The 238,034-nt window shown below is 36.8% G+C and overlaps 11 protein-coding genes across 36 annotated transcripts; 5 read left to right on the top strand and 6 right to left on the bottom strand.

Moving 5' to 3' along the window:
* Window positions 1–3,424: 3,424 nt before the first annotated feature.
* LOC105196184 (signal peptidase complex subunit 1) lies at window positions 3,425–4,660 on the bottom strand. The gene is made up of 3 exons (XM_011161979.3): window positions 4,479–4,660; window positions 4,110–4,169; window positions 3,425–4,034 (listed from the first exon to the last, which is right to left on the bottom strand). The coding sequence occupies exons 1-3, from the start codon at window positions 4,521–4,523 to the stop codon at window positions 3,852–3,854; spliced, it is 288 nt and encodes a 95-aa protein (XP_011160281.1). The 5' UTR covers window positions 4,524–4,660; the 3' UTR covers window positions 3,425–3,851.
* Window positions 4,661–10,077: 5,417 nt separating this feature from the next.
* Window positions 10,078–29,099, bottom strand: LOC105196193 (solute carrier family 26 member 10). Of its 6 annotated transcripts, none has more exons than XM_011161991.3 (15): window positions 26,578–29,099; window positions 24,459–24,564; window positions 19,870–19,983; window positions 18,457–18,618; window positions 17,729–17,839; window positions 17,347–17,522; window positions 16,121–16,288; window positions 15,008–15,112; window positions 14,755–14,888; window positions 14,362–14,524; window positions 14,048–14,224; window positions 13,695–13,967; window positions 12,765–12,938; window positions 12,481–12,607; window positions 10,078–10,287 (listed from the first exon to the last, which is right to left on the bottom strand). In XM_011161991.3, the coding sequence occupies exons 1-15, from the start codon at window positions 26,623–26,625 to the stop codon at window positions 10,106–10,108; spliced, it is 2,220 nt and encodes a 739-aa protein (XP_011160293.2). In that variant the 5' UTR covers window positions 26,626–29,099; the 3' UTR covers window positions 10,078–10,105. The 6 variants fall into 6 exon arrangements, with proteins under 6 accessions (XP_011160293.2, XP_011160302.2, XP_039308677.1 ...); XM_011162000.3 differs by having other exon boundaries at window positions 24,537–24,564; window positions 26,578–29,098; XM_039452743.1 differs by lacking the exons at window positions 24,459–24,564; window positions 26,578–29,099 and adding an exon at window positions 23,557–24,410.
* A 1,633-nt stretch (window positions 29,100–30,732) lies between these two features.
* LOC105196221 (zinc finger and BTB domain-containing protein 17) lies at window positions 30,733–59,101 on the bottom strand. Its single transcript, XM_039452755.1, is given in 8 exon segments — window positions 30,733–49,968; window positions 49,970–50,063; window positions 50,468–50,840; window positions 50,843–50,902; window positions 50,905–51,009; window positions 51,066–51,260; window positions 54,932–54,988; window positions 57,593–59,101. Coding segments are annotated over 8 exon segments (1,794 nt in total). The 5' UTR covers window positions 57,921–59,101; the 3' UTR covers window positions 30,733–49,386.
* A 20,073-nt stretch (window positions 59,102–79,174) lies between these two features.
* On the top strand, window positions 79,175–95,588 carry LOC105196165 (zinc finger and SCAN domain-containing protein 21). Of its 15 annotated transcripts, none has more exons than XM_026135062.2 (5): window positions 79,175–79,424; window positions 81,914–83,224; window positions 83,613–84,078; window positions 85,238–85,328; window positions 85,415–95,588. In XM_026135062.2, the coding sequence occupies exons 1-3, from the start codon at window positions 79,259–79,261 to the stop codon at window positions 84,050–84,052; spliced, it is 1,917 nt and encodes a 638-aa protein (XP_025990847.2). In that variant the 5' UTR covers window positions 79,175–79,258; the 3' UTR covers window positions 84,053–84,078; window positions 85,238–85,328; window positions 85,415–95,588. The 15 variants fall into 15 exon arrangements, with proteins under 15 accessions (XP_025990847.2, XP_039308682.1, XP_039308679.1 ...); XM_039452748.1 differs by having other exon boundaries at window positions 85,238–85,342; XM_039452745.1 differs by adding an exon at window positions 84,141–84,742 and having other exon boundaries at window positions 85,238–95,588.
* A 252-nt stretch (window positions 95,589–95,840) lies between these two features.
* Window positions 95,841–101,333, bottom strand: LOC105196150 (AFG3-like protein 2). Of its 2 annotated transcripts, none has more exons than XM_011161921.3 (13): window positions 100,956–101,333; window positions 100,330–100,453; window positions 99,920–100,250; window positions 99,295–99,388; window positions 99,033–99,198; window positions 98,803–98,938; window positions 98,570–98,688; window positions 98,163–98,438; window positions 97,855–98,082; window positions 97,523–97,749; window positions 97,277–97,453; window positions 96,539–96,757; window positions 95,841–96,463 (listed from the first exon to the last, which is right to left on the bottom strand). In XM_011161921.3, exons 1-13 carry the CDS (start codon window positions 101,040–101,042, stop codon window positions 96,191–96,193), a joined length of 2,457 nt encoding a protein of 818 aa, XP_011160223.1. In that variant the 5' UTR covers window positions 101,043–101,333; the 3' UTR covers window positions 95,841–96,190. The 2 variants fall into 2 exon arrangements, with proteins under 2 accessions (XP_011160223.1, XP_011160232.1); XM_011161930.3 differs by lacking the exon at window positions 100,956–101,333 and adding an exon at window positions 100,723–100,903.
* An 863-nt stretch (window positions 101,334–102,196) lies between these two features.
* On the top strand, window positions 102,197–105,479 carry LOC105196143 (general transcription factor IIF subunit 1). Its single transcript, XM_011161909.3, has 7 exons — window positions 102,197–102,505; window positions 102,908–102,954; window positions 103,027–103,398; window positions 103,459–103,781; window positions 104,269–104,552; window positions 104,696–105,048; window positions 105,129–105,479. Exons 1-7 carry the CDS (start codon window positions 102,473–102,475, stop codon window positions 105,340–105,342), a joined length of 1,626 nt encoding a protein of 541 aa, XP_011160211.1. The 5' UTR covers window positions 102,197–102,472; the 3' UTR covers window positions 105,343–105,479.
* A 139-nt stretch (window positions 105,480–105,618) lies between these two features.
* LOC105196134 (alpha-aminoadipic semialdehyde synthase, mitochondrial) lies at window positions 105,619–113,297 on the top strand. Its single transcript, XM_011161899.3, has 10 exons — window positions 105,619–106,093; window positions 106,823–107,305; window positions 107,904–108,129; window positions 108,946–109,273; window positions 109,593–109,956; window positions 110,247–110,569; window positions 110,862–111,111; window positions 111,250–111,513; window positions 111,595–111,976; window positions 112,284–113,297. Exons 1-10 carry the CDS (start codon window positions 105,998–106,000, stop codon window positions 112,397–112,399), a joined length of 2,832 nt encoding a protein of 943 aa, XP_011160201.1. The 5' UTR covers window positions 105,619–105,997; the 3' UTR covers window positions 112,400–113,297.
* On the bottom strand, window positions 110,635–194,313 carry LOC105196125 (Kv channel-interacting protein 1). Of its 2 annotated transcripts, none has more exons than XM_026135078.2 (7): window positions 193,613–194,313; window positions 188,392–188,837; window positions 129,161–129,230; window positions 129,018–129,088; window positions 125,838–126,110; window positions 124,513–124,832; window positions 110,635–111,139 (listed from the first exon to the last, which is right to left on the bottom strand). In XM_026135078.2, the coding sequence occupies exons 2-6, from the start codon at window positions 188,554–188,556 to the stop codon at window positions 124,785–124,787; spliced, it is 627 nt and encodes a 208-aa protein (XP_025990863.1). In that variant the 5' UTR covers window positions 188,557–188,837; window positions 193,613–194,313; the 3' UTR covers window positions 110,635–111,139; window positions 124,513–124,784. The 2 variants fall into 2 exon arrangements, with proteins under 2 accessions (XP_025990863.1, XP_025990862.1); XM_026135077.2 differs by lacking the exon at window positions 110,635–111,139 and adding an exon at window positions 112,833–122,988.
* On the top strand, window positions 129,940–151,224 carry LOC113003838 (dynein regulatory complex subunit 5). Its single transcript, XM_039452751.1, has 10 exons — window positions 129,940–130,323; window positions 132,000–132,272; window positions 133,422–133,613; window positions 141,275–141,442; window positions 141,528–141,666; window positions 142,451–142,688; window positions 146,079–146,234; window positions 146,951–147,065; window positions 150,123–150,298; window positions 150,920–151,224. The coding sequence occupies exons 1-10, from the start codon at window positions 130,277–130,279 to the stop codon at window positions 150,970–150,972; spliced, it is 1,557 nt and encodes a 518-aa protein (XP_039308685.1). The 5' UTR covers window positions 129,940–130,276; the 3' UTR covers window positions 150,973–151,224.
* A 4,541-nt stretch (window positions 194,314–198,854) lies between the features above and the next one.
* Window positions 198,855–205,829, top strand: LOC105196076 (ADP-ribose glycohydrolase ARH3). Of its 5 annotated transcripts, none has more exons than XM_039452754.1 (8): window positions 198,857–199,569; window positions 199,933–200,137; window positions 200,444–200,607; window positions 200,836–201,057; window positions 201,155–201,264; window positions 201,335–201,542; window positions 201,651–201,849; window positions 205,652–205,829. In XM_039452754.1, exons 2-7 carry the CDS (start codon window positions 199,975–199,977, stop codon window positions 201,828–201,830), a joined length of 1,047 nt encoding a protein of 348 aa, XP_039308688.1. In that variant the 5' UTR covers window positions 198,857–199,569; window positions 199,933–199,974; the 3' UTR covers window positions 201,831–201,849; window positions 205,652–205,829. The 5 variants fall into 5 exon arrangements, with proteins under 5 accessions (XP_011160128.2, XP_039308688.1, XP_011160120.2 ...); XM_011161818.3 differs by lacking the exon at window positions 205,652–205,829 and adding an exon at window positions 201,943–202,563; XM_011161826.3 differs by lacking the exon at window positions 205,652–205,829 and having other exon boundaries at window positions 198,855–199,569; window positions 200,465–200,607; window positions 201,651–202,320.
* LOC105196097 (BTB/POZ domain-containing protein 6-B) lies at window positions 201,961–221,971 on the bottom strand. Its single transcript, XM_011161848.3, has 6 exons — window positions 221,523–221,971; window positions 207,504–207,715; window positions 206,822–206,994; window positions 205,687–205,943; window positions 204,424–204,812; window positions 201,961–204,179 (listed from the first exon to the last, which is right to left on the bottom strand). The coding sequence occupies exons 1-6, from the start codon at window positions 221,662–221,664 to the stop codon at window positions 203,967–203,969; spliced, it is 1,386 nt and encodes a 461-aa protein (XP_011160150.1). The 5' UTR covers window positions 221,665–221,971; the 3' UTR covers window positions 201,961–203,966.
* Window positions 221,972–238,034: the final 16,063 nt, after the last annotated feature.

Raw genomic sequence — 238,034 nt, 5'->3', positions numbered from 1 at the left:
TACCGGGGTGAAGTTGCCGCTTTCCGTGTATCCTTGTTGATTAACGAAGCATCGCGTATGTACATACGCGGAATCGTTGCTTCGTGTCGCGGTCGAAACGTGTGGCAGCGAAACGCGTTTAATTGACGCAAAATCGTTGCTAATCTCATATTTTCGCGTGGCGGAAATTCGACGTTCGCACATGGCGATTCGCGTATTTCGCGAGATCTGTTTGACCGTAACCTGTCGAGGGACGCAAATCGTCACATCGCCGACGAAAATGAAAATTGGAGTGTAAGTCGAACGTAACGGGAGAAACTTCCAGAAAGCGCAAATTCGGACAATGGAACGTAAAAAAGAACAAAGCGTTAAACGCTTTTTGAATCTTGATAATCATTTTAAGCCGATCCACTCAAAATGTTTTTTACGTTCCATTGTCGGAATTTTCTAAAAGTTTCTACTTCCTGCTTTTACGTTTTACTTACGCCGCGATTTTCATTGTTGCCGAGGGTAGAGATTTTCGGAGATCGCAATGTAAACGAGGCAAGGAGGCATTTTAAGCAGACCGGCTTTAAGATTCAAAGTGGCAGGTAAGGGGAACAGCCACCGCGTCGTCGTCGCCGCGGCGTGGCGCGTAGCGCCGCGTGAAGTTGGCCGCGCAATTTCGAGGCGTCCCTCTATCGCTCGTTCTCCGGTTGTGCAAATATGTCACGGGTGCCGGGCGAATCGTAATTTCGTGCGATCCATCTTCCTCGCGTTCTCGCGTTTCGTTATTGTTCCGTGACGTGATAAAGTGCAGCCGGTCAGTGTCGAGATCGTCGAGAAAGTCGTTTCGAGTGCCGCGCGATCGTCGTATTCCGATAATTAGCTCGATCGTGGTTACTAACCTGTCGCGAGTGATCTTGTGCAAGTGCCACGAGTGCCAGAAAGATGCAGAGCAGCAACGAAGGGAACGATCGAGGGAGACGGAGGCCGAACGTGCATCGAGTTGCAGCGTGCAGCGGTGCAGCTGAAAGGTGAGTGATTCATTATTTGTTGTACACTGATCTATCGAATTGATCGTGTATTTGAATCTACGGCGGAGTTAGGACAGATTATGTTGAGATGTGAACCGTCTTGAGATAAAAGTGCTGTGAGACGCTTAAATGTAGCAGCTTAGGACCGGTCTCGTCAAATCCGATTAACCTCTAAAATCGGCCGATTAAATGAGAACTTTCTCCTGAGAGATCAAATTAAAATTTTTACGCTAATAATTTTTACATTAATTTTTACACTATAACACTTTAATAAATATTCGTGTAAAAATTTATTTAAATCTCGTTTAAAAGTTATTTATTAAAAACTGCAGGAAGATATTTTCGCAAAAACCAAATTTCTCATTGTTTTCTTCTTCGCAGCTGATTTCAGGGCCAGAATTCGGAAATCGTTGAACCAAAATCGTTGAAAAAAAAAAAGAATAAACTTAAGAAGCCTTCAGTTTTTAAATTTCGATAACGTTTAGCTCGTATTGCATAAACATCCTTCCAACTTTTTTTTAAAAATAAATTTAATCGGCTAATTTTTCTTCAATTGTTAAGTGAGATTGGTGAGACTGGCCCTCAATTTTGTTACAATTTGCAAACTCATTTGGCTGATAAAAATGACATAAGCAGGGAAAGAGAAAGCCTCGGACGTTGTAATTCAATCACGTCATGCCTGAATCCCCGGCATCTCTTTCTGCGCCGCGACAATTACCGCATTTGTGCGGCGCCGCGTGTGAAAGTCAACACGGGCGCGGAGATTTTGAGGGAAATGACGGTCAGTTCGCGGCGCGATCGGAGAAAATGAACACGATCGAAAGTCAAACGTTGGAACGCGCCCAACTTGAGCCTGACCAAAGGCGGCCGCCGGAGACGCGTGCCGTAATCACGAAGGACGCGTAATCGAACGGACGATTCCGCGAGAGGTGATCCGCGGCCACTGCCATTTCTGAAACGGGCGATTATATAAGAACGGTTCCGTTGCGGAAGGGAAACGCTATCGCCAGATGCGAAATTGTTGCAAGTCTATATGGATTACGTTCGCGGCTTCCAGTTTTTTTCCCCTCTTCGTTTACGTAACCTACCTGTAATGCGAAACTGAAACGATATAACATCGGGTAATTATTTGATTATACGGACGCGGCTTATACTTTCTTGAACTTACATTATGCGATAGAATTGATAATTATTATGAATGTTTCGTATATAACGATGAGGTAATGCTCGTTTAAAAAAATTATTCCAGCAAACTATTAGCTTTTGCGGATCAGCGAACTTATCAGCTTAAAATGTATTTGTAAATCTGATTTCCTTTGGCCATTGCTTATGCTAGGTTCATTGAATTGACAAATTGTTTTAATTGTAATAGTTAATAAAATTGGAAACTCTATCATACGATGCATACACAAAGAATTGGATGTAGTATTGCATAATATAGCAAATAAATGAAACAGAATTATTTTCACTATACAATTCATCAGTTAAACAAACTTACACTTTATTTATTTAAAAATGACTGAAGTGGCATAAAAATCTCATCTTAAAATGATTTTTAAAATTTTATGTACAATGTTGAAATGATGATCTTTTTTCAAATAGAATTATTCAAGAAAATTATTAGTTTTTTCAGATCAGCTGGTCATTTATTAAATTAAAATATAAATCTCATTTTTTCACTGCTCATGTGAAGAGTGTGTTGAATTGACAAATTACTTTAATCGATTCTGTTTTAATTATGATAGTCAATAAATGTTTCATTACATAATGCATACAAAAAATTAGATATATAGTATTACATAGGGAATAAATAAAATAGGATTATTTTTACTGTGTATTTATCAGTAACAGATTTACAATTTATTTTATTCTTTTAAAAACCATTTGAGCTGACATAAAAATTTATCTCAGCTGATTTTTAAAATTTCATGTATAACCATGAAGTAATGCTTGTTTAAAAAGAATTATTTGAGAAGTGTTTTTTTTTTTTTGTTAGCAAGTCGCTTGTTAAAATGTATTTATAAGTCATTTTTTTAAATATTACTCATAACAAATAGGCCGACTGTGTATTATACAACTTTGGCTGCGTTTTGAAATTCACTGCCAGTACTGGAAATCTCTAGTATACATAACATGAGCTTTTTAGTATTGGCAGTGTATGTTAGAATGCTGTCTTGGTGAAGTGAGGAAATTTACTAGATACTTATAATTTTATTGGTCACAATCTAATGAATTTGCTCACTCTTGTAATTTTCACTCAACTTGTGATACACAATCGACCCTCTGGTTTATTGAATTGTCACATTACTTCAACACTTTTTAATTATAATACAATAATTAATGAATACTGAAACTTCATTATATAATATATACAAAGAAGAATGGGGAATAGTTTTGCACAGGGAATAAATAAAACAGAATTTTCACTGTTTAATTGATCAATAACAGATTTATAGTTTATTCCTTTAAAAATCATTCGAGCTGGCATAAAAATCTTATCTCAGCTGACTGTTAAAAAATTACCTCAGTTTGTAGGTCACAAGGTAATTGTGCAAGTTCATAAATCTATTTTTATGCTACAGTGTTATTTTTATTCGTAATTCACATTTATACAGCCAACGAATATTTAAGTATAGATAATACACGTATCTTACAAAAGAAACCTAAAATAAACACTCATACTGTGGACGTACACTTGCATTCACACATTAAACACATTTGTATCTCATAATTGCATGGAAACAAATGCATAGTTTTGCACAATCGGCAGTCGAATTTGTGCCATTGAAGATTGCACGAAATTTCATTATGTTAAACTTCATTTCGTGTGAGGTATTATAAATAAGTGCAGCAAAATTATTTCTTCTTCTTTTGCTTTGTGGTAACTTCGGACTGTGGCTTTTGCCATTCCAATGGTTTGCGACGATACATAGGCCATGGAGGTACAGTGATCAACGCCGCCATCACGAAACCGGCGCCCAGAATATAGATCGTTTGAGAAAATTGTTGAATAACGTATCCCCAAATTAAGCCAACTACCTGTAAGAATACATAGTTCCTGTACTGCAATTGTCAATGAGCATTTTATAAAATTTCTAGAAAATTGTAACTTACCCCGAACAACGTTATTATGACCCGCGACAATTTCTCTGCTCTGGCTTGACCATCGTAATCCTGAAACAAATAGCACGAATAAATAAAAGATATATAAATGTTTTTGGTAATGAGCCTTCTTAAAAACTGTAAAAATAGTGTGAAAGGTGAAAGTTTATACGTAATCGATAAACGTAGAGAATTAACAAATTTACTTAAAGATTTGCAACGTAACTCATTTACAATGTAAATTATTTTAACAATCAGATGTCGATTACGTTGACATACGGTGGCATCGCCATCTAACCTAATCCTAACCTCGCGTATAACGAATACGTGTCGCCTCGGGCGATACCCGTCTCGGGATCATCGAGACTGTCGTTCACTCACCATGTGCGTCGGGATGGATTTGAAGTATTGCGTCCACGCGTTCATCGTGAGCAAATATACGGACGTGACGGCGGAGGACAGGAACGCTCGTCTCGTTTCGAGCAGTTTCGAGGTTCGGGACGTGGACAAGCGTGATCGTGTCGTGTGTACGTTGCCAATTGCGCAGGTGCGAAATCGACGCGGCGCGCACGTGCAGCGCGGATTTTAAAACGAATCCCGAGCGGACTGCTAAAGTTTAGGAGCGTAGTGCATACTTTTTCCAGCGTTGCGTTCGTCGCAGACGCTAATGTACGCAGAGATGTGACACATCGATATACCGTTGCGCATGTAACTATGTCGAAAATTTACTTAACCTTGTTGATGTAACATTTAACATAAATTTAAATTTATGTTAAACAGTTGTTAATATAATTTCTAGCGTGTGATGCTTTGAATTGTTCTGTCACGCTTTGAATTACGGAAAGTCGATTTTTTTTAGCCAGGATTATATTTAAAATAACATTATTTGAAATATATATTTAAAATGAAATAAAATAAAACAGTTATTTATTATTCATAAAACTAGAACAAGACATGCGCGCGCTATTGGGAAAGATAAATCGAGCAAGAAGTTCAGCTATAAAACGAACGAAGGTTTATAATAATCTTGGACGCGTTTATTTATCTTCGTTATGTCGACGAAATTTTTTATGGGTGGGTTACTACAGATGGAAAAATACATATTGTAAATTACTCGAATTACGTAAACATGTTATTTATGTTATATATACATATTTCATAAATTTATATATACGTAAATCTATCACAAATTTATAAGCATCAAGTTTCAAAATATATTCTGAATCCTAGTAATTTAATACTCTGTTTAATGAAGAATATCAAATTACAACAAAAATTCAATTTATTATTTTGACTTTTTTCGATAAAGGATGCATAAAATTTGAAGCTGATTTTAGCTCTTGATAAAAATGATTTGTTTTTTTTTTGTTTTTTAATTACTGAATCTGATCTTTAAAAAATTTTAATTTGCCGAAAAAGTATTAAAATCATGTAACAACATATGAAATTAAATATTTAATATCGCAAATTATTATTAAGTTTTACAATACTTATATTTGCCGCTAAAAATCGGCTTATTTTTATTCTTTTTTTTAATAATATTCTTCGAAAAAGTATAAATTCTTTTTTGAAGTACATAATTTTTTTTTTTAGAAAAACAGAAGTTTTCTTAAGTTTTTGATGAATCCATTTCAAGACTATTATCAAAAAGATATTCTCTGTTAAAGACAAACGTTACTCCAAAAAAGAAAAGTAAATTTTTTGACTATTGATACACAATTAAATCTCTTCAAAATAGCTATAGAATTAATGTTTTTTGGTGCATAAAAAAATCCCTCGTATATTTCAACTTTTAACGATAAGACAATAATTAAATTTTGATTACTAACGAGAGTAGGACATGATTTTTCAGAATGTGCGCTAACAAAGTCTGGTAGATTGCTACATTCTCAAAAATCGTAATCGAATGCCAAGAGCATTTCAATGCGCAGGTTGGCTCTTTCGCGCGATAGAAACGCCGATGGCTTTCTACAATTGGCGTTCTTGCGAATAGAGAGACTCATAGAGATTCCTTTGTTGTCGCGGCGTTTAATGACATACTTCAGCTATGCGTCATGTAGCTCGACGCTTTTTTCCGCGCACGCATTCGCAATCAGGTCGAAGGAAATCGTGCGCGAGGCGTGCGATTCGTCAAATATCGAAATAGCACGCAATCGACAGTTACATTGCATGCAATTACGAAATAGAATTTCGCGGTATAACAGCATTGTTTCCGCTTTTATGGTCACAGTCACGGTATCTTATTAAACGATGGGTCGTGATTATTTGTTTTTCGCAGAAAGTAAATGCTGTTGAAAGAAGTTCTTGAATTTGAAGTTTTAAAAAGCTATTAAGATAAATCAAATTTAAAAAAGTTTCGGTACTTATAATTGTCGATTCTATTTTTAATCCTTTCTTGCTTTTTTGGTATTCAATTATTGCTTTTGTGAAAAACAAAGTGTAAATTTAACGAATTTATGTATCACATTAAGAATTAAAATAAATTAAAATTTATTATTATTTTTTTAATATTTTATATGAATGTCCGTGTAAAAGTTACACGTGTTTCAGAGAATTAAATTTGTCGTAATTATCTTTCGCAGTTTTGACGATAGAATAAATACTTTGAATACATGTATAACAAGGAAATAGAAAGAGATAAGAATATTCACAGTTTGAAAACTTTTGATGTTATTTTTTCGAAATTATTTATTGCCATAAAAAAAGTTTGTTGTTCGTAAATGCTAATTATTTCTTTTACTTGTTTTTTAATAGATAATATAAGTTTTTAGTTCCTTCCTTTTCATCTGATTTTCGAAATTAGAAGAAAATTGAATATAAAAATCTTTATATAGAGAATTTGTATATTTTAATTTAAAATTTGGTCGTTTATTTGTAATATGAATATGGAAAATATAACATTCATCACTGTATAAATATAAATATTTGCCATTGTACATACACATATAAGTTGCATTCTTATTACAGTTGTAAATTGTGTTTGAAAATTGTAAATGAATGAAACATTATCGGGGATCGTATAACGATGAGAAAACGATATTATATTAACGCAATAATATTTGAGCTTAACTTAATAGTAGTGAATTTTGCACATTTGCGATTACGTAAAATAAAGTGTTGAACCTTATTCAGTTGTTAAGTATACTGCCATACAAATTGACTACTATGTCGATTATTTCAATAAACGCGTTTGACGTAATTTTATTACAAAAATTCTCATTCAAGTCGGATTGACATTCATCACTTTCAATTGGTGAACATTTCACGTTTAATAGAGGATCATTTCTGCCAGTCAAATCTGTCAGTGCGAATAAATCGATATTGGTTTCTCGTGAAATTTTGTACATCGGTAAACTTGCCAACATAAATATAAATAATAAAGAAAACAACGTTAATAAGTACAATAAATAAGCGACGCAGTAAAAGAAAACAAAAATTGATTACGACTCACGCTCGAAAGTAATACAATTAGTCCACAGCGCTTTAATATTTTTCCCTTAAGGATACAAATAGAACGTAGATTGTTATTCGCTCTGGTAATATATCGGTGGGAGACATCGAAAATATTTTGTGTTAAATATGTACTTATTGAATATCATTTTCGTGAGCTTCTGAAAATGACATTGCAAAGATATTTTTGATTTTTTTATTTATTTGTGACGTTTCTCGTTTGATTGAATATTCTCACTTCAATATTCAATATTCTTAATTGTTTGAGCCAATATTCTCGTCACAATATTCCTGCAAATGAAAAATCCATCGAATTTTTGGCTTCTATAAACTTTAAGCTTCATATTTCACATGTCCGAACCAAAATCCTTTTGTCTACGTTCTTTTATTATTTTCGTAGGATATTCTTAATCACATTATGTGTAACTTCCGCACGATATTTTTCTATACGATACGCAAAAGGACTTTCTAAATTTAAATCAGTGAAATTTTACTGATTTCCAATGTTATATTTATAACCGCAATTATTTGACTATTCACTGTCTTTTAGCAATTCTGATCTCACTGATTAAAATTACTGAAAGATAGCGCATACATCACTGATTGATACAGTTGAGTACTCAGCAAACGAAAATGAATTAAAATAAATTTATTTCGACATTTTCGAATTCGCGCTTTGGATTTTTTTAATCCATTGGAATTAAGAAGTAATACGATTACATTCGAATCCAACATGATAAATAATTTATTTTGTGTTTCAATTTATTTAAATCCAAAAGTAATGAGGACATGAATCCATCCGAATTTAAAATGATCAATAGCGCATTTCGCATTTCAATTCATTGACGTTCGTTTGGATTAAAAAAATAGTCCGAGTCTTTAAAGTGCGACTTCGGATAAAATGAAAATGAATTGTAATTTTCAATTTATTTGAATATATTTTTGTTTGCTGGATACCTAATTTATATGTATTCGATCAGTGTATCTTGTATTATTTTGTAATCAGATGAAGTTTTTGAGATGGGGGATAAGTATAGCATGCTGCTATACTGCATTCAGACTTCATTATCATTCAGTGAATAATGTAGTCTCTAAATCTGAATCAGTGAAATCTTACTGATTTACGGTGATATACTTATAATTGTGATCATCAGTGATTATTTACTGTCTTTCAGTGATTCCGTTTAAGAGGGGGTACTCTCATTGATCAGAATCAGTGCATTATTATCAGTATATTATCACTGATCTCACTGATCGGAATCAGTGTATTATCACTGAAAGGCAGTGTATACATCACTGATTAATATACTTATAAGTACATCAAGCTGAAATCGCCGACGAGAGACTATTAAAGACCGTCAACCTTGGATAAATTTTCGGGACCGTCACTAGGGCCCCAGGGGCCCGGCGGTAATTGAAGAGCGATGACGTTATCGACTATATGATTGTTAATACAAATATTTGAGTAATGCATTATTAAAATCTTGATTTTTTTTTTATTATACAAATACTTTATAAGCAAGTATGCATACCTACTTATATTTAATAACATCATTGTATATTGCTTTAAAATTGTAATTCTTTTTGATCAGTTATTATCTCTGTCGATAATCAAACTTGGATGTTAACAGCAATTTTTAATAAAAATCGAGAATTTTCGGGTTACAAATACATAAGCATATCTATGAAACTTCAGGATAACAATAAATTATAAAATTAGTACTGTATTGTCAGTTTATCATTAAAAATTTAACAGTCACACAAACTCCCGTAAGGTTAGCGGTCTTTAATAGTCTCTCGTCGGTGCTGAAATCAAGCTCTTCACTGTCTCTCAGTGAATAATATACTGATTCCGATTTAAAGAGAAGAAATCCCCCAATCTTCAAAACTTTATCCAATTGCAAAATGCAAGATACACAAATTATGTATGTACGCACACTATTTAAATTGGAATCAGTGTATTATTCATTGAATATTATAATAGCCTGTTTTCAGTGATATATTCACAACTATTTCATTTAGTGATATGTGCACAATTTTTCAGTGACAATACACTGATTCGGTCAGTGAGAGTAACCTCTTCTTAAATTATTATCACTGAAAAATAGTGAATAGTCACTGATGACACAATCAGTTATAAGTATAGTACTACAAATCAGTAAAATTTCACTGATTCATATTTCGAGAGCATGATACGCACGTCGTTTTATATGAATTACAGATTTCCCATTGTAATAAGAATTTGGAAATTGCTCCGACAATTTGTTATATTAATCGCTTTTGAACACTTAAAACGATATCGTCGTGCAAATGTGAAATTTTACTAAATTACCGTGTTTTGTGAATACGGCATTGCTGTCCGTAAATAATTAAACGGTCATTATAGCATGTACATAGCATCGAATATTATCACTTTAGATAAACAAGCTGCATTGCGAAGCACGTAGATAATCGCGATAAGGCGAACGTGTAAATATTCACGCCGTTAAAGGCATTAGAGTTAGAGACGTTTGACGAAATGCTTTTCGACGGTGCGTACTTCTCGTTTCTCGAGAGTTTCAAAGTCTGCTGATATAGTTCTCATCGTGGATGCAAGTGCTCCATGCGGGTGTCGACGACGGCACTTCACTGTGAGAACGCGCGAAATGTACCGCATCAGCAACGGTGGGGAACATGGCGAAAAAGTGGTTCTCGTTATGCTCCGTCAGATTGAACTTCCTCATCATTTCGTACACGGGACCTGCAAACGATATATCAATTTTTATTATTAAACACATTAATTGATCCGTAATCTCTCCTACATTAAAAGAACGATTTTGTTGAAAACATAGAGATAACAATAATTTTGTTGGATTATTAAAATAATTACGTTGCATTGAAAAAAGGATTTGGTAACTTTATCAAATTTGATAATATTATTTTAATGATTATTCTAACATAATTATTTTTATATCTATATTTTCGACAAAATCATTATTTCCGTTTATTCCGGTGTAGCTACTGGCTATTGAAATTGATCATTTAAAATTTCGGTAAATACAGATTTTTATGGAAATAATCTCTTTATTTATTCGTATAACAGGGACGCGAAAATTAAAGATCTTCGCATATTTATAGAATGTATTTAAAAATTGATCGATGAAAAGGTGGTAGAAAACGTTGCATAGAATAAATAGCGTTATATTTAATAATTAATATCGTCGATTCTATTTTCTGGTTACATCTTACATCGTGAATTAAACTTACGTGTCGATAAGGAAATTATACAGACATGAGTGTGTGAAGTTAGCATCTAAAGTGTGAGCATTTCACGATTAAACTACGTATTAATTAGCATCCAGCATAATTGCATAGTTCTTCAAGTTTTAACAACAGTTTTGTCAAATTTACTAAAAAAATCGCGGTTTTAAGAAATGAGATGCTAACTTCCGACAATGTCAAATAGCATCTCATCGTATCTTGAATCTTTAACGGTAAGAGAGTAAAAATTCGTGGAGTTTTAAAGTCTAGATAGGTTCAGTGAATAGTTGTGATAATTAAAATCCAATAATTATAAGTAATTATTATAAGAAATGTACAATAGTGAGATGCTACAGTTCTGGCACGAGTTTTGGGCTGTACAAAAGTTTTAAATGGCGAATTACGTCCCTACTCAGAAGCTCGTGAAGAGTTGTGACAGCTAGCGCACTTCTAATAATTATAAATAATTATTATAAATAAAAAATCTACATGATAGGGAGATACTGTGACACTGCCACGAGTTTTGGGTCCCAAAAATATTTTAAATCATGCATTGTGTGGCTACACACTAGTTCGTGAAGAAATGCGGCCTCTGACCCGCTTGTGATAATAATAATTAATTATTATAAATAAAAAATTCACATGATAATGAGATGCTGTGACACTGCCGCGAGTTTTGGGCCCCGAAAATATTTTTCCTACAGTTCTCAACATATTAAAGCTCCTTCCGAAGAATTGCGGTCGATTCCGATGTTAGTTAATCAACAAAAAATTAATAACTCCCGAAAAAGCCGATTTTTCGCATCCATATATGGATGAGATGCTGGTCTTTTTCAAAGAGTTCTGTGTATGAAAAAATATTTTTCCTACAGTTCTCAACATATTAAAGCTGCTTCCGAAGAGTTGCGGTCGATTCTGATATTAGTTAATGAACAAACAGTTAGTAACATCCGAAAAAGCTTACGTTTTGAACTAGACAAAAAATATTTTTTATATACAGAACTCTTGAATATAGACCAGCGTCTCACCCATATAGGCGAAAATACGTTTTTCACGAAGATAACAATTTTTTTTTAATAATAAATAATTGAATCGACCGGAACTTTTTGGAAGGCGCTTTAATATGTTGAGAGCTGTAGGAAAAATATTTTTGGGACCCAAAACTCGCGGCAGTGTCACAGCATCTCCCTATCATGTGGATTTTTTATTTATAATAATTATTTATAATTATTAGAAGGCCGCTATCTGTCACAACTTTTCACGAGCTTGTGTGTGGGGACGTAATTCGCCATTTAAAACTTTTGTACAGCCCAAAACTCGTGCCAGAACTGTAGCATCTCACTATTGTACATTTCTTATAATAATTACTTATAATTATTGGATTTTAATTATCAGAACTATTCACTGAACCTATCTAGACTTCAAAACTCCACGGATTTTTACTCTCCCACCGTTAAAGATTCAAGATACGGTGAGATGCTATTTGACATTGTCGGAAGTTAGCATCTCATTTCTTAAAACCCCGATTTTTATAATAAATTTGACAAAACTATTGTTAAAATTTATCAAGAACTATGCAACTATGCTGGATGTTAATTAATACGTAGTTTAATCGTGAGATGCTCACACTTGAGATGCTAACTTCACACACTCTACAGACTTGAATATCTATATGAAGATTAAATATACTTACCGAAACAACCCGTTATATAAATAGACACGTCTATGCTGCAATATTCATCTACAATGTTTCGCAATGCATTTGCGCCTGCCAGATCGATATGCGACAATGCGGTGAAGTCCAATATGAGAATGCGTAGCTGTAAAGATCGAGCAACGAAGTATTTACAGATAAGGCGGAAAACAAATGCAGTATAGGTAATCAATTATCTTGAATGAATATGCAGTCGCGGTTATGGTGAAACGTATATCTTCCACTGCGGACGATTTCACAAATATAAGTTGTACATTATTTACCTTCTTAATTTCTTCCGCCGTTGTGCCGTTGCATGCGGCTTGTAGCCGTCTTTTTAGTTCCTTTTGAGGTACTAGCTCTGCAACCTTGTACACTTCCTCACGAAAGTATTGCTTAGACGCGAAATTCAGAGTGCCGGAATAGTGGAAGATCTTGATGCCGGGAATCTCTACAGTCTGAGAATATTTATTGAATATTACGCGTTATTTTTCTTATTGGTTCTTATTTGTAATTTTTTTTGCTCCTAACTTGTCATTTAATGATTTATCAAACTTACTGAAATGGAAAAGTTCTATATAGTTTTTATATTATATAAAAAAATTTACGTATTTCCAAGGGAATAAATATAATACACTGGGAGGAGAAAAAATTTCTTACAACATAAAATTTCACTTAACATAAAAAGTTATTTACTCGGTAGATTCCAATAGCTTGTTGCAGTCAAGTTAAAAATTTCTTAGTTGAAATATTTATGTAAATAAAATAAAGAAATAATTTTTATTTGAGCAACCTTCTCTTGCATTTCGAGAAAATATTTTCTGCTAAACTACGTGAGACTATCTTAGACTATTTTTATATTCAAGATAATCAGATTTTTTAATATAAGAAAACAATTTAGTTAAGTTTAATATTAATTAATATTATTAATTTATTTGTAAAATCATTATTTAAATGTGAAAAATGTAAAAATGCAAAATTATATAAAGTAATATTTCTATTTACTTAAAAATAAATATTTTTACTTAAACGGAGCAAACAAATCTTTGCAAAATACATCAAAATATATGATTAAAAAAAAAATTATTTTTTCATTAAAAAATTTTTTTCTCTCAGTGTATATATCATATATGCATCGTAATTATAGATTGGATTGACATCGATGGGGGAGGGGGGGGAAGTAGCTTTTTCTTTAAATTACAAGTTCTTCATACTCCTTTGTATCTTTTGGAGTCCAAGTAGAGTTCAGTGCCTGGTGCTAGCGCGAGCTTACACGTGTAAGGTCGCATCGCGAGGACGAGTAACCTTCCGATGCATACGAGCACGCCGACCAATAATCCATACTCGACGTCTAAGAGGACCACGACAATAAACGTAACAGCCCAAATGCCGGCGTCTGTCTTGTCCAGTTTCCAGAATTTTAGGAACTCGGTGACCTTTGTCAGCATCCCTATTAACGCCACCACGATTATACTCGCTAAAACACACTGCGCATCCCACATGCATTTCGATCACCATTTCGCGCCTATTATCATAAGATATAAATGACAAGAGAAAGAATAATTACTCGTGGCAAAGGTTGAAAGAACGGCCCGATCCACAGCAGTACGCTCACCAGAATTCCACACGATATCAAACTCGCCAGTTGCGTGTGCCCGCCTACAGTTTGCTGAATCAACGATCTGGATAACGAAGCCGTGATCGGCATGCAGGAGAAAAAGGAACCTACGAGGTTTCCCAATCCCTGTGAACATTCCGTTTCCTTGTATAAAATTGATATACCTATATAGACGTACATTTAAGAGCATGCAAAGCAATATAGACGCATTTGTTGTTTTTAAAAACGCGACATTCTGTATAAAAATGTCGTGATGCGTTTACCTGCGCCATCAACTCTTGATTAGAGTCGACCTCGTAGCCCTCTTTTTGCGCGAAAATCAATGCCATAGACATTGATATTGTGTAAGCGACCATAGTAATCACGAAACAGTCTACTAAAATGTTGGGTATTAGGGACAGCGGTGGTACAGACGGGACTGGCAATCTGAAAACCTTGATATTATAATTCGCAGTTTTTATTGCGATACTTCGCTTTCACAGCTTGTTTTATAAAAAAGATCCATGATTTCTTACGCGTGGCGAGCTAGTCAAAGTTAATTTGGTGAATCGATGTTAACATGGTCGTATGAAAGGCCAATGTTTTCATATCAAAGAAAGATCTTTTGCCACAAGCTAAGTTTAATCGAATGTTGGAATTTTAAAAAGCATATTTACCCTACTGGTATATGGCCAACCGTCATTACGTTATAAGTATCCGAAAGATTCATTTGCATCGATACCACAGTACCGATCACCACCACAAGCATCTCTATCGGAACTGGAAAGGGGCATAACTTCGAGACCCTTGGCTGAAATCCAGATTACTTCATCTTAGAATGCAAATGTAATTAATTTTATAAAAAATGCATTCGACGCGTATGTGCGAAACTTATATGTAAAACATAATTATGTATTATATATCACGAACCTTAAGAACTTCGTTGTTGAAAATAAGAGCTAAGATAGTGATGCAAGATAATATCACAGCCGTTGTATTGATGTCGTTCATACTGTTGAAAACATCTATGTAAGTCTGCAAGAACGAAAAGAAATAATGCTAACGTAAATTGGAACGAAAGAAATATACAAAAATCAAAAATTTAACTCTCAACTTATTCTATAGAAGTTAGGATTAAAACATTTTATAAAAGTAATAACAAATTTTTTGTGTAGCAAATTAAAAAATTGAGGCATACATTAAATTAACAGATTTAATTAAATTAAGTTAATTTTTTTCGTTGAAATAGAGGTTTACTCCGGTAAAATTTCTGTATTAGGGCGGAAAGAAGCATTATACAAGGAAGAGATAGTGGCTCATTACAGAGTGACAGGTACATAGACATATTTGGAGTAAACGGACATGGAAGCGTCCTTAAGATTACCTATGTGTTCCTACTCGTTCTACGTTTTATATTTAACATTAACTCGCAAAAGTATGCAACAGAAGTATGAAACATAAGCACGTAACAGAAAACTGTTCGTTAACCGTTACGTGTAAACTTTTCTTCTATCGAGAGAGCACTTCGGTCGATGCGCGATTAGCGTTTTCGGTCATTTTGCTTAAAAAAAAAAAAAAAATTAATTCCACGAAACGTTGTTGTTACGCCATTTCGGTTTTGTTACGTGTTACAGCATCCTCCGGCAATAACAATCAACGGTTCGAGAGCATTGCAACTCGAAGACGATGTAATTTGAGATTGCTTTAATCCGTGTCTTCGTTAATCCATCTTTGTACGAAATAGCGAGTTGTCATGGAACGTGACACAAGTACAATACTCACCCTGACCTTTTGCAATATCGCGTCATCTCCACATACATTACGTAACGCCTTGTCGACGTTTAAATTACAATTTGATTGCATATCATCTACAGGAAGCGTTTACCGTGACTACCTAAATGTTTGGCGTGCGCAAATGTTTTGTTTGACGACGAAAGGGAAAAGAATGAAAAACAAGGTGAAACGTATCGGGAACGAGCGTGGCCTAGAGAGAGACGACTCGAATAACGTTTGCAAACGAAATTTAGTTGTTACTGTACTCACGAGAATAAGCTTGAATGCACCCCTGCGCCGTGGTAGGTCGCTCAGTCCGAAGAGATCCCTTATTTGCGATGTAAATACGTGCATCGCCGCTGCAGTTGTGAATCCACTCACGAGACTGTCCGCGAGAAGAGACGAGATTACGCCCAAACGCAGCACGTACATTCCTAACTAGACGAGAGATTTTGAGTGATATCGCGAGGGGTCAAGAGAGCGAAATGTACATGCTGCACGAAATATGCAGCAGTCGCTACGGGGATGACAATTAAAATGGACCAACCGACGGAAAATGCTATTATATGTACATAGTTTCTTAAATTGGACTTTTCTTAAAAATGTTGTCTGGAGAAAAAAAGATCAAAATGAGATAAAAAGTAAATTAATGTAAATTGAAGCCTAGTGTACTCACTTAGGAAAATCAATCAAATAAAATTAATTAATTTTGTAGGACACAAGCAAATGTGTAACATCGCGCAGAAATACGTTTTACAACGAGAAAACAATTATTTTTAATGAACAAAAAAAATTATTTTCTTAAAACCATATATTTTGATGCAAGCCTTTATTTGTTCTGTTTAAGTAAATAGACATGTTACTTTAAATACATAATTTTATATTTTTACATTTAAAAGATTTTACAAATAAACTAATGTTGAATTTAATTGAATTGTTTTCTTAGATTAAAAAAACTGTTTATCTTGAATATAAAAATTGTCTAGCAGTAAATATTTTCTAAAACTCTAAGAAAAATTACTTGAATAAAAATTAATTTTGTATTTTATTTACATAAATATTTCAATCAAGAAACTAACTTGATTACAAGTAGGTAAATAAGCTATTGGGACCTATCGAGTAAATATTTTTTTTGTATTAAGTAAAATTTTTTCTTGTAAGATTTTTTTTCTCAGTGTATACATCTACAAATAAAGATGAAATCTTTCTATGTGTATTATATGAAAGTCTTTCACAAAGATTTTATTTAAAAAGAAATGGAAATTACTCGCTTTACAAATGAAGGAAGTCAATACGTTTTAATTATTTAATTATTGGATAAAAAAAAATTTGGCAGTATTTTGTTGCGTTATTTAGGATCAACTAAAATAAAAAAAAAGATTTTGCAAATAAAAGTTCAAACATACAAAAAAAAAAAATACGTGGATCGAAGAGATTTGTAATCCTCAGAGAAGCGTACGTGTATCGGCGGTGAATTATACATACAATGTAGTTACCTGTATAACGGCAACCGTGAATGTAACTACGGTTGCAACTTCCACTGGCGAATATTGATGGCTTACGTCGGAAATTAAGGTGCCGTTCTCGGCTGACGTGTTATTTGTCGAAACTGCAGTGCTACTGTATGTCGTAACGACTTTGCCAGTCATCATGCAGACGAGCGCAAACGTACCTTAATCAACAGAAAAGCGGCAATTTTGCTTAATTATGAAGCTTTTTGAATTAAGCGGTAGTCAAATGTAATATCTGAATAAACGTTCGCGTAGAATTATACGTTTATTTCGACAAATCGTTAACTTCCTACAGATTATATGCGCTACATTTTTTACGCCGTTTCGTACTTTTCTTAAAAATAAAATTTTTGTTTGACACACGTACCCATAGAATTGTGTCTGGATGTGCCGAGAAATAAATACACCAAAACCGGGAAGAAAGCCATGTATATACCAACAATTGGTGGAACGTTACCCAATATTGCATACGCCATACCTATGAGAATACATAATATCGATTTAATGCATTACAATAGGGACTACATTGAATTTTTGGAAGAATACAATATCAATATTTTAGCTTGTTTTTGTAAATCATGAATAGCGTCACTTATATAAATAATCTTTTAATTTTAATTTTTAATTTTCTACGTCATAATAATTGTGTTACATTATTAATTGCGGTCTTTAAATATCTGCTAATCTATGCATAAAAAAAATATTCCGTTCTTTCGATTAGTTTTAATATTATCTGCTTTTATTTTCCCTAATTTACCTTCCTTAATCAATTTTAATTAATTCATCTCTCTCTCTCTCTCTCTCTCTCTCTCTCTCTCTTGATTATTTTATGTATCATATATTATATTACTGTTATGTGTGGTAATCGTGGCTTAAGAGTTGCGCGTCTGCTCTCTGCCAAAAATCATCCAAGTTCAAATCTATCTAAAAATATCAGTTTTTGGCAAACTACTGATAGTACCCTTGCCAAAACAGTTATTATGAAGCATATATGAGCATACATCACATAGCAATCACGACTTTCAATCATGAAAGACTAACTTGAGATAGAGAAAGAGTGAAATTGCTGTAATAAGAATTCTCTATGTAACATACCTTGTGGAATATGCATTACAGCAACAGTAATTCCAGCAACAATATCTCCTAAGATATCATGTTTCCAATCGTACGAAGAAAGCCAATCAATTAGAGGTATCGTTTTTTTTAAAAGTGCAACTGGTTCGATACTTTTGCATCGTTTTGACACTTCATTGCTAACTACAAAATTATAAATTTTATATATGTGAATGTAATGATACGCACGCGCGCACATACAGGGAATATTAAATCAGAGTTTAGAATTTAATTGTAAATAACTAGAAATTGGATTAAAAAATTGCCAATTAATAAATTTTCAATACTCGAGAAATTGATTTGACTAAAAATAAAAAAAATTATTTTCTGGTTAAAAACAAATTATTTGTATATTATAGATAAATAAATTAATTAATTAAAGCAAATTATTTATAATATACTAATTATTTGCTTGTATTTTTATATAAATCTGTTTAATTCAATAATTTATTTTACATGAAGTGTTTTAACTATTTTTTTTTTACATAAAGCTATAACACACATTATAGTCATTATCGAAAAGCAAATATTTCATGTGATATCTCGTGTGTATCTGAATTATTTTATTCGAATATATTCCGGCATGTAAAATATGACATATTTCTTGTAAATTATTCATGTGCCACAACTTAACTTCTCGAAGGTGATGACCTTTTCGAAGATCTAACGTGGATATTTACATAGAATAACGAGAAGAATAGGTTTATGCAAAATGAATTACACGATACTATTAAAATATCCCTCTATCTGATTGTCAGTCACGAATTAATTGTTCAATGTATCAGATATTTTTTAATGTATGTTGTTAGACATTTTTTCTTCAATTCAATGAATATTTTTGTCATTTAAATACTTTAAAAATGCTTTTTATATCAAATTTTAGTAAATTAAACAATAAAAAAGCGGAATATTTTAATAATGTGTTTAATATGCGGTACAAAAGTCTCAACAATGTGAAAAGAAAAAAAAACATCGTGTTTGTTTATTTAAAGGAGATTTTAAGCGAATGTTATTCTAATTTGTTTAAAACATACTCGAGTTGATTACTAAAAGATATTTCAATTCAATAAAAATTATGCGGATTAACTCCATAAGTTTAAACTCTCAATCTTCTCACAAAATAAATTTGATTCGTCCCGTTTGGTTTGGCATCGTTTAGTTTTTCGAAGAGGTCAACAGCCTTCAGATGGAACCCTATCGCGTTCTTTTCCGATTTATTAACTTCAACCGGTTCTAATAAAATGTTGCGGCCAATGTTTCGTGCAGATTTGTCGCGCGGAGAGGCGGTCTCCCGTGAAAACACGCGAGTTGGAGTAAAATGCAAGCGCGGTGAAAGGAAAATAAGCGCTCTATCCGCGCGGGTACATACTCACGCGAATGGATCTTGACACTTACGGATTCTCTTGGGCTTTACGTATTTGCACAAGTGATTAAGCTCGTCCTGCTGGTAGACGGGTCGTCTGACCATCAATTCCGGGCCAGTCGTCGACATATCGTCGCTCAAGTAGTCTGCGAACGAGTAACAATTGGGTGAGATCACACTTCGCGTCCGCGCGCGCGCGTCCGCGCTCGCGCTCGCGCGCCCGCCCGTGTGTGCATATGTGCGCGCATTATCACGTATTTTCGGTAGAAGCTAATTAATAAATTATTGTGTTCGTCGTTTGTCATCATCAGGCGACGTGTCTGATTTAAAGGAGCTACGATTTAATCTCCCTTATGTCACTGGGACTTTTTAGTCAGACAACTTGGAGGCAAGTGGAATATTTTTTTACTCAAATGTACTAGGTGTAGGTATTGAATTAAAAACAATAAAAAAAAACGAAATTTTGCTAGTTATAAAATAAAGGATTGCTTTGCAAAACCAATGTTTTAATAGTATAAAAAAAAAATTTCTGAATAACTAATAGCAAAACTGTGATGCCAGAAAAACTAGAATCCAGATTACGAATTAGGTGAAAGACATCTGTTATATTTAACGCATATGTTTATAGATATTGAGTCAGGTATGCGTATGGTTGTGTTTAACGACGCGTATTTCATCGAAGTGACATAATCGTGGGATGTAATTGCTAAAGCGCAGCTCGTGCAAACATAATATACAGTGCAATCTGTCAATTTTGTAAATTTTCCATCAGGTTAAAGTTGGCGTAAGCAAATTTCGTTTGCTCGATGTAAACCGGAACGAGTATTGTGAGGAGATTATGGCTGGCGTTGTCAGAAGAAATTGATCGAGTAAACGATAACGCAGAACGATATGATATGATAGGATTGTTTGATTCGATAAGTTATTGCGGTAAATATTTGAAATAACTATCTTTGTAAAAATTTATATTGCAGCGTGTGAACTGCGTTGATTCAAGTGCGTGCACAGAAAATAAAAATAAAAAATTTTAGATATGTAAATGTTAATAATTATGGAACTTGATAAATATATTTATTACTATGAATTATTAATATTTATGTTGAAATAATTGAAAGTTCGAGTTTCCCGATTATTTTCCTGAATAAAAAATTCGGATAAATCTGCAGCTTTTAGAAAACTTGGTCTGCCATCATTTTATTTAAATTATTTTCGAAATCATATTTAATTGTCATGGAAGTAACTTTTAACAGTTATTAATTTTTATGCTAGCTCGTGCGCGTTCAAAGACAGACAAATCAAGATCTGACAATGAGTGTAAGTTCGCTCGTGTGTGTTCACCTTGTTAATGTAACAAGGCGACGATCGCTGCATAATAGCTGATAATAATCGTCGCTGCGGTTAAATCGATTATTAAACAGCGTAAGAAATATTACTACTTTGATCACAAGCTACCTGTTGACATCGTGAAAATGCCTCTGTCGCGGTATCTCGAAACTCGGTGATTATTCACGGCTCTAAACTGCTCGCGATATGATAAGCGCGAGAACTTTCCTGGTCTAAGAAGGTCTGATAACTAAGCGCATGCCTGCTACGATACTGGTAGATGTCTTTAACGATACCTGCTAATTGGCCGATATCCTAATCCAATATTTTCAATGGAGATAATTTTTAATGGGGATGATACGCTTCTGTGCGTATCATCTGATATACGCGGTTTACTTGTAACACTTTACATTTCTTATTGGGGGCTTTATCGAGTATTGCTAATTATCTTTGAGATAAACCATAAATAATAGATAAATGAATTACGATCTCGACGAGACGACTGGTATCGCATCAATGGACAATGCGCTTTCAGAGTTATCAAGTGACGCTATTCGCAGTAGTGGGAAAGGAAAATTAATCGGCGAACGTCACATGATGTTGGATAGTGAAGTCTTTTTGGTGAGATAAAAAAATACATTATCGTTATTTCCGCGAGTCATTGAACTTTGACATACAATTTCAAAATTTTGTTTTAGTAAAACGATAAAGTTTGCACAAGAAGTTGAACATAAATGAATTCACATTATAAATTTTTTTAAATTAAGTTTTTGCTTCGATGATTTTATTCTTTATGAATAATTAAATATCTCGATTATGTACAATAAACAATATATAAAAGCGTTACTATTCTCTTATCAAAGAATAATACTGATAAACTTTTTTTAAAAAAAGAGAATAATAAACTGTCTTTGTTATTCTTTTAAAGAGTAATAAACCGAGATGAATTAAACAGAATATGATTGAGAAATTAATTATACATTTTTTTTTAATTAAAGTTTTAAATCAATGATCCTATTCTTTTTTAAGAATAATTAAGTATCTTGATTATATATATATATATATATAATTGTTATTCTATTATTAAAGATTAATGAACTGACAAACTTTAAAAAAAAAAACGATAATAAATTATCATTGTTATTCTTTTGAAGAATAATAAACTGAGATGGATTAAATAGAATGTGTTAGAGAAATTAATTATACATTTTTAAAAATTAAAGCTTTTAATCAATAATTCTTTTTTTTAAGAATAATTAAGTAATTGATCATTATATATATATATATAAATAAAATGATGATAGATATATATAATAATTGTTATTCTATTATTAAAGAATAATAAGCCGAGATGGATTGAAAAGAATGTGATTGAGAAATGAAATAAATGACGATAATTCTTAAAGTATAGAAGTCACAAATGCACATTTAAAGTTCCTCACATTGTCATACACCGATTTGATAATCATTGATCGTAGCGCACTTGCTATGACGTACAACGATAACTTTCACCATAATGATATATTAGTTTAAAAAACGGAGAGCACGAGACAGCGGGAGAACGAATGTGGCAATGGTCGAATTAGTAGTCCGGCTAGGTGAATTCCGTTGTACTAGTAGGCCAACCGCAGCGCCGGGTCGATAATTATTCAAATGCGCGCGTGATTTTCGCGAAGCGTACGCGGCGATAAACGGGCACATAATGCAACACGCGGCATCTTCCCAGCGGCACACGTGCGACAGTCGCAGATCCTTCGTGGAATACACAACGAATTTAAAGATTCATCCGCTGGCGTGACGTGCTACTCTCTTTGCATCCCGTATAGCGTGATGTCATGTATCGCGAGAGAGCAAATCGCGCCGGATAGTGAGACACATTGCCAGCCGTTAAACACTCTATCGCAATCCGGTTACGTTGGTGCCAATGATAACGAACGAGTTCAACATACACTTGTCGACACTAAATCTTTTTCCTCACCATTACGCGCGTGTATATATATTTACGGTAAAGTGGCAATTGATAATGATCGATTAAGATAACGTCGTGACATTTCGCGTCATTGTCTGTCCTATGGTTATTGTGTCATCGCGAGTGATGCATCACAACACAGCTGGGCAAGATTTATTTCGTCAACGATCAAAGCGGAGAGTCTCCTCTTGAGTTTTTAAATATAAGAAATATAATTTTAGAATATATATAAATAATCGAATTAAAAAATGTACGACAATATTTTTGCGAATATAATTATTTATTGATTAATAGTTTCTTATTTCCCCGAAAAAGTGCATTCAATTTTCAACTGAATTGACACTGAAAAATTTCGATTTATATATATATATGTCAATTGTTTGAATATTTGTACGTATGGGAAGATGAAAAGAATTTTTCTTCATACCTGAACTTTTCTCGCTATCTTTCTTCTTATTCGGTCCTGATTATAAAGAGAATATCTTGTGAATTGTGTCACGAAACTAAAGGGAAGAGCGCGCAAGAACTGCCGAGTGCAATAATATGATCTTTTATCGCTAGTCCAGAGATTCATTTCACTGTCTCATGTTGACGTCCAAGCGCAACGACTGGATCTCTCCTCGCGCTTTCGTTCACGCAAGATCGTTTCGATTACGCATTAACAGGTCGACCTTAGGCGATAGGCACTGATCGGCGGAGCGCGTTACTCGCTGCCCTCAGAAATTCGACTTCTGTGATTGGTGCCACGAAATTTTGGTGAGAATTTCGTCGACCGCGCGCGTCAACGGTCGTTAACGCTCGATCTACTGCTCTAATCAACGACGGAGGCGTTCTCATTGCTCCTCTCGGAACAATAAATATCGGTCAGATTTCTCTTGATCTTGAGAGAGATCACGAGCAAACACCGATTGCGACAAGAGACTGCCGGGTGGGAGAGGAGGAGAGTCGACTTCATTGAAATACGCGTCACGAAATACGCTAAACAATATTATAAGAGTGCCTTAAATGCTTTGTGTATTATGTTTGTGTTTCCAAGTATTTTCTTTTAATACACTACGTATGTATTCTTTTCTTGTTTTTTTTTTCTTCATTTCTCAATTGCTCAATTTTTATTTTCTTCCAAAACGTTTCTCCTTAATACATATTTTATTATTTGCCAATAAAAGAAATTTAATTACTGTATGTAATTTTAATCAGATGTTTGCATCTAAACCGTAACCAGCATTTAAATAGAACGCGTTTCCTTGAAAAATATTTACATTGATAGGATGTTTACGATTTTAATGTAGGAAGGTGTGTTTTCTTTTCTGTTTTCTATAAATTGCTTACGAAATATAATGCGGCAATTAGACAAGATGCTAATTTTCTCAATATCCGTGTCATGGCGAGGTATCAAGCGGAACGTACCTTCTTCGTTTCCCGTGGTACATCTTAGCTGAAAGAAAATGATTTTGGTAATGAGCGATTACTGATTGTGTGAATTACTGATTGTGTGACACAAATGTATATACTTACGATCAACTTTATCGACTTGATATTTTTTTTTTATATTATTTTAATACATTTATAAACATTAATATAAATAGAAATAGAAAAGGTAGAGCTATGAAGTTAACAATTTTATAAAATTCTTGTAAATTTGAAACAGAGACTACTTTTACATCTATCGAGTTCTCCGTACTAAATTAAACTCTTTTACGTGTACTTGAACTAAATTTCGTTCTGATAACACGTTTTGGAGATGCACACGATTAGTTTGATAGCATATACTCGGATGTTGAAATAATGCAAACGAAGACTCTTCGCATGTTTGATCACTGTACATAGAGGCGATCCAGATCTACATATATACATAGACTGGTATTCACATTTCAAATTTGGGATTGTATGTGACCGTGTAATTCCCAGCTTATGATAATATTGAACGCACTCGTAATAAGCAAATATTACTTAGAAAGAATCGGAAGGCCATTAACGGGAAGGCCATTAACGCAGCCTATAAGAGAGGGAATATGAACGTATGCCAGATAATTTGTTGTTTCTATTAGGAATTTGAACTGGAATATAATTAATTAATTTTATTCATATTTCTTCCAGATTATTTTAAATTTTGTTATGGACAGTAAATTTAAGGAATGTCATAATTTTACTGAACAAAAAATATCTATATCTTGACTTAGATAGATCTTATCTTGAAAAGATATAGCTATTTTCTGTTCAGTGAAATTGTGACATTCCTTAAATATCAACACCTTTTCAAAATATAGATATTTTCTGTTATTTTTTTCAAGATAATATTTTCTTGAAAAGACATAGATATTTTCCGTTATCTTGAGAAGTTATTATTTTTTCAAGTTTATTTTAAGATAAGTTTTTTGGGGGGACAAAAAGCGAGATTGAAAAATTCCATTCCGGCGGTTGCGTACAGTACAATATTACATATTGACAATGGTTTGAACAATATTGACGCTATTATTATTGTTAAAAAAACCTCCGCACAATCTTTTTAAGATGGAGATATTTTCTATTTAGTGAAATTATAACATTTCTTAAATATCTACATTTTTTCAAGATATAGACATTTCCTGTTGTGTTTTCAAAATAATATTTTCTTGAAAAGATATAGATATTTTCTGTTATCTTGAAAAGTCATTATGGTTTCAAGATAAGTTTTTTGGGACAAAAAGTGAGATTAAGAAATTCCGTTCCGGCGACTGCGTATAATAAAATATTAAATATTGACAATAGTTTGAACAATATCGACGCTATTGTTAAAAAGAAATCCGCACAATTTTTACGGGTTTTGGCCTTCGGGGAAGTTGGCTGAAACTATAATTACAGTTCTGGATTCACAGATCAAAAGTCTGCGTAAGCACAAAGCTTGAAAATTTGATTAATTTTTTTTTTGGTAGTACAATTATTTGAAATGTTGTACTTTATGATATTCTCAATTAATTTTTTGCAATAAAACATGTAATTTTAGATAATAATACGTGACTTGTATGTGCATAAGAATTACATGTATGTAAGAAGATTTTATGTGTATACCCAGACAGCGCACAAAATTAATGTAAAATTTGTAAAATATTTTTAATAGTAATTATTTGAATATTTATAAATATTTATTAAAATATTTTCTAAATATCTTAGATTGAACAGATTACAAAGATTTATCATAAATGTCATAAAAATATTTATACAATAAAATAACACAAAACAAAATATAGTTAATTAAAATTATAAATATATTTCTTTTAAAATATATTCTTCTGGAATGGAATCGAAACTCAATCGGAAAATATTTTGGTTCGAAACCCTGTACGGTTATCCGCATATGCGTGTAATTACGTAACTTGGGAGGAATGTAATATGCTTTCCGCGAATGCGTCTTCGGACATCCTTGAAACTTTTATGTCGATTTTTTCGTTCTCCCGTGAATATTACGTACCAGATTTTGCTCGCTGATTGACTGAGTGCCGTCCCTGGAAATCCACATTGTTGACTGTTGTGCGTAGCTGCAAAATGTTACTTATGGCGACGTGATACCTCTGTTAAAAATCACTGTATCGCCTTAGGGCGTTAACGAGAAAAATAGCTCGAGATAGTGCTGTTCGAGCTCGACTTTTCGAGTACCAATATGATTAACATAACAATCGTTGGGTGGCACTGTCCTACTTGAACTTTCTCGGCTGGTAAACATAAATTCTTCTCGTCATAAATTCTTCTCTGTCCCTGTTCGCACAGACTACGAACACAATAGGCGCGCTTTCGATACATTCGTTGAAGGAGATAATTTCAAGGAAAGTAAAACAACATATGAATACGAGCAAGCACAATATTAACTCTCGATTCTCTTATTAATTAAAAAAAAAGTTTTCCCCGAAATAGTCGCTTTTCCAAACATAATTTCTGTGGCAAGCGTTTAATTACGTTTATTACGATCTTAATATTTTATTACTGTCAGAGGTACAAGAGGGTAAAGGTAGAAAAAGATGTAATTCAGATACGAATAAACGAATGGATATATATATAAATATGCATAACGTGCGTATCGCAAGGTGTTAAAATAGGATTTAAACTTTAATCTGATGTAAGTGCATTTGCTCTTGAGGTCTTAAGCCCCCCTTTTTTTTAGCACGCTGTTTAATATTCTCTTTATGCTAAGTGTGCAAAACGCATAGCGAAAGAAAATCGTCATCGCCGCAAGTGGCGTGATATATTTTTATTCCTCTCTAATTAACTGTTATCCGGTTTATTTGCATGATGGTGCCGCGCTATATTCGGTAGTCTTTTATCGCGTTTACATGCGAGCACAGCGGCGCCGCCTCATTTCGCCAGCAATGCGATTTATTTGTGCCTACTTGTTTGCCGTTTTTATCAGCCGCGATAAATTGCATGGCGCCTCCGATGCGAGCGCGCGGTTTGTCCTTTTACATTGTTCAGGATTACGAAAAGCACGTGTAAGGTCAAGGGATGCCCTTATCTGGGTGGGGAGGGGAGGGAGGGGACACCGTTCAAAACGCTGCATCGAGGGAACTCTCATATATTTTATACCCGGAGATGCGCGCGCTCGGTGTGCATAATTTTTCAGAGTTATAGAAGGCGACTCTTGTGTATGGTTACCGAATACTGTGAATAGCCATAGATAAAACTTGGCGAACAATGGGTCTCGGAGAAACTCTTATTCAGAGGAAATTGGTTCCACGTATCATTCGCCGACGAGAAAGAAAAAGTCTGGGATAGTCTCTTGCAACAGTCTGTACAAACAACGGATAAATGCTTGCATCATAGCGCTGCAGATCGCGTGATGTTGCAATGAATGCGCGACAACGAGATTGCAACAGGATAAAAGTGTTCATTCGTCGTCGCGTGCGTTCAGCGGCGACAGGATGTAATATGTAAATGAGCGAAATTTGTCCCGGATCGAAAGAAATAACTGAAAGGAAACTCAACACGTCCGCGTACTTATTCTTTTTATCCATCGCGGGAAGAGTACAGTGGCTTCATAATGAAAGAACCGATACGTGACTGGTTCTATAGATTTCGCGGAGCCTCTCGAGCTTGAGCCAATAATACGTGCCGGAATATCATGTAATATGTGCTTGAACGTTAAGTCCATTGTTCCAGTTTTTTTTTTTACTTCTCTATGATTTTCCTTTGGCTTTCGCTTGAATGCATTTCGCGCGAATTAGACGACGCGAATTATACGCGAACTCGGTGCGAAACGTGCATATGATCCCTTTTTCCACATTCCTGCAACATATATTATATTTTTTATCAAATATCAAATTATTAAAGAAAATGCATTATTCTTCTATATATATATTTTTTTTTAATCAGCGAATAATCTCCGTAAATGAAAACGAACAAATTAATTAATTATTTATTATTAAGAAGAGGTTGCCTTTTGCAAAAAAATTATTTTTTATATTTGCTTTATACAAAATAAATTCTCTTAGTCTGCAATATTATATAATAAAATGAAATACTTTAAGTATTTCACGTGACGAAGATTGGTTTAAGAATCTTAAGGATTTAAAAGATTGCAATTATTTTAACTTTTTTACAACCATTGATTTAGCGCCTATTAGTTACATTGAATTTGTTGAACAACATGTGTTAAAATTTGATACATAGTTCTCCATGTTCTAATTTCCTTGCTGCTACAGTTGAAAATCTCGAACTTTCCAAGAAACGTTGTCTGGTTTCTCAGTTGAGCGAAGTTGAAATACAACCTGTTTTCCTCCACGTTGGTTATTGTTAGTGCTCGCCATCGACTACGAGTGTGTCTGTCCACAAAATCGATCGCGACTTTCTGGAACGGGCTTATCTGACCCACCTACGTCTCCCGTCACTTCTCATGATTGAGAGACCCTTCGCTTTTTGGCCATTTGTATTTTGTGCGTGATCACATACATATAATGGAACCAAAAAATTTATTTTTATGCTCTCGTTGAATTGTAAATTAAATTTACTTACGATTAATCAGATTTAGATTTAATTTAATTGAAACAAAAATTGGTTGCGTTCTATCAATTTTTAATAAATTTTGATACAAATTAATACAAGTTAGTTTTATTTCAAATTTCACAGACAGATTAATGAAACAAATAAAAATGATATATTTAATAATTGAATAATTATTTTTATCAAAGAGACTTAACTTAATCGGGATTGGGGCGATCGGGGTGGAAGGTATCGAGCGAGTGATAAAATGACACGAGTGTGGTTAATACGTCTTTTTCTACGTTTCTATTTATTATGAAAATATAATACAAAACATCCTATGTTGTATTACATAGATAACAATGCTCAATTAACGTTTTTTTCCCTTTTTTTTTGTCTTGTAACATTACCATCCAACACTATGAGAAGCATGTCGGGATAGGTAAGGTCTTGTTCTCGTCTCTCTTCCTCCTTTTTATTTATTCATTTTCCTTCAATTGGAGAAAAGGCCCGATATACAGAGAGATATATAGACGAAACGTTATAGAGCAAGATTACAGATTTGAGAACGAAGAAATCAAACTATTAGTTTTACAAAAAAGAGCGCCCGCTAGAGCACGAGCCAGACGGTAGGTAGGAGGCAGGTTTCCAGAGATAGGGGAAGATGGATGAGAGAAGGGCAGGGGGAAATGGATTTCTTTTAGGTTGTCTTGTTTCGCGTGTCGATGCACAATTGGAGTTTTGTATTAGCGCTAGTTTACAAATAATACAAATGTATGTAAATATTCGTTACAATAATAGGTTCTCTCTTAGCGAGAAAGAAGCTTAAAGCTAATTCATCTAGCGTCACTATCATTTTCACACCATGCTAATACTACGTGTTCCAGCTGGTACCCATGAACAGCTTGGTCGTTCGACGAAGAGGTCTTCGTTGTACAATATATAATATAGATTTCTCGAGCGATCGTAACACGCGTAACGATATAACTGTTCCGCGATCCGTATCCCGCATTTAGCGTTAAACGTGATTGTTTGCGACGTAAAACGCGTTCCTCTCGCATAAATTCTTCTCAAGAGAAATGAGAGACGAAATCAAACGGGCGAGTTCAACGCTAACTGTGAGATAAAAATGTCGTCTTTTGAGCATCGGTGAAAAATGTTGCTTCCACGAATGTCGGATATCACGTTTCAATATCGCCATAATTATCGGTGTGTTCTTCACATTAACGAACATTTTCGATTCAATGAAAAACGCAAGTGGACCTCGACCTGGCGCGGAATAATTCACGTTCCGACAATATCTACCTTGAGTCACACTCCCCTTGAGCGATCGAAGGATTTTTGTTCATTTCAGAATGTGCGATTAAAGATTCGGCGCAACGTAAAAATGTGTCTCTTCCAAGAAACTGAATAATTTCGAATCTTCCAACATTATCGAAGTATCAGTGGAAGAATAACTTCCATTTGATATTATTGATTTGCTGTCATTCATTCTGGCCGTAATTAAATTACGGCTAGACGAGGAATCGAAGTTTGGCGCCATTGTGTGTTGTTTGAGGTCACTGCAAACTGTAAGATTATATTTTTGTATATTTTTGTCTGCGCCGTTTTTAAACATCTCTACCAAATTTTTAATCGCAGGGTATTCAATTTTCTCTTTTTTTTTTTTGTTGATAAATAACGAGAAAATGGACTTGATCTAATCCTAAAATTCTGTCGTTAACGAAGTTTGTTAAGATGAGCGAATAAAGCCATATTTTTCTTTCTTTTTTGTGGCTCAAGAGAGCGATTCGAACGATCGAACGAATAAAATGAATAGTTAGTATCGAATGCCATCACGATGCGAATACAGTAGTTTCCCCCACAAGTGTGCTCGAAATGTCGGTTATCTTTTATCCTTCAACTCCTCCCAGTTTCAATTAAAAGAACCTCGAGGTTCTTAATAGAGCGCAGATAGCGATCCCAGCTGTCACAGGCACCGAGTGAAATACATTAGCAATCTACAGTAACTATATCACTACCTCGGAGGCGAAATACAATCGTCTGGAATGTTTATTATCGTCGCTCTCTACGTGCTAAACGCGCCAACGTTATTCCCGTCGAAAGTAGTCTCGATCGGCAAATAATTAATTAGCCAGCCAGGCTGGTCGATCTAGGCAATTAGTGTCATCTACGTAAATGCTAAGTACAATTAGCACTACGGTCAGAATAAGTTAAGGGCCATACATAATGTCTGTGTATACGTGTACATTATACGTGTATGACTGTGTGTGTGTGTGTGTGTGTGCGTGTACATGTATGTTTTATGTATGTATCGTGAAAGCGTGTGTGCTTGTGTAAAGGTGTGCGTATATGTGAGCATACGCGAATGTGTTTGCATGCGTGTAAAGTGTTTTGTGTGTGTGTGTGTGTGTCATCTACGAATTTTTTTTTCATTATCGGTATAATATAATTTACCTTTAGTATCTTTACGCCGTTAATTACTCGTTTTTAACTCTATATTGCTCTTTGTATTGCTTCGGCGGCAGTATAGCCCTACTAATCATGCAAGGTATATTTTATTGGTAGTTTTTCCTCATTACTAATTAATAAGTAATCATAATAGTGATTAATGTAGTTGGTAATAATAATAATAATAATAATAATCGTAATCATAATAATAATGATAATAATAATAATATTTTTCGCCGTTATCATTTCTGTATATAATGATAACCGTAAATGGTCGTAATTCTTAATTTGCGACTTGCTGTCGAATGCACTATATAGCTGCTAAAGTACGCACTCTTTCTTTCTCTCTCTCTCTCTCTCTCTCTCTCTCTCTCTCTCTCTCTCTTGTCCGTTCACACGTGCGCACGCGATTAACCGTGATTAACGTGATCACGCTGTCCTATTAATTAATTCGATATAATTTCGTCGGTAATAACCGTCAACGTATTTCTATAAATATAGTTAACTTTATGTTCTGCGTGTGTACTGCACTCTTACGTAAAAGCTACAAAATACCTGTGCGCGCACACACACGTACGCACAGCATACCAGCACTCATTCTCTCGCATACGCACATTTTCTCTGCTTTCCTTTCCCTTTTTTTCTTCTTTTGTAATTCCTTCCCGTATTTTTCCCCCCATCGTACACGTTTCCGTGGCGAAATTTCCGTGGCATCTCTTGCCTGGGTGTGTGTGTGTGTGTGAGAGTGTGTATGTATGTGCAACTCGTTTCCATCATTTTTTTCACGAAACCAGAGGATCCTACGTACGCTCGTAACACGCTCTTCACGATTAGACGCTACTTTTTAATTCTACTCTCTTTTTAATCCCTAATCTCCTACTAATCATGCTCCTTAGGCTCGCTATGCTTTCTTCATCGTTTACAAGCGTTTAATCGTTCTGCTTCTTATACGCGGATATATTATTAGTTTACTCTCTCGTATCCTTTCCATTCCGTCTTGCACGTTCCGCTAAATTCGACCGTTTAAGCGCGCGTACGTAAATAATTATCGTGTTGCTCGGCTGCGCCGTCTTAGGTAGGCTTAAACTATTGCGGATTGAGAATTTGTCGATCTATTTCTCGGTCCCATTCTTTCTCTCTCTCTTTCTTTCTTTCTCTCTTTCGCACTCTCGTTCGCTCGCACTCCCTTTCTCTCTTCCTTTCTCTCGTTTTCTTTAATTATTAATTAATATTATATCGGACGCGCGCCTCATCAAGGACGCGCGACCGTCTACGAAGTTATTGCTTTTGAATACCCCGGCTTCTTTGGGAGCATCCAATTGGAACAATATCCTGTAAATATCAGTCGTACTCGGAATGGGGTGGTGGGGGGTGGTGAGGGGTTGGGGCGGAGAGGGATGTAGGTTCGTTCGGACTGGCGAATCTTCTTTTGCTGGGCTTTTACGGGTAACTATCACAATACGTACAATATCAATATCTATATGCGTTATAGGTAAGGTAAAAGGTTCACCTGATATCACATACATCCTGAAAGTGTCGCGGCCGTTTTTATTCGCTATCGTCGAATCAACGAGGACGATTTCGCCGAAGGCGCGCGTTGGATTCCTCCCCCCATTTGCACGGATTCTTCTTTTATTTTATTGAATTTACAATCTTAATCTATTCTTTCGTAATCGGGCGGTGAAACGCGCGCAGTTGTGAGAAAGCGAACTTGGATAGTGACGATCGAGAGTACGCGGTGTCTCCGATTCAGAAATCTTTCCGACGATCTCATACGATAAGTTACGTAAAATATAATTATGTAATTGTATAAATATGCAGACGGAGAAATCCGCATCAATAATTATTATGTGGATTACATTTTTTTTCTATTGTTACACGTCCGATGAGTTTTGATAAATCGATCCAACACTTGAAAGATCGGGAGGAGGCTAGATTTACCGAGTGGATCGCCTTCGTACGAGTGTGGAAATCGTTCTCGTTACTTTTAGTAAATTTGTTCTCATGCCGTTCGACAAGCAGCTATTGATTTTTTCGCCGTCAATAACAAGAAGAATAATAATTCAGAATCGCGTTACCGTAGCCGAGATGATTTGCCGTTTTATTAGGGGGAGCCGTGTTATTGCTTTTGTCTCAACGTTGTCTTCAGTTCCTTCAAACCTGTAATTGACACTGACCGTACTCGTATGAAACGCGTTAAACACGCTAAACAATAATTTACTGGCGTATAGGCACTTTTTCTCTGTTCTCTTTTTTTTTTCTCTATCATTCTCTCTCTTTTTGTCTCACTCTCATTTTCTCACTATCTCCCTTTCTCTCCCTCTCACTCTCTTGTCCCCTCCATACCAGGGAACAAACTCACTCTGTAGAATTTGTTGCTTCCGTTTAATCGTTGTATCACCTTCCCGTTCCTTATCACTAACAACGATTTAAGATCACGTTTAATTGGATTAACATGGACTCTGCGAGCTTCCAATAGTACGAGAAAAGAGCGTCGAGAAGATGAAAGGGGGAAGAAGTGGCTCGTGTCGATAAAGTTATATTGCGATAGACAGAAGGGGGGGAGGGAGTTTTTTTCCCGTCCGGCTCCACACGTTCAAAATACATTTTTCTTCCATTGGCACAATATTTCGTTGAATTTATCGCTGCGCCGCTGCCTAGCGAGAAACGCAGTGGTAACGAATGAATCCGTTATATCCCATATTTCAAAATTACGGAATACATCGAAATTAGAACATCGGTTTTTGGCTTCGAGCTAAAAAGTTTATTTTTATTTTTTATTTTTTTAAGGCGTTGAATTAACGCTCCCTTTGGAAATAAGCGAATTTTTCAGTGGAAATTTTCAGAAATTGGACAGTGTGAACGTTTTAATGCGCAATTAACTACTCACTTGAAATTCGCTTCGGTATATGTTTGTGGAACCGGACGACAGGACCTCGTTATTGCAAATTCAGATTGCGCGTCATCGCGAGGTAACTCAATTACAAATATATTGCAATTCTCTTTGGTGCGTCCGCGCGGATACAATCCCGACCGTATCGATTTCGTCATTTATTTATTCTATCGTTTGACGGTGCCGCGATCAATTTCGGCGTGAGTTGAGAGAGGCCGTTCATTATCGATCAGTAAATGCGTTACCTCGCCCACACGTAGAGAGAGAGGGTGGCGGGGGGAAGGGGGCGGTGTACGCGTACAATTTTAACGACGTGAAAATGCAGTCCGACATAGTTCCTTTTAATTATGCGCTCTTCGGATAACATCGAGCACCACAGCCGTTCGATGCTCAACATACACGCAGACGACACAGGCGCGCACGCACACGAAGAACACGCGTGTAACAGTGCGTTTAACAGACAAAGTGGACAGCACAGTAAACGACGACAGGTGTAGAAGACATTTCCACGACACGAAGTACGAAAAGTGATCACCTCACAATTTCCAAGGAACCGGCCTTACTAACCGTCTAACTATATAACATTGAACGCCCCGACAAGTCCCGGACACATTCGAAACCGAGATTTCGCTTAAGGCATCCCGAAAGTGCGGCGCGAGTGTGAACGCGCGCGTTCCTTTTTTTTATTTATCTATTTTATTTTTTTTCCGTTGCGTCAAACGTGCGCGGAATCGATCGGGCACTACCGCGAGAGAGGGATCGGAATTGCCGCTTACATAGCCCGTTTGCGCGAATCGTTCTTGCTTTCGCTCGCTTTGTACTTAATATCACTATTATAGTCGCTTATTAAGATTTTATTGACTCGGTTTCGTCCTCGAAAGGTTTTATTGACTCAGTTTTATCATTATTGACTCGTTTTCACCCTTGAGCGATTTTTTCTCTCTCTCTTTCTCTGTCTCTTTCCCTCTCTCGATCTCGATTCCCCCGATCGCATTCGTCACGTTCTCTCCGCGTAACGCAAAAACAATGAAAAATTCGTCCGCTTCGTGATTACACGGCAATTCCACAGCGCGTCGCATTCCTCGAATTATTTTGTCGTGCAATTTATATTGGACTTTGAAATTCAGATTTGCAGAAACGTGTGTACTTGCTTATTTGCCGTATTCTTGATAAATTGCAAATATTATTTTACTGCAAGAGCGAATCATTTATTAGATAATTTGCGATTTACGAGATTTCGTAAAATGTAAGATTTAAAATTGATTTTTTTTAACTGTTATATCGTTGTGTTAGAATATAACATCTTTGCGTATATATTGATTCGTACGCTGAGAAAAAAAAGTTGTTAACTTGACTAAAATTTTCAACACGGTTAAATTGTTTCAGTTCAACTATTTATGCATTTAATTCAAATACACAAAATACTTGAACTTTGATTTGAGCATTTATATATTTAATTTAAATACATAAATACTTCAGTTGAAGAAATTTAATCATGTTGGAAATTTTAGTCGAGTTAACTTTTTTTCTCAGTGTATTTTCTAGCGATTCTCCTCTCTCTCTCCTCTTTCTCTTTTCCTTTCCCTTTTCTCGGCGCCGTCGAATTAATCGCGAATCACGAGCATCGAAAGTAATCCGAAAGAGGGGAACATCGAAATTTCGCGCTTGGATTGGCTCAAACATTTGTACATTTACTTGGACTTTACACGTAAAATTATGCTAGATTGAGTATTGCTTTGCCCTGATTCTCGAGCGCGATCGTTAACGATCGCCCTACTAGATATGAGATGAAATCCATAAGTTTCTCAATTGCTCGCGCGTTCCGAAGTATCAAAAAGGGTGTTCTGCGTTTCTCATCGGCATGATTCATCGGGAGGAATTCGAAAACAGCCGAGACATTAACAAATATTTTATTATTATTGACCCGACACTACACCCGCGATCAACAAGTATTGCAGCCGCGTATACCCCCGACGCGCGAGGAGTATCGCCCCTATTCGACTAATTAATTTCTCTTCCGCATTGATTTCGTTATTGCTCTCGGGTTAAGACGCGAAGTCGTTCGCTCGGTTTCCTATTGCTCGCTAAGCACTAAACCTCGCGCGGACTCGCGCGCGTTAAATAAAAACTTCTCTCGATAAAAAATTCATTTGGTGTTCGTTGGTGCGTTTGTGTTGGAAACTACACGTAGTATATATTCACTTCGCGATAAAGTTACGTAATTAAAATAATCAAACCGTTCGGGAACGATAGGGAAGATATATTCTTTGCTTTCTTTCTTTATCTTTGTTGTTTTTTTTTGTAGCGAAAATAAACAACTCCAAAAAACTTCCGTAAATACTTTACGGTTTCCGGCGTCGAAACTCCGGCCGGCTTAAACGTCCATTATCTACTTAAAGCTTCTTTCTTTCGCTATACGAAAAGAAGTGCTTGAATGGATTTTACGAACGCACTTTTGGATCTTAATCCACCGTAAAAGATGTTTCCGTTTTCCATGTGTTTTATCGTAAGTCTCGTATACGTTCCGACAGAAGCTCGTATAATATTTACGGATCAATTGCTTTCCATGTTCGTGCAACGCCTTTCCCAGTTTCCCAGAAAACTTTTCGTACGGTTAATCGCGCGATAAGTCTCACGCTATGGCAAAAGTGCAATTTAATCTGTCAATTCCGATATTTTTTTTTTTTTTAATTGCGTTTTTCCATGCGATAAATTTCCATCTGAAAAATCAAACTCGAAATATAAGAAGGATATCAAGTTAATTTAGAATTTTCTTTGTTTGGTGTGTCATTTTTAAAGCGCGACGTTCATAATACGATATTATATGTAATAAGTATAGCGTGCAACTTTGCTTATCGATATTCAATCATTATCGATGTAACAACGATATTCTATCCATGCCACTAGGGTCTGAAATATAATAGCTTCCGTTTCTCTTAACTTTGAATATCACGATATCTTTTTAAGAGTCGATACATTAATCACGCACAACGTCAGTTCTGTCATTCTATGAGTCATATAAGAATTCTTGATTCTTTTAATGTTCTAAAATTCTTGTCGTTTTACCAGTATAAAATTAAATATAAGTAAAAAAGGGGAAGAGAACTTTCATTTCAATGGAATAAGCTTTAATAATTTGAATGAAAAAGATAATAATATTTCCGTAATGTTATTAATTATTTTTATTAGACAATCTATTTATGAAACCTTTTATTACCATGGACTTTTAATAAATAAGCATAAAATTGTAAAATAATGTAAAAAGAAGTTTGAAATGCAAAAAAATGGTACGAGAGAAATTTGATGTTTCTCACTGCACATGTTGCTCGCAGTCTCGTGTAGGTAACAGCGATTGCATGTACAGTTAACGAATGAAACTCGGAAAGGCATCGGCACGGGCAGGAATTGATATTCGCGGCATGTCTAGCGACAAAATGAAGGAAGAACGTAGAACCGGAAGCCGACCGTTTGATCGCGAAACGCATGTATCGCACGTGTCGGAAATAATCTAAGGAAAAAAAAAAAGAAGTGAATTCGAGACCTTCACGCCGATATTTATCGAATATTGGCCCGACTGGGGACCCAGCTCTCGCCAGTATAACATTATTTATAATAGTTTACTTCATCTTGCTGCTTATACATTATGCTTTAAGTGCTGATTTCGTTTAAATAGTCCTTTATATCGCTACTTTCTAGTACTCGTGACATTGTTGTGTATCGTCTATATATATATATGTATTTATATATTTATATACATATTTATTATACGATGGCAGAAAGAAAATGCGGGACGTGACTGGAAACCAATGCTAAAAATGTAATGATATTAACGTTATTTAACGATATTACTTTTACAGTCGAGTCGTCTTAATATATATGTATACATGTGTGAACGTGTGTACGCAATTGCAATTGTATGTTGTAATATTCGAGTGTACGTGTGGGAGTCCGCATGTATACGTTTCAAGTAATCGTGATACTCGTACTGCACATGATGCATCGGTAAACGCGCGTCAGTTACAACGCATCCTCGTTACAAATCCCCTCGATACAAACCGTCCCTCGCTTTCGTATTCGATCCGTAATGATCGATCGGTGGACGATTTCGATCACTTTGGCATCGTCGCCGCGACTTTCGATTTTTCCGCGAGATGCTCGCTCTCGCTTTCTCCCGCACACGCGCGAAAATCGAGTCTGATTGCTTTCCGCTCTCACAAATCGCCGATGTCCGTCGGCCGCGATACGCAAATCGCGCCAAGTCGGAAGTGGCGGCGCGGTGTCATAACGAGCGTGTAATTAGCGCGAGGAAGGTTTGCACAATCGTGACACGAATATTCCGTTCCGGCGAATAGTCGTATGAGGTAACGGTTCGCCGCCGCGATATACGTCTGTAAATCCGGTGTAATTTCTCCGGCGTACCTTATAAATGAGACACGTCGCCGGCGTTTTCTATTCCGGATAACTTATTATTGAGCTGTATACGCTGTTATCCCGTCGAGGCGCCCGACACTCTTCATCGGGGAATTATATTTCTCGCGGTGACAAAAGCGTATCTTCGGCGCGTTGAGGATTAATCGGTGATGCTGAATAATTAAGTATGTAAGTCGGTTTCTCGTTTTCTCGTCAACTCTTGAGCTTCCGGATCTGACTCGAGAAAGTAATAATTTAATTCGCACATACACGCGCACACGCACACGCATACACTCACACAGGATATTCACAGGATATTCGTCGTCACGGTTTTTGTTTGTTCTTTTTTTTTGTTTTTTTTTTTTTACGCGCTTTTAATAGCTTGACGAATAGAAGTCGTAAATTAAAGCTTCTCATCTTCCAAGGTTTTAACTTCTCTCGATAAAGGCGAGACGACTCTCGTTATCTCTGCCAATATTTTTTTTTTCTCTTTACTTGATAGGAAAAACCCGATTTTGGCTATACTTGGCCGTGTACTTAACGCTAAAACTAGGGTTTGAACACATGGATCTCTAAGTGTCGTGCTGTTAAGCGCATTTTATTATCGACGGAAAGGAGTCTAGGATATCCGCACCGAAAAAAATTTAGTATCAAATCAACAATCTTTGTTTCATAAGCAAGAATATCAAATCTTCTCGGAAGAATTTATATAACATAATTTGCTTACATGAAGAAAATTTTTCTCTTCACGTAAGCAAATTGTGTCTGTTTAAGATTATAAATTTTTTGAAAAAGATTTATATTTTTGCTTATATATGAAACAATGATTGTTGATTTGATATTAATTTCTTTTTTCTGTGCGGGAATACTGGGCGTACAACGCGAATTTCATTTGCTTACAGGGATGCCCGATACTCCGGTAGTATCATTTTATTGCTGAGCGTTGTTGGCATACGTTGCATGGAATTATTGTTATACGTCGGTACCAAAGGCTGTAGGACACTCGCGTCAACACTGTTACGATGATAATTTTTGAATATACCGAGATATTGCAATATTAACAATGTTACATGAATAATACTTCTTGAATAAAATATCATATTAGTGTAAAGCGTTCCCAATTACGTTACGAATTAGATTGGACCTCAACGTTGACATGCGTTTTCTCGCTTACAAACCAAAGTCAGATCCATTCATCCCTTTCAATATTGTCGGGATTCCGTCCGGCTGCATGCGATCCTGCGAAATGTCATCGTAAATGATAATCGCGTTATAACGACACTGATAGATGATAGCGATATTGCAATGTAAATTACGTAACGTGCATTAGCGCCCCGATGTGACATATTCCAACTAACTCGGCGGCAATATCTGCAGACAACCGTGAAGTGATTAACGCTGTTATCCTACAACACTTTGGTTTACAGTGCAGAACATAATTAACGATCCGAGATGCAATTACTTTATAACGCGCGCTCGTCTTGCGCTTGATACCGTATTTTCAAGTAAACGCGGAGAGGGGGGGGGGAGAGATTTTGAGATATACGCTATGAAGAATCCGACAGTCTCTAGGTCAGATCTGCTTACTTTAGTTGTAATTTGGTCACCGTAACTAGAATATTTGTGCTCTGTGTTCGTATGAAATATTCGATTCCTCCTTCGGAGGAACAAAACGCCCACCGTTCTGTTTTTTTTGGTTTTTGTTTTTGTTTTTTTGTTTTTTTTTTGTACGATTATATCATTTTCGGCAAAAAATTCAACATACGCACGGCGGTTCCGCAGCTTAAAAGTCGTCGTCCCCATCATTAATCTCCGGTAGACGTTATCTTCTCTTTTAGATCGCAGATTACGATACCGCGATAGAAATAGTGAAATGGATTATTCACTTAATCATAGTTAGGCGCCGGTGCAACCGACTCTGAAACGTTCCGTAATTAACGATTTTTGTATTCTCGTTTAACAAGCTTGGGCAACGGCCCAATTAGCCTCGTTTGGACTTTCGACCGATCTAACGGTGCCGTAAAAACTGGTCACGCTTAATCGCGATTGAGAGTAAAGAGAGTAGCGTGTAATTTCGGATCCAAGGACCGTTGTCTCTTGCGTTATCTCTCCTTGAACGTTCCGTTTCCCTATTTTTTTTTTTCCTTTAATTGCTTTTTTTCTTCAACACACTTCCTCTCGCTTATGCCTAAGGCAACTAACAAACGGTTAAAAAATTGTCAAGGCCCTCGTTGGAAGGATTACAAAAGTACATCGCGCGTTTATCTGGTCTGTGTCTAACACAGGGTATCTTATCTGAGAGGAGAATCATTTCGTTGCACCGTGAGAGGATCCGAGGATCTGGATACGGAATCCGAGAGCGTCGGCCGAATAGGGAAGAAGGAAAAGAGCAGTGTGGCCGTTCTCGCCGTCTTGGAAAATTTTCGGCGCCCTCGCCGAACGCCCGGATGAATAATCGAGACACGTCGCACGGCGAAGAAAGGATTGTTGATTTTTTTTTTTTTATCTCTCGATAAAGTTTCTTTCCCATCCACGTGGCGCGTGTCACGCACAAGTGGGGCTCCAGTCGCGAGAGTGTCGATTTACGAGCGTTCGATCCGTCATCGACGCAAGCGCAAGCGGCAGGCGGATTGCCCGTCGTTTAGCGAGCGTATCGCGCGATCTCCGTTTTCCCGGTTTGACAGGACGCGCGCCCCGTGTCGCGTATCTTCCGAAAATTACGCTCAATTAGTGCAGATTGCACAGACGCGTTTGTATCGGCGCGTCAATCAGCGGTGGTGCAATTGCAACGAAGGGATTGATTTGACGCACGCGCGCGAATTGGATTTACTTTTATTTAAAAAAAATCACGCACGTCTACCGCCTCTCCTCCGACAGTTTGACGTTACTCGGAGACCGATTATTGTCGCGCTCCATTTTTTTTTTTTTACCCCCGCGGGTCTGAGTTTGTTTCGATCCGATTTGCGTCCCACACACATGCCGCGCGATTGTTGTTACATTAAGCATAATTTTGCCAACTTTCGATCGAACGAGAATTCTATTCGGTAAATTTGATTTTTTTTTTTTTGCGTTTCTCTCTTTCTCTGTGAAAACGCGCGTATCGACGGGGGCCGGGCCATGACAAATGAGGATTTTCACGGGCGGCGCGGCGGTACGAAAACGCGCGTTCAAATAAATACGCGGCTCGCGAGTTAAAACACAGAATAACGGCGTGGACGGAAATCGCAATTAAATCAAAGATAAATTGAAATAAAACGACGGTCAGGCGCGCGGCGCGGCCGGATATTGCAATTAAATCAAAGGTAAATTGGAGCGAAATGACGGTCGACCTGCGCGGGCTAAATTAAAGTTAAATCAAACGTAGATTAAAACAAAATGACACGGGCGCGAGTTTGCCCCGATGTGGATTAAAACAATGTTGGGTTTTATAGGCGACCGATGGGGGAGACTCGCTTTAATTCATATTACGGCGAAATTAAACGATGGTTTGATATCAGTTTGATAAAAAAAAAGCTATATATATACGTACTATATTTGGCGGTGGCGTATTTCGCCCGGGGTCTCGAAAAGTGCGCGACGTAATTAAACGGCGTTCGATAAATCGCGCGCGGCGAAGCCAGCCAGAGAAATCCTCCAGGAAAACCGGCGTGGGAACGCGCGAAAAGCGCGCGCGCGCGGTCATTTTTCACGGCGGCGAGCTTGCCAATTAGGGCGTATGACGACTCGACCGGAATTGCCCGGTCGTCTGACCTTAGAACCACTGGAGGTGCAAGGACACTCGAGATGGGAGAGTAGAAGGACCAGTAGAGTCAAGAGAGGACTGCCGCGTGTGTGTCTTCGTGCGTGTGTGTGTGTGTGTGTGTGCATTTGTGTGGGTGTGTCATTCCGTGTGTACGCTTGCATGTAGCGCGAGTGTGCGTGCGTGAAAGGAATCTCCGCCGACCGCGTCGCAGTCGCACGAAAGTATCGCGCACGTCTGTAGTTTTGTTAGCAGTAGAAGAGTTGTTTATGCTGTGCCACGAAGAGAGTACGTTTCGACGTTGATTCTGACCTCGACTTCTCGAGCACGCCATGAGAAGGCTTTCTTTAGGAGCCAAGTTTTCAGATCGAAGCGGGAAGTACGAAAGAGGAGGATTTAAGTTTCGATTGGACGAGAGGAAGGGCCCTCCTCTGTTCGCTTTTATTTCCTCGCCGCGCTGCTACGTGCCGTAAGAACGATCCCTAATTATCATAAGCGACATTAGGCGATTAGGAGTTGCCCGTGGGCTCTACGTGCCCTGCCAGGGTGTTTTATTAAATATTCGCTAATGCATAATGTAGTATTAAAAATGTGACTTTAAGTGGTCTCACGTTACGTCGCCCGCATTATAATGCAGTGCGTTATATCTACTTGTATCACCGCACCTAATGGCGACAAAAACTTTGAGCTCTCGCTCTCGCTCGCGCGCGCGACCGCCATTGATAAAATAAGTTTCCTTCTCGTTAAATGATGAACTTTGGATGCAATTTCAACTTACAAATTAATGTTATTCAAATGAGCGAGAGAGATCTTACTCTCTAAATCTGAATCGGTAAAATCTTGATTGATTTGCTATACTTGTAACAGTGATTATCAGTGACTGTTCACTGTTTTTATTTTTTAATGATTTCGATTAAAAAAGGGACATTTATTGATCGAAATCAATGTATTGTCAGCTCATGTATCACTGATTGACATAGTTATATCACTGAAGTATTATTCACTATTTGTCAGCGAATAATAACCCTGATTCTGATTTAGAGAATACGAAACGTAAATAAGAATGACGAAATCTCCATGCGAAACCGATTGAACTGTTCGTCATGTTCATACGGGGAAAATGAGTATTTTTCTTTTTCTTTTAGCCGAGAAATGAAAGACAGTCCACACGCTCGCGCGCGTGTCAATACCGAGGTTTTTGCGAAGAGAGAGCCCTTCCCTCGACCAATTGCATACACGTCGTAATAGTACAGTATAGCGATATAGAAGCTTACGTATCACTATAATCCCGCGATTAAAGGGGGTAAGAGTAAGATAGGGATTATTTACACAAGAGCATCGGCTATGAAACGCATTTATTTTCCACTTCTACGCCCGATAGAGCTCCTACCGCTAAGTATATTCGCCGCATTCGCCTCGCGCGTTATCAATAAATATACCATCAAATTTAATGTCGTTTATCTATATTCTGTTTCTCTTATGTTTTGTACACACTTCTTTGAGCACCTCTAAGTAACATCGATTTCACGATAACAGGGGGTTGAGCTTGAATCGAGTTCGGTTCCCTCGACTCTAAACTATCGGCGAGGCTTGAGAAATTCGCTATAGGAGTAGCCGCTCTGTTGGCATTTAAGGCATAATGACATATCCGCGAAAGAAAAGCGAGAGAAGTACGGAAATGGCGTGGCGACCCTTTTTTTTTTCTTTTTTACAACGTGTTAAATTTATACAAAAATTGTGAACCCGAGTTGAAATCGTGGTGATGGAAAGATTGGTGTTCCAATTGTCTTAAGTAAGATGAAACCAACGTTTTTACAGCAAGGACCGCATAGATATAAATAACAAGGTTGCCAAAATGATAATCACATATCACGCAGAATTCAGTTAATTCATGAAAATCTTTATCTTTAGCAGAGATCGTTACTGAGATTGATCACAGGAAAACTTTTTGCGTCCCTTCTCCTTATAATTAACTTTAAATTATGCAGCGCTCGTTACATCGCATTGTCCTATTTGAAAGAGGGGGGGGGTGGGGGGGGGGGCGGCGAGAAGGGAAGGTATTTGTAATTTTAATAAATTCTTTAATTTGTCTCTCTACAAGATTTCGTTCTATAGTCGTATAATCACTACGCTTAAACGGGCTTAAAAAAATAAATTACCGGGAACAAATCTTCCGCAGCGGGTATGACTCTTTTTCTTCACCTTCGCGTCGAGTAACAATTCGCGTTTTAAAAAATTGAGAAAGAAATTGACTAGGTAACCGTCTAACGAACCGACGCAATTCCCACAACGAACCCTCGCCGTCCGCTAATTACGACTATAGTCACCGACCGTTCTCTTTCTAATCGGCTCTTTACAGCTGTTCAATTTCTACGCGCGACTACAAATCGTGAGAAAACAAGTGGATATGCTCCCTTTCGATCGTAGCTCCCTTTTAAAGCTCCGGTTTGTGTTTTTCATAATGGCATTTGAGTACGACGAGCACTCTCTCTCTCTCTCTCTCTCTCTCTCTCTCTCTCTCTCTCTTATACACGCTTCAATTATGAGTTGCGACTATATACAGGATGTCCCACGACCGGCGGTAAAATCGAAAGCAACGCGATCCTCTTTAAAAAAATAAAGGCCCACGCAATTAATTCTTTCGAATCATTCGAATTCATTTGATTGCCAAATATTGATTGTATTCCTTGCGTGACCGTAAATTGATATTTAAATTGGCTGAACGGTAAATAATTTGCAAAGGTAGAGGAGAGTTCTTGTACAAAATTGTTGACAACGAATAGTTGCTGTTTATTCTTTGTTTGTTTGGTTCAAAGAATAATATGGCTGTTTTAATAGAAAACGTAATGAACTTTTATAGAAAGGAAAGAGTGTTTTGGAATAGATTAATTAAAAACAGACGGACGTAGTGAGCAATTTCTGCAAAATAGAATAAAGTGGTAACTTTTCTTTCTCAATATTGTTATAAAGTTGTTCTATTTCGTTCTCTTTTTTTTTTAATAAAGTGTTGGAACTTGCTTTAGGATTTACCTTTACTTCCAGTGAGGACGTTCTGTTTACGTGTACGTATAATATATAAATGTATATTATGCATATATATTACCACGATCCGGAAGTTTAAGTGTATTGACTAATAACTATTTCCCGCGAGATTATTTTAAATAAAGTAGCTTGTCGCACGGAATGGCGGCATTTTCTTTTTTTCTTTTTCTTTTACAAATCAGAATGGAGAAATTGCACATGCTTTAGTTTTTTTTTACTCGTAACGCATGAATATCAATCGTTGTATCGAATCGTTGTACTAGCATAATAATAATAATAATAGTAATAATAATAATAATAATAATAATAAATATACTAATACCGATAATAATAATAAATAATAATAAATACAATAATAATATTAATACTATAATGACAATAATATACGACGGGCTTGTCAAGAGATTAATGCGTGACACATGAGGAATGTAAGAACAGAGAGAATGGCTCCAAGATGAAAATCTGTGATAAAATGCATAAAAATAGTCTAAAATCGATAAGGTGTCGTGTACATTGCGCACTGGCGTAACATATTGTTTTACATGCTTTTCAATATCTTGACAACACGTCAATAATAAATACAGGAACAAATAATTATGACATCATGACTAGGGTATCGAGAAAATAACAATATTTCTACTATATACAAAGAAATAAGCGCAGAACGAAGAGTACGACACAAACGAACGATACAATAAGCGGTGACGTACGCCAGGGCGTACCAACGAAACAGCCAAAGGAAATATGTTGGGACTTACGGGTAAGTCGAGCGAGCGGTGCGCATTATTGCGGATTTTCGTTGTACGCTACGCGAATAAATTAGTATTGCTTAATCGTTTATTGCTCTATAGCCGTATATTCATATGCTTATATATATGCATTAATAGCAGCGTGGCGTATTTATCAGTGGCTAGTGCCGCGCGAGATAAAATTTAAAAAAAAAAAGAGGAAAAGAAAAATCGAACGAAGCTCTACTGCGCGTAAAGCATTGTCGGCCGATCGTAAGGCTCGATCCGGTCCGGAACGAGCTATGCGAAAAATATTGTTCGTTCTGTTCTCCCTGCAACTTTTGGCGGCGAGGTTCTTTCTCTATACTGTACATGCAAAATACGTTATCGTTCTTCGATAATATGATCGTTGCAAAAAAAAAAGAAAAAAAAATAGAGAGAATGATCAGGCAGATCGCCCGCATGCTCATCGGCCGTAATAATTGTTATTAGCTCAATTATTATTTTTTTTTTCCGCTAGGCGACGTGAAGCGTATAGTCCACACCCCTCCGATCGCGTTCACCGCGATTTTATTCCTGTTCATTGGACGAAAATTGTATAAAATTATTTGAAATTTTCGCGATTAAATGCGCGCAACGATACACGATATCGATTTCACCCCGATTTTGAAATACGGAAAAATCAATTGATTGTCGTGGAGAAATTAATAATTGCCTTTCGTACGGTTTCACAATCATGGCACAACATAATACGCTGACTGAATTATGAATGTACACCGCAAATTTATTCTGATAATTCAATACATAGACCAGCTACTGATGTATATTCATCACGCGAACGTGATTAATGATTTTTTTTTTTTTTGGCGTAAACGTGATTAAATGCTCAACGCGGCATGACCTATGCAATTAGTGGAATGCGCTGCGTAGAATTTATTAGTTCTGCCGATATAATATTATCAATTGATATCAATAGGGGTAATCTGGTATTATCACTGCGAGTAATACAGGGACACACAGATACACTGCGCATTGTAGCAAAATATAAGGCTTTAAAAGGCATCGTCGACTGACTCAAAAGTGATGATTAAAAAAAAAAAAAATGTAAATTAGAAAAAGAGATCAATCCCGATTTGACGTTTCGAGAACTTTTAACGCAAAAGAAAGACCAGGGGGTGTGGATTGTGGGCGATCGTTCTCCATCATGCCTAAGCATATATCGTCGGTTCTTGCTCGAGACTTCATTAAACTTCGATGTGTTCGCCTCTATATGTATAATTATATAATTCGTTGTGTCGAAACATTGCTTTGACCGTACGTGTCGTCATATTTTTTTTCCCTTATATTGCTTCTATAAAATATGTGTATAACAATGTTACGCATCTATTACTCGAATTTTGCTCTAAGTACGTGGTGTGTACGTGGTGAGTCTCCGTTTATGCGATACCGTTTTTACGCGTTTCGCTTTTTGCGCGCCCGCGAACGCAACCGGTCGATTCGCGCGAGCGACTACCCCCCGCGACATTTCGCGCCGTCACTTTTTCGCCGCCGCGCCGATTCGATATCGCGATATAGTCGCTCGTTTCGTGACTGAAAGTGCCACGCGTGTTACCGGTTACACATGGTGGCGCATAAATCGCATAATCGTGCGAAATACGCAGGTGTGCGTCGACGATTCGGCTCGTGACATGAAAAATGAGGAAGGATAAAAGATTTCCGTGAAAGCGCGTATATATTTTTTTTTTTTTTTTTTCAGAATCCGCTAACGTATATTACCCGTTGGTTTGTCGAAAATAACGCGGCACGTACGGCATAACTCCGACCGTGCAGTGCAGGTCGTTGGTTACCGCAAATATCGATTAGCTATAGCTTTCATCATTTTCTATCCCAATGGCTCAGACCCAATGATGAAATATTAAGAAGAACGTCTACCGCGAACGGCTATTAACCTTCTTTTTGCTCCGAGTAATTTTAAGCGCGAGTGTCTTCAAACAGCCGCATTAACATTTTTACATCAACCATGGCGCAATTATTGGAATCATGCTCCCGGTACTCGGAAATACTTGACTTGTCCCGAGTAATGGTTGTTTGAAGTCGACGGCACTTAAAATATTGACGAACTGCAACAGATAGTCCCTAATCGATCCCGGTGGTTTCTCTAAAAACTACTTGCTTATTTAACAGTTATTCCGAGAAATCCTCTCTACAGTTTGCGATCCTCCGAAATGGAAATTGGCTTTTTTGGGGGGTTTTGAATAATTGATCGCGAATGTACGGGAACCGTCGATGACACCTGCGCGTTTTCGGCATTTACGGTCTGATCGGCCTCGATCGTCGATCGAACGCGAGGCGCGAAGTGATCGAGATTCGACGAGCACGGCTCGCGTGAACCGCGATTATACGGATCCCATCATCGATCTGTCGAATCCTGGATCTCTTGCTTCACTCCCCGTTTTAATTTAGGCAGCTAAGTATTAATAAATAATGTCTTCGTAACGAGCTTCGCGGACTAGAATCGTACGCGCTAGTAAATATATATATACTATATATAATAATATAATAATATATCATATAATGTAATAGGTATATATAATCGACTAGAGTGACTAGACTCTGCAGTGTGGACGTCATCGTTCGACGTGTTTTTTTTTCTTTTTACGACTTAACATTACTGGACGTTTTTATTAATGTTAGACATTATTAGTAAACTCACGCTCTCCCTCTCTCTTGCTCCCTTTCTTTCCATCTAAATCTCTACTCGCTCTCTCTCTCTTCTCTTCACTCTCGCTCTCTCTCTCTCTCTTTCTCTCTCTTTCGCTCGTTCTCTCTCTCTCTCTCTCTCTCTCTCACTCTCTCTTCCTCTCTAGCTCTCGTTTCTGTCTCTACTGGCACTTTTCTACTTAAAATCTACGGCAAACCTTATATCCTCTCCTCCGCTCTTCGTACCCTCGCGCCTCTTCGCGATCAAACGGCGATCATGGGACACCGCTAGCTCTCTCTCGAGCCTTCGATCCTCGTGGCGTCGTGGTTCTCTTTCTCGAAGCGCTGCTACAAGCCTCGATTGGTGTTCTGTTGCTGCGTGGCATTGTTACCGGCATGCTGCGGCTGTGGCTGCGGCTGCTGCTGCTGCTGCTGCTGCATCTCCTCGTCGCGCAGGCACGCCGACTCCAGGTGTTTGTTCAAATAGGACTTGAGGGCGAAGGTCTTGTGGCACCTCGAGCACTCGTAGTTCTTGTCGGCCGAGTGCGTCTGCATGTGCGCCCGTAGATTCGAGCGATCGGCGAACGCCTTGCCGCAGTGGGCGCATCCGTACGGCTTCTCGCCGGTGTGACTACGCAAGTGGCCCTGCAGTAGCCAGGGCCGCGAGAACATCTTGCCGCAGACGCCGCAGCTGTGGGCGAGCTTGTGCGTGAGCACGTGCATCGCCAGGGCGGGCATGCTGACGTACGCCTTGCCGCAGTGGATGCACTTCTTGGCCGATTGGGAGTCGAGGCTGCGATGCGTCTGCTTGTGCCGCGACAGGTTCGACGACGTGGCGTACTGCTTGCCGCACTCGGTACACGTGAACTTGGGCCTGTCCGGTTGAGCCGCCTCTTTGTCGGGCACGGCAGCGTTGCTGGCGCTAGGCGCTGCCGTTGCCGCTGCCACCGCGTCGTTTCGATCGGCCGTCGGACACGAAGAAGGCCTCGTAGGTGTAGGCGACAGTCTTGCTGCTGGTGGTGGTGCTGTTGGAGGGCGGACGAGGTTACGATGATTCTCGGGTGATAAGGCTTCCGGGACTTTAGGCTTGGGATGGTTAGACTCGGATGCGTTAGACGAGCATTTTGCATCAGAATTTAAAAACGAGACCTAATTGTCGTTTTACTTGACCTCTTGAACGTATCATGTCTCTAAACTTTATAGCAATCTCTGTATTGTGTGCCCTACAAATGATATTGCCTTCTTTTTCTTTTTAAGTCCGACCTAACTATTAACGTTGATTCATAGACAATTGTTGTTTATAACGACACTGTACGCAAGTATTTTTAAAAGTTTCTAATTTGCAAAATGCACTTTCTTGTTCCGAGGGGACGCGGAAGGAAGAGGGAAAAGTGAGGGTTAAATAAAATTGTCGAAGCGTGAGACTCACCTGTCCCTGCCGACGTTGCAGTTTCCGCCGGTGGCTTCCGCGGTCGCGGGCGACTGCGGCTGCGGTGGCGTTTGCTCTTGTTGGCGTAGCTGATTGGTCTGCGAGCTAGGAACTGGCACGAGCACGGAGACCGGTATAGATTGTATACCCGTCGTCGGCACCGGTTGTTGTAGTTGTTGCTGATGTTGTTGCTCCTGCTGTTGCTCCTGCTGTTGCGATGCGGTCACGGTGGGCGCCGCAGCGACAGCGACGGCGACAGCAACAGCGGCAGCGGCGGGTGGCGGTGGTGGCGGCGGTGGTGGCGGCGGTGGCGACAGGGTGTGAATGAAAACGGAATGCGTGGGTGCGGCGGGCGACGCGCTAAGATCGAGATGGCCTGAGCGGCCGACAGATCCTCCTCGGCGGACGTGCGTATCTCCGAGATCGGTTGCAGGTGTAAGGACGGTAGATGTCCTTCTTCTTCGGCGGTAAGGAGAGCGCCGTGCCGGTGCTGGTGAAGGACATCGAGAGGCTCTTTCGCGGCGGCAGGCATAGCGGCGACGCTACGACGGACGATGACGGGGTCGAGGACGAGGACGATGAGGGTGATGACGATGACGATGACGATGACGGGTTCGTGCTGCGATCGTTGGCTGATGCGTCGGCGCTTGCGGCAGCACCGCAACCGGTAGATCGTGCTGCGCGACCAAAGGCGGCGGCGACGGTGCTACCGGACGCGCTAGCTCCGCCGCGGAGCGCAGCGTCGCGTACTTGGGCGGCTCCTCGTGATTGATCCACGCTTCGTGCGTGTAGCCTGGAAAAGGGAAAGAAACGAATCAGTCTACGTTGATTTCGGGTTAGGAGATGGGTTGACTAGAGGCATCTTGTTTTTTTCTTTCTTTTTTTTTTCAAGCCAAAATTTTATTAGACGCTCGTCATAAATACCGTTAGAATCGTCAGGGATCACTATTTGCGTTCGATCGTGACGGTGATTCGTTCTATATCTTTCGGGAGAAGTTGGGAGTAAGCGTTTCATTAGCGCGTTCTGTATCTAACTTGCGTGCGCGCTAAACTACTAAATTTACTAATTAATGAGAAATCCCTGTATACATCAGCGATCCACTTTCCAGTTTGGAATATTACCGTTTATTTATTTATCTATTACGTATTTTCATTTTATCGCTATTTATTAGAAAATTTTGCTAAAACATCGTGAATTCAAGTTTCAAGTTGTTCAACGTGCAAGTCGTGTGTACAAACGAACAAAAATACGAACTGGCCAATCATATTTAAATACTGCACGCTCGAAATATTTATGATGGAAATGGATAGCAACTGCTATCCAATTTATAATAACCCCTTGAGAATTATTATTATTTTTTTTTTCGAATGAAACATCCACGGAAGGGTAACGGCGAAAGGGTAATGAAGGTGCGGTGCATGCACGTATAACATCTCACTCATTCTCGACGGCATGAATATTCGAGTTCGTGAATCACTCACGAGTTGCGTGGCGTTTCATTTCCTGCGCGCCAGCTGTTTCCACCATATACGGTCATTAGCGGGCATAAAGGGGACGGAAAAAAAGTCGGGTGTGCGCCAGTGGTGGTAGCGCGACACGTGAACGCGGGGGTTGTATAATAACGCGGTGTGTATCTGTTGCGCGTCGCTCGCTGTTGCGCAGACTTGTCCAGGGACGAGGAGCGAAACTCAACGTCGCGGACGGAGAGGAAATCGGGAGGAATTCAAGCGGAACGCAAACGGCGCGTCTAACAACGTGTTCTTTCAAACGCCTCTACCCTCTAGCGCCGTTACATGAGAATACGCGTCACAAAGCTGTCGAAATTAAATACCAGCTCGTCTCTTAACCATCAACAAATCTATTATACTTTTAAATATTTCAAGTTTTTTTTGTAATAATTAAATCTATTTCAAGAATGAAAAAAGAATGGATGATAAAATAACTTATTGAATTGATTTGAAAAATTATTGAAGTATTGAAGTCTATACGCGAAACTATAATGCTTTTTTCCTCTCGCAAAATTATATTTTTTAAACTTGAAATACGCCAATTACATTTTCAAGAATGCATTTGCTTCTAACTCTTTACCGAATTATTAAGTAGGCACTTTTTTTTGTCTAATGCTATTGCGCTTTAATCGATTGAAATCAGAATTTTATAAATATGAATTTTGCGTATTTAAACGAATTAAAATTAAATAACTTTATATTAATCTATTTAACTAGCTTTGCGTTACCTTTAATAAAGGCCATGTAACGAGAAAAAAATGATAATGATGACAGAATAATATTTATTGAAACAATTACAAAAGGACAAAATGAATATGACATTACTGTATTTGAATGGTAATAGAATAACAATGTGATCGATATAACTTCGAGATTTGTCTATTTCGAGATTATTTGAGGATAAGCTCGTATCTTTTATCGCATCATTTTATATCGCCATTACAATTCTTTATGTCAGAACGGTACCTTGTTATTAGTTATTGATACCGTTTAAATTCTATTCGTGTTTCTTTTATTGCTCCTGACAATGCATTGGAGCACGCAATGAGCGACTTTCGACGTTTTGCGCCACGAAATCGATACGCGTGCCGTCCAGTTACGTAATACGAAAGCCGTAAGCAGTGAAGACACTATTACGCAGGGAACAATTAATGACTCTGATTTAAACGTCCCGACAATCTCGTTGTCAGTTAAGTTGATCATCATTACAGAAAAAAAAAAATTAATTCAATTTTTCTTTGACCAAATAATTCTGCGAAAAATATAACAATGTGAATATGCGTCGTATCTAAAAAAAAATTTTTTATCAAATATAATAGAAAATTTAATTAGGGAGAATTTTGTGCAAAAGCTTTTTTCTGTCTCTAAAAAAATTTATTTTTAGAATATCTACTGCTTTTTTTAGCAATGACGATTTTAGTTATTATTTTTACACTATCTATTTTTATATCCAATTTTTCGTTTTATAAGTTACTTTATAAATTAAAAATAAACGTTTTTAGTGAGCGGAATGATATATCTTGTTGAAAACTAAATTAGTCTTTATTGAACTATACTTTGTTGCAAAATTTTCTTTCGTAGAAAATTTCTTTGTCACCGTCTCTTTACAAATTCTAAAGTTTTAACGTTGAATATTTTGATAACTACAACGTGTATACGGCCTCTCTCCTTCACAAGTCAAGCATCTCATTAAAGTCTGTGAAGAGTAGGTGGAAAATAAAATTATTGCATCGCGTTCCGAGCATAATTTGCCTGAACGCTTGCCTACTCCATCAGTCATAGCTGATAAACTTGATATTTTGACATTTTATAAGAGGTAAGTGCTTCCAACGAGAAATAGGGATCATCACGTGCGTCAGACGCGCCTCTTGCCGAACGCTCGGTTTCAGCAAAGTGCCATTTCTCCCTTCGACGTAACCCTCGCGAGGGTCCTAGGAGAAGGCGGCACTTGCGATAAATCAGAAAAGTGTGCTGCGCGCGCGATCGATCAGCTGGCTCGTACCTATTATTGGCTGAAATAAAGGGAAGTCAACATAGAGGTAAAGGAGAGCGGCCGTGTCTGCAAGTGCATTTCATCAACGGCAGAAGGAGCGCAGTTGTGCGGTGGTTCGAGAAGGAGGGAAGGGCGTACGGGGCGTGCAGGAGGGTTGTATGGGGACGGCGGGGGGAATCAATAACGGCGAATGAACGCTCCGCACGCGCTCTCACAAGTCCGTTGATTCTAGGCCCTTTTAAAGACCGATAAAAATCTCCGTTGCGTTTAATGCCGAGCTTTTCCTTTCGATCCGATCTTTTTTTCTTTTTTTTTTCTTTTTTTTCAACCGACCCGAGAATCGAGGGATGATGGAAGCGATGCGACAGCAAAAATTACTAGGTTGTTACTGTTATTTACCGAGTAATTTATCATAGTTTGTCATTGTGACAGTCATTGATCACGCTGTCTATTTGCAGGATGCATAAATGGATTTAAGAGAGAGTCTTTGTAAAAGACATATAAGAGAAGAGAGACAAGAATGTAACTTTTGAGGTTTTGCTCTTACAGTTCGTTATTCTTTTATTTTATTTATTTTTATCGGCGCATAATTTGGCTATAAATAGTATTTTAATTAATTTCATCCTTTGATTAATAAAAAAAAAACAACATTTCTGGTGAACTACAAGTTACGGATAGAGACTTGTTATTTTCGTGGCGTTATTATTATTCTCGGAATAAAAGTGAAAAAGGTCTGCTTTTAATAAATCGAAGAGTATAGCCTCTCATCGCCAAAGTATTATATCGATATCGCGATAATTTCTGGCGCTATCTAATTTAACATCTCACAATTAGAAAATAGCGAAATTGTATGTAGAGCGTTGTACAAAGTAGCATGGATTATCTATGACTTCTAGGTGGATTCTATATCTACGTTATCTATCACAGATCACAGATATAGCTCATAAAGCATATTTATATACCTTGAATGAACATTCCGCACATTCCTGTCGGTTTATCGCCTCTGATCTTTATCGATCCTGTGTGCGCAAAACAAACAGCAAGTATAAATAATTATACTTGATCTATCCAACTATCTACATAATTAAACAAATTAACACTTCGATGTCATTGAATTATTTGTGATTGCTATTAATGCTGATTCTCGCATCTAGAGAGAAACTAAGCAGATCTAATAATATTTATATGGTATGATATCAATTGTACGAAGAAATTTAATATAACAAAAAATTTAAAAGTTTTGATAACGCTTTAGGTAAATAATAAAAAGTCACTTTTCTATGCTATTGCAATCAGATATTCATTATAAGTGTCTAATGTGTTTAATGTATAATATTTAAACGTGAAATATACATACTATACAATACACATACTATAATTAATTAACAATCATAAATTTACGAGTTTAGAATAATGTCAGCTATCTGCAATAAAATCTTAGTAATAAAATTTTTTTGTGCGTGTGGATATAACTTTAATGAGCTGTTTAGACTTTCTAATTAAACTGGACTTCCACGATAAAAGAGTTATGTGAAAAGGTTAATATTATAATTTCTTGTTATATAAATATTACTGCTACCCTTGGCTTTGCCTTACCAGTAGATGGACAAAAATGTAGTTAGATTATAATCACTGGCATATTTCATTACCCGGTGAATAAAAACCAATCGTTAATCGCACAATGAAAGTCAAGGACGATGAAACCTGTTAATAGACATAAGTCCTTACGTTTTTCTTCTGTGCGTGACTGTAATTTATTATCCTGTTAGAAATTTAATCTCTGTGATAATGAGTAAACTTTATAACTTTTCATGTAATTCTTTTATTTAAGTTTTATAAACATGTACGGCCGCATAAATAAACGCTAACAACTTCTAAGCACTGGAAGTCACAATGAAAAATTCGTACAATGGCGGGAATAAAATTTTTTTTATCGAATCAAACGCCTACTTGTAAATAATTTTCAGATTTAAAAAATTTGTATTAAATATTTGAAAATTATTCGATATTTATTAACAATCGTAAATTAAAAACAATTGTTTTAAATATTTATTGAAAAAAAATCAAGTTATTCAAATACATCTTTTTTTTTGGCAAATGTTACAGCGAAGTTGCATAATCTTAAATTCAGCATTGAAGAAATTGATTGGCAAAACTCAATCGTAGTCATACATCGTAGCGCACGTAGCGACACGCAGAGAACACTTGTTACATAACAGCGTCATTTGCGCCATTGTACGAGCACGTGCGCACTGCACTGTCTATAAGCTGCATAAATGAGATAAAAAGAGGTCGTTACTCTGTAGACCTGGCTTTCAAGAATACTTATAGGCGTTAGCTTTGAAGCGTTAGCGATTGATTTAGGCACGCTAAATCTTTATATACTCAAAGTTTTATAAAATAGATTCATGCAGGTATCGCACATTGATAACAAGAATACAAATATATGTACAACAATTTTATTATATTATTTTATTATATTTATCGAATAGCAATAATATTGCTGACTAAGTCTTTGCTACTTTTTTCTCTAAATTTTATAGTAAAAATTCTATCATACGTTTTACACGTACATAATATATATTAAAATATATAATACGAAGATATTGAAAAATTCAATAAAATAATGCATTTAATAAAAATTCAGAAACTGAGGAATTTTTTAATTTATTATTTTTTTTTTTTAGAAACGTTAAATCATTCAATTTAAAATTAATAATACGAAAAACAAATTATTGTTAAGCATCGTTTTACGCACATTTAATACAATTACGTAATTCGTATGGAATTCAAACGGTATTACTATGCAAAAACAAAGTGCTTCACGCGCGAAGAGTACTCGTGGTGGACAAATAGTTCACTTAATCATAATCTGATATATTGTAAACGTATTCTCATCAGCAGCCACGTCGTAAAAGCAATTCGACCGTTCTGGATACGAATGGTTACACAACAACCACCGACGTCAACGCAATCAGTTTCCACCCTGTTTGATTGAGAGTTCAATAAATAGGCGATAGGCGAAATAGGCCTAATGATATATTGGGTTCGTGACTCAATGTTAAGGCTGCCGAATGCCCGTCGACGCGATCGACGATCTACGAACGGGTGTGTCGCCATGTACGCATGTATCGTACGCATGTATTGTAGGCGGACACATGGCCGACTCCGCGGGCGGTTTCCCACAGGTCGCGGAAACGCTCGCGGCGTAATCGCGCACGATTCGGCGACCTTTAACGAGCGAACTTTCCGCATTCCCGACGGACCATCGTGCTGCTGTAATCATGGCGTATATAAACAGGCTACCGCAATCTGTCTATATAGCGTCACGCGGACATGTAACAGACACGGGTGTGTCTCACCCTGCGTGCTCGACGCATGGTCGGGCTTGTGGGGGGCCGACTGTCATATGTCGGAGCAGCGGCCTTCGCGAAAAGAATGAAGAGAAAGAAAAACGACAATCCCCACATCTATCCCGTCGTTGCGGATACCGCGAGACTTTCCGTGGCGAAGGGAAAACCCTTGTTGGGCGTGGCGCGCGTCTAACCTACACATACCCCACACGCGGGGTGTGTAAAAGCGGACGATTCGCGCTAGTCGCGTAGCAAGTAGCGGTCGCTTACCGTGGTAGTAAAGAGCACCGGAGGCGTTGAGAGGTGGCGGACTGGGGGCCGTAGCCCCCGCCGTGGGACTGTGCGGTCCCCAGCAGGTCTGCTGATGTTCGACCTGATGATTATCGACGTCCCCGACCACGTCGATCTCCTCGTCCTCGGGCTCATGCCTGTGCGGCCGTTTCTCCATCGCGTCCGCGGTCTGATGTAGAACGTGATGTTCCTGCTGCAGGGCGGCAGGACCGAGTGGCGTCACGTCCTTCTGCTCGTTCTGCTGATCGTCCACGCGGGCCTGCCACTGATTCCACTTCCACTTTTTCGCCATGAGGCAGCGTGGCATAATGGCAATGCGAATTCGTTGTCCCAAGGTCGCCGACACCAGGAGCAGCTGGCGATGGCGATGGTCGTCGTCGTCGTGTTCCGGTTAGGGGAAACGGCGACTTGGACCTCGTCGGAGGAGCGGGACACCCACGCGGTACACCAACACCGACACGCTCAACACCAACAACCGCAGCACCAACCGCACCACCGACGTCGTCGTCGTCGTCGTTGTCACGATCGACGGTCGCGACTACGGCACCGCCGTCGCTGCTCCCTGCTCCGCCTTCTGCTCCGCGATACGACGTCGTCGTCGTCGTCGTCGTCGTCGTCGTCGTCTGCGCGACGTCGACGTCTACGTCGCGCCCGTCCGTCACCCGGCCCGGCCGTCTGTGGCTGCGGCCCGTCGCCGTCGGACCGCTGGTGGACGACGAGACCGTTTCCTCGGTTGAGTGCAGGCCGCTCGCTCACCGGTTTCGCCTTCGCCTTCGTCCTACGTGGTACGCGCTGGTGTGGGATCTGCAGCCTCGTCATCGGCGCGGCGAGGGCGGCTCCTTAAACGGATGCACCACCGCCACCATGCCAGCTCGCCAGCGGCGGCTTTCCTCGCGATCCTTGCGAGTCCTTCGCGGTTAGTTTTCCGCGTCCTCTCGAGAGGGTGGTCGTCGAGGGGACTCTTACTTTCCACGATCGCTAAGTATGCCTATGTAACGTGTGCACACGCGCGCGTCAGGGTGTTTGTACGTGTATGTGTTGAGATATTCGGGTGACTGTGTTCACGTGTATATATGTCCGTATGTATGCGTGTGTGTCCGGGGGGAGGGAGGGGGTGGCTCTTCTTTTGCGCCCCGAGACTTGCCGAGTGGACCGACTGACTGACTGACTGACTGACTGACTGACTGACTGACTGACTGACTGAGGATTGTCCGTCCGTCTGTCCGTCCGTCCGTCCGCCCGTCCGTCCGTTACTCTTCCGGTCGCTCCCTGTCGCGGCTCTCGCCAGTGACAGGGGGTGGCCTCGAATACGACGGCGACGACGGGGTGCGACTGTTTAGTCGGTGGCGCTGCCGCTCCGCGTTACCGTCCCCTCGGCCCTTTATCCCTTCTCCGCTGCGACCACCACCTCCGTCACGCTCACGGGGTTGTCCTCGTCACTCACTGCAGGCTCGACTAGTCAGCAGCACCCCCTGCGTCCCTCCGTTGCGGCTCCCCTAAGGACGGAATCGAGGGATGGCGCTGCTGCTGCTGCTGTTGCCGCCGCCGCCGCCGCCGCCGCTGCTGCTGCTGCTGCTGCTGCTGATGGTGATGGTCTCGTACGAGGGGTTGCACAATTCTACCCCTCGAGAGTGCTGATGTAGGTTCTCGATTCCTGCAGGTCGCTCGTTGTGGTTGTACGTATGTGACACGCGCGTGTGGCGCGAGAACGAGCGTGTGTTGCTATTGTCAGTGGCGTAGGACGCGAATTTTTTGCACTCTGTAATCGGCGCATTCATGGCGTAAAAGACTGGGGACGTTTTTAACAAAATTTTTGATCAATTTCTTTAACGAGGCAAAAACGAATATGTTCATAATTTTCGAGCCATAAATCGATCGAAAAAGAATCTTGTTGACTAAACTAACTCAGAGTTGTAGCCACACACACAAATGAATAATGTACGGCATTCTTTAGGTAAAGTTTTAGATGAAGTTTACATACACACATACATACATTTTCTCTCTCTCTCTCTCTCTCTCTCTTTCTCTTTAATAGAATTTTAATTTGTGGCTTAATTATAAAGATAGCTATGTAAAACTTAAAATTAGATTATGAAAACGACAATCTCCCTTCACATTCTCGTGAAGGAAAGAAAAACTGTAATTTCAGATTGGTAAAAATTCTCTCGTTACAAAATAATGGGCTGAAAGTAGGACATCACGTAACGAAAATTTATGCATTCTTTGAAATTATTAAAAATTAAGACGTATTTAAATTAAAGAAAGAGAAAAATGGCGGCGTACACCGTATACACTAGCGGCGTAAACTGTATATCGCAACCGCAATATTTCGCTTTGCCTATGTAAACGGTGATTTCGTATTCTTAGTACGTACACACGCGGCACCATACTTTGCGTAAAGTTGAATTTATGTTGCGCCACGTATTTGGAGCCCGAGCTACGTAGACTGGGTCGCCCAGCCTGATTTAAAAAGGAGATTGGAAAAATGTAAAATAGGAAGCCGCAGTTACAATACGTTGTACTCTTCACTACCCTTTATTCCGAATAAAGACGGAAAGATGAAACTGTTCCTGCAATTATATATATATATATATATAAACTTAGCTTTTGCTGTTTTTTTCGCTTGAAAAACGAATTGATTTCAATGAGAATATGAATTAATACATTAATTAAAATATGTTTCACTGTTTTCTATTACTTTATCTCATTTTTGTGGGCAAAAGTTTGATTCCGCGACGATAGAACAATCTGTCTTTCGAAGCAAGCCATTCATCCACCCATTTTCGAACTTGTTCGTAATTGGAGAAGTGTACATCAGCGAGCGCGTGTTGCATCGATCGGGAAAGGTGGTAATCCAATGGAGCCAAGTCTAGAGAATAGGCTGGGAGAACTTCCCATTCCGAGCTCTAACAATGTTTCTTTCACGGTTCTTGCAACATGTGGTCGCGCGTTGTCATGCGAAAGAATCGTTTTGCGTCTATCACTGGCTACTGATGACCTTTTTCGCATCAATGCATCGTTCAATCGATGCAAGTGTTGTTGGTTTGAGTGTTCTTTTATATGTTTGAGTTAGATTTTCCAATAATGCTTGCAATTCAGTGTCTTTTTCGGCTGTCCCGAACGTTCTTTGTCTTCCACACTGAAATCATCATTTCTGAATAGGTTTAAACCAATCTCTATATGTTCTTTCTGATGTAGCTTGTTCACCACAAGTTTTAGAAATCAATCGATGCGCTTCAGCTGCAAATAGTGAAAAAGTATATCGAAAGTATCACTTACTACGATTTATTTTAAATCAATTGAAAGATATCTCTATTTTCAAGTCAATTAACATTTGCGCGCTAAATTTTATTGACAGATGTCTAACCTCTAAAAGATAATTAGCTTCAGCTGCCAAAGCTTATTGCTTTTACAGCTGAAGCATCTACTTGTGAGCGGCAGGAACTAAATTTATCATCTAATATATATTTGTTACACTTCTTGAATTATAAAGAAATAAGTGAAATTTTACAAGGAAAGAACAGTTTTGCTGAAATACAGTTCTAAAAATAATTGTGTCGTACCATTTAAAAAATTGTATCGGATATTTAACTTGGTTACTAAAACGTCGAAACTTGTTAGTAGCAACATTGTCATGCTTAAACGTCCTACATAATCATTTTGATGGTCCAATGTAAAATATTCTTTTCTGATATGTATCCAGCAAAACTTTTAGATGAGTGAGTAAAATTCTGTTTTTTCCATGTATTTTCAAACTTTATTTAACAATTTCATAGTTATTCGAGTTTCAACAGATTTACGAGTTAAATTGTAAAGTCCGTTTCTCGGAGAATCGGTAATGGTCTCTGCAATTTTTGCTACTCCTCTCCTCCATGTTCTCTACAATTCTCTGCAATCTACAATATCATATAATTGCAAATAAGAGTATGTCTCCTGAATAGATAGAGAAACGCGATTAAAACGCGGCGCGCGCGAGATCAACTTTTCAAGGGATGGTTGAGTCTCGGGACGAGATTTCCGGTAAACCGGCAAAGACTCTCGATCCGGTCATCGACCTCTCGCTCTACGGAACGCGCTGAGCGCAAGCTATCTGTAAATCTTTTCCTCGCAAACTCTCCGCCGCTGTTTATCGCGCCGCGCCGCATCCGGCGCAACACACGTACGCACTCACGCACACGCGCATAAACATATCCCGGGACTCTTGCAAAAATCGAAGGGGGAACACAGCTGGTCAGGGTACCACGTTCCTGAACCTCGTTCCTGGCGTTACGACGAGCGTGTAAATTCTTTCCTTCTCTCTTTCTCTCTCTCTCTCTCTCTCCCTCTTTTCCTCCCACCCCTTTCATTCTCAAGAGAGACAAAGACGGGAATGGAAGAGAGAGGGTGGATGGTAATTCCTACGGAAGATTGGCTGCATAGTAGCGATACCAAGGCGATATACGTTGTCTACTTGTTGTCGCCGACAACGGTGGTAGTACGGCGACGGTGACGGTGGTGGTGATGGTGGTAGTGGTAGTGATGGTGGTGGTAGTGCAAGGGTGGCGCACGTCGGGGCGATACTACGCAGGGGTGTATCTCCCCTCGTGCAAAAACGAGGAGAAACGAGGGTGGCGGCGGCACGAGCGTAGGGAGGAAAGCGATAGGGCGATAGCGGCACGCGCAACACGGAGAGAAAGAGGAGGAGAGCGGAAAGGGGTGTGCGGGACGCGAAGGGGAACGAGAATCGCACATGCGCCTGCGTTCGGCATCGACCCGATGTCTAGGCAACACCTGGTAGCGCCCCACGTGCCACGTTAGGGTGGCACCAGCGTCACTCCGCACAGGCCGCGCGCGATCCATGCCCCCGGTATCGAATATCCCGCTGGCCTTCCTCCCCCTTCCTCTCCCCCTCCCCTCCTCCGCCCCTACCCACCTACCCGTCGGGCTATCTCGTCTACTGACCCACGCCAACGGAGGAGAGACGAGATAGACGTCTTTCGTCCCTCCTGAATTCTGCGCCCGATGCACGCGCCGCGGATGCTCGGCGCCGCGACGAGGGAATTCCTTTTTCGGGGTGGGGCGCACGGCTGGAATTTCGATACTCGAGCTCGCGCGGGTGGGTCCATCGCTGCGCAAACGTTTCGAGGGGGTTGGTAGAGAGGATGGGGGGGGGTGAAGGAGGAACTCCAGTATGCCGTGTAATGCTGATATTACACGCGTCGCGAAACGCGATCCCGCCGAAAGCGCCGAAAGCGTAACAATGGAACAGAGAATTTTTTTCACGTCGCAAAAGCTCTTCTTTCTCGAGCCTCTCTAACGCGACGGTAACGCGTATGATAAGCTGGCTGCGTAACAAATGTGATGTCGAATTGACCGTCCTTGTACAAAGGAGGATTCGCGGGAGTTGAGACGCGGGGGAGAAAGCTAATTTAGGTGAGAGAATAGGGGGTAAACGAGACAAGGGACGCGACGCGCGTTCTTATTTCTTGGAGGATAAAAATACGGCTGCCTATGCGAGTCTCCCCACGATTCCATCGTCCCCTCCGCGGAAATTAGTCCCTCCGCGTCCCCACTTTTCGACGTTGCTCTGTCGACACAGTTAAACGCGAGGGAGCCTCGATATTTGAACTCGATAAAGAGAATTGGGAATTTCTCCCGTGAATAATATTTGCTAATTGAAACTTTCTCGGTGGAGAAATAGAAGGATGTTACACAGAGTGACCTAGAATCCTCATTCGTGCTCCACATGGTGTGAGGCCTTTCGATTATTTCGATCTCTTTTTCCTGCCTCAAATTCGAAATTGGAAAGATCTCGATTCGGACGGAACATTAACCCAATTGAATTAAATTAAAGTTGCCGAAAACACAAGTGACAAGCCGCTTTTGATTCAATTAAAATATAAATGTGAAGTATCGTGATATAAATGGAGCTATTTTTTGTGAGTCGAAAGAGACGTTAAATGGAATCTGAAATTTTAAAGGTGTATGTTTACTCTGTGTTAAAGTTATAAATAATTTTATTAAAACAAGATCTGTGTTTCTGTGTTCGTTCTAAAGTTCATATTATATTACGATATATTTTCTACCATATATATATCACAGTGCGATTCTATCGACGCAATATCACTTGCATCTAGGCCTAACGTGTAATTTAGCCCATGGAACTTTGATCTTTACTTTAAATGTATACGGCAATATATGTATAAGAGAAAATTAAATGTCACAATTGTTCGAACCCTTTTAATAAAACAAAGAATGGGGTTTCCATCTTGTATAATTATCACGTGATCTCATTACCTTTTGCGTAATCGTGGCGTGATAGCATATGTCTCTCTCTCTCTCTCTCTCTCTCTCTCTCTCTCTCGTTATTACGTAATTATTTAGCTAAAATTTTGCTTTGGAGGAGCTCGAAATGAGGAAGCCATCAGTGATAATCTATTGCCAAACGCTGCGTCCACAAAGAGCAGATAAGCCTTTACCGTTCACGTAGCTTTGCCTCTCACCTTGCGATACAGGTTGCGCGAAATCGTTATTAATTAGTCCAGCTTATCGTAAAGTATCGGGGCCACGGCGAGGTGCTTGAATTATTTCCACGAACGCGAGCAAGCTCAGTCACGTAGGGTATTTACCTACCTACCCTACCTAAACCCTTCTCCATGGTACAGTGGAGCGCATTAATGATGATCAGCCCGTACATATCTCCCATATTATACGCGGGTCAAAGGAACGGCAGAAACACGCAGTGGACAGCGAAACGTTGGCGTACTCTACGCCAATCTCAAGAGCGCGACCAGTCAGAGCCAGGCAAAGCCAGCATGCGCGAATAAACACGAATGAGTAACTTATTTATTTGTCCCGCGCCCGCTGGCTTGGGCTGGGATCCAGTTTTAGGCAGGACGCCATCAATGCTCTCTGCACGATACGATACGACCTCCGTCCGAAGGGAAGATACATTTGCACCAAACGAAGCGAAACTCTCTTCTCTTCTCTCGTTATCCTTTCTCTCTCTCTCTCTCTCTCTCTCTCTCTCTCTCTTTCTCTCTTTCTCTCCATCGAGAGCGCCGCTAGTAAGTTAACGTCGAGCAAGACGTATGCGTGCGACGAATAATTTACGAGGCTCCGATTTAGATCCCGATTCCACTGGGCACTCCGACTCCGCGGGGGTGAGATTGTGCAACCTTCGGGAATGAAATCAGCCCACCCGCGACGTAAGCGATACGAATCGCGCCGACGACACGCCATTCGCTCGTGTCTCTCGTAATCTCTTTTGAGATATACCTTGAAAGGTTGTCGATGTGGAAGCCCCGAATCGCTCCGGGCGTTATAAAGAGAGCGCCCGGTAACGAGATATAAACTTTGATATTTCGCTTTCCGTCGGTGCTCCCCGCGCCGTCTCTGTGTATGCCCCAATCGGGACTACGCAAATATTTTGATTTCAGGCCGGCGCGACGTTCGTCGACGGAAATTTCTCTATGTATCCCAGGACAAACGCTTTCTTCATCGTAGGGAAGAGCGGCCGAATAGCGCACCCTTTTCCAATTACGCTTACCCCTTTCGGGCTTATTGAATGGACGTATAATAAGGGGCTTATGTATTATGTATCGAAATTTCATATCGCCATTAATTTTCGTTCTGACCCTTCACCGTTCTCCATTATCAAGCCGATCTTACGTCGTCGTATAACATCACCGTGCTTATTCTCTGCAAATTTTTCTCTGGATTTTATATTATTTGAGCATTAATAAGTTCCGCTGTGACGTCGGCCTTTTCTCGATTTTAATATTATTATTATTATTTTTATTTTTATTTTTTTTTAAGAATGTAATTACTAACGTTGTGCACTGTACGTCTCTTTCTTGATGTTTTCGACGTAATTCTAGGCAGAATCGAGTCAGAAATGAATTGAAACCCGTGTTTTCCAACTCGATTGTCGTCACGTTGTCATCGTATAAGTCGTTTAACTCGCATCCACAGGTAGTTGATTTCGTTGTCCGGATTTCACCGGCTTCACAGCCACGTTCGGTTGCGCTTCATGTCTGCCAGCCTGTAAGAATGGGGAACCTCGAGTTTTGGCTCGCAGCTTGCTGCGTCCGGTGCAAGCTTTACTTTATTTGGAAGAGCGCTACGCAAACTTTCGTACAGTCACACGCGATCACACTTTACACACGAGAGCGACTTTTGTAGAAAGGAAATTGACAAAATTGTGAAAAGACACGAGCGAAGAAATTAGCATAAATCAATCGAAAAAATGGTCTTGCTTAATTAGAAAAAAAATACAAGCTATTCTTTAAAATAATTCTTGAAATAATATTGGAATTACTCGCGCGGTGAAAAGTACATAACATTAAATAATCGACTCTTGCTTATTCTTCTTTGATTTCGTAATTAATTTAATGTAATTGTACCGTTTTTTTTACAGGCTTGCCCTCGACATTCAGGGGGTAGTCTGGCGTTCAAGGTTTCGGCTGCTGGGTGAACCAAATTTCAGGTAACTATGCGAAAGATCGATCGTCGTCGTCGTCGTCGTCGTCGTCGTGCTCGTCGTTCTATGCACGTTGTATGTACGTACGGGCTACCCTGCACGGTTCGCGTGATTTCAATCGCGGAACACTTTGACGTTCCGATATATCGAGACAAGGATAAAAAAGACCGGACAAGGATAAAAAAGACCGATGCTTTATGCGGCCGCATGTATAGTTCGGCGATTGACTCCATTCTGCGCTCTCCCGCTATTCGTATCGACACGCCGTTCGTTCCTCGCTCGATGGAACAAAGAACAATAAACGGCCCGAAAACTCGCGCCCACCTTCGGCAATTCTCTAACCGTATTCTCGAGCGCCGAGCACGGTGGCAAGAAGTAGCGATGAGGAACGATACTTGAGCGTCTTAAATGTTTCGTGCGGTCTCGGATTACAGTGTCGCGACGATAAAATTATCGAGAAACCTGTTACTTGTGTATGTGCGTGTGTGTGTATGTGTGTTTCTCGTGGAAAGATCGTTCAAATAATTTAAGTATCTTTTACATTGCGCGATAAAAACAAGTCTTATTAATTTTTCCATGTAATTTTAATATGAAATAATATGTGCAAATATGCATGTAACTTCTTCGCGAACGAGTTTGTTGAAACAATGCTGATTGCGTTTATCGGAAAAGAAATTGGACGTAACGAAATTCGAATATTAATTTGCCGACAAATTAATTAAAAAAAAAAAAAAGAAAAACAAAAGAAAACATCGAGAACGAGGGGCAGCAATAGTTGTTAAGTAAGAAACGAATGAAAATGCTTGGAAGCGAAGCTTTCGAAGGACAATATTTTCTCTCGCGAGTATTACATTAAATATGACGTCTGCCTTCTGGAAAATCTTGAGAGAACAAACCTTTCGTTTTTCCCTTTTGCTTCATTATGCATTATTTATCTTACTGAGTTTGCCACTGCATTGCGTCATCTCGTAATCTACTTATCTATAAAAGTGGAACGCAGGTCCTTCCGCATTTTGAAAAGTGCGGCCGTTTGAAGTATTAACTTGTCGTTGTTATTCCGAGAGAGAGACGCTTCTCGAAGCGTATATTCGTATCCTCGAACCGTAAGTAACGTCCACTAGCTGCTGGGGTCGATACCGCGATAATGTCTGGAATTATCGATCGGCATGCATTAATGGGCTTCTCGCATCGTGAAAATCAAGGATGACAAGGAGGGGAATCCAGGATACGCGAGACTTTTGTGAGCCACGATAAAAAATATCTCCTCGTTGAAAGAACGACGAGGAAAAACAATACTGAAAGGGAAAATACGTGACTTAGAAGAGGATATAAATACACCTCGTGGAGCTACTATTAACATTGAAATTTATAAATTTTTCATTGAAAATATGTGACGATGTATTTTATAAAAAGAAATATCTTCTTGTTATCGCGTAGAGCGTGGTCGAATAAGCACTTTGGTAATTTATTTGATCAGATTTGAATGTTTTGCTGCGAAGAATTTGTTCGTGAGAACGCAAGAGTTATTTGCTTTATTACCTATACAGTTTCGTCTAATAAGATAATTCACGTTGTTTCGTCGGACGACGTATTGAGGGGACTTTTTCTTAACGGCGAGTTCGAAAGAGCGTTTCTGTCGTGATGTGTTTGCGTCTCATCGTCACCCTATGCGCGACCCACCCTTTCGCGTAAGCGCATGCCAACTGTTATAGGGGTTCTAAAACAATACAAGCACGGGACGCTGTGACGTATCTGCAGCACTTTATCGCGATACTCGACTCGGATTTACAATTTACGAACCTGAAACGAACGCGAACAGGGATTGAGATCCGGCGTGTGTTACGTACGTGTATACTTCACTATGATGTTTTTAAAGTCAACCTCGTAGGTACGTACACTCGTAATTTGTACGGTTGAGAATGACGCGGATCGCGGCTCGTAATAAAATCGACTTTACGCGACGGCTGCACCTGAAACTCTCTCTATGTTTTTAATCTGTGACTGCTGCGCGCGTAGTGCTAACATTACCCATATTCTGATCAATATTACAAATTTGTGCTCTCGAAAATTAAATTCTAGTTTTACATTTTTTTATTCCTTTAATATCCTTATTACTGCGTTGACAAAAATACAGCGTAATTGGCAATGAGCACAAGAAATGTGGTTGCACAAATTATAAAAATAGAATGTTACAAACCGATTTAGAAACAATGAAATACATGCGGAAATGTAATAAAATATTCAAAGTTATATATATATATATAAAACTTGGAATGTATTTGACTTTGATTATACTTTAATTTTTTATTATTCAGTTTAATTTGAGAAATGTAATTATCGCGATCTAATTATGGAAATTGAGATCAATACTTTTAGCTCTTGATCTGCTGACAGTTACTAAGTAAAGTCTCTATATACACGAATTTTGCATTTCTGGCAACGCCGCCTTTGACTATCCCTCTTTCAAGCACCCTTCCGCAGTTCTAGGGTGAATCATCCCCCGTCCTCGAGCTCCGACGATAATGCGAGTCCCCGCGCACTTTGTACCGTCGAAGGAGGTCAGGTCTTTGTGTCGGATGATATAAATTTATGCGTAAGGAGAGAGGGCCGGACCCGTGAGATATAGCGGTAACAGAGAAAAATATCGTGGTAGAGAGATAAGCGATCGGACGGATTTAGAAGAACAAGTAGGGGACATGCGAAACGCTCTGAAGTTTATGGCATGGAGATATATATGTATACATATGGGTATTATGTATTATTGTAACTATTCTTTTTTTTCTTTTTTTTTTTCATTTTTCTCAGGGATATAAATTGTATGTCGCGAGTGGCGCGAATCACACTTTTCAAGTGCGAGAATATTGATTAGAAGATACAAGATACTGGGAAAAAAGTAGTTCCATATTGTTGTGTATAATATGGACTAATGTGTCATACGTAAACAGTTGCGCTTAGAAAACCTGTAATTATCTAGATAAAGATCAGATGAATTACACATGAATGTATTTTAGATAAGGTAAAGATGATTAAATTTAAATTCATATGGATAAAAAATAAAATTATACATAGTTTCATTTGGATAAAATTTTAGATGATATCGATATCGTGTAAAACAATGTAGAATATGAAAACAATATGTTCACATATTCTTATATCTAAATCTTTATTTCTTAAGAACAAAAACTCTTGAAATAATTTAATTTGGCAAAAAATATTCCCCTTTAAATTCTATGCACAAATAAAAATTAAAGATATATATATAAAACTGGAAAAGATATGTAACTCATTACAATACATATAATTTCTGCCAAATTTTTTGTAAGTTTTTGAATTCATAGTTTGGAGCTTCATATTGCACTATTACTGATCTGTGTAAAATCTTGGCTGTATTCCGAGATATATATATATATATATATATATATATATATATGCGCACTATCAGTACTAAACATCTATAGTTTACGTTATGTGTAATATAAATTTTCTGTACTGGCAGTACATTTCGGTACACAATCCTGTTATGACTTTGAAAAATTCTTTCGTTAGAATAAATAATAACTTTCAGGTTGAGGTTTTAAGAACAATACTTTATTTTCGTTATTATTCAAATTATCATAGATAATTTGAAGAAAATAACATCTTTTATTTAAGACAAAGATGAAGGTAATATACGGTATAAAAATCTAAATAAAGATAAGATAAATTTATTTCTTTGTCTAGATGATTATCTAAATAGTTTTATACACATAACAGTAAACTATACATAAATATGTATAACTATCAGGGTTGAGACTATCAGGGTTGAGATAATACATTTTTTTAACTAAATTAAGTTAAAATTAATGGTTTATAAAATTAATTTAGTTACATTAAAAGTTACTTTAAGAGTAAATGGATTTGAGTTAAATTAGAATTTAATTTTCAAAAACATTTTTCATATTAAATTACAAAATTGTAATTTTTTTAAGTTAAATTACTCAAACCATTGTGATATGTACCAACAAACAAACTTAATATTTTATTTATAAATTAAGTTCGTATAATATAACAAAAAAAAACTTATTTCTTATATGGGAATGTATTTTTCTCTTACAATTTTTTCTTATATAATTCATAAGCAAATTTTTAACTTGAGGAAAAAAGTTAATGAATTAAAGTTAATATGTTTCATTAATAACTAGTTAAAGTTAAAAATCAAATCATTAAAAATTAACTAAGTTAAGTTAGAAGTAATTAACTTTTAACTCTTTAACTTACTACCCAACTCTGATAATTATATATGTAAATTATATACTTATACGTACATACATGTTTTTTTTGTGAATAATCTCTGCAGCCATATATATAGAAAAAAATAATTATTAAGAATAATTAGAAAAATAATTTGTGCATTGTTCTTTATAAAAAGTAAAATTGTAATTATATACAATATTCTATATTCTAATTATATTTATGCGTGATTATATATAAGCACCATTTTTTCCCGGATACATAGGTCCATCTTGAAAACAAATCTTGCGATATAATATTTAAATATTCTATATATTTTTTGAGATATTACATCATATAATGGGCTCTCTTCATTCGTGCACCGGATCTTCTCAGTCCCCACTTAGATTATATTATTTGAATTTATCGCTAGTAGAATTCGTTATTTATGTCCCACTCGAAGTATGGCTCATGCATACGCGAGGACGAAAGAAATATAGAAGAATATAGATGTAAGGGCATTTATGTGGACGTAAATTGGAAAATTCGTTTCGCGTGTATTTCCATACTTCTGACGTCATGATCCAAGGTAGCTGACGTAGGCAGTAAGAACTGTTAAAGATTCGTTATCTTGGATTTGCGAGTATTGATTTTGTATATTTTCAAATTGGTTCAGTTCGTTGCGCTGACTTGGTAACTCGAAGAAGATATTTTTACGTCGTCTTCTTTTGCACAGTTTTCTATCGCGAGTCGTTAACTTCCGCCTCCGCGGCACTTTGACGATTATTTTAGGAACAGTGGAGTCATCAAGGCGGGCGAATTTAATTCTTAATGCCATTATATAATTTGCCGCAATGTCTCCAATGGCTTACCATTGTAATTTGCGAACGGGCTACGTAATCGCGGCCAAATTTTATAGGGCGGAAAGACGAGGTCACTTCGATATCTTTTCTCATTTGGCGTAAATGGTGGACGCGCGCGCGCGCGCGCGCGAATAATCACATTGAGAATTTTCATTCTGAAGGATTTCACTTTAAGCTCGGCGATTACCTTAAAGTTCTTGAAATCTGAATTTCTCGAGCGTCCCTTATGAAATTTATTTTTCACGCAGTCTAAAACGACACGAATAATTTTCTTATTATAACATTTCATAGTTACAGCGAGCATTATTAATGGGACATTAAATATTAACTTTGCGTAACGAGTCATTCAATGTTTTTTCAAGATTTTAGAGAAAACGCACGGGGACGCAATTTTCTTTCGCTTCTCACGTTTTTACGTTGGAATAAGCTTTTTTCGAATATATGGAGATGCGTTAAAGTAAAAGATTAATTTGAGGCAGCCGGTTCCTGATCTTCCGGCCCGCGTAGTCATTGTGCCCCGTATTATCGTGTTTTAAACGAAGTTTTAAATTTTACGGCTCAACTTTAAAGTCGCAAGTTTCACGGCGAGCCCATTATCTAACGTAATTTACAGTTCCAGAGTAAATCATCTCCGTGATACGGCGCTACTTGGGGGACAGCGGCGCCTTGGAGAAAAAGCGATGAGCACAAAAGGAACGGAGAGAACGCGGAAAGGGAATGGAATTGTAAGTCCCACGGGCGGCCGTCATTATGTGTTATTAACGTCATCTATTACTCACTCGTTAATCGCTATTCCTGTAACAATTATGCATCATTCATACGCGCCACTGCTTTAGAGCCAAAGTAAAAGAGACTGCGTTAACTGCACTTTAATAACATCAGACGTAATTTAGACTGATATATCCAGTTCAATTAAAACTCGTTTGGATACGTCAAAGTAATGGGCCAACTTAATAATTATATTATACACGAGATGGATCGTCGGAAAAATGGATCGTTATTACCAGGGAGGGGATATTTTTCATTTAGAGCCGGCTCTATCGGAAACTTTCGATAAATTTCGTACAGAAGTAATTTCCGCATTAAATTACTGTATTACGATTAATAAAGCGTCGCCGGTTATCTTTCTTTTTTCTTTCTGTTTTATTTCAACGTCCATGAAGCGAGTGAAGGGGATCTTGGAAAGAAAAGCAACGTGGTCTCTTCGCGGGGATGAAATCCATACCACCCACGTGCTATGACGTGTTCGACTTTTACCCTTTGCGCCTCTCGGTGTTTCCAGAGATAACACCCACACAGATGCAAAACATCCAGCACGAAGCAGCCCGCGCGCGCGCGCAGACGAGGCGACGTAATATATATTTACGTACGCGTCATTTCGCTATAGGAAACGACGGCGACGGCCCGAAATCGCCCCTTGTTTAATGGAACTACCCTTAACAAAATGGCGACCACTCGAGCGAAATTGGAATGTACGGTATCTATACTGGCTGCCGCAAACGTCTTTAACATACGAAGTCGCAATAATCTTTCGTATACTCGAATCACGTCTGGATATCGCGTCGCGGGAAAACCCAACGTTCATCTGCAGAAACATCGCAAAGCGGCTAATCTGTCAACCTAACTTTATGTTCGACGTATAAAAGATAAAATACAAATTTTATGTAATTGAGAAAAAAAATCTAGATAAATTGAGAGATTGAATTTAACGTTTGCTATGAATCTACGGATAATTTTAAACGAAGAATTTTTATATCTAATTTAATTTTATGTTTACATTTACACGGTGTACGTAATTATAAGCTCTGCTGCAATCGGTTTGGACATGTTTATTAAAAATATTTTTTTCAAAACTGAAGAAACGCATTAAAGAACAGCGCACTTGATTGAAATCAAAAATTGTGCAGTGGGGATTAATATGTCAGAATGTAATGATGGATAACATATTGGAAAAAATTCTATGAATCACGTTCCGAGAAGTTCTCGAGAACTTAAATTTAAAAACTCACATGTACAATAGGAAAAGAACGAAGAGAAAGAGAGAGAGAGAGAGAGAGAAACGCTAAAAAATCTGTAAAATCTTAGGAGAACAGAATCAGCAAAGAGATGACACACATCAACTAAAATTTTAAGAATTCCTAGAATTTTAACTTTCTACGAAAACTGTCGCAAATACTTTAGAAGAAGAAAGATAATTTTTTACACTGACATATAACAAATATGAAAGTACCGAAATTCTCCGTAAAATTCGCTATACGCGATTCGAATATGCAAATTCGATCGTAAACATCGCGGCAATTTTGTTTCGCTTATATCTTTTTTATTTTTTATCGAGAAAATATTGCGATAAATTATTAACTATGCTCCCTTCGCTGGAAGCTTAGGAAAATTTTTAAGAGCCGGCAAATTTTCGGAACAGAACCGTTTCCAATAATTTTCAATTGAGCGGCGCCTCATCCGAGACGAACGGACGTGCGGCTGGATTCGGCGGGCTGGCTGGCCGTTTCGTTATTATTCGTTTCGCTCGCTCTCCATTCGACTCGAGCACATCGCTTCGCCGACCATCACCCGTTGCTCGGCAACCTCTGACTCGCGACGTGTCGTTATATGATGGCGGCGGGGGTGGATAACCGGTGCGGCTGTTCAGTCTTTCTCTCTCTTCCTCTCATTCTCTGTCTCTCTCTCTCTTTTCTCTCTCCGTCTATCTCTTTCCATCTTCCCTCTTTGCGCCTCCACTGTTCGCCGAGGCCGTCGAGTGGCACTCGTTGACCAAATGGTCATTACGACAAATGTTAGTTATATCTTGACGATGCCATCAGATACTCCGCGAACTAGCACGAATCGGAGGGGGAGGGTGTAGACGGGGCGAACCACCATAACCACCCTTCAGCGAATAGCGCGTGAATAGGTGTTGGCATCTATCCATGTAAGCTGCAGCTGCAGGATTATGCTCGTACGCGTTTGACATAACTTTTGGTCGAGAATACACGTATAATCGATAACCAGACAATACAGGCGAAAGATAGATGTGCTACGTAACAGCAAAGTAATAACAACTTATTCAAGTTAGCCTGGAACGACGGTGACTGTCGCGATATCGGTTTCAAGATGAGCAGCAATTCGTATCGGCATACATTTGCTCGAACGTCATCCAAACATGCGAACTAATCTTTTATTTGCAAACTCGCACGAATAAACGGAGTTAACAATGAGTAACTCCAGAAGTCGTTAAAGCGCCTCTCATTGTAATGATGAATTTCCCAATTGAGTTTTAACGACGACGAGAAATTTGCCGCGTGGCTTCATTCTAAGTGACCGTCTGGTTATCATCGTCGTCCTATGCATGCTCTTAAAGTTTACATAAGATGGAACGGAGATTATAGATTAAGATAGAACTTGTCAAGGGTCATATATCTCGACCCATTAATTACTATGGTGCTATCATAATCTCTCGCGCAATCTCGCATTCCGAGATGATTAGCAAAGTCCCCCGTAAATTTTGCAGATCTATCTATACCATCTTCGCCTATCCCGCGACAAAACGAGTGTAACGAACGGCAGAATAGACAATAAGAAACGGAGATTGAGATGTAGAAAGAGCAATAAAATCTTATTAAAAATACGAGGAGGAAAAAAATTTATTGCCAAAGTTACGTAGGACGTTACGTGTAAAAAATTGTCTCGTTACCATCGGTAATTCTTACGGCTACGGAAAGTTCCAGTGTTTTGTTACCAGCCACAGTTTTAATCATAATAAATGATCAGTAGGTACACATTCGTCGCGTAATGCGCATAACAAGATGTAATTAATAAAACTTCCGTGGCCAGCGAGAAAACGTAGAATTAGCGTCTGTCGAGAAGTTTACGGAGCATACGCGTAGTTAATTTCGTTTATGTCATGACTCGATATTGTTGCGAGCTCCCTCGAGAAAGTTAGAACGGCGCACCGCGGACAACATCTGAGAAAATAATCCGAGTTAATTCCATCGGAGCTACACATCTCGGGCCAACTTGTAGCGTTAATTCCAGGAGTCTCCCGGAAAGAGAATGGACACAGCCATACGCAATAAATAAATCCAATAAAAGACACGCGAGGTAGAGCAAAATAGAGGAGAATGGGCCGGCCAGGCTAACCGGAGACAGAGAGGAGACAGCAACAAACGGAGGCAGAGACAGAACCCGAGGCGCGGAATAGCGCGAGGGTGAGCAGAGAGAGAGGAGAGAGAGAGAGAGAGAGAGAGAGACGCAACGCGACGACGAGGAAGGCGGTGAGGAAGGGGATGGCGCGCGCTATCGCGAACCCCGCCGGCGAACGCGGCAGGATGCCGAGGTCGACGCTATCGATTGGCGTCGGCGTTTCCTCGTCGGTATCTAGCGGCGGCCGATGCGCCCTCTCTCTCTCTCTCTCCCTCTCTCTCTCGTTTCCTCTTTCAAGCCGCGAGGGGGATGGTTTTGCCCACCCTAACCCTCGTTCCCTATCTCCATCTCGCTCCGTCGCTCGATCTTCCACCCTTCCCTCCTCAGCCACCCACCGCGGTAACAGGTGTTGGTCTGGCCCCGAACTCGTACAAAATCGATGGGCGAGAGCCAGATCGGCGTCGCGAGGGGTTTCCCCGCCGATTCTCTCCCCGCCTGCCGTCTCCATGCCGGCCTTCCCCCTTAGCAACCTCCGCTTCATCCCCTCGATCAAGGCAGAGAGAGAGAGAGAGAGAGAGAGAGAGAGAGGGTGGCGCGTAAGAACAGGGAAGCGAAAAGAGGGAGCGAGGAGGCGCGGGAGGACGCGGCGCGCCGCGCCGCGCCGCAGCCGACGAAGAGTCGACGAGAAGGGGTTGGAAACGCGAGTTACGCGGCAGGGGGTGGAAGGGAGGAGGGGCGAAAGCTGCACACGAGCGCGGCGGCGAGGACGCAGGCGCCCGGGACGCGGGGCGACGTTCGTCGGCGACGCTGCATTGGCAGTTGCACCCAGCCACACCCGGTACGAGCCATGTAGTCGGGCTACCCTCCACCGCGATACACGGCGGACAATTGTTGCTTCTGCGCCTACAGGTGGTACATCTTCGTCTTCGATCTTCGCGGAGCTCGTCGGTACTCGCGTCCGCCGTCGTCGGGTGCCCGGGGATTCCGTCGTCGTCGTCCTCATCATCGTCGTCGTCTTCGTCGTCGTCGTTTTCACCGTTGTCCACATCTTCGTCGTCGTTGTCGTCGTCGTCGTCCTTGTCGACTCATCGTTCATTCTTGTTCCACGTCACCGCCGCCGCTACTACCACCACCACCACCACCACCACCACTACCACCACCGCCGCCGCCGTCGCCGCCGTCGTCGTCGTTGTTGTCGTTGTCGTCGTCGTCGTCGTCGTCATCCGTCGCCGTCGTCGTCGTCGTCGTCGTCGTGGCCATCGAGGTGCTCGTTGTCGTGGTTACGCCTCGTGTATATCCGTCCGTCGTGCGAGACTACCGGTGCTAGTCCGCGTGCCAAACAGCGTCGAGCGAACGAGCTCGTCGTCGTCATCGTCGTCGTCGGTGTTCGCCGGGATCCTAGCCCCGACGAGGAGGACGCGTCGAAAACGGTGACGCCGCGAGAACGGTGCAACCCCATCAGGGTGGGAGTACCGTAGAGCTTCGGGCGCGCTCGTCAGCCAACTCGCTTTCGACTGCGACTGTGTGCACACCGCGTATAACGTAGCGAGAGAGCGCGAGAACGGGGGTTGCCAGGAGGTGCGCGCGGGATTTCCGGGGTCGCGGAGAGGGCTAGAGGGAGCTATCGACCACACACGTAAGGCGGCGGCGGCAGCGCTCGCACACACCGGCGCACACGGATACACAACATCGCGGACCTGTTGTCCAACTTGTTGCTCGTCCCTGCGAAGGCACACCCGCCCATCTCCGGAGTCGAAGGAGAGCTTGTTTTCGAAAAAGGAGGAAACGCCGGTCGCGAGGAATCGACGTTGCCGCGATCATCGGGACGCCGCGCGCTCCGCCGATCGAGCTCCTACCACCCCCGGAAACGCGGACGAAGAAGGCGAGAGGATGGAAATACGGCGAGACTGAAACTCGAACGTTTCGGCCCGGGGAACCTCGAGTTGCCGGAGATCTCGAGCGAGGAAGAGGAGAGAAGAAATTTTAACGACGACATCGCGCCATTTCTACCCTCTTATAGTGTTATAATTTCGAGTGAGCTTGATACAAGTTTGTTTCATCCGTTGGAACATATTGGATCGTACCGCGTTGTGAAGAGAAACAAAATTGGGATTTATCCTGCGAGACTTTCGCTCTTTGTCACGTCAGGAAGAGAGATATCGTCGGGGAAGACCGGACGCGCGCTAGAAGAGCTCCACTTTCATCCACGGAATACTATTCAATTCCGTTTCCTACGATTCAAAGGAAACTAATGGCGCGCGCCGGGTAATTCAGAGGACCAACTCCTTATAGAAACTCAACTATTCATACCGAAGCTCTCCGAGGTCGTTTACCGTGAACAGCGGAGAGCTAGAGAACTCGCGTTTGACGAAGACGAACAGGCCCCCGACTTTGCGGGCGATCCTTTTTCAATCGCATCTCTCTCGATTTCGATAATCAAATGAGGCTGCTTCCCTCACTGATCAAAGGGACTCGCGTACATCGTTCGTAGCAAGTTGAGTTCAACGTCCGTCAGTCAGTTCGTCCGCTCCAGATCTCCTCCCGTCGCGATGAGAATGTCGTCGTCGAGACACGCGCGTCCCGGGGCAACGACCAGGGGATCATCGGGAATCGGCGTGACGAGATACCACCTGGAGCAGCCGGGCGAGTGAACAGTTCGCGAGTGAATCTCGCGGAAACCGACGGAGCGACGGAAGCTCCGACGTGGATTCGCGCATTCCCGGCGACGCATGTGTTGCCGGAGGCAGCGCAGGATAACGAACCCGCGGCGGTGAAGCGGAGGCAGAGAGAACGAGAGAAAGAGAGGAGAGAGAAGAGATATAAGCTAGATGGATAGAACGAGCACGTAGACGTATGTGTGCGCGTGTACGTGTACGTTTAGCGAGCGACGCGAGATAAACGCGGCGGGCATGAGGCCGGCGCTCTAGAGAGAGAATGTAAATCTTCCACCCGTGAATATACAACGAAAGCAATACTACAAACAAGGTAATCTCGAGGAACAAAGCAAAGGCAAGCCGCAACACGCTTTCCGCCACCCTCCCACATAAAATCTCGCCCTCCGATCCGATTCTTAGACATTATCCAGAACTGACAACTCTACGTCGCTCCACTCCCCCGCTCGGACTCGATCGCCACCCGGTCGAGAGCTGCTCCTCCCAGCTCCTCGCTTCACTTTAAGAGATATTTTAATATGAATGTATACACGCGCATATAGACACCGCGATCGTACGCGCTCACTCTCATCCCTGTACATAGTTATACAACAAGAAATAAAAAAATATATATATATACATTTATACGCAGAGTCCTATTGAATAATCGTGCAACGACGTCTAGGATATTAAATTGAGCGAAGGTAATCGCCAAGATAGACAAGATAGGCTTCCCCGAGGAAAGAATCGTCCTCGCGCATCCTTGCTGCAAGGCGGAATTTTGAGTAGAAAAAATAAACTCTGATCGGGACAGCCGGTCGCCGGATAGATCGTTGAGAGGGATAGATCACGAGATGACCATGTCGCGTCTCAGGACACCCGAGAGAAAGCGCGCGAGTGGGACGAACAGTTGAAGCATCGATCGATAGATCGATTGACGTCGTGTGCCTGGTGAAATCCCCGCGTTAATCATCAGGAAGATAAACTCGGCGTATTTGCGAAAAACAAAACGAAACAAAAAAACGAGCGGCAGGACGGTTAACGGTATATCGTACGATATATCGTAGTGCATCGCTCGCCGGCGAGGAGAGCCGCGACTTCTGCGAAGAGGATTTAACGCGCGATATGCGCGATCGATACCTCTCGATCGTGGCACGGGAAACGCGCACGCAATAAAGCACGCCGTCGCACCGCTGTAAGGATCGAGGAAGGAAGGATAGTCGAGGCTCAAGAGGGTTGTGTTTACCCTACGCGCTTGTTTAGTGATCTTAGAGCGATATTTCGATATTAATCCCCGGTGGGAGGAGAGCGACGATCAGCCAAGATGCCGCGGTGCTACATGGTAAAGAAGGCCTTGTGCAACAAGTACATAACCAGCGTTGCCAGAGGATTCGAGAGCTGGGGCCGCGGAAGGAGCACGCCATCGCCAACCACCATGCAGCTGCCCGTCTCGCCCGTAGAGGGGTGCGTTGCACCCCCTGTTGCGCAAGGTACGCTACGTATTGCATATTTGACCGGGAGAGAATTCGTATGATTGTTTCAATAATTATTTTTACAAGTCTCGGCGATCGATCGGTGCCGAACGGAGCGCCAAAGTGGTCCTAAACTCGACGAGACCGAAATGAATTAAGCTCACATTATAGGAAATTATTTTACATATGTAATATATACTCTCTAAAGAGTATATATTATAAAGTGAAATATCACTCGCTGAAAGAGCGAAAATTGAGCTTGTTTAATTTTTCCAGTGATTTTTCACTGTACGAGATTTAGAGAGTAAAAATATACAGAGTGGGGGCGTTTAAAGGGTGTGTTTTACAAGTTGTTATCTCTGAATTGTTATTTTTATACGTTTCGTAACAAAAAATGTTTTAAACAAAACTACACGATCTGTAGAGTAATATATAATGGTAAAAATAATTTCTAAAAACATTAGTTTTTTTTTTTAAGATAATATAAAGATTATCGCCATTTTTTAAAATAAAGTTATATGAATTTTTCCACATAATATGATTCATCTAATTATTTTGCATGATAAAAAATTAGAATTACCAAAAAATCAATAGTGTACGAGGTTGTTTTATATTTTATTCATATTTTGACATAAATTATAAAATGTCTCGTAGACTATTATTAATTTTTTTTTTTTTTTTACAATTGTACCTTAATACTTTTACAGAATAACGCGACGAATCAATTGTAAAGTAAACAAGTAATTGCTTAAAATGTAGGGATAATAGTTTGTAACGTTTTAAATGTCCCCCCCCCTTCCTCCCTCCTATATATTTTTTGATTAATAATTAAAAAAAAACCCGCGATATTCTTTTATTCTTTCATAATTATTTCAGCATTTTAGCGACACTTTATGACACTCATTTTGGTGCATAGCGCCAGCTCGATACGCGTTTATATCGAATTATCAAGTGATAATGGCACACGCCGCTGCACACCATGTAATTCCCGACAATGCGTTACCTGGTCGCAACAAAACGACCTTAATTGTCGGAATTCTCCGTGGCGTTACTACTTGTACGGCGCATCCGCCTCTCGTGTGAACGGCGAAAATGGTATGCGAAACTTGTCGAGACAGTAAATGCAGTTACAAAGGCGGCGCTCAGAATCATCGTAATGGCTATGCGCGTTTATAGCATCTCGGCACAAAGAGGCGAGAGTTTCGATCGTTCGCGTTCTACGCGAATAATTTGCAATTGACCGAAATCGTTTGCGGAAGCGTCTAAAGGAGAGCGGCTCTTTTATTGAAACTTTAGTGAACAGTTTGATGCCCTGGTAATTATTGAAATTAATTAGAATCGATGTTCGATGTATTATTAAAGATAATATGAGGAACGTGATATTAGAATCAAGTATTCCGAAGTGGTAACCTTTGGGACGCATAATTGTGCAGCTGTAAAATAAAAAAATATACAGTTTTATTTCTTCTTTATTTCCGCTTGATCGTTTTATTTTTTTTTTTTTAGTTTTTTTTTAACAGAGGAGAGGATGAAAATTTTATAGAAAAACTTTTTAATATTTTTTACATATGTGTAATAAAAATTATTAAATTAAGATTATCTCTCTCTTTTTCTCGACAAACAACCAAGAACCCTATTGTACGTTAGAGTTTTTTTTTTAATCATTTATATTTTATTAAATATTTGATGTACGTGTACGTAATGCACTTTCACAGTCGCGCGACTTGCAACAAAAAATGTTGCATGTGTCCAAAGTTGATGCAACTTTTCTGTATACTGTGCGCAAATAAAAATAGCACAGCACGGAAGGCAGGATATCTGCATTCGCATAATATTCATAGCTGTCGATCCTTTCGCGAATAGTGAAAGGCACTTCGTGATCACAGTAAAAATTCATTCTGTTCGCGAAACGTACGGAAACAACGACGCAGAAATATTAAAACAGATCGGACTGGCGGCGGCGTAAGAGAAGTCGGGGTGTAGCTTTTAAAACGAAACGTGCACTTTCATAACCGAGTTATCGCGAAATTTTATATCCGCTTAGTCTAGGAGACCTTTCTTGGTTCTTTACTCCCATCCCCTTTGACCTCGTTTCTAACATATTTGCCGTCATAATCCCCGCTACCCTTGCCTTTCGCAATCCGTACAGTGCAGCCCACATCTTCCTCCCTCTCCCCTTTATCATCCGTTTATCGCCGCTCCTACCATCAAGCTTCGACACTCTTTGCTATCACGCCGGTAACGAGAATCGGATACTCTCCTTTGGTATCCCATTTAAAAGCCCGCGGCGTCGTTAAATCTCGATTAAAAAGTCAAATGAAAGCAAAGAAATGAGTTCACACGTTGCCCCTGCGGTATACAAGGCAGCAAAGATACTTGGCGATAACATAAGCTTACGTCTAACAAATTTACATATATATATATATTTTTTTTTTTCTCTGTTACGGAATTATCACTTGGAATTATCGCGTGTACGCGACGATGAAGCTTAATCTTTGTAATTCCAGCAGAATGTCGCAACACGCAATCAAAAGACACAACGGCCGTCGCGACTTCCGCCGTGGCCGATGCAGCCCACCCCTCGAAGGAACAACCGAGCGACGCGAACACGTTGCCTGCTGTCATCGTCGCGACAACGGCGACGATGAGCGCACCGTCGTCGTCCGTCATCACGATGACACCCGCGACCGACTACTCGATGACGACGCGAATGGAGACGACCGTTGTGATCGCGTGCACCACCACGACGTCTCTGACGACTCTGTCTCCGCCAGAAACGATCGTCTCTCCCGTCGAGGAGGCTACAACGACGACGACGACGACGACGACGACGACGGTGACGTCTTTACCTCCGTCGGGCGTGCGAACGACTCCCGAGAGACTCGAGGAGGCCACGTCGGCGTCTATCGTGTCGCTACACCATTCACCATCCACCGGAGAACCGTCTCCGCCGTCCAGCACGTCGACGTCCTATCACCTGGAGGATCCTCCGGAGCATTCGAGATCATCCGATTCTAGGATACGATTGGTTACCACGTCCTGCGGCATGCCCATGTCGTCCATGTTTAAAGATCGCTCCGCGGCGGAGACGGAGGCGGCGCACGATCTTCTAGAGCTCTCCCGATCGCTACCCCCGTTGCCACCGCCGAGCGTCGCGATCGGTCCTCAAAACGTGATCGAAACGCCGGCGACTGACGTTCAGGAGATGACGGTCTACCAACCGGCCGAGCAACCGATTTATCAAGTCAACACGATCGACTTGGCCAACTCGACCATCTACGGCCATCAGCAGCAACAGCAGCAGCAATCCGCGGCCGCCGGGATCATTTACGAGTCCAGCGCGACCATCGTGCCATCCTCGGGTAGCGTTTTTATACCTTTGTCACCGGTACAGGAAATCCTGCTGACGTACAGCACATCCACCATACCGTGCACGTCAATCGTCGCTCAACAGCCGCAGCATCAGCCGCCGCCGCAGCATCAGCAGCAACAGCAATTACAGCTTCAGGAACAACCGTTGCAGCAGCAGCAACAGATCGAAACGACGCCGCCGCTGACCCCACCGACTTCCGAATGCAGCAGCGATATCGAAAACAGTAATCCGAACTCGCAACCGACGCAGAGGGACAAAGAGGTGCAAACCATCACGGAGCAGGCGGAGGGAGTGAAACCGGCCAGTTATACGTACGACACGTTGCTCGTCTCGGATGGCAGGTCGAAGAACAAGAAGATGCCCGCCGTGCAGAAGAACCAGGAAACCGAACCGATCGAGGCGCCCGAGACCTCCAAGACCGGTCGTTACGTGTGCTGCGAGTGTGGTGAGTAGCGTCAATTTCATTAATCTCTATTTTGTAACGTTGCACTTGCGCAGAAGGCACGACTTTGCTAAAGTATCTACAATCTACAAATTTTTATCTGGATAGAAATCTGAAAATAATTTTGTTGGACTATTAAAATAATTACGTAGAACGCTCAAACTGGTTGATAGAATATCGAAACTATTTATCGACATTACCCATCGCGCTTGAACGTCCTTCATAATTATTTTGATGGATTCACAAAATTATCTTCAGATCCATTTCACCCAAGTCGTCAAGTGCTTCGGCAAAGTCGTTTTTCCATGTATTAATTTAAAGCTTGTGAGATTAATTCGAATCGAACATATCTTTTAGTCAACCTGCGCCTGTTTCCTTTCTTTCCCTTTAGGCAAGCAATACGCGACCTCGTCGAATCTGTCGCGGCACAAACAGACGCACCGCAGCATCGACTCGCAATCGGCCAAGAAGTGCATCCACTGCGGCAAGGCGTACGTCAGCATGCCCGCCCTGGCGATGCACGTACTCACGCACAAGCTCACGCACAGCTGCGGCGTATGCGGCAAGATGTTCTCGCGGCCCTGGCTGCTGCAGGGTCATCTGCGCAGCCACACCGGCGAGAAACCGTACGGATGCGCCCACTGCGGCAAGGCGTTCGCCGATCGCTCGAATCTGCGGGCGCACATGCAGACGCACTCGGCGGACAAGAACTACGAGTGTCCCAAGTGCCACAAGTCCTTCGCCCTCAAGTCGTACTTGAACAAACACCTGGAGTCGGCGTGCCAGCGCGATAGCGACGAGAGCAACAACGACGTCGACGCGCCGTCATAGGCTGTGCCGGGACGTAGAGCGATCAGGTAGGTAGGTGGGTGTCTCATTTACGGCGGCACGCTAGCTGAGTTCTCCTTTCCTTTCGAAGATTGACAGAGATCGATTTCCGTGACGAAGATCTATCGTTTTCTGCCGAACGACAGTTCGCTTACGCCGGACGATTGCTTCGCTTAATTGCATTCGCGACACAGTCTAATATTGTACAATAGCGGCGGGGAGGGGAGAGGGGTTAAACCTGCTGACATATCACCCACGATCGATCACGACTATTCTCACATTTGGACCTAACAGCGCGCCCGAAATAAAGCGCGCCGTGCTAACCGATCAATCCGCAATTTGCAGCCGGTCGTGCACGACGTAAACAGAAGATTGCAGCGCCGTCATCACGTTGACTGGTAAAAATAACAAAAAAAATAAAAAAGAAGTAGTTTACTGCATAGACAGTGCTTTTGCTCATGGACCAAGAGGAATAAAAAAAGGACGGAAGACGAACGAACGCACGGGAAGCCGCTACCTCTCATCGCCATGCGGATGCGATGGTTTCGATTGGTTTCGATTGTTTCGTACGGAATTCGAGTTGATCCGGGTCTATCGTTGCGCTCGATTGCGCCAGCAAGTCCTCACGCCGAAAAAAACTCGCGTTTGCGAAATCAACTCAAAGTTATTATTAATTCAACATCAATTTTATGGGTATTTATCTATAATTTATAAATATACGCCATAGAAGCGTTTCCCATTAACATTAACACTTGTTCACAGAAAGAACGATTTTGCTGAAATACAGATCTGAAAATAATTATGTTTAAAATATTTGTATTAAACGTTCAAGTTGATTACTAGAACGTTAAAACTTTTTGCATCGTCATGCTTGAATGTCTTACATAATTTTGATAGTCCAACATGAGATTATTTTCTGGTCTGTATCTAAATTTTTAGATACTACAGTAAAATTCTTTCTGTATTCGATTAAGTTTCTCAAATGTGATACGATAAAATTGAGTTTAGAATCTCTCTTATTTTTACCCATCAATTTATTAAATGTTTTTTTTCTTTTTTTTACTAAAAAAAAGACTCTCTCTTTTACTAAAAATTAATTTACTAAAACTCTTATTTTTATCTATCAATATTTACTAGAAGTTTTGATTTTTCCTCTTAAAATAAAATATAATATTTTTCTTTTAAAAGCATATTGTCGCGTTTTGGATCCTGTTGTCCCGGATTTACCGTAAGAGCTCTGTTCGCTACTAGTCCAGGTCGAATTGGATCGGGGAGCTCGGTAAGCCAAGCGCGGTAAGAGAGAGAGAGAGGGAGGGGGGAGGAAGAGCTTCCAATTAGTCGATAAGATTTTGCTTGAAATTGCAGAATGGGCTAATGATGACTTGCCGCCGTTGTCGAATAGGAGCCTCGGCTCTTTTGTGCCTCATAGACGACGATCAGACGTCGAATCACCGGTAACATCCAATTTCAACGGGTATCTCTCGGTAAGCGCAAAGTGATTCGATTTACTCGCCGGCTTAAACGTCGCGAGTGGGCGGACGGGCGAAAATCTCGGCTGCGCGGGAACGAGAAGGTAATTGACATATCGGCGTCTTCGGATCTCGCGCTCGTCTCTTCCTCTCTCGCGAGAAGAGGAGTTTCTCTGAATATTTCACCGCGCCACTTCTTTTGCTTCCCGGCACATATTCTTCGGGCTATTCTCAGAATCGTTTCTCCGATTTTTCTCACCTCGAGACGCCATGTGGAGAGGAGAGCCTCACAAATTGCCACACGGACTCCGACAAGCGAGTATCATTACGAGTACGAGTAACGAGAATCGAAAAGCTACACGGCGGTGCTACGTGAAAATAATGATACAAATGCGAGATGAACGGAGACATCTGAAATTTGACTGTATACGGTTTTGCTGAAGCTCTAAACATTTTAGTTGGATGCAGATCTGAAAATAATTTTATTAGACCATCAAAATAATTAATGGCTAGGTACTCGAGCATGAACGATGCGTAGAGAAAAAAATGAATCAACAGTCTAATTGGAAATATCTTGTTAATTCAATAACAACATTAATGAAACAAAAAGATAAAAAATAAAGATAATAATAAATATGTTGAATGGATAAGATTTAGTTGAATCAATTGCACGTATTGTTGACAGCTCCGTAATTCGACGTTTAATTGAATCAAACTACGTTTTTAATTTCACATTACAGCATTTTTTACAGCACGAAAGAGGTTTCTATATTTTAGGGATCAGCTTGAGCGTTCTACATACTTATTTCGATAAGCCAACGAGATTATTTTCAAATCTGCATCTAGCTAAATTTTCAGACACTTCAGCAAAACTAATCTTGCCGTGTGTTTTCGACAAAATTCCAAAAGTATTAAGTGATCGCGACTGCGTCAGACTCGAGTACCTTCGTGCTGCGTATCGCGTTGTCGATTTGTTGACGAATCAACGTGATGCGTGCGTTTACAAAATTTGAAATTCTATTGGCCAAGAGAGCACTCAACATTCCTCTTTTTAAAATTATTATTATTATTTTTTTTTTCTACCATACCATTTTTATTCACTGTTGGATGATTTCGTCAACGTCGCAGTTTGCTCCAACTAGACCCTGATTCAGGCGACTCTTTACCTTTCTTTCTTTAACATCGAAGCCGGTACGGACGAAGAACCAATTAAATTGAAGTCAAACTCGATGAAACTGGCCGTTTAGTTTTTCATCGTCGAGGAACGATAAAGTTTTTCGATAAAGTTTCATACAAAATGCACCGCTTCAATTTCTCAATAAAACTCCGTACTCGCTCCTCCTTTAAAAAGGAGAACCGTTTCTCCGGCAAGACATTAGCATATATGCGTCGACATGTGCCCGCACGCTCTCGACCGTTGAGATCTTTTTAGCGCACAGAGAAACTCCTCTTCCACCGGTGAGAAGATCTGTATTTTGATTCGCTAGTCATTTTAGGTAAGTCTGCCGTGAAGATACTTCGACATAAAGTGATATCAATATTTCAATATGTTTGGGCGTCTTCTTGTCGAAGATCGATACGATAACATCGCAGATGCATCTCACTTCGTGAATTCGTAAAAACGACGAATCGAGACGCTCGCGGAATGAGCAAGCGATAAAGTCGATCGTAGACGAAGTAGTGCAATACCTTTCTCCTACGTAGCTTATAAGAGCTCACTTTTTTCATTCAGTCTTGCTCGACGATATAGGTTCGCTCGTTGCTCTCTTCCGAGGAAGGAAGGCCCTTAAAAAAAAAAAATAATAATATATCTCTGTTAATGTGATCGGAAGAACGGTCTCTCGAAGCATAATTGGAATTCGAAACGAATGATACACGTGCGTATAAATTTTTGGAAAGTTGAATCGCCGATTTATATTTTAATTTAAGGGCGCAGCCCGATATAACTCTCTGCGCCGCGGAGCGAGCATTCTCTCGTGCATTTAAATTTGCTCTCGCGCGATTTTCGCCAGGATCCTTAGCGTAACGCACGCGGATGCTTGCGGAAAGTTTTCATCAACATTTCACGTAAACTGGGCCACCTGTTGAATGCAGAAATGACCATTCGGTGGCAAAAGGGTCGGTCGTACTGCTCCCCTGAATTATGGAACACATCATTTCCTCGGTTGTTAAAAGCGCGAACAAGATCGCGCGGTCAATTGCAGCGTTTCATCGAAATTTATCAATGCTTTTTTCCCGGGGCTGCGAAAATCGCGGCGAGAACGCGAGAGCGCGAGGTGTATCGCGATCTCTTTTAACTGGCAGAGACGTCTACATCGTTTACAATCGTTCCTAATAGAGATTCGGTTATTTCTAAGGCATTTATTAATTATTTTATTTTGATTTTTTTTTTTTTAATATTTAAATTGTGATAAAGTTGTGAGATTATTTTCTAAATGAGATCTTTCCTCGCACGTTTGCGTTGTTATCAAAGTTCCTAGAGGCTTTACGCAAATTTAAGCTTTAACATTTTTAGATTTTAATTTTTTTAATGTTGCGTTATGTACATATGTATATATATATATTATTTACGCGCGTAGAACTTAAGAAATCGAGTCGGAATTACGGAAATTGCTGTTTAATTTATTGTTGTTAATTTATTTTATTTCGTAATTCGATTCGTTTTAACGAATACTAGTCATACGACGTCGATTGCGGGAAGAAAAGACAAATCCTCTCTTCCCTCTTTCAAAGCATTATAATAAAACGTCTCATGTAACGAGTGTACATGTAGCGTGACATACTAAAACTGAATATATCGAGGGAGATAATACCATTGCTTGGGAGGTATTTTCGCGTGAAAGCTTCGAGCAAGAAGAATGAAAAAAGTGAATCGCACGCGAGTGCATTTTATAGAACGGTGTGCAATCCACAACGTCATACCAAAGATATGACCAAAAAAAGAAAAGGAGGAAAAAGGGAGCGGCAGAGAGTGAGAGAGAGAGAGAGAGAAAGAGAGGAGAGCAGGAGGGTGGAATTAAGGGGAGAAGAAAAAGTACTTACGATCTAGTCAACAAGTTGCGCTTGAATTACATCCTTTTTATCTTAGTTGCCTAAGGCAGCCGCATGTATAAGTGAAGGGAAACCGACGCTTATTCTTTCTCGTCGTATATTTTATCTTACTTTCTTTCCCTCCCCTGCGCCGTCTAAAGCGTTTCTAATATAACTTAGAGATATTTTGGTACGGGAAACTTTAGCGACCGTGTGAGTGTGTGCGTGTGTGTATGTGTGTGCGTGCGTGTGCGTGCGTGTGCGTGCGCGCGCGTGTGTATGTGTGGGTGTGTGTGTGCGTGTTGTGTGTGTAAGACATTAGCGGAGCGCGGATCAATTGTATTTAATTAATTGAACGTAATACGCGGTACACTTATCGTTAACAGGATTAACGCCCGGTTAAACGTGAGAGAGAGAGAGAGAGAGAGAAAGAGAGCTTTAGTGATTTTTAGTTTAGTACAAACGTATCAACACCAACGAGAGTAATGCATATAGACATCTCTCGATCGCTGCTTTTCAGTAACGCTGCTGCCGTAAAATTGCGGCGATAAAATAAAACGGGAGGAGAGCGGCCGCGTTTTTTTCCGGAAGTCTCCTGCTAACGACTCATTTTCTCTTCCTCTCGGGAACGCAACGGCGCGGCGCGGTGCGGCGCGACGGCGGGCAGATAACGCGTCGAGGCGCGCATTGAAATGTAAAAATAAGATATGAGAGGCGCGGAATAAAATGCAACGTTACCAATGCAATAAAATAATAACCGCGAGAGGCGCTAACGAAATTGGGACGCGGAATGTGAAAGCATGAAATAACCCGAGAGCTGAAAAACGTAAAATGAATATTCCCCCCCCCTCTGTTTTTATATATATATATGCATTTACATGTATATATTAAAAAGCAGATTGCGCATCGACGCGACGCGCGTTATCGTTTATCGCGAGCTAAATACACGTCCACGCGAGAGCTGAAACGATTTCGCGAGAGTTAAAAGAGTAAATCTCCGCAAAACGGGGATTCAACCTACATTTTTGCCCCGGACTCCTTTTAACGCTCGTATTTTGTTTTTTACATTTCGTGCCTCGTCGACCCTCCGTACGAAAAATCGTCTCGCAAGAAGAAAGTAGATCTTTAATCCATACGGGAAAAAAAAAATCACGAAACACGCACGTAGTTCTGCAGCTCGGCCACGTTTTTTCGTAATATTTGAGAATTAACTGTAGGCACTCGTCTCTTATACTGTATTACAAAATACTCGACAGTCAATCGAATCTATAATTAATAGTGTAAACGGTAGTCAATAATAGAGGAGAGAAGTGGTATTACGAAGGATGTGCACACATGGTCCACGACCGCCCTGGTTGGGTCCCAAGCGAGTTCCGTCGAGGATATACGTGAACGTCGCGACGTAGTTTACAGTAGTTTTAGTATCGCGAGAGCAAGAAAGGGCGACAAGAAACGGAACGATGCTTCGCGGCACGATTTCGCGCGCCTTGCGTATAATAAAATGGTTTTTCCAACTTGAAACTTGCCGATGCAACAAAGTACGGCCAGCGTGCTCGTGCATCTCCGCTCTCGTTGTCGGCAATCTCTCGTTTACGCGCTAAACTCTTCTTGAAATCTATATCTATTTACACTCTAAATCGCATCGTTCGTTTTACGTTATTTTCGTAAAACTGACCCAGTAAACGCCAAGTTACAGTTACATAAATGTTAAGTGTAAGTTTCCAATGTAACCTTTACGTAACACTCTCATTACATTGTTGAATGGGAAATTACCAAGTAACATTTTATGTAACTTTATGTAACTTTGTGTTTGCTGGGGAAATTAGTAAAATTGAATTGAAGTAAATAAATCATTTCTCTTCACTTCTGCTCGAGAAATTTTCCTTTTTTTTTTTTTCGCTTTGATCCTGGCAACCAAGGCGTTCGCGAAATCTTGCCGCGAATTTGGCGCAATTAGCGCACTCAACGAGAGTTACTCAACAGGGGCGAGAAGAAGGCGCACCCTGTTGTAACGAGGGGGCGAGCGAATTGTCAAGAGAGTGAGATCGCAGGCCACAGAACTGATACACGTAAGCGCGAGATAAATGCGGGCAGTCGTTACTATTTTTTGTAATATGCAAATGATTTTGAAGCCAGGCCCCAGGACGATCATGCCTCGTACGTTTCTCAGTCCGGGGAGGTAGTTCCTTGTCCGAATCGCGTATGTCGGACTTGGAACCGAGCGAAACCGACGGTGACTTCGCAATCCGGCGCATTCGTCTTGGCACATTTCCGTTTTACGGAGGAAACGGATGTGGCATCTCTTCCAAACGAATTAATCCTTATTCGAGCAACCGAACAATTGTCAAAAAGCGGAAAGTCGCGCATATTAGAAGTATTATGCAAAATTTAAAGAAAGCTTATTTTATATATAATTAAAGTAAAACGTATTATTAATTATACATATATATATATATACATTAATTAATATTTCGTATGTCTATAAATGTATGTGTTTTTATACAACCGAAGATCGCGCGGAGTTTCATAAAGTCGAACATTTAGTCGAACTTGGAAAACAAGTACGTTTCGTGAATTGTGTAGCAGGCGTTGTGAACCGATCGCCCAGTTTTAATTGCGAAGGGATACATGCGTTCATTTTGTTTTTCTCGATCTTGCCGTTAACATTGAACGAACAATCGTGTTTGTATTGATCCTATCTCTTTGTTCTTCGAAACTTTTTCGTGACGATTGGGCGATTGGAGTCAAACGACTGGAAAGGAGGGTGCACCCAATAGGAAAACTGCAAGTAAACAATAATAATTGAGGAAGGAAACTGAATGGACGCGCATTAATATAAAGACTCCCAATTAAAGAGGACCAAGTTGCTAAACCGTTTCTATGCCGCGCACGCGGCGGATTTAACAGTCGTAGTATAATATCGTTTTCGAGGTGATAAGAATCGTCAATATAAGCGATAGAGCGAATAACTCACTCAACCAATTGAATGTTAATATATCGAAGATAAAAAAAAAGAGAACAACGAAAATGTGACAAGCATTGTACACGTAAATATAAATAAAATACTTATAGAGACAAAGCGCATCCATTATATATATATAAAAAAAACTATATATATATATAGATGTATGTACACGTATTAATCGATCGAATCACACTGAAATTCTGAAAAAACTGAGAACCGATTATTTTTATTCGTTCAACGTGATTTCGTATTCGTCATCTGTTTGAACGGATCTCGCGAGATCAACGCGACTCACATTGCGTTTTTCGGTGAGAGATAGGCTGCACTTTCAGTACTCTCGATTTGATAACGTACGCGTCGACTTTCCTCGACGTGTAGCTAAAGTTTATTAAAATTACTTTTGTGATGAATCAGGCTTGGCACCGAACGTTTCTTTCCTCGAAACGATAGAATTTCAAGTGGTTCCGCCGATTATTACACTTACCGAGTTTATTATATTAGTTAGCAGAAAGAAAAGGGAGGAGAGAGAAAGAGAGAGGGAGGGAGAAGAGAACTATTGCGGTATGTTAATGTGTTAAGAAGATTCACGTGAAAACGTTTCGCGCACGCATCTACGCGTGCATTGCACATGTATGTACACGAACGTTCACGGAGAAGCAGGCATGATCACCGCTAAACCTGGCTTTTTGAAAAAAAAAAAAAATGAGAGAGAAAGAGATAGAGATAGAAGAGAGAAAATGCATAAGGAAACACATAGGGTTTAGAGTAGTGTGATACAAGGTACGACAAAGCAATAATTTAGTGATTGTACGATATACTTGATTAGCGAATTAGTGTTAAGTTAACGATACTTTCGAAATCTATAAATATTTACTCGATAAATCGTATAGTTTTGTAGAAACGCTGGGAAGATTGCCATTTCAGATTAACACTGTCTTGGGATCAAAGATTTAGGAGAAAGAAATAGCAAAACAAAAAAAAAGAAAAAAAAAGAGAGAACTGATAGCTGGAAGCGAACGAGCAGAACCGCGATATAGTCCTTGGGATCCGCGAGGATCTATTTTTTTTTTTTCCTTTTTCCCCGTCAACGGGAGACGAACGAAACGAGCGACTCAGTGAGCAATTAAAAACTGAACGAGAAACAAACTGGGATTTCAAGCACGTTGCTCGCGACTTTTTCTAACGGGACGAACTTCGAAATAATTATACTCGTTCGCGAGTACGCGTATAATCTTACTGCGAAGAGAGCGAGTGTCGCCTTTAAATTCCGATAGCGCAACGTGATGCTTTACGAAGAAGGAGCCATCTTGTACTGGTGCCAAATTTATGCACGCCGAAAGAAAGAGTGTTGAGGAACGACAGGAAAGAGAGTGGAGAAACGTTCACCGATTCATGCCCGAATATGATAATCCGTATCGCAGTGCAGCTTGTGTCGCTTATGGTTCACGATTTACGACATTCACTTTTATCCCCCCAAACGTTGCTGATATTCACATAATAGAAATCGTCACTTAACGGACGAGACTGAAAGTGATGCGAATACAAAAGTGCTATGCCATCTTTTCGTCATTTCCTACGCTGAAGGAAAAGAGTTTGGTAATAATAATCGAGCTTTGGTGAAATAATTTTAATTTAATGTTTGATCAATGTAATCAAATAGTTAGCAACATTTATTAATTATATTAATAGTAATCGGTTATTAAACGGTTACTAATTATTTCGTTATATTGGTTGAATATTTAATTGACACTATTTCACTAAAGCTTTGTAACTATCGTCTAGGCTTAATTATTATTATCGACTCTTTTTTTTTCAGAGTAAGATATTTGTTTTTGGAAGAACGGTACAACAATCACATTGGCTATCGCGGTATACCACGGCCTTTTATTTGTGACAATGTTCTCGTGGTAGTACGAACGAAATCGCACAGAAAATGAGGTTGCAGCGGCGCAAAGTTGTTTACTCCGATCTGCCTATGCCGAGCTTCTAAATGAGGAAAATACGAGAAATTTATTACGGCTCTCAGAAACTTGTAACCGTATAAATTCGTAAAACGTAAATAAAAGTGAGAAAATTCTTGAATTTACAAGAGAAAACTCATTTCTTTCGAATTCGCAAGACGAGTTTATAGAATTTTTAGAAAGTATACACTCAGCGACCTGTTAGCGTGCGATTCGATACGAATATTGTAATTGAAGCTTACTTTTAATAATGTATCAACTACTTCGACGGTCGTTCTACCGTTCTTAAACTTTGCAAAAGAAAAAAAAATGAAAACAATGAGCACATGTATAAGACACGTTTGCAAATGCATCGCATTAAGAAACGTCGTCTGCGAAATGTTCTTCCAATAAAACACGTTGCGACAAATGGCCGAAGTTTATGGCGGAAGCTGAAGGAACTGTTTACGAGTAAAAGAAATAATACAGAAGTTATATCGATTTTTCAGGTCAATAGGTCAAGTTCTATAAATCTTTCGTGTTCCCGATAGACATCATTCAACGTAGAAACGTATAGAATCAGTCCATATATTTATTTATGGCAGTCGTTACCCCGATAGGCACATTTCGCTGAAATGATGCGCAATAAGTTTTGTTGGAATAAAATTTTTGAATGTTTGTCAAAAATTAGATATTATAGATCAAATTCAGAAATTTGAAGTATAAATATTTTACGATTATTTAGGAAACCATTTAATTTCTTTATTTAAAATTTTGCCACGATGAATGTGTGTAATATTTTATATTGCAATATTTCTACATTATAATCTAGAAATATTATGCATGTTTATTACAAGCATGTATATAGATTAATTATATTTTTAAATGTTTTATACATAATACAGCACAAATATTTTTTCAGTCAATTTATTTTTCAAATTTAACTTTGCAAATATATCACTGATAAGATGATTTGCCATCAGTGTTTTGTAAAAAGTCAGATACTTTTATATCTGGTTTTATAAATATATCTACATAATTACAGATTATAATTTTTATGCAAGATTTCGTTATATAATTTGATAAATGTCATCCTATCGGGGTAGTTGTCGAAAACCGACAAGATTCAACAATTAGAAATCAGTAAAATATAATAATACTATATTATAGTATCAAAATTGATATTGCGATTTGGTATGTGTAATTTTTTCTCAAAACCTACAACGCGTGTGTAAACTCGGCGGACTCCCACTAAGAATTCACGGCATGTGTAAAGAAGGCATGTAAAAGTGATAGAGGATGAATTTGCCAATTTTGGAACAATGTAACACCAAACTTCAACTAGAAATATTGTACACGTCGCGCGTACTTTTTAATGTCAAACCAAACTTTGTTAGTCATTTATAACGTCGTGTCGTTGCGCGCATCTCTGTACACCTACACCGCCGATATACCTATAAATAAGATTAACACGGAAGGATTGTCATTCGAAAGAAGACACTGTACTCAATATTTCCGGGCAATTTTTTTCGCAGATTCAGTACCTATTACGAGCAAGATCGATTTCAGCGTCAAATAGAGATAGATTCGATCTATCTGAAAAAAGATAATCGCACACAATCGTATCTCAAATAACAAAGGTGCCTAAAAAGATTCTCTAATTCTTCTCAGGCACTTCAGTCGTATCTCAAAATTTCGCATCGTTTGGGATATGTCTCATCAATGAATTAACGGCGATTAAACTTTGCAAAAACTTGTCGAATTGATTATCACACATTCGGTTTTTCGCGCATCAGGTACTGAATCGTGCGTACCCGCGGAAGAAACGCGAGAAAATGACTCGCTTGGATTCCAAGAGTGTAGGCTAAAGCATTTTAGCGGGCGACGACAAACGCGTTCACGACCAACATACGTGTGTGAACCACGAATAAAATAGCGGCGGATACCTTTTACAAATTTTTCGTAGCGCAAGCCGCGGCAAACTCCGGTCGCCGCGATGTCGACGAAAGCAATTTTACATAATATTTACAGCGGTGTGCGATAAACAGCACACGTCACACATAAATTAATTCGTATCCAGTAATGTAATGCAGAAGCCGATGTTACTGACATGTTTCTTATCAATAAACTAAACCTTAAATATGGATCGTGCGCGTTAAACCATTTATTCCATCCCATATATTCCTGTAATTCCCAAGTTTATCCTTTCAGAATATATATCGCTTCTCTACAGGGAAATGTGTAAACCAATAAATATGTAAATTTAAAGATTAAAGTAAATATTGAACTTGCAAATGTTATACTCTCAAGTATCTTGTGCTTGCCTTTTAGCTTCCAAAAGAATATGGAAAAAACAATGGTATAACGTTGTCAAATAAAAACGTGTCTTTAATCATTAAAAAATGAAGGAAGTATCCGCAGTTTTATTGACATGATACAAAAGACCTTGAAATTTTTAAGTTTCACGAGTATTATTTTAGTTTTGTACAAATGTTCCGCGTATAAATTATTCCCAGTTGACGGAGGTGAAGCGGATGTGAGATGGGAACAATTGGAATATAGTTTGAATTTAATTACATGAAAACATCATAAGCGACACGCTAAATTGACAAACTTCGCGTATAGTGATTACGACAGCTGATACAGCTGACAATACACTGTTGAACAACCGTGAACTTATTATAATTGTGTATTTCGAACTATAATACAAAGCATTTGTAAGACTAAAATATTACAATTACAGTCGTTGCTGCGGCTGCTTGTCGCCGGAGGCCGCTTCGGAAGGCTGCGCTTCCGCTGCTTTGTTCTTCTTGTCACTGTCTTGGGACGATTCCCCCTTTTGCACGTTCCATTCTTTCAAACCTTCCGGTAACGTAGTGTCCTCTTCGAAGGAACCTGTGCCTTCGACAAATTCTTCGTAGGTGGATTTTTCACGGAAAGGTCGAGGTCCAAGTAATTCGATCATATCGTCCCTACTTAGAATCTCCTGCTTCAATAATCGCTCGGCAACCTGAAATTGAACGAAATTATTTCAATCTTCGTTGTTTAACAAAGCCAGTTAAATGGACGACGAAGTTATTACTACCTTGATTACATCTTCTTTATGCTCGTTCAGAAGAGCTAACGTTCGCTTATGTGCTCTCTCAATCAACTCTCGAACCTCATTATCGATAAGTTGCGCGGTATGCTCCGAGTATGGCTTGTCGAAGACCATTTCTCCTGAACCCGGCATTTCAAAACTAACATTTCCAACCTTTTCATTCATGCCATATTGCGTAATTTGCGCATACGCGATTTTTGTAATCTTGAAAAATAATGAGAAACGAAAGAACAATTTAATAAAAAGAAATACATATCAAAATACAGAAAGAATACTATAGTGCTGAATGATGCTGAAATTTCTTAATTGAAATATTTATGTAAATAAAATGAAGAAATAATTTTTAGTCAATTTTTTCTTGCAGTTCTAGAAAATATTTACCGTTAGACTATATTCAAAATAATCAGATTTTTTAATCTAAGGAAACAATTTAAGTTTAATATTATTAGCTTATTTGTCATCATTATTTAAATAAATGTAAAAAGTATAAAAATACAAAATTATATATTTAGGGTAATATGTTTACTTTAATTATTTACTGTAATTATTTACTTGAAAGTAAATAGTTTTATATAAATAAAACAAACAAATGCTTGTACCAAAATGTATGATTTAAAAAAAAATGTATTTTTTCATTAAAAAAATTTTTATCTCAGTGTAGGCTTTATTCTTAGAATTACCACACATATGTAATATTTTTACAGTTCAATCTCATGACCATACCTTCTGTAAATCATCCTGTGCACCTGTAGTTATGCGACCGAAAAAGATTTCTTCCGATACTCGTCCACCGAGCATCATACACATTCGATCGAATAACTGTTCCTTCGTGTAAAGATACATCTCACGAGGCAAATACTGGGCATATCCTAATCCTTTACCGCGCGGAATAATAGACACCTAAAAGAGACAATATAATATTTAAAAAATTGTACTGCCCGTTATGAAATGTAGACGAGATGTAATAACCTTTATAAGTGGATCTGCGTATTCTAAGAACCAGCCAGTTATCGCATGACCGGCCTCGTGATAAGCAACCGTCTTCTTCTCTTCTGGTTGTAATACTTTGGTCTTCTTCTCTAAACCTGCAACTACTCTCTCAATAGCCTGCTCGAAGTTTTTAAGTTTGATGTTATCATTTAAATCTCTCGCCGCAATTAGAGCTGCTTCATTACAAACGTTTGCAATATCGGCTCCTAAAAAATTTTGTATATACTGTTATGATAGATTCCATTTAATTTTTTTTATGTAAAATATTTTGTTGCTTGCTCTTATATTTTTTCAAAAATGTTCAGTTGTACCTGTAAATCCAGGAGTCAAGGATGCCATCTTTCTCGCTAATTCATCCTTATTTAACATTGTTTTCAAAGGAGCTAAATGCACTTTGAAAATAGACGCTCGTCCTTTGATATCCGGAGCAGGAACAAATATTTGTCTATCAAATCGTCCAGGTCTTAATAACGCTTTGTCTAAAATATCTATTCTATTAGTCGCTGCTAATACAACCACGTTAGTCGTTGTGTTAAATCCTAAAAAAGAATTAAGTAAAAACATTAAAAATTATTCGGCAACTTTTGGTTTTTTTTCATATTTAAAATTATGATTGTACCATCCATCTCTACCAAGAGCTGATTTAATGTATTTTCTTGCTCAGAATGACCTCCAAAATTTCGACCTCCCCTCTTTCGCCCAACTGCATCAATTTCATCAATAAATAATATACACGGTGCATGCTTTCGTGCCATGGAGAACATATCGCGTACTCTAGAAGGACCGACACCTACAAACATCTCTAAGAATTCTGAACCTGATACTGTAATAAAAGGTACATTCGCTTCACCAGCTGTAGCTTTAGCTAACAAAGTTTTACCGGTTCCAGGGGGACCTGTAAAACAAATATATTACGTATTATTACCATAAGTTTAATCGCTAGTTTAATTAAAAAATGCATTTCACTATTTACTGAATAATATACATTTTATACAATTTTACATAACTGAAATAAATTTTAATTACCTGTTAACATAGCACCCTTTGGAATCTTGGCTCCAAGATCTATATACTGTTGCGGATTCTTTAGGAAATTTACAAACTCCATGATTTCAATTTTAGCTTCTTCACATCCAGCAACATCTCTAGCATCAAGTAATATAAAATTTACTAATCAAGTTAAATATATAATTTGTAAATATATTGCATATATTTAATAAAAAAATACATATGTATATACAAAATTATGTATTACTTACTTAAATCGTACACCAATATCTTTCGAATTTATTAGTTTTGCAGTTGATTCCATCACTTGACCAAAAAGTCCACCTCTTTTACCTCCTTTACCAGACATTGCTTCCGCAGATCTTCGTATTAAGAAAATGAGGAATCCTAAAATATATTTTAATGATAGCCTCCCCATAATACAAATGCAATAATAAAAGTTATTTTGCTATTATGACAGTTTACAAAATTAATCGCTTACCCCACATGATAATCTGCGGCAAATATGACAAAAGATTTGCAGTTTCCATTTCATTTTTATAGATCACAGGAATATAATTCTCAGGTCCCATATTTAATTCTATTTGTGCATTTTCTAAATTTCTTTCAAAAGTATCCGTACTTCCAATATTAAACCATAGTGCATCCTATTATATATAGAAAATATTAACAGGGTAACTATAAGTTCCAACATAAAATTCAAAAATAAACTCTGTCAGTAATCTTGTTAATTAAGAACTTACAGAACCATCAACAGTATACCCAGGTAAGAGCTTCACACGCACCCATTTCTTATTTATTACTTCTAATCTTTCAACAAGACCTTTATTTAGATAACTGAAAAACAAAGATATAATTTTTATGTAAGTTTAAAATTATTATATGAGATCAACAATTATTTCCATTTATAAACAATAGACAAAGACTATACAAGACTAAAGATTAATAAAGGCTAATTATTAAAATACAAATTAATACATATCAAAATTACTTATTGATCTCAAACTATCAAAATTTTATTTATTTTATAATATAATGGTACAAAGAATTTAATAAAATAAACGAAATAAAAAGCGGAATATTTTAAAAACAGCATAAATCTATCAAGAATCTTTTGGTTATTTCTAAGTTAGCCAATTACGTTTTAACATACAAGGCTAATATTTTTTGTATGTAAGAAGCTTGTTAGTTATTTCTATTAATTACAAGATATAAAATTTCTGGAGACTCAAAAACTTCTCTATTCTGTAGCCAATCAATACTCTTAAAAAAATTTGTTGCTCGATATATGAAGTATCAGCCTTACAATCTGCATATTGTTTTGTATTAATGTTATTAATAAAAATACAATTATTAAAATTTACTCACTTATATATGAACTCTCTCCATGTAATCTCTTTTAGATTCATATCCTGGGAAAGTAGCAATCCAATCAAGCCACTTACTCCAAGTGTAACCAAAATCAGAATTGTTTTCTCCTTATCACCACTTTCAAATGGTTTACCTCCTTGTGAGCTTCCAAAGAGTTTAGATATCCACTGGAAACTAGACTCCTTGGCACCAGATGACGATGTAGAGGTAGACGAAGATGAAGACGACGGACGTTCTTTTGTTCCAGCCTTTTCCGTCTCAGCCCGTTCCGCCTTTTTACTCGTTTCTTCTGGTTTTTTGGCAGCATTCTTGCCATTTTTACCTTCACCTATAACGGAATTTCTTTAGAAGTCGTATATTTGGTTTAAGAATAAAAGAAATATAAATAAAGTCTCAAAAAGGTAAACCTGGTTTGAAGAACTTTTCAAATCCTTTAGGTGGTTCTTTACAAAATAATCTCCACTTTTGCTGTACCTGCTCGATGGCAGACAGCGTTGTACTATTTTTAAGTAGTGATAAGTGACGTCTCAGCTGAAAGAATACACTTCAGCTTAATCTTACTGCTCCAATGACTGAAGGCATAACAAAATGACAAGAATTATGTCACTATTCTTAATATTTCAATTTGATTTCTTTATAGAATTTATATACAAACAATCGTCATCAGCTGATGTAAACCACATGTCATATTGCGACAATAGACAAGTCATATGACAATACAAATATGAGAGAGCGGAACACGAAAAGGGTGCTCTCTTGTCGAAAAATCTATCATATTGATAGAAACTTGAAAAACGAACCATAGTTACGGCGAGATAAGCAAATGCATCGGTTGCAGAAGGTTGCACAACAGAACGTAGTCTGCGACTCGCGACACGCAAGTAGCTGTCGTGATCGCGGACGATTAACGACCGTCACGATGACGCTCGTCGCGCGTCATTTTCACGCGAGAACCGTTGGCGGCGGAACCATCCTGGCGCGAGGCGTTATATATCGCGCGGAATACCCGGAGGCGGCGGAGAGGTTATGGTACCTGAAACGTGTCGAAATAACCTTTCTGAGCGGACCGCAGGATTAGCCTTTCCAGCCTGCTGGCCGAGAAGAGTAGTTGATGCGCCATGCCCCTGGTGTGATCGTCGAGTCTTGATTAGAATTCCCCCCGTGTGTTTACTAATCTCTCTTTTCCTCGCTGAATCTCGAAGCGCGGCGCACTACCGGCCGCGGACGACCATTTCAGTTACCGTCGATGAGGCAGTGCTCCGACGATGATAAGCATTGGCTCCGGGATCTATTGCCGGTGCTGTCGTCATCGATGGCCGGTTGGTCCATTTACCGGATTTACCCCTCCCCTGCGAAGACCTTCTCCTGGACAAACTCGCCGTTTCAATTCTCTCGCGATTGTTTCTTGATGAATTTGAAAATTTGGAAGATTTAGCATTACCTTCCTGTTTGTCTTATAACGTACGTGTCTCCAATTTTGATCGCAGATACTTGAAAATTAGACGATTTTTTTTTTTAATTCATCGACTGATCAAATATATTGTTATGCAACTTTACTTGGTAATCAATTTTATTTCTAATATCCAAAATCGGATAAATTAGATAATATATTTTTTAAATTAAGTTAAAGAATTATAGTTTTCTTAAATTTACCCTCAAATCGTTATAACTCCATCCCCAGTCAAAGCAGATATCATAAATACGTCGTAAAAATTTGGAGACTTCTTGCTCTTTTGGTCAAAGTGTTCACGAAGTCTAATAATATTTCCTTCTTCTTTAGTTTGTTTACTTTATTAATGATAAGAATTATAGGAATTTCGTTTTTTTATATCTTCAGTCAAAAACTTCAATATGTTTGAATCAATTTTGTGTCTGGTGTATATATTATATGTTTTCCACATCCTGCACAATCTTGCACAATATCTGTTGTGTGCAGAAAAGTCTTATTCGGATCTGCCTTGAAACTTTTAACTAATTTAAACTTTTCACATTCTTTCTTGGAGACCATACCAGGCGTATTCATGAACATCTAAACTATCACCTTCACAATAAATTCCATTGTGCTTTGGTTTGTGTAGTGTGTGCCTTGCAGGACACAGGATACATCCATTTATAGATATAACATGTTAAAAAGACACAATAATAAAAATAAATATAACATTTTTATTATAAAATATGCAAAATATGTTTCTCAAATGTTTTATGTTTTGTGCAGAAGGTGTAAATAAAAGGATGAGAGAAAATTTATAGAACTTTAAAGAAGATAATTTGGTTCAAATGCTAATCGTGCATCTCGTGAATTTAAAAGATTATTACCATCCCGCGCAACCGTGTTGCACCTGACCTCACCTCTCGGAGCACACTCATGGCACTCGTGGCACACTGGTTGACTGGTGTGTCTAGTGTGCACTGGTGTACACTGTGCACAAGTTCTCCTAATGAAATTTTGTCTCTTTGGGTTTAAATGTGTATGTTGGATAGGTCAAAAATACATTCCTTTAAATTGTAATTGCAATATTAAATTGTGCGAAGATTTTTAATTAGTTCAATATGACCGACGCGAATTCGAGTACAGTTTCAAAGGCAAGTTTAATAGGTCAAGTAGTGGAAGTTAGGTTATTGTCCATACTTTTCCTGGTGAAAATTTATTTTACAATTTTTATACTTATGGCTTGGAATATTTTTTAGAAATACTCAGTAAATCTACATCTTTTTTTTAGAATTTTTCATACGTTTTCATACTCTGAAATATTCTAAGATTATTTATCCCATAATTTCTAACAAATGCTTTTAACTTTTTTAGATTTTATAATATTTCATCCAAAATTATTGAACACAAAAACCTTTGAAATCTTAAGATATTTTATAATTAACATACATGAAAATTTTTTACCAGGATTTGTAAAAAAATGTACAATCTATTATTGTTGTAAAGAATTTTATTATTTTTATGGTGATATTATATATCATGATTCTCTTTTCCAGCCCTCAGTTGCATCAACCGAGCAGAAATTCAGTATTAGAGTACCAAAGTAAATATTGTTGCTTTTGTTTCTCCCTCACTTATACATCTTTAATTAAGGTCAATTTATAAATTCTTTTAGAAATAGCAAGAAAAAGCACAATGTCATGAGATTCAACGCAACACTGAACGTAGATTTTTCAAAATGGAGTCAAGTAAAAATGGAAAGAGAGAACAATATGAAAGAGTACAAGGGCATGGAAGAAGAATTGCCAAAGTTTGGCGCTGGATCTGAATTTGGGCGTGATGCTAGAGAGGAAGCCAGAAGGAAGAAGTATGGTATTACCAGTAGAAAATATAAACCGGAAGATCAACCATGGATTTTGAAGTCAGGGGGAAAAACTGGGAAGAAATTCAAGGGCATTCGGGAAGGAGGAGTCAGTGAAAATGCTGCATATTACGTCTTTACGCATGCTGCCGATGGTGCTATAGAGGCCTTTCCTTTACACGAATGGTAGATATTTTATATAATCAGTTGTCCACTGGTGAATACTCAAAAGTCAAACTCTTTTAGGTATAACTTTCAACCGATCCAGAGGTACAAAGCTCTCAGCGCTGAGGAAGCAGAACAGGAATTTAGTCGTAGAAACAAGGTAATGAATTATTTTTCATTAATGTTACGCAAGAGATTGAGGAACGATGAAGATGGTGGAGACGAGGAGGAGTTGGTGGAAGGTGGTAAAGGCAAGAGACCGGGTAAGAAGGAGAAAGAGCTAAAAATATCAGAGATGGATGAATGGATGGATAGTGATGATGATGAGTCAGACAGTGATGAAGAGGATAATAACAAGAAAGGATCTGAAGATGAGGACGATAAAAAAAAGAAGAAAGATAAAGGTAATAAATGAAATTATCTTATACAGACAATAGATAAAATAATATGAACACCTGGAAAATACTTAATAAAAAGTTGGCCATCATTTGTCTAATACAGATTTTATCCTTGTTCAAAATAAAGTTTATTATAAGATAAGGTATTATACAATGCTTAAATAGCAACCAACAATGTCATACCATTCTTCTAGCAGAATATCTTTTAAGAAATATTAAAGGATTCTTAAGTTCTACCTAGTAAATAGTATAATATTGATGAGACTGTTCAAGTATTACATGATATTGATGAGACTGTTCAAGTATTACATGACCTTATTCCAAATAAGAATAAAATCTGTATTAAAAACAAATAGATTAATCTTTTAAAGAAAGTGTATTTCTTAGGTGTTCACATTATTTTGTTTATCTTCTGTAGAAGTTAATACATAAAAGTATGTATTGATTATGTATTGTAGATAAATACAATTTATATTTTAATTAAATATCCCAGTTCAACTGCAAAAGAAGAAAAAGAAGAAAAATGTTTCGGACGATGAAGCATTCGAAGAAAGCGATGACGGAGATGAGGAAGGAAGAGAATGCGATTATATATCTGATTCTTCTGATCCTGAATCAGAAACAGAAGGCAAGGAAATTAAATCTGTAGCGGAAGAAGATGCGTTGAGAAAGTTGCTTGCGTCTGATGAAGACGAAGATGACGAAGAACAAACAGATAAGAAGGACGGCGAGGAAGATAGGGATGAGGACGAAGAAGGAAAGGAGAAGGATGATAAGGTAGAGTAACATATTAACGTTTATTGATAAACTTTGCATCTTCTTCATATTCCTTAAACGATATAAATTCTATCGCATTTATCATTATTATCACGTATACTGCTAACTACTTTGTTCTATATTTCTAATGTACTTTGTTTCAGGACAAAGACAAACTTGGTAAAGAAATGGACAAGAGGAAAGACAAAAAGAAGAAGAAGAAAGCCAAGAAAAAAGATCAGAAGAAATCAGCATCGGGAAAAGATTCGTCGAGCGATTTCTCCAGCGACTCAGAATCGGACTCGGACACTGCGCTAAAAGAGAAGGACAACAAGAAACCCAACAGCGCGCACAGTTCGAGATCCGCGACGCCAACACCTGCAGCATCCGCCTCAGATTCTCTTAAGAGAAATTGGGAGACCCAATCTGGGTCATCTTCCGATTTACCGCAAGCGAAAAAATTAAAACTCGATAACTTCAACTTGGTCCCAGTAACATCATATATACCAGGAGCAAAGTATGTGTGTTTGCAATATACAACAATTATAATATTTATTACGATTGTTATAATAATGACATATTTTATATCCATCACAGCGAATCTGGGATCACAGAAGATCAGGTGAGACGGTACTTAATGCGCAAGCCGATGACGACGACCGAGTTGCTACAGAAATTTAAATCCAAGAAGACCGGTCTCACATCCGAACAACTTGTCAACATCATGACTCAAATATTGAAAAAGATAAATCCCACCAAGCAAACTATCAAGAACAAAATGTATTTATCAATCAAGGCGCAATCCAACTGATTTCAGTGCGCATATGCGAGATCGAGTTGTTTACGATTATGAGATTACACGTGTACAGTGTTTGTTCAGTTATACAATTCTGCTCTGTGTAATAATCCAACGGAAAAATACCTGTACATTAAAATTTCGAAACTGCACCACATTCTTTCAATTCAACTCCATGATCTTTACAAATAAAGTGATTAAGACGAATATCGGGCACTAGCATCACACGCTTGACAAGTCTATTGTTCACGATTATGCATTTATTAGTGCGCGCGTGTCGTCATTATCAGAGCGGTGGCGATAAACGCGTACGAGAAAAAAAATGGTTTTTTTCCGGGCTACACCGTAAGCTCCTTTCAATGGTACAGCCAGTACGTTGGTCAGAGGGTCACGCGATAAGAGCGTGGCTCCGAGCTTATCGACGATTTTGTAATACTTTCCGACATTTCCATTGATCCCAAACAGTACGAACAAATACATCTGTCACAGTGTAGTACGAAGACATAATAGCGTATTGTCGACACGGTTCAAAACGCACAGGCGCGAGATTCGCATTATTCCAGTCGACGCGATCACCGCGAATCGGTTTCAACTGGTGAGTTTCTCTTGGCTCTCCCTCCGACAACGGCGACCTTCACACTGCCGCTAAATCAGCATCTACCAAGGTGTGATGCGGATGTTAGGATTGATCAAGGATGGACGTGAATCACGTCTTTTACTGACCGCTGCGACTCGTGCTGTTACCCATAACGCCAGATGTATAAGTGTAAGCATCCAATTATATTTAGAAAATAATGTACTCCACGTGGCATAATTTCGATCCGTTTAATCAATCGCGCCGACGTCGGACATCTCCGAGTTTTGTAAAAAAATAAATGGACATTAAAAAAAAGTTGATAGAAGGTCATTCGATTAGAGAACTAAATTTTCCTTAATTTTCGGAACTGGCTTTTAAATTAAAAAGAAATTGTTTACTCTTTTTCATTTTTTTTCAAAACGTTCGAATGATTTTTTTTTAAAATCAATAACAAAAAGTGAGCAGGTTTTTTTGACAAACTATCGCATCGTTGGAGAGTAACTGTTTAAAAAATTAAAAATTAAATAATAAATTTAAAAAGTTATTAATTTTAAACAACTAAAAGTTAACAATATCAATTATAAACTTCAGATTTAAAAAAAAGTCAATAACAATGCTAAAAGAGGGCTAAAGAGCTGTGCAAGATTGTTGCTAATATAAATAAATTACATAATATAATTTGTTGTATATAAATAAACTAAATTTTTAATTATATAAACAAAGATTTAAACAAGAAACTGATTTAGTTAAAAGTTGCATTAAGATTAAATTTTTAATTTAATCTTAATGCAACTTTTAACTGAATCAATTTCATGTTTATGCAACGTAACTAAATTAATTTTATAAGCCATTAACTTTAACTTAATTGAGTTAAAAAATATATATTGTGAAACTTATTCAACCTTCAAATCATTTTAGAACCTTAAGGGCAAAATAATAGCTATAAGACGGGAGGATCAGTCAGTATGGGAGAGAAGAGCACCGTTAGCCCCGGCGAACGTTCGCCGCCTAGTCAGATCAGGTGTAAAGGTGATCGTGCAGCCCAGCAACCGAAGGGCTTATCCCGCCCAAGCCTACCAGGCTGCTGGTGCCCTGCTGCAAGAGGACATCAGCTCAGCCTCCGTCATCTTCGGCGTGAAGCAGGTACCTGTGGACCAGTTGATACCTAACAAGACGTACTGTTTGTTCTCGCACACTATCAAGGCACAGGAGAGTAATATGGCTCTCCTGGACGCGATCCTGGAGAAGAATATACGTCTGCTGGACTACGAGAAACTTACAGACGCGAATGGCCAGAGGGTGGTGGCTTTCGGCAAATATGCCGGTGTCGCTGGTATGGTGAACATACTTCACGGTTTGGGCTTGAGACTGTTAGCCTTGGGTCATCATACTCCATTCATGGTACACACTTATACATTCTAAAAATAATTATAAATATTCCAGTAATTTTTGGAATTTGAAATGAACTGAGTGATACGTTAAAATTTCCATTGAATTCATTCAATGAAACATTACACTGAGACGTTCATGTTGATAATTTTTATCTCGGGATAATTTTACTTTCATTTCAAATGTAACGATTAAAAAAGTTTATATGCGTTATATTCCGAGAAACAATTTTTTTATTTAATCGAAGAGAATTGAGGAATATTTTTTTTCCTCTATATAATTTTTCTTTAAACTAATTTATTTTCCCATTTCTATCTTATCTTTGTAAAAATTTCGTCAAAGTTATGTCATCTCGTGATGATCATTAAATCATCAATAAGAGAGCATTAAGCATTTTCTAATCGATAAAATTTGTTTATTCTATACGCGCGTTCTCCTTCAGTAGTGGAAAAAATAAACTAATGTAATATGATAACTATGATAAGAGTTATCAAGATTCACACATAAGAAACCAATAAGATATGCTGACTTGCTAAGTCTTTGCGACTTTTTAGAAAATATGAATACACAGCATTAGAACAAAATTAATCGCAATAATCGTTTGACGCAGCACATAGGACCGGCTCACAATTATCGGGATTCAGCTATGGCACGCCAGGCGATCCGCGGCGCAGGATACGAAATCGCGCTGGGCGCCATGCCGAAGTCTATCGGCCCGTTGACCTTCGTCTTCACGGGCAGCGGTAACGTTAGCCAGGGTGGCCAGGAGGTCTTCCAAGAGTTGCCCCACGAATACGTGCCGCCCGAAATGTTGCGGAAAGTCGCCGAGCACGGCGGTATGTTGCAACTCGTTGTCGCTAACGTTTCGCAACTCGCGAAACATCTTATCACCTTAAGTCGTCGAGCCCTCTCGCAAACATCGTAATCATCATCTGAACTCAGAGATTTCAAGCCGAAACTTATCTTTCTCTCTTGACCCGCATCCTAGCAATTTACAGCGTTCTTCAAATTGCAGAAGATTATTAGCGTATTTTTATGATTAAAATTTTTCTTAGAATTCTTCATACAACTTTTCAGAAATTCTGTATAATTCTATAATATATTCATATATTATTTATAACATACGTTTGGAAAATTTTTTTATACAAATTGAAATATTTTTCGAAAGCTACGCTGTTTCTAAAAATCTTTATATACGTAAATTCTGAAATATTCTAAAATTTCTCATTCTATAATTTCCGAAGAAAGAAAAAATTCATGAAAAATTAGAGAAAGTTCAAGGTATTTTTTTGAAAATCTTCATAAATTTAATATATAAAAAAAAATTTTTTTAATATTAGATATGGAATTTTTTTAGGGTACGGTATAATTTATATTGTCATTAGTAAAATAGAATGATTATGATCATTATCTAATTAAGCATTCTTGTAACGCTCTGTACATTGTGCTCTTGAGAGTTTTCATGATGGGGAGGCGTGTCTTAATCTTTTACGCCACTTTTGCGTCACTGCATATTTTCCTTTCCTTTTTTCAGCGATAAAATTCTTTGCTTATTAAATCTATCGTCATTTTAGAGTAAACAAAAATATTTATCACAACGGTGTCTCATCTTATCAGTGTACGGTATCTATATCTTCTTCAAATCGTTCCAGATACGACGAAGATATACGGTTGTGAGGTGCGGCGCAGGCATCACCTGGAGAGGAAGGAGGGCGGCGGTTTCGATCCCGAGGAGTATGACCAACATCCGGAGTTGTACATCTCCACTTTCAGCAAAAAAATAGCTCCGTACGCCTCGGTGATCATCAACGGCATATACTGGGCGGTGGATTCGCCGAAGTTGTTGACGATACCGGATGCGAAATACCTCCTCAGACCCGCTAATACACCATGGCTGCCGATAAGCGTCGGTGCGCCCGCTTTGCCGCACAGGATGCTCGGTATCTGCGATATATCCGCGGATCCGGGCGGCAGCATCGAGTACGTGTACTCGTGTAGCTTTGTTAAGAATTGGAGAAAATATAGCCTTCAAAGGCTGTAAAAACCTGTAATAACTTATCAGTTACAATCATAATTATGTGATTATAAAATAATTTATTCATCATTATTAGTTTATAATTACAGATTTATTTTACGGATGTTAGTATTAGTACGAATTATTAGCACTTATATATTTTTTTAATTGTAAGGTTTTTTAAATTAGTTAAATAATTACTACATGGATTGTATTCTTCAATTTAATTTGTTTTTATAATAATTAGATTATTAATTTGTATACTATTATTAATTTGCATGCAAGATTCATGAACGAATGCACGACGATCGACACGCCATTTTGTCTGTACGATGCGGACCGCAACAAGGACACGAAATCCTTCAAAGGTCCTGGCGTGCTAGTTTGCTCAATTGACAATATGCCCACGCAACTGCCTAAGGAAGCAACGGATTTCTTCGGTAATCTTTTGTATCCGTACGCTTTGGACATCATACAGTCGGACGCGAAAAAGCCACTGGATGAGCATAACTTCAGCCCTGCCGTGTACGGTGCCATTATTGCGTCCAACGGAAAATTGACATCCAATTTCGAGTACATCCAAGAACTCAGACAACTCAATCAACGCAGCAGGCACAAAGCCGATAATGGAGAAGAGCAAAGCAAAACGGTAAAACGTTCTCTTTTGCTTTATAATATCCTTATATTTTTTCTATATTTTTTTTATATTTTTTGCTTCTTATAATTTACTTTTAAAATTAGAGAACAATTCAACGTGATGAAAAATTCTGTAATTTTGACGTTTATATCTGCTCCGAAACATTTATTGTAAAATGTAGCAAAAGTATTACTGGCAATTGAGAACGATTTCAATCTCCGGAGTCTAGTGGTATAATCTAAAGTGATGCTGAAATATTAACAATATTACGGAATCACAATTTTGTTTGTCTATGTCAACAGGTGGTCGTCCTCGGCGCCGGATACGTTTCCGCGCCCTTGGTCGAGTATTTGCATAGAGATAAAAATATTAGGCTGGTGGTAGCGTCACAGTTGAAGGACGAGGCTGACGCGTTGGCCAATCGGTTCCCCGGTGTGGAGCCAGTCTTCTTGAACGTCCTGGATCGTCCCGACACGTTGCACGACGTGATAAAATCGGCGAACGTGGTCGTCTCCCTTCTACCGTATTCGCTGCATCACGTCATTGCCAAAGCTTGTATAGAAAACAAGAATCACCTAGTAACAGCGAGCTATATGAACAAAGATGTAAAAGCGTTGCACGAAGAGTAAGCATCGATATTGATGAATTTACGTATTCTGAAATGCACCATTAGAGACTTGCTTAAGAGGGTTTTTTTACTTGTTTCAACGTAACGAATACATTTAAGAAAATCTTCCAATTTCTGGAATTATTAAATCTATTCTTTCATCGCTTATGATTGCTTTTTGATTAGAATCCATTAAAAATAGATGTATGTAAAGTATAGTTTAATAGAGAGAGAGAGAGAGAGAGAGAGAGAGAGATTAAACGTGCTCGTCTAAAATATCGACTGAATCAAAATCTCGTTTTTTGGACAGAGCCCAAGAAGCTGGCGTCACTGTGCTAAATGAAGTCGGATTAGACCCGGGCATCGATCATCTTTTGGCGATCGAGTGTTTCGATGATGTGAGACAAGCAGGTGGCAAAATAGAGTCCTTCGTCTCGTGGTGCGGCGGCTTGCCCGCGCCGGAGTGTTCCGACAATCCTCTGAGGTATAAATTTAGTTGGTCCCCACGAGGCGCACTGCTAAACACCTTGGCGCCAGCGAAATACCTTCATGAGGGTCAGGTGAGCCGTCAATTTTTTTTTCTCATATCTATAAGAAACGATTCATTTCGATAAGAAACGATCCTTTATCAAGTCAAACAGGATTTATTTAAAAAAGGCATATTTAAAAAAGTAGTAAAAAGATTTTTTTCTTTATAGGAAGTGGAAATCGCTGGAGGCGGCGATTTGATGTCTGCGGTGCAGGACTTGGACTTCCTTCCAGGTTTCGCCTTGGAAGGCTTCCCCAATCGTGATAGCACGATATATAGGGATTATTATGGTTTACAAAATGCGAGCACCATGCTGCGTGGTACGCTCAGATTCAAAGGATTCTCAGATACCATACTGGGCCTGCAATTGCTCGGTCTGATCGATCCGAATCCACATCCAATTTTACACCCGAACGGGCCAGACATCACCTGGGTGCGTGCAGTTTTTAGTTTTCCACGCGAATATTTCAGAAACAAAGAAAATATCGACCTATCTCGATTACTTAAATTTCAGCGAGTGTTAGTGTGCAACTTGCTCGGTCTGGCGAACGACAATATCTTCTACGGGAACCTGAAGCAGAAATTAGCGGAAAGGGTGAACTCGTGGGAGCGCGTGAAAAGTATCGAACAACTGGGGCTCCTGGAAGAGGACCTGGTCTTGAAAATGAACACTCCTCTCGACACGCTTACACATTACTTGTCGAAGAAGCTCTATTACGAGAAAACCGAACGCGACCTCGTGATACTGAGGCACGACGTAGGTATACTTTGGCCGGATAACAGGAGAGAATCCAGAGGGATCAACTTGGTGCTTTATGGAGACGCCTCTGGACAGTCTGCAATGGCGCGTACTGTCGGCTATCCCACGGCTATCGCCGTCAAAATGATTCTAGACGGTTCGTAGCCTTCTTTCGATATTCTTCGTATAATTTAAAATTACCACTTATTGGCTATATTTTCTTATCGTGCAGAGAATTTTTATATTGCTGAGAAAAATATTTAATACTACACATGTAAAAGATTAAATTATATAAAAAATAAATTAAATTCTGAAAACTTAAAAAAAAAACATAAACCGATGTAAATTACAAGTTTATAAGAAAAACATATTTATCTAAATGATTTATAATTTACATATTAATTTAATTCATAAATGAAACGTAATATCATCCGTTTATTTTCTCATAATCCGATTTTATTTAGGTGAAATTCAGCAACGTGGAATGGTGCTGCCTTTCACACCAGATATATATCGACCTATTCTTAATCGACTGAGAGCTGAAGGCGTACAATCTTTCGAGACTTCTAAATGGTTGTAACTGATGCACTACAAAGTGATGTAATTTTTTTCGACTGCATGTATATATTTCTTGAACTGCAAAAACTAAAGTCAAGTCATGTATTTTATTTACTTAACATGCAATCTACTTGACGAATGCTTCGAATTTTGATTGATCAATTCATAAAATTCTTTGTTTTGATTGGTCAATCAGGGCAATATCAAGTATTTTCGAAGCACTTGTAATAAAAAGAAATTGTAAATTTTGTAACAATTTTTGCACATATGAGCTATTGTATAAGTCTATTCTAAGTATTATTCTAATAAAAAAAAAAAAACGAGAGAAAGATATGAATGTTTATTTTCTATTATAGCTATACTTATGTTATTTATTGTATATTAATTTTTATATTTAAATTGTTTTTCGCATTCATAAATGTCTGATGGGAAAGTCAGGAAGACGGGATCTTTAATTTGATATATTTAACATTTATTGATATTACCACCCCAGTGTGGAAAATTGCTAACAATACAATGATATTTCGCTTATTGCATTCTCTTTTTTGTCTGTAAATCTAATCGCCTTAAGATATAATTAGAATGATAACACAGGAACACCATTCTCGCTTCTACTCGTTACGATTTGATTGAAAAACGAATCGATTTTACGCGCCGGGACAATCAAAAAGACTATTGAATTGCACCAGTAAAGTAATTAACTTGCAGTCGTGATTTGCACGTCGTGCATCTATGTCACACGGTTAATTGATCTATGTGACAAATCCAATAACGCTTTGAAAGAATTGGATAAACCTAATAACGATGATTTTCACCGTTTCAAGCAGCAAAGTTTGTGCTGATTAAATAAGAATAAACAATGACATACTTTTTCGATTATTCACATACATCTACATACATAACGACAATTGAAATTTATCTGCAATGACATTCCACCAGTTAGAATCCATTAAAATGAATAAAATTAAATAGTTATCATTGATTTCAATTACCTTTATGAAATGACGAACGAATAACGTTACGATAAAATCATGATAAAAGTGCTCTTTTCGTTTTGGTACGATAACTCATTTTATCATTTAAAAGCACTAAATATATTAAGCTACGTCGGTATTTAAATTCTGGACCTTGTGCGTGTGATGTAATTTGATGTTTGCTCCTCGTTTCTAAAACTAAAGTTAAAACTAAAACACTGTAACTCTCGAATGACTTCTTTTACGTTATACTATAAAATCTATTACTATCACAATGGTGATTAGAATAATTTCTAAACGGTCTTGGCGTTTCGCATAAATTACTACGAACGTGAACGTGTGATTGTAATTTCCATAAATAATTTCTAATAATTTTTAATCTGTCTTTGTGTGAGTTTTACCAATACTGAGTTTTTTACCAAACCGACTATAAATTATTCACGAAGCACTTGCGAGGGCTTTCGAGATATAAGGGGGCGCATCTATCTTTTTACAAAAAACTATTTAATTAGTTTCAAGAAAGATACACAAAAAGATTCAATCTAATTATTTTTCGTAATGTCTCTTGTTTCGAAAGAAAGAAAATTGTTAATAGAGATAATTTCAAAATCTGTGCAAATGCGTGCCGTTTAAAAAGTTAAATTCGCTTGAAAAACTGAAACAAAACGCATACTCGCGCGAATTGGTTTCGACGATTCGTTAAAGTGTTCCAAAAGAAACCTGTCCCCATCTATCGTAATCATTAACTAGAGATTTACCTATCGATGTCATTAATTAGAAACTACGTATGATGATTTACAGATTGGCAGTATGAGATATAATTAATGCATTCTGCATATAATCACTGTAGTAATGTATTTTTGTATTATCACTATAAAGAATAACAGATCCGAGCCCAAGGAAGGATCTCGCTAATCGATCGTATAACTCTAACTGTGATTTCACTATAAAAAAGTGCTTCCAAGCTCAACAATTGTATCGTCTCTAATATAACCAGTGATATACGCAACGATTAACTATTTTAATAAACTGTGACATCCTTTTCACGAGCAATATTAGTGTATTATTCGAAAGCCATTCCGACATTCGAGCTTCAACGTATTTCTACACTCGAATAATCCGTGAAAAATAATTCTCTGTACTGTTTGTTTTCTCGTACCATGGATTAAAAACAACGAACATAAAAAATACCGATAATATAGCGGTATTTTTTCGATTTTACGTAATAACCGAAATAAAAACCGATTGATATGGCGTAAATAATACTGGTATGACCTAATACCAGTGTACATCTAATTTTTCGATATTATGTCAGTATTATTAAACATCGATATTGTCAGAAATCATTTTAATTTATAATACAGTTTTAATTCATATTTTTTAAAAATTACAAAAAAGAAATGATACAGAAATACATAGAAATCACAAAGATATCAGCAAAACCGTTTTACTATATTTTTTTAGAATCATAAGAAAAATATTCATATATTGAATTCGTTGATATTTTCCCCAATTTTATACAAAATAATATCAATATTATCATAAATTTAAAGCTAAATAAATATGAAATTATAACTCTTGTCGTGACTTTTGTTAATTTTTAAGTCTAATATACTATACACATTTACAAGTCATTACTCGAAATGACTATAAAAAATATTTGCAAACGTTCTTATATAAAATAATGTTCTGTATGAGTTATACTGATATAACACCAGTATTACCGAAAAATTACATGTATACCAGTATTATAAAAAAAATTTCGGTTATATACCAGTATTATTTCATATCGGTATTAAAAATTTTTAGAATACCAATATTATAAAAAAGTATGTACGGTATGCAATTTCTAGTAAAATTATTTCGATATTCGGTCCTTGTCGCATGCCAACAAAAATTACGACAGACACTAGAAAACGATGGAGACAAATTAAAATCTGGACGGTGTCCAATGTTCTTATAATATTAATTTTCTTCGCTCTTTCTCAAGTTAAGTTCACCGATTTTTTTTTACACGATAAATCATATAAATGGATAATATAATTGCTCATATAATTACAATTATAGTACTGCGTCATAATACATGTAACAAAATATATAAAATTACATAACTATGTTATATGTAATTATATTATCAGGCGCGACAATCAGTGCAAATAGATTCAAACGTCGAAATAATTATTCGCTCGAATATCGATGTGGTTTCCGTCCGATAGATCCTGTTGACTAATTTACGCGCATTTATGTGACTATCACGTTTACAAACGCCGTTAAGCGCACGTAACGGGATGGGGACTATCTCCGCGCACGCTAAAACTGTCCCTCACTTAGTGATTGAGAGAGAAGGAAAGAGATAATGACTAGTAATAATAATACTTCGACAATATTTAAGTTTAAAGCCACGCAATTTTTACAATATCGTACGGTAGATCTAACGTCTTCTAAATCTTAATAAATTGACTAGGTTGCCGCTTAGCTAGATTTCTAGCTGTAGCCCCCCCCACCCCCACCCCCTCCTCGCATATTTTTTCTTGTCTCGTGTCTTTCGGAATTATCGTAATTGATTCGATTTGTTTCGCACTCTTTGTCCAATCGTCCATGATTCTCGATAGCCAAAGATCTCCTAAACGTACCCACAAAATTAAAAATCAGTATTTTTTTTTTAATGCACGCAATCGAGCCAGCGATATGACATTACTTTAACGCACGTTTTAAAGAACTGTCCAAAAATATCATCAACGTTGCGAATTAAGTGTTGACTTTTAAATGTATTTTGTAATCGATTGTATTATATTTCGATTTATTATATTCTTCGTATTAGCCTCGACAGAATTTAAAGATGCATTACACCTATTTTTAAAATAATGAAAAAATTATTTAATTTATTTAAATATTAATGTGTTAAAAATACAAATAGTAATTTATTAAAAATATAAATATTAACAGATTTGTAAAAATAGGGTGTAACACATTCTTATTTTTAGCTTCTAAGAGAGATATATTACAGTCAAAAGATATTTTGCAAATTCAACGATTCTGTTAGTTCGTGCGAAATATGAAGTTTCATTAAAACCAATAATCTCTAAATAACTTGTGGATTTCTTTTTATTCTCACTTTTAATGATTCACCATTAAGTATATCCAGCACTTGACAATAAAGCTTTATCTTTCTAGGAACATTTCACAATTTACTTCGAGACTCTGTTATAGTATACATCAGTTAGAAGCAAATAGATTTCAATTAACTTTGCTTTGTGCAAGATGTTAAGATCTTTCGGTTTATAATTCGTAGACATGTTTTATCAACTGTTAAACATTAAATGTGACGCGCGATCGATTATATTCAAATTTCAAATCAAAATCACGTATCTGTATTTACTTATAAACATTTTTTAGGAATTGGTGTGATTATTTTTATTCTATGCTTTTGAATATTTTCTTAGGAATTTTTGTGCTTTTCTTCTTTTCAATATCGGATTGCAATCAGCAAAAATTACTGATCATTGCACGAAATCTGCATGTAGAGAAAGGTTTTTCGCGAATATTCGCGTGCTCGCAAGAGATAACAAAATTTATAAAAAATATACGGTATCCCGTGTTTGTACAATTTATGCGCATAGGTACAGTAGATAGTCTTCCGTTGCGATACGTAAAAAAGCAAAGGGAGGTGCCAATTTGTCCCGATGTTTGCTCATTCCTGCAATTGAATCAATTCCGAAATAGTATGGGAAAGATATAGCAAAAGTCCATTAGAAAAGTTCGGCTCGATATTTGAAAACGCGTGCCCGCGGGTTCTTCGATTTATGTTAACATTTTACGGCGCACATTGAATATCAATCAACATGCTGGCAGAGATTTAACGTTTAGGTATTTCTCCAGAAAAAGAAAAAAAAACAAAAAAAAATTATGCTCGATTATACATATCTCCGTGGCTAACGCTACAATATGTATAAATATACATCGACACGAGACCATAGGAAGATATATATAATAAATGCGCATCGTTATCTTCAAGCTGAAGCGATCAACGCGATCCCGCTCGATCGAATCGACGTCTAACATTTCGAGGTCGCGGGATGGCATTAATCACTCCGATTTAAAAAGATACGACACGCTTCGTATACCCTAAAGAATATGACTCTTCCGTCGATAGTTATCCTGGCGAGATAATCGCAGCGGTTTTGCACCGTTGATCGCGCGCGTTAATGTCGCTAGACTGTTCTTCCTTTATTTTAATTATATCCTTCGATCCTTTTTTTTATAAAGGGGGCCATTAATGTGACAACGCTTACGGAGTAGACGATGTCCGATGTGAGAGCAATCTACTTAATCTATTTTGTGCATCGAATAAATTTTCTTCCGACGAAACTCAACGCTCGCGCGTCTCTGAGAAGAGTGTTTGACGTTGAAAGAAGCTCCTATAAATCGGCAGTTTCTTCTTTTTTCTTTATTTTTTTTTTCTTTTATAACTTTCAGTAAGCGTTCGCAAATTAATGGCCGGCGTTGTATACCCTCGTTTTAAGTTCGGTTCCTGATGATGACATCCGATGACGATAGCTTCTTAGCTTCCGCTGAATGCGATTATAGACTCGAGGTGCGGCATCTCTATATAGGACAGTGAGAGGAACACAAAGGGATTGTAAAGGGAATTAGGGAGAGATCATTGAGGAAAAACAAGGAGAAAAGGAAGGAAGAAGGAAACCATTCATCATTCCTCGCGGAGCCATTTGAATCATATTTTATGAATGTCTTCACGCCTTCGAATCCGAGAGAGATATTTAATAACGCTTGAAATTTTCATATATCGAAATTTTCGGTCAATCAACACGAATTTCAAGATCGAACCTTAAATTGTTCAGACCGTTCCAACATAAAGAACGTACCTGTTCGATATCTCATCGTTACACCTGATCTCTGCAGATCTAAAATGCAACGAACAAGAGCTTACTTTTTTTTATTTGCAATTATTTTCGGTCGATTCGATCAAGACTTGAACAATCGAATCTTCCAATCGATCAATAGCACTTCAAACCGTTCGAATTTAAAGCTCGAACATTTTTACATGTTTATTTTGACTTGTTGAAGCGCAATTTGTTCGCAATCTCTTACCCAAATCTTAATGAGTACTTAAATGTTTTTAGTTTCCAATGATGATTAATTGTATCTTCCACGCGCGCTCGAGACCCTGGGTCTTATGTAGATTCAGCATAATTCAAATTAAGTTGTCCCGCCACGCCCGACCGCGGTATATGTAGAAGCTGCGATCCCGCCGTTATTATAAGTCGTTGATTAGTCGTTATAGAAACGTACGCGTCCAGAGCGTAGCCTAGCAACACGTGCGCGATTCTCGTGGAAGCCACCGCGGCGAAAGTGCTCGTTCCCGTCGCTCAGTGACGATACTTCCTCCCCGGGAGGAAAGTCCTGCGACTGACAACTGCTCTTCACGTGCGACGAGTATACGCGATCGCGACGACCGATCAACGACGAGCCTAGAGATCTGGCTTGATGCGAACCACCAACGGTGACAGACGATACTTCAAAGGGGTACGTGTAAATCGTGATCGCGCATTAACCGCGTTTGTCTGCATAGAGTGCATCGATCAGTAGTGCTGGAGAAAAAAAAATAGTTGAAATAGAAATATTTATTTAAAATACATATAACAAAATACTGTCTAAAATAAATAATATTTTGTAAATGTAACAAAAAAAGCAAATGGAGTATTTAATATTTATATATACATTTACTGAAAATAAAATATTTATTTTACATCTGAGTATGTCATGGATAAATAAATTTTCTGTATTTAAAAAAAAATACGAAACAGAAACAGACCAAATAAACAAGCCAAAAATATGATGTGGATTATTTCAGATTATTTATTTATAAGTATTAGAACGCGGCGAAACGTTTCTCTGTTTTCTATTATCTATTTACTGTTTTCTACTTTATTTTGTATTCTTGAGAATACAAAAAATAATTTAAATAACAATAATTTATTATTCAGGCTCTTATTGAATTAATCAATTTAACAATAATTATAAGGAGCTCAAAAGCCTAACTTGATCTCATTGGTAACAATTGTTCATATTACTCAATTATAAACTAATGATAGATCACAATCTTCAAATGACGAACGTTTCGAACTATTTAATTTGGTCTTTCTCAATAATTGATATAAACAATATAACTGTAAGTGATGACGTATAAAAAAAATTATTTGACCCAGTTATTGTTCTCATACTTAATTGTCCCGTAGTTGGTACATTTTTGCTGCTACGATATTCGTTGTATTAACAATACTTCTTTGTTAGATGTCACAAGAAACATATTGATTGTGTATTGTCAATTCGGAGTCTAATCTGAGATTGTAAAAAAAAAAAATAAGTAATAGAAAGTAGAGAAAGCTTATGCATGACAGTTTGAAATGTAAAAATAAATATCTTATTTCAACTAAATGTCCATACAAATGTTAAATACCATTTATTTTTTTTTAAGTTACACAAAAAATATGTTTTTGAAATTATTTTTTATAAATACATGCTCTTTGTTGAATTAAATATTTCTGTTAAACCTAGTTCAATTTTTCTCCGACACTGATATCGACGAGTGTGTGCATTTTTTTTTTACCGAGAACGAACTGAATTTTCTCCGATCGCCTAGTCGCGTCCGACGACCGCGCACTTAATCGCAAATTTATCCTTAATTACGTATATGTATATATATATATAAATCGTACTATATTATTATTCTCGTTTATACTTAAGTAACAGCTAACTACGGTAGCTTTGGTGTTTCATTGTGATCGATTTTGATAATCCATAATCGCCGCTCAGGCTTCCGCTACTCGGCTAGTCTGACGTATGCCCGCACGCTCGCACGCCTACAGACTCGCAATAACGGATACATTAGAAAATCGATGCCTCACGCACATACACCTACATGTTACACGCTATGAACGCTTACAAGGAGTCCGCAGGCGATCAATATCTCTTGTCAGTGCTTCAATCTCGGTGATACGATTGAATGGCAGATATAGCGGAAGATATATCACTAAGAAAAGAGAAGAGATCGGGGAAACGCGGATTGATAAGACCAAAAGTACTTTTTCGATAAGTATCAGCGGATATGTTCCGCTGTGCTAGCAGCAAAAGAGAAAACTTATCGTAGATCGGGAGGGTTTGTAAATTTTGCTAATAAGCAAGCACTAACGAGGCAACAGGAGCGCAAACCCCCTGAAATCCAGGACGAAGAAGAAGTCCTGAAGTGGAACTGATTGTTACAAATTACAAAAAATTAATTAAAAATTTTATCGCCATGCTCTCAAGTTTGAAGCCTCGATATTAATACAAAACGTTCAAACAGCAATTCCGTATGGTATTTCACAGGCTCTCCCTTCATGACTTTTGTTTAATTAAATTATATCCGAATAACAATGCTCGCTTTCAGAACATTTCTCACTATTGCCGTTTCTACTGCTTCGTATAAGAGAAACTTTAGTGAAATAAAATTAAGAAATTATTTTAAATGAATAGCCATAAAAACAATTATCATTTCTATAATTTTAATTAAATATAATATCGTTAAAGATATTAATTACGATGATGTAATATAATCGATAAATTTACTGAAATAAAGTCAGAAAGAGCAATTAAAGTAATTATTTTCATTTATGCAGTATTAATAAATGTAAACAGCATTTTATATACTTCTTGTGTATACAATAATTATTCATAAATTATTGAAACAATTATTATATCGTATTTGCTTTATTACTTCCTCTCCCCCCAAAAAATTAAGGGAACCAAAAATAAAATTTATTTTCCTCGGGGGACATGAAAAGTTACTCTGTGTAAGCAAGCTAACCCGCCCAAGCGGAACAGATTTATACGTTAACGTCGGAAACGATGTTAAAATGAATCGTGATCGATCGAAAGGTGACCCTTAACAATCATGTTCACTTGGACGTCATTTCGATGTCATCGCGATGACTTATTGTTTCGCTTGGACACGGGCATGTGTTTTGCGTATCGAAAAAGTTGTTGGCAGAAATATTGAATGCCTGCGCGGGACTCGTTAGAATCGATTGAGACTAGAAAAGGGGGCGAATTACGGAACCTACCAACGAAAAGTATGTACGTATGTGTCGTACGATATCTACGATCGTCAACGATCGTGCGCGGCTAACAATTTAATCGAGGGAGACCGAGACGCATGGCCACGCCGACACGTATAAATCATTCTCGCCGCGTACGCGATACACAATCGTCGCGACCGTGCGATCGTAATAAACGGTCGGTAGCCGCGGAGAATGTCGAGAGATTGACGAGCATGACGATTATGCGGAGTGCCCGAATCAAATGATGAGAGATAGAGACGCTAGAAAAAGTCAATTCGCGTGTATTACGTTATACAGGGTCCCCGAATTATCTGAGAAGCGATCGCCGCCGTGAGACAACGCGGTAAAACGGCGAGACGTACCCTGTGTGCATACAACCATGTGATACATTTCTCTCTCTTTCTTTTTTTTAAAGCAAAATATAACGTGATTTTTCTTCCGAATAGAACGGTAATCTACAACGAGGGAAATTCAGGTTGTGATCTCTCAACGCGGCGGATACTTTTCTCTCTCTTCTTTTTTTTTCCTTTTAACGACGTGACAGCGCGAAGCTTTCTTATCATACTTAGGGGCAAGAGATGCAGTCGAATACGGGAGGAAAATGTGTGTTTCCAAATGAACCACGCACGATCCCGTAAGTCGCGAGAGTGCTCCTAGCGAAGACGTGCGATCGATTTCGTTAGGTTGATACGTTGTCTTTAGCACCTACCGTAGAAACAGAATCGTGTGGATAACGCGAACGCCCGAAACTGGATGCGACATCCGGGTGACCTATAAATAATCTCTTCTTTTTTTTTTCTTTTTTATTTTCGGAACAATTTAGGATCCTCGTTTTCGTGCCGCAATTTCCGACTCACAGCCACGCATAGCACCTTCTCCGCCGTTTCCTTCGTCGTCTGAAAATCCCACAAAATTTGGCACGAGTTTTCGCGATACCAGGTTCTTCGGTCGCGGGATCTTCGATCGCGACAATTCGCAGAAAGGAAGAAGCCGCTCGTGTATCTCCTTCCCGAACCCTCGGCCGGCTCTTCAATCGCAAGAACGTCTCTTTATTTTCAAGAGCGCCCTTCTTCGCATTCAAGTGCATCCAAGGTTGTAACGGAGAAGTTCCAGGTACCTACTTCGTATATTAATACACGGTTCGACCTTAGATCAAAAGGTTCTCGCAACTCCGCTCGATTCTTGCCAAGAGATCGACGGACAAGTGTTGGTTCCGCGATGTTGCCAAAATATTCGGCGATCATCGTCGCGGGATCGATCGCCGCAAGATGTTGTCTCGTTCGTTGGTAAAGCGACGGACTCCGCGTGTTCCGCGTGTTGTTATCGAAACGGCTGAGTCTTCGCTATAAGCTCCGTTAGTCGGCGAGAATATGGGCAACATCTTGCATACCGTGCTGCTCGCGCGATGTTTCGCAGAACGAACGGTGGTAACAGGATGCCGGGGAATCCGCTCTACGATTCCACAGATTTAGACCTCGATTGCTATTCTACGTCGCTAGGAGCCGTGTTATCGCGTTGCCCTAAAAGAGGAAGATCAAGACCTTAAACCATAAGAGAGAGTTTGATCTAAGAGAAAAAAAGATTTTGAAGAAATAATTCGAGAAAATATATAAAAAAAAAAAAAGATTAAAGTCGCTTCGAATAAAAATTGACAACGAAAGATCGCTTCTCGATTACTTAAGTACGTTTTTTAACATTTAATCTGATACTCGATCTGAAGTAGGATAATTCCGGTATTTACGCCGAGGGTTTACGCTACGGAAGTCAGTTAGAAGGAGTGAAGATAATTTGCTCGCAATCACTTCTTTATTACGCATCTTTATATTATATTATAATTTTGCGATTTCAATTTCTAATTTAAACTGAGTCAACTTGTCAACGTAGTAAGTAGCACAACGATTACGTAAAATAATTATTCTCACTGAAGGGAGTGTAAAAGACTCACAGCGAATTCGACTGGATGCACTGGTGCGCACTGGCGCACATTAAAACCGTCGCACACAAATCAACGCAAAGATGTGTGCTTAACATAAATGTATAAACGGGTTAAATCGCGAAATCTTCAATACGCTTTACTGTGTTGTTCGATAAAACGTGTATTTTATCATGCGAAATATTTGGATTTCACTTCTACACTTAGATCAGTTTACAACGGCTTTAATGTGCATCAGTGCGCACAGTCCAATCGATTTCGCTATTAAAGTGGTTGTTCCGTGTAGAGGGATAGAAAAGGATGAAGTAGAGCAAAATACAAGTGCTCGGCTTTTGTATTCTTTGTCCAGCGCGATTGTCCCACGAGAAGCCACATATCCTATTCCTTTTGATATGTAGTTTTTTTTTTCAAATTTAAGAAAATTAATATTTTGTATTTCTAATTTTTTTTTTTACAGCAATAGACAATACAAAGTTTTCATCGGTATAATTTATTTAACTTAAATATTACAAATAATTAAACTAGGAAAGGCTCTGAAGAAGTAAATCAAAATTAATGTCGCGAGAGTCAACACAAGACGTTCGTGCGAGAATTAACCTAATTAACAAGCAATTATTATTACAGACGTTTCGATCCTCTAGTTTGGATCATCATCCTCGGTGTAAAATTATTACTTCGTTCCACCAGAGGATCGAAACGTCTGTAATAATAATTGCTCGTTAATTACATTAATTCTCACACGAACACGTTGTGTTGGCTCTCACGGCATTAATTCATACTTTGATTACAAATAATACTCAAGAAATTGATTTTCCGATAATTGCGGCATATATACCGAAAAGTTACCCTAACATCAAAAAGGATTCAACGAAGATTTCCCGCTCCCAACGAGTTTTCGTGGTGAAGAAATTGTCTTCCACATGGTCGAGAGAGCTCGGTCGCTGAATTGGCGAGCTCCGCATTCCCCTAGCTATTCCGATATCCTCGATTTTCACGAGAGCTATATCTATATTCGAGGAGAACGCGCGCGCCTATCTCGCTCGAGAAGGAGAGTATAGGAAAGCTCTCGACGATTTAGGAAGTATCGGAAAATGTAGCTTCGGCGATTTACCTTCAACAAAAGAGCGGCGCCTCCGGTTGGTTCCACCAGTGGGCGGCCAGGAGTAGATAGAGCTCCTGATCCTGGACGGTGTAACCGGGCGGCGGTTGAGAGGGCAGAGGCGGCGGGATAGGCGGCAGCAGGGAATAGGACGGCGGCGGCGGCGACGGGGACAGGGATTGCGAGAACGTTGTCGTCGAGAGCGGCGTCGGCGGCGTCGCGGTGACCGCCGCCGCCGCTGCTGCTGCTGCTGCTGCTGCTGGAGGCTCGTCCTTAGCCGGAGATCAAAGCGCGCAGTCGAACATCGCCAGCGACCGTGTGATCACATCGTCCTGCGTCAAGTACACATCAACTCCTCGTTTGTCTACTTTCTTCCCGCGAAAAGGGAAGTTTCAGCGTCGGTTTATAGCGCGAGTCGCGAATATTGCTTCGCCGCAGATTGGAATATTATTTCGCGCGAAAGCGCTCAACGAACTACAAACGGGCTCGCGCAAGCTCGGTAAACATCGATTAATCTCCGGCGTCCTTATTTTTGTTCCTTGCATTCCGCGTGCCTCACGTGCACTTATTGTTTGCGCGATATTTGCATGTTTCCCGTGTATTTGCGTGGCAAGACTCGCGCGAGTACGAGGCGTCACGCTGCGAATATATTACGCGGTAAATCCTTACGGCGACATGAGCACTTTGATGACAGCCTAATTACGAAGATATTCAGTCTACGAGAGTCGAGTGACTCCGCTAAATTAAATTTCCACGGCTATAAGCAGATAAAATCGCATTTCTCGGCTAAAATTGCAAAAGGGGACATTACGCCAGCCGGAATATACATGTATAATTCGACAGTTAATTATCGAGATGTGTAACACGGAAAATTATGCAAGTTAATTTTAAAAAAAAGAAAGAAAGAAAAAAGAAGGAATCGTTCCAAGTCTGGTTCCAACTGCGAGCTGAGACTATAGAGGTTGAAAGAACAGCCGGCAGAGATCTGGGACATTTCGTATATACCTACGTCTCGAGGAACTTGGCATTCATTTGCGAAGGGAGTGCATACAGAGTGTCCCAAGTTCACTAGTTCTATATGCCTTCTTCTATTCAGACACTAAACAAACTAAAGTTATTATTAAAATAACCGATCGATGTAATAGCGCACGTGTGACACGCCGATAGCAGAGGCTATTGGAGAAAAGAGTACATCAGTCGTACATCAATCCCGCAAAGTCTATAGAGAGAGAGAGAGAGAGAGAGAGAGAAGGGAGCGGCGCGAGGCGGTGTAGGGGGACACCCTGTATACTTTCCATCTACTTGATCGCTCGTAGTTGTTTCACGGCCACACGTACCTTCAAACAACTCTCGATAAACTCCTCGATCGTGATAACACCGTCCTGGTTGAGATCGAGTTTCTTAAAGACCCTGTCCAACTGTTCCCTCGCCTTCCTCTCCTCCTCGGCGTGATGCCGCTTGCCCATGAGCTCGTGTACCGCCGTCACGACTTCGCCCAATTCGCCCCTGGTGATGCAGCCGTCCCCATTTATGTCGTAAAGCTTGAAGGTCCATCTCAATTTCTCATAAATGCTGCCGCGCAGCAGGGTCGACAGCGTCACGAGGAGGTCCTGCAATCCCCGGGATTGTCTAAAGTCGCGACTTTAATACGGAGCGCGATGGAACAACAATGCGCTTCCTTCCAAACAAATCTCGTCCGTGCGTCGCGTCGCGTCGCGTCGCGTCGAGATCTCGTCCACTCGGTGAATTCCACGAGAATTGAGATAAAATTTCGCGACGAGAAACACTTCGGACGATGAATGGATGTAAAAAAAGAGAGAGACGCGAGCAAAGTAGAAAACTACAAAGAAAGTTAACTACATATTTCTTCAAGATAAACGCTCGTTGACATTTTCGCGTCATAAAATAAATTGTAAGAAATTGTAGAATGTATGGTAATTCAACATGTAAAAATATTATAATAGTGTAACAATGCACTTTTAAATTATATAATTGCAATAACGATATAACTTTTGAGAATAAAATGATAGTTTGTAAATTTAAATTTAAATTGAATTGCTCAAATTGGTTGTAGTAAATATCCTTTAAAAATAAAAAAAAAAATTTATTACAATTTCTACACTGTTAACAGCAATATAATTATTTTATAAATTACATATACGGTATGTTCGAGACCACTTGTATAGACCTTTTAAAATAAAGAGAAATGATTTTTATCAAAAATTCCCAACAAAAATTTGATAAATCAGGTACACTCTATCGAATAATAAAATTTTCCACTTTCGACTAAAAATGGACTACTCAGATCGGATATTAAATTTTTTAAATGTAACACGTACTTTTTATTCCAGATTCGGATAACATATAAATAAATAAGAAACTTTTGTCTCAAACATTTTTTTTTAGAAAAATCTCCGTTAAGTTGAATCAATCTTAAAAATAAAAATAAGTGAAAAACGCAAGGATGTATCGGACATATGGTCCTTGCAAAGTGAACAGAATTTACACTTCAAATTAACTTTCTACATAAAAGTTGTATGAATAAGACTGTATTTTTATTAAATAGCACTTTTATAGATTATTTACTCTACTTGATATTAAAAATTAAATTATTTTTTTACAAAATGACGAAAAATCTCAATTTTTTGTGTAAGTACTTTAAGTGTTCAAGATAATATATTTAAAGTTTTGTAATTGTCTGTTTAGTTATTTTGTAAATAAATAAATAAATTTTGTTTATTTTACAGAACTGATCCCAATATCGCAATGAAACCTTAAATCAACTTGAATATTTAAAGTACTTCAATAAAAAAATACAGATTTTTTATTATTTCTTATTTTATTGTTTTATTACTATAATAATTATATTTTTTATTAGAACACATCTACTTCTTATTGAAATAACTTTTTATCCAGATAGAAAATCGCCGCCAATTTTTTTCAAACGTAATATAAAACAATCTCTACGTTTTTTTCATAATTTTTTTTATGTTTTATGATATAACAAATGTCCTATACATCCTCCATTAAAAGTTAATGTAAGTATTTAAAAAAATTCGAGATAAAAGTTTTTTTTTTAAATTAATCCAAATCTATAATAAAAAATATCATGTTCCCTTAAATTTTAAAAAGAATGTACGAGTGATCTGTGACACCCTATTCAATAATGTTTATAATTATTATATATTTATAATTTATATATAAATTATATAATCAAAGCAATTTACTGCTTATATTGATTAAATAATTACAGCAATTTATATGCAGTTACAAAATTATTCACGGATGGGCAATAAAAAAATTAATTATGCAGAAAAAAGTAGCGTATATCGCGATGCATCGGCGAGGGAAATTAGTCCAATAAAATGACAAGACCACGTATCTCAATCATATCCGAGTTCATGTCCCACGCGAGTACCGCGTTGGACCACTGAAAGCTTTAATACCGCATGCTGATGCTCGGCATCAAGCTACCTTACTCGCGACCGCAATAAATTCTCTGTGCGCGCGAGTGAACGCGCAACATTCGCGCGGAATGACGGATGATCAACCGCCCCGTGAGATAGAGAAAGAGAGAGAGAGAGAGAGAGAGAGAGAGAGAACGCTTCGTAGGGATATTTGCTTGTATGTAGCGCCGTATACGATACATACCAGCGTATTTCGCGTTTATCGTAAAAACGATTAATTATTCATCCGACCTGCTCAATTGGCGGTAGTCTCCCGGCTTGTCGATCGGCGGACCGAGCCGCTCCGTTCGCGTGCCGTGCCATTATCGCGAAACGCGGATGTGCATCGCCCGCCCGCATAAATGCATCGGCATTTGCGTTCCGCTCGCCGAAATTTACCACCGAGATTCGACGCGTCCGCATTTCATCTGCGCGTCAATGTCGGCCGAAATCGTGGCATAAAATACGCAGCGAATTAAACACGGCCTGAATTAGGTATGAGCAAAATTAGATTAAACCTCGACCGTATGGTTGACGGTAATAATGCACTTGATTCAGAATTCATGTACAAGTTATTTCACGCTCCAATCGAACGGCCCGGCCATCGCACGCTCGTCTATCATTTCCGCTCGGTAATTTATTATTAGCCTGCGGTTAATCGTTAATGGCGGAGACACTATCCGAATAAATAGCTCCTCTGAATAAAATACACATGCTTTTTATTCTCTAAAAATATATTTCGTGCAATTGACATTCGCTTAAGTGTGCAAAAAAAAGAAGAAAAAATTAAAAGTGACTTCAACATTTTTCCGAGTAATCGTTTTGTCGATAGGTGTACTTTACACGCAATAACTCGTTTAGGAGCTCGACACACGCCAAAGAAAATTTTCTCGCGCACCAAAGATACGGGACACATTTCGAAAAACGAGCTAGAACACATTGCACGTCTCGTGTCATTCGAGAACGAAGACACACGCCGGGGCGGACATATCGGTCAATTTAAAATTAATGAAAAGACTATACATTACATAAGAGAGAGAGAGAGAGAGAGAGAGAGAGAGACGTAATTACCCTGAAGCTGATGGCCCCGTTGCAATTAACATCGAAGGCCTTGAACACGTAGTGGGCGTAGAGACTGGAGTCTGCAATTCGCATGAGGGGTGGCCATTAACTAATTACGCAAAAACGTGGGCTGTTATTTAATTGGAACTCACTGCCGTGCGGGAAGAATTTCGCGTAAATGTCCTTGAACGAGTCCTCGTGCACTACTCCCTCGGGACACTCCTGGAAAAAGAAGAAAAGAAAAAAAAGGCTGTGAGAAATGATCGTACTCAGTTCCGCGAGAGTATTATCTGGACGAGATTAAGTGACACTATATCTATATTATATAAATACATATATATACGTATATATATTTGCCGGTGGCCATTTGTTCGGACGAACAATGCTGTTTTGTGCCTTGAAAATATGTACTGGTGAGAGACCGGCGACTCGTTTTTCTATCAATGAAGCAGAGAATAACATCGGTTACTTTAAAGATGTACAGGACGTTTATTAACACGAAAAAAGTTATGAAAAAATTAGATTGTTTTATATTGCACTTGAAAGTAGTAAAAAAAATTTGACGGTGATTTTCTATCTGGATAAAAAATTATTTCAATAAGAAGTAAACATGTGTCCTTATAAAAATATAATTAATAATAAAACAATAAAATAAGAAATAATAAAAAATCTGTATTTTTTTTTATTGAGGTACTTTAAATATTCAAGTTGATTGAAAGTTTCATTGCAATGATGCGGAGATCAGTTCTGTAAAATAAACAAAATTTATTTTTTTATTTATTTACGAAAAAACTACACAGATAATCACAGTAAAACTTTATATAAATCATCTTGAACACTTAAAGTACTTACACAAAAAAAAATTAAAATTGTTCTTAATACTGTCAAAAATAATTTAATTTTTATAAAAAAATAGAGTAAATAAATTATAAAAATATATTATTAAATAAAAATATAATCTCATTTACACAACTTTCATATGCAGTTTATTTGAAGTGTTAACATTGAACACATTCAAATTTTATTTACAGGGCCCTGCATGTCCTATACATCCTTAACAGTATATCGCACAGGCGCGAGGTACAGTTGATATAAAACCAATTGCATAGACAACAGTTTTATTGATCCACATATTTTCGTATCCCCTGGGTAAGAAATAGCGAGTCAAAACGGCGAGCGTATCGTAAATCATCTACAGGAGATATTTCACGAGCTCTGATGAAGTAACTCTTGTGCTTTCCATCTCTGTGCAGAAGCGAACGTGAACAATGAGGATCCCGCACACGATATCGAAGAACGCTATAGCCGCTTACAGGTAAAATAGAATAGAAATAAATGAGTTCTCGCGACCTTCTTTTATCTCGCTTCCTATATCTTGATTTCCTTATAGAGTACCAGATAAAATTATACCTTTTGATTTTTGGAGCATAACTTTTATCGAAGTGTATCGAATGCACTCAAAATTTTATAGTAAACACTTGATGAAAGATATAGCTTGTATATAAAGTGTAATGAGATTTGACAACATATATACGTGATGCGATTTCTCGCCGAAATCAAACTGCTCTCTCATTAAAAGGATACTTTACTACCTTATTTTATATTCGATGTGGTAAAAAAATTTTATGTTAAATTTTACACATTTTACATGGTTTACTCGAATTTCCGTGTTAATGAAACACAAAATAGGTGTGTAAGGGAATAATACAAAATGTATTATGTTAAAGATTAAAACAAAAAGTACAATAACATTTTGATACTATTTGAAAACAAATTTCTTTATTTCTAATATTTTGACGCATTTTATTATTTTATCTTAGAAAGTTTACATTTTAATGTTACGTTACTTTATGTTTGTTCATTTATCCATCAGTTTGACGTTGATAAATATTGAATATTAATTTAACACAAAATATTCCAATAACACAGTTACATTGTATTAAATTAACACTTGGATATGTTGAAGATTCTATACAAAAATATTAACAATTTTAACACGAAATGTTTCTTTGGTATATCTTCAAATTTTTTATTAATTTTTTTTATAGTTGCACTTTTGTGCTTTTTTGTTTTTCGTGTCACAATCATTGATTTTACCATCATAACCTAATTTTAGTAGTTAAATTTAATATTTCACATTATTTATACTTGTTATGACTGAAAATTAATTATGATTAAAATTTTATATATTTTAGAAATTTCAAATAAAAACAATTTTTCACACGTTGCTGTTTTCATTATTTAATAAAAAGTTATTATTTACGTAAGTTATACTTATCATCAAAATATATTATGATTTAATAAAGATTCTTGCCTTTTAAAATAAATTATACTCAAAAATAATCAAAAAGTGATATAATTTTGGCCGGTACTGTATGTATACGCATAAATCGAGTTTTCTTCTTCCAGTTAAAAAAGAAACATTTTGTGTTAAAATTGTTAATATTTTTGTATAGAATCTTCAACATATCCAAGTGTTAATTTAATAAAATGTAACTATGTTATTGGAATATTTTGTGTTAAATTGATATTCAACATTTATCAACGTCAAACTGATGGATAAATGAATAAACATAAACTAATGTAACAATAAAATGTAAATTTTCTAAGATAAAATAATAAAATGCGTCAAAATATTAGAAATGAAGAAATTTGTTTCCAAATGATATCGAAGTGTTATTGTACTTTTTGTATTAATCTTTCACATAATACATTTTGTATTATTCTTTTACACACCTATTTTGTGTTTCATTAACACGGAAATTCGATGTAAACCATGTAAAATGTGTAAAATTTAACACAAAATTTTTTTACCACATCGAATATAAAATAAGGTAGTAAAGTATCCTTTTAAAGCAGTTTGATTTCGGCGAGGAATCGCATCACGTAATACTGTCCCTGAAATAAATATTCTCCCCGTATTGAATACGCAAATAATATTGGTTTCACATTCATTCGGCAATATTTGTTCTGGCAAATTGGCTTTTGCAGGTGCTCGCCGGAGAGCACGCAGTTACCGCAAGAGCAGGGAAGAACGGTGCGAGCGGAAGACGCCTCCTGGGACGACGCCGTAATCCCCGATTTAAAGATTCTCGCGCTTCGTGCTATAGTCTCGGCCTGGAAGGATAATCCCGTTCTGGAGGATCTGCCGACGTGCGCCGACAGAGACGTGCTGCTGGAAACACTGCCGACTGATCTACCCTTCGAATTGACGATACCGAGAATCGAGGATGGGTTTTATTGGGAACGCGCGGCCAAGGACAGGTAAGACGAAGCACGCCTATTGATTCTCGATTACGCGAAATATTATTACGTAATGGCCAACTATCGAATGCTATCGTGAACTTTACTTCGAAATTACGAACTAATCTAGTCAAATAATGGCCGGATTTCGACGTTAATTGACTGTAATTTCATTCCAATCTCACTCTAATCTCTTACTTTAATTGGTTGACTTCGCGTTGGGACTTTGAACCAATCTTTAATTTCGTTTTTATACGGAGATAATTTGTCGTACTTTGCCACAAAATTTTTTACAAATTTTACCATGTGACAACTTGGCAACTTATCAAATATTACGAGATAGAAATTTCTAAAATATACTAAAAGCATTTTATAAACTGCTGAATAAAAATTATCACGCAGCGCAGTTTGTTGTAAAATGTTCTAAAGCAAAATTTTTACAATTTGAGATAAATTTTCTTATATAATAAATATGTAAATATACACGCGATATTTTTTTTATGTTATTTAATAGTATATCATCTTTTGGAAAACTCGTTTATTCTAGTAGAATTCGAACCCGGGACCTTTCGGTCGTACGAGTCTCTTGCCTTATGTATTACGCCATTTCTTTTATTGATAAATGTGTTACATATTGCCTATTTATAGTATAAAAAGCGCGCTGATCAATTACCATGGTAAAATGATCATTAAAAAAAAATTGAAGTATTCTACTTCGTAAAATTTATGTAAAATATTGCACACGTTTATCGCTACTTGACATTTATTCTATTTAAAACGTTAGAGAATTAAACTGTTCAATATATTTTAAAATTATTGAAACGTAATTGTAGTTTAATAAAAATATTTTATATTTTACTGTGTTAAAATATAAAATATGCGTAGTAGATGTCAATAAATCAGAGAAAATCGCACAAAATTCTCCAAAATACAATGTGTTATCCTGCGACTGGCGTGATTTTACGAGAAAATTCTCTCCGTGTACCTCCAATTAATCTTGCGAAAATATTTCCGTCCATAAAGGACGTATTTACCCATTAAAATACGGATTCCACGCAAACAGACTGCAATTAATTGCGGATGCTTTTAAAAGGCATCAATTGATATCAAAAGCGTTTGTCAAAGCGATTTGCGTAACGCAAGAGAGCAATTTAACTCCTATTGTCGCAGGTGGGAGCACAACGATCCAGGCGAGCATGGGGGCTCATGGCGGCGATTATATTGCGAACGTCACTTAGCCGAGTATCTGGAAACTTTGGAGGCAACCTACTTCGAGCCCCAAAAAGAAGAATGTGAAAAATTAATGGCTCTCGTAAGGGAGCATGTACACGTCGTAAGGCTTCGTTTTCTCGTGCCGACCAAGTAAGGCGAATTTTATTAATTTACACTAAATTCCCAATTGAGTTATTATGCGCGACAAAATAATTAATATCGAGCGACTTAACATCTTGTTAGGAGAAGTAAGCCTTTCGGTTTTGTTGCAAGATCAATACGGATTTATTATGCGCGTAAAACTGGAACGACTATGCACTGGAAACAAAAGTTGTTAAATTGACTAATTTCCCTTGATTAAATTTCTTCAGAAGTACTTATGTATTTAACTTGTAAATATGTAAATACTTGAACTGAAGAAATTTAATCAAGTTGAAAAATTTAGCAAACTTTTTTTCTCTCTCTACAAAGTGGAGCAGAATTCGTGCAATCGATAGAAGGAAGGTTTTATGAAAGATAAATCGAAAATGAAAATAAAATAAGATATCTTCGTGAGATCGTAAAATAAAATATTTGCGTTAAAAAAAATATAGATCTGAAAATTTGAAAATATTACGAGTAGTGACGGAATCCAGTTAAATATGTAGAGAAGAAGATAGCACTGTACCTCCTTGCCCCCATTTGTATTTTGTGCAATAACTTGTTAATAAATCAATTCTTCAAATTGAAAACTTTACGTTTATATTCGTCAATATATTATTCAATCGAGTTATTACTTATGACGTGTTATTTACAAAAATTTGACAAAATGTAACGACATTGCATAACGGGTCGAAGAGAAACAGAGATGGTAATGTATAGTGGCCTCTATATTAAAATAGATTTAAAAAATTGGTTTTGTTTAAAGAAAACCAATCTTTTGTTATGAAATTAAATAGATTTCGTCAAAATAAAGATAACGTGGCACTTTCTATTTCGTTAGTCACACAAATCAGTCCAATGCTCTTATTAGTGAAAATAACTTGTTGTTTCTCGAGGTATTTATAGAAAGATAAAAAAATCAGTACTTTCCCATTCCATCCATCCACGTTCTACTTGAAAGTACTGTTATTTTTTTCGAAGTGATCACAAAGCTCGAAACTATACACATTCCAGCCTACTCGTAAGTTACTTAATCCCATCACTATCCATTTCACTACGAATTCATTCCAAGTTTTTGATATTTCGAAACACAACTTTATCCGTTTAATGAACATAATTTCATTAAATTCACGTAATTTCACGTTTACGTTAGACATCGCGAAACTTTTCGCTGAAAGAAGGTTTAAATATTTGCAAAAATTTATAGAAATCACGAAAAATGGATCGTCACGTAGTAGATACGAGTAGTAGATACATATTTGTGTAGCGCCAGCGCTCGAGCAGACCTTGCGTCGCTTCGTGTGCGCCGCGCAGAAATCTACAGTATTTACGCCCGGCTGAGAACACATCGGAAAATTATTATTAGAGCCGGTCAGTTTGTCGGCTAAAACCGTAAGTGCTTGCACTTGAAGATCCAAGGAGTGCGATGGACTCGCGGCGTAAATATCGCGCGAAAGCGTGGCGGCCGATTCTATAATTGGCCGGAGTATCTAGGAGGCCAATTATAATCGCGGACGCCGGAAAATCGCGAATACAGAGTTTTCAACGAATTTCTCCGTCTCTTATCTCGTTTGGTTCCGTTTTCACGACAGCGAAATACCAGTTTATACACGGATAAAGAATTTTTTAATTATATTTTATTACAAATTTTACCATGTGTGGTGATAAATTTAGGACAACTTGATAAGTTGGCAACTTTAAAATGTACAAAGAGACATTTTACAAACTGCCTAAACAGAAACAAATTTAGTACGAAATCAACAATTCATTGTTGTATATATAAGCAAGAATATAAAATCTTGGAGGAATTTATATATGCTTGCTTATATATGAAACAATGAATTGTTGATTTGATATAATTTTTTTTGTGTGATATAAATGTGTAATAAAAATTATCATGCAGCATTGTATCTATTTTTTAAGGCAAAATGCTTACAATTCGCGATAAAATTTTCTAATAATGTAATCATTACGAAATTTGTCTATACGACTATGTATTTAATGTTTTACATATATATTAATCTTTTTTTTTTGAAAAACACGCTTACCCTAGTAGGATTCGAACTCGAGACGTCTCAGTTTCCTGCCTTACATGCTACGGCATTTCTTCTATTGATAAATGTGTTATATATTGTCTATTTATAGTAAACAGCGCGCCGATCAATTACCACGTTGCATGGTAATAAAATTATCATGACCGACTACCAAGTCAGATTGAAAATGACATGCTGCGTAACTTGTATAATTTATACATATAAGATACCGCGTATGTTTATCGCTGTTTGACATTTATTCTGTGAAAAGCATAAAACGATAAAAAATTATAAACGGTTCAATAAAATTTTAAAATTATTGAAATTTATACGCAATTTAGTAAAAGTAATCAAAATATAAAATATGTGTAGTGGATATTAATAAATTAAAGAAAATCACATAAAATTCTTCGAAGTACAATGTTGTTCTACGATTGCCATGACATTTTTAGAATAAACTTTGCAAAAAAATTTTCTCCGTGTACATAGCGGAAGGCACCCCGCCTTCTACGGAAATATAGCCTCGTTCTTATTCTAAGATTGCTTCGCTCACAACGCTCGATACCACTTTCATTCACACCCTTGCACAAAATTTACATCTGCACGTCGTCCGCATAATGCGATCATTGAAGAGAACATTCGTGCAAATTCGGCCGCGTCAAGTTTACCGAAATCGCGACGGCCGCAACACGGCAGAGACGGGCAGATGGCAAACACACTCGCGAGCAAATAAACTTGTTAATGCGTTAAGGTTTCTAATTATACACGGTCGGCGGCAGATATGCATCTACGCGCTCTGGTGAATTGTCGCGGCTGTGGAGCATGGTGAATTTTAGATTCCGAGCGGTGTAAATTTTCACGAAAACGTAACAATCGCGACCAAGTTGATATGTGCGACAGTGTGACAGTCAATTCTAGGCAGCTACGTGCGCTACTTTTGAAGCGTAACTTTGTGTAACTGAGTAGAAAGTAACTCAAGTGCAAGCTATGACAAGAGACCGTGTGAGTCCTCCATTCTGAAACCACCTCCCTTCTGAATTTCCATTCTCAAACGCAAAAAATGCAATAGCTACAATTACATATATTAATAAATAATAAAATAATTAACAATTTCACTCAATAAAGTATTACAACAGTGCTCTTACTCAAATTTTGTAAAAAAAAAATTCCCTAAAAATTTTCAAACCTTTCAGGAGTTTTATTTAAAATTTCAGGTAAAATTGATTTTTTAAGATCTTAACATGTTTTAATGTTCCTTAAATCATTCAATCACGAAGAAAGGCCACTTGGGTTTTGAATATTAAATTTGAAAAGACACTAAAAGAGCATAACGTGAATTAAATATGGCACATAACGATCTCTGTCAGAATTTAATTCCCCGAAAGTAAAGAGATTGAAAGGTGAAACATACGACACAAATTTAAAACGATGTCTTTTATTGTCGCTGAGTTCTTTTATAAAAAGTCGCGAGTCACAAGACAGGGTACGTGTATGCCATATTTATTGCCAATGAATTTTACATTATCAAGGAAAAATGATCAAAGTAATAATTTTGTTAGGAAGAGAGATAAAATTTAAAAGCAAAGTTTTCTAAAAGCTCCCTCAGTAAAATACCAGTAATCCCGTAAAAATCCCCGATTTTCAAGGATAAAAAATAAACTTCTTGGAAATTCCAGGTCTTCCCCGACAGTATAAAACTCTGTATACCTAGTAAAAAAATATCCAATAATACAAAAGTTATTTTACAATTATTTTGAGAAAATATTTCTCTCATTAAAAATTTATAAGAACGCACACATAAATATCGCTAAATCATAATCCTTACATAATAACTACGCATTCGCAAAAACTCCGAAATCTTTTCGGGCCATTTAATTTTATGTGTGGCTACAAGGGCAAAATTGTTGGAACATGTTCAGAAAGTGCCGATATATATACTTTTTATGAACATGCACGTGCGAAAAGAATTGTTAATGTCGCCGCGCCGCTGTTCCAGTTTCATTTCATTTCCAGCTTTTAAGAGCGTATTATAAAATGTTGTTGAGAACGGAGGTGCTGTTTAAAAAGTAAAGGGGCAAATTTACATAGTTACGGCCGCCCGAGTCGGCAGGAGATGGCCCTGACGTTGTAATGAAATTGGAACAGGTAAACGTGAGGACGGGAAAAAAAAAGTTCCGCGATCGCGCTTGCAAAACTAATCCCAGGCAGAACAAGCAAAATGGTCTCCGCCCGTATTGTTCTCGCGAAAAAAATAAAAGGAATTAATTAACTTCCGCACGTGAATTTTGCAGTGTTATTAATGTAGAAAGGGCATTATTAATATACGCGGTAATACGAACTTTAAAAAAAGTTTACAAAATGAAAATTTCCATTTCCGGACTGAGAAAACTTGTTATAAGTAGAAACATGCTGCATGTATATCTTTTAATTGTGCAAAAAAATTCTCCCGTTTTGAGTAAAAATACAGAAAATCGTGAATCTTATTTTTTTAACCATTTTAATGTCTTCAGGGAGAAAAAAAAATACTGCTGCTGCAAATCAACAGCATCAGTCTAATACTTTTTAATTTAATAACAATTATTAATGAAACAAAAAGATTAAAAGTAAAGACAATAATAAATATAGTTGAATGAATAAAATTTAATTGAATCAACTACATTTAATGACAACTCAATGAGTCAATATTTAATTGAATCAAACTACGTTTCGAGTAATATTACAGCACTTTTCTCAGTGTTTCAGTAAATAAGCTGTTATTAAATAATGCTTCAATATCATTATACGTATATTGAAGCAAAATTAACTTGAAATTAATTCATGTTAAGAAAATAATTTGTACGCTACTCTATTATACGCAGCGACATTTATCGTCGAAATTTCACGAGAACTACAATTATTATTATTATTACATAAGGTTCAAGAGTTTTATTTATTTTGAGTCATTACCCAGTCGTCTTAATCTTTAATTTATTCATCACGCACCGTCTAAACATTTGCAATTCTAATTTGATAGCTTTCTTCGTGAAGGTTTCTTTGCGATTCGGGACTGATAATTTCAAGAACGCCCGGTTTATTCTGCACGTGTCGTACGCGATTTTAATAAGTAAAGTTGAATCACAGGGAAGCGTTATCATTTCGCGACGGCAATCGCTACGGATCTCCTAGCCTAGAAATCAGAGTCTCATTTAATTAGAAGCCACGAGAGAAAGAGCTTGGGAAAGGTAATTCTCTCGGATCACACCGGGCTGCTCCCTTTCCCGAGCTATCCGTAAATCCGCCGCAAGATTTATCTTCGCTTTTATTTGGATTACGAATGATAGATCCTTTTATCGCGACTTGCCTTAGCGTCTCGTCTTTTTCTTTAATATTATATTCTTTAATATTTGAAACTAAATAAAATCAAGATTAACGATACATATTTAATTTACTAGAATAGTCTATAGAAACAATGAGTACTATTTTTTTTTAAGCATTTTAGATTTGCCAAAGGTAACAAAAAAAGTTTTCGTTACGTGTGCAAAGAAAAAAAATAATTTCGCTGAAGTATTTAAAAATTTAACTGCATACAGGATCTGAAAATAATTTTCTTGGATCATTAAAATAATTACGACGGATGTTCAAGCATGCTGCATGATGAGTAATGTTGCAAAAAGTTTTGACATCCCACCAGTTTGAGTGATCCAACGTAATTATTTCGATGGCCTAACAAAATTATTTTCGGATCTACATCTAAAATTTTTTAAATACTAAAATGTTTTCATAAATCGCTTACTTGTGTGTCATGTAAAACGTAGAAAAGTACTTACAGAGATGTTATATAAATTCGAAAATGAAAGGATTAAAAGTACTTTTCACATCGAATGCAAATTATTATCTGGGACAGATGGAATTAAACGGCTGCACTAATTAATGCACGTAAACCGTCAGTATCATCTTTCAATGCACGCGCGTATTTATTATTCGAAATTCCATTTCGTATATCAATCTAGCACATCCAACATATCCAGCGTATATCTGACGGTTAATATGGCCCGGCGCGTGTACGCGTTCTTCAATTATTCACAGCGGCTAGCGTGCAACTAGGCCTCTACATAGGCGATGTAGTTTGTGCAACGTAATCCATTGTCCAATATTGATCAGAGTCGCGACTCACTCAAATACATTAACTATTTTGCGGCTGCACCGTTAAGTAATAATCGGAACTAACTTTTTTTTTTACGTACACGTGTATCTTCGCGATACGTTACCGAGAGTAAAATGCACTTTTTGACACATTTCAAAAATTGCTTTTTCCCTCGTTCCTCGCGGAATGATTGACAGCACGGATATAACATTCGCGCAAAATCGCGATATGAAAAAAAAATATACATATATGAAACTGATGAAAAGTTTGCAAAATAAAAATTGTTACCATCATATTCTCGCAACATTCCGTAATGTTTATTCTCGTTCGAAGCGAATACAATTAAAATAGAAATAAATTCTTGATTGTATAATAGTCTGTTCGAAAATGGGTTTGGTTATTATTAGTAAAAATAATGCAGTTGGCAGAAGTAAAAATGACTGGCGTTGCGTTTCGTTTCTTCCGTCAGTAAAACCAGTAGACGATCCCAAATAGTCCGGAACGTCTTAAAGAATTTCAAGTTTAAAGTTGCGGACATTTCAATGTTGCCGCAAGTTTGTAGTAACATTGCAGAAATCTTTTGTAATTTCCATATAATATTACTGAGCCGCCTCCTCACTCATCGTGCGCCTGCCTTGGGACCGTGTGTGGTTAACGACCCGAGTGGGAGGAGAAAGGGGGGAGCATTAACAAGGGTGCATGTGCGCTTTCAGTAACCGGATAATATTTTGAAATTTTGATATATAGAAATAAAAATTTATTTAATAAAATATTATTTTCTTTTCTGTCTTTCAGGAAAAATCACATGTAATAGACGGATAGATATTATAAAACGTTGGATATAAAGAAGGAAAGAAATAAAATAATGAAAAATAAAAGGAGAAAGAAGAAAGGAGTTTTTAAATGCAAAAAAATGAAGATAAAGAGAAAAAAGGAAAAAAAAGAAAAAGAGTTTAAAATAAAAAAAAATCATATTTTAATAATCTTAATCTTTAATATAACATTCGTTATAAAAAGTGATGTTTAGAATCATAACCTAGCTTTGAAAGATTAATGAAACATTGCATAAACCTTATATTGAAACATTATAATATTGCATGGAAGTTACAAAAGATTTCTGCAATGTTACTACAAGCTTGCGGTAACGTTAAAATGTCCGCAATTTTAAATCTGAAAATCTTTATGACGTTTCGGACTATTTGAGATCGTCTACTGGTTTTACTGGTGGAAGAAACGAAACGTAACGCCAATAATTTTCATTTCTGCCAACGGTATTATATTTACTTGTCATAACTAAATTTATTTTCAAACAGACGGTAAATCTCTATTTTCCTAAACATTTATTAATTATTATTATTCATCAAAGCGTAGCTCGTTTTTTTTTTCATGCATAAACGCACGATTAATTTCTAAAATATATTATCGTTGGATTTTAATTAATCGATATATTCATTAAAAAGTTAATTACAAACGAAATTGCATTTCTCATACACGCGGCTTGCGGTTGCTCCTAGAAAGCAGACAACGCAAGCCGACGAGGACGATGAGCCAATCCCGGAGGAGGATGTCGCGCATCACATTCCCATGGCACTTATACTTCCGCAATTCCCGAATCTCACCGAGATTTATCTCAACTTCGGTATGATCTACATGAACGACGGTTTCGAGTGGCGGGACTTTGAGTAAGTTGGACGTACAGTATGCGCAAAGACGAGGAGGATACCCCCGTGTTATACGATTGATAAAACATTCAACGTGCCCGTGCAGATTCTCGCTGGAGGATTGCTTGAGTTTGGGGGAAGGAATTAAGGCCAGTCCGAAACTAAAGAAATTCAGTTTGACCCGAAGCAGCTTGGATCAGCCACGAGTCGCTGCTATTCTCCAAAGGATGGTATCGAACGATAACGTTAGTCTCGATGTATCCCCGTTGTGCGAGAGATGCACAACTGCGCGTTATTTTCTATTATATATAAAACTAAAAAAAAAAAAAAAAAAAAATACAACTAAAAACACTTTGCTAAAAGCTAAGCTAAGCTAAAGTCGTGACCGCGAGCGCTATCTGCTTTAATATTTTCTGACAACGTAAAACGAGGAAATATAGCTCCAGCTACTGAATATTACCTGGTAATCTACACTAGGAGAAAAAAAATGATCGCAATTACCATAATTTGATTATAATTCATAGATATTTAGTACCAGCTATATATTTAAAGTTGATTATGCAAATTATAGTCATTTAGTTATTATTACAAGCGAATGTTAAAAATAGTTATATCCATTATAATTGCAATTGTATTTACATAAGGATATTTATTTTTATCATCTACATCTTAATATTTTTAGAAATATCAACAATTAAATTTCATCATAATTTATAATAAAATTTTTTCACAATGGTAAAACTATAAACATAATGTTATTATTAATAACATTAAAGCACTGTGGATAAAGTGTTTAGAATTCCTGACTATGATTGATTGATAAAATTATTATGGTTATTGTTTAATAACAATTTTCTCAATAAAAGCAAATTTCACAATGTAAAAACAATCTCAGCATTTACCGCTAAATAATCGCGAGTTATGTAGCTATAAATGTAATAATTCAATATTAACTCAATATAAACCTCGCGGTGATTTTTTTTTTATCACACATTCCACGCGATATCATCTCAATTATCTCGGATACAGATCGAGGAACTGGATCTGTCGCATTGCAAATTGATGGATACCGGTGCGCACGCGGTGGGCGAATTTCTGTCGATGCATCGGAGACTGAAGACTGTGCATTTAGCGAACAATAATATAGGACCAGACGGATGTGCCGGTCTCGTTTACGGATTAGAGAAAACGGACTCGTCGACTCTGAAGAATTTGAATCTTCGATTGAATCCGCTGCAACATGAGGGAGCTAATCACTTATGCGCTCGTAAGTTCATAAAGTATTGCAGTGTCGCGTTAATACATAACAAACGAAACTCTCATTCCTCAGTTCTATTCAGAAAATGCATTAAATTGCATATTTATTTTATTTGTATTTTATTGAACGTTATTTTTTTGATAAACTAATAATAAGATTAATATTCAAACTTTTTTTTTTGTTTAAATACATTAACATCCAATTTTCATTTAATTTGAACAAATGGAAAGATTGGGAATAATTACCGAAATCTTTACACAAGATAGGGAATAAAAGTGTTTCGGTTGACTTTTAAAATTGCGTAACCTCGGAACTTTAAATAAGACACACATTCTATATATACATCAGAAAAGATTTAACTCTCATCGCTGAATAGCTGCACGATGAAGAGATTGATGAATTTTTTCAAGAAATATTTAAAGATGTCGAAAACTTTCTCTCACAGGGCATGAATATAATATTATAACTCAGCAGCGAGTGCAAATACATTAAAATTCACCGTCGATATCTTTAACTTATACGCTGTCAGCAAGTTTCATAACTTTTTCAAATCTTTCTTTTAGAAAATCAAAAAACATTTGCGATAATAAATTCAGTATTCTTATGAGTGATAAGAATAATAGATGATTTATGCTTTTAGTGTCAATATAACTAACTGCAACGATATTGAATAATATTTCAATTTGCATTGACAGTTATAGCACGTATATAATCGGCAATGGACACGCGGAAAGAACAATTTTACCGTGGTATCTAAAAATTGAGGTAGAGACAGATCAGAAAATAATTTTATGTCGAACCATCAAAATTATTATGCGAGGCATTCAAGCATGACGACGGTGCTGCAAAAAGTTTTAGTAATCCAACAATTAGTTTAAACGCCCGATATACATTTTTTTAATGATTCAACGTAATTATTTTCAGATTAGTATTTCGGCAACCGTGTGCTATCAATTTCTAAATAAACTTCCTACGAGTGAAGTAGCGATAAATATAAATAGACGCGATTTTAAGTGATTCCACAAGCAATTCTCCTTCTCCCTTTAGTTCGGGACGACATATCAAGATAGATTCTGTGTTTGTTCGGGAAAATACAGAGCGCGCCACGCTAACGGAGATTATCCAGCGGTATTTTCTACGAAACTCAGTGCCCGAGTAATACAAAAGCTCGTCGAGGTAAATTGAAATTTAATGTTGCGTGCGGTGTTACTTTATTCCGGGCACTAGTATACGGATGCGTTGCATTCTCGCCGAATAATGGAAATATCACGGGCTCCGGCCACCAATATCTCTCTCTCTTTTCGGAAGAGCTACTAAATTTATCAATGCGCCGCATATATACGGACGGATCAATGATAAAATCGGATCTCGAAACATATATATATATATATTTTCTGCATTTCCAAATAGAATTTTTATGACGATAGCGAGTGCCAGCGCGAATCTATTCAAAGAAAGATGAGAGAATAATGGAATTTAATGTCTTTAAATATCCTCGACCAATTCATCTGAGATATTAATGATGTTTTGCTACCGGAAAATGCTCAAATTTTAAATGTATCTTAAAATATATATTTTCCGCATTTCCGAGTAGAATTTTTATGACGATAACGAGTGTCAGCGGAAATCTATTCAAAGATGAGTAAATAATGGAATTTAATGTCTTTAAATATCTTCGCCAGATTAATCTGAGGTATTAATGACGTTTTATTGCCGGAAAATGCTCAAATTTTAAATGTATCTCGAAATATATATTTTCCGCGTTTCCGGATAGAATTTTTATAACGATAACGTGTGCCAGCGAGAATCTCTTCAAAGAAAGATGAGCAAGTAGTAGAATTCAATGTCTTTAAACATCTTCGCCAAATTTATCTGAGTTATTAATAACGTTGTATTAAATGTAAATATTCAAGGCTAAAGAATTAATTTGTAATAAGAGCTGTCATTATCTCTGGAACTTTTTTATTTTTAAATTGCGTATCATTTAATTATCTTAATCATGGATTGCATGATACCAAAAAGAGTTTGGTAATAGCTATCAAATGTTGAATGAAATAATGCCGACTGAATATTCGCTCGATGTAACAAACAATAATTTTATTTTTCTAAATTTTTCGTATTATCAAATATAATAACATAACCAACCATTTGGTATTATTTCATTCAACGTTTGACAGCTATTATCGAACTCTTTTTTTCAGTGTGAATGAAAGCTACCGCGCTTGACCTCGCTGCACGAAGCTTTACTACTTACCGGCGACTTTCGAAAAACTGAATGCACAATTCCATATAATCTCGAAAATTAGCATAGAGAAAGAAAGAAGGAACGTAATCGACTCGCAGGTCGAAAGTGTGGCATAAGCAGCACGTTGAATTATTTGAATAAATGCAAGCTGAATAGCAGATCGCGGCATGCGCGTGCATATAAATCGCATGTTGCAGCACGTGGAACGTGACTGAAACTCCCATATAAAAATGCATGAAAGGGCAATAACACCTATTACAGATACAAAATCACAGCCGCAATTTCTCGAGGATATGTCCCCGGATATATACGTACGTACTCATTATGAAATAATAGAGCTCCAATTTTACATTTATGAATAAAAAATCCGAGAAAATGGCATGCTAATCTTTGACCCTGGTCTTTTCTTCAGATGTACAATTTCGTTTAATGTTCAGATTATCGGAAAAGATATCGTAACAGAAAATATTGGACATATTACAACGGACAGAATACGTACCGTACTGCTTCAACGCAAGATGTATTACCGAATTTAATAAATAAGATAAATAGTAAATTTAATAAATAACTGAATTTAATAAATAAGATAAATAGTGCACTCAGAGAAAAATTATGTTAAATTTGACGAAATCGTTTCTTTAACTTGGTTCTCTTTTAAGTTGAAATGAAATACCTTTGAGAAAAATAAAAATTTATTTGATTTTAAAAAATGACGTTATTAGTCTTTCAATAGAATAAATAATTTTTTAAAATTATTTCTTTAATTTAAATAAATAAATAATTTTTTAATAAAGTACTGATAGAAATGTAAGAAATAATTTAAATGCTCTTTAAAAAAAAAAATTTTTTTTTCATTTAAAAAAAGATTTGCGTTGCACAACCAAACTATTTTATTAATTCCAATAAAAGGAACAATAAAAAAATTTCTTCAAATCAAAGAAACTTTTTTTATCATACAGGAATGCATTTTCTTTGATTCAAACAAATATCTTTCAACTCGAAAAAACTTTCCGCTGGGTGCGTGATTACTTTCATGAGAGTTTTGTTTTCATAGTCTATCTATACTGTATGTTACGTTACATGGAATTCCTTGCAAAGATATTGTTCATTTGTTTCAAGAAATTTTCGTCTGTACGCCTTGTTAACATTTTCAGTTCTGGTGAGAAACAAAACTTTGGAAACATTGAACATCAGCGGCTGCGGATTAGGTCCGGAAGAAGGTATCGCGTTGGCCGATGTGCTCACTTCTGGTTGCGTGAAACTCAAAACCTTATCTCTCGACGTATCAAACAATAATTTTGGATTTACCGGTATTAAAGACAGAATTGTTCTTCTTCAGGTGTCCCAAAATTCACTAATCAAAATACTGTAACACTATACAAGAAAATTCTCGACAAATTAAAATAAATATTTGTAAATTTTTATTTCAAGCAGTAGTCCTTTGAGATATAAAAGCTTACAGCTAGCTCTATCAGAAAGTTTAGACAATCACTTGTCATGCAGTGACTAATACTATCGCAGGCGCAAATCACAGATAATGCGGTCTAAACGAAGTTTGTGATTGGTCAGCTGTAAACCTTTGTGTTTCAGAAAACTATTGTTTGAAATAAAAATTTACAAATAACTCTTTTGCTTAATTTTTTTCAGAAACTCTTGCTCGAGTATTTTGACTTACGAATTTCGGAACACACTTTATATTTAATCTTTTTAGAGAACACCATTTAAATAACTTGAAAAACATTTTTTTACATTTAAATTTAATTAAAAATTTAATTAAAAAAAATTAATTTAAAAAAAAATTAAATTTTAGAAAGATTCTTGAAAAATTTTCATGTTACATATGGAAGGATCGAAATAATTATGTAAAGAGAGTAAAGGAAGTATATACGCAGTCCGAAAATCGTTAAAAGGAACACCAATTATCACTTTTATCGTAGAAATCATTACGCAATTATCTCGACTTTTTCTACTCTCTTGAAGCATTTGTACTCCGATAAAAAAAGAACGGTAATAAAATTTGTTCCAGCTGGAGAGTCATTCGAGGCGGCCGTGGGCTCGTGCCCGTACATTATCCACTTGGATGGTCGAATGTGCAATTTCTCGAAAGAATCGGAGTGCTCGATCACCGAGAGCGCGCACAGGTGAGACTCGCGCGATTATCGTGCGAGAGATGAAACGCCTCTTCGCTTCTCTTTTGCCCCTCTTTTTTTTCAAATTTATTTAATTCTCGAGCGTGACCCATTCTCTCTTCCCAGCGCGCAGCATCCGCAGCATCACCGTTTCACGTTTATTTCGGCCGCGCGCGCTTCCCATGCTTCCCATGCTTCCCATTTCCACGCACGTAGGTGCGACGTGCTCAAGACAATACAGTAAATTTAATAAATCTACCGGGAGCGAAACGGCCGAAATGTCGTAGGTGCACCGTCTGCCGGAGATCTATAAATTTCCATCGTATTCCGTAATACTTGACTTTATTGGCGATTTTACGCAAACTTCCACGTTCGGCCCGTGCCACGTTCGCTCGTACGTACGCTACGATTTATTAAGACAGGCAAAAGGATTGTTATGTTCCCGAGAGAACTCGAGATTTCTATAGTGCTCCTGACACAATTTTCGCACGCTCCAAAATATTAATTTCCGACTCGTGTTTGCGCCGTAGATCTCTCCACGCGTCCCGGATTACACCGGATTATTTTTCCTTCCAATTAATTCGTTCTAATTAATATATCGCAGTCAAGTGGCACGCTCGGTAAAACGTATTAACGAAAGTATTCAGTGTTTCCGTTTCGCTTCGGGCTTGCGAGAGACAAGTGGGTGACAACAGTAACAATTCCTCCGACATCTCGAGCCTCACTCCGAGTCAACACCGTCGCGACATAACTGCCGTGCTCCGACTCGCTTGCAGCCTGCGTTTGCAAGCCTCATTACGCCTGAAAGGGCAACACGATCGCCGTCAGAACGGAATGGGTCGTCAACTCCGGGTGCAAGTAGGGTTCGAAGGCGACGAATCTCGTCGCGCTTGGCCGCGCGCCAAACCGTTCGGCGTTCGCTTGAACCGTTCGGAAGACAACTTTCTTTCTTAGTAGAACAACAAGACGACGTCCCGTCGTATCGGGAGTCGTTAATCTACACCGTTAAATCGCGAGGGCGATCGATTTATGAAGCATCGATAGCCGAAAATCGCGAACCGTCGACCGGGCGAGAGGAAGGAAGAGTGAAAGGCGTCTCTTGTTGCTGTTAAACTCGATTGTCACACGTCTATTTAGCGCGCCTCGTTTCCAGCCCGGCGCTAATTTAGTCAATCGATTTATCCGTTTTTCCCTCTTTTTTTTTTTAGGAACGCACACGCGGTTATCCTCCCTCCTCCTTCTCCCTTCCTCCGTTCACTCCGTCTCTCTCACTCTTTTGTACATCGACTCCCGTTGATCGTGCCTTCCATGCACCTTTGACCTATTGACGCCGATGTTCGCATGCTGCGTAATATAAGCGTATCAAGGATCCACACTTGTGAACACGCGGCCCTGAGGACCGATTGCACATATGAGATGCGCAATTCTATGCGCCCAGGGCAATCGTTGGATGATAATACGCATTGTACATGCGTAGCGTGAAGAATTTAATCTCACGGGAGTGGAAATTAATCTCTTTCGGCATAAAAGGGTCTTATTTTTAAACAAATTCGTACTTTAAATAAATTTAAATAACAGAATATATTCTTTTTTTCCAAGATAGGTATATCTTTCTGTAACGCTACACCGAGTTTTCTTATTTTTATAGTAATCTTTTCTAAAATAGGTATCAAAAAGATTTTTTTAATTTCAAGAAGAATTCTTCTAAAGCATAAATTAGTAACAGATATTCCTAATTTTTCTAAAGATTTTTAAGCAAGATGAGATTTTATAGAATTTACTTTAGGACAGATTTCCCACAAATATGAAAGGAAATGTAATTTTAAAATTGAATCTTGTTAGAACACGCACTTTCCGTTGATACAGTTATATTTTTTATTCTCATTCATTATTCAAATATCACGATTAAGGTTCTGATAAATCGATTGACAAACACATTGCACTGACTATGTTAAATTATAACGACAATATTATTCCAGACAACAAATGAAACATGGTCTGCGTAGAAAGATATTGCCCAGAATTTTGTTAGAAAGAATATATTCTTAGTTTCAAAAGATATTCTAGAAAAGAGAAATATATTTATATCCTTCGTTAAGGATAAGTGTCGTAAGAGGACTTACGAAATATATATGCCTCTTATTTCGAAAATACAAATTTTTTCAGCATACGGCAAGTTTTGACAATAATTACACATACAATCGTTCGAGTTACCTCGCGATATTTACTGATTGGGAAAGAAAAGCTTCTTACTTTTTTCATAAATCACAAGACTTGATTCATACTTTGATCCTTCTACTTCAATAGCTCGTGAAATCACCTCGATTATTGCCCGGCATCTCCGAGGCATAGTTTAGACAAGATTTTCGGCGTGTTCTTTCGTCAAAGACCTCCAGATTGCACGAATTTGTCGCGAAAGCTGCTTCAAATTGCGAATCTTTTTCCTACGAAGCTTCAGGTGATGTCAATCCTATCGAAATGTAAAATCAGTTAAATCACTTTTTTCAAACTTTAAAAATTCATCCCTTAAGAAAAATGCGTGCCAAAATTTCACAAATTTTGAGAAACAGCTAAGTATCATGATGAAGCATCAATGACAACAGTGCCATTTACAATCCCTGAAAGAAAAAGCAATTCTTTCCCAATCAGTAAATATCGCAGGTAACTTGAACGACTGTAAATGCGTCTATTTTATTGTTAAACAAATTCATACTTTAAATGTTCTTTTCTCTAAATATCTTTCTGCGATATTGTTACAGGTTTATTCATTTTAAATCCAATTTATCCATAAAATATTTGAAAACACGAATAGTGACACGATTTATGCACGTAAACCTGATAATAAAATCGTCTCATTCATATCATGAAAGAACCGAGAGAACCGGTCCATTGTTATCGGAATCATACCTCGACATATTACATTCCCGTATTTCTATAATCGCGATACCGCCTCTTCAAGGTATTGTGCGCGTTTATCTTCTACCGGGCACATTTTCCAATTTATTTTATCGCGATGAGTTATTGCTCCGCGGTTGCCGTTACAAATGTCTGCACGCCACGTTTACGCAGGAATAAACAAAACGTGAAAAAGGAGAGGGACAAGGTAGCGCTTTTGCAAAGCAGCGACGTCTATAATTCACCTAGCGCCAGAAATCCGCAACAACAGCCGGAAGTCGGGTCGTCATTTCCAGAGCCAAAAGATATTGTGCAACGTTTCACAACGTTTGGCAGACAAATCGATACCGGTAAGAATTACAGCGCTGCTTTCTTTATACGTTTATTGCTCCGTCTTAATTCATGCATGAAATACGCGGAGTTATACGGCGCATAAAAGTGTCGTTAACCCGGCGCATAAAAGCATCATCAACTCGCTTTTTATCACGTTTCTTAGTTTACCCTTAGAAGCATACGCACATATTTTTGTAAGCGCAAGTTACACTCTCTCGTCTAAGTCTCTCACGCGTCCTTGCGCGATTTTTCGTTTTATATGTAGAGCACTTTTGATCCAGAGTGCTTGATGTACTTCAATATCGGAAAAGTTGCAATTTAATTAATTTCGCTCGTCAAAATTTTGCTCGTTAATTTAATTTGTGATGTTACGTATATTCCAACTTCGGCTTAGGACACTGAGGACCGAAATATTTTTATACATGTTCGGCGCGCGATTTACATGAACTGGAAATTGCAAAAATTCACACAAAATTATTGTTAGGCATCCTCTTTGATTAAAAGTGACGCTCCCTTCCCTTGTGTTTAATAAATTTCATTTCACGCATTTCTCGGGCTTAAAATACGACACACAGTGTTCCGTACGAGACCGATTGTGAGACACGATATTAAATTTAATTATTCACGCGCAATTGCAGACAAACAGGAGAAGATCAAATCAATTTTTAAAGCGAGTAGCTGCGTCTATTAGGAGAAGAAAACGAGCTTGTGTTGCTCGTGGAAAATTTAAGACGTCGTTAGATAGCGACACGATGTATCCAGAAGAGTGCTCACCAGACAGGATTTTCACGTAATAAAACAAAGACGATGGTCCGAATACAGGCTTCGAGGAGCATCACCAACTTTCGATTCCAATCGATAAACCCATTTTTCAAAGTTTGATATAACACTTGTACTTATTAAGAAATGAACACCCCGAATAAAATGATAAAATTGTGCAGTACATTGTATGCGATTTATTGTATAATAATAAATGACTGTATTTCCTCTTTTTATACCTATGAAACTATTATACTTATTTATTTTTACATCTGATAAATCAACAGATCATGAAGTTGCTATAACCAAAAAGAGTCATTAAATCGTGTGAATAATTTTTCACCTTCGTAAATCAATTTGTAATTTGTAGAAAGCTAGTTCTTTTATTTGAAAAATTAACATTTCTTGATCGACTGACTAAAAAATTCGTCGAAACGTTTTAAAAATTTAAGCAAACGTTATACAAGTTGCTGTTTCAAGTAGCGAAGTAACAATTAAACGATCGTGAATTTAGAAATACGTTGCGATAATTTAAACATCATACGAGTGTGTCGTCGTGTGTGATGATGCGATGATGAATCTGCTGTAACGTGAACTCGTGTAACGCGATAATAATACGTCCTTTATTACCCGTATGTGATGAAGATTGCATTGTGAGCGAAATCAGCAGTTGCGCCGGACTATCCTGAATAATATCTATGTTGTCACATTGTACGGAGTTGCAATAACAATTTCTACACTGTACGTGTCTTTCGACGAGCGCGCGTTCGCGTGGACAATCGCACCTGGATCGTGTATACGCACATAATGAATGACTGACCGGAAAAATATTCGTTCTGCACGAAGTTGCGGAACGCGAATAAATGAAATTTCCGTCGCATCTGCGACCGCATTCCGCGATCAAACTCGCAAAAACTCCCTTTGTCGTAAAAACAGACATGAATAATCGGCACCAGCGCCACGCGGAAAATTCGAAACGCGAGCAAAATTGAAAATTGCGAACAGCGTATTGTTGTCGTAACTGAGGAACGATGAAAATTATGCTTTCAACTGGCCATCGTTATACGCAATTTTAATGATGGGAAAAATGGTTGTGATAGAAAATAGTAATAGATATATTTATTTGAAGGATGTATAAACTACACTATTTGAAAGTATTTTGAAGTAGACGGAAAAAATGGTTTCGCTGTAGCGTTTAAAAATTTAACTAGGTGTAAGTCTAAAAATAATTTTATTGGGCCATCAAAGTTAATTATGTAAGACAAATGGGTTATCAAAATGTCAAAATTTTTTACAGTCTTATTCGTCATACTCCTACATAATTATTTTAATGATTCAAAAAGACTATTTCCAAATCGGTACCTAGCTAAATTTTTGAATAATACCTTCAGTAAATCGTTCTTTCCGTGTACACATAGATAGCAAATCATTTATAATATATTAGAAGAAAGTCGTCAACACCGACTTAGATTTTTTAAAACGTCATCACCTCATTTCTTGAAAACTAAATGTTGCACTTTATTAAAACTTTATTAATACTGTTAAAAACATAATCTTGGATAATTAGAGAACTAAAAATCTATAGTTTATACATTTATGATTGTTTTCTATATGAAATCTGCTAAAAACAAATTCTTCTAAAGCAAGAATAAGATTTATATGATTTTCTTTTATGAATTGTAATTTAAACAATAGTGAACATTATTGATATATTATTGATAATATTAGATCATTTTACATGTTGTATTATCTTAAAATCGTTTTATTTATATTTTTCTCTTTCTTTGTCGTATTATAACGGTTTTAAACGTAAAATCGGAGTACAACATAAATCGGCACACCTGTCGATAAGACAGCTATAAGATAATAAAAATTATAAAGAACATTAGGTGACCTATTAAGTTAATAACTTAATCGTTATATATTGTCGAACTATATATTACGTTTTACAGAACAGTATAAAGTATTTATAGAAATCGATAAAAAATGTTTCACACAAATAAAGTAGACTCCAATGAATCCTCATATGCATTAACTTGTAAATAATTTGTACAGATGACTCATGTTTAAAAGTAAGTAAAGGAAAATGTAATATTATTGCATGTGTCTTAGAGATTATTTTGTCAGACATTCATTTTTACTGCAAAATTTAATTATTGAAAAACGATATGAAAACTGCCATATCGTCTGATAGAAGACACTTTTAAATTTGTATTTATATTATATTATCCAAAGTTTTATTTTTAGCTTTATCATTTCATTAAAAAAAATATAATTCAAAAATAAAGTAGTTATGTCAGTGTCGGCGATCTTTCTCTACATTTACTTGAAATAAAACTTATTTATTTGACATTTAGACATATCATAGATAAATAGGTCCATTTCCTCTATTTTTTATTGCTTATTGTCTTTTGTACTTTTAAAAAATAATAAATAATAAATAATAGAGAAAACTTATTTATCTAAGATATATCGAAATGTAAATTAAATATCGTATTTTAAATAAATGTAAATGTAAATATAAATATTAAATATTTGTTATGAGAACGATATGAGTTCTCATATGTGCGTACTACACAAAATACTACAAAATACTTATTTCAAATAATTTTTAATATATCCTTTAAATAAATATTTTTATTGAATCATATGTATAAAAAAATATATAGATTATAAAAATACATATTTCAATCATTCTCTAGCATTGGCAATTACCTGTGTTTCTTATGTACTCACGAAACGAACATATTTTATCACCGCGATTATTATATCGTTCCACTCGAGAGTTTCCTTCCGAAACTCATAAAGTCTACTCATATGAACATCGCTTTCATCATGCATCATCATTTACGTTAACAACATTTGCTTCAATTTGCCTGACTGACAGACCGAGGATACTGACAGACCGAGGATACGTTTCATCCGATTCGGAACAATTACTTGTTTCTATCCCGATAAAACAGGGGAACTCCCTGTGGTGACTTTTAAACCAATTCCGAAAACAAAGCTCGAGCAACCAGATAGTTAAAACAGTAGCGGTGTTCCGGTTCAAGTAAAGTTTGCGTGTGAATCTAGCTCGAATCAATATTAACCACGTTCACCACGACTTGCGGCTTTATTTTCGATCTCCCGACAGTCGCATAACTAACGAAAAGAGAACGAAAAAGAAAAAAAGGGGGGGGAGAAGAGTTCTCTATCTGTATATCCCTTTACCCTGTTCCTCTTTCGCTCAACGAACCTTTTTTCTATTTATATAAACATGTACATATGTATACTATACATACACACGTATATATACATATACATATCCATATATTTACTCATGAATGAGTGATCTCATCTAACTTGGCACGGCCCAGTTGTCGCCGTGAACCATGCGGTGTATTGAATCTCACGAAGATGCCATTGATCGCTGCACATTCCGATCTATTCTCTCGTTCGCGATTGCAGTTTTTATCCACCCCGACATAGCTTTCTCTCTCGCGCGCGTGCACCGAGTCGTAATTGAACATCCGAGCATATAGCGAGTCGATCCGTTGGGTAAAAATTCCGTGATGTCTTTCTTATCGTTCCAAACGACGCAAGTGAAATTCAAACGAAAGGTATTGAAGGAAAAGATTTGGAATATGCATGAAATGTACTTTGCATAAAATTTCTAGCTAAGAGGTATTTTCTCTTTAACCAGTTGAGAAAAACTTCGAGACAGTTGACTTCCTAACTGGAGCACTAATTGTAAGGAGTGCCGGGAAAAATTGTTAGTTAAAATAAAAAATAGTAATAAAAATATTTATTTAAAGTATGTATCTATAAAAATACTATTTAAAATGAGTATTTTGCCTAACAAGTGTAAATAAGCAAATAGTATTTTTATTACCATGTACTTGAAATAAAATATTTAATTTACGTCAATATGTTATAGATAAATAAATTTTCTCTATTTTCTATTTTTTCATTTATTATTTTTTTATTTTTTACGAATACAAAATAAGAATTGAGACCAAAATAAAAAAACAACACATTTTTCATGGATATATGTATGTATGTATAAAGGTGACTTATTTTTAATACCCAGCAGTCAGATATCCAATATATATGACAAGTGAATTTATTTTAAAATATTTATAAAAATTAAGATACATCTATGGTTGCGCTCTGATATTCACTGAAAATCTACAATGCATATAAAGTATTCTGTAGATTTTCAGTATTGACAATGAATATCGAAACAGTCTTTACATTCATAAGATATCATATATGAGGCATTTCACGTAAAAGAACTCCACCTAATTATATTTATTTTTAAAAATTTGAAAAAATTTTCAAAAACACTTCAATACATGTAGAATATCGTAAAGCAAATTTTGGGATCGCAATGAAATCCTCTCGAAAGCTAATATTTTTTCCAATACAAAACTATAATTTTAGCCTAAAGCTAGATAATATCAATTTTTATTGATCAATTATTTAATACTACGTAAGTAATATATTTTTAGCAAATAACTATAAAATAAAAAATAGTTGTGAATTTTCTTTATATTCTTTAGACTTATTTATTTCGCAAATTTAAAACGTAAAGACTTCACAATTATTTTTTATTTTATAAGTTATTTGTTAAAAATATATTATTTACATAGTATTAAATAATTGACCAATAAAAATTGATATTATCTAGCTTTTGGCTAAAATTTTAATTTTGTATTGGAAAAAATATTCGTTTTCGAGAGGATCCCATTGCGATCCTAAAATTTGCTTTATGATATTCTACATGTATTGAAGTATCTTTGATAATTTTTTCAAACTTTTAAAAATGGATATAACTGTTTATTTCTTTATTTAAAACTAAAAAATTAATTTTTTCAATACTATTAAATTTTTCTCACTAAAATTGATGTTTTTATCTGAAAGTATGAGAAAAATCACGTCTCTAAAAATATTTTAATTTTAGCTAGAAATGTTAAAAAAAGAAATTTTTTTTTAAATTTAAACGATAGCCTTCAATGTCTTTGATACAAAACATATAATACTTATTTTTTTTATCATCAACTTTATACAATATGTCCACTAACATGTTTTCATTATCTTGTTAAAAATTCCAAACAGTTTATTTTTAGGTAATTTATGTACTATTTTGTACTTTTAAGAAATAGAAAATAAATAATATAAAATAGAAAAAAACTATTTATCCATGACATATCGAAATGTAAAATATAAATATTTTAATGTAGAAAAGAAGCAAACCAAATTACAAGCACAACAACTAGATGGTGTAGTTTCTTTGAACAATTTATTCTCCTTTCATATTACATTAGTGCGTTGACTATACTCAGTCTTCATCAGCTAACGCTAACGAGCTTTTGCTAACTCTAGGTATAAGTTTATCGTAATATAATTTTGTTACTTAATATGCGTTTAAAATAATTGTCAATTATTTCCGCTATGAAAGGAGAATAAATTATTCAAAGAAACTACACCACCTAGTTTCTCCCCTTTTACATTTTGCACTGCAAAATAACGAGCGATGCAACATATAACTCTTTTAAATATCTTAATAAATAGTTAAAATATTCAAGTAGTTAGATATGATTTTTTTTCATTATACTTACTACACAAAATACTTTCAATATTTCAAATTGTATTTTATAAATGTATTTTATAAAATACAATTTGAAATATTGAATACAAATGTATTTTATAAATACACAGGCTTTAAATAAATATTTCTACTGAATCTAATCTCAACTTCTGCCGAGCTCTGATTGTAAGAGAAGGTCGATTCTAAATTCAGGGGACGGTCATCGAAATCAAAGTGACACCGCGCATTGTCAGTTGTGGGACACTCCACGTGAGAATCTATCAAGAGTCTCGTGCACGCTACATCGGGCGGTTCACGCGAATCGGCTTTCCAACGCGTTGTAACTGCGATATAACAAAACGGCCGTGTGTACTCTCGCGCAACCGATATCGAGCGTCCGCATACGAAATAGTATTTAAAGCGCGGCCTCGCGCGCCTAGCTCTGCGGCAGTATCGTGTATATTTCACTAGCCCGAAAATAAAGTTTCTCACCCGTGTATGTGCTCTCCCGGGAGCGTGAGGGCCTATCTCCGTTGGTACACCAGAAATCGTTTGATTTGTGTTTTCGCGACCTTGCTTCTCGCTCTCCTCGCGATTCCAGGCGATCTGGCAGAGATACAGTAAGCGTCTGGGGAAATTTGTTGTTTAAACAACTGCAGGAGGGAAAGAAGAGAGAGAGAGAGAGAGAGAGAGAGAGAGAAGAAAACCGAAGCTCTTCCTGTGCGTCCCACGGGAGACGAAGGACTTGGCTTTCAGCCCCGTCGATCTCGGTCTCCGCGCATTTAGCAAATTGAATGAGGGATGCACACGAATGGTTCGGCAATCGAACCGATTTACGGAGATTTTCTGTACATTTAGGACCTTCCGACAAACTATTCGTCGTTGTTGCTTTTTGGGAAAATATTTTACGCGTCGCGTTCGTTCCATTTAGAATATTTTAGAAACTCAAATCGCAAATTTACACTTATAAATTCGTAATTTCTAGTGTCGAGTTTTAACCAATTTAAATTATTTTTAATCATTCTTACAGGTCACCACTGCTCCTGCTTAATATGCCGTCAATTTAAGCTAAAACAATGAAGTTAAACAAGTCAATTATAAAAATACTGAAGTCTCAAATTTAATTTATTATTTATTAGGTGCATACGTTAATACGGACATTGCTTATTTTAAAACTAAACAATTTAACCACAAAAATGGATTAATTAGATAAAATGGGGGGGGTTGTTTTTTTTACTACATATTTTGCGTTAAAATAATAAATTTCGACACACGTAAAAGCTAAAAACAACAAAACATTATTTAATTCAAGTAATTTGTTTAAATTTGATTCTTTAATATCTAACAGAGTGTACTCTATAAAAAAATTGCTCTGTTAAAAATATCTCCTGCGTAGATTCGTGTGATTCGCGAAAGACCTAGAAAGGATCAATAAAATCGATAGACGCCAAACAGAACTGTGCTGTTCTTTAAACAGATTTTAAATTTACAAGAAAATGTTAAATTGACCATAAAAATTGCGTACCAATGAGACTTGCGCGCTAATGACAGTATAACATTCGCTAAATCGCGGCGCCGATCGCGATCTGTGTTTATGAGTACGTGTGTATTGAAATGTACCGGCGTTGGCCCGCTGGTATGGGATTCGCATATGAAAGACGTACAAACACCGACTAAAATTAAACGCGCGGTGCAAACGTCAAATCCAACAAACATTTGGCAAAACGAGCTGCTAAAGCGCTAGGAGAGCAACGGGAGCGATACAATTTCTTATCTCCGCGAGACAACGGATATGATATTCGTGCGCAGAAACGTCATCCGCAAGAATTATTAGACGAGTTTCGCGGCGCGGAACGGTAACAGAGCCCCGTTGAGACTTTATCGCGAGTACGTGTAACAGGAAACGACCTTGCACGTGTGTATATGCACTCCGTGCCATGCACACGTGTATGGGAATTTAATAGCCGGTAGAACCACAAATTTAACAGAATTTGCGCAACGTTCCCGCATCTCGAACGGCCGCTTCACGTCGAATCGATACGCTGTAAAATCCCGTGGCGACTTCTTCGCCATCGCGTGCCGATGACACCGCCGCGGGCGCAACGGCGTGTGTTTCACGACGAAATGTTAATCCCGCGGCGACGCGCTGTCCAATTTCCTCACCGTGTAAAATACGTATGCGTACAATGCAATTTGGAGTAACAGCTAAATGCCCGCCCTGTGATCGATACCAGTCTGCCTTGTAATTAATGTAGAAGGGATTGAAACCAACGTAAGTTCCGGCACGTCGGTTTCCAGCTCAGACGTCGTAAATACACAAAAGTGATGTCGATGAAAGGAGTTTTCGCAGAAAGGAGTTCGCGAAGCCTTTAAAACCCTTTTCAACGAAAAATACGCCGAGAGAGAAAAGAAGTGCTAGCAATTATCATAATTTACAGTCATTTTCGGTGCCAATTATATGCATATTTATAGTTGTTTTAACCATGCAAATTGTAGCTATTAGTTATTATTACTATGTAAATAGTTGGCGAACAATAAAAAAATAGATGTACTTCACGGTAACTCCGGTATATATCTTCCACCGCGCGATCTATACCAAAAGTAAAAAAAGAAAAAAAAAATAGAAGCGAGGGTAATTTACATGAAACCACTCAGTTAAGTGCCTTTTGTCATTTTAACATCATGGTGTGGCTTCAGTTTTTTATTCTTAATATTAACAAAATTATAGTGAGTTGAATTGACTTGTCAACATAGCAAATAGTGCAATCGTGCATTATAATCCACGTAAAATGATTATTGCAGGGAGTGTAAAAGACTTAGCGGTTCTTTCGTGATACATAAGTACAGAGGGAATAGCAAAGGATAAAGGATGCCCGAAAAATCCTTGTATTCTTTGTTTAGTTGGGTGTCTCATACATCTCACAAATAATAAATTATAACGTACTCTCTAAATTTTTTGAAGTGGAAATCTAGCCAAATGGCCGAATTTTCACTCGTTTAGAGTGAGATTCTGCTTCAAAAGAGTGAGATTCCACTCCAAAGAATTTAGAGAGTAATAATTAAAAATGTAACGTCTAATTATAATTATTTTACTACGCAATTGTAATTGCTTTTCTTTCAATGTATACAGAAAAAAAAATTAATATTAAATCAACAATTCAATGTTTCATATATAAGCAAGAATATAACATCTTCTTGGAAGAATTTATAATCTTAAACAGACATAATTTGCTTACATGAAGAAAATTTTTCTCTTCGTTAAGCAAATGTCTGTTTAAGATTATAAATTTTTCCAAAAATATTTATATTCTTGACTATATATATGAAACAATGAATTGTTGATTTGATACTAAATTCTTTTTCTGTGTGATTATAGAGATGCATGTGGTCATTCTTTTATATTTTCAAATACTGAAGTGAGTTTCTACTCGTGAGTTTTCAAACGAGCTTAAATTTTATCGAATCGATTGAATTCTCGAGAATGTATGACTTTTTTAAAATTATTCTTTGTATTGCATCCTGCCGCGCCCGATTGTACCCTCAACGAGCTACGTTCCTGGCTGGAGAAATGGGTTCATCGACTCCGACATGAAAGAGCCGGATAACCACGCTGCTACCTTTGTGTACTCTCAATGGACGGCATATAATATAAAAATAAGTTGAGAACAGTTGGGGCACTCGAAACACGACTTCTCAATGATTCCGGCGATATAATTTGGTCGTGGCAAACAATATATTATTAACATTTAAATTATTATCGATTGCGAAATCGTTACGTGAGAAGATCGACTGATATAACATTCGACGCATAGAGTTACATAAATAGCAAATGTGGCAAGGAGCCGAAGTATGAGCGAGATCAAGAATATCTTTGGCTTCGGCGACAAGTGGCAAAAAAGTAGAATTATCATATTTATTGGCACGCAAGCAGTTGTCAATTGAAGCTACGAACAAAGTGGCTAGGAACGCCGGAGGAATAAATTTGTTGGCGCGAGAAAAACGTTAGTGTCGGCGAGCGTCAGTTCACGCGAACGCTGTTCAGCGATAATATCAGAAGCGACGTACTACTAGTACCGCGCTGTACCGATGAGCAATAAAACCGAGCGACCACGTTCACTGATCGCCAGTCACGTCGGAAAGAAAGTGGAGGAAAGTAAAACATGTCCGGCTGTTGGACGCGGCGGACACGCGACGGATGCTGCCACTCGCCTAAATAAATATTGCAGGCGACGACGCCTTAGCTGAATGAACGGTTAAAGTTGTCTATCGTCTGTGATCGAAGGACAAGCGTATCATCACACCGCCCGCTCTGGTGGGGCACCGTCAGTGACGTCACGGACGGAGGAGAGGAGGGATCGATACAGCTCAGCATCCACCCTTCCTCTCTCTCTCTCTTTCACTTTCCGTGTCTGCCTCTTCCTCTCCTTTACTGATCTTGCCCTTCCTACCTACGGCCATTTTCCTTCCTCTCTCGCTCTTTCTATTCATCACTCTCCCGTCAGAAATAACTTTCTACCTTTCTCTCCTTTTTCCTTCGCTCCCTCAACCCTCTGGCTGCCTCTCGATGACCCTTCGCTGCTACACTCTCTCTATTCTCTTTGTCTACCTGTTTACCATTAATTCTTCTTCCTCATCCCTTCCTCTCTCTCTCTCTCTCCCTGACTTTGTTATTCACCGTCTTCGTTCCTCGACTGGCCGCGTCTTCTCCTCGCTAACGTTTTTTTTTCCCTTTCTGATTTCTAAAGCCGCTCTCCAAGCTTGCCGTTCGTGAAGGGCGGGAATATCGAACATACCACCGCTTTCTCCCTTCCGCCTCCTTTCACCCCCGCCTCGCTCTTCTCAGATCGAAAACAGACGCTGACAAGACCTCCCTTGGGCACTCAACGTTTATTCCGGCATTCCGTGCTACAAGCCAGAACTACATAAACATGGGCGACGTTCATTACCTGCATTGTTAATTATGCGAGTAAATGGAAATCGGTCCTTGTACTTTAACTGTTTTACTTTAATTGTTAATTCTATGAATATTAATACCCTTCATGAGTTAGCCCACGTCACTAACGAGACGTATCAATGAAATGCAAATGAAAGCTTGAGAGTGGCGATTGCCAATAATTAACAATATAACAGTACACGCGTCAATTAAATAGAATAACACATTGAGCCCATTGTAACTTGCTAATTAATAATTAGCCTTTGTTTGAAATATATTTAACGTAAAATAATACATTACACCTGCTAATCGCCGTTTCTTCTACATTGGCCACTGCAATCCAATTCCCATTTTTCACGATTTATTTATTATCAAAAATATCCGGTGGATCTCTATTCGGGGTCGCAAATTTAACTTTTGAACAAAGCACGCGCGCAACTTGTTTATATAAGCTTGGGCTACTTTAGTTCACCGTTAGTTGTTAGCAACGACGGATGTTTGCTCTGCAACTATCGATACTGAGCGGCAAAATGTGGGAATTTAACGACGGTCAACGGCACATGCATAAAGCGATTAATGAAACGATTCGATCTAATTATATTGAAACCAATAATGAATCCAATTACGTCCCCAAATGCAGTTGGTAATGAAATTGAATGTAATTGCAAGCTCGTCGAATAATTCCTGTAAACATTAATAGAAATCGTAATTGCAATTAGAAACCAGGTCTCCATAATAATGAATTTTTTTCTTCGCAAACGCGTGCATCCCTCCCTAATATAATTGGCGACGAAGTCGTAAACGCTGCTCTATTTCTATTATACGTGAAATACAGAAGTAGCGATAGGTCGGTCGTAAAGCGTCTGCAATCTGAATAAAACGGCAGAACATAAAAGAAAATGTTTGCACGGTGTAAATAAAGCGACTGCGAACAATGGCTTCGCCAAAGAGGGGGCGGAATTATGCTTATTTCTCGAGTACTCAACATCAATGGAAATTAAAATTTAAAAAACGAAGAAACTCGCAAGTTTACATAAATTAGATGGGCGTATACATCAATTAGAAACATAAAGATAATTCAAGAGCGGGATGAAACGTAACAAAAGTAATTCATTTGTTAGCTAATAAAAGCAACTGACATTTAAAGTAGAAATTATTACTTGAGTGAAAATTAATACATTAATCAAACAGTGCTCTTTCCAAGTAAAGGTCCATGCTTTTAATCACGTAACTCTATATACGTAGTAGAGAGTCTTAGCAATCTACTGGAGAAGGATTATATGACAATGAATATATGCATATATGCATTTAACGCTTAACGAACCTTAGAATATTTCTGTCTTGCGCGTTTCTCTTCTTTGAAATATCATGTCGGCTTACAATTTTTTTTAAATCAACCACAATATAAATATTTTCTAGAAATATTAAAGTATACGTAAGAGTTACTTAACCTGGAAGTAGGTTTATGAGTTTAATTAATGTTAGTAGACAAATTCCGATTATTTTGATAAAAATATACTTTTGCACATGCATATATTATTATAGTAATTAATAAGAAAAATATCCATTAAAATGGATGTGAATTTAATAAAAATATGTTAATAATAAATTTATCTCTTAACTTGATTCTATTTGTTAAAATTATTTGTTTATTAATGTAACAAGAAAAATAATAAAAAAATTATTTTTTGAAACTTATACACGTGTATTATGTTCTTTAAAAATATTGGAGAATATGTTCTTATTATAATTAGTAAATAATTTATATACAAGATGTCAAATGAAGTTCGCCCGCGGTCTCGTCAGTTGATAAAGCAAGTCAAACTGAGCAGAAAAGTCCTATATCATTTTTTAATATTCTCAATAGTTAACGAGATAAAAATTAGTAAAGTCGACGAATGAGCGCCTACCGACGAGTGGTCCCCGCGTGCGGTAGGTAGGGAAAGTACACCCTGTGTATAGGCATATAATATAAAATTTTCTCTTTCCGACTCTCTCTCTCTCTCTCTCTCTCGTTTGATAAACTTAAATTCTTTACAAAATTTCCTAAAAAATGTACGCTTATTTATAGTTATTTATATTATTCACGTTATATTGAGAAACAGGCGATATTTATTATAGCTATATGGGATTGGAAATACGGAGAAGCTAAAAGACAACTAAGTAGGTGGAGGACTACGGTCGACTGTTGTAAATATATCAAATTTCACATAGGGATAAACGTGTCTCCTCCATCTATTCCTTCGCACTATATATGAAGAAACATTAAAGAAATTACGTAAAAAAAAAATGATTACATAATAGATAATATCAATAAATATTAAGAAATGTAAATAAAAAAAAAAAATAAAAAAAACGGAAAACAATCGGCAAAGCAATCAAAACACGATTACCTTCGAGTTATTATATTTTGTTTAATACCGGCCTTAACCCAGTGAGAAATGATAATAGAATCGATGTCGAATAGACATCGATTCGACATTGAAATCATCAAACTGATATCATCTCGATATTAATTCAGTAGGTCATTTTTCACTGGAAAGTGTTCAGATTCATCTTGGTGCGATAACGTAAAAAAAAGAGAGAGAGAGAGAGAGAGAGAGAAAAAAAAAAGAATGATATCGCGTGTGTCGCTCGAGGTTTCTATCTGACCATCGAGTCGATCGCAATCACAAGTTTCTGCATAGAGCCTCGTTTCCGCGGGGGTGACCTTTACCCGCGTCCTTCAACCGCCCCTCATTATCTCGACCGAGTCGAATCTGTCGCGCGATTAAAATCAACTTTGGATGAAAATGGTTCGCGCCGGCGCGCGGCGCGACGGTGTGGCGTCCTAATGAATATGCGTTATCGCGGGGCGGGGAATTGTTTTTCCCCCGTCAATCTCTGGACGTTCATCAGAAAGCCATCCATCAGGCGACAACGTTGGCACACGCAACCCGATTACATTTATAGCCGAGGCAAACATGACCGCGCGCGCGACACTCGATCGTCCTTTTTCATCCTGTCGTCGGCGCGTTTGTAACGGGATGTGTATGTAACGAGCGAGACTTTTACCCGTTCTGAGGAAACGACGCGAATAGCTGATGAATGCAAATAATGCGCGCCGCCCCTCGCGATATGCATCCTTTAAAATATTCTTTCAAACGTCTTTCTTCCTCCGCCGAGCGAAAGAGAGAGAGAGAGAGAGAGAGAGAGAGAAATATATCACGAACGTGGATGAATAACGTCAGCCATTAAAACTGCATTTATGATGTTGCGAAGTAAGGTAAGGCAAAATGCGTAAAACCGTGCCAAGCCATGTGCGAAACTTTATATGCATCGCGCCACGTTTTCGTCAAGAGCCTATATCTTGCTTATTCGAGTTATTCGTTTCGCGCGAAAGTGAGAAAGAGAGAGAGAGAGAGAGAGAGAGAGAGCGCGGAGATTCCTCTCGCGTTACGTAAATTAAAGCACAGAGAAACAAATTTTAATATTAAAGATGTTTTAGCTATACGTAACGCGATCTAAAAGTTATCGAAATTTAAAAATTCAAGGCTTCTCTAAGTTCATTATTTTTTTCCTAATCGACGAAAATCTCGGTCACAAATGCTGGAATTTTGGCCCTGAAGCTATAATAGCTTCAAAGATTTTATTTATAATAATTAACACCTAAGATTTATTACATTAAGGGCGAATTTATGAGTCAACGCGGTAAACAGTGCGCATCTAAATTCATTCGTTTAACTACGATAATTGACATCTTGAATGAGATTTATACGATCACTTCACTCAATGGAATAAGCACAAACGTTTCGGCTTAACTTTGAGCCACCTCACTGGCTAATGTTGCAATTTGGCGGTTCATATAAGAGAAGAAGATGAAAAAGTACAATCCATCACCTCCGTTCAAAGGCGAAGCGCTATAGCACTTTTGTGTCTCAGCCGGAGGAACAGGAGTTGATCCCACGAACAAACATGATGAATCGGAAATTGCGAAGTTCGATCCGTCAAAAAAATTTTTTGTCTTGTTATTGCAATTATTAGAGCAAATATCTTGAAAAACCACTCGTAACTCACAAAATTTCAAATCGACGTAATTTATACGATGTCAAGGATTTAAAAAAATAAAATAATCGTATAAGTCTCATTCACGAGTTAATTAAAAATTATTTAAGTTAAACCAATCAATTTATATGAGCATCTTCCCATTAATTGCCCCCTTGTTTTTTATTTTGTAATTTATGGTTTTTGCAGCGAAAATTACTATATTTTCATGCAGTTTTAAACAAATAATTTTTAAACGAGTAAGCGGATCTAAATGAATTTTTGCACGAATATTTATTACAGTTTTATCAGTATATGTAAACATTTTAATTTAATTGGTAATGCTACTTTCCCATCAAATTTGCAAATAAGTTCAATATAATATTAGTATATAAATATATAAATATATAATTGTATTATTAACATATTGGTACATAAATAATATAATATTAGTATAAGTAACATGTGATGTTACATAAGAATCGAGAGTAAACAAAAAAAAATTAAATAACTAAATTTTGAAATAAGTAAACATTGCGCTAAAATTTTACGCAGACACTCAAACGTAATACTAGAATATTCTGTGAAATTATAGTATTTTTCAGTATGTAATGCATTCAGACATGAGCCACACATCCTTAAAACAAAGCGACTATTGCGGAATTCAGGACACTTCTCGCCGGCATCGATCCCCGGTACATCAACTGCACGACACGTAGAAATGTAAAAACGTATCCGCGCACCGTCCCTCGAATCCGCAAAGGCTCGCATACCGAAACACTTCCGAGAGACGTAACACTCCGAACTCCGAAATTATTGCGAACATAAAAATCCCTCTTTCCATCTCCGCGCGCTTTTCATCGAGAATCGCGGTTGACTTTGTCCGTCAGAATCGCTCTGTGCATACACACGCGCACGTATGCAGATGCGTACGCGAGAGAACCGATAAAACACGAGTTTCGCGCGGCGGACTGTTTTACAAACGGGACACGTCGTAAATCCCGGTGTGGCGTGAATCGAGGCTGTATACCGAGGGACGCCGCACGGCATTTCGGTATCTGGGTTAGGTGCGAAATAGGGATAGGCGTCGTCGTCGTCGTCGTCGTCGTCGTCGTCGTCGTCATCGTCGTCGTCGCCGCCAGCGCGTCACCGGCCCTAATCCTTCATAAAAGCAACGTGATTGCCAAAGCGTCAAGCAATCTCGTAAACCCGGGGCTTCCACGTCGACTGTTCAAGTCATTATAAAGTCGATTGGTCCTCGTGTCTAGGCGCGATAACGTCTGGTTGGATAACCGACGTTATCAGCAGGGAAGGAACACGGCCGAGGGGGCCGGAGGGGAGCGGAAAAAGAGGGTGGCTTGGAATGGGCGTAGCTGGAAACCCGTCTCGATGGATGCGTCGTTCTTCTTCCTGTCCTGATAAATCGCGGAAATTGCATGGCCGTCGCCAAGCACGAGATATGCACGGCAGGCAGCGGTACGAGAGGGACCTCGGCACGAAAGAAAATTTTGCAATGCACTCTTTTTTCCCCCCTTTCGTGGCGTGTCGGGAAACAGTTGGATCGCTTTAAGGATATACAAGTTGTCTCGTGACAAACGGCGGACGATTCCATCGTGACTCGAGAGTGACCGATGAATTGGAAGCGATCGAAAAGAGCACTTCTCTCTCACGAACCGAGCTTCACGCGAATAACGGATTATAGCTTTTCAATTAATCTCACGCGAGAGCTTTTAACAAAATTTTTATTTTATATATTTATTTATTTAATTGGGTTACAACGCGTTCAAAGCGAAAGACAAAAAGGAAATTGAAAATGCGTGATAAATGATCTCTCTCTCTCGCATCTTCGTTAAAGCGAAATCAACATCAGATTGATCGAGCCTATCGTGGAAATTAAAATCGCGAGTTATGTGCAAAATGAAAGAGTGTGCATTAACACTCTGCGCACATGTTGCTTTTCAGCAACTTCTCTGCATATCTTGGATCACGACACTTCTGAGTTAATTTTCATTACTTTTACACAGGGTTGTTATGTTTAAAACAAATGTTTAATGTATGTTTTGAGCACTATAATGTTTTAAGCAAACACTTGTGTTAAATATGTTTTAAACGTGTTTAAAACATGTCTCATTTAAGAAAAAGATTCAACATAGATTTTAGAGATAATTTATAATATAATATAATATACTTATTTTTATTTTTATACAATGTTTATTTCTCGTAAATATTATAAAAAGAATTATATTATTTATTAAATATAAGTCTTAATATTCCAAACGCCTATACGAAGACATAAAAATTACGTCTTTAGTTTTATTAGTTTCAGATTTAAATAATCATATTAAAAATTTCTACTCAGTAGAAATATAAATTATTTGTAGTGATCAAATAATATATTTAATTATATTAAATTCATTTTTTAATATTTATTTGTTTTGATTAAATACCAAAATCTTGGTTTAAAAACTAATATTTCTTTAGTTTATATTGTTATATATATATATATATATATATATAAATGTTATGTATAATAATTACTATATTATTAAATTCTGGATTATATATTTACTTTACACATATTATATGTTTAAAATATGTTTTAAACATTTTCTTTTAATACTGTTAAAAACACGTTTTCAACAAAAAATCACAATGGTTTGTAATTAAAAAAAAACTAATATTTACCAACCCTATTTTTACAAGTATAAAAAGATTTCTAAATGACTCTAACAAACATTTCTAAAAAATATTTGTACAATTATTTATCTAAAAAAATTATATATAAATATAACTAATTACAATGCTCTTAGTTTTTCAATGAAAAGAAATTCGCAGAACAAAAATGTCGAATCGCGTGTGCGGAGTGATAAGAAAGTCGAATTATTAAATAATTACCGCTTATTACATTTTGGGTTATGAATTGTCTCCTTCTCTTCTGCTTCCCTAATTTCTTTTTCCTCTCTCACAAAACATTTAAATATTTTTTAGTTATAATTTTATACATGAATTCATTTCTACTTTTTATCTGTCTCTCGCCAAGCCGTGCGATACGCTATCCGGACTCTCTGACAAAATCACTCCGTTAGTTCGAATAATGGATGCTAGTCCAAAATGCCTCTAAATTATACATTCCGCCTTAATCCGCCGAAATAACGACCGAGAACTAAAAGCACATTTATATGAAAAAAAAAAAAAGGATTTACCCGCAAAATTCGCGATTAATAACTAATCCACTATCATTTAACGTCTTTCATTTATCTCCTTCCGCTTTTCTTGTAATCGAGATCAATTCTGTCCTGGAAAGACAAATAAATAATGCACAGTAATTAATAAACTCTTTTAGAACTTGCCGTTAAACTCTCGATATTTACTTGGAAGATTAGCCACATAGTATAGATAAAACAATTTAAATTACAAAACAAAAACTGACGAGTGAAATATATTTGGTGACTGTATACTGTGTAATATCGTTCAGCAATATTGTCTATAGCGCAATGTATACATAGAACTCGAAATAACATTTCACCGAATTCAGAAGAGCTATTGAATGTACTGAAAATACAGAATACAAATTTTTCTACACGTATCTGATTTCTCAATTAAAATTTTCGATTAAAATATAGAATACTGTACACATATGCATGTGCTTTGATTGCTGGAAATACTCTAAATATTCGACTAAATTCTATATTTATCATTAATACATATAGAATCTGTTTCATTGTTTTTAAAGTGAATTGTGGAGTTTATTCTGTATCATGTTCATTAACTAGCAATAAATATAAATAAGTACGCCTCAGCCATTACTAGTTATGCATTTCTCATTTACATACATGTAGCACGTGTGTAAGCGATACGTGCGTGGTAGATGGCGCAGTGTTATATAATTATCTATTAATATTCATGCCTGGGGAATTTCCGGTTGCCGGATTTTCCGTACTTTGCGAAAATGTTGTACGCGCGATGACGTATGACCTGCTGTTATGTATTTTATTAATTGCGCTCGCGAGACCGAATATTTACCTTCTGCAACTGTCCCCCATTATTTACAGTATCTCTTTGTCCTTCCGTTTAGTATGCTAAACAGAATATCGACAGGTAGATGAATAATTATAGTATCCAGTATCGAATGTAGACGCCGAATTATTTACATATTTGGTGTTCATTCTTCCTCCGTTGATAAAGATTATTTTTTAAAACAATATTAAGTGGAAACCGACAGATGAAAATGTCGTAAACATGAGAGAAGAGAGTCTACTATTTTCAGTCAAAGCAAGCTTGTGATATTACATAATCCAGCTTCAGTTCGAAATCATGTTTCAAGACCAACAAATATTCGACGCACAAATTGAAAATTCGTCAAAATTATTATTAGACGCCAAGATTCGCTTTGATTGAAAATAAGACTTTTTCCTCTTGAACTTGACTTTTTTTTTAACTGTGATACATTTTTCTCTACACTATAAATACCTTGATAATTTAAAATCAACTTTTTCTATCCCTTTTTTTCATTTCAAATTGATTTTTAAAAAATTTTCTAGATTACTATTATTTCGCTAATTTCACTATTTAGATGATACTAATTGGTAGAGTTTTTGTACTTAACACAGTGCACGAATCTCTGCGCCACCACCGATTTGCGAGTAACAACTATACGAGTCGGGAAAAGAAATATTATGCTCGTAAATTTCTGTTATTTGCGGTAAAAGGGTGCGGAGGCACGTGAAAATCTCCGTTTAACGAGCTATTTTTCAGCCCCGCGTTAATAAAGACGAATCTCTGTGTCGATCTAATTCAGCTTGCATCGTCATTCACCGCTTTTAAAAAAATGCATCGTGACGGAAATCGCGCGTTTCACATGGATCACCTGACACGCGGACCGACATTCTTACGGTGACGAATGGCATTCGTCGGATAAAGCTCTGCTTTAGCCGAGCGAATTAACTTTTTTCAGGATCTTGGAGACAAAGCTGTCTCATGACGATAATACCCTCCGGGTTTAAAAACGTTAAAAAAAAACGATGATTTAAACTCAAAATTTCACAATTATGCAAGGCGATGTGATACATTGTCTTTTCTCTTGGAATTTATTCTCAAAATCTAAAATAACATAAACTTCAAAGAATTTTTCTATATTTTTAATAAAATTTAACCGAACAATTCTATAACATAAAAGTTTTGTTAGATTTTATTAAAAATTTTCCTAAAATCATAGTAAAATTCTTCGAAAAGTTCACAATGTCCTTTGACTACTATTTATTTGGATTTTGAGAGGGTAAATTCTAAGAGAAAATTCTCTCTGCGTGTATAATATTGTAATAATCAATTTTCGTCCATTTTGTATAAATAATGCAATTTGACTGCGTGATATGTATTTAACACATCCAGAGAACAGTTTCTTTAAGTCAAAAAACATTTGTTATAATCAAAAAACTTTGTGCATCGTTATAAAGAAAAGTTTCTTTCATTTGAAAATATTTTTTGATTGTTCCTTTTATCAGAATTAATGAAACAATTTGGTTGTGCAACGCAAATCTCTTTTTAAATAAAAGAAATATATTTTTAAAACCAGAACAACTAAATTATTTCTTACATCTTTGTCAGTATTTTTTTCGAATTAAAAAATTATTTGTTTAAATTAGATAAATAATTTATTTAAAAAAAAATTTTTTTTTAAACTAGCAACGTCATTTTTTAAATAAAACCGAATAAATTTTTATTTTCACCTTAACTTAAAAAAGTTAAAGAAACGATTTAACATCAATTTAAAGATAATTTTTTTCTGGATGCGATTATCAAGATATGCATCTTAGTTTTAGGAAATGGCGATCGGCAACAATCGCCTCGCCTCGAACACGCAAATATCCGTTTGATCGCAATAGCATAATGAATCATCAATCATGCGATTCGCCTTGTACGACAAAAGCGCAATTTGCGTCGTTTCACATGAAAGCTCGCGAAAGGGAAAATTCCGGGAGGCGTGAGTGGAACGCGGTGTGCATTTGGTTGGCGCGCACGTAGAGGTCGTGCGCATGAGGATTTGTATTTGCCAGAAATACAGCTGTCAGGACGTGAAAGCGCCGCGCTGGGGAGTTACGAACTAGAAACGGCGAAGAATAGCGGAAGAGACGGTAGTGGCGACGGCAGCGCGGAAAAAGAGAAAATTTTATCCTTGAGAAAGGAGGTGGCCACCGAGCTATGCACGTGCGCCAAGGAGCGATGTGACGTTTTCTCCTGTGAAGAGACTTATTAAGGATGCATTGGACATACAGTCCCTGCAAAGTAAATTTGGAAATGTTTTTTTTTAATATTGACAATTTTTTTAGTATTTAAATAAACTATATTCATATGAAAGTTGTGCGAATAAAATTATAATTTTTATTGAACAACACATTTTTATAGTTTATTTACTGTGTTTGTTATTAAAAATTACATTATTCTTTACAACATTAAGAAAAATCACGATTTCTTTGTATAAGTACTTTGAGCATTCAAAATAATTTATAGGAAGTTTTACTGTGATTCTTTACTTATTTTGTAAATAAATAAATTTTGTTTATTTTACAGAGCTGACCTCTGCACTGCAATAAAACTTTATATCGATCACATTGAATATTTGAAGTCGGATTCTTTCCATTATTTCTTATTTCATTACTAATTATATTTTCATTGGAGCAGGTGTCTACTTCTTAAAAGAAACTTTTATCCAGATAGAAAACGGCCGCCAAATTTTTTTCTATTACTTTTAAATGCAATATAAAACAATCTGCAATTTTTCCATAATTTTCTTAACGTTTTGAGAAATGTCCTATACATCATTGAACGGAAATAAGTCGAACCACCATAATTTTCTATCAATGGAAATATTTACAAGGCAAATTTCCCGCCGCGATTCGGAATTGGCTGTGCACGCAGTCCTGCTCATGAATATGTCTACGAATATTATACACATTGTATGTACGTATCAAGATACTAGTTTAATTAACAGCCATAAAGATAGAGGATAGTAGTGCGACCCAAAGTCGGCCTGAAGTTCGCAGCCACGCTTATCAGCATTAATTCGTGAAAAGGCGCAATAAACTGGAAACAGTTGCCAGTCGCGAAAGTTCAAGCGAATTACGCGACTGTTGAATGTAATAATTTTATTTGAAACATAAATATTAAAATTATCTCGTGCTACGTGCGTTTTACAAATTTATACAGTAATCCTATTAATATGATCACTGTAAACAATTGTTTGTATTAATGTAATCAACATTTTTAAAAATTCCATTTAAAATTAATCTGTTAAAGTGTAATCCTATTAACGTAATGATTTAAAAAAAAAAACACGTATCGCACTGCGACAAATTTTCTAATCATATGCTGAACGAAAATAAGTAAATAACCCCACTTGCACACTACTACGTTGCATTGCATAGGACATAAAAATCTCCGCTTTCGGCAATAAAAGGATTCTAAAAGGAAAGGGCGGATGAAAAGTTTATACGGGATGGAGAAGAGCTTTGAGGAGCGCGGAGGAACTGAAAGAACTAAAGAGAAAGAGAAAGAAAGGATAGTAGAATTCTAAAGACAGATTCTTATCCGCAACGCCATTTTCATGCTGCAGTCCTTGTTAGAGCCACTTTTCATCAGCTGTTCCGAAATGACAGCAGTACTAATGGGCACGGTACGCGTAAACATCTAAAACTTCTTTCATGCTCCGTGAATCAGTTATCAGCGATTCCAGTCGATTTCGCCCGCAAATATTATTAACACTTCATTTAATATTATGTTCGCAACACGGATATTTATAGCGATTAAGTTTATTTTTATTTTATTCCCCATGTGATATTTATTTAACCTGGATAGGCGCGCGCTATTCGCTTTTTATCCGATCGGATAAAAATGTGTTACAGGCAATACAATTTCGATTTAATCTCCTACATTGCGCAATTTTTTCTTCTTCTTTTTTTTAATACAATACACGCGAGAAGGAAATAATAAAATAACTATTTCAGGAAGTTAACGCATTAAAAAAAAATAACAAAAAAATATACGCTCCTTTGAAGGGTATATTAAACTTACAAAATGATATCGATGCCACTATTACACGGGGAAAAGGATATTATTATTCGCAAAAAATTTGTTGAGAACATTTTTGACGACAGAAATTTGTCGAGTGGCAAGCAAATAAAACGCGAACGTAACAGCCTCGCGCAGATTTCGAATCCATTTTTCTTACATTTCAGCATTTCTTGTAATCCGATAAATTTTACGTTTCCCAACCTTTTCGATATATATATATATATATATATATATATGCTACTGCAATAATGCAGACCTATATATATATATGCTACTGCAATAATGCAGACCTTATATATCTTAAATTGCCCGAAAGAGAATCGGTTAGTCGATACCGTAATATAACGGTTCATGACGCAAAATTCCGCTCTCGCAGGACCATCATTTTCTCTCCCTCTCGCTCTCTTTTTACCCAAGTTTAATAAATCTAGGCTCGAGAGAGAGAGAGAGAGAGAGAGAGAAATCTCGGGAGTAATAAAGCGGCCTGGCCCCGGAAAAGAGCGACCACCTGTTTAAATTGCGGTACACCCGAAAGGTGATGCACGCTCACAAGAGAATAATGCCCCGCTAAACGTTCCAGCATCACGCACTCGAGGCTTTCGTGCCTAACGCCTGCGTGTTACACGCTAATTTCCATCCTATTGTAACTTAATCGCCACCGACGATAACGAGGCGGTACCGTTCGAGGCCGCGCACCTGCCTGCACGTGACCCCATTTTTTTTTCGACACCCTACGTGGTGCGTGCTAAATCCAGCAGGTTATTTAGGAGCGTTTCTTCACAGAGGAAACCAGATAATTACAATCTCATGGAAACAAGATGAGATACAGAGGGTATGCGCAATTATTTTCGCATGACACAATTTTAAATCTTTCTCTTTGTGGAATCATCAATGAGCATGAATATATGTGCGCACATAAAAGTACGGCTTTGTACGAAGAGAATTTCCTCTTGTAATAGAATTTATACCTTTAAAATTACAGTCGTGAGGCAGCATGACTTTAAAGAATTTTACTAAAATTTAACCAAGTTTTATTAAAATTTTACAAAATTTTACTAAAAATATGGTAAAATTTTTCAAAGTCCATGTCTATCATGAATGAAGGTAAATTTTAAAAGAAAATTCCACTAAAATAAAAAAAAATAATTGCAAATATCATATAATATAAATACAATTCATTTTCAGAGCCAACTATATATTTACAGTTTTTTTTTACCACACAAATTAAACTTATCAGTTATTATTTATTATTATAAGCAAATGTTAAAAAAACAGTTATACTCATTCTTCAATAGAAGACTTTTCTTCGATAGAATTTCATAATAGTCTTCGAAAAGTATAATTTCTTTCAATATATGATGATGCATTTTTCTAGAATTTATAAAGAATATATTTTAAGACAATTATCACAAAAATAGTTTTAAAGATAACTTAAGAGAACAAAAGAATAAACTGAGTATATGCTTTTTTAGCAACAGAATTGATATTTTTTGTGAGCATAAATCTTGATATTTTTTGTATTAATATTAAAAATTATAATTTGTAATAAAATTTTTTCGTAATTGATAGAACAAACATAATGCTATTATTGCTAACATTATATCAGTAATAACTAGAAAAATGGAGCTACTAATGATAATTACATCACCAATTATAGTCAGAAACACTTTTCTTTCAGTGTCTCTCCGTGTAAATTTAATTTGACTTGACATCCGAAAAACTACCGTGTTTCCTGATTTTGGAGCTTTGTTCCTTCTTTCTTAAATTAAATTAAATTTGAAAAAAAATTTGATAAGCTTATAGAGGGAAGAAAATGTTCGAGGTGGTAAGTAAAGCAGTGCATTTACCACTCACAAGTTAGCAAATAATATAAATATTAATATAAAATTACATATTAATAATTTAATATAATGAAATACAAGATATGAATGGTAAAAATAAAATTATTACACAAACACTTAATGTAGCAAACGCAATCACAATTATAGTGAGTATAACTATTTTTTTAACATCCGCTTATAATAACAACTACTGGCTCGAAGTACATTTATATCAACATTATCTCAGATATTTATCCTGGATATTGTCGCACAAATCGATATTGTTAGTCAATTAAGATCCGACGTTTGTCGGATCAGCAAGTTAAACATTCGTACCGAGAGGAGATGGCTGCCTCGTTACACAAGGCTCACGTATAAACGACCGATAAGTGTTTAACGCCATGTCAAGTGCATCGGGAATGACAAACGTTTCTCACTTCTTCGCACGAGAATGGGTGCCACGTTGCGTCGCACCACCAACTATTACACGCCTGTTTGACTATCCGGGCTGAAACGGGCTCCGGGAGGGAAAACAGATTAGCGGGAGAAATAGGGTTTGCACGGATGCAGATAATTGAGTGTGAGCTACGACGATCTGCCGAGAAAATTACTGCTCGCCGAATGAATAGAGGCCCTAATTTCTCGTACACACTATATACCTCGGAAACGTATAGCGAACATCGACATGTGAAAAAAAAAGATATCGGTGCGAAATTAACTTATCAAAACTGTCATTCGACAACGACGAATCCAGTATCGATTTCTGTTCGAGGAAAACGTGACTGGAAAAGAAAATTCGTCTTGCAAACTTTTAATTTCTTTTTAACTGAAGCTCCTGACGAGCAAAAATTTGTCTTCTCGCAAACTTTTAATTCCAGAATTAAATATTTTCAGGCTTGAGCATTTTATATGTGGAATTACATTTCTCTCGATGTAAACTCCATCCCAGGACTAACCGGAAAATCAAAAGATCTTCCGATTTACTTGCTTCTTCAAACTTAATTCACGAAAATCCCTTTGCTTGTTTAATTCCTTCGTAATCAAAAGAGCTCGCAATTATCTTTTGCGTGAACACTCGACTATATTTTTCGACCACAAACGCCAATCGATTCCGCGCAAATTTGCCACAGAGTTCAGTATTAAACGTCAGCAATAGTGAACCGTTTATGCTGTTAACCTTCCAAAGCTGACGTCAAAATCCGTAACACAGTTACCGAATTCGTGAAAGCCAATTAATTTGTGTTATTTATAACTGATCAATTTGAAGAAATCAAAATGACATAACTTGTATTAAAGAAAAAAAGAACATATAAATTTATTTTAAGAGGGTATTTTTTACTTTATGCTAAGTCAAAAAAATTGTTTTCAAAAAAATTCCTAAAGAAAAGTTGAAACATTATGTAGAAATATTTATCAATTTTTTTAAATTACGATGGTATTTTTTATCTTCGCAGATTATCCAATGGATGATGTTTAAGTGTATTAAGAGAAAAAATTCCTAAATTTTAATAAATATATCGAATAGTACTAATAAAATATTTATCTACGTAATATTTACCCTATAAGAAAAAATTATACTTAAATTGGTGATTCTTGTATTAAATAAATATATATTTAAATTTAGTAAAGTGTTTTCTTACTATTCGAATGAATATATATTAAAATTTAGTAATTTTTCCTCAATGTGGCATTAAATTGGGACCATAAATCCTCTTTGCAAAATGTAAAAAACTAAAAATTAATCAAATGCACTAAAAAAGAAATTGATAACTATTATCAAATTAGATAATAGTTGCCAAATTCTTATTTCAGTGTGGCTGTGTCTCTTTCAGAGATTATTTTCAATATTATTTTATTTCATTTTTTTTCATAGGCCGTCATTTTATCGATTTTCAATTTTTAAATTGATTATGGTACAGTCAATACACGAACTTATATAAATCAAGAAATTTTTTGTTTTTGTTTCAAGTCAATCAGACTTTCAATCACTTTCACAGAGGGAATTTATAGTCCTCAATTTAGCGCCATCTATGCATCATTCATCTACGCTAATAAAAAATACCATTTAAAAAAAAAAAAAAAATATCTCTACATAAGTTGCATTTTTTTAAATTATTGGAAAAATTTTTTCTAAAACAATTTTTTAAAAGCTTTTTTCAGACCCAGCGGTAAGGTCCGAACTCTCTCAATAATTCAAATTTTAAATAAGTGGATCAATGGACCCAGCGTCACCACGTACGGAAGGGTGATCACATGAATCCGCATACACACGTCGATCGATGTAAGCAACGCGCAAGGTCGTCCTCGAGAACAAATATGACACTATCGACTCGCGTAAAACAAGCGGAAGAGATATCACCCTAAAACCGGGCGCGGCAATGCAGAATATGTCACACGCGATCCGTTTAATGGGGCGGAATGCAGAGGACAGGACCGCGCAGAATTTCGTTTAAGCCGCGTAATTTCCGTCGAACGATAATGCGGAGCGACCGATTTCAAGATACGCGAAATAATAGCGAATCGCATTAGCATAAGGCAGTTAGAAATGTCACGTTGCGACACGCACATTTCTGACGTTCTCGTCGTCCTCGTCGTCGAGAGCATGAATTTCCACGAATGCACGCGCGGCATCGATCCACTATCCGCAGAATCCATTATCCGCAAATACGCCGTAGTCCATAATTTATGAGTTATCCCCATGCGATAGATACTAATTCGCGCGATTAACGACCGTGATTAATACGCGGTACAGATCGTCGTTGTAAATAATGTCCCATATCTTTTAAATCTCTTTGATGACCCTATAAACGCTACAATATTCTCAGAATATTATACGAATATTAATATTATTAAAATAATATTAAAATGATATTTTAAGAATATTATTCAGTATTTTTAATATTATTTTCATATTCTATTATGGGAATATATTGTATTAATTTCAGTTTTCATGTAATATTCATAATATATTATTTCAATATGGATTATGAAAACGTTCTACAAATATCATTGTGGTCAAAAATTAATGTGAGTTATTATATGTAAAATATTTAGAAACTTTATAATTAATACATCTAAAAGTTATATTTCTGATAATTTACAAAATATGGAAGTAAATAATATTATTTACTTCTCATATTTACTTCATATAATATTATCAGGAGTAGACGTAATCATATTTTATTAATATTAAATAATATTTTAAGAATATTATTTAATAGTAAATAATATTGCAGCGCTTATAAATATCATCGGCTAAATTTTAATTTAAAGATTCAATTACGTAATCATATTGCAACAATTCTATCACATAATAATAATTTTCGAGTACTCGAAAATTGCAAAAACATGGCAATTTTTACTGGGGTAAGAAAAATTACTCTCGAGTTCGTCGAATGATCGATTATTAAAATGCGACTCCATGAAGGTGGAATAAGACAAACGTTCTGCAAAAGTCATTAATTTTAGACAGAACCACACCCCAGATCCATCGGACGGAAATAAATTGTCATTACTTTCCTGTTTCCCATTTGTCTCATTATCAGAGTAATCGCGCGACAGGGAATTGACACAGATATCTAAAAGGTCAGGTGCAGTTTGATTTGATAATGTGGCCCGCTTTCGCCGGTTAAGCCAGAATTCGGGTAACCTGTGGGCTGACAAGGGATTAGTTCCAATCCCCAAAGCTATGTAATACGCGTTTGCGCCTTTGTGGGCGCGTGATAATTCAACACGTCTCTTGCATACCTTAACGATCTATCCTTACGCAAGTGCTACGACGATTGCGGTTGCGTGCGAAATGAGCTACATAATTGGATCATATCCGTTTGATGCCACCTGCACAACTAGCTAGCTCGCATGTGCCTACCTAGTCTCACGAGAATAACGCAAGTTTATAATTACAAGTTGCATGATTATACGCTTTTAAGAGAGCGTTCTATTTCATTGCATTGATTTTTTTTTTTTTAAGGTTTTTAACATTTTTTGAAAGGAAAACTAGGTAAATATTTTTAAAAAATTATTGTGTGTCCTTGATTTATTATTAACTTTCTATTTATTTAAAAAAATATATAAATAATAATTAATAATAGATTTGACATCTGCACAATTCATTGACGACTATGATTTCAGATCTCGTAGACTGTAATTAAAAAATTTTATTTTAATTAAAACACTTATGATTATCGTTAGAGCTAAAATTTTTTATTTTATCTAATAAATAAATGGCAGTTAAAAAAAAGCTCGATTTTTACTCTATCTCTTTTTATGTTTTTGAGCGTCGAAAAATATAAAAAAATGAAATTATTTAGATAATTCTGGATCCGGTAATAACAAGTGTTCTGATTAAAATAATATTTGAATTTTTAATTTTAGTCTTGGGAGCTCGAGGTCATCGATAAATCGTGCAAATAGATCTATTATTAATTATTTATTTTTTGTATAAGACAAAAATAGGAAATCAATGTTCGAACGATAATAAAAAACAAAAAATAATTTTGAAAAATACGTATTACTCAAAACAATTTTCTAAAAACCTAAAAAAATCAACGTGAAAAAATGGACAACCCTTTCGAAATACGTCGTCTACATGTACATTTTTTTTTACTTTCCCAAACAAATCTCATTTAAAATCGTAATAATAATTAATTTCGTAATGCAATCCTTTCTTCCGATATCCCTCTTTCCTTGGTATTGACAATCTGTTTCGTATCATTTTCGTAATACGTTATTCGTGACCGATACATTCATTTTTACGATGAAAGATATGAGACAACCGTTATATGGTTACAGTGACTTGATATGCTTAACGCATATCTAAGATGCACTTAAAATGCAAAACAAAATATTACCCTTTAGACAGAATACGCTTTCCTTAAAGTGGACGTTTTATGATTCGAGGAGATACGAGCAAATATAAAACAAAATAACTAACGAATTGATGACAATCTGATTAAAATAGAAACAAAATATAATAAATACACATATAGTGCAATATTTCCCTTCTCAACACTTTTACGGTTCAATAATAATTAAAATAATAAACCGAGCAGCAACTGTACCATTCACCTTTCCCCAACTGTACCATTCATCTCCCCGAGAGCCTCATAAACGTTCGTATGCATAACTATGCATTATCCTAAGACGCACAACCGGCAAGAAGCAAGGATCGCATATCTCTCCACACGTGTTGATCTGACAATGTACATCCGTTAAACAATAGCGCGCGATATCATGACTACGGTGGATGCCGTTTCGAATGCCGGTCCTTCCTCTCGTTATTCAAAAGTTCGCCCTATCGCCGCCTATTGTGGGAATGACAATAATTACGCGAGGCACATTGTTTCGAGAACGCGATTGTCCCCCGCTCTCTTTTTCCACCCTCCCTTATCGGAAAGAATCAAAAACGATGCGTCGGATATATATAAGTGAGCGCGCGAGCTAGGCTGCCCCGTCCGTCGACGTCCTTGTGTGTTCCCGGATGAGAAATGCCCACGGGACGACGTGCATTCTACGATTCAGGAAATTCGCTCGGGCGGGATCGCGTGCGACGTCGTTAAATAAAAGCGCGATCGCGAAGAAATACGGCCGGCCGTGAAAAAGCGCCGAGGGACGGCTTTAGCCGTTCGCGCTTATGCCGCGCTATATATCGCACCTTCGTGTTACGACGATACCTACGCGAGCCGTTGTGTAAGCGGCTGCTGAATAAGTTAAGCAGTCCGGCTCGTCCACGTCCCGCTAGGTAAATTGAACCACCAACCTGCCGTCGAGTGAATGGCCTTAAATTCTGCACCGAGCCGCCGCCGCCTCCCTAATATGTGCTTGCGTGTTTGCTTAATCCCCGCTTTTAATATTAAGGACAAGGGTGCCGGGCATGATTGAGCGTAGGTACATTAGCGCGCGCGCCCGTTGCGGTACATAACGTCGTATGCAGTATAAATATATGCAACGACACGTGTACGTACGTGCGAAGGTCTCCTCATGTGTTCGGCCCCGCCCGCGCTGTTCCGGCGAAAAGATTTCAAGAATTGATTGTGTTCATACAAGCGAAAATTCTCAATAAGATTGGCACCTCGTGCGATACGAATGTCGCGGCGCACTCGAAGATTTCGCGTTTCAATAAGCGCTATAATATTATTTAATATTATATAATATTCCTGAAATAATAATTAATATTAATAAAAAGTGTTGTATATTTTGTGTAAAGTAAATAATATTATTTACTTCAATATTTTGTAAATTATCGAAAGTGTTATAAACCTTTAAATGTAATAATTATAAAGTTTATGAATATTTTATGCGTAATGATTCACATTAATTTTTTACCAAAATAATATTCGTAGAACATTTTCATAATATTCCATGGATGTTAAAATAATATACCACAAAAATTATATAAAAATGGATATATAACATTAATACGTTTCCATAATATTAAAATAATATAAAAAATTTCGAATAATATTCTCAAAATATTATTTTAATTTTTAATAATATTCGTATAATATTCTAGGAATGTTGTAGCGCTTGTAGGGAAGATTTTGCATATTTCCCAAACAGAACAGAACTTGCAGCAATGTTGCAAAGTTGAAGCAAAATTGCAACAATATTTCTGCAAGCTTCCGCGCTGCCCGGGTTGGTTTCGAAATCCGAAATGTTGCGCGGCATGTATCCAACGAAGATACAGCTGCTTCCACGGTGTGCGAGCGGCAGAAACATTATTTCACGTAGTACGTCGTAAGATACGAGCATAAACTGAGCTCGCGAAGTTGAATAAATAGTCTGTGAGCCGTGAGGGGCGATATAAATGTGTGCGGTGCTCTCGCCGAGATATAAATCTTCCTAGTCTCTTCCTAGTCCATTTTGATAAATATTCAAAGCGCGCGCGTTCTGCAAATTTCATTTTATTTTTATCTAAAAGATGTGCATTGCGTTCCTGCTGAAAAATTAGAACGTTTCCACGGAAATGCGTCGCATTGAATATACAGTAAATGACGAAGTGTAAAAGAGATATTTGCGACGGAAATATCGAGGACGTATAACGACGCACCTTTTTCCACGCTCGTTATATATTCCGTTCACGGTAATTTTTAGTATTGTTCTTCTACCTCGCGTTAATATAAATCGCGCACCAATTTTCGAGCCAAATACGGCATGCACGATTATTTTAATTGCGTTCGATTGAAATGCAATTTTCGAAAGGGCGATCTCCCGCGTGTATGCACGTGCAATCACAGCCCCCATCCCCCCATTCACGCAATGATTTCCCGCGAGCGAAAATGTCCAAGGAACGTATCCGAACACTTGTGCGGAAAGAAGGGAATTCCCGCGGTCGCAATAAATTCAAATAGCTGCCGAGAGACCCTATTCTCCCACGGTCTGGAAAAAAGTACGACGGTAGATTGTACTTCGGTATATCTACCGACTGTCAGACCGTGGAGTGGCATGGTGTGCCCTCTTCAGATTCCAAAACTGTAACAACCATCGTATAAATCTGCAACCGAGGGAACGCGTGATCAAGGGGAATACGTAATTTCGCGCGGGACGAAATTTTACACGTGGCGCACTCGTCAATTCATCCAGATGATGACGACGTGGCGGAGCGACGTGGAACACGTCAAAAGAGTACAGACAATGCCGATTGTACCAAAGATAATAATACAGTTCGACAAAAAAAAGTAACGCCAGCACGGGACTAGCGATTTTCTGTTGCTCTTTGAACATTGAATACGAATCCGATTTCCAAATCGCTCCATCGCGACACAATTTTGAGATAATAGCAGTTAAAGTTGCAATAAAAAGGGAAAGGCTATTTTTACGTACTTTATAACTAAAATTTATATTTTGTATTTCAAATTGAAATTGCTGGTATTTTGTAATTGAACTACTCTTCGCCGATCCTTGAATATGTAGCGTGCTGGAAGAGTTTTATTGCAATCAAAATTAAGTATGTTAAGACTTTTAATCCTCAAAGGGAATTTTTGATGTTGGCTATGATTAATAAGATATAGTTAGATACATGGAGTCTAGCTTGTAAAAAAGCTTCGAATTAAATCATTCACGTTTTACCAAGATATCTTTTGGCTATATTTCTATTAGAGCGCTGGATACAAATTGTCAAAAATGGCAAACTCAAAATAAATTTAATACAACAAATGTCAAAATTTCTTAAATGTCCAAATTTTCATGACACTGAGTACAAAAATTCAGTGCTAAAATTTATAAATTTAAAATGGTAGAATTATTATAGTCAATAAAAATTAAATCATATTTGAATTTTAGCAAGAAATCATATACAGGATGGTCGTTAAATACTCTGAAAGATTTCAAGGGGTAATTCTTCACACCAATTTAAAATAAAAACCTCATATGACCACATGTGTCTAAAACAATTTAGTTTCAAAGATATCAAAGTTGAAGGAACAAGTTTTGTTTTTTCCAAAAAATCCGAAAACTATTCGAGTTATTTTGATAAAACTTTATGTATGTTTGAAGAAGACTTGAAAACTCATCTTTTGAGATTATACATTTTTGGAAAAAAATGAATTTTTTCAACTTTGATACCTCTCTTTGAAACTAAGCTGTTTCAGACATATGGTCGTATGAGATTTTTGTCTTGAATTAGTAAAGAATAACCGCTTTAAAATCTTTTAAAGCGGTTGTGTAACAACTGCTTTATAAATATTTTTCACATCATACTTCACATTTAATCATGAATATCTTAACCATAACTGGCACAAAAAATTCCTTTTAAGGCTGAAAGCTCCAACATACTTAATTTTGATTGCAATAAAACTTCTCTAGCACGTCACATATCGTAGTTATGATATGAGAGTACGTAAAAATAGCCTTTCCTTCTTTTTGTAATCTTAATTACAAATTTCTCAAAATTGTGGAATGATGAAGCAATTTGAAAACGAATTTACATTGAGCTAACTAGTTTCATTCTGCTGTTATAAAAAGTCAAAAGTTTCTTGTTAAAATTGTAATTATAATATTCATCAGAATTTCAGAATGATGGAAGATTATAAAATCCGATAACGGAAACGGTTAGTGGCACGACATTTATAATATCATAAAAGAAAAGTTCTGCTTCAAATTGCTCGGGGTGGAACAGGGAAATAAAACGTCCTACATGAGCTTTCGTATAGTCGCGAACAATTCCCACCGAGACACGAGCTATAATCATGGTTGTCACAACTTGGATATACTTTCGCCTGGAAAACACGTCTTTTCCGGGATACATCGTATAAAACAACCGCGGGGGCTCGCGGACATTTACGTCGGTGAACCTTGCGGGGACCGCACATCGGTAGAGCGGCAGGTGAACTGACCACCGCACTGGCCATCGCTGCAACTCGCCGACGACCGCTCGCTAGTGAATATTTCACGAGAGTCGTGAAAGTAACGGACCGCACAGGACTCCGAAGCGTACGAACGGCTTTGAGCTTCATCGAACCGTACAGCGAAAAATTATGCATCGCAAAGCCAGAGCGATGACGAGCCCGTAGATCCGATATTGACGCGAGCCATTTAAGTATGAATGAACGCAGGGTGAAGTAATAGGGATAGAAAGAATCGCGTATGTAATTAGTGTAATTACGGGATGAACATCGCGAATATTTTGTCGTCTTTCAACATTTCAGTATTTCAGCACATTCGTTCACTCACAATCAGAGAAAAGTTTCGAATAAAAAAAAAAAACTTTGTTTCAATCAAAAAAGTTTATGCATTAATATACGGTTAAAGAAAAGTTTCTTGGATTTGAATGAATGTTTTGATTGCTCCTTTTATTAAAATTAAAGAAACATTTTGGTTGTGCAACGCAAATCGTTTTTTAAATGAGAAAAAAAAATATATATATATTTTTTTTTTTAAGACCAGAACAACTAAATATTATTTTTTACATTTCCGTCACTACTTTCTTTAAATTAAAAAAATTGTTTGTTCAAATTAAACAATTTGAACAAATAATTTACCTTTTTCAAAGTAAATGAGTCATTTGTTAGAATTAGAAGTATGCAATTTTTTTAATTTCAACATAAATAACATTCGCCAATTTATTTTTTAATCAAATTGAAAAAGAGAGAAAGATAATGTGTATGTTTTCAGAACTTTGGTTTAAAAAAAACACACTGAGAAAAGAACTTGTTAACGTGACTAAATTATTCAACTTGATTGAATTTCTTCAATTCAAGTATTTATTTATTTAAGTTAGACGTATTTAAGTTAAATACATAAATTGAACAAACTCAATCAAGTTGAAAAATTCATTATTTTCTTTTCTTAGTACAGTTATACGCGTTACATTTGCGTATAAATAAATTGTAGAAATTATTAGAAACTTAGTACAAGTATTATAGCACGTCAGAGATCCTACATTGTGAAAGATACCATCGTGTCGGCTCAAATTCATTGGAAACTTATCGCGTCATTGTATCTATCGGAGAAGATACGACCGAGCGATATAAAATTTAGCCATAAAACTGTGATTGGAGAGAGATATAGAATATCAACCAAACCCGTTCTTGGCTATAGGAACGTATCTGTCGCCTGCCAAGTTCCCATCAGTTTTTCTGTTACAACTATACAAGCAATTCCTATGACGTGCTTTCTTACTACAATCGGACACGCAGTGTCCGAAAGTTTTCTAGATCAATACGAACGACTTATACCCCCGTATAATCATTTCCGTGTTTTTAACGCAATTTATACTTCGTCGCTATACTGTCTTGCTTTTACGCACTGACGCAGAAATTATATAAAATAATATAAATATAAATTTAGTATACAGTTGTTAACCCACGCTGAGAAAAAAATTATTAAATTTTAATAAATATTTGTTTGAATTGTTGCAATGAAATATTTACTTGTGGCACATAAATATTTACTCAATAAAAAAATAGTTAAATTAAATTAATGGTTCTTGTACTAAATAAATATTTATTTACATTTAGTAAATTTAAAAATAATCTTGTTGGGCCGTTAAAAGAACTATAAAATGCTCGAGCATAATGATAAATCACACAATAAGTAAAGAAGCGTGAACTTCAATCGCTGAATCTTGGTAACTAATATTATTTTATTTGTAAATCTTAAATACACTTTTTTATAAACTGCACGCCAAACATCGTCGGTCTTGAAACGGCAATCGCACATTTCTGAAGCCAGAAATAATATCACAAATTAAATTGATCAATTTAATTCATTGCGAAAAATATTTTTCAATTGACAATATTTACAAGACGCTTGCAGCATCATTATTAAATTAACGATCGATTTAATTCGTGATATTATTTCTAGCTTCAGTTTATGATTACGTTTCAAGACCGACGCTATTCGACATTTAGTTTACAAAAATTGAGTTTGAGTTTAAGATTTACATATAAAATAATATTAAATCCAATTAAGATGCAGCTTTGATCATAATTGACGCAATTATTTACTTAATGTGTAATCACTTCAACGATCTAATTCAAATTATTATTGTTTATGATATTCTCTAAATCCAAATCAGTTTAATCTTATTGATTTGCAGTGCTGAGTACTTATATATAACTGTGTATATATAACTATCATCAGTGACTATTCACTGCACGGAAAGAACAATTTTGCTAAAATATAGATCTGAAAATAATTATACATCAAATGTTTAACTTGCATAGTTGTTAAAATTGTTTGTAGAAACATTATCACGCTTGGACGTCCTACATTTATTTTGGTGACCCAATATAAAATTATTTTCTGATCTGTATCTAGAGTTTTAGATGCTGTAAATTATTCTTTCCATGTTTTTCAGTAATTCTGAGAGGGGAGAACTCTCACTGACCGGAAGCAGTGTACTATCACTGAAAGATAGTGCACGTATCACTGATTGATATATAAGTATTCCACTAAAATCACTTTATAATTCACTGTTATTCAACGAATAATACACTGATTTCGATTTAGAGAGTAAATATTGTCAGAATGTGAAAATATTTTTGCAATCAGTTCGTGCGTGATGATATTTTGAGGATTTAGTAACATTATTTTCAAATTTCTCTCTGTCCAGCTAAATTTTTAGATACTTCAGCAAAACCCTGTCCTTCCGTGTATAATTTTACCACGTAATTCCACGCTAACTGAATTTCGGTCATGCTCGGAAATGTCAACAGACTTGTTTATTAAAGGTAATAAAAAGCTTGTATTACGTGCGTTACAGCCTCGTAAAATGTAAAATTCATTTACCGCGAATATGTAGTTATGCGAGCCAAATTCTCGATGATGACGCAGCAGCAAATCGATAGGAGGGACGTACTTTTTACCGATGATTGAGCCCAATAGCTCTATATAATCAATTCATTTACGTAACCGCGTTAACACAATTTCTGTGGGATGCCCGTGAATAATCAATACTTTGCGAGACTATCTTTAATAAAGAAGGAGTTAAAAATACTAATACGTGAGCTACGCTATATCAGCTACAGCGCCTTGCAGTAATCTAGCAACAACGAACAAAACAGAGATGTACAGAGATCACTGCAAGGTAATAGATACTCCAGTTATCCTTAATTACATTTCATCATTTTTCGATGAAGCGAGATTCAAGCAATTTTGTTGCTCGTTAAACGTTCAAAGGCATTCGACGAAAGGAACGAAGTGTAGCAATTTATAACCTTTAGAACATTTTGAAATGAAAGAGAGAAATCAGCTGCGAGCTCGATGATGAAAATAAATTGATGGCGCTGTATGCGGCAAAGTGCGATAAAGCTCATTTGCATATTACAACGAACGCGCGATAAAAATTGCGATGAATGGGACGGGATTTGTGTGTGTGTGTGTGTATGTAAAAATGTTTTTGCGCCTCTGCTTGCATAATGCCGCGCATTTGCCGCGATTCGAATGTGATCGTCGAGAGGAGGGAATCGATGGAAGAGGGACGAGCATGGCACGTACCTGCTTGAAGCCTCGGTACATGACTCGGATCTCCTGGCGGGAGAACTTGGTCTGTCGCAGAAGTTCCTCTATGGGCACCGGCCTGGTGGTCTGCTGCCTCGCCCTCGTGCTCTCGAACTCGAAGAACGCCTCTTCCGGTCCCGGTGAGTCCGGCGGCGTTGCCATGACCTGTGATCCTCCTGCCGCCGCCTAAATTGTCGTAAGCCCACGGGCAGCAGCGAGTTGTCTCCCGCGCCCCCTTCCAGCTTCCTTCTGTTCTCTCTTTATATCCGGTATGACCCGCGAGGTCACACCATGACCGCCGGCGCGTTCGCCGTCATCATCGTGTATCTCTCATCGTGCGTTTCCTCTATCGATCCGCCGCCGCTGCGTCTCGCTCGACTACTTCCCCTCGAGATCTCGGCGGAGGCACGAACTCTCTTTCGAGAGATAGAGAGAGCGGGGAACTGCAAAATATTTCCCACGTGACACCAAGCCCTCGCGACTTCGTGCGAAAAGTTGCAATGCGCGCCACGTTGCAATGCGTTCGGTTCAGTTGTGGTAGTAGGGGAGCCAAGGGTGTAATGCGGGGCGCGATTATTTTTAACGTTCTAATTACACGCGGCGCTCTTATCGATTTTATATCAATGTTCCCTCCGATCGGGTAATTAGTTCCGTCTTCACAACTGAACGGACATTACGGCGTGTGCGCGTAATCGCAGAGGTGAAACGGTGAAATTGGAGTTGCGTCTCGTTGCATTTACGCGAATCCTAATTCGCGCGCGGCCAGTCGAGCGAGCGAGCGAGCGAGCGAGCGAGCGCGCAAGCTTGTCGTAATTAATTGTCGCTTCCGGCTAGTCCGCTCGCCCGTGTCCATTTGCATTTGTATCGGTGCGGCATTCGCAGATCTTTCGGGATTTTGGCATGGATCCCACGCGAAAGAAAGATAGCGCAAACAAACAAAAATGAATTCGCGAGGGAAGCGGAGAGGAACGAGGCAAGTCCGATATGTGTACGCCGAGTGCTTAAAGTTCGCGATTCAAGGATAAAGCCGTTTGATAGTGGCGTGTATATACGCTATTAATCACCGTTAGGAAGACACGGGCATAAGCTGAAGCTGCGTCTTAGATCTAGATTTCGGGGTCACTCCGCGAGAATCGTAAAAATAGCCCGGTAAGACGAGTGAATATTGCTCGCGTAAAAATCGATGACTTGGAATTCGCGAAAGGTTACCGTGCCAAAACTTCGAGATCGATCCTGGGTGCGGTCGCTCGAAATTTACCGATAAAAAAATCAAGAGGAGCATTATGATAGATATAAAAGCGCAGGACCCTAATGCACGGTTGCCTATCGGTTCCTCCCAACTTTATCTAGATACAGAAAGAGGTCAAATGCAGCACTGAAAGATCGATTTTGTTAAAAATACAGATATGAAAATAATCGTGTTGAATCATTAAAATAATTGCATTGCACTGAAAAAAAATATTTGGCAACTATTACCAAATTTGGTAATAGTTACTAAATCTTTTTTCAGTACAAAGTAATTATTTTAATAATCCAAAATAATTATTTTCCTATCTATATTTCCAACATCAAATCGTTCTTTTCATTTCTTTCAGTGCGATATCAACCAAAGAAATTAAAAAAATTTTATCAAAATTGAAATATCAGAACGATATCTGGTTCTTAATGACATTTGTCACATAAAGTATTGCCAAAAATTTTTTAATTTCTTAGATTAATGTTATTACACCCAGAGCAAAGTTTCTTCGAGTAAAAGAATTGTTGGAATCATACACAAAGAAATTTTACTACAGTTAAAGAAAATTTTCTTTGACGATAAAGAAATTTCTTTATTGTTCCTTTTATTGGAATTAAAGAAATAGTTTGATTACGCAACGCAAATCTTTTTTTAAATAAAAAAAATATATTTTTAAAACCAGAACAACTAAACTATTTCTTACATTTCTGTCAGTTTCTTTCTTTGATTAAACAATTATTTGTTTAAATTAAAATAATTTGAATAAATAATTTATTTACTTTAAAAAAGATTAATAAAGTCATTTCTTGAACAAAAAAAAATTTTTATTTTCCTCAAAGATATTCTCATTTCAACTTTAGATAATACTAAAAAAATCTAATTGAAGAAATGATTTCGACAATCTAAACATAACATTTCTCTGGGTGTGTGTTTGAGTATCTGTGTTAAATTTTAGCAAAATTAATAAATATTCTAATATTTATTTTAACTAAATTAAATTTGAACAGAAATTGTACGATAATTGAGAGCAGTGTTTTAATTGTTTTATATTTAAAACATTTACAAATATTCGTGCAAAAGAATCACACAAATTAAGGATGTGTAATGTATCGCATCTCCAAGTATTATCAAAAATGTAAAATTTTCAAACAAATTGTTCTATTATTATATTTGCATATCTGTGTAAATTTCAGAACAATTTTCACATTGGTTTAAAAGTTATATAATATTTTGTTTGCTCTTGATTCGTAAAATCGCGTTGTAATATTTATTTGCATTGATGAAAAAGCAGCATTACAAATTAAATAAAATTTTTTACATACACTAATAAAAAAACTCTAATAAATATTCGTGCAAAAATTCATTTGAATTCTACCCACTATAACTCATTTAAAAGTTATTTATCTAAAACTGTAACTGTTATAAAAAATTGTTATAAAAAATTGTTATAAAAAATAAATATCTTTTTTTTAAATTTTTACTTAAATTTTAATGCCTTTTTATCTCGATACTATTTTTTAGCATTATCTAAAGTGTGCAGGCCACCATGTCTTTGCGCATAATGCCGAGATAATGCGGTCAGTTTTTGATATTGGCAAGAGTAAAAAGGACCAGCGCGGTAGGGGGGCTTCGCTAAGGATATAATAATACCGCAAACAAAACCACCTTGAGGTTTGCGGTTTGCGCGACAACTTTTCTTGGACGTAACACACCGCCTTTCTCAGCGTCGACAGACGCGGATTTACGGAAAATGTTAAAGATTAATGTCAAAATATTTATATCGCGACTGTCGCGTATATATAATAAGCGCGATACGGGGTCAACAGGCATATCGTGAGGTGCATATAAATAAGCTCTCCGTCCATCGTCGGGCCTAAGCTCAATGATGCGGGAAGTATCACAATGTCAATTATCTGAATTAGCATTTCAGAGAAATGTTAAAAAAATGTCAAAGCACGGCGCGCGTTACGGATGAAGTAAAGTAACGTCGTTAGCATTTACATAATTTGTCTTTCGTTTCTTATGTCGCAATTGTTCCGACACGTTCTTTTGTTTTTCTTTTCTAAACCATAAAGCAATTTTCTCTCTAGATTTGCATATCATTATTTCATTAGTAACAAATGGGATTTGTAACACGCTAATTGATAATTTTATATTTACATGTTTAAACGACAATTGCTTACTTAAAAAGGAATTATGCAAATTGGTGTTCCAATCAAAAACGAAATGGCGGTTGTCGAAAAGATTGAAATGTATAACGAGAGAAGTGCAAATAATTGGCGCTGCCAATTTTCTAGTCGATAATGAATTTTCATGATTTGGTTATTGAGTTATCTAATATGAAATTTTCTTGTATACAGACTGCGAAGCCTACGAAAAGTTTCGCGAAACAGACTTCTCTTTTTATTAATTTTCTTATCATTTTTCATCTCCTTTTCTCTCGCTCCGAGATCAATTATCAATTTATTATTTCGTACAGTTGAGCGTTGATTGACTAATCGCAAGTTTTTCAATTACACGCGAAGAATTTTCCTCGGACTTTCTCAGGTTCCCTCGATACCCGTTTAAACTTTTACATTTCAACGTCGAGCGTACCAATTATCATAATGACACAGCGAGCTGCGTAAACAAGAGATCTCGATATAGCATTCTCTGTGACTCTCAGAATCAAACAATGTAATTAGATATCGCGCTAATGAACATGGAGTTGCTGTAAGTATTCGCCGTGAGACGTAATGGCATGTTACCCGAGAAATTTCTCACTTGACATTGATTGAACACTTGGAACACGATTTAAAAATCTATTACCGAATTCTTTTACCGTATACCGTTACCATTAGCGTCGCACGATTAATGGACTTAATAGGGAATTCGGTCACTTGCACGCGCCAGATTAGTGCACACTAAAAGCTGCACTGTACATGCACACTGTTAAGAATTAAAGTCAATTCCTTGAGTTGAATAACATTTTGTCATTTTTAACTTTTATGTGTGTTGAAATTTATTATTTTTAACACAAATGAACAATCTAATCCTAGTCCAATCAACTTGTTTCTGTGATCAAAAATTGCTTAATTTACAATAAATATTCAAAATAAATCCGTATTAATGTATGCAAGTGGTAAACAATAAATTAAATTGGATACTTTTAGAGGTAACTTTATTGTTTTAGTTTAAATTAACAACATGTTAAATAGGAGCAATGGTAACCTACAAGAATGATTAAAAATAATTTAAATTAGATAGAAATCGACATTACGAATTTAACAATGTACATATAAAATATTTAAATACAGTGACATGATGTAGACAGCTTCAAGAATGAAATAGTACACGTACATTCTGTTAACAGTTAAATAACATGACAGTATTATTATTGACTATTTGATCATTCAAACGTTTATCGACTTTTACATCTAACTTTATACTGTTAAATTTATATAATGTCGAATTTTACCCAATTTGAGTTTTTTTTTAAATCGTTCTTATAGGTCGCCATTGCTCTCGTTTAATATGTCGTTAATTTAAACTAAAATAATAAAGTTAACTATAAAAATGTCAAATTTAATTTATTATTCACTGTGCATACGTTAACACGAACTACTTATTTTCAAGCTAAGCAATCTGACTACAGAAATTGACTAAATGAGGTTATTCTTTTAACACTACATATCTTGTGTGTTGAAAATAATAAATTGTTTGCACGCACAGAAGTTAAAAATGACAAAGCGCTGTTTAACTCAAGGAATTGGTTTTAAATTTGACTCTTTACTTTTTAACAGTGTAGTAGTAGCTTTAATGTGCACTAATTCAGTGCAGTGTGGACGTGACTGAATTCACCGTGAGGTACCTGACCGACGCGATACCATCGAAAAAAAAACATACGTGAAATCCACCCTCCTCCCCCCTCCCCGCCCTTAGCGACGCCGACGCCGACGCCGAATCAAAAACAGAGAAACGCGTATTGTCGAGGATCGTCACCTGTTAACGAAGGAGGCGGCGATAAGAGGAACTTGCGATGAGACCTGCGGGCGACTTCTCGCCGTATGGCGATTTACTACGGGACAAAGGGTTGGCGGAAGAGGTACTACAGGCGCGCCTATCCTGTCGCGGATCTCCCGCTTGGTTCGCGCGAGAGGATCGCGTCGACGATCGTCGCCGACGGTGGCAGCGGTGGCGGAGGAGGCGGCGACGGCGGCGGTGGTGGCGGCGGTCCCGGGAGCGAGAGGCAGCGGCTCGCACGCGGCTGCATCAGCGGCGGCGGCGGCGACGGTGGCGGCGGTTGGCGCGAGCAGGTGGATCACTCGGCGACGCGGTTGACGACCCTCCCACCGTCGTGCGGGGAGACAGCGCGGCGACGAGACACGAGGACGTCAACTCGCCGATCTCCATAACATGATCTCGTCGCGCTTCGTATCGTCGCGCCGGTCCTCAACATCGGCGCGGACCAATCATTACTCCGGGTACGAAAGAGACAGAGAGAGAGAGAGAGAGAGAGAGAGAGAGAAAAGATGGAGAAAGATTGAATGAAAGAACGGATATCTCGATATATCTCGCGAGGCACTGTCGGTCCACTCGCGGAAGATCCGGGCTAACTTCCACGAGCGCGCGAACCGCAACAGAAACAGAAACAATCCGAACAGGTACGCGACCGGCGGTACACTGGCTGCCCGGGTAGAGCGCGCCTAGTAGACGGCGCCATCGCTGATTGGCCGGGCCCGCCGACCAATCGCGAGGCATCGGCGCGCCAAATCACCGCGATCGAGTGCCCGTCGCCGGCGAAACCACCCTTAAGCCATCTGAAGGATGCGGATCGTGTCGTACGCAGGTGTCGGGGACAAATTTTAATTGATTCGGTACAAGTATTTATTTAAAGGATGTATCTATAAAAAAAGAAGTGCGCTTAACAAAATTTTTATGTTCAAGTAAATGTATTTATTTTGAAATTATTTCTTTTATTTAAAGAAATATTTCCTAAGTGTTTAAAAAAAAAATTATTTTATATTAGCTAATATATATTTAAATTAAAGAAATGATGTTAAAATATTAAAATATATTTATTTAAACATAAGAAACTTATTTCAGTGTATAGTCGAAACGTACTTTAACAATTATAAAATTACCCTGAGAATAATTTCTATTTCTTTTTTTAATTATATCATGTACCATTGCTCGTGTTTTCGTTTTCCCTTTCTTACATTGCTTTGCAATTTAATTTTACGCTACAATTTCATTAATTTCATTTTTCTAAAAAATATTTGAAATAAGTATTTTGTATGGCAAATATAAAAAACAGTATTTAAATTTATATTTATATTTACTTGAAGTATAATATTTATTTTACATTTTAATGTCACAAATAAAGTATTTTTTTATTGTGCATTTAGTATTTTCTATTTCTTAAAGAATTACAAAATAGAAAATATGTAAGTGCTATTGTTATTTTAGTCTTTATATTTTACTATTTTCTATTTTGTACTTTTGAAAAATAAAAAATAATAAATAAACAATAGAAAATAGGGAATTTATTTATGACATATTAAAATGTAAAATAAACATTTCATTTCAAATAAATGTATATATAAATGTTAAATACCGTTCGAATTTTTATACTTGAACAAAATTAAAATACCCATTAAAAGGACTTATTTCAAATTATTAAAAATAATTTAAATTAAAATACTTATTTTAGTTATTTAAAACATTTATTTGAAATAGTATTTTTTATAGATACATCCTTTAAATAAATATGTGTTATTTTCTGTTTCCACCATTTTCCCCAGCATGTAGGACGCGTCAAGTATGCGAGTGCTAATGATGGAAATGCAGTTAATAAATAGACGGATAACGCGGAAACTGTTACGGGGGGTACAAACCCTTTGTAAATTGGCGGACTTAATTCCGTCACGCGAATATGACGTAATCGCACGAGCGTGGCGTGACGCAAGGCATTAAATTCCGATAAATAGTACGTATGTACTGCTAAGCGCGGAAAGATTCGTTAATCAAGATTTCAGAAATTCTCGTACACATGTAAGCCGATAAGGTAATCGGAAATAGAAATAATCTTACGCTATCAACGCTACGGCGGACATCGTCCTTGAATTAACTCATTAAAAAAGCAAATTTTCCGAGTGCGACAATAATTCACTGGTAGAAATCACCCCAGCAAACGTCAATTTACAATTACACTGTTGGTTATTATTTTTCACTCAAAAATACAATTGTTATATAACACACTCGTTATGTAACTATTATATTGTCGAGTGGGAAATTATAATTAATAGTTGTAAACATAATTAATAGTTGTAGTTATAATTAATAGCTGCAACTTGGTGTTTGCTTAGACATTACATGTAATTGCATGCAAATTGTGCGCTTCTATCAATGTCCAGATAAATTTTATATACGTGCAATAGAATTTATGTGTAATAGTATTTTATAAAACTCTCGTAGGTATTATCGCGATGCATGCTAGGGGAAAAGCGGTAGAAATATAAAAATTCAACGATCGTACATCGTTCTTAATTCTTCACAGCAATTTACCGCGTTCTCATGTTTCGTTAGCGTGAGATATATTAGAGCCATACTTTTCCAACGTAAATATCGTAAACTGAAAAGAAAGCCCCTGCGCAACAGATGACCTTTAAGTATTTCATAAATCACGAAAGAACAAATTGGAGTGTGCCTCCCCCTCCCCCGCCTTATCTCTGTACGTTGCAGTATATCCTAGGAATTAGTTCACGTAATTAATTAACAGGAGATTATATCGGTGGCTCGAGCAACCGCCGTTTCTCCTTTAAGCTCGCAAGCGTAGCTTTAATGTTGGATCGATTAATAGCCCGTTTCCGGCCGAGTGAACGTGCACAACATCTTATTAGCAAAAAATCGTGATTATACGAATGTTCTCCACGCGATAATTCTGTAACGAACCTGGCTAAAGAGCATCAATTTCAAAGATTCGCCGGCAAAGGAAAATTCGTATTTACATAATCAAATTCGTATTGCATTATTGTGTTGTATTGCATACCACGCACAGTGGCATATATTGATGCCTTGCAACTTGAGCAAGATTTCAAATACGAAACAAAATATTGGCAATATTAATATTTAAATTACAAAATACAAAATACTGGCAATTTCGATTTGAAATTAAAATCTAAGTTGTATTTTGTATTTCAAATTAAAAGTATTTTGTTTATAATTCATTCAAATGTTAAAATTGCTAATATTTTATATTTTGTATTTTGTATTTTAAATACCTTTCGCTCCGCTCTAATGCCTTGATAAATGAATTTATGCACGTATACAGGTCTTCCACGTTGCCATGACGAACACTCCAACATATAGATGAAATGCGCAAATTATTATAAATTAAATTATTTATAAAATTTACAAGAACAATATTTATATTAATTAATTTAATTGTATGATTAATCAATTATTAATGCACATAATTTATATATTTTAATATTAATCCATTTAATTTATATATTATTATTATAAAATCTGTTAATCCGTGTACACATGGATGTAGAAAATGGATACGTATAGTCAAGAAAATAATAATCAATACGTTCACAAATGATATCGAGAAAAATTTATACAGTCATATACATCATTTCCAGAGCATGCGCTTTACAAACAATTTCAGTAAACAGTAATGTGTGTGTGTATGTGTGCATGATTATAAACTGACAATGAGAGAAAAGAGTATAATTTGACTCCATTTTTTGCTGTTTCTCAAAAGTATTTAAAAGTTTATAAAAATCTGAGTAGACATTTTAATTAGATTTAGAAGCTTATAAAAATTTGATTAAAATATCTAAATACTTATGTGCAAATGATATGCAAATGTACTTTAAAGTCTTATTTTTTGTGTAGTGAAAAGCTCAATATATATGTCAATATACATTAAGAAATTAGAGATTAACAGAGTTGAATAAGTTAATATATCTTATTACATAATTTAACTAAATTACTTGTCAATACATTAGGCTGTGGTTTGATTCGCACTCCAAATATTTTTGCCTTCAGTTTATTCTTGTTTATGCCTAATGTACATACATACATTAGGCATAAACAAAAATAGAACGCATTAAATGTTTTTATTAAAATTTGAAGTAAAGCCTTTATTTTAAAATTCTAAATAATTATCAAATAATAAACTTACCGAACTGCTCCGAGGATGTCTCTAGTTAAAGTTTTCTCGTTGACATCTCGTACTGCTTACACAGACATACATCATTTAACAATCATAAATTTGTGATTAGGAGCCTCTCAATGTTATGATGGAATGTCCAGTGTTTTTTTGATACTTTCCATATTTCTTCGTGCACGAGTAATTCGGCCTAAAATAAAAGTGAATTCAACATTGCGCAATGCCTATGACAATTAATATAAACTACAAAGTTTTGATATTAACCTTTATATAATATTGGTTGCATTTAATTCAGATACCTCCTTCATCTGTCGATCGCATCACGATCGGGACGATCACCGTCGTTCCGTGCTTTGCTAGGATTCTTCTGAATCCTTGAGACAGTACAGGTACTATTTTGATTCGACTTGACGAAGCGTCCAACCATTGCAGCGATGGATAAAAAATGTGGCGTGACAAGGAGAAAATAACCGACGCGTGATGTCACAAGATTAGCCTAAGCAACGACGAGTGTCGTTCGACAATGAATCTTCACGTAAACACAACGGACAAAGGCGAAACGAGTCGTTCCCGTTCGAAAAATTTAACATCGCACGACTAGTAGCCTAGTGTCTCATTCGACATTCGCGGTATACTACTACGGATGTTGCATCCTTTCGAGTGATTGCGCGCGCGCACGTTCGCGCGAAAACTCTACTTGAAGCGACACGAAAAGCACACAAAGCCGTACTTCACGAAGGAGCACGATCGTGTCAACACACATCGTTACTCACGTATCACGATCGCTATTCCACATTCGGCATTCTCACTATCGCATTTCCGCGCAATTCAAGCTCGATTCAAACTCAAAACACACGAGCATACACAAGGATCACGCCGCGTACGCGTGCGACTTTCAGCGTAGAGAGAAACCAATATGGCGGCGGCAGCGCTGCCAACTACACCGCCGCGGTCGCTCGGCCGTCTCCGCCGCCGCTCGGTAACGGTCGTCGCCATTGTTACCGGCCGGCCCGGCCGCTACTGGCAATGCTAGCGCCGCCCCTGCCATGTTGATTTTCGCATCTCTGGCGCGCAGGTTGGATGTTTGGATGCTCCGTCAGCTTAGTGCTCTCGTGTATGTACGTACTCCAAATATGAATTGTGCGCATATACAGTGTTGAGAGTGCCGACGTGATAGCGGATCGACATGACCACGATCGTCTCGATACACGGGTCACGCGGTGTTGTGCGTAGAGTGCGTGATCGCACTTGTTTACGCTGCGCGGGAGTTTGTTTGTGACCGCCTGTGAGGTAAGACGTTCTCATCCGTTGCTGACATATTTTTGTATCTATCGATTGCATCACAATCGACCGCCGTCCCGGGATGACTATCGTCGTTCCGTGCTTTGTTGAATCTTGGGGTCTGTATTGTCGCCGCGATCCCCGCGTTATATTAGAGAGACAGGTACCATTTTGACCGAACTGACCTGTTTACGAGGCGCGGGCCGCGCGGGTCGTCGCTGCGTCATTTGCCTGTCGCGTCGTTTCGAAAACTTTTACGTGCGCGTATTCGCTCGTCCGTGCAGTGGAATACCACGAGTGTGTCCACGAGGAAGCACTGCTTGATCATCGTGCAATTGTACTAGATCAATTCGTACGGAAACGAATTGTATCGTTCTCTGTTCGCAATGTCTACACGTATGTAGCATACACCGGCGCGGCGTGCATACGCTCGTTCAAACGGCTGCCGTCAGCGAGAGAATTTCAACGAGAGGACGACGATTCGTGAAGCAGCTCGGTAAGTTATCATTTAACTTATTGTTAGTTTCTATCTCTACTCTATGGAAATTAGTATTAATGAGGTTTAATCTATGAAATATATTTAATTATCGAACGTGCAAAAGAAAGCAGATCAGATTCGACATTTCTGAGACAAAATCACGATTAAACAAGAATATAATTTTCAGAAATGTTTTTTATAAATCTAATTATTAAATTCATATCACGCAAATTTGAATTTAAAATAATACTAATATTAAAATATTTTCGCAATTAAATTAACAATAATAAGACTGCGAATCTTTCCACGCATGTTCTGAAACTCATCGAAAAATAAACATTTCACAGCTGTCGTGATCAATAGCTGTTGTGATTGCATCAGTTAGGTTAGGTTAGAGTTCCACGTGCGTAACAACGATCAAGGATGGATTCGATGTTACTGAAGAGTAAATTCCGCGGTACGATGTTAGGTGTTTTAGTCGGCGATTGCCTTGGAGCCCCGTATGAAGGCTTACAGAAACTATCAGATCGGAAAAAGGCCTGCTTACATAAAGACCTGAACAAGTTGTGGGACACGAAGTTCAGAGGTTAGTCGCGAAAGTCTGCAATTTATAATAAAGCCGGTTTACATGCGATGGAATAACTTTAATTTGAATGTTATGTTAATTTGTTCTGCCTTCAATAACGCATTTATTTATATAAAATCCACTATGTTATGTACTATCAATATGTTAATAGTTACATGATGTATTAGAATGTATCACTGTCATGTTTTCTTTCTTTAAAAACAAAAATCCAGAAGTAACTCTGAAATTTTTTATACGTATCTTACATTTTATTTTTATTTTTTATAAGAATTGATATTTTTATACTGAGAACTCTTAATTGTGTAGAACCTGTCATGCAATACACAGATGATTCTGCAATGACACGCGCCTTAGCTGAGTCGTTGATTGAGAAACAAGATCTGGATATTGTTGATGTAGCTAAGCGATTTACAAAAAGTTATCATGATGAGCTTTCAAGAAAGAATTGTTACGGAGCTGGTACTGTAACTGTTAGTTTTTTTTTATTAACATCAATAGTATTAATATCAATAGTAATTTTATGTTGTTTCATTTAGCTCAGAATTTAATTTTTTTTTATACATAGCATCATCAGATCTTTTACAAATAGTACAGTACAAAGCATGTATTCATGTTAAAAGGTACTTTGATCATTTTTTCTCATAATTGTTTTATAGTTATAGATACTTACAATAAATTGTAATCTCATATACGCATAGATACTTAAGGAATGGAAGAAACATGTGGATGAAGCAAATGTAAAAATCCCAGCAAAGAATCTATTTGATGGTCAAGGTTCCCTCGGTAATGGAGGTGCTATGAGAATTGCTCCTGTTGTATTATTTTCATACAATAATTACGATAAACTTATACATAATGCCAGAGAAGTAACAGAAATTACGCATACACACAAGTTAGGGATAAACGGTGCTATTTTACAAGTAACTGCAAATCAATTTTTATCAATACAAAAGTATAATGTATATGTATATTTTTATCTTAATAAATATCTGTAATACAAGTCCGTTATTATCACAGGCTATAGCAATTCAACAAAGTCTATCTTTAGATCCCAATGAAGAATTGGATGTTTCTAAGTTTGTTGATGATCTCATAAACAAAATGGATAAAATTGAAGGTGACTCAAGGTACACTTTATATCTTATTATCTTTTTTTTTTTGTTTAATTTAGATATTAATTTAGTGTAAATCATATAGCGAATACAAAGATCGACTAAACATAGTAAAGAGCTTACTTTCTGAGGAAGGGGATGATCCTAATGAGAAAAAGGTTGTCGAACAACTGGGTGCTAATGTCACAGCTTTAGAGTCCGTACCTACCGCGATCTTTTGTTTTCTAAGAGCGCAGAGTCCCATAAAAAGGATGCCGATTTTCAATCGTCTCAGAAGAGCAATTCAATATGCCGTGAGTTATTAGTTTTGTTGCAAAATCTTTCATGGATCAAATAATTATCACTGCTTTTGTATATAGCAAAATATTTAAAAATGTCATTTACATTATCATGTTTTGTAGATTACTTTGGGAGGTGATACGGACACGATTGCTAGTATGGCTGGTGCGATAGCTGGTGCTTTCTACGGCTACGAAAAATTCAGCCTATTACTCTTATCGCATTGCGAAGAATGGGAAAATTTTCAAGCTCTGGCTGATAAGTTGCTGTATCTGCCAACATCTAGTGATACAGATAAATGAATAATATATATTTAAAAAAGTATGTATTACATGAAAATTTATATGGAAAATTTTTAGCAAAATGTTTAAATTAAGAATTCTTTCTATACCATTTAACCACAATTAATTACAGTTTTACTAATGCAGAAGATTATATACTCAATGTTCTTTTATTCATCATTGCTCCCTTACAAGCTTCAGCCAACATTTTACTACTTACGTGGCACACTTCTTACTAAATATCAATTTGTAATTACAATATACATTACCATCTATGCTTTGTTATTTTACACATTTTATTTTTGTTCACGAATTGTTAACATATTTCGCTTTTGACGTACAAGAAATAAGAAGTGTATCTGGTAACTGAATTATTTGGAAAGTAAATCTGTATGACTAGTATTCATAATTTTTCGCAGCACTATCATACGCTACAAAGTTAGACTTACATCGTGTATAATCGTGCTTTTTTTTTTATTAGACCTACAATAAAGATAGAAAATAATATCAATATTTCGTAAGTTTTGTGTAAATAAAAATATGGGCAGGGGAGAGGAGGAGAGACGTGTCGGAAACCGCTTGAATTCTTCCGTTTTTAAGTGGTTCCGTTCTCTCGACGATCACAGAGATTTTAAATATATAAGCATGGTCGCGCGATCAGTCTGTAACTCTATCTAAAGCACGCTGCTAAAGATGCAAGTTTTGTTATACATAATCAGTGTAGTCAATAATCCAATTAAAAATAGTAATTGTATATGGCAACGATATCCTTCTTTTACAAACAATGTCCTTTTCTTACAAAACTATAAAAATTTACCAATTGTTCATCATTATAAAACAACTGTTATCTAATAATGCGTCACATTTATCGCATATATGATATTCATTTTCAGAAACTTTTGTTTTAAAGTATTACCAACTTATAATCACATTTTTATATTCATTATGAAACGCATATTAGATACTCTCAAAAAACTGTGGAGACTTTGGATAAGAAAGATAAAATTTTCAAAAATCAATTGGTAATCGGATACATAAATACTTGACAACTCTCTCTCTCAACTTGACTCTTACAAAACAATATTATATATCCTTGAACGCGTCAACTCTCGCGTATTCTTAGCCGCAGCTTTGCGCAGAATACAAATAATTTAAAGATTATATACTCTGAACAGCAAATATGAACACAACGAAGATGTCGTAATAACACTCAACAGGTCACGCATTTCTAATAACGTAGACAATACTCTCGTACATTCAATTTACAAAAAAATCTTTGGGAAAGGCGCTTATGAGAAAGGTACATTATAATTGGACTAATAATTTATATACGTACAAATGAAATTTTTCTTTCCGACGATCGAATCAAAATCTCGTTTCCTTGTAAAATGCATTACCTCGTAACAATCTTAAACAAAAGTCCCGGCTTTGTCCATCGACTATAGCGAAAAATTCCTGTTGTAGCAACAGATCTTGCGCGAGTTTATAAGCAAGAGGCTAAAATATCTCTCAAAAAGAACGTGCGTAGCAAAACGTGCGTAAAACGACGATGAGTTTATAATGTTAATGGAAGTTGACGCACAACATAGTTTTAAATTTTCACGCGATGGACAAAGTTTTAACGAACGTGCAATCTCTCCGTTTTCCTAAAATAGTGTCCTCATCAATAAAAGTGTCCATCGAAGATCTAAATACTCCTCTAAAAACATTAAAAATGTTCTTTTCAATATCTCAGTCTCTTTTGCCTTCAAAAATATTGCCTATATGTATATATGTTGATCAACATTTCTAGCTGATTACGATATTCTGGCAATGATAGAAATCACTTGTGTCTTTCTGCATCCATAAAAAAAAACATCATAAAAAATATTAAAAAGATATATTTACACTGAGTTTTACTTAAATTATGCAGTTATACTGAATATCTTCCATGGATTTAACTTGACTGCTATATAGATAAATGTATATGTGCATATAATTATTTTTTTTAAACGTTCTTTAAGCTTCCATATCGCATTTTATTAATTATTTTATGCCTTACTTCCTCAGGTAGAATTTGTAGCCGGAAAAACAAAGTGATGTAGAGAGATAAATAAAGGAATATCTTTTGTGAAAATTTGGAAGTTCTGCGATTAATCGTAATTCATAGTGTGATGTTTAGTCAAACACGCAAGCTAGAATTTGTACGAGGCAATTTCCTATTCTAGCGCAAGTCCTCTGCCCTTGACTGGCACACTCTCTCCTTCTATTCTTTCGATTATCCTGTCGTTCTTTTTTACCAGGCCTAAACATGCCGCAGCTCTCATCCTTGCGTTTGATCCTAGGTGCACTGGACAACCTGGACGGAGGAATGACCGTGCGATTCCGAAGCTGTGGATTAAAAAAAAATCTATAAGCTTTATCTTCTTTGATTAGTATTATTATAAAAAAATTAATCGAATATACGGAACAAAATAAAATGGCAGGCATATAAATCAAATGAATTAAATTAAAATGACAAGATTTACTGAACATCTTTGATTTATGTAATCGATTGAGATTTTTTAGCATTTTATCAAATGCCTTCGAAAGATAGAACGACGAAGAAATTCCTGATTGGAACACGCATGCTTACGCTATCGTTCTTCTCGGGATGCCTGAGTATTTTAGAGACGATGTAGGCGCACTCCTCGTTAGTCAGGATACCGCTCGCCATAGGGCCGCTGACAAATTCCCGGTCGTTCATAAGAAGATACCGCACGCTGAAACAGATGTCGTCCGAAAGTACTTCTCTCTTGCAGGCCGGCAGGGGTTCCATGCCTTGTCTTCTACACTCGGCCGTGGCCCACCTATCCAAGGCGGAGAAAAGGATGCACTCGCTGGTGATGTACAGAGTGTCGCGGCGCGCTATCTGGGCGATCTCCTGGGCGCTGAGCTCCTCGAAATTTTCTTGTTGCAGGATGTTCGCCGAATTCAAATCGATTACATCCAGACACTTGAGCAGAAGTTTGGTGCACTTAGCAGCTGCAATACGAACGAATATGTGAATCGCGTGATTTCTTCGCTTGAATACTCTTGTACCAGCCTTATCTTTATCCTATTTTTATTCGTCTACGTGGAAGAAACAGTTTTGCTTAATTTATTGTAACATATAATATTCAACTTCCTAACTGTACAAAATTTATATTAACAAATAGTTATATTAATTTTTTAAAATAAGTGTATTTTTTCAGAAACATATTCATTAAATGAAACCCACTTAGATAGTTATTGTTATGACCCCTGTTATTTTTTATGTATGAAGCTTATACAAAGGATAATTTTCAATGTTGCTACTTTTGAGAAGCTAAAATTCCAAAGATAAAATTCTAAAAATTAAAAAATCAATTAAGATAAAATTAAAGATAATTGTGATGTTCAAGAATAAACTCTGGGGGATTTTGTGATTAATAATTATTTTGAAATTGTGCGATTTATAAAATAGTTTATTATATCCTATTTATTTTCGGTTCAGGCCTTATTCTATTCATAAGCATATGATAAGACCCAATTTTTTTATTTATTTACAAATACGCTGTATAAAAAATGTTTTATTTTTTGTGAGTGATTGAAATGAAAATTTTATTTTCACTTTGTTTCAATACCCTCATAAATAGTTTTTACAAAATTAAATTAAATGTGCCTCATTTGGCTCAAATACCTTAATGAACCTTATGAAGGGTGTTTAAGCAATGCAAAAAATTTTGACATTCTAGCATTCTTGAGCGTTTTACATTATTTTAATGATTTTACAAAATTTTATTTCTACATCTGTATTCAGCAAAATTTTTAGATACTTTAGCAAAACGATTCTTATTTCACAGTCTCGAAACTGTTCTCAAAGGGACGAAGAACGTACCTATCAAACCGGCGTGATCCTCGGGCGAAGACGTTGCCGAATCAGGTGATCTATGAAAGGGATCACCCTCCTGCAGTTCGTTCGCATAGAATCCAAGACCGTGATAAATCTCGAGTACGGTCAACGGTGTCAGGTGCTCCTCGAGATACGATACGGCGAGACTCGCGACCCCCACACAAAGGTACTGATGAGCCGCGTCGAGCGTGGCTCTGGCCGTTGACACCGAATTAAAATTGACAGGCTCGTTGTGAAAATATCTACCAACGAAACAAATTACTAGAAACAAAACACAAGTTCAAAGAAGACTCAATATCGACTAATACTTATACTAATACTTCTACTAATTTTGTTTTTTATATGTCCAAAGTATTGTAGATAAACTTTAATCTCGACTCAACTTACTCTTTATTTCTTCATCATTCTTAGAACTAGCAAAAGATAAAAGATAAATTAAACCAAGATTGAAGTTTATTTACGTCGATGGAAATGGGCATTCTGTTTCTTACGTTTGTTTTCAACAAAATGTACATACACTCAAAAAAATGTTTTGCTCATGTAGGTAGATTTCTAGATACAACAAAAATTTATCGCTGTTTTCTGTATCTGTTAAAATATTGTTTGTCATGTAGAATACATAGCAGCAACATTTTAGCAATCCTATATAGTAGAAAATTTTAGTCTCGTTACCAATTATACAGTCAAATTTTATATCAAGTACGATTGACCTCACGATATGAATAGACGCCATAAAAAAATCTTTTTTTAAATTTCACGAACAGTTCAGATATAAATTCTGTCTCTGTTAGATTTGTTAAGTATTAAACATATGCGATATTACAATATTTGTCAATCATATATCTACCTTGATTAATTTTTCGCAGCCACAAAATTGTGACTGTAATTGTTAAACCATTTCTTTGAGTGTGAAATAACTTTAACCGCGATTTAACTATTCCGTATTTGTTCGAATTAGAAAAAGATAACAGATTAAAGCTTAACTTTGACAATTTACATTGACAAAAAGAGACATTAGCGAATTATTTCAAGAGTTCATATATCTCTCGATTTTTCTATTTTCGAAAGATTTTTTCGGGATGGGAAGGGAGTTGTTTATTTTCGCAGGAATAACGTTTACCTGAGGACATTATCAAACGCCCTTTTGTCAACGTGTTTCAATCGTAACAACGGCGGCGAATCTGTCACTGGTGGTGCGAGCGGACCTGTAAGCATCGCCCGAAACCATTCCGAACATTTGGCCAGTCGTTCTCTCTCAACGCAATACGTCCATGAATCGCCAGGTAATCCAACCTGCGTTACGTATATTTTATCACAATTATTACAACATATTTGTATGTGGCAATAATAGTATGTAATTTCAAGTTGATTTCATTCTAGCAAATATTGAAAGCGCATTACACCCTACATTTTTTCAATTTCTTTTCATAAAAAGAATATATATATTTTTACGAATAATTTTTTTTTAATTATACGAAAAAGAAGAAGAAAATAAGATATAATATTACATATGTTAAATAAGGCATTATTATAAATTTAAAAATATTTAGAGCAAAGTTGCCTATTATAATATGTTAATTCAGCAGAAAACCTGCCATCTCATATTAGGAACCTATTCCACAGGCGATTTTACCATAATAATATATACTTTTTCACTTGCGCCACCAGAGATTTTTTTTAACATTTAAGTGCTCGATTAACTGACATTACGAGTAAAAAAATCTCACATTAAATTTATATTAAAAATGATCTACGTTTAACTTTGTACTGAAGAAAAATTTGCATTTATCTTTAAAGCGTACCTCAAGTATCACGACATTTTGACGATCTACGACGTATAAACCGCTCTCATAAGGTGCCATGAGAGGGACTCGAGACATATCTGCCAGATCCTTATGTAATGTCTTCGTAGTCAACGGTGGAATCAGGATTCTGGAATAAATTTTGCTCCGCAGTCCTTGAGACTTTTCACGCCGCTTTTCAATTTGGATGCGAGAGAATGGTGAGTAGCTGCCTGTAGAATAAATAAAACTCTATTTAGACAACAAGACGCAACAAAGCGGGATTGACTACTGCGTAAAGGAGAAGAAAACAGATAGAGAATTATCGCGGGTAAAGCCACGCGAGTATATTATTTTTATCTCGCTAAGTGCCCGGCGCATTGCCGTGCCGAATTTCGTCAAAAACGTATCCCTCCGCGAACAGTGAATCATTTTGTATTTTTAATGGGTATGTTTTCTTTCGATGTGGCACCATCCGTGATTCATGGAAACATTATCTCCACGACGGTTCAATGAGTTCTGCTTTTTCCGCATTTTATCAATCATTACCGTTTACACCGACTGCCGTGTCAATGTTACGAGACGCACGGTATCTAATTCACACATGGGCTTGGCAGTGTTTACGGAAGATAGGACTTTACTTCAATTGGTTATTAATTTTTTTTATTTTAGTGGAAACTGATAGCGCGATATACATATAGGCATCTCTGAATTTTATATATATAAAGAAAAGAAAAGAAAAACAACCAGAGGCAGTTTTGTAGAGTTTTAAATAAAAAAAAAATTTTTTAATATTTTGAAAAGGAAACAGCGACATCTTAAATTTCAAAAACTTAACACGATTACTCATATGCTTCTAACAAATCTAAAAATTTCTTATTGGTTTTGAAAAATGTTTTAATACCACATGTAAGCACACCAAACTTGATTACAATATCTTTAAGCGTTTTCTAGATTTTCGAAGTTTTCACATTTCTTTTCTCAATTGACAATTTTGACACTCTGTATTTTGAAAACAAAACTGACTTTAGAGTCGATATTCATAGCCACAAATAATTTTCAATCTTTGATTAAAAGCGTAATTACAGATTCATTCATACATTCATTCATTTTTCCCTTTCGATCAAAGGTTGAAAATTATTTACAACTATGAATCTGGACCTAGGACACATGTTTATAAAATCTTTTTTTTATAAAATAAGCCATGGCATATCCTCTTAAATTTTTTACGCTTACTTAGGTATCGCCTGTATATTTTCTAAATCTTGTAGAGTAAAACGTCACTTCAAGGATGATTTTTCTATTAGAATTGACCAATTGCATTTGTCATTAAGTAGAATTGACAAGAAATAACCCATAACAGTTGACGCATAACTGATCAATTAAGTTAATCGGAAGTTATGAAACTAGTCCTTAAAAGGTAAAAATGCAATTTTTCGAATAATTTTTCATTCTACGAGATTTAGAAAATATATAAACAATTAAACAAACATTATATAAGATGTTAACAAAAATAAGAAATTGATTTTTGTAAGATAATTTTTACAAAGAAAATTCTCGAGAGATTATAAAATAAAATTGTTTGAAATGTTTCTCTGTGCAATCTATGCAGGAAATAAACCTTGAAATAAACTTATCGCTTTTACCCATAAATGGGGGTAAAAGCGATAAGTTTATTTGCTGCAGAGATTGCACAGAGAAACATTTCAAACAATTTTATTTTATAATTCTAATAGAAAAATCATCCTTGAAGTGACGTTTCACTCTACAAGATTTAGAAAATATACAGGTGATTCCTAAGTAAGTGTAAAAAATTTAAGAGGATATTCCATGGCTTATTTTATAAAAAAAAAATTTTATAAACATTTGTCCTAGGTCCAGATTCAGAGTTGTAAATAATTTTCAACCTTTGATCGAAAGAGAAAAATGAATGAATGTATAAATGAATCTGTAATTACACTTTTAATCAAAGATTGAAAATTTTTGGATTGAAAATGGGTAAAAGCGATAATTGTGTATAATCTCGGTAACAAGTGTTCTTATCATTTTTACTTGTAAAAGTGATACGTTTATTGTATGGGATTACATAAGAATATCATTCAATGTAATAAAAGCTCATGTTAAGTAATATATATTGCGTGGATACATATGAAAGACATATAAGTAACAAAATTGCTTTAATTAGAAAATATACGGAAAAAAAATTGTTTTCCGTTCAAGTATATTTATTTTAATATAAAAAAATATTTTCTAAGTTTAAAAATCAATTATTTTACACTAGCTAATAGTTATTTAAATCAAGGTATATATAACGATGTTAAAATAAATATATTTACATTGAACATAAAAACTTTTTTCAGTGTATAAATGACGAATGTAGGATTTACTTGTAAAATAAGTATATTTCAATAATAATCGAAATAATATTTCCAAAATAATCGACAAAATTGCGACACGTTTTAAATTGAATTAATTTTTGAATGATAATTTCGTACTTGTTTTTAATCGTCAGATGATTAATTTGTCTGATATACTTTGCACATCGGAGCATTCATGCCGATGTTTGTACCAGTGAGAAATCAGCTCATAAAGTTACCGAATGGATATTGGGTTTAAGAACAATTGTATATGTATTATTGTCGTTCCACAATGTGAAAGATTCACGGTATACTAATGACATCGATACCTATATGAGTGACGATCACTGTTAACACGAGTGAGATGCCGCTGTATTGACAAAACAGCTGAGACTGTTTGATAGCAACCGTACACACGACTAACCGTAACTCTAAACCTGACAAAGCTTCGTAAGGAACGTGTTTATTGTGTTTTCATATTATTTGAATTAAATCCGCAAATCTTAATTTGCAAAACTCATCATCGTTCGACATAGTATATATTTTTAGATTCTAAATTATGTAACATGTACAGATAATTTTTTATATAAAAATTTGTTTTATCTAATTTTGAAAGCTTCAGAGAGGCAGCAGCTTTTCAATTTTTTCGCGGATTTTCTCGGTTCTTTTCACGAGGGAAGCTAAATTTTTATATATTGGAAAAATTCACCCATAAAATGAATTTTCCCAATAAATTTTTAGAAAAATTTACCCGAGAAAACTGCGAAAAAATTGGGAAAAAAAATGGTTTTTTCTCCGAGTTTGAATAAAAACATATAATAATTTACGTGTTAGAGCAAAAAAGCAAACATATATGACACACAGATATGCTTTTCTTTTCGCTTTCTAAAAGAAACAAAATCAAAAGCATGTCATTGATTACTCACCACGTTTGATTCGATTAAGTGATATCCTTATTTGTTATTTTTCAAACACAAATCACATTTCGCAAACTGTTATTTTTACTATTACTTTCCCGGAAATAATAATAATGACAATTTTCTTCACATAGTAATTATCCTCTGCACTGAGAAATCGGGAAAACAATCGCAATGTATGTACATGACATATTCGCCCCGAAACACAAATTATTTATGCGAAAGAGTGCGTAGAAGTTCGGCGAAGAACAGAAACGAAGAACAGAACCCTTTCGGCGTGAGAGTCTCGCTCGACTGACAAATCGATCGGTCATGCTTCCACCATAAATGACTCAGGTCCTCTCAGAGGAATCGTTCAACGTAAATACAAACGCTTGCATTTCAATGGGTCGGCTGCACCGACGATTGTTTATAAACAAACGTACGGCCGAGTGCGGGGGACCGTTTCAAAAACGTTCGGAATGCTCTCTCGTAAAGGAAGGGGTCTTATCAATACCCCGAAGCTGTAGGCTGCAGGAAGGGATCCGCGCGGCGGATGGGATCCGGGGTTCATTCATCCGCTTCGAAACTCGAATCCAGTGACGAAGAATGCAACGTTGTCACGACATCGACCGATCGTTCGAAGCCTTCTTAGAGATAATGCTTGAGACAACAAATCTTTTACATAGTTTTTATAACGTAGAACAAACGTGTATGGTAACAGCTCTCGAGAATTGTTTATTTTAAAATATTTCAGAGCGGTTCCCCAAATTTACGGGGACCACGATCCATATGGCTTTGACACTTAAGTGGGCATTTGATTTTTTTATGACGCGAATGGTCACACATGGTTTAATTTATTTATGTTTTATATATAAACAAAATATATTTTATTTTTATTTATAAGCAATTATAAACTAATACATATTTTAAATATGAAATATATGTATATAATAATTTACGAGCATTAGAAGTGAAAAAAGATTATTATATATTTTTTGAAATATTTTTTCACGTAACATCTTTACTAATAAGTTAGTCGCTGTTACAAATAAAAGCAAAACAAAGAAACGTTCATTTATTCGTGCATCTGAGTCGGTTTGACCACCACGCGCCCGCTTAAGTGTTTAGGAATGTTGAACAGCGGAAGAAAGGGAAAATTGTTTATTTAATTCTCTTATTTTTTTAATGTTTCATTAAACATAATTTTAGAAATTTTTTTTTTTCAAATACATTTGAGAGAAATAGATTTATAAAAATATAGGGATGTAATGTAGCTCCGTGACAGCGACGGTTTCGTACGTGACAGGTTGTAAGTTTGAACTCACACATCCTGTTTACGTATGAATGTTTAAATTTGTAATCTAAAGAGAGTGATATAGAGACCGATAGTCCCACCCGCTTCCAGCATTACTGCTATAAAATTATAGATTAAGATACGAAGATGCGAAGAGATACGAAGATTGCGTTTAGTTCCTATTTCTGTTGATGACAGCTTTGACGCCGCTATCGACGCGAATTACTTTCACAAGGACTATGGTAATTGTGCTTTATTTCGAAATTTGGTTTTGATTCTAACCATTGCTGAAAAGTTTTTCGCGACTCACCGTATTTGAGAATCTTTGGTTTGGAAAATTATTTAGGGTAACTCCGGTATCAGGTATTATTTATTATGTTTGAGAAAAATTAATTTACCAACAGCAACTTCATACTGTCTATTACTGTAAAAAAAAAAAAAAATTAGAAATATGAAATATTTATTTTCTTATATTTGGAAAAAGAACTTAGAAAAACCTTGCATTTTTATCGTGCATCAAAAGTAATGGAATTTACAGCAATTCGTGAACGGGGCAATCAAATTGGATAAAGAATACAAGAGCCAAGCACTTTCATTTTCGTGCATTTCATCCTTTACTATCTCTCTGCTTACACTTGAAGAAAGTAAAGTTAAACTTGGTAATAATTACCAAATCCTTTTTTCAGTGCAGTGTAATTATTTTAATGATCCAACATAATTATTTTCATATGTATCTTCAACAAAATCGTCCTTCTCATTTCATTCAGTATATCCTGAAATAATCGTTAAACTTTTTACACTTTCTATACAGAGAAAGAGAGAGTAATTATTTAACATAAATTGTAATACATCGTTATTCATGACATTGACAAATTAATTCAACTCTCAATTGTTTCATTCGTTAATATTGGTAAAAAGTTAAAATTACAAACATAATACTAATACAACACGAAGGCATGTAATAGAGAGGTTGCAAGCAAGTTATCTGTACTCCTATTTTTTGTGACTTTGGCGTAAATATCGGGATTACCTTATTTTAGAATATTGCCACGGAGCGCTGAGTCTCGTTAATTAATTTTCCGCTTTAGCGCGCCAGTTCTCAAGCCAATCGAAATAATCTCGCGGAATAATCTCTTCGTCTTTTCCGGAATTAATATCGACAAGGTCAGTGCCAATGCCGTTACCTGCGACGACACGGTCGTAAGAACAAGCGCGCTCTTTTATTCTCCGTTTCGCACTCGTGGATTTCCGGTTAGGACAATTGCGTCACGTGGAACGTGGATGCGCTCTCGATCATCCGGATGAATCAAAAGGTGTTAATTAGCCGAGACGTCGGTCGTGGTTCGAATGAATAATTGCCGCGTGTTAAACGTTCGCGATTGGGGCTGGTCTCTCGGACGACGCGAGATCCAAGAAGACTCTAATGATATTCAGGACGGCCGGTGAATGAGTCCGTTTGAAAAACCGAGATCGCAAGGTCACGTTTCTGGGCTCGCGATGCGAAAATAAAATAATAAGGTACACTAATGCCGTTGATGCGCATTATAACGAAATAACGGCATTCCTTAAGAGGGTATTCTCGTTTTGAAAAGTTAAAAAGGATGTTTCTCAGACTTTTTTTTTTTTTTTTTTTTTTTTAAGAAAACTTAAAAACCAATTGATATCCAACTCTGCATACTCTTTTATTATCAGTTTAACAATATTTTAATATTTTCGAAATTTAAAAAATGCTATTTTTTCATGTGTTATACATTGATCATTAATAGCTTGCAAAAAAGATGGTGGGGTGAACAATAGCTTTTCCAAAACCAAAAAGAACAAAGTTTTTCTTTTTCAAGCAAAGCGTAGCTATGGCTGGAACTAAAACTAAATAAAAATATCATTTGACAGAATGACAACAGCCTTGGTAAAAAATGGATTTATTTTTTTATTTCTCGCGTAGAACTTTTTACGCGTGTTCGAGCAAATTTACGAAAAAAAAAACATTGTTAAAACAACCGATTTATTAAAACAATAAAGAACTTTTGATTCAGTAGATCCAATATACGGACAGCTGGTTTTCCATGTTAAAGCAGAAAAGTTTACAGCTGAATAAAGTTAACGATTATAATAAATCATATTTGTTAAAATAGCACAGCTAATTTGTTGATATAGCAAGATAACTTTTTGCGAAAATCAATCGTATATATTATGGACTAACATTTTTTTTTTTTAAATTGCTATTTTTGCTGCTGCATGTAATTAAAAAGAACTTGTTACGTTAGCAACTTTGATTATAGCAAAGAACTAATTGCTCTAACAATTTATTCACTGTTCTCAGATATAATTTCTTTGTTAAACCATCAAATATCTTTACAGTAACAAGTATTAAACTCGTGCAGCAAGCTACAGCTTTTGCTGAAATCGCCCAATTTACTCTTTTCCATAAATTACTGAAGGGAACATCGAATCGAAAAGATATTTATGGACACACACGTGACATTTCGAATTTTCAAACGAGGGAGAGATGAGGCACCGTTACCGAGCATCGCAGCTTGGAAACATGCACGAACGAACGAATGCAAATGTGAGTCACCGTGCATTCCCGCGACATGTTACCACCCGCGTCAATCAGCGCGCGTATCCCAAACCGCATCAATAAAGATTCACATTTCGCATATTGCACATCGCGCATTACACGTGACACATTTCACGGCGGTATTATCGTGGCAGTAATTTATGGCAAAGCGGGGCATCAGCGCGTACCCTATTATTAAGCATCGCTTCGCTATGAGAATTTCAATGTACGCGCTGTGTTTATAGCTGAGGAGTGGCTCATTGGAACGGTCGTCACGGGTACTCGTAAACATTATTGATTGTGCGTATTAACTATGCTAAGTGTTATGCCGCAAAATCGTACGAATATGCTCGGTCTTGAATTTATTAAAGACGGAAGATTTATTAAAACGGTAGCTCATACCACACGGACTTAATAACAAATGAAGGTTGTCTTGTCACGATACATCATTCTTTAAATTACTGTGTCGTAAAAGCGTATAAGTTAATCGACAGATCGTACTTGCGCCGATTTTGCAATCAGAAACAAGAATGTTACCGCGATAAAAGGATACAATTTTTTTTCGGTTACGAAAGATTCGACAAATTCTTTTCATTATGAATATTTCTTTGACAGTATTTTATAATGAGAAAGAAATGCAACTGGAATATACTATGATGGTCATGAAAATGGGGCCACTGAGAGAGAAAAACAATCCAGGAAAAAATCGTTCATATATAATTTGATATAATTATATATCAAATACGTCTATATACATATATTTAAATATATATAATTATATATAAATATATTTATATAATTCATATATTTATATATGGATATATTTGATTATTTATAAAAAATTTCTTTCCTGGAATTTTTCAAATTTTTAAAAATACTGAAGTTTAAATTTTTAATATTAAATTTATTCTATCACATTATTTATTTCATAAGAGACTAAAAACAAATTTTACTTTTAATGCAATTTGTATTAAAATGAAAGAAATGATAAGGTGTAATGAAAAATGCATCAATTTTTACATAGATGGGTTTATTTTTGTGATCATTGCTATGCATTGTTTACAAAATTTTGAAGTAACTTTATAACTGTGTGATTTCAAGCGCGGAATATTCTGTACGCACGATATGATTTTAAGACAACCGAGGATGTTTAGTGAATCACGATTTTGCTAAAATTAGAGCGCAAAAACCCATATGCACACGAGTGCTCGGACGTCTCTTGAAACGAGAGACGAACAATAATTCGAAGGAAGATCATTTTTGCCGGAAGGAAGAGAGCGGCATGTAATTGAAACGTAGCGTGAAATTCAAGAAGATCGAATGAAGCACAATTAAACAATCGTGTCGTTGTAACGACGAACACGCATCGGCCTCGTTTCTTTCTATAAAATTCGGCGAGGTCTATTTTGAAAGAGAGACACGTGCAATGGAATAATTTAAAGAAAGACTCGTTCTTATCGGAAGAGACGAGAGGAGAATGATATTCCAAGAAAATGAATAGAGCGCAATTATGTAACCGTGAGAAGTGTGCATGGGTCTGTCGTATATCCCTCTCTGCGAGATACATTCGGCAGGAGTTTGTTTTTTTTTTTGCAACGGAGATACGTGGCTGCGGGTGAGATAGAATTTAATGGAATTTAGCGCAACTGCAACTCTATATAACGCGCTGTAACGATAATTACCTTGAACGAGCGCCCGCTCGGCCTTTAAATCCAATTAAAATTAATGCTTCCATTTCAAACACGCGCCCGCATTTTCAGCGAGACGTATCGGCGCGACGGACAAAGAGGGTAGAAAATTATAGACACTTTTTGGGGCTCGTCACCGTAACGTATCAATGCCCGATCTATGTTCGTTGAAATCTCTGAAAGTGAAATACTAAAGAGTACACAAAAAAGAGAATGGTTTTGTTGAAATGCGTAAAAATTTAGCAATAGGATACAAATAAATGAAAATAATTATGTAGAACGCTCAACAATGGTGATAAATGCTGTAAAAAGTTACAAGCATTTTAGCAACCAATTTAAATGTCCTAAATAATTATTTTAATGGTCCAGCGAAGTTACTTCACATCTGTATTTCAATTTTCAAATGCTCCAGCTCAATTTTCGTAGCTCAATTTTCAAATACTCCAGCAGAACCGTTTTTTCGTGCATTTAACAAACAACACTGAAAAAATATTTTGCTGATGCAGTTAGATTTCTCGCTATTTTTTGTACCTGCTAAAAAGAATTGTTTGTCGCATACAAAATTTATAGCGGTAAAATTTAACAATACTTTCTAGAAAATTTAGGCCTCATCGCTAATTATATAGTCAAATTTTATAATATGATTAACATAAATAGGCGCCACAGACAAATTTTCTTTCTAAACTTCACAAACAGTTCAAATATAAACTCTGTCTTTATCATTTAGATTGATTAAGTACCAAACGTATGCGGTCATAATATTTGCTAATCATTTACCTACCTTAGTTAATTTTTTGCAGCCAAAAAATTAATTGATTGACTGTATTTGCAAGACCATATTTTTTTTTTTTTAAGTGAAGGAAGAAAATAGAAGATTACATTAATACTGTTTGAAATAGCTCGATCCTTTATTCAAAAAAAAAAGACTATAGTATCAATTCCTTTGTGATGTTGCGCGAATTTAATCCGTAGAATTGTTCATCGAAGCTAACAACGCGGGTGTTCGTTATTACTTAAAGTGTTGACGTAATGAATTATTAGGGCGAACTCAAAGTGTTTGAATATGAAATAAATTGTAAACAGCCGACAAAAAAAATCAATTATGGTTCAGCGATAATAATACCGCCTACTGCGATAATCTGGCGCGATCATCGGGGTTCGTCAATTGATTCAATCAATGCGGAAGATCTCCTCTTTGCTCGAGTTCGCCCGCATATATGACCGTTTCTACTCGAATTTAAAGCCAAATTGCCATCTTTACAAGTGCTCGCTATAATTATTGTACAAGATGTTACAATCTATGTCGATTAAACATTGGCTGCGTAGTGCAGAAGAAGCAGTTTTGCGACTATTTTAAGATTCTTCGATATGATTGGCTCTTGCTCTTAGTTTTTGCAGGGAACCAATTATATTAAAGAATCTTTTTTATATCATATTGAAGAGCAATTTTTCAGTTCGGTTTCGCGAACGTGACATGTCCGCTAATTGTAAGTTTTAAACTCTTTCCTTTAACTCTCCCTACACGTCCTCAGACGTCCTGACTCGTCGGTCCTGACTCGTCGATGAAACTTTTTGTCTTTTTCGTCAAGCTCTAGTAATCCCGACAGTAATAACAATTAAAGAACAGATATGAGAAAAACAATCGATGAAACTAAAATAAAAAAACGAGAGAAATATTATACGAACAACCGTATACATTTACAGTAGAAAACGTTTCGTATTTATGTTAAAACCGGTCCTTGTTAAAATTTTTTTGTGTTGAATTTTTAACATGTATCCAAGTATTAATTTAACACAATGTGATTGTGTTGTTTGAATATTTTGTGTTAAATTGATATTTAACATTTCTTGGCGTTAAAATAATATAATTTTAAAACAAAGTCAAAGAGTTACACATGTACATGATTATATAAAAAATACAAATATACATTACATAATTTTTTTTTGTATGTAAAAACTGCAATCTGTCACGTAATGGCATTCATGAGCGGGTTATGTAAATATATGTTATTACATAATAATTAAATAAATATACAAAAATGTATATATGTCTGTCGCATACGTGAATCTTTCATTGGACTTTTTGCCTCCTTTCGCTTTCTCTCGTCAAGCTCTAGTAATTCCAATAGTAAATATAATCGGAACGCTAACGTGTCAAAGTGGGACGGGAAACGAGGAAAAAAACGCGTACGAAAAAATCGAATTAAAACGAATGGATCGAATATATAATTGCGACAGGCCTTGAGCCAAGAAATGACCTCTTCCTTGAATCGATTTCATAAAAGGTCGGAATCGCCTTTACGACACGTGCCTCGCATTTCCTTTCGCAATCATTCGTATCCGAGAACAGATTTAAATTGAAAGAGATTCGAAATCGATTTTCTTCTCCGTAAAATTCCATCTTTGATCGTCAATTATTTAATATTCTAGTATACTATTATATTATTATCATCTATTATACTATTACCATACTTAAAAAGATAGTCGATCTCGCATGTACAGCCACAATTTTTTGCTGCAAAAAATTAATTAAGATTGATGAATGATTAGCAAATATTGTGATATTTAATTTAATACTCAACGATCTAACAGAGCTAGATAAAATTTATTTGGAAATTGTTTGTGAAAAATATTGGAAAGAAAAATTTTCTGCGCGACGCCTATTTATGTTAAGGCGAATTATAAAATTTGATTGTATAATTGGCAACAAAACGTAAATTTTCTATAAAAATTATTAAGATGTTCCTGTTAAAAATTCTATGTGTGACAAACAATATTTCAGCAGATACTAAAAAACAGCGATAAATTTTTCTTGTGACATCTAGAAATCTACCTACATCAGCAAAGTTTTTTTGAATGCACTAATATGCCCGACAATGATCGATTGCAGTTTCATTTGACTTTTAAAAGAATAAAATATTCTTAAAATGATCGAAAATTATTTTAATTACCGAAATATTTTTATTTCCTTCAATTATTAATATAACTCATTAGATAAACGCCTTAGGAAGCATTGCGTTAAAGAAAGAAGCAAAGTACAATTACGCGAAGTATGAATGGAACTTCCGCGACGTCTCCCGTCATTTCCAGTTTGGAAGAAGACGCTAAATGTTTTTACGTTCTTTACAATTCTATAAGTTCATATTGAAAGGCTCAAAGACGAAACTTCGTAACGAGCGTTGTTGCGTCGTAAGACTCTAGTAGCGTGGATACTCGAAAACTGCGAAAGAACGAGTATCCGACGAATATTTAACGAGATGACGAGAATCATTATCATTTAACATGGCCAACATAGGATTTCCATATTGCATCTATCTCCGTCGCTCGTTGTAACCGCTGGCTCCACGCACGTTACGAGAAAACAGAGCCGCGGCGAGCCGCGCAATTAGAGGAACGCCGTAAAGCCGGCGTTTACGAGCGGTGCTCCGCCGCGCGTATGCAAACGTCTATTAATAAAATTCGATCTTGTCGATCGCGAGCGGAACGCAGGCATGATCGATCGATCGCATCCCGAGGGCGACGACGACAGGCAGCGGGGCGGGGGAGAACGGTGGGAGACGAGGACGTTGTGTATCTGGCAATACCGAAGGCAACGACAATGCAGAAACGTGCGAATTGAATCGCCACACGTGGCACCGCGCAACGACGACGCAGCTGCGTGCCCTCACAATGGCGAATGTGCGAAAAATGTCGCGTCAATGGTGGAGTCGGCGCCGTATATCGCGAAAACCTTGACGCGGTCATCGCGTCGCCGATGTAAACGCAACGCTCAATTCAGGGAACAGATATCGCGCCTGACATTTTTATTTGTAGCCCCTCCTCGTCTGCTGGACGTTTTAGCGATCGTTTTTCTTCTTCTTCTTCTTCTTCTTCCTCGGGTCCTCGCGATCGCGACGGGATTTCGCTGATGAGCGCTAGGTATTCCGAGGAAGCGCGCCGCGATGACGGAAAAATTCGAATGTCAAAAAACGTTCGTGGATGGAGGAGAAATAAAAAGAAAGAGTGAGAGAATGCGATCACCAAGTTGATCAAATTGAAAGAAAGAAGTAGTTGCCGGAAGATCGGCGTACGTAATTTTTTCAATCTTTTCCAAGTAACACATGGTTATCCGTGGCCTGGCGGAAAAAAGTATTATAAAATTCTACGCAAATTTATGAAATGCCTGGAATACTTTTCTAAATTTTTGTATCTTTGTAGTGTGTCGTTTCTGTCAACTCTGAATTTCTCTATGAAACTACAACGAATTGCAACATCCCGCACATTTCTAAGCAGCTTACTCCAGCGAAAAGAAATTTCCACGATTAAGTACAAAGTTCTTTTTGTATTTTTGTTGCATGATTTCTACGAATTATTAACTATAACATCCCACACATTTCTAAGCAGCTTACTCTGGCGAACAAATTTCTATGAATAATTACAAAGTTCTACTGAAAATAGAAATTTGTAGAAATTACTATTATTATTGTTTTTTTCGTAGAAATATTTATTTTTTCTTACATATATGTATACGACTACTAAAATTGACAAAAGCGTTCCAATAGCATTTTGGCGTAGAATTCTGTAGAACTGTTTTCCGCCAGAGGGGATAGAGATAGATATTAATATTCCTTTTAATTAATAATTTTTGCTTCTCGACGTAGAGAACCGTCAAGACCTTCCCTCCTTCTCAATCAAGGAATGCGAGTCGTGAGAAAGGGATTATTTATTTCGCTTTCAAGGTCGAAATTTCAACCGCTGTATACGTTATCCTACCTCAGCTGCGTATTTTCTAACTTGCAATGCGATTTTAATTCGAATATTATCTCGGAATCTCTCTACTTTCCCGCCGACTGTAAAAGTTACTGTAAAAATGAAATTGATTTGCTGCACAAACTAATTTCGTAGAATGCAACTACTCCAATTACGTTTTAATTCCTTCGTGAGCAAAATACGTTAGCAGGAAGCTGGCAGATTAATAGCGGCAGATTCGATTGAATATTTCAGTAGATTAGCGTCATCACCGTATCCGCGTTAAGTTTACATTCTACTGGCAAGATTCGCTGACATAATCCGACAACAGAATGACAGCAGAAACCGAGCGGAGCGAATCGTTTCATTTAAACGCTTACGCAGGGAACGGCAGATTTCCCTCGATTTCTGTCGCATTCCTTACATTCCCGTTAACGTTCGTTCAATCGTCAAAATTCGTCGCGGGCGTCAATTTTCGATCTCAATTCGATCGTCTGGGATTATCTTGCTCCTTTACCTGACGTGCGACTCCTCCTCGTAACTTTCGCGCAGCTCGCATCGTCGGTCGTCAACAAACACGTGGCCGTCTCGCGGTCGTCGTAGCTCCGCGTCCTCGTGCACATCTCGCGCAGGGCCAGCACGCGTATCTTCTCCATCATCAGTGATGCACCGATATACCGTATAAAACTAATTTGCGGAGACCGATGAACGCGCGATCGCGGAGCCGAGATCCGTCCGTCCGTTCCGCTCGATCTCGAGCGATACGATGATCCAGCCGGCGCGGCCGCGACGTGAGAAATCGCCGTTCTCTCTTTCCCTCTCTATATCTCCGAGATCGGGAGATCAAGCTGGGAAGACGAGACGCCGCGTCGGTGAACGCGACGATCGACGAGTGAACCGGTCGCGGATAAGACGCCGCGCTTTTGTCGCTTGAAAATGACGCGACCGCCGGTACATCCGGTATATCCGTGAAATAAATAATAACCACGTGATTCATCATCCTGTCGGCGCTCCTACTCCAGCCTCCTTCTCCTCCTCCTCCCCCCCCCCCCCCACCCCGCGAGAAGAAAACTCGCGTTTGACCTAGAAAAATACGCAACGTGTACGTACGAGCGATATCCTCGAATAACGACGATTCTACATCGGTTCATTTTCCCCATATCGTTCGACGACGGATGCGGTGAGCAATTAGAGGAAGAGGGACGGTTAGAGAAAGAGGGAGAGAGAGAGAGAGAGAGAGAGAGAGAGAGAGAGACGTGAAAATGATGGAAGAAAACCGAAGCCGGTAAGGAAACGTTTCCGCGATAGTGGAACATTATCACGCGATCGTTTCCGTGGTGAGTAATTCGATATAATTGTGCGCATCACGCATCACTAGCTAATTTAATTGCCGCTACGGCGATTTGTATTATAGCGATGTAACGTAGCGATAATCTATAGCGTAACACCGACGACGCGACGTCTCGATTTTTATTTTTCGTTACTTCATCTGCCGTATTGAATTACGTAGTTCGCAACGGGCGTTTTATGTCCCAATTGAGCGCAATTAGAGCGATTTTTTGTTAAGTTTTGAGAAAAACGTAGTCTCATTAGGTGAAATTACATTTGATCTTATAGTTCTGCATGCAAAGCAATGAAATCGTCAATATTGATCCAACGTTAAAAATCTGTTATTTATAACTATACTAGTGTATACGCTTGCACTTATAGTTAAATAAACAGTTGAGAAAAGCGAGATACAATTCAATTGAGCATCAGTAAGAGAGATCATTTATATTCTAATTTTGTACTTGACAATGTAAATGTAATATTACAATTAATATGTATTTCATTCAGAGTTGGATAAAATAATAATTCTTTAAATTAAATTGAATTATGTTAATGCTTATAAAATTAATTTAATTACATTAAAAATTGCATTGAGATTAATTTGAGTTAAATTAAAAGTTAATTTTGAGAAGCATTATTTATATTAAATTAGAATGTCGTAACTTTTTAAAATTAGATTATTCCAAATAACAAAACAAATTATAAGATGGATCATCAAACAAATTGAATATTCTATTTAAAAATTAAATTTATTAAGATACAAATACTATTTTTTAACGTGTATTTTTTTTTCTTTTACATAAATAAATTCTTAACTTGAAAAAAAGTAGTAGGTTTAATTTTGCATTTTAAAAACAACCGGTTGAAGATACAAATTAACTCATTTGAAATTAACTAGTCTAAGTTAAGAGTTAACTTTTGAATTTTATTATCTAACTTATAACCTTTTAGCCAGTTACTATCCTGGTTATATTACACATTTGTATTCAGAAATTATAACGTAGACGTTACGTAAGTGATTCTTTGTGCTGCAAGTGGAAAATCTTAGCTAGCCCAGTGTAGCAACAAAGGAGCTGTAAAATGTCGAATTTAAATCAATCTGCGACTCGAGGCGCACGTGTTTTCAGGGAAGCCTCATTAATTTCGTCCAACCATTATACTACCAATGCTGATCCAAGCGTATCGTAACTTTTTTGCGGTATTACCGTTCGCTTCGTCCTCATGTGTAGCACGTAATACCGCCTGAATCCGTGACTCACGTGCCGCTGGGAAGCGCGTTCGAATACTCGAGAATACGAGTACGATCGCACGATAAAAAGTGGAGTAAGGCCACGCGCGCGCGCTCGCAACATCGCGAATGTTAGTAATTTAAAACGTAGGAAAAGTCTCCCCGACGTTTTCCGCCAACGCTCGTGTTCGATAACCGATGAAAATTATCGCGACGCTTTATCTGCGACGATAATTTCGCGAGGTCGCGAATAATTACCGTCGCGCATCGAAAAGACGACGGCACCCGTCGCTGTCGCCATAATTGCAAAGCAAACATGCGAAAAGACACACGTGCGCGCGCGGCGCAGTTTCTAGCGCGAAATAATTGCAAATTGTTCGTCAACGTATGAAATAATTGCAAACTGCGCGTTGACGTTATCGCTTTACGGTTCGTTCCATGTAGCGCGCCTTTTCCCTTCGATGACGATCAAAAACGATGAAACGCGGCGCGCGATATCGATTTCTGCGAACGAATCTTTATCTTCAAAGGTGCGAGTATCGTTTGGAGGTACCCGAGCCGAATAAGGCCGACCTAACTTATTTTTTGGAGATATTGAAATAAACCACGCGAGAATAACGTGTTTATTGCAATCACTCACAAAGATAAAATTATCTTCGGAACGCTTGCAAATAAACAAAGAAATTTTTTTAACTCTGACATTAGGCTTTACTAAGTGCTTGTGTTTTTAATAAAGCTTGAATCAAAAATAAATTGAAAATAGCAAAGAAACTCGAAATCAAATAAATTTTTATTTTCTTTGAAAGCATTTTCGCTTCGACTCAAAAAAAAAAAATCAAGTTAAAGAAACGATTTCATCGATTTAAACATGACTTTTCTTTGGATGCAACTTCTCTTTATTTACTTCCTGCGACAAACCTTTCACGCATATATATTTTAGGCATAAAACGCATTTTTAAAAGGTAAATTTGAAAATAGGTCTTATTCGAGCTAAGTACCTCATTAGTCCATGGATAAAACAATTTAAACTCGACAGTAAACCATAAAGTCATGAAAGAGTCATGTCTGTCTGGGGAATTTCCGCGAGTTTCGTCGGTATCGCGAATGACGATACGTCTCATCTAAATAACAATGGTTAACGACACGCAATATTTTGACATAGTACGCCGCAGCTGCGAAACTGCGGGATACAGCCGGCAAGTTTGTAACAATAGTATCGGTGTTAAGTCCATTTTACATAAAATGTCTAACAGAGCGTAAGAACGACATAAGATCGCTGGATCAATAAGCATCTAGCATAAAGTCGCTATATTGATTTATATATAAAATTCTTATTGAGGTCCAGCGGCCTTATGCTGTGCTTATGCTATACTGTACTGAAAGAACGATTTTGTTGAAAATACAGATATAAAAATAATTATGTTGGATCATTGAAATAATTACATTGCACTGGAAAAAGGATTGGTAATTATTACACGGAGAGAATATTTTTTTAAGTGAAAAAAATATATAGTTTTCTTAAAATATATATATTTTTATGCATACATTTGTTTGTTCAGTTTAAGTAAAAATATTTACTTTTAAGTAAATAGACATGTTACCTTAAGTATCTAGTTTTGTATTTTTACATTTAAATAATGACTTTAAACATAAACTAATAATATTATTTATTGAACTTAATTAAATTTTTTTTTAGATTAAAAAATTTGATTATTTTGAATACAAAAACAGTCAAACAGCAAGTATTTCCTAAACTGCAAGAAAAAACTGATTAAACATTATTTCTCCATTTTATTTATATAAATATTTCAATTATGAAATTTTTAACATGACTACAAACAAATAAGACGTTATCTACTTATTGAGTAAATAATTTTTTGTTGAATACAATTTTTTCTCTTCCCACCAAATTTGATAATAATTGTCAAATCCTTTATTCAATATAATGTAATTATTTCAATGATCCAACATAATTATTTTCAACAAAATCGTCTTTTCCATTTCTTTCAGTACGGCGTATGCATTTTATGTAAAATGAGCTTTACGCCGTGCGATGTTATCCTCCGTCGCAACGCGCGTCGATGTTTACACAATTAAACGACGGATCCGACGAAACTCTGTGCTGAATCGGTTGAGCATTATACCTGGGATTTTATATTATTTATCGCGCGGATGAATCAAGTTGCCGAACGCAGCTCGTATGTCTCGCTCGAGCACACGCAATGTGCCCGGTGCATAAACTTATTACTCACGCGCGCACGTGTCCGCGGAATACGTTAACCGAACATTGATATTATTACTACGTGGCAACGTACCGGCGAAATAAATCAGCACGTCGGACACGACCGGACTCTGATAGCCGCGTTATCCTCGCTCGATGGTATGAAGCACAATTGCGATCGGTCGTTGTTCCCGCTATTATTCCAGAAAAAATACAATGGAAAGAAGAAAGAAAAGGAGTCTTATTTTTCTGATTGATTCAGTGATTTATCTGCGCGTTTATTCAATTAGACACGTTTACACCAATGCGGCTGACTTTAACTCCTTAACGGCAAGATGAATTTTTAGTATTTATACATGTACACTAAGAGAAAAGATAATCTTAAAAAAATTATTTACTCGGTGGGTCTCAATTAGCTTATTTACTTGCAGTCGAGTTAAAAATTTTTTAATTGAAATAAAGAAAGAAATAATTTTCAATCGAGTAATTTTTTCTTGCAGTTCAAAAAAGTATTTACCGTTAGATTATTTTTATATTTAAGATAATTAGATTTTTTAATTTAAGAAAACAATTTAATTAAGTTTAATAATATTTAGCATATTTGTAAAATTATTATTAAAATGTAAAAGATGTAAAAATACAAAATCATATAGTTAAGATAATATGATTAAAAAAAAAAAATGTTTCTCTCAGTGTACGAAAGAACAGATCCAAAAATGATCCAACTTTATAATACTTTGTTTTGTTTATTTTACATCAAAAGTGTTGTTTATTTTACAGTAAAAGAAGAAAATAGTAACATAAAATCTCGTACTCCATCGCTGTGAATTCCTTGCAAAGCTATAAAAGCCGGAGGCGTGAATTTTATCTTATTCCGATCTTGCCTTCGGAGAATTAAACTCGATTTAACTTACTTTCTAAAAATTAAAAGCAAGTCAAACCGAGTTTATTTGATTCGAAGTCAAGCTACATGCAAACGGGTAGTAAGTTTTATCACTATCTGTAAAAACACCATGTCTCCCCCGTCCGTATAGACGAATATCTATTGCGGGTTACATTATATCAGCGAAGTATTTCGATTAGATTAGAAATTCAGAGACAAGAGCGGTACACTTGTGCCTCTAGGACTCGTTTTTGAAACGGACGTTGCAACACGCCGCATTTTATCGACGAATAATCGCGCGGCGGGTCGTGCGTACGCGCGTATCGATCGATGGGCGAGACAAGAATTCATGAGATGCATTATGGATCACTTCTCGGAAAGATTTACGTACGCGAGCGTCGGAGATTCATTCATCTGTACGACGCGCGCGACGACGATGAGGTGGGGACCAATGCGCGCTCTCCACGCGCGTTAACAGTCGCGGTAAATAATAATAAACTTGAGTTGAGAGAAGCCGCGAGTCAATCCGCGGCTCGCTCCCGTCCGAGTCGATTCGCCTCAAATGCGCGTCGTTTAAATCATCCAGCGCTTGCAAACGCGCAACGGCGCAACGGCGCGCTCGATAAATTTTCATAATCTGACTCACACCTTCGGCGGGAGATCGTGCGTGACGCTCTGAGAAAACACCACGATCCGAACGCGAGCGCGTGTCGGGTTACCCTCGAGTTTCTAGAACTGTGCCGCCGGGGTCTCCTGCCATTTTTCCGCGCTTGACAATTTTACACTGCGAGACGAGGACAGTCTCGAATTTCAAAAAGAGAAACGCGCCGGGAAATATCGCCGCTCGCGCGAAGATCAAAGCTAAATTTCACGAGTTCTTAAAGTCAAGGTTCAATGGAGTTGGACGAAAATCGAAGCAGACCGTTTACGTTTGTGGAACATTTAAGAAACAGTTATTGTTAGCCAATATGTTTTTGCGATGTGTATGAAAAACGTTTATCAACGTTTTATTTAACGTTTATTGAATTGTCGAAATGTTTCGTACAAAAATGTTTTTTCAAACTAGTAATTAAACGTTAAAATTGACGTCATAAATCTATTTTCAACGTTTTTATAACGTTTAACGTTAACATTAACGTCAAATATTTTTATAACGAAATTTTATTTGTATGTTAATTAAGTAGTTTTAAAATATATTAAATTTTAAATGTTTATTTGTCAGTTTAAAATGGATTTTTAACATTTATTAAATTCGGCGAAATTATCTTTCTTCAAATCATATAATTGTAAGTGTGATCCTTAGTGCTTTAACATCCTACTTCTCCAGAGTTTGGCAAATTAATATATTTTTTTCTTTTCTATTAAATTAAGTTGTAATTAATTTTTTGATTTTTATTTGCTAGCAATCAAAACAGAAATATTTTTTTGTCATATTTATGTGAAGAACTCTTGTTTTTAAGAAACAAAGATTTATAAATACAAATATGAATACGTCGCTTTTGTATCCCAAATTGTTTTGCTGACTCGTGATTTAAAATCGCAAATGTGAGATATAAAATTCAAAACGTTAAGCATCGATTTGAAAAAATTCACTTATTTGCACAAATAAGAAAAAATTAATGAACTATTAATTATTAAAACTGTACTATTAATGTAATAATTATTCTACAGATTAGTATAGATGACGATAAACAGGCAACGCGTATAGAAAAAGAATTTGTATAAAAGTGTATTTTTTTAATTAATTTATTATAATTAGGAGGAAAAAAGTTAGTTTATTCCAATTTTGTTATTTGATAGACAGAGATGCGAGTAATTCTTTTATACCAGTTTATTTTCACTTTTACAGCGTAAAGTCACTTGCGGTGGCGTTTGTCGCGTCGGGGTGAAAGTGCGCGTCAATTTCGCGAATGATTTCCTCTCTCTCTGTTAAAGATGGCCGTCCCGACGCCCGTGATCAATACTCCCCGTCTCATGTACAGTTTGGGGCCAGGTATCTACATTCTCTGCCAGTTCACGCGCCCTCACTCGGAGGAGGGAAAGAGGGTCTATGCCCCCGTCGTCGGGCAGATCTACCCTACGATCGGAAAGCCACGTAACGATTTTATTGCTTTCGCAAGCACCGCGCAGGCTTCACCGAGTTCCGTCGTGTGCCTTCGCGGACAACCGGAACAGCCGTTTGCATCGCGTTATAACGGCGTTGACGGCCGTCACTTCGAAATCTCGGTCCCTTCCCGAAGTAACGAGTTCAACGAATTAAAATACTCGACGCATTCGAACGACACGTTCGTAATTCGGCGATTCTGCGATTCAAAATGTAGTCTATTTAGGGAAATCACGAACTTATTGGATTCTCGCGTTTAACTTTTTAATGCTACACAACTTCCGTTCTTACTGGTTAACAAAGCAAGTATTTGAGAATGTCCATTAAAAAAAAAATTCTTAACTCGACTAAATTTTTCAACTTGAATTGAATTTCTTCAGTTCAAGTATTTATATATTTAAGTTGAATATATATGCAGTTAAGTTAAGTGTATAATTGCTTAAACTGAAGTTCAAGCATTTTATGTATTTAAGTCAAATACATAAATAGTTAAATTCAAAAAATTTAATCGAGTTGAAAAATTTAGTCAAGTTAACGACATTTTTTTTTTTAGAATGTAAAATCTACTAAAAGAAAATTGTATTCGTATAAAGAAGATTTATCAAAATTCAAGTCTATAAAAACGACGAGCGATGTCCCAGGATTCAAAAATACTTATAGTTCATGATTAACGTAACGACCAATAAGCTCTAGTCGTTGCATTAATCATGAACTGCGAGTACGAAGAAAGATGATGACATCTCAGTTTAAAAAATTTTCTGAGGGACAAAATCAATGACGCTGGGTGTATACCCATGGAATTTGATTCTGTCCATGGGGAAATTTCCCAAACTAAGGAGTCACTATCTTTTTACATACTTACAGTTTATGATTAACGCAACGACCAATAAGCTCTAGTCGTTACATCAATTATAAACTGCGAGTATGTAGAAAGTGGTGACTTCTCAGTTTAGAAAATTTCCCCATGGACAGAATCAAATTCCATGGGTGTACAGTCGTGAGCTAAAAGGTTGCAACACATTTTCTTCGATGGTTTTTGGAATGTAGACTTGCTCATCGATCGGCGAACGTAATTGGTGGATTCGCAGGTAAGAACCATCGAAGAACATGTGTTGCAACCTTTTAACTCACGACTGTACATACATACGTACCGCGTGTTGCCGCACTTGCCGCGTGTAGCGAGAAAACCGGGTGCATAACGAAAGTAGTGGGGCAGTGTTTTCAAGGGTCATCCGGTATCTGTTTCGCAAACTTTTTGTGCTCGTCCACATGTGAGAAATTCTTCGCAAATTCGGACTCAATATTTGCGAGCCTCTGATAGCGGTCACGATAGAGTAATAACGTTATCACGTTAAAGAACGTTATTTCCTCTAAAAGTGAAAGGTCACTCTCGTTTGAACTCATACGAAATGTATAGTAGTTATAACATTCTCTTTGTTACAACATATTTTTGTCACAAAATATATTTTAATTATTTGGTTTCGTTTAATTGTTCGATTGTATTTATCCATTACCAAAAGTTTTGTAACCACCGATTGCGTCATAACCGCCAATAAAATGAATAAGATGAAATCAATGTAATTGATTCCATCTATTTTCATATTACAAATAGTTGCAATATGTGACGTCACATAACATTCCGTTGAAATGTTTGCTTCATTTCCTTTCATTTTTGCCATCGCTTCCATATTATGAATAATATTAGATCAGGATTCATTATGATACACTTTTAAAAAGTAATAACTTTTCTAGTTCTTAAATACTCAATACGTTTCTTTAAAAAAGAAGTTATTTAAAGTAATGAATTAAAGAGGATCAAGATTCGATTTAACCGACGTTTTTAATTTAGTGACCGGAGAAATTATTACTTTTTAAATTATATATAGCAACATAATGTAATGAGTTTAAAGAATTTATAAGTTAAAGCATATTATTATCAGTATAATATATCGACGATGTAATTCAATAGCGGGATCAAAATCTTTGTGACAAATTATATTTTGTAACAAATTACATTATTTGCATCTAGCGAAATAGTTTATTTATTTTTAATTTTATTGAGTTGAGACATAAATTTTACTTAATATTCGAAATTTAAATAAAAAAATTATTAAATAAAAAATAATTAAAATTAATTAGTACTTTTTAAAATGGTGAATATATGCTACTATATTTCACGGTTCAAAATTCTTCGCGAATTTACGGTGCAAAACAATACCTAAGGCTTTTGGGGTAACTTTTCGAGACGCATAAATTACAACAATTACTTAATCGCAAATTCGTTCAACATTTCTGTTAGAGAGTACAAAAGAAATCTTAATCAGTAATTGGTTGTATTAGCCACGCATTTCTTGCAATTCCGCGAAATACGCCTCATGTGAATAGCGACCTTTATTATGGCATAATCTAGTAAATTATTAGAATACCCAGGTTACGCTGACGGAAGTTACGCCGCATGCGACGGCGCACCCTGTGAATCGTTACTTTTTCCTTCTCTTGCTTTCCGTTTCTTGCTTTTAATCGTTTAGTTTCCTCGGCGAGTTTTTTTTTTCAATTTGGTTTACAGACGCGTCGAGACAATGAAAATACGGCGGGCAATTAAGGCAGGCTTTAAGGATAATTATCTGCAATCAAACGATCTGTGTTTTCTCGGTCGTCAGTCCGTGGAGATAATCGCGCGAGAGCAAACGTTTATTCGTGCACTGTCGTCAGCCTTCCAGCACTTCTGCCGTTTCATGTACGCCGAAGTGCTGGAAGACCGACAACAGTATACGAGTATAGAATATTTCCGTGTGCACGAGCTCTGATAGCGCCAGGCTGCCGCCTGATATACAGACGTCAGAAAAGTCGCGGCGGAGACCGAAAATCGTGACCGCGGCGGTCGTTTCGACCGGGAAACTCGAAGAAGAATCGTTAAAAACGCGCGATAGCGTTCTGCGCGTATAATATATTATTCAGTCGAATGCGCGTATGCGTTTCTCGACCTCCAAGCATAGCATTTAGCTCGAAAATATAATGCTCGAATAGATAAAAAGCATTTAACTTCGGTTTGCGAATAATGTGAATTGATCGATATGATTCAGAGGTAAGACGCCGTTTCCGGCAAGGACCATCATGGAGTTTCTGCAGGATTGGGTAGTAATTAATTGGTTAAAAAGTTGAAAAGTTAACAACTTTTAACGTAACTTAGTTAATTTTAAATAATTTAATTCGTAACTTTAACTAATTTTTTTTTTTAATTTATCTATATAAAAGAATAATATTGTGAGAGGAAAAATACATTCGTAAAATAAATAAAAACAATATTTCTTTATTATTTTATATAAATGTAATTTGCAAATAAAATATTAAAATTTGTTTGATGATCGATATAATTGTTTTGAGTAATTTAAACTTTAACAAAATTACAATTTTTTAAATTTAAAATAAATAATGCTTTTTAAAATATTAAATTAACCTTTGATTTAACTTAATTAAATCTTAACGTAACAAATTAATTTTCCGTTCATGTAACTTTTAACGTAACTAAATTAAATTCTATAAGCCATTTGCTTTAACTTCATTTAGTTAAAAAAAAATATGTTAACTTACCCAATCCTGAGTTTCTGTTATGTTTAATTTTAACAAATAATAAAATCCGCAGTCGATCTTTGCTTAACTCTTCGCCTACCAAGCTGATTTCAACGTTGAACTTAATAAATATCTAGTTACATATTATTTTAATACTTTATTGTTTTTCTAATGTTTTAATATAATTTAATATAACTGTTTCTTTAATGTCTTGAACACTTAATACAATTATTTTTAATCGGGTAAATAAAATTACCTCCCACTGATGAAATTTACTTTATGTGAATTTATGCGTCATAAAAATAAGAGTGGCATAACCAAAGCAGTCAAGATGCTAAGAAAGATTTCAAAATTGATTGTTCCTTTTAATATCTTAGTATATTACACCTTGGAATCTGAAAATGTGACTCGAAAAAAAATCAAATAAATTGAACAACGTGGAAACTTTCCTGTCGTTTGTTATAATAAGTAAATTTGATTAATCACCTTCTTCTTCGTTAAGTCCGGTCGCGAGACTTCCTCGTAGTTGCGCTGATTCACCGTAGGGCAGATCTAAATTCGATGCTGGCAACCGATCAACAGCTGTTGAAAACTTCGCCTCTCCATTAGTAGTCGTTTAACGCATCCACGATTATCTACACGCGCGCGCACACACACACACACACACACACACACACTCGATTAAACAAAGAAAAAGAGAGCGAGAGACGATTCTCACGCACGTTTATTTGAAAAGCACAAACGAAAAACTCTTTACCGCAACCGCGAAGCGTTATCAGCCGCGATCAGCCGCGTACCGCAAAAGTGTATAGACACACCACCGAGGAGGAGACAAAAAGAGAGAGAGAGAGAGAGAGAGAGAGACGCGAATATTATATCCGTCGCGCGCACTCCCGTCGAGGCGGACGTCCTGGTTGACGTTTCTGGCGACGTTTCTGGCGACGTTTCCGCGCCGGCGGTGGAGCAACGTGCGCTTTGGCCGATGACCGGCCCTGCAATGAGCCGGCCATATAATTCGCACGAAGGAACCGATGCCCCAGGCGGTATCCACCGTCTATACATAGCGCGGCACGCGCGACGCGCAGACGCCTGGTGTATGTCTCGCCGCTTTTACCACGGTGGTGGTGGGATGAAAAAAAAAAAGAAGAGTATTAGACGTTCCTCCCCTCCACCCCCCGCGCTCCCACCCGATGACTCCGCCGATCGAGAAACGTTAAGAAAAAGAAAAATCTCACGTCCTCCTCTCGATCGTGCCCGTCGACGATCACGTCACAGACGTCACTCCCTCGCTCTCTGTTCCGGACAGAGAGTTTCGAGTCGAAACGTTCCCGGAGCGCCGAAAGAAGAACGGGCTCTTTCTCTCCGCGGATGCCCGTGACCTAGATAAATACGGGGGGAAGCCACGAAAATAGCTAAAGATCGTCTTTCGGAAATGAACTACGACTCTCTGACTGACCTATCTAATACCCTCGTAAAGCACGCGGTTATATACGCCGACGGTTTCCGGCTGATGAAAGGTGGGTTGCGCACGGTTGTCTCCCCATCTCTTCCTCCTACGTTTAGCGAGAGATACGCTTTTCGATACTTATTTGGAGTAAGAGCTTTATATTTGTCGAAACTACACTCGGGACAGTTGCTGAAGAACGTCAATAGACGACTGAAGAAGATAAAGAAGATAAACATATATATATAAAAAAACTTATTCGTAACGCCGTTATCGTTACTTTTTTCTGTTTGTAACGTCGTTACATTTTTACAGTAACAAATTTTATCATTATTCTATAAATGTATAATACATATATGCTTGTTCTTATGTGTTGCTTTTATAACGTTCTCAATCCAGAAAAAATTCAAGATAGAATTATATGTGCATACGACAAAAAAAAATGATTAACAATTGAAACTAGACCACAATATTTTACATAATACAATTAAAGATGAGATATATGTAGACCTAGAATCATAGCAGGATCTTGACGCTAAAATAATATTTATTCCTTATGTAATTTTATATATTTCTGTTTCTTTCTGTTTTTTTTTTCTGAATATAAATTGACTTGTCAATTTAATTCTGATATTACTTATTCTGATTCAGTCTAAGAGCTGTGTTTGAAACCGAAAATAACGGCGCACAGTTTGAAAGAATCAGAAATTGTACGTAAAATCCAAAGTTGGATAAGTTAATATACTATTTTATCTAAATTAAGTTAAAATTAATGACTTGTAAAAATAATTTAGTTTTATTAAAAGCTGCACGAATAAACGACTAAGTATTTAAAAGTTAATTTTGGAAAACGTTATTCATATTAAATTAGAAATTCGTAAATTTTTAAAGTTAGATTACTCAAAACAATTAAAATATAGATCATCAAACAAATTTAATATTTTATTTGTAAATTAAATTGAAAGTGAAATAACAAAGAATATATTTTTTATTATAATCTTTTTTTCACATAGATGAATTTGTAACTTAGGAAAAAAGTTAATAAATTAAAGTTTGTGTGCTTTAACAATAACTAATTCAAATTTAAAATTAAATTATTTAAAGTTAACTAAATTAAGTTACAAGTTATTAACTTTTTAACCTTATTATTTAACTTTTAACTTTTTAATTAGTTACTACCGAATTCTGGTAAAATCACACACTGACTGACTGCAATATATAGGCCTATCTCGTTTTTAATTATATTAGATACTAAAAATTTATTTAGACATTATTAATTCTTATATATATGAAAAAAATATAATAATAAAATATAATAATTATTGTCTATAATAATTATATGTAATAATTGTTTTATATATCTCTTTTGTCTTTGTTTCCTAACTCTTCGAAGGTACGTTGACACGAGTCATAATTTCCACGCAAGGTTGAAGGCCAACCGTCGTAAATCAATTCAATGTAAATTCGCGCTCCATTTTTGGTTGCAAAATTGATTCCTAATACCGCGAGCGAATCTGATAATTTGCCAGCACTCACCTTATGAATCACAGAGGTGTGGGTAACGACATAATAGCGTGCAGAGCGCTCGGTAAAAGCAGCGCTAAACGAGATACTCTCCCGAGAGCCAAGGCGAGACTGACAATACGCCAGCCTCCGAAAAATAATAATTAACGTGATTTATTGGCTACGGCGCGTTCGCCGCGACATCCCTAGATCTAGACGGTTACCGATCATCATTACGCAATCATTTCTTCTTCTCGAAATGAACTTATATATGATACTCGATGGCATATCCGCTGCGATACGATAAGGAAGAATGAGATCCAATCCGAGAAGGTCAGGGGATACGTCGCTGCTCTTCCCGGGAAGAAGTTGATACAGAAAGAGAGACATTATCTTCTTAACACTTGTCATGACTCATTTCACATGGCGCATGTGTATATACTTCTTAATGAACGGTTAGAGGATAATGATAACTGGATTTAATGTCATAAACGATACGAAAATTTATCGGTTTCTCTTCTCTAAAAAAGTAAACATTATTTATAAATGTAACAACGATATCTAATGAAAATGTAAAGTACATCTATAAAAAAAAAAGAAAATGATCAATGTTATTATCCCAGTCAGCACATAAACGATACGAAAATTTATCGGTTTCTCTTCTCTAAAAAAGTAAACATTATTTATAAATGTAACAACGATATCTAATGAAAATGTAAAGTACTGCATCTATAAAAAAAAAAAGAAAATGATCAATGTTATTATCCCAGTCAGCACATATTAGTTCATGGAATATCTTCCTGTCTAAGAAGATTGAACATTCATAGAAGCCTTTCTTAAAAAGATAAATGTTTTGAAAATATTTTTATGTTTTTAAAAATATACTCCGTTTTCGATATCCTAATATTCTTCAAACTTATTCCCACGTGTAGAATGTTTTGCACTCAAAGAAAAATTATGTTTAAATTGATGAAATCGTTTCTTTAATTTGATTTTTCTAAGTTAAAGTAAAAATATTTTTGCAAAAAATACAAATTTATTTGATTGCAAGAAATGACGTTATTAGTTTTTTTAAAAGTAAATAGATTATTTGTTCAAATTATTTGTTCAATCAAATAATTTTTTAATTTAAAGAAAGTAGTGACAGAAATGTAAGAAATAATTTAGTTGTTTTTTTGTTTTCAAAATATATCTTTTTTATTTTAAGAAAGATTTGCGTTGCACAATTAAATTTCTTTAATTCTAATCAAAGGAACAACCAAAAAATTTCTTCAAATCCAAGGAATTTTTTTTTAACCGTATATTAATGCACAAATTTTTTTGATTTAAACAAATTTCTTTTTTACACGAAAAAAACCTTTTTCTGGATGTACGCATGATTTCTAATAATCATTATTTTTCTAATATTCTATTATACAAGATTCTTGAATCTAAAAAGTAAAAAAATGAAGAATAATTTATAGAACGTACATAATATTATTTAATTATGAATATTCAAAATTAAATTTCAAAGAGAATCCATATTCCACAATATTAGACGTATATTAACCGTATATTAATGCACAAATTTCTTTGGTTTAAACAATTTCTTTTTTTACTCGAAGAAATCTTTTTCTAGGTGTACGCGTGATTTGCAATAGTCCTTATTTTTTTTATTAAAAACAAATACAAAATAGCTTGCCTTATTTTTATTTAAATCATTATTTTTCTAATATTTTATTATACAAGATTCTTGAGTCTAAAAAGTCAAAAAACGGAGAAAAATTTATAGAATATACATAATATTATTTGATTATGAATATTCCAATTTAATTTCAAAGAGAATCTATATTCCACAATGTATTTCAAAGAGAATCTATATTCCACAATGTATATTCATTTAAAAATATTTGCGTGGGAAAAATTATAAAATACACAAGATACATGAAATCTATATTGTCAGGAACGAGACTCGTATATTTTTAACGTTCATCCCACAAGAATATTCTTTGAGTTTTGAGATATATACGCACACACGTATTTAGATTTCTTATTTTTATATGTAATTCAAAGTGACAAGTTTTAATTTGCATCTTTTGAATCTCTGTTACATATTTTTCTCTTTTAAATCGCGTTTGTATAAACAAATGTATATATTTTTTTTCCATACGTTCTCGCGCATTACGAAAAATAAGCAAGAATTCTATAAAGGTAGGAAGCTCTTTCTTCCCCCATCGCCTTCCCCCATGTCGCTTCACATCTCAGAAACGTACGGAAATTTTCTGTTGCGTCGTCAAGGAGTAATATCGACTTGGCGACACGCAAGCGTACAGCCCTACTAAATTGGGTCGAACCCGCCGTCTGGTTTTAGCCAGTGGTCCACGTTGTCTAGGATCGATAACGCGCTGTAGATATGGATCCTGGAAGTAGGTCGTCACGAGGAGACGCCCGCTATTTATTATAAAACTTTCACAATCGGTGAAGCACGAGAGAAATCAAGGTCCAAAAAGTTAAATCTTTTCAGGAAACCAAAAAATTTCTGATCTTCAAACCACTCATTACGCAAATATGATGCTTTTTCTCCGGGTATATAAGAATACAATTGTAGGTTTTTTTTTTTATTAATATTGTGAGGGTTCGTTTGAATGAAAGAAAAAAAAGGAATTCACAATTTGAGAGATCGGATGCCCGAAGTCCATTCGTAGAGGATACAAAACGGTGGTATCGTTAACAAAGTCACCAAAATTTTAGCGATATAGAATCAACTA

Source organism: Solenopsis invicta, chromosome 8 (genome assembly GCF_016802725.1).
Source record: "Solenopsis invicta isolate M01_SB chromosome 8, UNIL_Sinv_3.0, whole genome shotgun sequence".
Taxonomy (NCBI): domain Eukaryota; kingdom Metazoa; phylum Arthropoda; class Insecta; order Hymenoptera; family Formicidae; genus Solenopsis; species Solenopsis invicta.
The sequence above is the reverse complement of the archived record's forward strand: the minus strand, read 5'-3'. Positions and strand labels throughout refer to the sequence as shown.

What these genes read in the sequence shown, in the direction of transcription:
- LOC105196143 (XM_011161909.3), top strand. Translation starts at nt 102,473, where the DNA reads ATGACCGACGCGAATTCGAGTACAGTTTCAAAG. An exon ending in GAAAGGAGAAGGATGATAAG is followed by an intron (nt 104,553 to 104,695) that starts GTAGAGTAACAT and finishes ACTTTGTTTCAG; the next exon opens with GACAAAGACAAACTTGGTAA. An exon ending in TCATATATACCAGGAGCAAA is followed by an intron (nt 105,049 to 105,128) that starts GTATGTGTGTTT and finishes TATCCATCACAG; the next exon opens with CGAATCTGGGATCACAGAAG.
- LOC105196184 (XM_011161979.3), bottom strand. Translation starts at nt 4,523, where the DNA reads ATGAACGCGTGGACGCAATACTTCAAATCCATCCCGACGCACATG. An exon ending in AATCCATCCCGACGCACATG is followed by an intron (nt 4,170 to 4,478) that starts GTGAGTGAACGA and finishes TATTTGTTTCAG; the next exon opens with GATTACGATGGTCAAGCCAG. An exon ending in TCATAATAACGTTGTTCGGG is followed by an intron (nt 4,035 to 4,109) that starts GTAAGTTACAAT and finishes GTATTCTTACAG; the next exon opens with GTAGTTGGCTTAATTTGGGG.
- LOC105196076 (XM_039452754.1), top strand. Translation starts at nt 199,975, where the DNA reads ATGGATTCGATGTTACTGAAGAGTAAATTCCGCGGTACGATGTTAGGT. An exon ending in GTGGGACACGAAGTTCAGAG is followed by an intron (nt 200,138 to 200,443) that starts GTTAGTCGCGAA and finishes TTAATTGTGTAG; the next exon opens with AACCTGTCATGCAATACACA. An exon ending in TAAACGGTGCTATTTTACAA is followed by an intron (nt 201,058 to 201,154) that starts GTAACTGCAAAT and finishes TTATTATCACAG; the next exon opens with GCTATAGCAATTCAACAAAG.
- LOC105196125 (XM_026135078.2), bottom strand. Translation starts at nt 188,556, where the DNA reads ATGGCAACGCCGCCGGACTCACCGGGACCGGAAGAGGCGTTCTTCGAG. An exon ending in TGTACCGAGGCTTCAAGCAG is followed by an intron (nt 129,231 to 188,391) that starts GTACGTGCCATG and finishes TTCTTTTTCCAG; the next exon opens with GAGTGTCCCGAGGGAGTAGT. An exon ending in TTATCGAGAGTTGTTTGAAG is followed by an intron (nt 124,833 to 125,837) that starts GTACGTGTGGCC and finishes TACTTGACGCAG; the next exon opens with GACGATGTGATCACACGGTC.
- LOC105196150 (XM_011161921.3), bottom strand. Translation starts at nt 101,042, where the DNA reads ATGGCGCATCAACTACTCTTCTCGGCCAGCAGGCTGGAAAGGCTAATC. An exon ending in GTTATTTCGACACGTTTCAG is followed by an intron (nt 100,454 to 100,955) that starts GTACCATAACCT and finishes GTATTCTTTCAG; the next exon opens with CTGAGACGTCACTTATCACT. An exon ending in CACAGGATGATTTACAGAAG is followed by an intron (nt 96,758 to 97,276) that starts GTATGGTCATGA and finishes TTATTTTTCAAG; the next exon opens with ATTACAAAAATCGCGTATGC.
- LOC113003838 (XM_039452751.1), top strand. Translation starts at nt 130,277, where the DNA reads ATGAGGATCCCGCACACGATATCGAAGAACGCTATAGCCGCTTACAG. An exon ending in CAATAATTTTGGATTTACCG is followed by an intron (nt 146,235 to 146,950) that starts GTATTAAAGACA and finishes AATTTGTTCCAG; the next exon opens with CTGGAGAGTCATTCGAGGCG. An exon ending in TGGCAGACAAATCGATACCG is followed by an intron (nt 150,299 to 150,919) that starts GTAAGAATTACA and finishes GCGCAATTGCAG; the next exon opens with ACAAACAGGAGAAGATCAAA.
- LOC105196134 (XM_011161899.3), top strand. Translation starts at nt 105,998, where the DNA reads ATGCGGATGTTAGGATTGATCAAGGATGGACGTGAATCACGTCTTTTA. An exon ending in AATACCTTCATGAGGGTCAG is followed by an intron (nt 111,112 to 111,249) that starts GTGAGCCGTCAA and finishes TTTTCTTTATAG; the next exon opens with GAAGTGGAAATCGCTGGAGG. An exon ending in ACGGGCCAGACATCACCTGG is followed by an intron (nt 111,514 to 111,594) that starts GTGCGTGCAGTT and finishes CTTAAATTTCAG; the next exon opens with CGAGTGTTAGTGTGCAACTT.
- LOC105196097 (XM_011161848.3), bottom strand. Translation starts at nt 221,664, where the DNA reads ATGATGGAGAAGATACGCGTGCTGGCCCTGCGCGAGATGTGCACGAGG. An exon ending in GAGGAGGAGTCGCACGTCAG is followed by an intron (nt 207,716 to 221,522) that starts GTAAAGGAGCAA and finishes TTTATTCTACAG; the next exon opens with GCAGCTACTCACCATTCTCT. An exon ending in ATCCCGAGAAGAACGATAGC is followed by an intron (nt 204,180 to 204,423) that starts GTAAGCATGCGT and finishes TTTAATCCACAG; the next exon opens with CTTCGGAATCGCACGGTCAT.
- LOC105196165 (XM_026135064.2), top strand. Translation starts at nt 79,259, where the DNA reads ATGCCGCGGTGCTACATGGTAAAGAAGGCCTTGTGCAACAAGTACATA. An exon ending in TGCACCCCCTGTTGCGCAAG is followed by an intron (nt 79,425 to 81,913) that starts GTACGCTACGTA and finishes TTGTAATTCCAG; the next exon opens with CAGAATGTCGCAACACGCAA. An exon ending in TTACGTGTGCTGCGAGTGTG is followed by an intron (nt 83,225 to 83,612) that starts GTGAGTAGCGTC and finishes CTTTCCCTTTAG; the next exon opens with GCAAGCAATACGCGACCTCG.
- LOC105196193 (XM_011161991.3), bottom strand. Translation starts at nt 26,625, where the DNA reads ATGTGGATTTCCAGGGACGGCACTCAGTCAATCAGCGAGCAAAATCTG. An exon ending in TGTAATGCATATTCCACAAG is followed by an intron (nt 17,840 to 18,456) that starts GTATGTTACATA and finishes GTATTCTCATAG; the next exon opens with GTATGGCGTATGCAATATTG. An exon ending in ATCCAGACACAATTCTATGG is followed by an intron (nt 17,523 to 17,728) that starts GTACGTGTGTCA and finishes CTGTTGATTAAG; the next exon opens with GTACGTTTGCGCTCGTCTGC.